This window comes from Acomys minous (assembly GCF_964271855.1).
Source record: "Acomys minous genome assembly, chromosome: 16".
Classification (NCBI taxonomy): Eukaryota; Metazoa; Chordata; class Mammalia; order Rodentia; family Muridae; genus Acomys; species Acomys minous.
Window position 1 is genome coordinate 17,179,811 of NC_140498.1, and position 285,123 is coordinate 17,464,933.

Consider the following 285,123-nt stretch of genomic DNA (forward strand, 5'->3'; position numbering starts at 1 on the left):
CAGCGTGTCCTGTGCATCTTTCCTTCTATATGTTCATGCAGTGAGTCATGGGAACTGCAGTGTGTCACAGCGTGTCCCGTGCGTCTTTCCTTCTATATGTTCATGCAGTGAGTCATGGGAACTGCAGTGTGTCACAGCGTGTCCCGTGCGTCTTTCCTTCTATATGTTCATGCAGTGAGTCATGGGAACTGCAGTGTGTCACAGCGTGTCCCGTGCGTCTTTCCTTCTATATGTTCACGCAGTGAGTCATGGGAACTGCAGTGTGTCACAGCGTGTCCCGTGCGTCTTTCCTTCTATATGTTCACGCAGTGAGTCATGGGAACTGCAGTGTGTCACAGCGTGTCCCGTGCGTCTTTCCTTCTATATGTTCATGCAGTGAGTCATGGGAACTGCAGTGTGTCACAGCGTGTCCCGTGCGTCTTTCCTTCTATATGTTCATGCAGTGAGTCATGGGAACTGCAGTGTGTCACAGCGTGTCCCGTGCGTCTTTCCTTCTATATGTTCACGCAGTGAGTCATGGGAACTGCAGTGTGTCACAGCGTGTCCCGTGCGTCTTTCCTTCTATATGTTCACGCAGTGAGTCATGGGAACTGCAGTGTGTCACAGCGTGTCCCGTGCGTCTTTCCTTCTATATGTTCATGCAGTGAGTCATGGGAACTGCAGTGTGTCACAGCGTGTCCCGTGCGTCTTTCCTTCTATATGTTCATGCAGTGAGTCATGGGAACTGCAGTGTGTCACAGCGTGTCCCGTGCGTCTTTCCTTCTATATGTTCATGCAGTGAGTCATGGCTCTGGTTTTCATCAATCCTAGGTCCTCACAGGGACTTTTCTCCGATACCCTGTTGTTATTCTGTGTCATGGAGATTCTGCAGCTCTGGATCTGCAGGACCGGCCCTTTGACATGCTCCAGAAGTTCATAGCTTAGGTAGATATTAGAGTGGGCCAACTCAAAGCCCTAGGTGGTAGCTGAATTAGTCAGCCTACCAACTCTCCTGCACCCACACCACCGGGGCAAGATTCCCAACACTACCCTGAGTAGTTTACCAATGCTGCAGCCAGTAAAGGGCATTGCTCTCCTGCTCTCTGGACCTGCCCACCTGCACCCACAGCACCAGAGCCAGCTCTACTGTGCTGCCCAGGGATGGTACAGGGCCTGCTTTCCTGAGTGCTGCAGCTGATGAGGGACAGGGCCATCTTTCCCTGCTCTCATGACTCTGGGGCCCATTACCAACATTTCTTTACTTGAGCAACTTAAATATGTTACTTCCTCATTAAAACACCAAAAAAAAAAGTTTGAAAAAGAAAATCAAGTATTATAAGTTTGGATATATTGTTTGAAATGCCTGTTTGATGCCCATGTGGAAATTTAAGTAGAATATATGAGTAGAAAGCAGGATTTAGGAGGCTCAGCTCATACAATTTAGCACAATGGAATGGCTAACTTTTTCTAGAGAAAGAGCAGATTCACAAAAGATGGTCAAGGATTAAGAACAAAAGAGGACATTTTTCACAAGTCTAGAGGAAAGAGATACAACAGAAGGAAAAAAGGAGAAAAAAATCCTCCCAAAGAAGAATGAGTCGATCACATGAATATTGCTGACTATGTAAGTGTGTGTTAATTAGTCAACAAGGAGATCTTAGCAAGCATGTCTCAGTGCAGCATGTGAAGGAAAGGGCAGCTGAGTGTGGTGGCGCACACCTTTAATCCCAATACTTGGGAGGTAGAGGCAGGCGGATCTCTCTGAGTTCAAGACTACCTTGGTCTACAGAGTGAGTTCCAGGATAGCCAGGGTGGTTACACAGAGAAATCTGTCTCAAAAGCAAACAAATAAAACACACACACACACACACACACACACACACATACACACACACACACACACAGAGAGAGAGAGAGAGAGAGAGAGAGAGAGAGAGAGAGAGAGAGAGAGACAGAGACAGAGACAGAGAGACAGAGAGAGACCGAAAGAGAGACAGAAAGAGAGAGAGAGACAGACAGAGACAGATAGACAGAGAGAGACAGAGAGACAGAGAGAGACAGAGAGACAGAGAGAGACAGAGAGACAGAGAGAGACAGACAGACAGAGAGACAGAGAGACAGAGAGACAGAGAGAGAGACAGAGAGACAGAGAGAGACAGAGAGACAGAGAGAGAAGATAGGAAACAGCAAAGCAAATGCATCTTTTCTGCTAACAGGGAAAGAGGAGAGAGGATATTAGAGAAGATTTGGTTTCTTTTTTAAGATGAGAGACATAATAGGATTTTTGTGCTAATAGAGAATAAAAGCATACTGTTTTAAATTCTAAGAATACAATAATAAGCAAGGCAGACAGTCCCTGCCCTTTAGAGACCACCAACTTACAAAAGAAGTACTGCAGATTGTCATCAATTCTTCTAGGGAATCAAAACTTTACCTTAAGTATAAGAAATATTGCCATTAATTCATTACTTTGAATTCTATTAGATGAGTACAAAAGTTCTTTCATATAATGGTATATTTCTATGATAAACCTTTCAAAAAATATTTTCAAACATTTAAAATTATTATTTGCTAAAAAAAGAAACACAATAGACAGTAACATATGATTTCTATATTGTTGGAGCTTAGTGTATATGGAAAAAATAGACCTGATAGGAGACTATATGCTCTCACACACACACTTAGATAAATGCTATGATGCAGACATCTCTAAGAAAAGTATATTGAATTAAATCTATTAACCAGATATTCTATGTGGATCATAATGGGAAACAAAAAATTAGTACAAAGAAAAGAATAAAATTTATTAGCTTTCATAACAAGACCTAAAAGTAGATAAACAACTCTGGCACAGTATCCTTGGCTGTCCTAGACTTGCTTTGAAGACCAGGCTGGCCTTGGACTTACAGCAATCCATCTGCCTCTGCCTACCAAGTTCAGGGATTAAAAGTGTGCACCACTATGCCTGGCTCTACAATGGAATTTTATTAAAATGAAAGAAGAGTTCCATTGGTGGACAGTGAAATGGCTCAGAAGGTAAAGACACTTGCAAGCCCATTGATCTGAATTCAATCCTCTGAACCCTCATGGAGGAAAGAGAGATCCAATGTCTTCAAAGTGTCCTCTGACCTCTAGGATGCATGTCCCTCCTACTCATACATACAGTTTTAAAAGAAAGTGCTGCTGGAAGGGCAGGATCTATACATCAGTGATCTAGCACACGCCTGGCACACATGAGGCCATAACTTCAATATCCAGTACTGGAGGAAAATGCAAAGAAAGAAACTTTTGGGCTGGAGAGATGACTCACTGGAGAGCACACTTGCTTGTCAAGTGGGATGAATGGAGTTTGTAATCTCATAACCCATGTAAAAGATACATGGCATGATGGCCACCTGTAATCCCAGAACTCAGGAGGCAGAGACAAGGGCTCTCTGGGACAAGCTGGCCTGCTAGACTAGCTGATTGGCAAGCTCTGGATTCAACTGAGAAACCTCGTCTCAACAAATAAAATGAGAGATGATTGAGGAAGACACCCAATGTTGACCTTCATGTGCCCTATACATATCTGTCTGTCTGTCTATCTATTTATCTATCTGTCTGTCTGCTATCTATGTTTACATACATACACACCAATACATATGTGAACACACATATACTCACCCACCCATTACATACATGTACACATACAAAAAAAATAGTTCAGCTGGAGAGGAGTGTGATACTTGCCAGTAATACAGCACTTGGAATGTTGAGGCAGGAGAGAGATAAGAAAGAGAGAGAGAGAGAGAGGGGGGGGGGGGAGGGAGAGAAGACAGCAGGCATGGTAGCAACACTCAGGCAGAGGCAAGAATTCCAGTTCAGGAGTATCTTGAATTACATTGCAAGCTTCAGGCCAGACTGGGCTACATAACAAAACTCTAACCTCAAACACATATGCTAGGGATCTAGAACCTCATGGCTCCATTCAATGGCTTTGAGAAACTACTAGAAACATCCTCCCCTTTCCAAGATAAAAGTCTACATTAGATCATGCCAAGAAAATGCTCTGGTATTTAATCCAACAGCAAGATGGGTCATCTAGAAGACCATTAAAGACAGTTTTAAGATGCAAGAGGACTTAGCATTTCTAAGTCTACGCTAGAAGACAAAACTTAATAGAGAAGCTGAAAATAACTATCTGGAGTCTGGCCATCACACCCTTTACACTGTAAAAACACACAATAGGAATCAACAAACTACCACTCAGTTTCACCCACTCCAGTTAACTAGATTTTTGAATTTTAAGTGTGTATGTGTGTGTGTGAACCATATATGTACGGGTGCCTATGGAGGCCAGAGAGTGTGTCAGGTCCTCTGGTGCTGTCTGACATGGATGCTGGGTACTAAACTCTGGTCTTCTAGAAGAGCAGGAAGTGCTTTTAACTGCTGAGCCATCTATTATTATTGAGATAATTATATATGAGGTAAAATTTGAATATATTTTAAATGAATGAAATATAGTTTAATTAGTTGTAGGATGAGGTAAAATGGCCCAGATCCTTTCAGTGCTAGGGATAGAACCTAGGGCCTTTTATTTTTTAGGCAAGCACTCTGCCATTGAGCTACATCCATCACTAGTCCTTTAAAAATGTTTCTTTTGAGACAAGGTCTTGCTAAGTTGCTTAGGCTAATCCAGAATTCTCAATCCTTATACTTGGTATACAATCCTGTAGCTGGGATTACAGGTATGATCCTGCATTTGGTGAGTCATTATAAAATTAATAGGACACTGGATGAAAATGCTAGGGACCTTCTCTTTCTGGAAAGAAATTAACTCCTTTTTCATATTCTTTCAGGGAAGGTTAATAAAAGACTAAGGCATGCCCACAGGTCCAAGGTTAAGCATCTACTCTTGTCCTAGGATGTAAAAACAAGAATCCTCTTTGGACTTCACATGACTGCCAGCCACAGGTCCATCTGTTTCCCTCTTCTTAAGCATACTGAAGGTCAACCGGGCGTGGTGGCACAGGTCTTTAATCCCAGCACTCGGGAGGCAGAGACAGTCGGATTGTTATGAGTTCGAGGCCAGCCTGGTCTACAAAGTGAATCCAGGACAGCCAAGGCTACACAGAGAGACCCTTTCTCAAAGAACAAACAAATAAACAATGCATACTGAAGGTCATGTCCTCCATTCCAAAACCTTGAATGTCAGTTCCAATGTGCTCCTCCCTCTCACCTTTCCCTGTGCTTTTCCAGAAAATGGGAAATCCTGGACTCATACTATACTGTCTCCTAATCCTAGCATCCACCACATCTAAACTGTATAACCTGGTAGAGGACTAACCTCCAGAGCGAACTATATTTTCCTTAATAGAAATACAAAACAGTCCAATGTATGTGTCCTGTAATCCTACCACTCCCAATCCATCTGATCGGGAAATACAAAGTAATTCACTCTTTTCCTTGGAGTAACCTCTGCGAAGGCAGGAACTAGACCTTCTCTTGGTCTTCATGCTCCTGCCGCTTATCATATTTCTGCTTTGGAAGCCTTTGAAAGAGTTGCTGACTTAGTTGAACTCGTGTGGAAAACAGGTCTGAATTTGTAGCAACCTCCATCATTAACATTCTCGTCTACATTTTCATATTCCAGATGAAGCTAGAGTGAAAAGAAAATCGCTTTCTTAGTGGCTTAGACCTTTTCAAAAATATTTATAAGAATGTTTTCACAGGACTTCTATTTAAAAAGAAATAGTGTATAGGTAATTTAACTTCAGATTAAATAGATTTTATGGTTTTCCTTGCTATTGGCGCCAGCTTTGAAACTTTGGTTCTTGCTTTTACGTGTAGCCTTAGTCACAGCATCAGGGTTAAAATCTCACCAAGTTACACAACTGCACTCTGTTCACTGACAACAGGCTTCTGTTTTCTTAGGACAGGCAGTGTCCAGATGCCACAAGTTACGCTATGAAAACACTAAAACAAGCATAATCATAGTCATGCAGATAGTGTCGAAGCTGGTTAGGCGATGAGGTAATGCATTAAACACTTAGTGTATGACTGACCATACACACCATATATTCCTGCTTCAGCAGTGTTTGAGTGTAGGGTTTCCTTTAGTCAGACCTGGAATTAGGTCTCTCACTCATGTGGTTTCAATTAAGTTCTGTTAAAAATAGACTGTAATATAATCATTTTCATTTTTAGCACTTCAACAACTTTACTACTTTTGATCCATACAAAGGACAGATCTGGGGACAAAAGCAAAGAAAGTTATACAGTACCCTGATGGGAGCTCATTATGAGCAAAAAGCCATCCACTTTAGTGCACCGTCTTCTAATAACATCTAACTGGCTCATATTTTAAAGAACAAATACATGCATTTAAGAAGCATATGGGGGAATGCTTCTTTTCTTAACTGACCAAATGACAAGAACAGTAACAGAATTTTCAAACACTTTATAGCAAACAATAGAGAATTTATAATTTCATATAACTAAGGCAGGCATTCTGCTTGTAGGGGCTTCACACCTTCAACCACAGCTGTTACGTTCTGGAGTTTGTCTTCATTATAATATCTAGAGAAAACATAACACATTATTTTGTACAGAAGCAAGTGTTCAATAGTTACTAATAACCAATTCACAGGGATGAGGGCTCTTCCTGCCTGCATCACACCCACCCCTTCCTGAAAATGCTGGGGAGTTCTTTCTGGAGACACCAAGAGACCTGCTTAGTACCATTCCAGAGGGAAGCCTTTCACAGACTGGTAATGGTGGCCTCTGCAGGCGTTCCGAGCCCCTCCCTGTAGCCTGGAGTAATGCTGTTCCTCTGCTTTTGTCCTTGTTCCCTCAGTCATTGCCTAGGCAGCATCTCACATTTTCTCATTTACTGCTTTTATATCCTCCTTTTCTTTGCTGTAGTGAAATCCATCTTCTCCCAACATGCAACATTGTTGCAGCTTTCCCCTCAGAGTTTACACCAGGAGATCCAGAATGGACACAACAGCTTAACCATTTTCCCACTGTCCCATTTTCATTTTGATTCTTGCACCTCAAAAAACCCTGCTATCACAGTCATGTTCGTGCCAATTAGAATCTTTGAGTATGATTCAGACGAGCTTACCAAATATCAGATGATCAGGAAAGTGGTGTACAGTTAAGCTATAAACCAGAGATCTTTGCTACTCAAAGTGGGGCTCCATCCAGAGACCAACAGCAGCATCTAACAGCAGTCTTACTGTTAGAACTGAGGGTCCCTTGGCACCATTCCAAAGGGGCTGTAGCAAAGGCTGCATCTTAACAGGGCCCCAAGGGCTTCACAAATCACTTAAGTAGGGAAAGCCAACTTCCCTGTGTTCTATGGCTCCTTGTGTTGGATATACTAACCTTACATGTTGTCCACTCACCACCCTTCAGCAGCTTCTGGGTAATTTCCCAGCCTCACGTTCACGTCACCTTTGCAGATTTCATAGACACATTTGGGGATGTGCCCTTTATTTTCCCACTCATAAATCATCATGCCTTACTTCTGGAACTTGAAATTACTAGAGACTTGGACATCATCTTCAATCATCCTTTCTTACTACCCTATACAAAGAACTGGTTAGCTACTCTGGTTCTCAGAATTTCTAAGCCAGACTTCAGAGGCAGCTGAGAGTTAGTATTTATAATACCCAGTTCTGAGTAGCATACTAGTACAGATCTTTATTTTCCCAACTCTGTTCATATGGACTTTGACAAAAGTCAAACCCAGCCTTTTTACTTTCAGTTCACTACTTTCCAAATCCAAATGATCAAATAAAAACTAACTTTGACCAGAATAAGATAAAATGTGAGAAGCCAAGTATGGTGGTGCACATCTTTAATCCCAGCACTCGGGAGGCAGAGGCAGGTGGATCTCTGTGAGTTCGAGGCCAGCCTGGTCTACAAGTGAGTCCAGGACAGTCAAGGCTACACAGAGAGATCCTGTCTCAAAAAACAAACAAACAAACAAACAAACAAACAAAGTGAGCACGATGGCAGAGGTTCTCTACCATCTACTTCCCAATACAAGTCAATCTTATGTTTTTTCAAAGTCCAGTCTACAGGGTGGCAGAACTAATGTCAGTCCTTTGAGAGAACATTCGGCCTCTATGCTTACATTTATACTGATACTCCTTCTAGAAGGCCTATGCTCAGGATTCTCCGTGGCCTTAGATCATCCACCAGAGCAGCTTGACCTGCCTGTGGGCCCCAATAGGATCCTGCACCCATTCCTCTAGCATCTTCTATCAGATTATTAACTGACAGGAGGAGGCAGCTATATCAACTCCAGAAACTGACTGTCTAGAATATAACATTCAGACTCCAAAAGTATTTCCCCAAAGAGTCACCCAACTACTGAACTCTTTCTTTACATAAACGCATGAATATCGACCAAATAATAGGCCTGAGAGTTCTTCCTGATGTCAAAGTACATTGATCTCTTTTCCTCTAAAGCACTGACTGGCCATACTTCACCTTTGTAGTTATAGTAGGTAAATGTGTCTATGACATAGTCGACATGTCACTTGCTTGATATAAACTTAATTGATAAATTATTCTTTACATAAGATAGCATAATCAAATTTATCATTACATAAAGCAACTACACACATATTTTAGACTTTTTACAATTTAACCAAAACCAAGAAAAAAATTTTCAAAAGATATATGTCAGCTAGACTTGAGAAACTAATCAAACATCTAAAAGCAAATTGTTACTGCACACTGGATGATTTCTTTTTGGCGTGCTGGGAATTGAACCCAGGGTCCCACATACAGCAGGGAAGTGTTCTATATTGAGCTATAGTCTCAGGCTTAGCAATGAGTGATTACTATGCATTCCAGATAAATTACATAGATTTCCTATAAGCTTCACAATTCTTTCAGGTAACAAATACTATTTAACCAATTTTACAGATAACATACTAAAATCCATGGACTTTAAAGGAATTTGTTAGTATGTCAGAATTTGAGTATGGAATATACCATTATCCAAAAACTTCTATTACCATCTCTCTGATACTTGCATAGGGTTCTTCCACCTCATTTTGTGTGGGTCTGTGTGCTATTTCTATCCACTGTCATTATTCAAAATCTCAAGCTTCTCATCAAGAGAGAAAGAGAAGGAGGCTGTCTATGTTTATGATTATATGGCTATATGATTAAAGGCAAAAAGTATCCTCTTTTAGGTACATATAGTACAGGGATATGGTTCTTATCTGGCCAGTAATTATCCTAGTAAACTAGGACAAAATATGTATCAATCTGGTGAAATTATTTTATCATCTGTAGAATGAGAAAAATAGAAAAGAACATAGCTCTCAAATTTTAGTGTTTATATAATCACCTGGGAAGTTAAACACGGTTCAGATTCCCCTGCCTTATTTCTAGTACCTATAACTTATCAGGTTTTCAGTTGTCCTGGTGGCCAGAAGACCACCCCTGGGAAGTGTTGATCTAGACATTTTCTAAGGCCACTTCTACCAGGTGCACCCCATCTTCAGAGCCTATTTACCACTCTGTCTTCCCTATCACATGATTTTTGTTGTTGCTGTTTTCTTTTCTCTCTTTTTTTTTTTCCAGAGCTGAGGACTGAACCCAGGGCCTTGTGCTTGCTAGGCAAGTACTCTACCACTGAGCTAAATCCTCAACCCCTGTTGCTGTTTTCTTGAACCAAGTTTTTTCTTTAAGCAACACAGTGCTAATTCCTTTTCGGTCATCCTGAACAGGGTCCTAGACCATCAGAATGAACTTTACACTGTAGCCCTGACTAGATTACTGCCAAACTAGCTAAAACTTTAAATGCCAATGCTAAGAATAGGCTGTTGAATATTCTAAATAACATGATCACAAGTTAGCTTGGCTCTTTGCTATTTTTACTAAACGAAAGGCAGACACAAGTAGCAAGTGGTCCTAAGGGTACTTAGATGAAGAGGTTGCCCATAGGGTATCAGCCTAGATATAAGCCAGGAGATGGCAGCATCAGCTCAACATTCATTAAGGGGTCTCTAAATTAAACTGCCAAATGTGAACAATTAACTCTCCCAGGCACTTTTAGTTTGCATTTGTTACTTAACCCCCAATTTTTGACAATATCTGATGTCATAATCTAATATGACAGACCTAAAAAAGGTCAATTGTTTTTCATTAGCCTACATGTAAACAAAAAGTACACAGATGTTCATCTTGAGGATTTTTCATAATGTAATCAGCACCATAGAAGAATCTGTAGCAACTTCTTAATACCTTTACTCTAATGAGGGCATCCACTCCTAATTCCTTTAGAGTTTAGTTTGCCTGGTTTATGCTACACACATGTAAATAATAGTAAATACATCTTAAGAATATTGAATACTTCATGTGAAGTTTATTAATGTGATCCACCATAACAGTTTCATTTAACTATACAGTTTTAATATTACTTTGTAGCACTTGAATGAATATACTATAGTTTACTTATCTATTTTAATTGATGTGCATCTGGCTAAATTATGGTTTGGAATTATTATGACCAATGAATATTCTATGTATTTTTTTAGACAAATCATGCTGCTTTAGCTGTCTGAAACTTGCTATCAAGAGCAAACTGACCTCGAACTCACAGAGATCCACTCACTTGCCTCCGCCTCCTGAGTGCTGGAGTTACATATGTGTACCACTACACCTCGATCTAGTTTATAGTTTTTGATGAACATACATAGACATCATTGTTGAACATATTCCTAGAATTGAAACTGTTGGGTTGCTAGGGGTTTTCTACCTGCAGACTCCTAGGGGTCCTGTGTTATGAGAGATAACTCCCAATATAAGGCAGAGTTGTTATATCTGGGTCCTCCTAAAACCAAAAAGGGCATATTCTTTCATGGGCCATTATGGATTTTGCTGTCAACATGTATCTTATTTGTGTGTGCTACTTTACCTCATTTACCAAGTTACCTAAAAGATGCACTAAGTTTAACAAGAGACCCAGAACAAGAGAAGGCCCCACACAGACACACTCTATCCTGCAAGATGCTCTAACCCTTGCACTCCAGTGTCCAGTAGACTCCATGGTGCTTCAGCTGTCTCTGGCGGATAGAGATGCTGTCTGGATCTTTCAGCAGGAACTCAGAGTTGAACAGCATAGCCCCCAGGATTTCAAAGTTCAGCTATCATCAGTGGATAAATACTTATATACTGAAGAACAGCATTTATTCTTGAGTGGGCCTTAGCACTGGGCCACTGTGTTACTGAGCACTACTGTATTTTATATGACTTAGCAAGCCACAAAGTGAAGATCAGGTCTTCTCTGCCAAATGAAACTGATACATATAAGATTGCACTCAAGCATGCACTAAAGGCACAAGTAGGTCACACGAAGAGCTGATCCAAGGGCTACAGGCCCTACTTTATCCTTTATCTTTGCTCATCCAGTCTACATTTAAGAGGTCATGAGGAGTGCGCTACAGGTGGCTGACCAGGAAAATATCAGATCTGGTACATAGTGATTGGCTCTTCTGATATATCTCAGAAAAAAAAAATAGTGAAGAGAAATCTCCTTCCCTGGGGGCAGGACTTTGAGTAGTGTACCTGGCTGTTTGCTTTGATGGAAGGAAGAATGCTCAGATGTTGGATGCATACCAATTCACAGGTGGTAACCAATGCTTTGCATGGATGGTTGGGACTCAGAAGAAATGATATTGGAAAAACAGAAGAGAAGGACATTTGAGAAGAGCTCTCTACATGGGCAAAAACCAAGAAAATATTCCTATGACATACAAATATACGCCAAACAGTGACCTCAACAGAGGAGGAGTCTTAATGATTCATAAGATAGCCAATGCTGGCCTGGTGTGGTGGCACACACCTTTAATTCCAGCACTCAGGAGGCAGAGGCAGGGGACTGAAGTGAGTTCGAGGCCAGCCTGGTCTACAAAGGGAGTCCAGGACAGCCAAGGCTACACAGAGAAACCCTGTCTTGAAAAACAATAAAACAAAACAAAACAAAAAGATAGCCAATGCTTGTGGAGTTTCCTAGCAATCTCTTTCAGAAGAAGGCTGGAGAAAAAGGAAAGAAGCTGATTTGGATCCTCTCTGTCCTTGTACAGAAAGTAGTGATGTAGCAGGGAGCATGGGCTCATCAACAGAGACCTAGCTGGCACTGTTCTAGCAGTGCATCTTGAAGTGTTCAGTCAGCAATGTAGGAGCAGAATGATTACACTAAACAACTTTCATCATGCAAGGGCAGTGTTTGCCCTTACAAGGTAAACACTGTGGATGTGGATATGCCTTCTTTACATACACCGCTTCTGCCAAAGCAGCTGCACAGAAATTTATGGACTACTTTACAAAGTGATAGTGGTGTCATGGTGTTATGGTTTGGAGGTAATGTGTCCCTCATGGGTTCCTATACTTGAATGCCTTGTCCCTAGCTCATAGTGCTATTTTAGAAACCTCAGAACCTACAGAAAATGGAACTTTCATGGAGGAACTGGGTCATTAGGGGCAAAACTTGAGGCTGTCTAGCTCCGGCGTGCATCCTGCCCACTTTCTGCTGCCTAACATCAGATATACTGTGACCAGCTGCCTCACAATCTTGCCACCATGCTTTCTGCACCATGGCTGGCTGTGTTTCTTCTTAAACCACAACCCAAACCAAACTCCTCTTTAAGCTGCTTCTTGTCAGGTTTTTAGTCAAAATAAGAAAAGTAATTAATACAGAAAAGTTGGTACCAGGAGTGAGGTCACTGCTGTGATAAATGTGACTGTGCAGTTCTTAGGCATTTTGGGACTGTTCCGTGGGAGGAACGTAGCAGAACCTAGAGCTGCAGATTAAAGAAGGCCTAGAACATGGAAGCAGAGATTAACTGCCACTCTAGCCGGAGCTCAGAAAACTCCAGCGTGGAAAGAAACGTAGACATCAACAATCCAGTTCATGAAGGTTCAGAAGGGAACCAGCTCTTCTCGGAACTAGGTGACAGGCTGTTCGCACTGCATTCTGACCCCTCCCCGCCCCCAGAAAAAAATCTGGCTATATTTTGCCTCTGTTCTGAGAACTTGAGTGAGGCTGAATTAAAAAGTAATGGATTCATTTGTTCAGTAGAAGAAATTCCAAGACACAGTAGCTTTGAACATTCATGGTTACTGCTCCTGGCTCTGCTTAGCTGAGTGGCACCCTGGCACCCCTTCTTCTCAAATCTTTGGGTTTTGACTAAGTATGCTACTGACATCCCTGGTTCTCCAGCAGGGGGATCTCCAGCAGGTGGATGGCATGCCACTGAGCTTGGAAGCTTCCATAATCATTTGACCAAGTCCTGTATTAAGTCCCCTCTCATATAAAACACATCCATCTATCACCTATCTGTCTGTCTGTCTATCTATAACACATGTATTTATATATTTGAGCACAAGAGACATTGGGAAAGTTCTTTATCCCTACTCCTCTATACTCTCTAAAAAGAACACCTCCCAGAAATATTAAACAGTGTGTGAGTGTTTGTGGGTGTGTATGGAGAAACAGATATCTATTGATACTTGCTCTGTTACTCTGGGAAACCCTCAGTAATATAATTATTAGGTATAAAATGAGTAATATTAACTTAGGTAACTAGATAGTTATTTAAAAAGAGAAATTTCCATAAATTTAAAGCACAATCAAAGCAGACACCATGGAAGAAATGAGGACAAAACTCAAGAGTTAACAATGGGCATGGATATCTATCTGTCTGTCTGTCTGTCTGTCTGTCTATCTATCTATCTATCCACACACATACACTTGTTTCACCAGCCACTCACTCATGAGAGGTTCCTCAACTCCATTAAGGAATTAGAAAAAAATGCTTATTTTGATGTTAGAAGCTTTGAATTCTCCACAGCCATGTGGTAACATCTACCATTTAAAATCTCCTACTCTTTAAGTGTATAAACGGGCAACAACAGCACCCATTCTATCTACTGTAATAATGGTGAGGGACTGAGATGTTCAGATGTATTCTTAGCACAGTGCCTCACCCGGAAGTGCTCAACCAATGAATAAAAACCAGAAAAAAAACCCTACGTCTTTAAAAAGAATACAACTAAAATAAAGCTCAAACAGTAAAAATTCAAATTATTAAAGAAGAAACAGCCTAGATAAATACATTTAAGTCATCATAAGGTAATTTTTCAAAAGTTGAAGTATGTATTTTCAAAAGTGGTTTTACTCAGATCATAAGATCTGTCCAGGCTCTTATAATTTTATCTTTTCCATTTTATACAAAAACTTGAGAATACAAGTTACAAATGAGTTTCCCATATACACAAACCATTTATCATAAAAAAAACCCACATTTTATATGATGAGGAAACTATGCTAAATTCATACCTAGAGGAACATCTTTAGGAAGAGAGCGTCTCTTCTTCACAGCAGCATCCTTATTTTTCATCTGTCTCATTCCTGGTGATGCCCTAATAATACAACAGATCTCTGATGTGTTTGAAGGAAACTGAAAAAGAAAAAAAGTAGTTATTGCATAATTCCTCCAGGTACTATATTTAATGCTGTCTAATTTCAAAACAAATAGTCTTAGTATTCTTGGTTAAAATAATAGAACCATCTTGGAAAATAATAAGAGACATCCAAATAAACAAGGCTATGTATCATGTCCAAGAAATGGTTCAGTAATGATGTTAGTTTTAAAAAATAAAAAAGGATGATAAATTATCTTAGTTATTTTCCTATTTGATAAACCACAATGACAAAAGCAACTTATAAATGAAAGACTTTAATTTGGCTATGTTTCCAAATTGGTTAGAGTCCATAGTGGTGGAAACAGGAACAGCCGAGAACATACATCTCAGACCACAAGCAGGAGGCAGAGAGAGCAACCTCAAAACCTGTTCCCAGGGATGCATTTCCAGTAAAACCACACACTTCCTAATCCTTCCCAAACAGGAAGAACCTGTATTTGAACATATGAGCCTGTGGAAGCCATATGACCCTGTGGAAGCCATTTTCATTCAAACTACCACAGAATAAAACAAACACCAGGAAAACAGGTACTTATTCAAAGAACGAATCATGATTTGAAACCTCTTGAAGAAAGTATGTATAATGACCCATTTTTGTGTCTAAATGAAGGAACAAAAGTGTTGATTTACTTATTTAAATCATGCACATTCTCTTTTGTATAAATGCTATTTTTTAACCCACATCTGCTCTGTTACTTCTTCCAACAGCCTCTTCCTACCTCAAACACAGGACAGAGAATGCACTTAAGGAAAGTGGCTAGCAGATCGTTTCCTCCTTGAAGATTTCTTTCCATCCAGAGTGGAGGTTTGTGCTGAAAGCAGCTGAATGAATACGTTAGTAGATGCTAAGATGCCCAGCCTAAGGAGCCTTTGTCCTCCAGGTAAGAGACTAAGATTCTGCTCTTGGTTGTCCAAAGATTAATGTTGTTAGCCTGAAAGGTCAGCCATATCATATAACAATGATGTCACAGTTGACAGGCAGTATTTACAATTGAGATTGTTCTATTACCTTCCCACATCTACAACATTAACTGTGACTGCTATGTCATCATCATGCAGAGAATGTGCATATGTGTGTGCACAGGTTCCTGTGGAGACAAGAGGAACAGAGTAGGGAGGAAGAAAGGAGGAGGGCTGCTTGGTGTTTAATGCTGCTGCTGAGAAGAAAGCTAGTCCATGAGCTTCAGAGGAATCTCTTGTCTCTAGCTGCAAATAACTTTAGGGGATTCTCACACAATGAGGAAGGCAAGAACCAACACCCGAGCCTGTTCTCTGACCTCTACACGTGGGCCACGGCATCCTCCGACATATACACAGATCTATACATACACATGCATGCACGCACAAATAGAATCCATGGCATTCCGTCGAAGGACATGGAAAAAGGATGAGGCACAACAAGAAACCTAACAACACAGAATCTAAAGGCAAGAGTTTTCCAGCTTCTGAAATGGGGAAAAGCATGGTTCCTCAAAATATGGGAAGCTAGAAATCTGATAAGGTAATGTTGAAGAAATTCTAAACAAAAATATAATAGAGAGAAAGAGTGAGAGAGTGAGAGATTGAGAGAAAGAGAGAGAGAGAGAGAGAGAGAGAGAGAGAGAGAGAGAGAAAGGGAGAGTACTACAGGGTCGGGGCATATGTAGTACATTTGTGAAAAATCTCAGGAAGACTGACACAGAAAGCACAAGTCAGAACACTCTAGCAGAAGCTTTTCTACTGAGTTAAAATCTGATTGGTCATTAGCTCTAAAGAGTTGTACAAATGATTAACAAAGAATTCAGGATTAATTGGATAGGAAAACAAGGAGACAATATCATGGGTAAAGCCATATCCTTCTCAAAAAAGACCAGCAACTATGAAGGTGACTTTATTTGGAAATGTGGTGACTAAAGATTTCATCAAATTAGATTGGGCCTTAGTTCAATGTAACCCATGTCCCATAACAACAGGAAACTTGGGCATTGATGCACAGGGAAACAGTTGTGAAGGCATGGAGACACACAAAGAGGGAAGACAGCTACATGAGAGCTGGCACAGACTGGACTTCCCCAATTACAAAATGCCACATGTAAGCTGACAGAAGAGAGACCAGCCTCCAGTGGGTTTGTGGGAGCCATGCCTTGCTAACATACTGACTTCAGAACTCGGGTAGAACACATCTTCTTGTTTTAAGAAACCACCTACTTTGTAATATCTGTCACAGCCACTTCAACAAGTTAATACTCAAGTAAAGAAAAACGTCTTGAAGAAGTGATCACAGTTTGCTCTATGCTCTGAGCAGGAGAGACTCTCCACCAATATAAACACTTATGAGTGGGCTGGGTGTGGTGGTGCGTGCCTTTAATCCCAGTACTCAGGAGGCAGAGGCTGGTGGATCACTGTGAGTTCAAGGCCAGCCTGATCTACAAAGTGACTCTAGGACAACCAAGGCTACACAGAGAAACCCTGTCTCAGAAAAAACAAACAAACAAACAAACAAACAAACAAAAACCCCACTTATGAGACAAAAGCTTTACTATCCTTAAGAAACAGAATCCCTGAAGAAAAGAGTCATTCATGTTCTACTTTGTTCAGCATCTGTCTCTAGGATGAACACAGACAAGGACTATATTTATACCATCTACTTAACCTGACAGGACCAAAATCCATGTTGACACACCAGCTACTGCAATGTTCTTTGCTGGGGCCAAAAAATGTTTTACAGATGAAACTTTTCCTAAGACTTGATGCTTCTCAGAACGATATCAGTGCACACAGCTGCAGTCAGAATCTGCTACATGATAGTTTGCATTTCCAGTTTTTGAGAGAAATAATGGGGGAGTGCTTCCAAAATATAGTGGAAAGGAATCAATGGATGTAAACAATGAGAGAAAGATAAACCAATAAAAACCCCACCCAAAATGTTAAAAATTCCTATTACCAAAGAATAAATTAAGCAGTAATCAGAAATGTAACACAAAATATTTGAGCTAAAAAAAGAATTTTGTAAGATAAAGATAACTGACCCAGTTATATATTTCTAAAGTTTTCCACTCTACTTAAAAAAAAAAAAACTTGCTCCAACATGTCCTCAAAAAAGAAGACTTCCCCAAATCTATTCAACGGAAAAAGGATAGCATCTTCAACAAATGGTGCTGGTCTAACTGGATGTCTACATGTAGAAAAATGCAATTAGATCCATATTTATCACCGTGTGCAAAACTCAAGTCCAAATGGATTAAAGACCTCAACATAAAACCAGAGACACTAAATCGGTTAGAAGAAAAAGTGGGGAAGAGTCTGGAACATATTGGCACAGGAGACAACTTCCTGAACAGAAGAACACCAACAGGCCAGGCCTTAACGTCAACAATCAATAAATGTGACCTCATAGGGCTGAGAAGCTTCTGTAAGACAGAAGACACTGTCAAAAGAACAAAGCAACAGCCCACAGACAAGGAAAAGATCTTCACCAACTCTACATCTGACAAAGGTTTAATATCCAAAATATATAAAGAACTCAAGAAATTAAACACCACCAAACCAAATAACCCAATTAAGAAATGGGGCTCAGAACTAAACAGAGAATTCTCAACAGAGGAATATCGAATGGCTGAGAAACACTTAAGGAAATGTTCAACGTCTTTAGTCATCAGAGAAATGCAAATCAAAACGACTCTGAGATTCCATCTTATACTCATCAGAATGGCTAAGATTAAAAACTCAAGTGACAGCACATGCTGGCAAAGATGTGGAGAAAGGGGAACACTCCTTCATTATTGGTGGGAATGCAAACTTGCACAACCACTTTGGAAATCTATCTGGCATTATCTCAGAAAACTGGGAATAGGGTTTCCTCAAGACCCAGCTATTTCACTCCTTGGAATTTACCCAGAAGGTGCTCCACCACACAACAAGGACATATGCTCAACCATGTTCATAGCGGCCTTATTCATAATAGCTAGAATCTGGAAACAACCTAAATGTCCCTCAGTCGAAGAATGGATAAAGAAACTTGTACATTTATACTATGGAATACTACTCAGCTGTTAAAAACAAGGAAATCCCAAAATTTGTGGACAAATGGATGGAACTAGAAATGATCATACTGAGTGAGTTAACCCAGAAGCAGGAAGACTCATATGGTATATACTCACTTATATCTGGACACTAGTCCAAGAGGCATGGCCCATAAAAGTATTCTCTTACCAGGAGTTTGGGTTAGATATGATGACATCCTACTGGGACTCTAGATGAGAGAAGTATGGGAGAATGGGGAAATAGAAGGATCCAGAGGGTCCTAGAAACCTACAAGAAGAACATCAGGATGGGCGTATCTGGGCCCAGGGGTTCTGCTCAAACTACTTTACCAACCAAGGATAATACATTGAACCCCTACTCAGACCTAGCCAATGGACAGGACATTCTCCACAGTTGAGTGGAGAGTGGGGACTGACTGACATGAACTCTGGTCCCCCATATTTGACCACTTCCTGTGGGAAGGATTGTAAGCTTTGTCATAGGTGAAAGTAGTTTTGGTGGGCTTTGTTTTTGGACATACTAGGGATATTCCCTGACATTAACCTTGAGATAGACTGGGTGGAGCCACCCTGGGCCTGGAATTCAGGAAACAGACAGGGAACTCCACCTGGATTATTGTGTTTCTAATTGACCCTCAATGGGAGGAGGAGACCAGCCCTTGCACGTGAGAGAGAGACAGGCAGAAAGGACAAGAGGGGCAGCAGGTTCAGACTGAGCTCGAGTGCACGTGGATCAGGAAAAGGATCAGTGAACATACCAGACCAGCGCGCAGGCCAGAGACACCCAGGGACTTGTCCCATGGAACAGATACTGAAAGGTTGACTCTTGTTTCCCTTTAACCTTTTTTCCTCTTGTGTAAGCTAGTTGGGTTGTATAATAAAGTTTAATTGTTAAGAAACAGAGCCAACAACTTCCCCCTGGTGGGAAGGCCTGGTGGCACTCAGAGAAAGGATAAGAGGGTTACCAAGATGAGACTTGATAACTTATGATCATATAGTGAGGGAGGAGGTTCTCCTCACTCACAGACATAGGGGAGGAGAATAGGGTGAAAGCGGGAGAGAGGGAGAAACGGGAGGATACAAGGGATGGAATAACAATTGAGATGTAATCTGAATAAATTAATTAAATAAAAAACAATATAATAAGAAAATTTTTATAAAGTCATAGAAATGGCCATCCCAGTACTTCGGACCCTGCCTGCCTCGCCCTGAAGCAGGAACCTCCTACCCAGGCACTGAAGTTGATTGCCCTGCTCAGAAGTTGATTGCAAATCTTACTCCTTTGTAATAAAAACTATAGTTGACTTGTTAAAACAAAACAATAAAAGAAGGCTTCCTTTTCTGAAGCAGGGTTTCCCTACATAGTCCAGTCTGGTCTTGAGATCCTCTACTTCTTCCTCCAAAGTGCTGGGATTAAGAAAGTTTTTGCTTACAAATGATAGGGTAGAAAAATAAGTAATCTGAAAAGGAATGAAAATTGGGATGATCTCAGTTTCTCTGTTCAAAACCAAATACTGTGAAGTAACTGTAATGGAGAATGGCAACTTGTTTCATTAGTTCAGCGAGTTTTGGTTGTCAACCTTGTTCTATGACCACAGGAATGGCAGGAAAACCAGGCATAGATAGTTATGGTTTGCTATTTCCCTGGCAATGACAGATGGACTAGGCACACATGTGACTCAAGCAAAGCTAACTGGAGTCCTTAGCCAATACTGAAATACATACACATAAGAATAAGCCTTTCTCCTTCTACTTGGGCTATGAATGTAACAGAAGCCTAAGGAGGAAAAGCCAACAAAGGTAAGCTGAAGCTAAAAACAAGTGTGAGGCCTGGAATTCGGATCCTTTGCACCCATGTTAATGTCAGGCAAGTATGGCAGCCTGATGTCATCCAAGCACAAGGAAGGCAGAAACAGAGAACGCCCCGAGCAAGCTGGCTGGCCAGACTCACCCAGACTGGAAGGCCCAGGTTCAGAAAGAGACCATGCCTCAATAAATAAGGTGAGGAGCAATTGGAGAAGGTACGTGATGTCAACCTCACACTCACACCTGCTTGTGCCCATAGCATGAGAACACATGCCCAATCACACATACATAGCCAAGTAATCAGAGAAGCAATTTTTGTTTGCTTGCTTCTCAAGACACAGTTTCTCTGTGTAATAGTGCTGGATGTCCTGGAACTCGCTCTGTAGACTAGGCTGGCCTTGAACTCACAGAGATCTGCCTGCCTCTGCCTCTCCAGTGCTAGGATTACAGACATGTTCCACCACACCTGCCTTCAACAGGAATGTCTAACAAGTGCTATTTAATGTCTGAATTCAGTAATTTCCTTCTCATTTACGAGTCAATAAGGCATCCTACACTATTCCATTTTGGATTGTACTACTTTGTGTGTGTGTATGTGTGTGTGCACACACACACACGTGAACACACAAAGAAACCTGTGGAAAACAATAAACTATCCACTGAGTTCTGGAAGAAACATGTTTTTGCCTTACTTGGGCTTGGTGTCATATGCCTGTAATCCAAGTATTTGGAAAAGTATAAGAGTTTGAGGTTAAGACTGTGAAACTGAGTTAAGCCTGAACTCATAATAAATGGTAGTTGCCAAAAGTGAAAGAAAGCAAAGCAAAAAGTTATAATCTAGATTATACTTAACTTTCCTTTGTACACAATGCAATTCTTAGATAATTAAATTAGAAAATGGCACTGTTAAAACTGAGCACCTACATGTAAAAGTGAAGTTAGATGCTCACACAAATAAGTCCAAATGGATTTCATACCTAACTGTGAGATCTATAGCTCTTTAAGGAAAACATAGACAGAAGCTTCCTATCATTTGATTTGGTCATAATTTTTTGTATGACACCAAAGACAGAGGCTACAAAAGAAAAGTTAAACCATTACATTTTTCAAATGCTGTGCTTCAAAAGATTCTATGTACAGTGTACATGCAAGTGTAGAAAGGATTTGCAGGTCATTTATCTAACAATAAATTCTTCTTTACACACACAAAACATGTTAGTCTGAAGAAACATCATAATAACTCTTTTTTCAGAAAACTGAAGAAGAATTTGAAAATGTTACCTTATTTGAACTTTCTTGCCAGTTTGACACAGGAACAATTTCGCTTGAGTTAACATAATTGCTGACATTTGGAAATAGTTCTTCAAAAGACACATTTTGCACTGGAGACAAATCAATCTATACAATAATATAACTCCTTTTAAGGTTTCAACAACAACTAGCTTTAGGTAATTAAGGTGACATTGAAAATACTATCTTATTGAAGCATTTCTTGTATATCTGATGCACAATTATATTTGTGTAAGTGTACTTAATTATATTTGGAAATAATTCTTCAAAACATAATTGTAAGTGAATCAATGCATAAATAATTCTCTCACTAAAGCAAAACAGAATACAAACCCACAGATACTAGTAAAGGATGCACAAGGATTGGAGCCTTGCACTTCACTAGTAAGGTTGTAAAATGTTGCAAACCCTATGGAAAAGACTTTCTAAAGAGCTTACAAGTGCCCCTACCATATAATCTAGAAACTTTACTTCTGGGTACATACTCAGAGGAACTGAAAAGAGGGAATTTATACTTGTACATATACATGATTTTACCACCAGTGTTCATGACAAAGTAGAAATAACCAAATGTCCACTGACTAGCAGACGCATAAATAAAATGTGATCTTACAACAAAATGTTTTCATCTCTAAAATATAAGTAATTGTGTGTATCTGTGTGTGTTGTTGTTGTTGTTGTGCACAAGCCTCGGCAGTCATGTGGAAATCAGAGAACATCATCAGGAGTTGCTTTTCACCTTTCACCATGTGCTTCCTGTGGATAGAGCTTAGGTTGTAGGAAAGTGCTCCTACCAACTGAGCCATCCCACAGTATGTGTTTTTAAAATCAGTTCATTTTATGTGTACGGGTATTTTGCCTGTAGATGTCAATGTATCATGTGTATGTAGGACCTGTTTAGGCCAGAAGAGAGTGTTGAATTTCTGGATCTGTTAGGGTTGTGAGCCACCATATGTGTTGGGAATCAAAGGCCAGTCCTGTGGAAGAACAGTCAGTGATCTTAGCTACTGAGCCATATTCTCAGCTCTTGGAAGTAATTTCTGACAATGTTTTCACATATGCAAGCCTGAGGGCATAATATTTGTGAATAACATGAGTCATAAAAAGAGGGCCACCACTGGGCATGGTGGGATACACCCAGAATCCCAGCTACTAGGGAAGCTGTGGCAGGAGGGTCGGCTGACCTGGGATAATTCAGACCCTGCCTCAAAAGCCAAACAAGGGTAAGAAATGTGTGATTTTTAACTATATGAGGCACTTTATGTAATCAATTCATAGGCAGAAAGAAGAGTGATGATTGCCAGGGGCTGGAGGAGGGTTCTATAGGGAGTTATTGTTTAATACGTATGGAGTGTTCAGATATACAAAATGAAAAAGAACTCTAAAACTAGACGGAGATGATGCTGTATAGAAATGTTCAATGCACAGCTAAACATGACTACAATGCTGAATTTTTTGTTATATATAATCAGAAAAGGCTGGTCATGATAGTACATGACTTTGATCCCAGGATTCCACAGCAGAATCGGATAGATATCTGTGTATTCAAGGGTAGCCATGGCAGGATGAGGGGGTGGGGAGAATAAATTGTGATCTGGCAACTTTGGGGCTGGAGAGATGGTCTGGCCATTGAGAATGTGAACTGCTCTAGCAAAGGGCCTGAGCTTAGATCCCAGCACCCCATCACAAAGTTCACAACCACGTGTCACTCCAGCTCCAGGGGATACAATGTCCTTGTTTGGCCTTTGTGGGCACTCACACTCAAGTACACATACCCACACACAGACAGATATATATAATTAAAAATAAAATCTTTAAAACTCCCAAACAAACCCTGGCTGGTGTTTTAGTATTCTCTTTTACATATAGAGTATTTCCAAAGACAGTGCTTATGTAGCAGGAGAATACAGTTACTATTCATTATGGACAAATGCTCCTGGGATGACAGATGAATGGGAAGAAGAGGTCAGAAAACAGGTCCCGCAAGGGTCAAAGGCTAATACTCACCACAAAATCAGCTGTGTCTGAAGATGGTGTACTTGTTAACAGGGCTTTGCTTTGATTATCATGAAGAACAGAACTTTTTTTCTATAAATATTTACAAAACAGGAGATTATCAGAGAGAAATTATTTTTAAAATAGTAATTCAACATTAGCAGACTAGACCAATAATAAAATCCTTAATCTGTTAATTACATTTTAAATCACCTGATAGAACACTGAAAAAAATTGACTGTCTAATTCAAACAACTCTGAATAAAATTGTACCTGGTGTAACAATTATATTAAAATGCTTAGGTTGAAATTACTATTACTTTAGAAAGAGAAGCTAGAGTAATAAGAAGGAGACAGTGCTTTGATTAACTCTTTTAGCTGCCTTAAAATTATTTGTAGCATTTGTTAGCTCCTGGAATACTACTGTACTTAAAAAAAGAAAAGACACGCCTTCTTAGTGGTTGAGTTTCACACCATGCACCTCAGTCCTGCTCATCTCCCTATCCACTCTCATCCGCCCTTTGCTTTTGCAACCTCTCCCCACAAAATAAAAAACTCACATATACACACAAACCAACCAACCAACCAACCAATAAACAAAAAACCAAAGCACAGAAAAACATGTCATCATGGAAGCTGCAGCATGTCACAGTGTGCCCCACAGCATACCCCTCTACCACACATCGTCATTTGCAAATGTTTATTGCAATAAGTCATTGGTCTAGTCTGATGTCTCTGGCTTCTGGGACACCATCAATATTGTATCCTCACCATTACTCCTCCTGGTCATCCTATGGTTGTCCTGTGTCATGGAGATCCTGCAGCTTTGGATCAGTGGGACTGGCCCCTTCTCATGTCCCAACTATTCACAGACGATGTAGACTTTGGGGTAGTCCAACTCAGATCTGGATCTGGGCCTGGGTAGTAGCTAAGCTCTCCCTTATCTGCACCACCAGAATGAGCTTTCCAGCACTGCCCATCTAGGCCACTCCGTGCAGCCATTGGCAGGAAGCAGCTCCTCTGCTCTCATGCCCTCAGGCTGGCTCACCTGTGCCCCTGCCTCCACAGCCAGTTCCAGTGCTGCCTAGTCAAGGCATGGGGCCCACATTCCCAAGTGCTGCAGCCTGTGAGAGCCTGGGCTAGCTCTCCCCGCTCCCTTACTTGCACCATCCTGACCAGGGCCAGCCCTACTGTGCTGCCCAGGTAAGGTGCAGAGCCTGTTCTCCCGAGCGCTGCAGCCTATGAGAGCAAGGCCAGCTCACCCACACCTCTGCCACCAGAGCCAGCTCCACTGTGCTGCCTGGTCAAGGCACAGGGCCTGCTCTCCCAAGTGCTGTTGCCAGCGAGAGGTGAGGCCAGCTCTCCAGAGCACTGTAGACCGTGAGGGGTGAAGTCGGTTTTGCACAGCCTCTGGACACCCATGTGGTCCCCGGCAGCTGCCGCAACCAGGGACAACCAACCCCATGTTCTCTAGTGGTGATAGGAGCCACATGACATCAATACGAACCCCTGCTGCTGCTACATAGCCACAGAGCCAGACATGGCTCTCAGCAGTAGCTCAGGCTGGGACCTCACCATGGCCCCAGGTGGCAGTGCTGGCCACCTGTTGGGTACTCCTCTCCACCCTCAAGTCTCCAGTTCCAGCTCTCTTCCTAAAGCTCAAGCTGCTCCACTTCTCTTTCCCATCTGACCACCACATACTTGCACATTGTGGTGGCTCCAACCGCAGGCTGGCCGTGAGGCTGGTAGGCCCCTGGGTGGCATCCTCTAGCAAGCAGGTGTCTACAACCCACCTGTGCTGTGGGTGGGAACGCAGGCCGATGGGCGGCATGGCAGTCCAGTCTCTGCCTGTCTTGCTCTTGCCTTGCTGCTTGCTGCATTGTGTAGGCAGGGCTTTGTGAGTCTGTGGCCCAGCTGGGCTGTAGGGTGAAGGGCGGGTCTGTGGGCATCTTTCCCCACCTGCACCACATGGCATGGTGGCATGCAGGTCTGTCTTTCTTCCTCCTCCCTCTTTCTTTCTTCCTTCACCATGCTGCACTGCCTGGATTTGATTCGATTTCTATGTGTCCTAGGCATAAAATCACTTTGGCCACCAAGCCAGGCATCAAGCTGGGATGAACAAAGGACTGCTGTCTGCTCTGCCCCTGGCTGATGATATAAGATCACAATCACCAACAAAGTGTCTCTTTGCCCATTGCCTGGGGGAGTACTTTTTTTAAAAATATAGTTTCATTAGTTTAATTTAAATGCGGTAAATGGTCTCTATACTGTGATAAAATGTCAGACAAGAAGTAATTAAGATAGGAAGGGTTCATCTCGGCTCATAGTTCAAGTATACAAATCCACCATGGTGGAGAAGGCACATGGGCAGGAGCTGGTCACGTGGCATCCATGGTCAGGTGGCATGGAGGGATGAGGGAGCGGCTGCACTCGGCCATTTAGGTCTCCTTTGCAGTCTGGGACCCCAGCACATGGGATGTTGGTACACACACTCCACCTCCCCCTAATCTATCCCACTCCCTCACAGACATGGCCATTGCCCTGCCTTTTAAATGATTTAGGTCCTATCAAGCTGATGATCAATGTGACCATCACACACACCCAAAGAAGTTAAATCTAGTGGTGAAGATACTGCTAGGACCAACACATCCTTAATATTGTCCCTAGTCTATTACAGTTCTTAGTTTTATTATGGTGGCGTCTTTTATGAAAGGTTGCTATTTGTTATGTAAATGTATATAGTTATTAAGAGATACTATGTAAATCTAGTTGAAGAATTTGTTAAAATCAGAATGTTCCCAGACAGCTAAAAAACATAATTCTATAACACACAAAAGCCCACATATAGAAACATAAATAAAAATATAATAAAAAATTTAAAACATGACCAGTTATAATGATGACCCATGTTTTAGTTTGATATGTATTAAGTAGCAAGTTTATAAATGTGTTGTGTTCAAGATTATTGTTATTCAAGTTTTTCATTCTGTATGTTAATGTACTTCTAAATGGAAAGACTCACATAGACAAAATGAGAGTGGGTAGTGGGAGAGAAATGAGATGGATAATGCGAGGGGTAAAGATACAGAAAGATAGGGAAGTTTGAAGAGACCAAGAGGGGAAAAATAATTTGACTGAGAGAAAAGGCAGACAACAACAGAAACTGAACAGAAAGATAAAGAGACAGAGCCACAGAAGGACAGGGATAGTGTGAAGTAGGGGACAGGTAACAAGACAGACAGGAATCAGAGAGAGACAACTGACGCCGGGCGAGACAAAGCACAGGCAACAAAGAAGAAAGAAACAGGTAGGAAAGCAAAGACGAGTGACAGACGGGCAGAGCAGCAGAGGTGGGTAGCTTTATTCCCAGCAATAAGATGCCCTTGCAAATCTTGGATTCCATAAGCCCATCCTGCCTTTCTGGTAAGTCTCTCTTCTTGAAGAGGTGACTGTTAAGCGGTGCTAAGTTTGGATCTGGAACTCAAACTCTGAGATAAAACTGAAAATCATAGTTAGGTCTGGGTTAGTTTTATTCCACTTCTACTTTTCCCTCACTCTGCTTTTCTTCTGACGTAATCCATTTAAACTAGTAGGAATAAACTAATCTAGAATGAATTACTAAGAAAATTGTTATAGCCGGGCAGTGGTGGCCCATGCCTTTAATCCAGACACTCAGGAGGCAGAGGCAGGAGGATCTCTGAGTTTGAGGCCAGTTTGGTCTACAGAGTGAGTTCCAGGGCAGCCATAGCTACACAGAGAAACCCTGTCTCAAAAAACCAGAAAAAAAAACTGTTATAAAAAATTTATGGGCATATTTGCTTGGTTCTGAACATATTAACTCTAACTTATTAGCTATGTACTTTTAATTTGTCTAGACTACCTTTAGGATTGGTGAGCAAGGATTACGAAGAGTATATGCAGACAGAACCTGTAGACTCTGCAGAGAAGACACTCAGTGAGCTACCTCTCTCATCACTCTGGCACCCCTAGGGTCTCTGCTGGGATGCTGGGAGGGGCTGTAACAGCTTTAGTCTCCGCATCAGCTGTCCAGGTGAGGCCATCATCTCAGCTGAGCACAGCAGACAATACAGGCTCGGGTGGTACTTTTGCTTCAGAACTCCCTTTGGATCCAGGCAATCACTGTCCAATCCCTCCCTTAATTCTTTTCTCAGGTACCATATGCTCCAATCAGCCACTTGAACTCATAATTATGTCTTAGAATTTGCTTTGCAGGAGTCCCAATGACACAACTGTCAACCCTCAGTTCACTTTACAAAGCAGCTTGTATGTAGCTACAGAATTTAGCTGCACCCCATTTTCTCTATATTTGCTAAGAAACTGTGCATTTCTTTCTTTGTTTGTTTGGGTTGGTTTTGAGGTTTTTCTGTGTAGCTCTGGATGTCCCAGACTTGCTTTGTAGACCAGGCTGGCCTCAAACTCACAGGGATCCACCTGCCTCTGCCTCCCGAGTGCTGATATTACAGGCCATTGCACCAGCTGAAATTGTGCATTTCTAAATCTTCTTAATGACTACATCTTATAGTCTTCTAAGAATTCTGAGTTAATAAAATACCAGGACTTACCAACATGGGTTCCAGGGGCTGCGGCATCAGAGCACCCCTGACTGCATTGTTTTCGAGAGCTGAACTGTGACAGGGGAGCAGAGCCCTGTGCTCCAGATGACCAGAGCCTGACTTGCCTTGAGCATGTGGACCTCTGTCTTCACATTCTTTCTCAGGCTGAAACACAGTCACAATATGGAATTTAATTCACGATGCTATAAAGCATTCCTAGTTCTTCTCAAGTGTCCAATTACTTCTTCACATTGAAAAAAAAAAGATTTAAACTTGAAGGCAAATGATTTTCTAGGGAAAAACGTGTTTTAAGGCTAGGGGTATAATCTACAGCATTATAAAACAAAACAACCCAGAGCCTGACATATGCTTAAAAATAACATGTCTGATATATTTAAATGAAAAATTGGGTAAAGACAAAATAGGTTGAGATACCTAGTTCTACAACATTTAAGGTAATTACAAGGTTGGAAATGTGGCTTGATCCGTGGCAGCAGGGGTTAGCACTTGGGTAAGAAAGAGCTAGAAACCCAGCGTTTTGCAAAAACAAAATAAAGCTTGATATCTGTTTGCCAACACCTTAAATTATACTATGGAAAATATTAAACATATTTATTATTATCTTTATTATATAATAAACTATATTTTTAAAACCACATCCCCTAAAATGAAAAGGCCTCTTAACATCAGGACATGCTGACCATCACAGAGTGCGTTGTCTTGTTAACTAATCCCTGCGCTGCATATTACACATGGTCAGCCACTCCAGCTGTGGACTTGTCTCATGGTTTCATAGTATGTTTATATTATAGCACTTAAAATAAAAGCGTGTCAAACATAAGTAGGGAGGTGAGATTCGAGTTTCACATAAAATCAGATTGTGGTGATCTAATTTTGAGGATTTTAGGTTGGGTGGGGATATGAGGAGGGTGGGAGGGTAGGGGGGGGGGAGGGAGGAGCTGGGGAGGTACAGTCTGTGGTAACAAGTAAATGAGAGAACAGTCAAGAGCAAAGTATGCAACAGCCTCAACTGACTTCCTTCCTCTGAAGACTTCAGTCCTTGAAAACAGGTGCCTCTTTCAGGCTTGCCATCATCCTAAACAGCAGGGCAGTTGCCATACACGACTGGCCCCTCAGTTCCTTGACTTCTGTGTTGCCTTTTCCCTCGTGCCACTTCAGTCACGTCACTATCAAAGCCTAGCCCTCGCCTTCAGTAGAAACTATAGAAGCATCAATTCAGACTGCTCCCATTCTTTGTCTTCAAGAAATAACAGGCTCCCCTTGTTAAAACCTGGAGTTCATGGATCCTGCTGTTGTATCTTTACCTAACCTGTATGTCACACTAGTCATCAGTATAGTTAATTTCTTATTCCTTCTCCTTTTATCACGGATGTGTGACAAATCTTCAGTCTCAGACAAGCCTTCACTTCCATATCCTCTGTACAGTCAGTGTAGCTGAGCACTGGTAGAACTGTGTGACCTGTCAGATCACAGACTCAACAAAAGTCACCTCACACAAGCAACTATACCACACACATCTAGCTTCTCATGATTATTTCACAATGCTCTATTTTCCTTAGACCTGTCTTCTTCCCTTTGTAATCTTCAGCTGGAAATCTTCCACTATACACTCCTGTAACAACAAACACCAAACAGGATGCTACCCAAGACTCAAAACTTCAAGGCTCAGTATAAAATGTGAGGCTCTTGCTAAAAAATTCCTAAAGAATGTAAAGTAGAGTAGAGCACTGGATGTGCCCCTGTAAGTGTGTGCCCCTGTAAGTGCAAACCCAGCCCTCTCACAATGCATCTACAAACCCACCACAATGGAAACGCCCCTCTGTCAAAGTACCTATGCTTATACTTACTAGATTGATGCCTCCTTATCTTCTCAAAACTTCTCTCTTCAATATGATATGGACATTTAAAAATAACAAGTGCTTCTTAAACAGTTTTATTGAGATACAATTCAACATACCCTAAAGTTCATACTTAAAGTATGAAATTCAATATTTTAAGGATATTTTTAGGGCCATGCAGCCATTACCACAATCTAATTTTAGAGCATTTTTGTTCCTAAAGTTTCATATTAGTGATACATTTCCATGCCACTACACCATTACTAAGTAACCTTTTCTCTATTTTTTGTCTTTATATGTATTTCTACCCTGGGTATTTCCTGTAAATGGAATCATATAGTATGTGGTCTTCCATGATTTGCTTTTTCATATAGCATACCATGTTCAGAGTTCATCCATGTTTTAGTATGCATCAGTGCTTCATTTGTTTTTAACTGATGTATGATGTTACTGTATAGATATGACACATTTTACGATCCACTTATTAGGTGAGCATTGGGGCTGCTCTACTCTGGCAATTATGAGTAACTGTAATTGCTTACATGTATTTTTTGTGATGATGGCTTTATCCCACTTTGGTGTAAAAGTTACAGTAGAATTGCTGGATCCACATTTAAATGTTTGAAGAATCAACAAACTGGTTTCTAAAGTAGCCATGTGATTTCACATTCCCAGCAGGATCTGCGGGGTTCCAGTTTCCTCATATCCTCACCAGTACTGGTTACTGCCTTTTTTTTTTTTTTTTTTTTTACTGTGGGCATCTTAGTGGACGTAAGCATATTATTGTGGCTTTCATTTTCATTTACTTAATGCATGATTATAGTGAGCATAATTTCATGTGCTATTGGCCACTGGAGACAGGGTCTCTCTGTGTAGCCTTGACTGTCCTGAACTTGCTTTGTAGACCAGGCTGGCCTTGAACTCACAGCAATCTGCCTGCCACTGCCTCCCGAGTGCTGGGATTAAAGGCGTGCGCCACCATGCCTGGCTCAATGGGGCCACTTTTAAACAGCAGGATATCAAGATGATAGATTTATAGTCAGGAAGAGACACTATGATAAGCATAGCTTTTGAGACAATGCAGAACACAGTAGCAGAGGCATGACATTAATATGTGATGGGTCGCAGTTCAGTTGCAAAGTATTTGATCTGTATAAGAGACGGGGCTGACTAGTAGAGGATGCATTATAGAGTGGACATTAAAGATGAAGGACAAGGACAGGTATCCAGAAGGAGTGAGAGAGAAGTAAAGAGAATAGAGAGAGAATAGGGAAGGATTTCTTAAAAAAAAAAAAAAACAACTTTTTATTGGTTCTTTGTGACTTTCACATCATGCACCCCAAACCCGCTCATCTCCGCCTCCCCTCATACCCACCCTCCACCTTTGCAACCTCCCCCCAACAGAGAAAAAAAATCTCTTTGTGGAAGCTGTAGTGTGTCCAAGTGTGTCCCACGGTGTGCCCTTTTGTCCACACTTCTTTGTTTGCAAATGTTCATTGCAATGACGCATTGGTCTGGTACTAGGCATTTGGCTTCTGCTATACTATCAATATAGAACCTCACTCGGGGTCCTCTTAGATATCCTGTTGCTGCCCTGTGTCATGGAGGTCGTGTAGTCTTAGATCTGTAGGACCGGCCTCTTCACACATTCTAGCAGTTCGTCAAAGGGGTGAATGTTGGGGTAGGTCAACCCAAAGTCCTGGATCTGCGCTTGAGAGGTATCTCAGCTGGTCAGCCCACTGACTCTCCCACTCTCATGTGCTCAGAGCCAGCTCACCAGCAACCACCACCACCAGGGCCAGCTCTACCCTGCTGCTCAGGTGAGGTGCAGGGCCCACTCTCCTGAGTGTTGCAGTAGGTAAGGGATATAGTCATTTCTCCCACTCTCATGCCCCCACGGCCAGCTCTCCCATGATTCCCAGGTGAGGGGTGGGACCAGTTCTGCACAGTCCTCAGACATCAGCAAGTCCCAGGGTGGCAGGCCAGACCAGGGGCTGTTGCCTTGCCTTTGGTAGTAACATATCCCACGCTGCTTCAGGGCCACAGACACAGACATGGCTCCCAGTGGCAGCACAAGCCATCATCACCCCACATGGTCCCAGGTGGCATCACTGGCTGCTCACATTAGGCTGTTCCTCACTACCCTCGAGTCTTCAGTTCTGCCTCTCACATCCTTCTGTTTCCCTCTCTTCAATTTTTCCACCATTTACTTTGTTCCTCTTAGTGATGCCTGGGTCCCCTGGGTGTCTGAGGTTGTCTCAGGAGTGCTATGCCTCGCTCATGCATTATTGCACCAGGCAGGGGTTATCTCAGGCATGGTCAGCTGCCCCTCAAGGCTTGCTCAGCACACAACTGCCGGTCATCACAGGCTAGCTCCCTGTCCAGTACCTGTGACACCTGGTCTAGTGGGCATCTTGAACTCACTCCATGCCCAGCCAGTGGGCCAGAGTGACCCCATGTAAGAGTCATCTGTCTTGGGATCACTCCCTCCTATGGCCCTGAGTCCCAGGCAGGGTTCTTCTGGCCTGCAGCTTGCTCCTGGTCTGGACTGGTGGTTGTCTCAGGCTAGCTTCCTGTCAGAGCCACCTGTCGCTAGACTGATAGTCTTCTCAGGCTCGATTTTTCAGGAAATGTTAGGCTACTAATCATTCAGCTGTTCATAGGTCATAACACTGAAATAGACATAGCCTTTCTCCTCTGCCACCTACTGACGCACATGTGACACAGCAGCCACACCTGCAATGCCTCTAGGGGCAGTGGAATACTTTCTTTCATTGCTTTAAGACAAAGAATTGAAATTCTTGTGCTAGAATCTGACAAGTATTTGACATGCCCATGTTTTGTATCAATATACTAAATTCTATACCAGTGACTTAGACATAACTTTCCTTATGAGTAATAATTAGGCCTTGAGCTAAAGAGTAGATTCAATCGTCTACCTTTTGTTCTATCCTCCCTCTATATTTCTATATCTCCCTTTCTTTCTTTTCAGCTCCTATCTCCTTACCTACAGATGAAAGATAAAGGTAAAGAGGGGTGTCCCCGAGTTCTGCCTAATTTTTTCTATATAAGACCAATAATAACTTATAACCACCTCCTGGTGAAAATAAGCATTTGTAGACCAAGAGAGCAAACAGAAACCTACCCAACCCCTCCTAAGTCTAACAGATAGATATGACTCTATAGACATATGAGGTAAAAATAGTTAAATAAGGTCTTCAAAAGCCTCAGAGACACACAGAATATGGCATTTAAAGATGTTTTTATTATCCCAAAGTTTCAAGACAAGTTAACTCCTGACAACACCCAGCCAACCTCAAAGAAGATGATGAGTATCAAAGAACCTCCTTATGGAGATGGCTTCAAATGTGGCAAACCGGTCACTGGGCAAAATGCCCTCATCTTGCCACAAACAGAATTCTGCCTAAAAATGGGCAGCTTAGAGGCAGGCAGAGTCAATGGCCAAACTCAGCCAAGACAGGGTAAGCAAGTCCTCAATAGTTCCTGCCTTGCAAATAAATCTGGCAGAGACACTGGGCCAGAAGGCTGAAGATGAGGCTCCAACATTATAGAGAGTGTTGGATGACTGTTCAGGCAGTAAGCTGTCTCAGTCATTTTGTTCCTTTTGGAAGCTGCTAACCTGCACTACTGGTTCACTCAAGAATTTAAGTCTTATTCCTTCTCAAGTCTCTGAGGGGTGTTGAAGACAAGATAGTTTAGTTTTACAATCAGGTTTAGTTGGTTAGGGAATAAGATCTTTTTAGATCAAGATAAAGGAAATTTAGACCCAATAAGACATGAAAGATGTTTACTTCAAGTCTAACAAATACAAACAGCCAAATCATTATGAATGTAGCATTTATAGAACTCCTGGTTGTCACATGGTTCTCTCTGCTGTGTATAGTTTGTTTCATGCATGTGTAATAAATGTATATGAAAAAGCATAGACCTTTATATTAAAATAAAAGGAATATTATCAAATAGCAAAAAAAAAAAAAAAAAAAAAAAAAAGAACTGAAATTCAGGTCAAGATTAACTAGATCTCTAGGCGATGAGGAGCCCCAGTTGCATACGGGGTGAAATTCAACGCTGTGCTCCCATCTTCCTGTTTCCGTTTTTAGCGGCCCTCAACAGTGATCTGATATATCCAGTTTTTTACTAAAAAGGCTTCTTGAGAGCCTGCCTCTCCATTCAATTGCTGCTTTTTCTTCTTTTCTACTATTTCCTTTTAGGGTCTGTCCCCCCCCCCCCCCAGTCTTTCACTTTATGGCCTTTTCTACTTCCACTGCTGCTCCCTGGTCTTTGTGCTTGGTGAGCCAGGGGCACAAACGTGTCTTCCAGTATGTGGTGTCGTATGCAGCTCCCAGCAATGGCTGAGGACTTCTGCCACTATACATCTACAGCAGAATCTGGTAATGTCGGTGTTTCAGATCTGGTGTTATTTGCAGTTTTCTATGAACATGTGATAATAAACAACCTTTAACATGCCTCTTGCTGTCTGCATGCCTTCTTTAAGTGAAATATCTGCTTAGATCTTCTGTCCATTTTTTCATCTTCATACTTAAGCTTTAAAAGTTCTTTGTGTGTTTTGGATTATCATATGCACCTTTTATAATGTGAGGCTTGTCTTTTCTTTCTTAGCATTGCCTTTCACTGTCAGGTATCAATTTTGATGAATTATAGTTATCAATGATTTCTTTCATGCATTATGCCATTGGTGCTGTGGTGCTGTATTTAAAAATGCATTACCATGTCCAAGGTCACCTAGGTTTTCTCCTGTTATTTTCTAAGAGTTTTACAGATTTGCATTTTATATATTTGAGCTAATTCTTGTAAAATGTATAACATCTGTTTCTTGGGACATCTTTTGCTTGTGCATATACATTATTATTATCCAATTGCCATCTGTAGAAAGATAACTTTCCTCCATTGCACCATCTTTGCTTTCTTGTCAAAGATCACTTGACTGTCTACCTCTTGGCTCTCTATACCAGTACCCTGCTTTACTTGCTCCTTCTTTCGCAAACTCAGCCATCATGAATACTAGTGCTCGATTGCTCCTGGACCCTCCTCTTTCCCGTAGTCTGTAAATACTCTTGCCCAAGTAGTTTCAAATACTTCTGTGTCTTTACAAATAACTATAATATCATGCACCTTTTATATGTTCTCCTGATCTGCAGATTCATATCAATGGCCTTTTGAACATTTCAATCTTCATGTATCTTTAGAACTCTTATATTTTTCCTATAACATCAAGTAGCATCATTACATATGTACGCATGTTGTACACAGGCACATGCCCATTTGTATGTACATACATGCTGACATCCAATGCCTTTCTCAATTATTCATGAATTTATTTTTGAGACCAAGTTTCTCACTAAAGCGGTGGTCTAGGTGACCAGCAAGCCCCAGGGATGCTCCTGACTCTGCCTCCCAGTACTGTGTTTCCATACCAAGCACTGAACCAACTGCATCATCCCCCCAGCCCCTCCGATAACATCTTTATCAATCAGCTGCTCAAGACAAAGCGTAGACATCTTTCTCACTCCATCTTCTATATTCATCTGTCAACTTTACAGGCAAAATTATCTTCACTCCAGGAACATCTCTCAACCTCTCCTATAAAACATCTAAATCAAAGACACCACAAAATCTCTCACCAAAAATCTTTATACTTTCTTACTGATAGGTCTCCCTGCTAACATGTTTACCTTTCCCCCAATTTATTCCCTAATCTATACAATAAAAATAAAAGGGATTTTAGATCAAGACTTGCCACAAACTACAAAAAAATAATGAAAATATAAGCCTGTTTTCTCAGCTATAAAATAGATACCGTCAAACAAGCATGTAATCAAACAAAACAACTATTTATCTGACTAGAGTGATATAAAAATGATGCTGTTAATGAAAGGCTTTCAAAGTCCAAAGTCTTCCCCAGAGACCTTCAGAGTCCAGGCCTAACCTACTACAGTCTCCAGGGTAAAGTGCTGCTCTAGCACAGTAAATTTCTTATTTGTACCTTAATGAATAACGTGTACCTACATAGCTTTTTTAAAAAACTGAATAATTCTTATGTTCCAAAATGCTTTTTCTATTGCCATAAATACACTGAAAATATTTTATGTGATTCATTAAAATCAGATCTTTTATTAGTGCAATAATTTGCATAGTTATCTTGCTTCAATACTTGCTTTTTTCTGTGTTTTTTTGGTGGTTGGAGGGCCAGTTTTCTCAGCAAACATAACCTCTGAAGCTGCACTTTCTACAAATAAAAACATAGTTTAATTCTATTTAACTGACCACTAACTGTAAATACAGAAGAGAGAGAATTCAAATTCAAAACCAAACCAATTTCATTTCTATATTGCCTAGATTGATCTTGAATTCTGAGGCTTAAGCCATTCTCTTGCCTCAGTCTCCTGAGTAGCAGTGACTTCAGGTACCTGCCACTATACCTGGCTCTATCAGCGTTTAAAGCAAATTCAGGTCTGGACTGTATTATTCAGACTTTCCTGTGCTCCCTATTGCCTCCTTCTGCATCACCCCTTACTGCAGAGCTGCCTGTCCCACTGGATAAGAGGTATGGGATGACTATGGAGGACAGCACTATGTACAAAGAGCTGGAAGAATGTCCACAGTGACTCCATAAGTCTGCACTTTACACACGCCAGCTTCTAAAGATGGGTTTTCAGTCTGTTACTTAGATCACCCTGATCTTTTCCAAAACTTCCCTGTGAAAATGGCATGTGTCCTTTCAGGGACACTTATATAACAAATTGAAAAAAGGGGGAATGAAAAAAAAAGAAAAAAGGAGGAATGCAAAAGCATATATAATTTTAGACTCACTACTCTGCTCTACCATCATGCTTTTAAAATATTTTCCACTGCAAAGCAAAACTCTTAATTTGACAAGACCTAGGTAACACTATGGTTGGTTTCTATACCATGACCATTCTCCCTGGTTGTTAGTTTTGGTGTTCAGGATTTAACATGGGGCCTTGCGCATGCTAGGCAGGCATGTTACACCTCCAGGTCTCACCTTCTCTTTCATCTCTTCTCGTCTCTTAATATAAGAAGTAAACCATTGCCAAGCATGGTGGCACACGCCTTTAATCCCAGCACTCAGGAGGCAGAGGCAGGCGGATCTCTGTGAGTTCGAGGCCAGCCTGGTCTATAAAGTGAGTCCAGGACAGCCAAGGCTACACAGAGAAACCCTGTCTTGAGAAACCAAAAAGGAAAAAAAAAAGTAAACCATTATGTCCATTTTCAGTATAAGGCATGCTCAGAGTGCAGGAAAGGGCCACAGATAAACAGGAGTCACTGGCCCCTCTCTCTCCTAACTGGCTGCTGGCATCTGCTTGTCTCAGAGCTCTTGGGGCTGAAAGTTGCAGGCAGTCTGCTATGTGACTATGCTAGTAGATTGTAACTCTCTGGGGCTTTAGCCTATGGGAAAAAGAGGGCAGGGATTCCTTGTGATCAGGGACTTTAAACATCATTGCCTTGTACTGAATCACTATACCAACCATTTTTGCCTTTTGACATCTCTTTCTTTCTTTCCTCCCTCCCTTCTTCCCTTCCTTCCTTCTTTTTCTTTTTTTGAAAATGCTGTAAATCTAGATTATCTTTTGGGGCATTCTACATTCTTAAATTCAACCAAAACAATGAAATCCAACTCCATGGCCTTTGTTGGATTACTTTTATTTTTTTTTTTTATTTTTATTGGAAATAGAATATTCTCTTACACAATACACCCCAACCACAATTTCCCCTCTGTCCACTCCTCCCAGCACCTCCTACCTCATGTCTCCCCAAATTCATTCCCTCTCCATTTCCCTTCAGAACAGAGCTGGCTTCCAAGAGAACAGCCATATAGGACAAAACAAGATACAAGAAGACAGGGCAAAAGCCCTCGTGTCAAACTGGACAAGGTAACCCAATAGGAGGAAAAGAGCCCCAAGAGCAAGCAAAAGAGTCAGAGATGCACCTGCTCTCATTCTTGGGAGTCCCACAAAATCACCAAGCTAACAGCTACAACACATGCAGAGGACCTGGTGTAAACCCATGGAGGCTCTGTGCTTGCTGCTTTAGTCTCTGTGAGCTTCAGAATTGAATATTAAAAATTTTCTATTTCTCTGGTCTCTTGAATGTGTTATTACAAAGTGAGGGCCTTAAAGTTCCCTTTGAGTCTTTGATTTCCTAGTACTAACCCTCTAGGATAGACAGTCTGCTCCTGCTTAGTAGGGCCTGGGCTTTCCAGGACGTCTCTACCACTAGAACACTGTGGTTCAGAGCGGGAATGAAGGTAACCTTTTTTTTCTCCCCTGCAGAAACAGGCTCTCAACTATTCAGCTCTGGTTGTTCTAGAATTCAGTATGTAGATTAGGCTGGCCTCTTCAAAACAGCATCTTAAAATGAAGATTTCACAGCTAAGTTTATATTATCAGCTCATATAAACATTTGAAGTAATCAATTATTCCTTGAAGAAAAAACAATTCTTCAATTTTGCTTCCAAACAGATGTTATGAAACTTGTTGCAACAACAGGGGCTCAGTGGTTAAGAGCACTGGCTGCTGTTCTTTCAAAGGACCTGAGTTTGTCATTAGCTCCCATGTAACAGCTTACAACCATTTGTAACTCCAGTTCCAGGCAATCTGTAATTCTCATCTGGTCTATGCAGGCACTGTGTATACATGGTGCATAGGAACACATGCAGACAAAACACTCATAAAAATAATGTTAAAAAGCCTGGCACTGTGGTGCATGCCAGCAATCCCAGCACTGAGGGAGGCAGAGGCAGGCAGATCTCTGTGAGTTCGAGGCCAGCCTGATCTACAAAGTGAGTCCAGGATAGCCAAGGCCACACAGAGAAACCCTATCTCGAAAACCAATACTACAACAAAAACAACAACAACAACAACAACAACACCACAACCTACAATAATGCTGACCTACAACGGAGGCTAATTAGGACACAAATGTCTTGCTAAATTCATTCCAATAATAAATTAAATAACAGAGTGCCAATAATACAAGACATTTTGTTGATCCCATTCTTTTTCAGTCACTACATATATCCTCAATTGCTCTCTTCTAGTACTGAACCTACAAGGGCAGAGAAAATGTGTCACTTCCCACTCAGGTGTGTAACAATGTCTAGTATAGCATATATCTAGTATATTTCTATAAGAATAAACTATGGGTGTTGGACGGATAATTAAGACCCAATTTCTTTCCCTCCTTTCTCTTGCTTGTTCCTTCATCCTTCCTTTCTCTCTTTCTTTAAATGGGGTCTGACTATGCATCCCTCGCTGGCCTGAACTCTCTACGTAGACCTGCCTGTCTCTGCTTCTTGAGTGCTAAGATTAAATCAACACCCAGCCAAATGTTTATTTTTAAAATGCAACCAAGCTAAAATGTTTCCTGGGGTACCTAGTTTGTTAATACATAGTATACTGCAGCAAAAATAAATATGCAATCATGCAAATAATTAGTGCCACTAATTATTACCTGATTCTAAATTCAAAGTATACTTCAGTTCTGGAGAAACACGTTGGGTCTCTAATGTCATCCCTCTGTAATAAGAACAAATTAGTGGTGTTTTCTTATCTTTTAGTAATTTTCAATTATCCTCAAATTATTCTGAAAATAAAGATTCACAGTTGATTATTCTGTAGGGAAAATATGACTGGCTAGAAAAATACATCATATTTATAGTAACAGATAACAATAACATGTACTTAACTGTTTATCAGTGTGACACATGTGTGTAGAGGAAAGCCATAATGTTTAGAATTACACAGACCCAAGACTAAACCCAGCTCTGCTATGCATACTTTAGTGGCCTTGAGAAAGCTCCCTAACTCATCCTGAGTCTTACTTGCCTTATTTATGCAAAAGAGGTAGCAAACTTGCCACCCAGGAATCTGGTATTAAGGATTCCAAACATGAGTGATAGTTTTGGAAGTGAGTATCTTTCTCTCTTTGGTACTTCCACAAATGAGATTGTGTTTCATTCCAACTAAACATAGGAAGAGATGAGCTATTATAAGAATGTGAAAGGATTCAAATTCAGTGTTTGATCCCAAAAAAGATCTGAGCAAGACAGAAGATTTCCTTGAAGACCACAGAGTTGAAAAATAAGTGTGAGAGGGGACTCTTTTAAATTCTCGCTCTGGTTAATTGAAAAGTTGAACTCAGTAAAGAGCAAACTACTTTTTCTGTCATTTCCTTTAAGCTCATACTTCTTTGCTTCTGAACGAACCTTCATGCAAACTTCTCCTAATGCATTGCAGGCACTCTCTGAATAAACTGCTACTTTTAGGTGATGAAGAGCCCAGTGTATCAGCACAACTCCAAGCTCCTACTGTGTAAGTGCAAATCTTCCCACTCTGGCGCCACTCCAACTCAGTGCCATGGGAAGGGCAGCCAGCCTGGTTCCTAGTCCACCCCCCACCCCCCACCATCTGCTGCGTCCCCCTCCCTGCTGCCCCCCACCCCCCGCCATTTGCTGCCGCTTTTCTCTGGCACTGGATCACTGTCATCTGGAAGTGAACTGTCTCTACTCTGTAGGTTGTCTTCCTATTTTCTTGGGTTTTCTATAAGTATTCATTGAGGATTAAATTATCTTAAAATTTTCACAATCTGCTTTAGTCATGCTGAAATTCTTTCAGTGCCTCTCAATACTTTTGGGACAAAATAAAACTCCCATCCTCAAGGCCTTCCACAGTTCAGATTGTGGCCACTCTCTGGAAATTAGATCCTGCCTGTCTCACAAACATTCAGTTCAGTACACACACCCTGAACCAAATACTTCCTCCAATAATACACCTCTCCCCAATCTTCCCCACAGCAACTCTACCATGCTTTCTTGCAAGAGCCTCATCAGCAAGTGATATTGGCACCATTTAATAATAACCACCTCCACAATAATTCCTCTAAAATAGAGTTTTGAATGTTTTTAAACTAATTATATAAATAATCTACTGTCATTGTTCCTAGGGGTCAACAGAAGCCAGCCTATTCTTAAGCTTTTAAAAACTACATATAAAACTAAATAATCTGCATATTTATGGAAACTCTCAGTGTTATGAATAATATGCATGGTTAGAATCATAAAAAATGGGGTTTTTTGTTTGTTTGTTTTTGTTTTGTTTTTGTTTTTGTTTTTTTCCGAGACAGGGTTTCTCTGTGTTATCTTGGCCATCTTGGACTCGCTCTGTAGACCAGGCTGGCCTCGATCTCACAGTGATCCGCCTCCCAAGTGCTGGGATTAAAGGCGTGTGTCACTACCGCCTGGCTAGTCTGGCTTTTTCTAAGTCTACAGAGTTATAGTTCAGTTTAGTCCTTGCACAGTTGACAAAAGTATTTCTCTCTTTATGCAAGCAGATGGAAAGGTGCTTTTGCTCTGGCTAAATTCATATTAAATAAAAACAGTATTATAGGGAAAATATTCAACATTTGTGGATTGCAAATAATTATATCATCTAACTGAAATGAATCAGATTTCTAATTTCTTAGATTTTTTTTTAATCTGAAAGAAAAAAGAAATCCTTATTCATTTTGAATTGCCAAAAAGTAGCAAAGCTTGTTTTGAACCATTGTTTGAGCCAGGCATGGTGGCACATGCCTTTGATCCCAGCACTCGGGAGGCAGAGGCTGGTAGATCGCTGTGAGTTTGAGGCCAGCCTGGTCTACAAAGCAAGTCCAGGACAGCCAAGGCTACACAGAGAAACCCTGTCTCGAAAAGCCAAAACCAAAAACCAACCAACCAACCAAACAAACAAAAAAACAAAAAAATAAAAAAACAAAAAAACAATCAAAGAAGGGAAAACAGGCTTGAAATAATTAAAATCAGCTCACTGAGGTGGGTATCCAAGCTGTCTATTAATCAAACATAAATTAATAAATGCTTGATAAACAAATTTCCACAAAATGAAGCCCAATTCAATTTTGACAAAATAATTTCGACAAGATAAAAGTATACCTGCTACTTTTATAAGATGCTACTTAACATATGTGCTACTAACTCAAGGCTGTGGAGTCAGCCTTGACCATGGACCACTGGGTCCACCACCAAATCTTGTTAATTCTCCCTTCAAATGTCCTAGAAGCTGGCCTCTTACCTCAGGGCCCTCCTCTGCTCATCTTTCTATTTAGAGTGCTCTTTGCTCAACTTGCCCTTCCTTTAGATACTGTCCACTGTTCAAAGGATGCCCTTCCGATGGCAACTTCCCCACTGCACTACTTAAAGCGGGAAGCCTGAACCCCAGCACTCCAGAGCCCGCCTTGCTTTCTCAGTATCACCCTTTACAACACAGCATGTGGCAGCATATCTACTTGCCTACTGTCTATCTCTCTAGGTTGTAATATGGACTTGTTGCATGCAGCCGGTTCTTGTTTGATTTTACCCCCTACTGTCCCAGCAATTAGAACACGCCTGGCCCAGAGGAAGTGCCCAGCAAACCCTGAATGAATGAAATTCACCTGAGCTGTGGATGGCAGTCAGCACTATTATAACTCTTACAATAAGAGGTTTTGAAAAGAACAACATCAAAATTTTTAGTTCCTTACATTTTTCTATGGCATTTCTTATAGTTTTCTGAAGAAGAACCTACCAAATAGGGGGGGAAAATCAATCCATTAGACAGAGATACACAAAAGGCACACCTGAAGCTAAAATTATCCTGGATAAAAACAAATATTTCTCTTTAGCATACATAATGACAGTAGTTCTGATTTTATGTTTGACTGTTTTATGATGGTTTTTCTTTCTTTTTAAAAAGATTTATTTATTATTATGCATAGTGTTTGCCTGCATGTACACCTGCAGGCCAGAAGAGGGCATCAGATCACATTACAGATGGTTATGAACCACTATGTGGTTGCTGGGAATTGAACTCAGGACTTTGAAAGAGCAGGAGCTCTTAACCACTGAGCCTTCTCTCCAGCCCCTGGTGTTTTTCATATTGTGTCTCTTAAATCAGGCAAAGGTGTTTTGAAAATATCAAAGTAAAACATATCAAAAGTATTATGATCCATTGAGTGATACATTAATGCTGAGATAATTCTTTATAATCTGAGTGTCTTTCACAACTATTGGGAATTTTACAATAATCAAGTCAGTAAAACACAATTTTTTTCTCCATGTTACATTTGAGAAAACAATGATTGGTTGGTTACAAAACCCATCCTTACTATGTATTTAGCAGAATCACTGAGGTCCAGGTACAGTAAGAAAGCCTATCTCAAAAACTAGGGTGGGCCAGTGAGATGAGTAAGTGCACACAGCTTCCCAAGCACACTCCAGTCCTAGGCTTGATCTCTAGGCCTGCAAACAAAACAAATTAAGCTGGGCTGGGAGAAGCCTCAGTTAATAAAGTACTTGCAATTATGCACAAGGACCTGAGTTCAATCCCCAGGACTCGTGTTGTGGAAGGAAAGACCCCATACCCAAAAGCTGTCCTCTGATCTTTATAACTAGGTCTTGGCACACATGTATTACATGCATTCACACATTACATTAAATAATTATACTTTTTAAAATTAGGGGATGGCAAAATGGCTCACTAGGTAAGGGAGCTTGCTGCCAAGGGCCTCTTCAGGTTGTTCCTGGAACTCTATATGTGTACTATGGCACATACAAATGCTCATACATCATGCATGCACATGATAAATAACTGTAAACAATAAAATAAAACCTACATGTACTAAAATTTTGTTAGGTATTATTTGTAGGCAAATGCAACCTCAGCTCATAGGTTTAGCTTAGAAATCACTTAGGAAAGAAAGAAATCCTACTTTCATTTTCCAACACAGATGAATGATTTTCCAAATGACAAAAAAATGCAGGTTAGAAACTCACTTAGAATTGCAGAGAGGTTTGCAAACTGTGGTGCCTTCTCTACAGCTACTGCCTTACTGGTGTCTAGAAGAGTGGAATTCTTGTAGGGCATGTATTCTTCCAACCTGGGATGCTCCCAATCTAAAAAGCAGAATATATCATGGTACATATGTACACGCATACACACATGCACACATGTGTGTGATAAATACATAAATGCAATTTCAGATTTCTGCCCCCAAACTTAAGGTCTTATCCATTCTAGTCTATGGTGACTGAAGGTTTTAAGTATGTCAGAACAAAAGGACAAGTCATGATGACACCAAGATAAGAATCTATGCCCCAGGCCAATGCTCTTGCTTGCCTTCTATCTAGATCTTTGCTATGCAGACATCATTAAGCTACAGGATGCAGCACACCTACTCCTAACCCTAACCCTACTCCTAACCCTACTCCTAACCCTAGTCCTAGCCCTAGTCCTAGCCCTAGTCCTAGCCCTAACTCTAACCCTAACCCTAACTCTAACCCTAACCCTATCCCTATCCCTAACTCTAACCCTAGCCCTAACCCTAACCCTATCCCTATCCCTAACCCTATCCCTATCCCTAACTCTAACCCTAGCCCTAACCCTAGCCCTAACCAACTGGCTGACTCTCGTATTCTCTGGACTTCTCTCTGTTCATTAAGGCTCATGCCAGCCTCACTGCTATTACCTGGTTTAAGTTTTAAGCTTTCTATTGACCTTGGCTAAGGATAAATAGTACTATTCCTGTTGCATCCCTGTCTGTACCTTTCTCACTGTCCACAACATACTATTATATCTCAGATATTCTTTTTAATGTGTGGAGACTGTGAAGTGAACCTAGGGCCTCATGCATGCTAGGCAAACATTCTACCACTAAGATATATTAGATATTCAATGCAGACATCATGATGATAAAATACTACAAACTCTTAATTCTCCTGGTATACCTTGGCAATCTTTGGCTTTCCTAAATCAATGTCTATTTATCTCCCCAGATGGCTTACTTTTATTTGTTTCATCTATTTAATCCTTTTTTGAAATTTATTATTTTTCTTTTCTGTGCATTGGTGTTCTGACTGCATGTGTGTCTGTATGAGAGTGTCAGATGCCCTAGAACAGGAGTTACAGGCAGTTGTGAGCCTCCATGTGGGTGCTGGGAACTGAACCCGGGTCCTCTGGAAAAGCAGCCAGTGTTCTTAACTGCTGAGCCATCCCTCCAGCCTCACATCTATTTAATCTTAAACATAGCAGGGTGAGAATACCTGAAGAGAACCAAGAGAGACTCTAGGTGAAGCTGCGGCCCACTTGCAGCAGAGACCCCAGCATTTTGGAGATGCCAGTACTATGGGATGACTGCCAAGGACAGCAGCATCTGTGAAGAGGAGCTGGCTAGAGGCTAGGAGGCAAGCTGGGTGTGCTTTAGAGACCAGAGAATTGTGAGTCAGACCCACCCAGATATCAAGTACTTTCTTCACTGCTAAATTTTTATTTGATTCTATTTTGACTGTAGCCTGATTGTTCCCCCTTGGAATAAGAAACTATGTGACTTTTTTTTTTATTTCACAGAAGCCTACAGTTAAAGACTAAAATTTTACAGAGACTTTGGAATTTTAGAGTAACTTTGTATATTTTAGAGAGTCTGTAGATATTTTAGAGAAACTCTGAACTTTTGAAATAGACTTTGGATATCTTAAAGAGACTGATGCTTATTTTCATTTTTGCTTTTGACATGAGGTCTCATATAGCCCTGGCTATCCTGGAACTTTCTATGCAGATCCATCCAGGCTGGCCCCAAACTCACAAAGATCTGGTTGCCTCTGCCTCCTGAGTTCTAGGATTAAAGGCATGTACCACGATGCATGGTGATAGACTGAATCTTTAAAGTATTTGAATTATTAAAGACTAGGACTTATAAAAGTTGGAATATGATAATGATATTGTGATATTAACATGTCATCTTGGGTATATATGAGAAAGTAAAGGTTCTAGTTGGACAGTGATGTGTTTGTGTTGTTGAATAGTGATGTAGTTGTAATGGTGTGTTATCAGGTTGATAAGGAGTCAATTATGTTGGCAAGTTTTATGTCAACTTGACAGAAAGCTAGAGTTATTTGGGAAGACGGACTCTCACTGAGAAATGCCCCTACCAGACTGGTCTGTGGACAAGCCTGTGGGACATTTTCTTAATTAAAGATTAATGTGGGAGGGCCCATCTCATTGGAGAGGATGGCCACACCACACTCCAGGGTCCTGAATGGAATGAGAAAACAGATTGAGCAAGTGAAGAGGAGCAAGCCAGTAAGCATCACTCCTCCATTAGTTCTTGCCTCAGGTTCCTGCCTTGAGTGCCCAGTCTGATGTCCCTGGATGGACTACAAGCAGTAAGATTAAATAAAGCTTTTCCTCTATTCATTGTTTTTGGTCATGGTGTTTTATCACAGCAATAGAAAACTAGCTTAGACACCAGCATCATTTATTGAAGAACAGGTCTTTTCTTCAATGTGTATTTTTTGATATATTTGTCATGTGTATCTATTGGGTTTTTTGTTTGTTTGTTTTTTGCTTTATTCCATTGATTCATGTGTCTGTTTAAGTGGCAGTATCATGCTGTTTTGTCATCAAGATTCTGAAGTTTAAAACTTTAAATCTCTTTATCTAGGATTGCTTTGGCTATCTAGGGTCTTTTGTGCTCCCTATGATTTTAAGATTGTACTGAGGCTTGGGAGATGGCTTAGTTGGCACAGTGGCTTGCTGAGGACCTGAGTTTGATCCCAGCTTCCACATAAAAAAGCTGGATATGGCAGCATACACCTCCAACTCCAGTGCTGGGGAAGTAGAAACAGAAAGATCCCTGATACTTGCTGGCCAGCCAGTCTAGCAAATTGGTGAGCTCCAGGTTCAGTGCAATACCCTGTCTCAAAAGACAAGATGGAGAGTGGCTGAGGTAAATAACTACACGCATATGTGCACACCCACAAACACACAATTGTATTTTCTATTTCTTTGAGTAAAAAGAATAGTTACCATATCTGCCATTTAAAAAATTATACCAATGTATGTGTGTGTGCAGGTGTATGTGTATGCATATGTGTGCATACGTGTGTGCATGTGCTTGTAACTGCACATACTAGTGATCTCACTGTGACATGTCCATACTTGCATGTGCTGTGCTGCCATCACACTTTTCTCCCTTCGACCTATGTCTGCCCTCCTCTCCCTCCTCCCTAGGCTTCCCTTGCCCTAGAGTCTCCTCATACTTTCAAGTCACTTTAATGTTTTGTTTCAACATATGAGAGAAAGTACACTTGTCTTTTTGTGTCTGTCTTAGGGTTCATGCTTTCTTCTTTCCAATTCACTGTGTCTTTATGAGTTTGTTATTGAAAAGACAGTGGCACTTCCTGTTGTTGCAGCATGATGTAGAGAAAAGCCTCTGTTGTCTTCCACCATCAACCAAAGGCTCTATTTATAATAAATAATAAATGTAAGCAACTGTGAAAAATTCAAGCAGGGACTTGTCCTACTTAATATCTGTTATATACTGAAAAGTAGGAAAGCTACATGAAGTAAAAAAAAACAAACAGAACTGCACCAAGAGAGCAAATATGTTTAGAGAACAAATACACCTTCACTATGCACAAATGTATTCCCTGAAAGGTTTATGGACAAAGCGACAGCTTTACAATAGAGCCAGTGGAGGGGGCAGTTATATTCTCACCCAAACAGTCTGCTCCTCTGAACAGTTCAGGAGATGAAAAGCTACCAAGACTCTCTTCCATACTCCTTGTGTATGACTCTGTGGCTGAGCAACTCAAGAGACACCTGGAGACGTCATGCTCCAGAGTTAGACCTGTAAAGCAAAGTGCGACAAGAAACAGTTGAGTTGAATAGAGAACAGACTACAAATCTCAAAAATGTACATCTAGTTATGTACCAAGAGTGACTTCACATACAATTAGAAAGTCAAAATATTATCAATAATTTGGATTTGAATCTTAGACAGATAAACATTTTGATGTTGAGAAATGCATTACAATCCTTTTTGACTGGTTCCCTAAGTTTTACTTTTGTGGCCTAATCTTTATTCATCTCAGCTGTAACTATATAACTCAAAAAGAAATTCTATATATAAGCAATTCACTAGTAAAATGAATAAAGAATAAATCCAGTTATTCCATCTAAAAAATGACAGACAAAAATAACACAGAATGAAAAACACAAACAGAAGACTAAACACACATCCCAGAAATAGATTCACACATATGCGCAAAACTGTCTTTTATGTAAGCAATTTAATGAAGAAAGGATTGTCTTTTAAGCAAATTGTGTTAGAATCACGCCATATACATATGTAAAACCAAAACAAACTTTGGGTGTATGACTTTGTGGGGTGATACTTGCCTAGTCTGTGTATAGCCCTCAGTTCAATCCCTATTACAACACAAACCCTTCATTCCCAAATACAAAGCCCCGAAGGAAAAACAAAAAACAAAAACTGAGCTGAAGAGATGGATCAGCAGTTAAAAACACTTGCATTCCTTGGTTTTGGTTCCTAGTACCTATATAGCAACTTAGAAATGTCTGTAATTTCATTTTCACGGGGTCTGAGACATTGCCCTGACCTCTTTGGGCACCAGGCATACAGGTAGTACACACACATACATGTAGACACATAAATATAATGCATACATATAAATGTAATTTTAAAAAACTTAATATTTATACCATACTCTAAGGTAGGCATGTTGGTGTATGCTTCATGGCGTGGTCCTAGCTACTCAAGAGGCTAGGGCAGGAAAATCTCCCTAGGCTATAGAGTGAATTTAAGGTTAGCCTGGGCAACTTAGTGAGACATTTTCTTAAAATAAAAAGTTTAAAGGAGACCTAGGGAAAAGACAATGCAAAAACAACATTATAATCGGAAGAGCTACATACTGTGAGAGAGTCAGTGCTGGTAAACGGCTCAGACATGCATCTTTACCTGGACTGAGGCTACAGAGAAAGCCAATCCTTAGACTCAAACTGTTCTGCCAGGAACAATGGAACAATTTAGCACTATTACACACATTCGCACACACATACACACATGCCATGCACACACGCAAACACATATGCACACACATGCACACACACATGCACACATATGTGCACCCTACTACCCTGAGAACTATGTGAATACAAGGAGCTGACCCAGATAAACCTGGGGACACAAATATACTTAGGCAAAGACTACAATATAGGACACTGGTGGAAAGGCAGCCTGAGCTCTGCTAATATGCAATTGCAAAGTCCTCAATTCCTACCACTCTTTACCCTTTACCCACTTCCTTCTCTCTCCCTCTCTTGTGCGTTCCCCCCCCCCCTCTCTCTCTCTCTCTCTCTCTCTCTCTCGTTCTCTCTCAAGACAGACTCTTACTATGCATCCCTGGAAATGTGAGTGCCGGGATTAAATCTAAGAATCCATAAAGTAGAAGAAAGGTAGGAGCTGAGATAAAAGCCAAAAGCTACGGAAATTACAGCATTTTTTCCAAGCCTAGTCCCTCTGGACCTTCAGGGCTGCTCAGCCAGCTGACAAGCATGCCTCTTTCCCATTCCGCAGTCCTAGAACGCCTGGACAAATCCATTTAGGGCCTCTGTGCTGCGACAGGGTAAGAAAGCGTGGCACGGAACTGTCCTCAGCTGGAAGTTAGTTAACAAGGACGAAGTGCTGGTTGCCTCCTCCCCTCTTCAGACAATAGTCACAGGGCAGAAAAGCCAGGGGCGCGTTCTGAGATTCCTCCTTGCCACAGCATTCCTTTAGGAATCCCTGCGTCTCTGCTTCAGGAAACCCATTCTGCTGCTATTCCTTAATGGTATCATAAGAAATCTGCAGCAAGTGTAATAAACGGGCTGGGAATCATGGAAAAGGCTAAGGGGTGGGGCTGTAGGTACAGACGCTGCGCTGTCACACTGAGGTGCTCTGGGGATAGATCTGAGCAAAGGCTGAAGGCATTTTACGACTGCTAACCAGAGAAAACAAGCACTCAGCAACTGTGCTGAGGTTTTCAAACTCTCATGATATGGTCATATGACCACCCAGGATATGCAACTCAGATAATCATGCCAGCAGAAGTGCAGAACCAGATGACTTTTTAAGTTTTTTTATTGTTAAAACATGGCTATTGCATCAGACGACTCCAACCCAAAGGAAGAGCATAGGGGTTTCAAGCAAAAATTTTTGCAGTTCATAATTTGTGAGATTGTTTACTTTAATTTCCTTTTTAAAATTGTGTATGTGATGTGTGTGTGTGTGTGTGCGCGCGCGTGCGCACGTGCACGCACGCACACTCGCAAGTGTGTTTGCATCCAGCGGTTAATGCCAGGTGACCTCCTTATTTAAAAAAAAAAAAAAAAAAACAGATTCTGGGCCTGGAGAGGTGGCTCAGAGGTTAAGAGCATTGGCTGCTCTTCCATAGGTCCTGAGTTCAATTCCCAGCAACCACATGGTGGCTCACAACCACCTGTAATGTGATCTGGTACCCTCTTCTGGCCTGCAGGTGTACATGCAGGCAGAGCACTGTATACATAATAAATAAATATTCAAACCAACCAAACAAAAAACAAAACAAAACCACCCAGGCTCTCACTGGAGCCAGGACACACTGGTTGACTAGAACGGCTGCCAGTGTGCTCCAGGGCCCCACCTGTCTCCCCTTGCTCGAAACACTAGTATTACCTGCATGTGTCACAGTTTGATTTTTTTTTTTACAGGTGATGGGGCTCTGAACTCAGATCCTCATGCTGACGGAGCCACCTCCCCAGCCCCTAATTTCCATGTTTATATGGCTCCATTCATTGCTATGTCCTTGATAATTATGGGGACATAGCGGAGCTCACTTGTCCGGGTCCTGGTGTCCATCAGTGTTTCCTACCGTGCCTCCTCCAGCCCCGGTGCCAGCAAGCCCTGCAGTAAGACCTTTGTACATCTGTTTCTTCTCTATGGATTGCTCTTTACTATCTTTTTGCATAGCTGATTTTTACTCACCTTCAGATCTCAATTCAGTTGCCATCCTGACATGGAAGCATTTCCTAGTATTTCTAGCTAAGCATAATTAATTACATGCAAGTCATTCCCTTGTAATATGTCACAACTATCATTCCCATTTACTGGGGTGTACGTGGCAACATTGAGGTCTAGAGTACAAGCAGAAGGGCTCATGTCACACTAGGGGAAAGACATCTTCTTTTCCACTGAAATGTAAGTCACGAGACGCAAATGAGTGCATATGTTTGAAGGAGAGACGAAAAGCTATTATCTGTCAGTCTTACCTGAAGATAGTTGCTCACTGCTGGATGAACAACTGTCAATCTTGAAGTCATTAGTCACTGACTCCTATGTAGAGTAAGAATTAAAGATACAGTACAAATTGTGAGATGGATATTTTAATTCAATTTTTAATATTTAATTTGGTTTGAAAAATGAGTGTCAACTTTGTATGTTAATTTTATAGACATATCAGATTATTTCAGAATACTTATCACAGATAATCTGCTATTTAATATTAAATCTAAAAATAAATGTTAAAATTACTATGAATAAACACGGGGAATTAGCAATAGTCAACTCACTATTGTGAGATAAAACAGTAGACAGAAAATAAAGGAGAATGTTTTTTGGGGGAGGGGGATATTCAGACAGGGTTTCCTGTGTAGCCCTGGCTGTCCTGGACTTACTTTGTAGACCAGGCTAGCCTTGAACTCACAGAGATCCACCTGCCTCTGCCTCCTGAGGGATTAAAGGTGTGTTTCACCACTAGCTGGCTAAAGGTGAATATTTTTCTGATCACTTAGGAAGGAAGGATGGAAGGAAGGGATGAAGGGCTCTCCCTCCCCCCTTAAAAAAAGAGGAAAAAATTTAAAAAGAGGAAAATAAATTAAAAGAAAAATTATATATAAGTCCAAAGTAATAAAAGTAAAGACTCACAAGTCAATGAAAATATTTGCTCTGTGTGTAAAACTATCTTCAATATATAATGAACACAAATTTCACAATAGAAGAAATACAAATAGCAATGAGAAAAAAACACCATCACAGAATGCCAAGCATACCTACTCTTTGGCCTACTGCCCACAATCTGAGATGTGCACATAATTCTGTAGAAGTATGTCTATCAATGCCTACAAAAGCAAAACCTTGGACACTTGGTCTCTAAATCTCCCGGAAATAGATAAATGGTTTATCTATAAACAAACCACTATGAAGACACCAAAATATAAATACTTTAAATATTTTAATAATAATGTAATACATAAGTTGTAAAATGTTTTTGAAGCACAGGAAAAAAGGAGCAGGAAGAAATATTCAGTAATTAAAAAAAACTTTTATATACTATTTTGAATACTGACATCATCTACACAGAATCCTTCCCCATATACTGTTAAAATGTAATGTAAAAATCTTTTTAACAATGATGTACATGACCCTGCTATGTCCTAAACACGGGACTGGCGGGCTGAAGCAGAAAGATTGTGAGTTTAAAACTCACCTCTGCTACACAGTGAGAACCTGTCGCAAAAAGTCAGAGACTCCAATAAGAGACTATTAGAATGCTCTGCAGCCTACAGAACCCTTAGTGTTCAATGATGTTTCTAGTTGCTAAGGGACAAAGTCAAATGGAAAACAGGAAAGTGGCTTCAAAATATTAAGATTTTTGAACCCGCAAAATAGAGCATTAACCTGTAACATTTTTCTAATACTCACTACAAGATGGGAAAGGGTGAAAATGCGTAAGTATGGGCCTACTTGAATAAGGAAATCAAGAGCTCCTTAGGTAAAGTCATATATATCAATGTAATAAAAACCTTAGAAATGATTTGCTAGCCAGGCATGGTGGTGCACACCTTTAATCCCAGCACTCGGGAGGCAGAGACAGGTGGATCTTTGTGAGTTCGAGGCCAGCCTAGTCTACAAAGAGTCCAGGACAGCCAAGGCTACACAGAGAGATACTGTCTCGAAAAACGGAAAAAAAAAAAAAAGAAGAAGAAAAGAAATGATTAGCTATCTATTAACAAAGAAGACTCCACTCTTCCATCCAGAGGGACGTAGCTACTGCCAGACTCTACCCTGTGTGTATATAGGAAGCATAGGAGAAACATACATACACTCAATGGAGTTATCTTTTCATCTGGGGTCTCTTTGCCAGGGCTATTTTCTTGCAGGCTTTCCCCTCCTGAAACACTTAACCCACTGCAAACAAACAAAACAGTTCAGTTTATACCATCTGGATTTGACTACGTCTTTTTGTAGTTTAAAATCTGAAAGTTTGCCAGGCGTACTGGCATGCCCGCCTTTAATCCCAGCACTTGGGAGGCAGAGGCAGGTAGATCTCTGTGAGTGTGAGACCAGCCTGGTCTACAGAATGAGTTCCAGGACAGTCAGGGCTGTTACACAGAGAAACCCTGTTTAAAAACAAAACAAAACAAACAAAAAACAAACCAAAACCAAAACCAAAACCAAACAAAGCAAAATGTTGAGGAGGAGAAAATCTGAAAAGGACCCTGGAGAAGTGACTTCAAGATTTTCACCAAAAGCTGAATGATACTACAAATGCTTTCCTTAGAGATTCTGACTCATTTTTAAGTAAATTGGCAAGCCTTCCACTAATAAAAGGATCTGACTGGCTCAGGACTATAGCTCAGTTGGTAGAGTGCCTTAAGCCCCGGTATATTGGCACAAGTCTGTAATCCCAGTTTTGGGAGGTGAAGGCATGAAAATCTATTCATGTCAACATCTATTGCATAGGGAATTTGAGGCCAGCCTGGGCTACATGAGTTCCTATAATTCATAAATATATACCCACATGTGTGTGTGTTGTTATCTGAATGTGTGCATATAACATAACACATATATAAGTGAAAAAAAGACATACTAGACTAAGTGTGTGTGCATCCCTCCAATTTGTGGGTCTGTGTTTTAGGCGTAGAAGCATCCGTTTCCTTCTTTGATTCCTTAAATGAGTGGCTACTAAGCAAACACAAAACTTAAGACTTACTGAGAAAGTTAAGTTGCTCGGACTTGTTACCCTGAGCTACCCACCTTGGCAGCTGTGCGCCGCTACCTCTGGGCCTGCTCAATTCCTCTTTCTCAGAAATCTTCCGCAACCCCTGCTCTTTGCCTTTTCCCTTCGGACCTGTGAGAGGGTGCCACGTTTCAGGGGGTCTGGTCGCCCCCCAGCTCAGCCCCTGTCGCGCCTACCCACCACGCAGGCCTAGGGGGCTTCGACCTGGCAGGGCCTCTGTCTTCCCCGGGAGGGCGAGGTCAGGCTTCGGGGTGAGGTTAAGCCTTTCACCAGTCCTCTTGTTGCGGCTATAGACCCGTCGAGGCCACATGGACACCCGACCCCAGCCTGAGGGACCCTCACGCCCCATCTTGTCCATCGCCTTCCTGAGGGGACGACCACCCACAGCCCGACGCCCTGCTGTGGCTGCGGCAGTCCCTCTTTTTATAGCCGCAGGTGCTTCTGGGAAGATGGTGGCCTGCTCAGGCCACGCCCTACTGCGGGCAAAGCTGGGCCTTAGCTATGTGCATTTCCTCTCCTCTACTGAACTCAAGCCCTAAGGTTTTATATGCGTGTGTCACACACACACACACATAAATATACTCACACGCATGCATTTGCGTCATATATGCGCAAGTGTGACACACACACGCACGCACGCACACATGCACGCGCACGCACACACACACACACGCACGCACGCACACACGCACACATACACATCTGCGTTTAGCAGCCTGTTACTTTTAGGTCCCAACACCTGTTACACCTGCTGTTCTGAGCGCTGCACGAGACCCTAGCAGTGGACTTTTAGGTTTCTAAACTCAGGGGGTGAAGATAGGAGGTTAGCCTTACTTAGCACAGGAAGTCAAAGGGCAGATTTCTTAGAGGTGGCTCCATCTGATAAGTATTGAGCTCGGGCAACCATCTTTTTACTCTTAAAAAAAAAAAAAGAAAAAAGAAAAGAAGAAAAGCAGGGCGGGAGAGATGGCTCAGTGGCTAAGAACATTGTCTGCTCCTACAGAGATGCTGAGTTCAATTCCCAGCAACCACATGGTGGCTCACAACCATCTGTAATGTGACATAATGCCCTCTTCTGGCCTGCAGGTGTACATGCAAATAGGGTACTCAAATACAGGAAATAAATAAGATCTTTAAAAAAAATTTTTTTTTCAAAGCAGCACTTGACAACACTGAAAATGGTCTGCAGAGATGACCTCAGGAAGAGTTTGAAGACATCCCAACATTGTGCGTGTGCGTATGCAGATGAGAAAGCATATGAGTTTGGAACTAGAGGTCAACATGAGTGGACTTTCTTAACCTCTCCAGCAGGGTGCTTACAGACGCACACTTCCACATCCGGTTTTAAAAACAGACACAGGGGATCTGAACTCAGGGCCTCGTGGAGGTGTATGTGGAAATCACCTTACCGACGGAGCCATCTCTCATCCTGAGACTCCAGTATTATATCTCAGAATACAAGCAATTTTCATAATAAAATTATACAGTACAATTGAAAACCAGCTCATAGAAACATTTATGGCGTTCCATCACTCATCAAACTATAACTCTGTAAAGAACAGAGAGCTCTTTCTGGGCATCTTGCCCGCTTAGGATGGGTCAGTGACTGAGTAAGGCCGAGCACCTTACTGTGTTAGGTACTGTGTCCTGAGGACATGAGAAATAATAACAAAGTGTCCTTCAGCTAGGGTTCAGCGAGGGCTCTCAGTCGGGCAGCACCCCGAGCAATAATCATGGTCCAACATTCTTTATTGAATCATACCCATAATATGCAAACAGGTAGTCTCTCACACACCAAGTCTCCTGGCACTTCTTCCTGCTTTGTGGGACTTTTGTGAAAACAAAGCCAATGCCCCAGTGCAGTTTTTAAATGATTTGTGGGGGGCCTGAAACTTGGGAGCAACTAGATCTGAGAGAGAAACCAGGTTAGACCAAAAGCCCTTCTGCTCTTCTGCAGGTGTCAGACAGGAAGTGAACCATAGCACATCCAGGCTACTGCCTGAAGCCACGGTGATATTTGTGGGCCATGTGGCCTCTGGGGACCATTCTGAGACGCCTGTTCTGCCACCTGAGGCCACAGTGATGTTCTGGCCTGTGATGTTGCCAAGGACCATGCTGCATCTACGGTCCTACTGAAACCAGGGTCTGTGTTTATGTTTGTAGCCACGATACCACGGAAGGCCTTGTGGATTTCTGTGCTGCTGCCTGAAGCCATGTTGATGTCTGTGGGTTGTGCTGCTACAGGGGACCATGTTGATGCCTGTTGTCCCAGGCATCTGTCTCTGTTTGGTCCTGCTGCTGGGCAGGGCTTCCTCTACCTAGGGGCGGGGCTTCCTCTCTCCCAGAGACTCATTATATGGACCAGGCATTTTGCCTTCACTGTCCGCCTTGTCCCTTGCTCTTTTCCTACCTCCCTGTCCTCTCTCCTTCCCTTCCCCCTCCCACGCTGCTTCCAATAATCCTGCATTTATATATTACAGCTTTGTTGCCGTTAGCCTTGTCTAGGTCCGTGGTCCTACAGAGGTGGGGAGTCATCTTCATGATTTGTGCTGTCGCCAGAAACTGTGTGAAACCCCGTGATCTGTGCTCCGCTGGCTGTGAAGAGCAAGCAGGCTGCTTTTGCTGTGGTATGGATGACTGCCAATCCACAGTTGAGAGAGAGGGACATGGAAGGCTTCTCTGACAACCCCTTTCCCTTCCCCCCCAAAGTAACAGCCTAGACAGGAAGCCACCTGAGAGAACTCTTTGTTGTTTATGCATGTGTATCTTTAAAAAAAATTTTTTTTAAGTTTATTCACTGTACATCCTGACTGCAGCCCCCTCCTTTCTCTCCCCCCATTCCCATCCTCCCTCCCTCTTCCCTGCCCTCCCTTTTAGTCCTCAGAAAGGAGGAGCCCTCCTCCCCTACCATCTGAGCCCAGGCTATAAAGTCTCATCAGGACTGCCTGCATCCTCTTCCTCTGTGGGCTGGCAAGGCTGCCCTGCCAGGGGGAGGTGACCAGCAAGCAGGCAACCAAGTCCATGTCCGAGGCAGCCCCTGCTCCTCGTAGTAGAGGGCTCACATGGAGACTGAGCTGCTTAGTGACTACGTCTCAGCAGGGGGTCTAGGTCCTCTCTATGGTCCTTGGTTGGTGCATCAGTTTCTGCAGGACCCCCTAGGCCCAGATTTGTTGGCTCCGTTGGTGTCCTTGCGGAGTTCCTGTCCCCTCCGGGTCCTTCTATCCCCCAACTCTTTCATAAGACTCCCTGTGCTCTGTGCGAAGTTTAGCTGTGAGTCTCAGCATCCGAACTGATCCCTTGCTGGGTGGAGTCTTTCAGAGGACATCTAAGGTAGGTTCCCTCCGGTTATCTGTTCTATTTGCCCTTCTGAATGAGCATTAAGCATCCTCCCTGGGGTCCTCCTTGTTATTTGGCTTCTTTTGGCCTGTGGATTGTAGTGTGATTAAAACGTGTGACGGGGATGCTGAAGTATAGATCTCCACAATTGATGGCCTCTGGAGGCGGCAGGGCTGTGGGCTCAGTTCCATTTAAGGGTCAGTCCACTGAGAGCTTTATTTTTTTCTATTTTTTGTTCTTACTTTTTTTTTTTTGAGAGAAAACCACAATGGTGTGTGTGTGTGTGTGTGTGTGTGTGTGTGTGTGTGTGTGTTGGGGGGGGTAGACATGGAAGGGCTGGGAGGTGAGTATGATAAGTCACATTATGTGAAAGTCCCAGAGAATCAATACAAATGCATGGTAAAACAACAAAAAAGAAGGACAACCAGGTATAGATTGCCTTTGTCAACTTGCATCAGACTTCGGGGGGGGGGGAGTCTAATGACAGATGTTTTACTCCCCCATTGTAGTTAAGCCCAGGATAATTTGGAACAAAGTTTCCTGATGTAATACAAAAAAGTGTAATTACATCGGAACTCAACTCCGGGTACTTGTTGTTTCTTCCAGGAAGATGTGCTGTAGAGACAGGCTGCCTGTACTCTCCAAAGGGCCTAAGGGTCTCAGCCATACAGATAGAAGTCACCTGTGGGGCTGTTAGCTACCGCTGGTCCTGGTTGTAGGAGCTTGACATGGCAGACCACCAGGCTGTTAAGCATTTTAAATTCCTAGCTCTCTGGATGAACGAACTTTTTTTCTTTCATCTTTCCCATCTTTCTCAAGGACCTTCGTGCTATGCTCCCAACAGTGACTGTGTTTCCTAAATGTTTTATGTTTGTTTATTTGAGACCGGGTCTCACTATGTGGTCCGGGGCTCACCTGGAACTTAGTATATAGACTCCCCTGCCTCTACTTCCTCAGCACTGGGAATCGGGGCGTGCGCCACTGTGCCCAACTCCCCCCAAATACCGTTTCATACACTCCAGGAAAATATCTAAATGCTAACTAGCCAAAAATGTCCATGACCCTTTTATCTTCCTGCCTCCATCTCTCAAGTGCTGGAATCACCAGCAGGTGCCCCCGTGCCCAGTTATATGTAGACGGGAAGCAAACTCGGGGCTTGGTGTATTCATATGCACAAGGTAAAAATAACTTTCAAATGTTGCCCTCTTACCTCCATGCACTACTGCACACGAGCTGTACAACTATGCGCTTTGCAGCTGAGGAAGCCGTGTCCTAGGGAGCTCATGAAGGCAGGTGGTAGTCACGGGTGCCGTAGCTGCCTTGGCATAAGCTGGCCATGCTGGCATCCCTCCTAATGGGGACGGGAAAGAGGTAAGAGGAAGGAGAGGAGCTCGCAGCCCTTAGCAGTAAAGAAGAGGAAAGAGACTTGAGACAGCAGCGTTGTATTTACAACATCACCTAGAACCAGCCTATAAAAAGAAGGACTAGACAGATGGCTCAGTGGTTAGGAACACTGGTTACTCTTCCAGAGGATCAGGGTTTGGTTTCCGGAACACTGTAACTCCAGTTTCAAGGGGATCTGATGCCCTCTTTTGTCCTCCTCGGGCACTGCAACACAGTTGGACTTCTATGCAGACAAAACACCATATACATAGAATAAAAATGAAATAACTTTTTAAGGGAAAAAGAAGCAAGTGCCCCACAAGAAAGTGAAGTAGGCAGAGACATCTCAGCTCCGTCATCTTTTGCTTGTCTCCATCTCCAAATGCAAACTGTCAGCGCCAGTATTCACACACGAGGCTTAACTGGAACATTTTCCACTCACCCATTTTACTGCTCCCATCCTAGACCCAGAACTCCACTGGCCACACTCAAGTTCAACATATGATGAGACTAGATTTGAATCAGTCACAGAGATATGAACGTCTATGGGGAAACAAGTTTCAAATGTTGAAGAGTTTTCTGAAGAAAAGCCCCCTCTCCCCCCTTTTAAAGAACCAGTTTGTGGGGTTTAGAGTCCTTGAAACCCAAAGAAAGTCTTGCTGAACTCTCTCTCTCCCTCCCTCCCTCCCTCTCTCTCTCTCTCTCTCTCTCTCTCTCTCTCTCTCTCTCTCTCTCTGTGTGTGTGTGTGTGTTTGATGGAACAATCTACTGAGAGGCTTTGCTTACACTGGTCTCCATGGGCATCAGGGATCCAACTGAAAGCTAGTTTAGATGTGCTTAGATTACTACAATGAAAGAAATAGCAAACACGGGTAAAATGTAGCTCCAGATATTGCAGTCTTAAGGCAATGAAACATATAAAAGGGCCAAGGGGATTTTCCTTTAATAGAAACTTCTTGAGCATCTACCGTAGGCTACACTTTTTGCAGTCAGGCCAAACCCTGCAGGGAACAGAGGCAGATGGGAGTACTTGGTATGACTGCAGCCAAGGCTCCACGAGGAAGTGGCAGGCGAAGACCTGATAGTCTTCCTGCACTGAACCAAGGGGCCAGAGCTTTATTCTGGAAACCACTGGAAGGACCCAGAAAAATAACAAGAAAGAAAGTACGGTGGCCAGATTTTCAATTTAGAAAGATGCCATGGCTGAAATCTGGGACATGGAACAGGAGCATAAAGACTGTTTTAAGAAAGCACTGCACTATTTCAAACCAACAGCGAGGGACTCACACCACACAAATAGCTGCGAGAACAGAGAGGAACAGAAGAGGAAATACACGAAAGCAGCATCTGCACAAGCTCAACGCGGCCGAGCGCACCACTTGAAGACACTGTATCCTTTAGTTTATAGTTGATTAGATGACCTTGTGGACGTGATAAAGACCATCAACATGATGGAGAATTTGAGAAGTTTCTTGTTTTTTTTTTTAACTGAAAATTTCATAAGTCCATGACATGTTTGATAACAGAAAGGGTTCCAGCAAAGGCTTGCACAAAGGGAATCCTCTGGGTGCACTTCAGTTGTCAATAGTCAGCCATTCTTAACTACTTAAAGTTGGGGAAAACTTATAGGGGATGTTGGATACCCTGATGCTGAAGCTGCCTGCTTCACCATATACACTGTGATTGATCACCATTAGACACAATCCCCATGAGGGAACCACATTGTGTAAGCATATCAAATGGAAAGAGATTATAAACAATTTTGAGAAATAAAAAAAAAAATCTTTATTTTTTACAAAAGTTTTCATAAGTGCATTTTGTATTTGATGTTCATGCTGTTATAACAAAGCAAATGAAAATATAATTACAGTTAAGACACCTATGCATATTTAAAAAGTAATATTTTAATTCCTTGATTTTCAAAAATTGAAAGTAGAATAAGCAATTCTTCAAAAATAGCCATTTTCCCCCTCCCCATGCGATCATTGCAATGATTTAACAAGGAAAAGTAAAATGAGCAGTCAGGTGAATGCTTTCATGGCATAATCAGCTCGTGGAAACCCTTTGTTTGGGACTAGGTTTAGGGATGCTCGCTTACACTTCCAAGTATGCATCACCTCTGCAGTCCAGCCATTACTGTGTTCTCAGTGAAGAGGTTCTCACTCGGGGACTGGTCCTCAGATGGATGCTCATCTCATTCTCATGGGATTACTTGTAGGTTCACAGGCAGGATTATGCAGCATACTTAAAAGAGAACCTAAGACTATCAGGATCCTTCCCCCCCCCCTTCTCATTGTAGTGTTTTCTTAAAATAAAAATTGTCACGAAAATACAGCCAGCTTATAGCCTACCAATTTTACATACAGTTGTTCATTCTTTTGTCCTGAGATATTAAGCAAATTTGTAGTCTATTTTCATGCAAAAATATAATCTCACATTCTTTACATTCATTTTCTAGTATTTTGTATTTCAAATAACTGTGTCGTACTGGTGCTTAATACATGTGAAAAATGAAGAACAATTAATTTGTTACGGCAAAAAATTAATGAGCAAATAAATCATGATCTTTCAAGGGTGATACAATCAAATTTTAAGTGCTGATTTCAACTTGGTAAAAAAAAAAAAATTCCCTGATTGTCAAACTCTCAGTGGAGATTTTTGGTATCTCCCTGCCTCCCCAGGCTTATGGAGAAGACAGCATATGGCTACTCCTTGGACCTCTGAGTTTGAGATCCCAATACATGGAGCTAGGCCTGCACACTGCACCTGGCCAATCTTATCTGTCATCTGGAGGGCAAGTCTCAAATCTATGTATAAAGACATCTTTTGTGGCAAGTGGGGAGGAATGTATATATGCGTCTTATAGATAGCATTTACTCCAACAGGATTGATTTGTAAAAACAAATGTGAGAATTAGTAACACATTTTAATGACAAATAGGTAAAAATGCCAAGCATTTGAGAACGTATTTATGATTAAGGAACCAAGCCTCTGTGGCTTCTGGACTTTAAAAAGTATATGGTGCTCACTCGGATCATGACAAGTTTTAAGTACTTAGCCTCTTTCCTATATTGGTTAAAGAGAAACAGAAACTTATTTTTTTTCATCCCCTGAGATAAGATTTGGAAATGTGAAGCAAGAGGGATTTTTCTACTGATAAGTGCTGTTGCATTTCTTTCTTGTTACAAAATGTATTAGTATTTCACAGAGGAGAAAGAGGACATACGATGCATTTAAGCCCACTGTTTACTTTTTAACACATTTACACTCCCCCCATGAAATTTGATGGTTTCCACACAGATTGAGAAGTTCAATGAAAACATAAAAATCTTTTGAGAAACAAAAATAAACACATTGTCTACAATGAATCGCATCTAAATACAGTGAGAAATAAATAGAATGAAGATAATTTTTAAAATATCATTTGCTTAAATTGCATTGTTCAAAATTCTGTTGGAATAAAAGTCAACTGTGGGATTTTAGTCAAGTAAAAGGACAATGGAAAACAGCCTTTTGAATGTAAAACTCCCTACCCTGAAGATAATATAGATATCTAATTCAGGTAATGGTCTTCAATTTTAGTTGATCAGATATGCATTAGGTTTCTAAAAACAACAAAACAAAACAAAACAAAACAAAACAACAGTGCTCTTTAGATGTGGCTTTGAGTGTGTTATTTGTCTAGTCAGAAATATGTTTCAAATGTAATACACACAGGGCTTGGAGTGGAGCTCAGTTGTACAGCACTTGCCTAGCATGTGCAAGGCCCTGGTTTAGCTCCTCCATACTGTGAAAGAAATTTATGTGCACAGAATTGCTCATCTAGTCAAAGCCAAATTTATAGGTGAAACAATGGATCTTTAGACAGATGATGCCCAAGGAATGTGTAAAAACAAAAGTACCTGAATAACTATATCAATTGACGCTGAGGTCATGACTCAACATGACTGAGATGTGTGTGCAGTTAATGATGCAGGTCATCCGACAGGCCCGCATGATGATGCTGGTTCTTATAGCGGTCACTCACAGACAGGTTGGAACCACCCAGCAGACCTGATGATGATGCAGGTTCCAACTGAGAACATTCACTTACAAGCGAGTTGGGACCACCCAGGGCTGAGGAGCTCTTTGTCCTGCTACAACTGATCATATATGTATTTGGACAGATTATGTGATCTGATTGAGTTCTCAATGTACTTTCAGAGTCCTGTTCCTTACAGAAGAGAAACACTTCCTTAGGGACCTTGCCCTCCTCGGGTGCACAATTGAAAGTGTTGACCTCACCTACACTGTCCATGGTATTGAGGCTTTTTGTGCCATCAGAATCTTGGCACCCAGATTCAGGATGCATCTAAACATACGATACAATTAAGGTTTTTATGGTCAGTTAGGGGCATCTAGAGACGATGCATTTAAGGAGCATCTAAGAGTGAAATTAAACCATTGGCATGGATCCCTCTATGTTGGACTTGCATAGTTTTCTAGGGAAACTTTGAAGAAGGGCTTCTGGGTCATGTCACTGAAGATTGCTTTGACGGTCATAGGAAAAGAAAGTAAAGCTCTTCAGAATTTTAGCCACCTTGGGTTTCCCAGACCATTGTGTTTCCGTAGACATGCGGAGAATGGAAAGGGAAAGCCTCCAGCAGGAGCATCATCGGTACATAAGTTGTCGCCCACCCCAAGAAATCACTGAGTGCCTTCCCCTAAGTGTCGGCCAAGAGTCCATCTGCTGCGGTCAACAGACGTCTTTTAGGCTTGGTAAGAAGTCTGTAGATACGTGCAGCTCCTACCTACAGTTCTGCACATAGGTTCTGAACAGTCCAGTGAGCTTGATGAAGGAGACCATGTACTGATAGACCTTTGGGGGTTGTTAAAGAAATATGTTTGTTTTTAAGAACATCTGCATTTCCACTTTTTGTGGCTAAAAGTAAAAATCAGCGAGAAGGCTTTTGAATCAGGGAGGACGCTCATGTTAGAGGATGGGGGTCAGGGCACCTGTGAACAATCACGTTCTGTTTTGGCATGACTTCCTACATCTTGTTTGGAGTTTTAAGTCTGCTCTGACTGTGATCTCTGACAATCAATTATTTAATGAGGTAGTCCACATTGCCTAGACTTTTACTGCATCTGGTTATTATTTCACAAATAATTAAGTACAATATATCAGTTATGCTTTTCCTTTATGTTTAATGGAATTCTGTGAACATTGCGAATATATTACTTTTAGTGGTACATAGTTCTTGAGAGAGTGTCTTGATTTGTTTTTACATTGCCATTTGAGATATTTTTAGCAGCTTGCTACAATATCATTTAATAAAAATAAAGTGTACTTGGTAATGGTAGAGAAAAATATTGTTAGAGACGTCTCTGGTCAGGAAAGGCTCAGTCGCAAAGTCAGGTGCATGTTCATTGTCAGCCGTGCCACTCTGATTCCTTTCTTTTGAGAATAGCTATAATATTGCCGCGGAGTTCATTAGACTGAGGAGACTCCTCCTTGCGCTTCACATGGAGACTGAGTAAAGCTCTTCTATTTGTCTTCTGAAGTATTCTCTTAGCTCGGGTCTCTTAGCCTTTAGTGTAGGTGTCAGCAAACCATTTTGAACTGAGAACATGTCACAATGGATGTAAATGGCTTTAACCTAAAAACCAAATGCAGAATATATCTTTAATAGGAACAAGGCACAGCATCTATAGCATACGTGGTAAGAGCGAACAGGCATAGAGGAACAGGCGTCTTGACTTACGAACACCATGCTAGGCCAATTCACTCACTCGCTCACTCACTCACTCACTCAGCCACTCAACAGACACGAACAGTTTGTTCTGCTAGGCACATAGAGTACAAGGAGTCCTCAATACCAACATGCTCAGTGGACTACATTAGTGTTTACAGAGCAGGCTGAAGGATGATGAGCACTTTTTAACATGATGTGCAGAGCAAGGTCCAGAGTTAGAGCAGTAAGAGTGGGGCGCAGCCACGGAAGATTTCACAATCAGGAGTGTTAACAACAACAACAACAACAACAACAACAACAACAACAACAACCAACCAAACCAACAACAAAAAACAAGCAACAGTTGAGGCTGGGTATGGCTCTTAGCTGGTGGAGTGCTTGCCTACTGCATATAAGGCATGGGTTTGATTCCCTAACATCCTATAAAAACTGGAGTGTGGTGGCACATAACAAGCATTCAGGGGATAGAGGCAGGAAGACCAGAAGTTCAGCATCACCCTTGGTTATATAACAAGTTAAGGTTCAGCTTGAGATACTTGAGACCCTACCATAAACAAACAAACAAACAAACAGTCAAGCAGCAAAGGTGGGGGGAAGTGGGTGGAGGAGGGTACCATGGGCACAGTCATCAAGAACAACACCAGGAGTAGGGAAGAAGCAGGATGAAGCCAAGTGTGGTAGGGATGAGGCTGAAGGCAAAGACAGGCCAGTGGTGGAGAAGGTCAAATTTTATTCCAAGAACCAGAGGAAAGGGCTGGGGTGCAGACACGGATGCACTGTGGAAGGAGATCTCCAGGAGAAACTGGAAAGATGCCTCTGGGGAGAGTTAGTAGTGGAAGCACATGTCCCATTTGCTCGAGACAATAGTCTACACATAGGTGGAGGCAGACAGAGAGATGCGTAAGCAGTTCAGAGTGAATCAGGGGTACAGTGGCAAGATGCCACACGGCAGGAAGCCTCCCTAGTGTCTGCTTTAGATGGCTGCCTGGAGTCAGTGTGGCTTTTACAAAGAATGTAAAGGGAAGGGAAGGGGCAGGGGGCATAATATAGAAATTTTTATTTTTGTTTTTGGAGACATGAACTCATGTAGCTCAGGCTGGCCTTACTTACTACATGGCTGCACATGCTCTAAAACATAGAACCCCCTTTCTTTCTTCATCTCCTCAGTGCTGAGATGAGAGGTGCACATCACCACACCTGGTTTACGCAGCACTGGGGATAGAACCCAGGGTTCGGTGTCCACCAGGCAGGCGCCCCACCTATTGAGCTACATCCCCAGCCTATGCCACGACTTTTTGTCAAGTCATTCAGAGGACAAAGAGGGATCTGATCTCATATTCTCACTGCTGCCTTCTGCGAGGCAGAGCCCGGGCTCCTCAGGCAGCGTCTCCTTGCAAGGTGGACAGGGTACAAGAAAGGATCGAGGGGTCATCTAGGGGTGTCTCGTAGGGTGTCTGCCATGTTGGGCCCCAGCAGGAAGATTGCAGGCAGTTGTCTGAGGACATTACATCGGAACTGGGTCTGAACACTGGAGTGGCACGGTCTCTACGAACTAACTGGGACCACATTAGGTCATTTTTGTTAACAGACTCACTTATTAAATGAGCTGTGCTAAACATTGTTATAAAACGTACTTTAAAAATTATATCAAAATGTGTGTGTGTGTTAAAACACACGTATAGATTTAGGTGGAGCTTTAGGTAATCAATATTCATTGAGCGCCTACAGCATGCTGGGTTCTATGTCAGGCATCAGATATACAAAGAAAGACAAATAGCTCTTACCCACATGGAACCTGCAATCCACCAAGCTATGCCGGTGTTTGGCATAGCTACTATGGGGCTGGGTGCAGGGAGATGACTACCAGTTGCTTCTCTGATCTCCGTCCCTCACAGTAACAGAACTCTCCCGGATATATACCATAGCAGTGCTGTTCTCTGAGTCCTCGGCTCTGCTCTGCAGCCAGAGCATATCCATGAGATCCATATTTGGTTACCAAGAAAGAAAAACAGTTGCTTCCCTAATAAAAAAAAAAAATTCAGGCACAGCTACCTCCATCTCCTCTCCTCTTCCTTCCTTGAACGTGAACAGTGTTGAGAGCTATTGCAGCCACTGTGCCACCATGGGGTGAAAAGCCAACATACTAAGCATAGAGAGAAGTGGAAAGACAGGAAGAGCCGATGTCTTTGAGGGCTGGGAGCATCCATCGTTCCATTTATGCAAAGGAAAGTCCAACAGACCGAGTCAGGCTGCATTTCTTTCTGACACATCACAAACCCTAGGCTTGCTGAGCTGTGCTTTGTCACTAGGTTTCTTTTCATTCTTATGTCATTATTATGTTTCTTTTCATTGTCATGACCAAAATAACCTACAGACCAGCATCTCCTGGCCCATGGTTTCAGCTGTCACTCCTGTGACAGCAGGAGTGAGGCCACAGCTTGTTCACAAGGTGGCAGACAGAAAGCAGAACGGCTAGACCAGAATGAGAGGTGTTTGACCTTCAAAGACCCCTGGGGACCGACTTCTGCCTGTCAAATCTCACTTCTTAAAAGATCCATGACACTTGAGATAGAGCTACTGATTGGGAACTGCGCGTTCAAAGCTTGAGCCTGTGAGAGGCATTTTGCATGCAAATCATAACAGAGAAGGGTCTTTTAAAAAGGGATGAACTTCGAAGAATAAGTAGGCTTTGGCCAGAGGTAGAGAGATGGCCAGCGCAGGGTGTGGAGTGGGCTGCCGTGTGGCCCTGGTGGAAGTGTGTGCTCAGGCAGAGGCAGAGATGGGCAAATCTCTCCAGCCTGTTACGTGTGTGGGCTGGAGCCTGTGGTGCATGTGAGGAGAGGTGGGTCTAGAAAGAATGGCCCAGGCTGTAAAGAGCAGTAATAGCACATCTTGCTGTCAAGTTTAGACATGACTCTTGTCATAGCTCTTCAAGACAGGAAATTGATCCAGAATGGCTGTTTGGAAAGATGCTCGTAAGATGGATCAAGGGGCCGGGGAGATGTCTCTGATAGCAACAATGGAACATTCTAGCAGGTGGCTATTTAGAAGTGACATAGAACTCTTTGCTCAAAAAACTTCATTACGACCACTGTATTTTTATACAAAAAAACTCACATCAATACAAAAAATTTGTCTAATTGTGAGTGCATTAGCATTGAATCCCCTGAAACTTGAACTACAGAGGTTGTGAACCTCCATGTGGGTATTGGGAATCAAAACCAGGTTCTCTGGAAGAGCAATGGCTTCTTTTAATCACAAAGTTGCCTTTCCAGCTCCATTTGTATGTATGTAAATGTGTGTGTGTTTGTGTGTGCATTTATGTATATATGTACATGTGTATGTATGTATGTATGTATGTATGAATGAATATATGTAATTTTTGAGACTGGTGTCTTTTACTGTATAGTCCTGGTTGGCCTGGAATTCACCATTTGACTCACAGGCTACAATGCCAGGATCTTTCAAACTTTAAATTTTATAGAAGAAATATGAAGAAAATGCCTAATGTTAGCATTCTTTCTTGAAACTTGTCATTGGAGATTTATAGAACTTTCATTTTAAAAATACTTTAAAGTTCAAACATTGCATTGGAAAGCAATACTTCCAAAGTCTCCAATTATGTCATCTCATAAGAACATGAACTGGTAAAAATCTGCTAGTTTCCAGGGGGTGAAGAGACGGTTCCTTGGTTAAGAGCAATGGCTGCTCCTCAGAGAATTCAGGTTCCAATACCAAGACACAACCATCTACGAAGTCTAATTCCATAGGATCTGGTGCCCTCTTCTGATCGCTGAGGGAACTGCACATACGTGATGCATGGACACCCATACCCATAAAATAAAAATACATAAAATCTCAAAAACTTTTTTAAAAGCAATGACAACAAACCCCATAAACTTTTGTATGTTTGAAGGACCAAAGGTATTAACTAGAGTTTGCTTGTAGATAACAAACACAAAACAAATAATTTAAGAGGGAGAACAGACAGAAAGAAAAATAAAAACACGAATCAGAAAAGTGATAAATTCATCCATAAATTGATTCAGCAAGTATCCATTTCTTTTTTTAAATTTATTTTTCGAGACAGGGTTTCTCAGATTGAACCATGACCTATTTTTTAGAATTTCATGGTTCTGGAAAGTATGCCACAGTAAACCCATTTTAACAAACAAACAAACAAACAAACAAAATGTTTAGTATAATCATCCCAGTTCAATAAATCTAAACTCCTAAAGTTTATAGAATATAGGATGACTTAAACTCCAGACTTAGTTTCGTCATTCTTTGTGTGCTTAGAGCTGATGCTTAATATTCTACCCCCAACTACCTCGAGGCAGAGCCTTACTGCATAGCCCAGGCTGGCCTTGAGACAGAGCCTTACTGCATAGCCCAGGCTGGCCTTGAGACAAAGCCTCGCTGTGTAGCCCAGGCTGGCCTTGAATTTATGGTCCTCCTGTCTTAGATTCCCAGAGCTAGGATTGCAAGTGTGGACCACCATCCCTGGTTGACCTTTTTTGTGTTTTGTTTTTTTGTTTTTGTTTGTTTGCTTGAGACAAGGTCTCATAGCCTTGCTTGGCATGGAACTTGCTTTGTAGTTTGGACATCCTTGAAATTATGATCTCCCTGCATCTGATTCCCATGTGCTGGGATTCTATAAACACACGGCCTTATGCCTAGTATATGTGGTTCTGGGGAATCAAATACAGGGCTTACACACGAGGCAGGACAGGAGCCCTGCTGTTTGTTTTGCTATGGTCAGCTGAGGAGGATGGTACAGAGCAGTGAGGAGAATGAGAACAGAGAAAACCAAGACGTAACAACTTTGGCAATAAAACTAAAGACCTCTGGGATGTCACATGACTTTCCTGCATCCGAGGTTACCATGGTGAGGGCAGATTATTAGAGCAGAAACTGCACAGGGCACATGGAAACTCAAGATCTCTCTCCTCTCTTTACTGCTCTAACCAAAGGCATTGGAGAACACTGGGAGGATTTTACCGTTCCTTTTAAAATAACCTTAACAATATCACATACACACAGACACACACAGACACACACACACACACACACACACACACACACACACACACACAGAGAGAGAGAGAGAGAGAGAGACACAGACTCTCTCTCTCTCATTCTCTCCCTGCCCCCATCCCAGTGTGTGTTTCATTATTATGTTCTGTAGCTTATGCAGCCTAATGCCAACAGATGGCATGGTGTGTAGGGCTTAGGAATTCACAAGGATGTCCCCAGATGCAGCCCCAAACTGTCCTTCAAATTGCCCCATGCTACAGGGTCTGGAACCACTCAGGAGTGGCCCCTGGACCACATGGCCACATGTGATTCAATCACACAGATCTCTATTAAAGAAAGACCACAAAGTAAGCTATATTAAATTTGGAAATTGAAATAATCCTAGTGGCAAAAAATGGACTTTCTATTCTGAAAATAAAGCAAGCATCCAGGATGCCTCTGCTTCAAGCTGTAGCTGTCCAGAAATGTGTACTGACAACTGAAAGTTTGTTTCTCAAATTGGTTTAATTTAAACATCTGTTTCAAGAGAAAAACAATCTCAAATACTGAAACTATATTTAGCTTTCTTTAGCTTGAAAAAAAAAGTAAAGCCTTAGCTGGGTATGGTAGCTAGCTCATGCCTGTAATCCTAATACTTGGGGAGCTGAGACAGGAGGATTGCAATAAGTTTGAGACTATCTTTGGTTACGTAGTAAGTAGCAGGCCAGCCTAGAACCATTATATGGCATGAAACCCTATCCAAAACTAAGCAAAACAACAATAAAGAGAAATCTTTGTATATAAGCACATTTAAAGTCAGATTAAACGCAAGAATTTTACATTTAAAAACAATTTAAAAATAGTTGTAGGCTATCATCAAACAATACACAAAGTTTAAAAATTCTTGTAAGCCTTGCAGACCCCTTAGACTATATTTTGGGGGCGGATTTTAATGGAAAATGTGTTTGTTTATTTTTGAGACAGGGTTTCTCTACAAAGCCCTGGCTATCCTAGAACTTGCTATGTTGTCTCAGTGGGCCTCGAACTCACAGAGATTGGCTTCCTTCTGCCTCCCATGTGCTGGGATTAAAGGCAGGTGCCACCATACCCCAGTAGAAAAAAAAAACAGTTGTGTGTCTGTGTGTGAATATGCACATGCATGTGTAGAGTTCAGAGGTTAACTTTTAGGAGCTGTTTCTCTCCTTGTATTAGGTGGGGCTCAGGGACTGAACTCAGGTCATCTGATGTGTCTGCAAGCACCTTTACTTGCTGAGCCATCTCACTGTCCCTCAAAACAATGATGAATGCTAATTTTATGAAAGACAATTATTCCAAAATCCAAAGGATAAAACTTTCTATCAGCATATTCCCATTTTCTGCTTGGATCCTTTTCCTCTTTGGCTTTTACTGCCGAGCAAAGATGATACGTGAAGCAGGACTGAGCATGCTCGGTCCTGAGCCCAGCTACAGTCTCAGAGGAACTGAATGTCCTTTGTTTGAGGGTACTTTGTTTCCTTCTCCTTTGCAGAAGGCCACTGGGCTGATAATGCCCTCTTAGCAAGTAAGCATGCCTACAGCCGCCAAGAAGGCAGTGCCCATAAAAGTAAAAATAATGATCATGCCCACGTGATCTACCCGTGACAGCAAGGCTTCTACTTCAGCCTTATGATTGCCTGCGGTTATAAGGGCAACAAATACAGCAACCTATTTTAGTTTAAGAGCAGGCAGTTTGCCGCTGGCTCAAGACAAACCTTTTTTGGTGGTGGTGGTGGTGGGGGTCTGTTGGCCTATAGGCTTCTAGCTGGCCACATGACAGAGGGAGAAAAGAGTCTGGGCCAGGGTCACCATGCTCCTACATAGCTACGTAGCACTCCTACGAAGTGGTGTGCAAAAGTTACCTGTTCGAAAGAATGAAGTCCACTTTCTTTCCCCAGCATCACCATGTCATCCAGAATGGCTTTCTTCAACTCCTGAATTGAACCATGGAAGTAAAACAGTAACACATTTCAAAACAGAGATGTGAGAGAGGTAGAAGGAACAAGGCTTTGAATTAAGGCCAACCAGTGACAGAGTAGACAAGCCCTCTCTCTATCCCTTCCCTGTTGCTATGGCAATTGCTACCTCTCACCAGGACAGAGAAGGGTGCGAATGGCCAATGAGGTCGCCGTGAGTGGGCTAGGACATGCTTTGTTTTAGGTGGCCTGTTGGTCAGCCTGGAAGTGCTGCCACCCCCCGTGTGAGCTCAGAGACCAGGGAGGAAGGCAGAACCAGAGATGTCAGTCCATGGTCTGCTGCTGAAACACAGAACAGCAATCCTCTCTAGATGTATGTCATAAGACAGTTCCATGAAGGAAAAATGGTGGATGCTTTTAAGTGGAAAGAGCTGTGCTACTGTTTCCTTTCAATCACTACCTCTTATGACCCAGTGCACATGGGATCCCCCTCCCTCGGCAAAGGACTGCTGGTGGGTCACAGAGCCTGTGCTCACATCTGCTTCTGCTGTGACCCAGCTGTGTGGCCTGGGACAAGTCACCTCCTCTTCGACTGCTCCTTTCCAAGCTACTGGAAAATAGGACTATATATAAACTTAGTGTGACGGCTCCTGGTCCTGAGCACCCAATGCTTTGCTCAGTTTCTAAAAAGAAAGAAGGAATTTCTTCAAACAACTGCAAAAGGACAAACCTGTAGTTTAAGATTCCAACCATGTGTAAAATAATAAATACTCTGTGCATTTAGACGTCAGTGTTGTCGGTTTTTCTGCCCCCTCATTACATGACTCATAAGATACTTATCGACCTGTCGGGAAGCACCTGGGGGTACAGACCTTATTTATGCAGAGCTCCTGATAGGTCCCTTCGATTCCTCTCTTCTGAGCCCAGGAAGGCATGACTTCAGGGTCAGGCACGACAATGCCAACCAAAAAGGCCTACAAAGCCCACCAGAAAGCACGGTCATGTCAAAAGCCTTTAGAGGTCTCATTTGTGGTCTAGCATTAAAAATAATCTCTTGGTATCCTCACACGCCACCCTTTCCTAAAAATAAGTCTACAGTTATGAAACATTTGTTCAGAGGTTATAAAACACTTCTACCAGTGTGCCACGCAGTCCCGACTGAACAATTCTGATGTGGGACTGATCAGCGGTTAAGCATTTGATTAGCATGCCTGAGGCCCTGGGTTCAAGCCCCAAACAGTCACACACACACACACACACACACACACACACACACACACACACACACACCTCTGATATAACCCCTGATTTTCATGCCAACCTCAGGTCTGCATACCTTGGAGGATGCTAATCCAACAACTTTATTGATCCAAGTCCTGTGAGCCAAAACACATTTTCCAGAACTTCAGAACTACTTCAGATTTGTTCTTGAAGAATTGTTTTGATTTTTTTTCTGGTTATTTTCTTTAGAAGTAATTTAAGGTTTAATTACATAAACAAATGCACAACATAGTATAGAGTCAACAACTCTGGTACCACAGAATTTGTTTTTGTTTTTTTTCTGCCTGTGATCTAAATAATATTGATGGCAAATGCTTTAATACTGGTAAGCAATATTATAGTTGGTACCACTCCTTGCATTACTATACCTGTTTACCTGGACAACTGATTTGCATATTAAAACTGGAAACAGTAGTGCTTAAGAGAGTGGTGGATCTCAGTGGCAGACTTCATGGTTAGCATGTAGTAAGGCCCTGAGTTCAGCCCACAGCAACACACACACACACACACACACACACACACACACACACACAATCAGAAAAGCAAAAATATTGATTTTTTAAAAAATTTAATATCTTAAGCCGGGCGTGGTGGTGCATGCTTTTAATCCCAGCACTTAGGAGGCAGAGGCAGGCGGATCAATGTGAGTTCGAGGCCAGCCTGTGTAGCCAAGGCTACACAGAGAAACCCTGTCTCAAAAAAACAAAAAAAAAAGTTTTTTAAAAAAATATCTTGTTTCAAGAAATTCAAGAAACAAGAAAATATCTTGTTTCAAGAAATTTCAAGAAATGTGGAAATATTTATTTCTACATCTTCAAGGAACTCACTTGCCTTCACTGTAATTACCCATACCCTAAGTAATTAAGATTTTTTTCTTTGCATTTTTCTTTGAGGTTGAGGCTGACCTCAAACTCCAGATACTTTAGCCACTATCCTTGCATGTACCACTTGTGGTGCTGGGCACGGAACCCATGACTTTCGGCATGCTAGGAAAGCCCTCTGCTCAGTGGGCTGGATTCCCAAACCCTGTAATTTCCTTTTAAAAAGGAAGTTTCCTCTTGACTCGACATGTATGGGTGAATCCTGGTGGTTGACTAGAAATCAAAATCTAACCTGGCATTTTTAGCAGGCCAGTGTGTGCAGGAGAGCCGGAACTCTGGTGCTCACCTTTAAGCTGTCCCCGTGGACATAGATCTGCGCCACAGGCTCACTCCGGATGTAGATGTTTTCAATCTTCTCTGGTGCAACGTATTCCCCCTGAGCAAGTTTAAATATGTGCTTTTTCCGATCGATGATTTTAAGTGTTCCCTCCTGTGGGGTAGAACAGACAGCTTCCTAAGACAGCACTCCTGTTTCCAAGATGGAGGCCTGCCTCCTCGGTGCAGACTTACCCGGTTCACCCCAGCTCAAGCTGCTCCCCTCTGTGTCTACAGAGATGTTGCATGGGGCTCGACCGGGCCATTGCCCATCACAGATGGATGGCATGCCAGTTCTGGTGGGCCCCGAACAGCCACCATCCTTTTCTTCTGTATCAGTCTTACCAGGCCCTCTTACTTCCCCAGCCATGCTCAGCCCTGAAGCAGGCATCATGTGACTCTGCACAGCTCCATCTCTGCCCCACCAGGCCTCCTCCTGCCCAAGCCCATGCTCCAGTTGCACCTTTCCTCACCAGCATCTCCAGATCCACTCTCTTTAACCAATAGATAAGAGTCTATCGCCCCCACTTCTGCCTCAGCCCCAGAGTGCCCTTGCCACTTTCAGAAGGAAAGCAAGAGTCCTCAGAGGGCCTGTGGCTTCCTTCCAGCCACTAGGTAGTGTTAAAAGCCCCACTCTCCCCAGGATCCAATGGCAGGATGGCAGGTATCAATGTCCCTTCTGACCAGCCACCCTATTCACCTCACTGACCCTGGGACCCTTTTGAGTTCCTGCAGTGATTAAGAGGCACATACCCTATGAATACTGTACGTACGTTATCCTCGGCAGCAGCATGCCAGGGATAAACATTTCCATATGCTTAAGTTGCTGGCTAGAGCTCCTCAGTGGCTCCCAGATCTTACCATGGTCAATGGCTCCTGTCAGGCTGTGAAAAATCTGCTCCACCCAGGGCTCACACAGAAGGAAACTCCTTGAGATCATTGGCCTCAAGTCAGCCCTAGCCTGAGGGTCCCCCCCCCTCATGCTCCCCTCTCACTCAGACCCATCAATCCTCCCTCATAGACCTTCTCCCAACCGCCTCTTCGCCCTCCTGTGGAAACAACATCCTGAGCAGACAGACTCCTGCATAAACCCCCTCCATCCCCCCTGCATCCCCCCTGTAACCCCCCTGCCTCTCCCCTGCATCCCCCTGCATCCCCCTGCATCTCCCCTGCATCCCCCCTCCATCCCCCCTGCATCCCCCCCCTGCATCTCCCCTGCATCCCCCCTGCATCTCCCCTGCATCCCCCCCTGCATCCCCCCTGCATCTCTCCTGCATCTCCCCTGCATCCCCCCCTGCATCCCCCTGCATCTCCCCTGCATCTCCCCTGCATCTCCCCTGCATCCCCCCCTGCATCCCCCCTGCATCTCCCCTGCATCCCCCCTGCATCCCCCCTGCATCTCCCCTGCATCCCCCCCTGCATCCCCCCTGCATCCCCCCTGCATCTCCCCTACATCTCCCCTGCATCCCCCCTGTAACCCCCCTGCATCTCCCCTGCATCCCCCCTCCATCCCCCCTGCATCCCCCCCTGCATCTCCCCTGCATCCCCCCTGCATCTCCCCTGCATCCCCCCCTGCATCCCCCCTGCATCTCTCCTGCATCTCCCCTGCATCCCCCCTGCATCTCCCCTGCATCCCCCCCTGCATCCCCTCTGCATCTCCCCTGCATCTCCCCTGCATCCCCCCTGCATCTCCCCTGCATCTCCCCTGCATCCCCCCTGCATCTCCCCTGCATCTCCCCTGCATCCCCCCTGCATCTCCCCTGCATCCCCCCCTGCATCTCCCCTGCATCCCCCCCTGCATCCCCCCTGCATCTCCCCTGCATCCCCCCCTGCATCCCCCCTGCATCCCCCCTGCATCTCCCCTACATCTCCCCTGCATCCCCCCTACATCTCCCCTGCATCTCCCCTGCATCCCCCCTGCATCCCCCCTGCATCTCCCCTACATCTCCCCTGCATCCCCCCTGCATCTCCCCTGCATCCCCCCCTGCATCTCCCCTGCATCCCCCCTCCATCTGTTTGGTCCTTACACTAGCTTCTTTGGATTTCATGGCAACAGCCAGCTATTGTCACCTCTGTTCCTCTAATGAGGAAAAAGAGGGTCAGACACATTAGTTAACGCCCCAGCAGCCACAGGACTAGGAAACAGAGGACTCAGGGCTGAGATTCTAGGCTTTCTTGGTTAGAGGACTGCACCTTCCCCGGCATCTATTACTATAAAACAATAATTTTTTAGAGCACAAATATTTCTTAAACATAATCGTTGAAGCTTTGCACACAGTCTGCTAGAAAATGAGGGAGGAAATGACCAAACCATCACTCATCCACTCATTCAAATAAGCTGACACCAAGAGTCATATTTTAGAAGAAAAACTACAAATTAATCTTGCTTAAGAACAGAAACAGAAAGGCCAAACACAACGTATAGGAAAATAGTATGAAAGAAGATCACGCCATAGCCAAGATGAACTCAAACCATGAATGCACACTCAGCCTGACGTGAGAGGCATAGAAAGAATAAATGCTTATTTCAAATGTAAGAACAACATCAGTGAAAACTCAGCCCTTATTTAGAGATGATGACGAGCTTTGATACTGACTCTGCGGGCGGCTGGCAGCTGTTTGAGTTGCTTGCGTTGGCCACGCCAGCTGCTTCGTGGGAGTTTATTCATGTACACTGCCATGCCCTGAGTGGTGGGAGGTTTCACCATTCATGCTCAGTGCCTCAGCATTGAGTGTTTATGGTTTTGAGTCCCTTTCTTTATGAAAAAATGACATGGAAGACAAGCACTATGGCACATGCTTATAAACCCAACACTTGAGAAGCCGGGGCGGGAGGTGACAGCACATTTGAGTTCAGCCAGGGCTGTACAGAAAGACCTTCTAAAAAACCCCATCCGGGCGGTGGCGATGCACGCCTTTAATCCCCAGCACTTGGGAGGCAGAGGCAGGCGGATCTCTGTGAGTTCGAGCCCAGCCTGGTCTACAGAGAGAGTCCAGGACAGGCGGGGCTGTGTTACACAGAGAAACCCTGTCTCGAAAAACGAAACAAAACAAAAAACCAAAACCCCATCATTAGCACCATTATTATCAATACATACAAGCAAAATAAGTAAGTAAGTAAACAAACAAATAAAATTGATTGCAGGGCCTTGAAAGGAGCTGTCGCAAGTGCAGGGCTCGAGTCCCAATCCTCCTTGGTTTGTAGGGCAACCCTCCCTCCACAGGTGTCCATGTCCCTCAGGCCTCTCTGGCCAGCCCCTCTCCTACATATCTGTGAGCCTTCTGTTAGAGCTGACTGTCTCCTGATCCTGGCTTGACTGCCCCTCCATTCTCTCTTGTCTGGTGAGTGCCTGTCCTCTGTTTCGTCCCTGGTGTCTGTACCCTCAGCCCTACTCATGCCAAAAATAAACATGAAAGTGAAAATGCATGTCTTCCCTAAGCAGAGTCCCTGCCCTGGGGAACAGACTGAGGACTTGACCTTGTCTGCCGTAGGCATGAAGGTTTCTCAACGGCAAAGGCACTGGCCCAAGCAGAGGAAAATTGGCTCACTTGACCCTAGAGCCAGGGAGGGCTCAGTATCACTCATGTACCCGATAAACTCAACACCTCAGATTCTGACCAAACAGCAGCCACTTCCCAGACACACAAAGAGGTCCTCTGGCTGAGTGACATCAGGCAAGGGCTGTGGGTGTTGGCAACAGCCGGGGGTTTTTTTTTTCCTTCAAAGGATTTGCATGAGTGTCTGATACCTGCAGGCACTGTGCTAAGTGCCTTGTAGCCGTGATCTTATTTGTTCCCTGTGGCAACAACTGAAGAGGCAAGCCATACTATTCTCCTTATTTTTAAAATAAGGAAGTGTGGGCCAGAAAGATGGCTTAGTGGGTAAGAGCACTGTCTGCCAAGGCTTGTGACCTGAATTCGATCCTGAAGGCTCCCATGGTAGGAGAGAATCAATGTGTGCAAGTTGTCATCTGACCTCATGATCACCATGGGGTGCACAAACACACAAGCACGCAGGCACATAGAATAAATAAATAAATACTTTTCTGAGTGAGAGAATGAGGCAAACTGGTTTGGGCTAAAAGCAGCGAGCCATAGCCAAAGAATGAATACTATAAAGATTCAGTTTCTTATTAAATAAATGGGCCGGGTATAGTCCAAAAGAGGAGTGTGGCTTTGCTCAAGGTGACAAAAACAATTTTTAGCAGAGAGAGAGAAAATCAAAGGAACAGAGGTATCCCTTATCCACTAACTCCACGATTTTCTTTTTTCCAGATCCAACCTCTCAGGTGGGGGTCAGCTTCTGTGGCTGTGGTGGTTTGAATGAAAACGGTACCTATAGGCTCAAGGGAGCGGCACTATTGGGAGGTATAGCCTTGTTGGAGTAGGCATGGCCTTGTTGGAGGAAGTGTGCCACTGGGGGCGGGTAGGCTTTGGGATTTCAGAAGCCCAAGCCAGGCCCAGTGGTGATCTCTTTTCCAGTTGCCTGCTGATCTGGACGTAGAACTCTCAGCTACCTGCCGATGTGCTGCCCCGGTACTTTCCATGACAATAACAGACTAAACCCCTGAACTGTAATCCAGCCCCAGTTAAATGTTTTCCTTTATAGGAGTTGCCATAATCTTGGTGTCTGCTCACAACAATAAAACTCTAACTAAGACACTGGCTTTCTCAGATCTGCCCATCTCCTTCTATTTAACCACTGGGCCCCATATATACTAGTTAACCTTTTCCTGGATTCCACCAAGGATATGAAGTTGTTTTAAGGTCCTATTTCTGCCCTCCACACAGGCAACTGTCACTTTCATTGGGACCACAGGAGCAGGAAGCTTGGGACGAGGTATTTACGGAGAGGTGCCCCCTCAGTGGACTGGTTTGCATACCCACTCATTGCTGACATGTGGTGCACCAGCTTCCAAAGGTACATACCGGCAGCCATTTCCCGATGTCTCCAGTGTGAAGCCAGCCGTCACTGTCCAGGGCCTCCTTTGTCCTGTCTTCATCTTTTAAGTAGCCTTTGAACACATTTGGTCCTTTCACACATATCTGTGGGGGCAAATGCCATGACTCTGCTCACTCACGACATAAGAGACCCAACACTGCCATACTATCATCAGGCATAAGGACAATGTGATGTCCATCTGCTGGGAGGGCCACTGTGGAGACTGACAGGATCAGACTGACAGGAGCGAAGCACCCCTCTGCTGTCTCTGCCCTTTGACCCACCCTTGCCTTCAGAAGGCAGTATCTTCCTTCCCTGGTCGCCCTTTCTTCATTTGGCATCTCTTCTCCCTCAGGAGTCCTTGGCCTTGGGTTCATGCTGTTTTGTGACACTTGCCACAGACGTTGATGACTGCCCAATCCTCCTAGTTCTGCTTAGGCCCCTTGCTTCATTGGCAGGAAGTCTGTGTCTCCACCCACTCCCCAGGGCTGAGCAAGAACAGGCCAGCTCAGCCCACTTCAGTTGCCCTACTTGAGTATGGCCATGTTTCTAATGAGACAAGCTATACTCGGCAACTCATGCCACGACTGAGTGCATATGGGGGCTGGGGCGGGGGTGGGGTACTTCTTTTAAAGCTCAGAAATTAAAAGTTCTTGATTTAGAATCAATCAGCCTCAGTGGGGTTGGTTGGATCAAATATGTGAAAAACTTAGGATGACTTCACATGCAGGTAAGAAGAACACGGGTCCATTCCCACTGCTCTTTTTGCTTTCCCTTGGCTGCATGTGACATCCATAGAAGCAAGAGGCGACATCTTAATCTCACCTCTCCCTCTCCTTTGCGGGTCCAGTAGTTGAGTTCCTCTGCATCAACCAGCTTGATGTGGTTGCAGGGCAGAGGTGCCCCTACGTGCCCTAGGACAACAGAACAACGTGACACTTGTCAGTGTTTCAGCACTGATGGTGCTGGCACCCCATGAGATCCCCAGGCATCCTGGAACAGTGGAGCACGCCTGCAATTCCACAACCTTAGGGGTGGAGGGAAAACTATGAGGAGCTCAAGGCCGTCCTTGGTTGCACAGTAAGTAGTTTGAGGCTAGCCCGAGCCACATGAGACCTCCCCGCTAACAAAACAAAGACAAAATAAAAATGGAAACAAAAACCCCAAGTGGGTTAAAGCAGGGAGCTGTGGGACCCGGGTGACACACCTTTATACAGGTGCTGGCCGCAGGGACAAACTGAGGAGAAAAGTAAACTCCAGAGAAAGCACAGGATGACCTTCACTTCACATTTAATTTCTTTTTATTACACAGGATTGTTTTTGAGACAGGGTTCTCTGGGTAGCCCCCAGCTTGTCTTGAAATTCACTATAGTGCCCAGGCTGACCACAGATTTGTGATTCTGTGTGTCAACTTTACCAGTCTTGCAATTATAGGAGGGCACCACCATGCCAGGATTAATTTGGTTTTTAATTTTTCTACATTTATTAGCATAGTATGTGTGCATGTGCACATGTGCACACACACCTGTGTGTGTGTGTGTGTCTACATATACACATGTCACAGTACATGTGTGGAGGTTGGAGGATAGCTTAGAGAAGTCAGTTCTCTCTTTCCAACATGTGGACTCTGGGGATTGTCAGACTTGGCAGCACGTGCCATTAGCAGCCGAACCATCTCACTCATCCTTACATTTGGTTCTTTCAGACTGAGACAGGTATAATGCACCTAGCACACACCTATATGAGGACCCTGATGTCCACCATGCACATGGTTAGGAGGTTTCTACAGTACTGCCCAAATCACAACATTTTCCAGCTAGACACAGTGGTTCACCTTGTCATAGCATCATCCAGGTGATGGGCATTGGAGGATCAGGAGACTGAGGCCGGCGTGTGCTACGTGTGACTCACAACCTGCACCCATCATTTCTTCTCCCCTAGCCAGGCTGGTGACTGGTGTGCACAGAGATAACCCAGAGCTCTTGTCACAGTGAGGATTTGGGTCAGGGCTGGGGTGAGGCATAAGGGTCTACATTTCTCACAAGCACCTAGGCAATATTGATGCTGTTGGACACGACACTACACTTGGGTAAGCAAGGGACAGAAACCCAGGATGAAGCTACACGTTTCTGGGGAAAAAAATCGAATTCCAAACTTTGTTGATCTACGCACTTCAGCCACAAAATCCTAGGTCATTTACTAGCCTTTGCGGTCTTTACCTCAGGCTTTGGGAAGCCAAAGAATGCTAGGTGGGTACTGGCCAAGGTCCTGAAACCCGATGTGCCTTGGTTTTTGCTGTTGTTGTTTGTTTTGTTTTTTGTTTGATTGTTTGTTTTTGAATTTTGTTTTTTAAAGGCTGTGACACTTGGGTTTTTCTTTTAGAAGACACATTGCCAAACTTGTTATGATCCTATACAAAGAGACATCAGTTTTCTCACACCCAGCATCCTAGGTTTTCTAGTAAGGATAAATAAAAACTCAACGTTTTTAAATGGGAAAACGTTGAAGATGGCATCCAAGTTAAGTGGGTTGCTGACAAGCCTGACGTCCTAAGTTTGATCTCCAGAAGCCATGTGGTGGAGAGAATGGAGTTCTGTAAGCTTTCTTCTGGTGTTCACATGTGCACTGTGAGGTGCATATGCTCTCAGACACAAATACATACATGTAAGTATTTTAAAAGGTAAGAATGAAAGTGTCTAAAAGGAATGGGACTTGTCGAATGGTGGCTCAGTGTGACAGAAACAACAAGGAAAAAGAATTAGTGAGCATGATTTCCAAAGATGGTTCCTGAAGGCTATTTGTCACCAAGAGAGTGACCAAAGAGCTTGTACAGAAAACAGTCTTTATCCAGCCTGACTGTAATGAGGCAGATTTCTCCTTATTCAGCCCGGGCAAATGCAGTTTCCATTTTGAGTCTACCTATCATGTTTCAAGATGCTATGAAGTATTATTGCATTAACCAGCATTTTTTTTGCATGTACATCATTCCACATTTTCCAGCCTTGCATTTGAGCAGACATAAGCACAAACAGTGGCCCCCAGGGGAAGAGTCCTAAAGAATTCTCTTGCTTTCCAAGTTTGTTCGGTGCCTGGTCTGAATCTGGTGATGGGTAACCCAAGGGCTAACTACTACAGACCTGCTTCTGTCTGCCTAGGGGGAGGAATCAGGTCACAAGGAGACTGTGTATGGCCCTCCTTCTTTCTGAGGATGCCTCTGCCTTCTAGATACACCGCAGGAACCCCATAGTCATCAGAGGGACTGGAGACATGGCTCAGCAGTTAACTACTTGCTGTTCTTCCAAAAAGACTAGGGCTCAATTCCTAGCACCCACATAGTGGCACACAACCATCTGTAACCCTAATTCCAGGGGATCCAACACTGTCTTCTAGCCTCTCCAGGCACCAGACACACACATTATGCACATATGTACAGACAGGCAAAGTACTCACACACATACATTTTAAAAAGAGAGAGTTGTCTGTTACAAGTCACGTTCAACTCGTAGCCTGTTTCTTTCATTTTACTAAAAAACAGTTCTAAAATAACTGTAAGCAGGGCAGTGTGGTTATGTAGAATCTATACAACTCACTGTGTTGGTATTATAAGAATTTACCATGTAGAGTTCTGGCCTATTATCTATATCTTATACAACTTCTATTTACTTATACAAAGCAAAACAACAACAACCTACATGGTGGAAGGAGAAAACCAACTCATCCTCTGTCTTCTTTGTGTGTGCCATGGTGTGTGTGTGTACACACACACACACACACACACACACACACACACACACACACACACAAACAAAGTAAGTATATAAATGCAATTTTCAATTTCAAATACAAATTTTAAAATAGGGAAAATACAAAGAGGAAGGTGCAAAATTGCAACAAAGAAAACATTAGATCCACAGTATGACAACCCAGACACCACCCCTGACCCTGCCACCCTTCCCCCACTGCAAGCTCTCCTACCTGATGTCCAGTCCCCTGGTGTTGTGAAGGTACACCCAGCTGTGCACTCTGTTTGCCCATAACCTTCGTAGACCTTCAGTCAAAACACAGAGACAGTGAGTGATGTGGGCCACACTGTCCCAGAGCTGTCTGGCGGCCCTTCTCGGCCAGCTTGCCTCCCACTGATGGTCTGCTGCTCCCAGCTGAGGATGATGGGAGGCATGCTGCCCTCAGTAGCTGACTCCAGTGGAACTGAACATAGCAGGGCTATGTTGCTACTTTTGGCCATTGATACTTAGGTTGTGTGGCTTGGGATAAAGGTTTCTGGCTAAATTTCAACCATAGGCTCTATTTTCATTTGGATAAATGGATAATCAAGAAATATTCTAGATCTAGTATAGGTCTGATTTTTTGTTTGTTTGTTTTTTTGTTTTGTTTTGTTTTGTTTTTTCAAGACAGGGTTTCTCTGTGTGCCACCACACCCGGTCGGATTTTTTTATCTTTGGCATTCCTCTCCAGGCTCTGGAGTTCAAGGAATCTAAAGCATAAAGAGTTATAAAAGTGGCACACACTTTTAATCCCAGCACTCAGGAGGCAGAGGCAGGCGGATCGCTGAGAGTTCGAGGCCAGCCTGGTCTACAAAGCAAATCCAGGATGGCTAAGATAACACAGAGAAACTCTGTCTTGAAAAACCAAAAACCAAAAACCAAACACCAACAACAACAACAACAACAGTCAAGCATTGGGGCTGGGCAGTGGTGGCGCACACCTTTAATCCCAGTATTTGGGAGGCAAAGGCAAGTGGATGTCTGTGAGTTCCAGGCCAGCCTGGTCTACAAAGAGAGTCAAGGCAGCCAAGGCTACACAGAGAAACCCTGTCTCAAAAAAAAAAAAAAAAGAGTTAAGCATTGTACTTAAGAAACAGACATGTTAACTTCCCTGGAAACTATGCGGCAGCCATGACACACTGCCCTGCCCCTGCAGGAACTTGGCAGCTTTTAAGTAAATGGATTAAATGAAGGGATGGTTTTGTTTTGTTTTATATGTTTCTTTTTGTTTGTTCTTAGAGATAACCAAATAACAGCACACATCTGGGGCTCTTCTTTCCATGCTCTTGCTTTGAGATGGGAGATGCTTTGAAGGCTGTAGATAGTAGAGAGGCTGGGTACAGTGGTACAGAGCCCTCAGCACACTAAGAATGCGTTTATATATTTTATTTTAAAAAAACACTTATTTCATGTGTATGCATGTGGCTGAATATATTTATGGGCACCGTGTGTGTGCAGTGACGGTGGAGGTCAGAAGAGGACAACGGAGTCCCGAGAACTGGAGTTACAGACAGCTGTGAGCCACCATGTGGTTGTGGGAAACTAGACTCAAGTCCTCTGGAAGAGCAGCAAGTGTTCTTAATCACTGAGCCATCTCATCAGCTCCTAACTATGTCTGTATAGTTGATCTGATTTCTTTTCCTTTTGCTAAAACTTCCAAGGTCCCAGGTAAAGGACTGTCCCAGTGTGGATATAGCTGGGGGGGGGGGTTCCCAAACGGTGGCATGGCCAGTCTAGTTCTCTGTGGCAGTGGGCTCTTCTCACCCACAGAAGGAAAGGCTTGGCCCCCTGGGATCTTTGTTCAGTACTAGGGAAGTGCAATAGCTGTACTGCCTGGCACATATCCCACAATCCCCAGGGAAGGCCTTCGATGACGATACCTGGCATCCCAGAGCTGCTCGTAGGAACCCCAGGACTGTTGGTGATGCAGGGGCTGCTCCGGTAACGATCATTCTCACGTGCCCCCCAAGACTGGCCTGTGGGAAGAGAAAAGCTGCCAATGATGGTGACACGTGAGACGGTCCTCATTCAAGGTCAACTTTCAACAATTGGACCCTGGATGCTGGGGCTCAGAGCAGGTAGAAAGCTGCACGCTGAGAAAGTCCCTTCTTCCTAATACATGCGATCAGTAGACAACTTAGTGCACAGTATGGCCAGTTCCTCCGTAGCCAGTCCTAGATAAGTGCCATTATCGCACGAGGCAGTATTTAAACACCATGCTCCCCCTCCTTAAATGATTCAGCTGCCTCCTCGCTCCTCATTATTCACAGGCCTCCCAGACATTTACTTAAGACAATTTTCTCCAACTTCCATTTTCATGGCATCGTCTTTTTCTCACGTACAAATCAATACCATGCTTTATTTACTATGCTCTGCAGAGGACAAAGGACACTTGAAACACTTTGTTTTCTGTAAGTTGGGCCAAGAGTTTAAATATTAATTTTCATGGCTAAAAACAGAACAGCAAGAAAAAGAGCGAGTCGATTCCACCAGTGAGCTAGATTCCTTGGGTGGTGCAGAGCAGAGGGGCTGTGGTGGCGCTATAGCAAGGAGCACATGCGGGCTGGCCTGACCTGGGAGAGGCTGGAGGGATGGGCCACCAGAAAAGGGAAAGAGGACTCCTGTTCATCTGGTGAGAAGTAAGTGCTATTGAAAGCCCACCATAGCCAGTTTACTGGGAACGGCAAGAGGAGGCCTATGTGGTGTCTCAGTGGAGCAATAGCTTGAACACCCAGGCAAAGTGGAGGCTAAAGGACCTACTTTGTAAGGGCTTTAAAAATACTTATGTACATATGTATGCTTATACTATTTTTAATAAGCTCTTTGAGAATCTTAACACATTCATTCCCCACTCCTCCTGTTAACTCCATTTAGTCTACCCTTGATCCTCACCTCTCTCTCAACTTCCTGTCCTCTTGTTTGTTTGTTTAACATCCCATGGAGTCCAGCTTGTGCTGTCCATCTATGCATGGGTGTGAGGCTATCTACTGGAGTGTGGCTAACCCAGGGGTCCTTCTTGCTGGTTGCTTTTGAGCAAATACAACGCATCTCCAAAAATTAAGGAAAAAAACCAAAAACAAAAAAACCTCATGGCTTTAAAATTCCAGCAGCAGCTTAAGCTTTGCCTTCATGAGTACAGAGTTATTTTTTCACCATGTTACAGATCACTGGTACAACCGTCTCCGTTTCTCCTATGAGACTAGCCGTCACTCTAGACTCTCACAGCCTCATTTCTTTACCTGAATCTTATTAAAGAAGAGCTCATCCCAGATACTATTGTTTCTGATGATTCCACTCCGGACTTCAGCCTGCTTGCGCTTTGCCGCAAACTCCAGGAGCCAACGCTTTAATGATGTGTCTGCCTGGTGGAAGATCTGAGGAGCACAGAGCAGGAGACAGCTATCAGAGTCTGGCTATCTTCCTTCTAAACACATCTTCCAGAAAGACGGTTCCATACCAGCCAGGAAAGGAGCCATGTCCCAGTGTAACCTTGTGAGAGAGGTCACTGGATTTGTGGCATGAAGCCAAAGGTTCACAGTAGCAAAGACCAGGCACATTTTGGGGATGGGGTAGAAAGAAGGAAGGGGAGGAGGCGGAACAAAAGGCAAGGCAACTTTAAGCAGAGTTTTAGAGGCTGGAAGAAAACAGGAGAAGGAACCATAGGGAAGAGTTTTCAGATGTAGGTTAGGGGAAGGAAAGCCTTCCTCAGACCCTAGACTTTGTCCATCGCCAGCGAATAGGAACTTTCCGGTCTGTGAGACTCACCTTGTCATACATCCGATTAAGCAGCCGTGGGACCACAGGGAAGATGGTGGGGCGGAGCGCTTTCATGTCTTCTGAGAGGAGGCGGATGTCTCCCTGGAAAAAGCCCACTCGGCCCCCATGGCAGTAGACAACAGACTGAAGGAAGAAAATAAGAAGGTGGGAGTCATGTAGGGTGGGCACTCCTGGCTGCAGGCCAGAGCTACCCAATGTCTTTCCCTCCGTGGGAAATCCCCAGAACCCCCACCGAGCTCTGGCCGCTGCCATAAGACACCAAGTGGCCCACCCACAACGTTTACACTAAGTCCCAATCAGGCTTACGGAGAAGGCCAAACGGGGTGATCCTAAAGTAACCATTCTTATTGGTCTGGAGCCCACCCCTTCACACCCACTCTCAACCCTAGGCAGACACGAGCCACCCCAGCCCATCCTGGAAACTCAGGTCTTTGAAATGTTCTATGATTTACACTCCTTAAATGGGTCTACTCCAGGTCCCTAGAGGCTTTGGATTTCCCATAGACATCTCAGCAGCTGTGGTGTGATGTGCCATTCTCCCCAGGTATTAGAGCTGGTGGGAGACTTAGGGGCTCCTGGCTAGTTCCTATGGGGCCTTATACATTCTCTGTTCTTTAAGACCCAGGGCAGCCCTTTAAGGAAGACAGTGTTTCTAGCATGACCACTTGTGGGAGACGAATGCAAAGCTCAGAGAGGTAAAGTGCCCAGCTGCATAAAACTAGTTGACAATAATGGCTGGCATTCTAATCCAGGCCCCGAGAGGCAGAAAGCAAGCTCCATGACACCAGAGCTCCCGCCAGACGGAGTAGACATATATACTTGAAAGATATATTTTATCCACAGGCTGGTCCTTTGAGTGACGTGTACATGGAAAATTCTTTCACTTCACCATCCTGTATAGATTCCTTTCTTTGCTCTCTCTCCCCCTCCTTCCCTCCCTTCTCCCTCTCCCTTCCCCTCTCCCCTCCCCCCTTCCCAACCTCCCCCTCTCTCTGCCTTCACAAGATCTGTTTCAGGACCAATCTTACATAGTCCAGGTCTATAGCCCTAGGAGCCATGACAGTTCAATGCCACATTTTACTACTTCATTCTGTCTTTTAGGAGTGTCTGAGTTATGGGACAGAAGCATGTTGGCTGTCACAGAGCAGTACCACAGAGCTGGGGGGTGGCGAATCTGTAATCCTCTCGGACCAGATGCCACCAACCAGGCCCTCTCCCAGACGAGGTGTGCGTGTGAGAAAGGTGAGGTGGGGCCGGGTGTTCCCTCAAGCACCGCTCCTAGGAAGGACAGGTGGGGTGGCCAAGGTCCTCACATCCCTCTGGCCCCTTGTGCTACCGTCCAAGAATGGAGTATTTAGTTCTATTTTACACCACCAGTGACAAGTGACAAGTGACACCCTGTGGTGAGTGTGGGTTCTAGGCACGGAGGGTGCCTCTCTGATGCCAGGGCCTTACCTGCACCATTCGCTCAAACATGTGTGCTAAAGGCAAATAGGAAAAGTGCACATCCGCACAAGTGGGAGCCCACTGACTCTGCAAGAAAACACAGGGAGCCCAGGCAAAGTCCCAGTCAGCCAGGTAGGTGTCTTACCTGGATCACTCTCTCAAACATGTGAGCCAGAGGCAGGAAGGAGATGAGCACATCGTCCTGTCTCGGAAAGATCACTTTCTGCAGGTGACGGGCATGGGAGACAGAAAGGAAAGAAACACTGACAGGAAGACAACGAGAGAGTCATAAAACAATAAAGAGAAAAATGGTCATGGGGGAGGGGTGGACAGAGGGTGGGGGGAGGGGGAGGATGAGGACAGAGAGAGGTGAGAAGTGAGGATAAAATGATGAGAGGAGGAGGAGGGGGTGGGGAGGAAAGGTGGAGAGAGAGAGAGAGAGAGAGAGAGAGAGAGAGAGAGAGAGAGAGGCAGCATAGGAAGCGAAGTGTTAGGTCGCAGCGCCAGTGGGTGTAGGTTATCTGCAGAAGCAAAGAGCCACATGAAGCACACATAAACCAGCAGAGCCAGGCTCCGCAGGGAAGTCTCCTCTCAGGACGGCCTGCACCTCACTTGTAGTCTGTCTGTTGGTGTTGGCGCCAGCCTGGCTCTCTCCCCTCCCCACCCTGCCTATCACACCGGCCAGAGAGACTGGGCCACCTGAGCAGAGATTCATGCGCCCTTGGTTTGACGGCACTTTCTAGACCTTGTCAAGAGAATGGCTCCGAGGGTCCTACACCTCCTTTATGCCAGCTGGCCTGAGTTATGGGCAGATGGCAGAGGAGAAGGGACCAAGCCACAAACAGGTGGCCAGCCACAGCTGGGAATCAGGCCCTTCCTTAAAGGGGAAGGCTCAAGCCAGGCACTAGCCCACCTCCCAGATGAGACTGGTCCCACAGACACAGAGTGTTCGGGCCTTGGCAGCGGGGGTGGGGGGGACTCCCTCAGTGGGATCTAACTGCTCCCTGTCTTATCAGAGAACTCTCCTTTTGCCTTTGGAACCAACTTGGACAAACTTTGGGATCCTGGATCATGGCTCCAAACCTGGTCTCAGCCAGCAGCCATGCCTCAGTTTCCCACCAAAGCATCTCAGTGTTTGGAGTATATGTGTCACAGCACCACGTGGCACACACTCACAGAGAGGCGGTCTCCACAGTGGAGAAAGGGCCTGGCCTCCTTTCTCCCAAAGGAAGCTATAGCACGTACTCACCCCACTCGGGACAGGTCCTCCTTCCTTAGCTGTTTCTAAACACTAACATGCTTTTGTCAGACCAAGAAAGCGAGCTTTTTGGACTTTCCAGTTACCTTAAAGTACAGCCTTACAATTAGCAGCTGCTGCCGCTATTTCTGACTCTAGTAGTCCTTGAACACAAAACGATCAAATTAAACCCTAGCCTGCTTGACAAGCAAGTCATTAAGGCTTGCTTCTGAAATAAAGGTACACACAGGAGCCTGGGGAGCTCATTTCTGAGGCGGGAAAATGAAAAACGGGTTTACATGCTCCCCACCCCCACCCTGTGCTCGAGAGCTTTTTGATATAAAGTGAATGTTGGGGTGTGGGTCATTTCCACATTGGGGCCGAAAGCTAGTCTGATGGTTTGCCCTTGAAATTCCAGCATCTGGGAGACTGAGGCAGGAGCATCAGGTATTTTGAGGCCAGCCTGGAATACATAGTAAAACTCCAACCAAAAACAACAACAACAACAACAACAACAACAACCAAACCAAACCAAAACAAACAAAACAAAAACCATAAAACAAAAAACAAAACTGTATTGGGGGTTAAAAGCGGTTGTAAAAGTGATGTTTCTCTATTGAATACAGAAGCTCCTGCTTGCAAGCAGCTGCCCAGATGACAAAACTCTAAAATAATGACAACAACAAAACACAACTCTGACCGCATCCAGCCTACAGCCCTTACAGCGCATTCATCTTAGGAAAACTGTGAATATGGTCCAATGGATTTGAAGATGAGAGAATCGTGCGGCAATATCAAAAGGCCGGACACCCCTGCTAGTAAAACTTGAAGTGTGTCCTTGAGAAACACCTGCATAGGAAGTTTACTTTATTCACCTCTGTCACTTTCAGAAAGCCTGAGAAATCTGCCACCACGTTCCCATGGGTGAGCATCGCACCTTTGGGGTTCCCTGGAAACAGAAAGCAAGAAAGGGTATTAATTAGGAGCCTGAAAGTTATCCTTTGATCTGCACATATGTCCTGTGGCGTGGCATGCCAAGACATGATGTACCTACCCAACCCCTACACAAAGTAAATAAACAAATGTTAAAATATTTAACAACAAAGTGTAAATGGTTCATTTAAGCTAGACGTGGTGGCTCACAACTGTCGTTTGTCTCAGTTCACTGAAGGCAGAGGCAGGAGAATTTCCATGTGTTCAAGGCCAGCCTGGACTATACACTGAGACTCTGTTTTAAAAGGAAGGTGTTATCTGGGCGTGGTAGCGCATGCCTTTAATCCCAGTACTTGGGAGGCAGAGGCAGGCAGATCTCTGAGTTCAAGGCCAGCCTGGCCTAAAATGCAAATCCAGGACAGCCAGAGCTGTTACACAGAGAAACCCTGTCTCGAAAAACCAAAACCAAAACAAAACAAAAAATAAAAGGAAGGTATTAATTTTATATGCTATGTGAATTTTGCCTCAAAATAAAAACAAAAAGGAGAGAAAGAAGCAAGATTTGCGAGGAAGATTTCTTTGGAGAGGGTTACACGGAGTACTTGAGTCTTTTCTCTCAATCTGAAGCCTAAACTGACACACACGCTAACAGGTTCTAGGGAAGCCAGTGAGTAAAGAGAGGAAGGAGGCCCAGTGATTACAAACAGGCCAAACAAGTGACAGACCCCAGAGGCAGTAGGTAGTTGACAGTCAGCCTGAGGTGGCGGGAGAGGGGGCATAAGGCTGGTCCGCCTGCAGTAAAGTCGCCTTGCTGTGATGGTTAATTTGGACAGGATTTAGGTTCACCTAGGAAACCATCCTTCGGACAGCTGTACAAGGCTGTCAGGGACTTTTGGCTGGGATGAGAAGACCCACCCTGAATAAAAGGCAGCGTTATCATGGGCTGTGATCCGAGACTGTGTGCTAAGCACCAGCATCCATCGCTGGCGGCTTCCTGACTGCTGTTGCAATGTGACCAGCTGCCTTGGGACTTCCCATCATGATGGACTCCATCTATCCTTTCTTAAATTATGAGCCAGGAGGAAACCCTTCCTTCCTTCTTTAAGCTGCCTTGGTCAGGCTTTTTGCCACATCAGTGAGAAAGGCTGCTGATCCACACTCCCTCCCCATAAAACTGGAGGAGGGAGTTAAGTCCCACAGAGTTAGTTAGGATGGGGTGGAGGAGGGTTCAGGTACCCCAGGAGAGGTATTGCCTACATCAGAACTCAGAAAAATACCCATCAATCAAAGTATACATTTTAGACATTTTCCCTCAACCATCTCCCAATTTCCACAACACACTTCCAGGTTCTTGATCCCCCATGCCAAGTCTGGTGGGAGAGGGCGGAATCCCCCCAATAACAAGGTGGGGGGGCAGAGGCAGCAGCAGAGAGGGGAGAAGGATGGGAAATAGTGCCCTCCCTCCATGCCAACCCCCATAGGGACAGGGAGGGTCCTGGTTTGGACTAACACTGTGTTTCTGAATTCATTCTGTGACTTACAGTGACCATGGGACACTTTATTGCACAATAGTGACCAGGAAGACATTTATCCAGGGGCAGAGAGAGAGAGAGAGAGAGAGAGAGAGAGAGAGAGAGAGAGAGAGAGAGAGAGAACCTCCCTCCTCAATCAAGTGGAATTTAGCAATGGAGATAAAAATAAATCTTCCTCATAATTATATCCCCTGAGGCTGCTTGCTCATCTTGAAGGTGACCCATTTGCCATCAGTCACAGCCTCATCTTCTAGTTCAAGTGACGGAGGTGTTCCTCTGCCTGAGATGTGTGACAGGTGAGGTCTCAGCCTGTGTGTCTGTCCTTTCCCCTGTCGTGTCAACCACAGAGGTGGTTCCGGGAACATGGATGGATATGTTACATAAAAAGTGACTTTCTTTTTTCCTACTAGGTAGTTACCAAAATGTCTTCCTTTGGAAAAGAGAAAGACCCACAGGGTCTGCCTCCCCTATGCTTGGCTTTTCCCCCCGAGTGCTCCCTTAGGCCCGAGCCCATGCTGTCTCTCCTAGTTGACCCTCAAGATAATAATCCTGAGTCCCGGAGCCTGTAAGGTATACTGAGAGTCATCTGGCAATTTTCACCTTCAGGTTCTGGAATTTTCTAAGGATCATTCTCCAGATATTAGATACACAACAGGAGTGTCACATATAGATCCTTGTGCCACAGAGTTTTGCATCTGTGGGTCTGGCTGACATGCATACAATCAACACAAACCCAGGGCAGAAGTCTGAGGATCGGAGAGAGAGGTTTTGCTTGTTTGTTTTGTTTTTACGAAAATTCTCCACGACCTTCTCCCTGAAGCCTGACACTGATGGCTGTTCTTCATCTCTCTGCCGTCTTCTTCTCCAGCAAAATGCCTTTTAGAAATAGAAATTTTCCTCCAGGTTCAAGTGCTACTTTACAAACAACCCACGGAACTCTTGAAATATTCCTAGGAATGTTCAGATTATCTGTACGAGCCACCTCTAAGTGTGACCCCAAAGGTTGAAGGAGAAGCAGGTGTCCATCACAGATTCTGGGAGCTGACAACAACCATGTCCTTAGGGAGTGAGGGGTGAGCCTTCGGGAAAGCTCTGCCTGCTGCTTGGATCCAGGACGAATCCACATCTCCGGCAGAACGTCTTTTAAACTGATGTAGAGGTTTCCGATTGCTCATTCGAAGAACGGAAATCGTCCTAGACAGACCCACAAGCAATCTGGGTTGCATCACGAAACTGCAGATTTCCTGCCGTTGTCTTTGTTGCTGGCACAGTGAGAAACTCTGTCACCCAGGCCAACGTCTCAGTGATGTGAGACTGGCTGCCGATTTCTCGGCTCCCACGCAGAGGCTAACCCACTTTGCACAAAATGTATTCACTTAAAAATCCATGGAAACTGAAGCTGAAGGGGAGGGTCACGTGATTCCAAGGCTACTATTAGCAAGGGTGCTGAGGTGTCTCCCAGGGCACTGGCAGGTATTTTTCCATGACTGGGTACAAGCTGGCTCCAGACAGAAGTGACAGATTTTGTTTTCTTCTGGCTTGAGTAGGGGCTCCAAAGCACTGACTGATTCTAGGACATTCCTATTACAGGCTGGAAGAAACTCTTCCTGGAAGATCCTGCCAAATGCCAGTGTCAGCTCGTATTTCCTGCATTCTCCACCAGAAGAATAGCATAGCTGTCATCAAGGCTGACAGCCAGATGCTCGGCATGCGACGAAAGCATGTGGCTATGCTGTGGCATTGAGGACAAGTGTGGATGAAATGTTGACAAGAGGATGAACGTAATCGGCACAACACAGGCTTAGCCTAAGTCCAAGGAAGTCCAAGTATGTGGTATAGCGGGATGGTATCAGGCCAAAGGCCTGCTGGCTCCCTCAGACACGCCTGGCACCAGCCACAGTTTCAAAGCAGAAGGCCTAGCACACTCACTTCCAACCAGTTTTCCAGCCCCGTGTATGCTGCTCCTCTGCACGGCTAGGTAAGGCCAGCTTGGCTTTCTATGCGGACAGCTGTGTTTTCTAGCTGGCTAACAGCATATTCCAACAATAGCCTGAAGCATTTCCCCAGATAAAAAAGCAGCACCATTGACCAAGTAAGAAACTAAAATCCCAAAGTTATTTACTCTTAGAAGGCAAAGAGGTCCAAAGCTAAAAGCCACAACAGTGACTTGCTCCCCAAAACCATGTCACCAGAAAAAAAAAATCATCTATAAAACTCAACACCAAAAAAGACTTCAGGAAGTGCTATTTTAAAAGCAGCATAAGCCTGAAGGGCACTTTTAAAATTCTGGGCTAGCTCTGGAGACAAGAGGCTGTATTACTTTACTGAAAGGATTTAACAAAATACAGTTAAAAAAAAAATCTTTAAGCCCACTTGAGGCAATGGGTTTGAACCATTTCCATCTTCCGTCTGATAAAGCCACGCTCCTCGAGACCTACTAACAGGTGGCTGGCCAGGGGTCTCCCAAATGCTGTGTAGGCTCTTCTTGGAAAACAGTGGGAATCCCAGGTCACTGCCCACTGAGATCTATCATGAGGCTGGTCAGTTCTTGGACTGAAAGTGAATGCTGGGAACATCTTGTCCATTCAGGGTGAAGCAAGTGATAGTTTGAACAAGAATGTCTCCTATAGTCTCAGGCTTTTCAATACTTAGTCCCCAGTTGGGGGCAGTCTAGGAGGCGTGGCCTTGCTGGAGGAGGTATGTCACTGGGGACAGGCTTTGAGAGTTTAAAGACTCCTGCCACTGCTAGCTTGCTCTCTCTGCTTCTTGCTTTGCAGTTCAGGGTGTGAGTTCTTAGCTCTCAGCTTCCGGCCACCATGTCTGCCACCTGTTGCCTTGTTGTGTCCACCATCACAGACTCTAACCCTAACCGGAACCACAAGCCTGAATAAGCCCTTCCTTCCGTAAATTGCCTTGGTCATGGGGTTTTATTGCAGCAATAGCAAAGTACCTAAGACGTTTCCTGAGTCATCAGATGAAAGAGGCAGCAGTGAGAAGGCCCCTGGGAGGGTAGCTCAAAGAGTAGGATGCTGCTCTCGGAGCCTCCGTGTGGAGCTGGTTTGCTGTCAAGCCTGCTACCCTCACAGACTGCATTGAGGGACCAGCGGCACAGTGGAAGCAGGGACAGGGCCCCGAAGACTGCAAAGTGCTGTATCTGTACCTTCTCCAGGAAGTGTTTCTAGATTATTCTTGCTGGTTTACCCCTTGGTCAGCACCGGGCACAGTCATTTACGCTCATGTCTTCTTCCTCGCGGTCCTGCCCATGGGTGTCCTTGCACACCCCACCCCATATCTTATTTGGTAGATTTGTCCACCTCCTCCCAGGTGAGGACTTAGGGACAGTGACGGCAGAGGGCTTAAGTGATTGGTTTGTAGTACTCTAGTGAGGGATAGGGATGGGGTTTTAAACTCATATTCCTTCCTTGACCTCTGACACAAAGGCCAGGCAGGGGCAGAAAGCAGAGGGGAAAGCTATTTCCCACAAAGAAATGACTCTGTGAGCGGAGGCCATCCTCCAGCTTGGGACCCGGCTGCTTCGGGTCCATTGTCCCAGGTCTAGGAGATGCTGGCCCTCATCATCTCTCTGCATCCGCCAGGCTCTGCCTTGCCCAGCATGGCCAACGGTGGGAGCAGGAGGGAGCCAATGGCAGTAGCAGATCAGGATCAGGCTCAGTCTGCCCCACAGAGGGCACAAGAGATACCTGAAGTCTCCTGCCAGGCAGCCGGGAACGGGGGCACCTGGACCTCAGCTTACCTGTTGTACCGCTTGTGAAGCACACGATGGAGAGGTCATCAGGCCGTGGGGGCTGCGGGGATGAGAAGAGACGTATGTTGGGGGGGGGGAGAATCATGGCACCGCTCTACCGCCCACGCCCAGGTGTGCTCTGTAGCAAGTGATGTGTTGGGCATGTTACACACTCCTGTGTGCTCTAGCTGGAAAGATGGGCAGGTAAGCACCCAGGCAAGAGCAAAGAATCACAGTTCATGGATGCCTGTGTGTCCTACCAACCTCAAGCCTGGTCCCCTTTTTCCCTACTCCAGCAGAGTTTGACATGGGGTTGGGCTGCAGAAGCCAAAGACCCTCCCCTTCTGGTAGGCATGGCTTGCTGTTAAGCTGTTTACAACACCCCACACTCTGCATTGGGCCTTAGCTGCAGCACTGGGCCCATGGTCCTAGGTCTCTAGGAGCCCACCTAGTCCATGTACACACAGGAAGGCCTTCCTGAACAGGTGGCGTGTAAAGTGAGATGTAAGAGCCAAGCCAGAGTTATCCAGATGGAGGGAGCTCCTGGGAAGGGACTTGTCTGGGCACAGTCACCATGGTGCTGGACAGAGGGCATGCTGGGGCATCATGGAGCAGTCCTCTGGGGCTGAGCCTGGCCAGGGGACATGTAAAAATACCTGGGGTACTTGTGGAGGGTTCTAGGAAGCAGAGCGCTAGCCTGGCTGGGAGAGAGCTCACTAGGGCTGGTGAGGGAGTAGGGAAGATGGAGAAAGAGGGGGCCTAGAAGCCAGAGGCCTTGTGAGAAACTCCTCCTTCAATGCCCAGTCCAGACAGCAAAGACCATGACTGCAAACTGACTCAGGTGGGAGCACATGGGATGGCCCCCGGAAAAGCCCAAAGAAGGACCATGAACAAAGAGAAGTTTAGAATGGTGGCTCAGGCTTGTAGTCTCAGTGCTGAGAGGCAGAGCCCATCAGACTGGGGAGGGGGGCCTCCCTGGCCAGCCAGCCTTGCCCACTTGGCAAGGCCCAGGCCAGTTGAAAGGCCCTGTCTCAAAGAACGGTGCCTGAAGAAAATCAGTTAAGGCTGATGCTGGACCGACTCACTCACTCTCATACACTTGCAGAAACAACTGCATACATGGAGACACGAACACACACAGACACACTTAAAAACAAAAACAAAAGCAGGAAACAAAGACAGCTGATGCCACAAGGCCCCTGGACCACGAGGTTTGCTTCTAGTTCTTGGATGTTTCTGTCCGTCTCATGCTCTGTGGGGTTCGCAACATTTGAGAGAGAAAAAGAAAACCAAGACTTCTCTATAAAAATGTTACAAGGGAACAGAGGGTGGCAAGGACTGGAAGTCCTTTTGTGTCCCTCCTGCCCTCAGTCGTTGCCTGGGCCCTCAGCCCGCAGCAGCAGCAGCGGTGGGCAGCTGGGTAAGCACTCCTGGGCTGGGCACAGGGGCTGCTTATCAGCATAGAGGTATTGATGTGGAGGTACTTGTTGGCCTCTCTACCCGGCACTGTGTGCTGAGGAACTCCAAGAGACCAGCCTTACTCACTGCTTTGCTCACCAGTGCCTGCTGGGAGATTAGCTTACCACGGGGGCATGGTGATTCTCTTGGCCACAGTCCTGAAAAGAAAGAAAGAAACAAAGAAAAGACTGTTTTAAAAAATGTTTAAAGGTTATCATAAATTAAAAAAAAAAAAAAAAGTCAAAGTCGTTCACCATAGTAGGCGTTGCTCTTATACCAAGTCCAGAGCTTAGCATCCCTGACCTGACATGGGCTGTGGTGACAAATGCCACTTGAGTGGTCCCTCCTCAGACATATTTTTGCCTGAGGCCCCTGGAAAGAGGGGGGATACAGAGGGGTCACAGGCCCACCCCACATGCTGTAGACAGGGAGCCTGATGCTCAGGGAGGAGCCACGCGTTATCCTCCTGCCTCTTCGCTTGGGTCATACTGGGAAACATGCACAAGAGAACGGCTTAATGGCCTAGGCTTTCAGATGAGCAGCCAGTGACGGGGGCGGTGGGGAGGCAGGGAGAGGGGCTGCCAGTGCAGCATGAGGACAAGTGGAAGGCTTGGGGGCTGGGCTCTCTATCTCATACAGCATGGTAGAGGTCAACTGCTACTGAGCAAATCTGAGGCCCAGGAGGCCAGGATGCCTTGCGTCTCTCTATTAGTCCCCACACTGGCACCAGTCTGATGCCTCTGGGGTGGTCATATACAGAAAAATGAAATTTTTAAAGGTCTTCTGGGAGGGTCTGGATCTTATTGACGAGAACCTTCCCAGGTTCCCGGGTCATCCAGTCCTGTGGCACACACAAGTTTACACTTTCTGCAAGTGGAGAAGCTCAAGAGGCCATGTGAGTGTCTCTCAGGCAGGTGCCATCCTCCATCTGTTGGTGCCTGGGGCCACTGGCTGGACCAGTCTCAAAGTTTTGTTCTTGTTTTTTTTGGTTTTTCGAGACAGGGTTTCTCTGTGTAGCCTTAGCTGTCCTAGACTCACTTTTGTAGACCAGGCTGGCCTCGAACTCACAGAGATCCGCCTGCCTCCGGAGTTCTGGGATTAAAGGCGTGCGCCACCGTGCCCGTCCAGTCTCAAAGTTTTAATTGAGAGGGTGCCTGTAAGCACAAGCCCCAGGCCTTCCTCCATCATTCCTTACAAAGTCTGCCTTTGTCTTGCCACGGATGAACCCCAAGGGCCCAGAAGGGCCACCCTAGAGCATGAGAGAGGCAAGTAGCTAGCAGCTGCGACTTGGCAGCCAGCCAGCTATAACCCAGCGAACATCCTAGACTCAGATTCGCACCTCTACAGCCTGCATAGACTTGATGTCCACCCCACACTTCTGTCCTCTCTCTTTCAGGGCATCCTCAAATGGCTCCATGAGGATGACCAGCTTGAGGCCTGGAGTCTCCTTCCTCTCCACGTGCTCCAGCAGAAGTACAGCCTTCTGAGGTTTGTCCACAATCACCGTGCAGATGTCCGCTGCAAGGGCCAAAGGGGAGAGTCAGGCTGAGCAGGTGCAGGCTGGCACTGAACGGGACACGGCAGGCTGCTAGACCAGGTTGTGTATAAATAAGTGTGTAAGACAGGCTATGAGGGTCATGCATCATGTATACTGTGAGCACTAGCAAGGGTCAAGGGCAAAGGCCAGGGAGCATCCTAAAATAGACCGTTCAGCTTTTCTTCAGATAGGGCCCCCCTCAGCCCAGGTCTGCCCAGGGATATTTACTGCAACAGTAATGGTGATGCCAAGCTTCAGGAACCTTACATGGCCATAGCCTCTTAAAAAAATAGAGGGGGGTTTGGCGCTGGAGAGATGGCTCAGAAGTTAAGAGCACTGCCTGCTCTTCCAAAGGTCCTGAGTTCGATACCTAGCAACCATGTGGCTCACAACCATCTATGATGAGATCTGGTGCCCTCATGTAGAAATACATGCACGCAAAACACTGTATACTTAAAAATAAATCTTTAAAAAAAAATAGAGAGGTTCCCCCATGGCATCCCAGACTTATGGAAGGAGGGTTTGGGTGAAGCCTGAATAAGGAGGATTTAGACTCAGAAGGCCAAGTCAGGGGCCATTGTGTAGGGTCCTAGTGTTTTATTATTTTTAAATTGTGAGATAGAGTCTCACATAGCCCAGGCTGGTCTCCAACTGGCTGTGCAATGGAGGATGGCTTTGAACTTCTGATCCTCTTCCTCCTTCTCCTCCTCCTCCTCCTCCTCCTCCTCCTCCTCCTCCTCCAACTTTCCAAGTGCTGGGATTTCAGACATGCTCCACTATGTCTGCCTAATACCTTAGTATTTTCCAAGAGGAGAAGCAAAATGCCTTTTATGAATGCCCAACAATCAGCGTGGCCAAGAGGCTGAAGAATGAGGGCTGCTTGCTTCTTGGAGGGTGGGGCTCACCTGTATTGATGATGTAGCGGATAGCCCCGGGGCCCAGGGTGTCGTAGAGTGGGACCACCACCATGGAATACGTGTAGCAGGCCAGCTCTGCAATGATCCACTAGAGAAATGCAAAGTTAGGGGCAGGGAGAAAGGAGGTAAAATAGGAACAGCGAGTCTGTGTGTGCCAAGGCTAACAAAAAGACCTCTAGGCTGTGTTTGCTGCTACCCTAGTGTATAACCCCTGGGTTTCATGTCCGTACAGCCCAGATCTGCTCCCTGGCCCTGCGCGGGTCTCAAATCTGCTCCCTGGCTCTGCATGGGCCTCTTCATCATAGCTTTTCCTTCCTTGTGGCTCCAGGAACAATGTGCATGGAGCTTGGATAGGACATCCATTTCTGCTGCAGGGCAGAGCTGGGCATGTGGGTGGGAGTGCCATGGCCCTAGGTCTCTACTTTTTGTCAGTTCCCAGGCCCTGCCAAGAGCGGAAACAAGACTTCAGGACCCTATTCCACTGATGCACCTGGAAGCAGTCAGACACTCACCTCTGGCCGATTCTGTGCAAAAACGCCAATGAACTGCTCTGTGCCCACTTTACAGTCATTCTGGAGAAGTCCTGACCCCAGGAATTCAGCTCTGTTGGCCACCTGTGCAGAGATAGGTGGGAGGCGGGGAGGTGACGCAGAAAGGGGAGGAGGGAGGCTTCAGTGGGCTTTCAACAAACAGCTTTCCAGCAAGTCTGTGTGAGCTTCTGGGCTCCCCACTCAGATGTGCTGAGGCAGAGGAATTTGGTGGGAAAAATAAAAACTCCTCTGGCTTGTTGACATTACATCATGGATGTGGGAGGGGCTCTTGAAGGGGGCACCTATCTCCTGGGAGATACCCATGGTCCACGGCTGGGTGGGGGGTCATAGTCTTCAGTGGTGTAGTCACTGAGCAGGTGCTCATGTTCCTGTAACTATGCCCCTACCCACTCCCATGTAAGTAACCATACTGAAAAACAGACAGGAAAGTGGGAGGGGGAGCTTGTCAGGAAGGAGTTCAGTGGATGAGAGGGGGGCTGTAGGAGGCAAAAGCAACTCACGACACCGTCAAAGAGTTTAAAAACAAGTATAAGAATAAAACACACCGGGTGTGGTGGTGCACGCCTTTAATCCCAGCACTCAGGAGGCAGAAGCAGGCGGACTGCTGTTAGTTCGAGGCCAGTCTGGTCTACAAAGCTACTCCAGGACAGCCAAGGCTAATAAAGAGAGACTCTGTCTCGAAAAACAAAAACAAAAACCAACAAAAAACCCAAAAGAACAAACAAACAAAAAAACAAAAGAAGAATAAAACAGAAAGCAAAATAAGGATGGTATTGACATTATGCATCAGGCTTCAGTGGGGCGTTTTTCAGTGGAACACTTTTCTCTAAAGATTTTGAATAAGAAGACTTTAATGTCACTTTAATGTAAAATTTATACATTTTAGCCTGTGTTGTTTACTTTTATGGCTTCATTTCATTTTTAAAAACAAATTTGAGAGGTTTCTTTTCACTATAGATAACATCTCAAATGACTGTCTCTATGCAAGTTTCCTAAACACAATGTCGCACACCAGATCAGATAAGCCAGACACTGAATTCACATTGTTCTATTTTCATATTATGTTCCATAAAAATATGCAAAACTTTTCAGTGTAAAAACTAATTTCAAGAAATGAGGCTCCTGGAACCCAGCTGGGCACTCCAGTGCCTCGCCTAACCCAATAGGGCGTCAGGTCTCCAGGGCTCGACAGGATGGGGCCTGGGCCCCCTTACTCACCTCTTGGTAGGACAGCCACTGGTAAGGCTGATCTGGCTTCCGGAAGCCAAGACAGGGCCCATTCCCTGCAGAGAGACAAGTGGGCCTAGTGTCAAGGAAGGAAGTGGATAGACTCACCTCTTGACCCTGTCCATGAAGATCAGGGTAGACATAATGTTCTCTGGGTCCAGGAAACTTCCCTCAAGCAGTTAGTCTCACCTGCTGTGGCCCAAGATGGTTGTAACGCTATAGAAACAGCTTCTACCCAGGGACCTGGGAAGCCGGGAGTGGGATAACGTGGTACCCAGTTCCCACTATGGCTTATGTGACAGTTTATGGGAGATCTAAAAGGGAACTTAAAGTAGCAGGATAGCCCTCTGTGACTGCCTCCCTTTTTCTCATACTCTGGGACCACTGAGGCATCTCAGGGTTGACAGTGTGATGTGATAGTTCTAGGCTCCCCAGGGGCTGTTCATGTGTGTGTACAGAGTACAAGGCCTGTCATCAGACGGTCAGTGTGCAGGGGTGAAGCAAAGCCGACGTCAGCCTTGAGCCGTGTAAATCAGCTCCTTCTCTAACTGGTGGGAGGACCAGGGCCTCTCTGCTGACCTGAGGCCTGCTGTGTCCCTAGCCCCATGCTGGAGACCTGCTCAGTGCCTGGTACCAACCCTCCATACGCCCCTCCTCACCTGATATGCTAAGCCCACGGCGGAACACCTGGTACATGGTCCGGGCATCGTCATAGTAGTGGGTAAGCAGCTGAGTGCTGTCCCCAATCACAGATCTCCGAGCTCCACCACTGTCCTAGAAACCAAGCATGCCAAGGAAGTTGACTGAGGTGGCCAGGGACATCCGGAATGGGTCCTGGTGTGTACACAGTTTGGATGCACTCCTGGTTCATATAGTTAAGGCTTGGAAGTACTCACATTCATGGCCTGCTCACACCAGAGTATACATACCCAGTTTACTGGCATTCACACTTAACATAAGGCCCACACACAGGCCCAGTTTAACAATGTCTTCATAAATATACACACTCGACAAATGCACAGCATGTATATACCACACACAGAATGCCCACATTCGTCGGTAACTCTTGAGACATAGCTCCAGAGTAGAGTGGAACGCTGCATCCAGCCATCTATTGCTATGCCCCTAGGACAGCTGTGTGTAGCCTTGAGCTAAGAAGTTGGCATCCATCATTGGCAAGCTAGCATGGATTGGCTGACGACTGTGCTTTAAGGCACTTTCTCAGGAACTGAAGCCTAAGAGGTGTGTGTGTGTGTGTGTGTGTGTGTGTGTGTGTGTGTGTGTCAGGGGGCAGACTGGGCAGCGACATCCTGGGCCCTCAACAATGCAGAGGACGGAGCGTGATGGGACCAGGGACAGGAGTTGGCATCACATCTGTGCCTTCTTCCTCCCCAAGGTCCCCAAACCCAGAGCTCTTTAACCCCAGCTCTGCCTGATCTCTCAACACTATTTGGGTTATCCTGGGATGGCTCAGGGCCAGCCAGTTCTTGGAACATTGAGTCTAAGGAAGAATTAGTACCATGGAACAAACAGCTAAATGCAAAACCACAGGTGGCTCCTGACCATTTGGAGTGGAAACTTCTGCTGGGCCAGTTTTGCCCAAGAAAGACCCATGTGGGAAGTTAGGGCTACACGCAGTCAGACGCGCCTTGTACCTGGGCAACAGATACAACACCGTAAGAGACTGTGTGCCAGGGACAGGGGGGCCTTGTGCGATGGGCAGGGGCGCCTGACTGAAGTTTGATGGATGCAGGCAGAATGTGCAGCAGACAGTAGCAAGCACACATTTATGGCATAGGAGCACAGAATGCTGAGGAACTGTGGGTAATCTGTGGAGTTCTAGATAAACCTGAGGTAAGAGCAGTCTAGAGAGGGCCACAGACCCAGGAGTAGGAGCTGGAATTCTCATCACTACACTGCTGGTCCTCTTTTTTTTTTCTTTTAATATTTATTTATTATGTATACAGTGTATACCTGCACACTAGAAGAGGGCACCAGATCTCATTCTAGATGGTTATGAGCCACCATGTGGTTGCTGGGAATTGAACTCAGGACCTCTGGAAGAGCAGACAGTGCTCTTAACCTCTGAGCCATCTCTCCAGCCCCCTACACTGCTGGTCTTCTCCAGCCCCTCTCCAACTGCCCAGTGCCAAACACAAACCACCATGTCCCAACACCACACACTTTTAAGCATACCTGGGCCTTTTCACACATTATTCCTCCCCCTAGGAAGATAGCATGAGAACCCAGGGCCCCGCTCTCCTGTGCTCTCCTCCCAGCTGGCAAAACACTGCCGGCTTGATGGTCACCCCAAGTGTGTGATCAAGAACAAAGTGAGCCGTACAAGTGTGCATAGCATGATCTCACTTCAAACAGGGGAGCTGAGTGTGGTGACACACACCTTAATTCTAGCCCCGGGGGTGGGAGGTGGGGGAAACAGAGGCGGGAGGAGCAAGAGTTTGAAGCCTGCTCAGGTTACATGAGAGCCTGTCTAGGAAACAAACCAACAACCAAACGGTTAGGAATAGGAGCCGTCAGTCCATTTGTTCCTGACTGGGACAGAACTGATAACAGAGCCAAAAACCCAGCTGCAGGAAGCAGACGTTTCTCAGCCTGGGACCTTTTGTTTAGTATGAACTATGTGAATATACTATGCATGGACAATGGATAGCAAAGTGTAGAACACAGGCAGAATTAAAAACAATACCAAACAAAAAAAGCAAAAAAAGCAAAAAAAAAAAAAAAACAAAAAACAAAAAAAAACCAACCCCCCCTAAAAAAAAAAGCCCCCAAACCAACCTAACCAACTAACCAAAACCAAAACAACAGCAAAAACTAGTTACTCTTCCAGAGGACCTGGGTTCAATTCCTAGCACCCACATGGCAGCTCACAACTGTCTGTAACTCCAGTTTCAGGAGATCTGGGACCCTCACACAGACATACATGCAGAGAAAACACCAGTGCACATCAAACAAATCTTAAATCCAAACTCAAACCAAAGTCCTTAAGTTCCACAGAGAAGCAGATCTCAGAGTCACTTGCAAGCGAGTCAGTGCATCTTCCTTGCTGCTAAGCTTCCTGTGAACCCAGGTGCTGTGAGGGAGGGGGCAGGGCCTTGGGATGAGCTCAGCTCTGGTCCCTGTCAGCCAGGACTTGGGGGGCAAGAATTTGGGAGTCAATTGACCCTACAGCCCTGAGGACCTGCTTAACCTATTTGGTCAAGGAGCTCAGGCTCTGCCTAGGGTCAGTACTTGGCAGAGGCAGGGGTAGGGGGACTGGGAGGGGGCTCTGGGGGGTGACTGTCTTGCTGGAGGCCTTGCCCAAGGCTGCTGCAGAGCAGGCGGGCTGGTTACCAGGGAACACCAAGACTCTTTTGGCCACATGGGGTCAAGCCAGCCACAGGCTTGGCTTCTACCTTCTGGAGCTACTTTGCATGACGGGAGAACTCCTGCCCTGCTCACCTCCACTTCTTCCGACTGCATCAGGAGGTTGCACGGCGGTTGCAAGGCCTTTGGCCGGTGAGTGAGCCAGTAGGCGAGAACGGCAGCCAGAGCACCCATACTCACGAGGGTAGTGGCTGAGAGGCTGCGGAAAAACTGGCCCAAGTCCGCTAGCTCGGGCAGCCGCAGGATCTTCAGGATCTCCTGGGTCTGCATCTTCTCCAGAAGTGAGAGGACGATCTCTGTAGGAGATAAGAGACAGGTGACGGAGGAGACTAGACAGGCAGGCCGTGGAGTGGGTCCTCAGAACCACCTGCCCGGGCCTGGGATCATGGCGGACAGCTGTTTCCCACATCTCCAGGGGCCATCTCGGAGTCTTTCAGGCCTCAGGGTCCTTCGTGACCCTTTCCTTATGTTTGCTTCTGGGGATACAGAGAGTATGCACAGACAGCAGAAGCATCCGTCGTTGAGGACAGGATGAGTGGGGTGGAGGGATGCAGCCTGTACCCGAGCCACCTCTGAGCTCTAAGCCTAGGCTTTGACTCTGAAGGAGAGAAGGAAGAAGGATTTGGCAAAGCCCATGGACTAGCCCAGGTAGATACCTCCAGGCCTCATGACTTGAAGGCAATGCCTCTATGACAATATGACCCGTGTGGCTCTGCATTACCACACATGGGGTACCAAGAGGCATAGCTGGCCTCCATCCTTGACTGGATACAGTTAATGGAGCAGAGGGAAATGTTTAGGCATTAAACTTCAGGGAAGAGGAAAGTAGAAAGCTAAGAGAGGAAGGTCTCAAAGTAATAGATGGATCTAGTAGTACCAGTGCCTCCTCTGATGTGAGGGTGGGTGCACCCCTAGCCACCGTCGTCCAAGAGAGTGCAGTGGGCTTCTCAGGGAGACATGGAAGATGCTCTGGAGGTTAGCAGGGCATCTCCCAGAGATCTCTTGTGTCCTCCTATTAGCTGCTAGGTGGTGACCCATTGGCAGAGCAGGTACAGCTTTCAGGACTCTGGGTTCTGCACCTTGCTCAGGACTGAGAGGGTACAGAAGAATTGTTCCGGTGTCAGACGCTAGCATTCACACTGGGACCCCTTAGTGTCACTACCTAGTAACACCCGGAGCTAGAACCTCCTGGGATATGTATAGATCTGCTATCCTGGTGATAGCAGGGCAGGCTCTAGACCACCCTGCACCATCTGCAGGCTAGCTCCTTATGGGCCCTTGACATCATGGAAACAGTAGGTATGATTTTTCCTTTATGGAAAACGAAAATAAATGCCAACAGTGGTGACTCTGGAGCCATGGGTTGAGAGCTAAACAATCGCTTGACCTCTGTGGGAGGAGAAAGCAGCTTAAATTCCAATAAATAGTAGTTGTGTTAAACTGTAACATTACCATGTGGCATGAGGTCAGCAGCGTGCAAATTCATCATTGGCAGAGGGAAGAAAGTTCTTCAGTGCAAGTCGCTTTTTTATTTATAAGCTACATATGGTTAAGCATACGCCACCTTTATGAACCGGCACTTGCCTATCTTTAAAACAGGCACAGTACCACTGGGCATAGCCACAGAACTACAGACATAACTAGAAGACATGTTTAAGATGCAGGAGGATGCTCAGCCTCAGAAAGAGAAACAGAGGCAGGCCTGTGCCAGGTGGCTTAAATGTTGGACAGAGGCTGCTCGGTCCAGATCCTGAGCTTCCATAGGAGTGTAGTTTTGAAGATGCACAGAGGCTTCTTGAGTCCCAGGGACACTTGCCAGCCTCCAGGTATGGGTGTTCCTAGGGACCCGTGAAAGTGGGCGCCTAGCCTGGCAAAGGCATTGTCCCCGTCTGTGGAGCCTGACGCCCAATTTTTATCAGAAGTCTTTTTGTTGTTTAAATGTGCGTGGTGATGTTCTGCTTGCTTGTGTGTCTGTGCACCACACACATGCATGGCACCCAAAGAGGTCAGGAAGAGGGCATCAGATCCTCTGACACTGGAGTAATAGTTAGCTGTGAGCCACCACGTAGGTGCTAGGAATTGAGTCTGGGTCTCTGGAAGAGCAGCAAGTGTTCTTAACTGCAGAGCCATCTCTCCAGCTCCTGGCAGCAAGCAGTCTTCTTAAGTGAGACCAATGATAAGGACAAACATCCCACAGGAACACACACACACACACACACACACACACACACACACACACACACACACACTACTGCAGGTCAACTGACCAAATTAGGTTCTCGTCATTATCAGAGTCACAGCTACAGACCACAGTGACTTCACCAAGGAAAACCTCTCTAGGGAAGGAGGTCTCTGGGCAGGTGGCCAACTGGCCTTCTCTTCTAGGGACATCCACTTACCTAAAACATAGATGGAAAGACCAAGTTGCAGCCAAATCTATCAGATAAGTGACTCACTACGTAGTGGGAAATCTAGATGTCTCCGTCAGCTTTGGGGTAGGCTCTGAACAAAGGCTGTTTCCTTTAATGAAATGGACTGACTCAGTGGGCCCCCATGTAGCACCCAAGGACTCTACTGTATGGGTTAAAACAATATTAAAGAGGCTGAAAGAATATCTTGGTCTCAGCAACCTCTGACCCTTGGCATTTGCTCACAGACAGACCTCAAACTGTAGCACAAACTAGGCATCCAAGGTGGAGGAGGGTGTGATGCTGACAGCATCACAGAGCACAGCATGGGATGGCCAGGTCACCCATCTGCCCTCCTGCCCGTGTACCTGGCAGCCTCCACATGGTCTCTGTTCTCACTAATTGAGAGTTGCAGGGTAGACATGAGGGAGTGGGAAGTGTTGTACAGTATGGTCTAGGTTGTGATCAGACGCAAAGCCGCAGAGGAGGGAGGTGCCTGACTCAGCTATGACAAGGGAGAGCAGGCTGCTGGCAGGGAGTGACAGCTGTGAAGGCTGAAGGATAATGAGAAAAAGGGTGTCCCAGGTAGACAGAAGCCAACACACAAAGGCTGGAGAGTGCCTGAAATGCACGGGGAACTGAGGGCTCTTTCTGTTGAGGTAATGAAGTCTTTGAGCCCCTGAAATCCTGTACAGGGGTCACGATCACAAACTTGTGAGCATAGTTTCTGAGCTTTAGGCACAGTGGGACCTATCTAGACTTTCTGAATTTCTGAGTCTTAGAAAAACCTGTCCTATACACCACATTGTTTGGTGCTGACAATAACCTCTACACACACTGAAAGAACGTGGCACAGACTACTTAAGTGAGTCAGGGGCACATACGTCCCCTGGTTTTATGTGGCTATCCCACCAGTGCCAACATGAACCCATTCCCACAATTCTCCTCTCCTTTGCAGTAATGTTGAGTGCACAGAAAAGACTACCCACTGCCCGGTCAGAAGGAGCCAGGTTCAGGTCTCGGGAGGTGGCGGGGATGTGCAGAGCCACCAGAGTCTGGACATGGGATCGGCCAGTGGGCTCAGTCATGTGCTCTTTGCCTTGCACACACCACAGGTCTCCTCCAACCTGGAGCAATAGAGGGAATTAGGTGAAGGGCAGCCCACTGCTCCTCCGGGGGCTGTCCACCAAAGGAGCCATCCACAGTGGCTGTAGCTCCTTTGGCCCCAAGTCTGGCCTGTCCTCCTCCTTGGCAACCAGAGGGTTCTGTTTTTCCAGCTTCACCTCCTCAGACAGTCAGAAGCGCTTGCTTTTACTCTGAAGTTCCCTTCAGACCTGCGAGCCACTGCAGGGCAGGGCTGCGTGTCCAGGTCCTCTGAGGACACTGGCTTCGGGGCCAGAGCACACCACCAAGCCCTTGGCGTGGGGGAAGGGAAAGCACAGACTAGTTCTGGGAGTCTGGTCTCTGGTTATTTTACAGGGCCTTGGCCTCCTCTGACCTCCCATTACCTGCGGTGGTCCCTGAGGTCTAAGCCCAGCTGCCTCATTCCATGCCCCAGGAGGCTTTTCTGGTCGCAGCAGCCATGACGGGTGGCGGGATACAGACAATACCCCAGGGACTAGCGGTGCTGCCGTTGCCAAGCAAGCGTCTGTGGGTGTTTGTAACTATTCACCTGGCAGGAGGACCCAACCCTCAGCAGAAACTAGCTTCCTCCCAAGCGTTTCCCTCCAGCAAAGACCCTTTTGGAATACCAAGTGGTGGACCAGGCTGGGCACTCTGACACCTCTTCCTGCCAGTTCACCTTGGAGGGTGGGGGGTGGCACGAGCCATGCCCCTGTGAACAAGGGCGGGAGAGAACAGAACAAAGTGAGCCGATTCCAAGGTGATAAAGTGGAAGGGTCAGAGCACCAAACACAAATCCTACAGCAATGGCCCTGGGAGATGGTGAGCCAACTTTGAGAGGCCCCTCTGTTGATGCGGCTTCCCACATCACTACTCCACACCATCCTAGGCTGCTTTTATACTTCAGTACGAACGGCTGCTCAGGATGGAAGGACCACCCCTATAAAGCTCTCAAACCTGACCATTCCCCTAGCCCGATGCCCCCCGGCCAGCCACTACCCAGCACAGCCCAGCCTCTCAGGCTAGCCCCCTCACACATCTCTTTTCTCTAATCTGTGTTTACATTTACACTAAAGTTAATTTCCATGTTACACAGATGTGACTCTGTCACACCACTGCTCAGACACCTCATCTGGTTCCCAGTTGCCTTAGAACCAAAAGTCCAAACTCAGCATGCTGGCCCCGAGGATGTCCATGGTCCTCTGAATCTTCTCCTGGCTCCCCCTTGTTACCCAGCATCAGCCAGGCCTGGTCTAGTGGGGTCCTAGACTTTTGCAAACCTCGGAGGCCTTCAGATATGGTGGGCAACATGAACCAAGCCATCAAACCATCAAAAAACCACGTCACCTCCCACTGGAGGGCTAAAAAGCACAGTCTCACCAGGCCCCAGGGTGTAGCACTCTAGCAAACAGGTTGGAGGGGGGAAAGAGCCAGAAGGTGGAATCCAGTGCTGGAAAGATCAGGCTCCAAATCCTGATTTAGGTTCTTGATAGCTGTGTGGTCTTGGACAAGTCACCAAACCCCTCTGGGCTTCTCCTCAAATATAATCATGGGTAGGGAGTAGATGCCAGGCATGCAGTAAGAGAAGTGCTCTGTGGAGAGCAGCTAGAACGAATCGGTTACTTCATGTCTTTGCCAGCCACAGGAGCTCAAAGACAACTCACAAAAGGCGATACCTTCACCATCCTACCTTTCCAGCAGTCTCCGGGCACTGAGGAGGTGGTGGAGCTGGTGCTGTTAGAACTAGCCTCCCTTTCTAAAGGCCTGTGGAGCCCAGGGAAACAGGTTACCACATCTTGATCAAAGAACAAAAGTTGCGAAGGCCCCACCCCCGGGGACAGCTGATGGCAACGGCGGCTGCCTGCTCTGAGAAGATGGGCTGTAGTAGAGGCATTGACTGTAGGAGCAATGGCTTCCCTAGTGGCTGTGGGAGCAGGTCTTGCAGAGACCAAGGCACAGAGCAGCTCTGTGAGGCGCTGTTGGCCCCTCAAGGCCCCCACTGCCCCCCCTTTGTCTGCACATGGGGCGGTACTAGCTCAGGCCAGCTCAAAGCCAAGCAACCAGGCCTTAACCCTCACTGTGCCAGCCTGCCAGGGCCTCAACCCATGCCCTTCCACCTTCCTTGGTTGCCACATAGTCTTTAGTCTGGGAGGAGAGTTGGCCATGGATTCTCAGAAGATGACTCCTCTCTCTCTCTCTCTCTCTCTCTCTCTCTCTCTCTCTCTCTCTCTCTTTCTCTCTGTGTCTGTCTGTCTCTGTCTCTGTCTCTGTCTCTGTCTCTGTCTCTCTCTCTCTCTCTCTCTCTCTCTCTCTCTCTCTCTCTCACACACACACACACACACACACACACACACACCTGAGACATTAATTGGAGGTCAGGGAACATGGCCTTGACATCTCCAATCTGTGGGATTTCACTTCTTCTTTGGTGGGTCCTTTACTTGACTATTATTATTATTATTATTATTATTATTATTATTATTATTATTATTATTATATTTCCCATAGTGTTTGTGTGTGTGTTTCTGTGTGCGTGTGTGTGTATGTATTTACAAGAGTACCACAGTGTGCATGGTCAGAAGACAACTTGCAGGATTCAATTCTCTCCCTCCACCACACGATTTCCTGGGATCAAACTCAGTTCGTCAGACTTGGCAAGCTCCCTTCCCCTCTAAGCCATCTTGCCATTGCTCCTCTACTTTCCTCCAGACAGCTTGAGACATGGCTCTCAGGAGGACAAACACCTCCTAGGATGCTTCTTAGGGACACTTAAGGGGCAGTGAATCCAGTGGCTCCAACCAGAGGGTCCGGTGGGTGGAAGCTGCAAGGAGCCAGGGGCAAGTCGCTGAGGGGATAGTTCTAGGAAGCATGGCCCAGTTGTCAGGGTAAGAAAAGCTCCTGCCTCGACACGGTATCTGGGCAACTCTAACCCGCACCACCATGCAGCAGACTTCGCTAGGCCTAGCAACTGTCTCATCTACACAGCGATCCAAGCTCAAGCCTGGGCTACGGAGGGGCTTCCACTCCATTTTCCTCTTGGGTTTTAATTAGATTTACAGAGCCACAGATGACTGAGCCAAGGGCTTTCCCAAGCCAGACACTGCCAGGAGAGGCCCCAAGTGTACCCCTTGTGAGATAGGGTTGCTGAGTTACCAAATGGCTCACTCCGGAGCTCTCTGGGGAGCCTGATTCTAGCTCTCTCTTAAGGGTGACTAGAGCTCCTTATGGGCAGAAAGGCCCATTTGAGGTTTACTGCCACTAGCCACTTCCCTGGCTACCCCAACTCACCGTGACAACGCCTCCATCGTCTGCCTTCAGCAACCTTCATGGCTGTCCTCAGAACAAACACCTCTCAACATTTTCACTCACCCCAAACCCTTATGGAGACCATGGCCGCACACTTGTGAAGCAGGGCTCAGACTGCACTTCCTGAGATTCCGAAAAGAAGCAGCCTTGAGATCAGGGTAACAAACAGAAACACAGTATCTTTCTTACAGGCCCTGAGATAAGCCTCGTCCTTACCAGAAGGCAGGCTCAGTGAAACTACTGACCAAGAGGGATAACAACAGCAATGGTAGCCGCCCCTTTGGAGATATCTACAAGGAAGAACGACCAGGAATGATGGCTGGGATGGACTAAGGCTGTGTGGATAAACTGAAGTCGCATTGTTCCTCCTGCCACCCTGAGACAGGAGGCAGAACTCCAGGGATACTGGTGAGGGCCACGGCCACTGCACGACAGAGGGACACTGCTAGCCAGTGTGCAGGAAGGCAAATCCTAGCCCATCGTGATCCTTTCTGTTTCAGACAAGTCCAGGGTGGGATTGCCAATGCCTTGGCCTCAGGGCCAGGAATCCATTTCACTGCTAGCCTAGACTGACGACGTGCCCTAAATGCTGCAGGGCCAGGCTCAGTGAAGGGCACATCTGCTCTCCTGGCAGGAACATGTGCTCAAGAGTCCAACTGCAGATGGCCAAGGTACAGGAGGTACAGCCTTCTCTAGCTAGGACCATGTTCCTTGAGGTAGACAAGGTCCTGGAAAGACACACTTGGGGTTACAAAAGTGGGAGGGGGGAAAACTAAGGGAGGACCTGCTGGCCCGCTTGTCATTTAAGGATGCTCTTGTTTTCTTGGGGACGCCTGCTTAGAGAGAAATGGTGTAAAAGCAAGGATGGAACTGCAGGCTGGGGACCTGGAGGACAGCTAGGCTAGGGCAGAGTGACACACTGGGTTGGTAAGTCACAGGAAGAGCCTGTAAGGTGTTGGCACCTGACAAGATCCCTCAGTGTGGGGGAAAGAGGCACCAGCCTGGCTGTACCAAGGACTGGAGCAGGAAGCTGAGGCTGATAGGAGATATTTAGCTGCAGAAGGTAAGCAATTACAGCTGGCACTGTATGCCTCATGCCTTCCAAGGCACAGCCTGTAGGTCACCTGACCACTATCTGGTACCCTGAGGCCTAGGAATACAAAAGTGTCCCAGGCAAGCTGTGTCTCTCTGACTTGGCCAAGAGTGCCACTGCTATAGACTGGAAGCTATATGGCTCCCTTACCCATAGTTTCAGGGGTGTGTGTGTGTGTGTGTGTGTGTGTGTGTGTGTGTGTGTGCGCGCGCGCGTGCGCGCGCGTGCATGACTGCGCGCGCACACTTTACACATTAGGCAATACATCAGTCTTGCCTTTGGTTCAAGGTCACCATCTGACAAAAATAAATTGCTATGCTTTCTCGCTGCCACAGGAAGAAATAAAGGGGCTTTTCTTCCACTGCCACAGAAAGCAATGTGGAAAAACAGAAGTCCAATGCCTTCTGCATCTACACTCAGGGGTGGCTAGCACTTGTAGCCTCAGCCTCTGGCCCCATAGCCCACAGGGTTAACTTAAGGCTCAGGCCCTAGGCCCTTGGCTGGGCCTCGGCCTGGGAACTCAGGCCTCCTTTCAAGGGCAGGATGAATGGGGGAATATGCAAATGAATGCCCTGCCTCCCAAGCTGCAGGGGAGGGCCTGCTGCTGACTAGCCTGTGTCACCCCACTCTGGGCCTGTCACATGAAAGGGTTTGCACTCCTGCTTGCTGCTGGCTCCTGCAGCCAGGTCAGGCTGGGGCTGTTCTCACCAGAAAACAAAAATCTCTTTCAGACTAAGGCAAAGTGAGGCCCCAGCCGGCCTGGGGAATGCTATTGGAGGCTGTTCAGGCTGACCTACTGAGGGTACCCATTCCTGAATCCTGACTTTCCATCCAAAGAAAAGGCCCGGCATCTTTTGAGAGGGCCTAGAAGCCTCTGTGGCCACTGAGGAAAGCACAGGGGTCAGGGTTAGGGAAACAAATAGGATTGCCCCTTCTGCAGGTCTGGGTTTTGTTTGGTTGGTTTTGGTTTTTGCCCTTTTTAAAAACAGTGATGGTTGAGATAGGAAAAGAAGTTTGTTTTGTTTAGTTTTTGTATAAGGAGGCCCTGGTAACTCTTGCAGTGTTCATGGTGAGTGGCAAGGGAAAAACAAAAAGAGCTTGTAGTGAGCAGAGAAGACCTTTAAGGACAGAGGCCACATGTACTCTCCGCCTGGTGCTTTCGTTGCTTCTCTCAAGGCAGGGTAGGAAGGCATGGAAAATTGGGGGACATGAGGAGGGGTGTGAAGCTACTGACTCAGCTGAGGCCTCATATCGGCAAACAACAACATAAGCAAGAATTGCCACACAACCAGCAACTGCTCAAGGCCTGTGTTCCTTTCCCAGATGTAAATCCGTAATTTTTCTAGCACTCTCACCAGAAACCCCATTTACATGGAAAGGACACATACCAGTGCTCTCGTGTGTCCCCCTCCCCCCCAGTGGGACCTGGCTTCATCTGATCAGTATAACGTCACCCAAGACATTTCCAAGCCGTCTCGCTTATCAGAAGAGAGAAAGACAACTGGGGTGAATGTTTTCTGTCTTTCTTTCTTTCTTTCTTTCTTTCTTTCTTTCTTTTATTTATTTATTTATTTATTTTATTGGTTTTTCGAGACAGGGTTTCTCTGTGTAGCCTTGGCTATCCTGGACTTGCTTTGTAGACCAGGCTGGCCTCGAACTCACAGTGATCCGCCTGCCTCTGCCTCCTGAGTGTTAGGATTTAAGGTGTGCGCCACCACACCCAGTTGTGGATGGTTTCTTAATGACCTGCTGCATTACAACTTGAGAGCAATGGCCCATACCAATAAGGCAAGTGATGCACCGTGACTCTTCTCTAAGAAGCCCAAGCCCATGTTTCCAGGTGTGTCTCACCTGCAGCAAAGACCACTCCCCCCTCTCTGAGCCCTCTGGCTTTCGCCTATGTTAAAGCAACTTTAGTAAGTCTCGGCTGTGCACCATGAGCTGCCTAGTCCTTGAAATTCTTTTGTATGCTGAAGCCAGGAATCCTGGTTTTCATTGAGTGGGGGTCCTTAAAAGCTCTAAGGGAGCTCTAAGGCTGATGAGGGTGACAGTTGCTATGTCTCTGTCCCCTCACCTCTGGCACTCTGACAACCGAGGGTCACCAAGACCTGTCCATCAACCACAGAGTAAATCTTGGATCCCACAACACCCTTGTGAGGCTCAGAATCCTGCTCCTAGGAACCAGGGGTGCTGCAGGCATCACTAAGCCTGAGAGGACAGCCACTTAACAGTTCATTCCATGTTACAGGGTATCTGATCACATTGTGAACACCAAGATTGTGTTGTTTACTGGAAAAACCTGTTTCTAGTGATGGTGTGGCTCAGCCCTGCAGGACACGCACATTTCATTCAAGAGCTTTACGCTTGAACAAAATTAAATAAAGCCAACCATAGGTCAAGAGGCAGAGCAAGCAACCAGGTAACATGGAATGAACATAGGAAAAAAAAAAAAACAGAGGGAGTAAGAGGAAGTCAGGAGGATAGACAGACACACACAGGAAGTAGAAAGGAGGGACACTGAGTTTGAGGAATATTTTGAGGGGTTTTACAGACTGTGTGGAGAAAGAGCTCTTCCTTTGTTCCTTTTGGGACTTGGTGAGTAGGAAGGTCAGTTGGGTTCTTTCTCTGCCTCTCTGAGCTGGTAGGCTTTCACCCCAGCATCTGGATCCTGACTTTTTTATTGGGAAAATAGAATGATTGAGATTTTTAAAAAACAAAAACAAAAACAAAAACAAAAACAAAAACAAAAACAACATTTGGTGCTCCAACACATGACGCAACCACACGGGCAGAGAAAGCATGCCAACTGCAGACAAACTGAGAAGCCATGAACTTTGGTAAGTCACTTGGGAAGCCCACAAGGAGAGAGTTAAGGATGGGAAACACCAGGCATTAGGACACTAAATATTGCTACTTTAGATAGCTTGAAAATAGAAGCAGAAAATGGAAGGATAAATGGCTTAACTAGGATTACATAGTGCAGATTACGACTATGGCCAGTGTGGTAATTCTCATTTTAGCCTTAGTGGCCATAGTGGATTTCTGTACCCTCTCAGTGAAAAAAGCTTCAGAGATACAGGAAAAATAAAGATATGAAAAGTGGATTAATAACATACAAGCCTTAGAAGAAAAAAAAATAGACAGACTTATAAATAAATGAGAAAAACACTCAGGCAGAGGAATTTACACAAGAACCTACCGTGCCACCACGTGAGGAAGAGGGGCAGCTCAAGGCTGTTATAAAACCAACCTCAGTTTATCCTGTTACCATACAAGGTCCATGAGGAGATGATAGGCACCCCCCATGGTGGTTATGAGGACATTAAATGGAATCCTATAGATACATTATATTTGAGAAGATTTAAGGAAGCAATGGCTCCGTATGGTATACAGTTCACCCTATGCAAGCAGATACTAAGTTTGTGGACAACTCGAACAGAATTATCCCCAAGACTGGAAAGATTTGGCAACAGCAATATTGGAAGCAGGTCCTTAGTTACAATGGCGAACGTGGAAAGAGGACGCTAGGGCCATAGAACAACAAAATGGGGCTAGAGGTATTAATAGTTGCCAGGATCAGCTGCTAGGTAAAGGTCAATATGCTGAGTTACACAGGCAGCTTGAATTTGATAGTCAGACCTTGGTGCTGTGCCATTTAGCAGCTTTAAACGCTCGGGACACAGTTGTAAAATCAGGAAAGAGGCCTGAGTCATATACTAAAATTATATAAGGCCCCAAAGAAGCCTTCATTGATTTTTTTTTTTTTTTGCAAAGACTGACTTCAGCTATATAGTATCAGATTCAGAAATCAGAGAAATACTAATCAAATATTTGGTTTTTGAAAATGCTAATTCATAATGCAAAAGTCTGATTAGGCCTTTAAAGGCAAGATCAGAACCAATAGATGAATGGATTAAAAATATGGTTGATGTTGGACCTCACATTTATGATGGTACTCTGATAGGAGAAGTAATTTCTAAAGGTTTTAAGAAAAATCAAAATGCCAGATGTTTTAATTGTGGTAAACAAGGTCATTTAAAAAGGGATTGTAGGCAAAGCATTCCTACAAACAATGTTTTTTCTAGAGATAATTTTAAAAAAAGGTCCCAGCCTTCCTGAGTACGCAGAAGGTGTGGTAAAGGCTGGCATTGGACTAATGAGCTCAGATAAACAAGGGACAGGCAGGGTAACCCTTTGTCGTCAAGAAATGCCCTAAGGGGCCTCCTATAGGTCCCGATATCAAATTAGATTCAGTCCTTCCCTGTCAGCATGGGAGAAACTCATTCATAGAGGAATTAGCAGATTTAATGCCTGTTGTTAAAAAACAGCACTGCCCTGGATATAACCAAGGACAGAACAGCTTCAGTAGATAAAACAAAAAAAATTCAAGAGAGACCAGAAAACAAATATTTTGGCAAACTGCTATAAATAATCAGAGACCAAAGCTAAAAATACAAATAAATAGCATTGAAATAGAAGATTTGGTAGACACAGGTGCAAATGTAATAGTAATTTCATCAAAATCTTGGCATCCAGATTGGCCTCTTCAGGGGGCAAATATTCAGCTCCTAGGAACTGTAACTTTATCTCAGGTAAAAGTAAAATTCAGGATGAGTTGAGCATATAGGGCCAGAAGGTCAAATAGGCAAATTAATGTGACTAATACAGCCATAAATTTTGGGGGACATGATTTGTAGTAGCAATGGAAAACACAGATTAACGTTCCTCCAATCTCAGAAGCAAACTATAAAATAAAGAATGCTTCTGAGAAAAATATTGAAAGGTATTATCAAGAACAGTCACTGACTGTTAAGGTTGTACATTAAAAAAAAAACCACTGTGGAATTAAATCAGTATATATATATATATATATATATATATATATATATATATATATATATATATATTTAAAATATGTTGACCTCAGAATGGAAACTGGGATGTGTTACGTTTGGGGAAGAGGTTTTTGCCTTTGTTTCCACAGTAGAAGGAAAGCCGTGGGCACCATCAAGATTGATAAAGATTATCTTTGAGCAAGAGAGATCTCCTGAATAAGGAGAGGTAGTAGTTCATCAGACAGCTTCTTCATTCAGTCCAAACTAACTTACAAAGACTAACAAATGCCTTTCATTTCATTTGATCAGGCATAAAAATAAAATATAATATTTTCAAATCATAATTTACTAAAGGCATACTTGCATTACTGGCATGAAAAGAAAAATGGGTTTTCTTAAACTGTGTGTCTTAATCCCACGTTAGAATGTTAGACTGTAGATTGCCATGTGGCCCATGCGATCTTGGACATCAGCTTTTGAGTTTTCTTCTTAAATAAAAAGGATATTTTTGATGTCTGGTATTAAAAACACAGTTAAGAGATTAAAAATTTTTAAAGTAAATTCAAAGTGATTTGGAGCTGAGATGAAATATTTGAGCAGAGTGGTGGTAGTCTATGCCTTTAATCCCAACAGAACCAGGTGATCTCTATAAATTAGTTGTTTTCTAAATTCTAGAGTTATGGTGAAAAAGGTGGTGGTGCATACCTTTAATTCCACTACCCAGGAACAAAACTCAGATACAGTTCCTAATTGGTATGTCTGCATACTAGAGAAATCACATACCATATATACAGATTATTAAAAAAAAAACCCTCTACAGGGTTACTAGAGAGGTAGCTGATTTCCAATGGGGGACAGAACAAAGGACAGCTTTTGTAACTGCTGGCAAGCTCACCTTTGTTCATGCAACCCTGACTAATATTGAACCAGGTGATACCCTAATTATGGATGTCATATTTATTGGAGAATTGGCAACTGGGAACTCTTTATAAAGCAAAAAGGAATCCGCCAACACTTGCCTGTTGGCTTCTAATGGAAATGCTTCCCACATATGGGGAATAAATATTCTGAGAAACAAACCTGGATATTTTACGAGGCATGGAGAATTACACTCAGTCATTGCTAACCACCCTGTGGTCATATGGGAGCCCCTTACAATGGCGGATTGGATCTCTTTGAAGGCTGAGTCCTTCGCAGGCTTAGCGATGGAAGGAAAGACACTACAGTGGAACGGCTACCTATCTGAATTCCTTTATGACTGGGATGTGATAGCAAAGGGGTCTGTGCCTTCCCACACTGAGGAAATAACTCAGCTGCCCGTAATCCCCATCCCTAAACCGCTCTCTTCTCCCTAAAGAAGAAGGAACGATACAACGGTCACAACATTTGGCTGATGCATGGTTTACAGATGGTTCATCAACCCCTGATGGAGCCAAAAACAATGGAAAGTGGCAACATACAGACTGTGGGATGGAATAGCCAGTACTGAGGAAGGAGCCACAGAATCTGTGCAGCACTGTTGGATATAGGACAACCAACTGGGAAAGCAAAAGGGAATTTTCTATATTCTCCAATTTATGGCTATATGGTCACCAAAATGGAAAACTACTAACAGTCAGATAAACGGCGAAGATATCTGGTCGTGGGAGGCATGAAAGGAAATGGCAAGTCCCAGCAAAACTTAGTAAAGACAACAAATTTTATGTAGCTTGCACAGGCAAGATAGACAAAATGTCTAAAAATAACATAATAGTGGACAATTGGCATCAAGTTTCATTAAGACCAGAATGTTAAAATTTTCCAGGTAATCCAAAAATAAATCAGCAAGAATGATAGATTACACATTTGAAAAACTTGACAGTTTACCCCTAATACTGAAATATAAGGGGAAATGGAGAACCAAATTCAACCAGGACAACCCTATGAGAATAACTATTATAAGGAATTCACAGCCAGGAGGTGGTCCACAGCTTTAATCCCAGCACTGGGAGGCACAGGCCTTTAATCCCAACACTTGGGAGGCAGAGGCAGGCACAGAAGAATTACAGTGATTAAATTTAAAAGCTGCTTGCAAAAGGTGGATTGAAATTCAAAGGGGATGTCCACTTTGGATGGATCACCAAGAGAAAATACCCCAAGAAAGAGTAAGTTGGCCACGTGGTATTGCTGCCCTTTAGACATAAGTGGAAAATATGCCAATTCAGTTAAAAACCAAGGCTGGCTGTGGGATTGGAGCATCCATGCATGCTCGTTAAAGGAAAACCCAAAAACTCTGTCTCCTACACAAAGAGACACCTGGTATGAAGCGGAGGAAAACAAAAAATAAGAGACTATTCTATTGCCACTAATCTCATAATCTTTTCATTTGACTCTTTAACACTTTTCTGAAGGTATAAATATTATCTCAAAACCTATAAGATTATTATGTATATGCAAACTTTCTGTCACGATGCTAGTAGCCATACAGAGTACCAATTCTAGAAATAAGTTTTCTCTAGCTTCCTGTATGTTTTCAGGTTTGAGTCTGAAGCAGGTGACTAGGAACAAAGTTTGTGTGCCTTGGATATACTTGATAGATTGCGGTTCTCAAACCTTCCAGAGATCTGCTGAAAATGGCATGTAATATACTTACGTTTTCTACAATAAACCACGACCATTCCTAACATAAGCTTTGAGGCCTCCAAGAAGATGATGGGGCCCTGGAACAACATATGGACTGTGGTAAGGCTAATCATGGAACAAAACTGCCTCATGCCCATTCTTCTGCCAGAGTCTGCACAGAATGGTCACCTTTGGGCTGACTGCTGCATTCTACCTCGCTAGGATTGCCACTAAACTGACAAACACCACCCTAAGATCAGCTTCAGACTATGAGCTGCTCAGGACATTCAAATCGCTGAATTCATAGGAGACCGAGACGAACATTTTTACAGAGCTTTGAACTCAAAAATACTTAATCCTAAAATCCCAAAATAAACCAGGCTGAACATTGTGGAAAGCTTCGCAGAGATGCCTTCATTACTGTATGTACTTTTTCTGTGTTGGAGTTAAAAATCTTTCCTTTTTATTTAGATAAAAAAGGAGGAAATGTTGCAGGGTACTTGATCACACTCAGAACCCTGAGATTGAGCCCTTTACTGAAAAAAAAAAACCTGTTTCTAGCCCTAGCACACACCTTTAATCTACAAGCTTTCAGCCTGAACAAAATTAAATTAAATCAACCATAGGCCAAGAGGTGGGGCAAGCAGCCAGTTGACAGGGAGTGAACATAGGAAGAAAACCATAGAGAGTGAGAGGAAGTCAGGAGGATGGATTGAGAGATGCACAGGAAATAGAAGAGATGGGTTTTTGAGACAGTGTCAGGAAGGAGCTCTTCCCTTTTTCCTTTTGGGATGTTGGTTGAGGATATGGGTCAGCCGGTTGCTTTCTCTGCCTCTCTGAGCTACTACCAGGCTTTCACCCTAGCATCTGGCTCCTGAGTCCTCATTGGTAAAAATAAAACACTTGAGATTTTGTTTAAAAGAAACAAACAAACAAAAAAAACAAAAAACAATTCTGGAGCCACATATGAGGTGAGAGGTGCTACACGGATCTCCTACAATCCAAGGCATATGACTTTGTAGCCCTGAGAAAAAGCCCAGCCCTGGTAGGTAATGGGCCATTTTCCACCTGCCATATTTATGAAGCTAAGACGCCAGATGTGTCTCCATGAAGGTTCAGAGAACCATCTAAGGAAGATAATCAAAAGGCAGAGGAAGAGGAAGAGAGAGAAGACGCTGTGAGACAGAAAATGAGAATTTCCCAAGTCACGCCTTATCCTGCTGCCTAGCCTGCGTCAGGGGGACTAGGAACACATACATCAAGATCCCCAACTACTCTGCTGGAGAAGGGAAGGACTTCTGTATCCAGACACGGGCACGCTTAGAAGATGGCAGAGTGGTAGCTGAGTAGGGGTGAGTTGAAGGTGTACCCCAGAAAACCACATCCTATCAGCTGAGATAAGCAGGGTGCTAGAGGCTAGATGCCTTCATGTGGCTCCAGCTTTGGGAGCAGACTAGAGGGGTGCTACTTCTCAAGCTAAGGCGATCTCTGCCAGCTTGGGTGGCTCCTACTTGATACCCCACCTCCATGTTGGTAAGCATCGTCCTTCCATTGGCCTGAGAGCATCCTGTCCAGGCTCTAGCCACTTTCTTATCTGATCTCGCTGCCTGGCCCACTTCCTACCTTGCTGCTCTTTATTTCTAGCTCCGCTCTGACCATCCTGCTATATAGTCTCTGACAGACCTTGCTATCTAGTTCCCGGTTGACCTCAATGCCCACTGGCTTTTCTGTTCATTCCTTAGACCTAGAGCTAGGGCAGGAATAGGTGGGCAGGCACGTCTCTCAGGGGAGGTCAACATTCCCAACAGTCCAATGATATTTGAGGGAGAAATAGGGCTGATAATATTCCCAGTCCTGCCTCCCAGGTCCATAGGTGGGACAGATAGCGCTGGGAGTGAATTAGTGGGGTTTGTGTCAGAGCTTACCATTCAACCAAGGGTCTTTTTCTCCCCTGCCTCCTCTCCCCCAGTGGCCGCCAGTCACCAGGTTGGTTCCTGGCTCCAACTGGTGCCAATCTGGATTTTCTTATCACAGGGTCTGGAAACTGCGATTCTGATTGTCATTGCTGTGAAGCCTCAAGAGGCAGCCTGTTTGGAAGGTAAGCCTGACTGGACAGAGCGCCAGCCAGAGCTAGCCGCTCCCAACCTTCCACAGGCATCCTCTACCTGAGTGCCCAGGGTGTGGGGATGAAGGACATTTCTGGGAAGAGCAGATGGATAGGGTCCAGTGGGTCTAGACAGAATGAAATGATTCGGGATCTGAGATTACAGACTAGATCTCAGAATACATAGCGGAGTTCAGTTCAGAATTTCTGTCCCTACATGTGTCCCCTGTTCCCACTTCTATCTCTCACAGACCCCAAGTCTCCTATAGTCAGAAGAATACTTGTCTATGACCACATCTAATGGGTTAGTGAGTGACAGGAAGCCATGCCCAGGCATCGTAAGGACAACCGTCAGGCCCAAGGCAGGTTCTTCCCACAGTACTCCCTCCCCCACATACCCTGAGGCCCAGCAGACTGTGAGTGAGAACCATGGCTAGGTCAAGGTAGGGAGCTGGGACGATCATACCAGGCCATCACAAAGGCAAGGCCTTCACTTGATCTGCTTCTCGGCTAAGCTGGGCAATGTACTCAGAGTTGCCGGTCTGTAGGGAGACTACATCTTTAAGTACCAAGGAAGCAAGAGCCTCAGAGAAATCTCCCTTCTACAAAGCCATCCATCCTGAAGCTGTGGGACACCCATCCATCCACCCATCCACCCACCCATCCATCCACCCATCCACCCACCCACCCACCCATCCATCCATCCACACACACACATCTTCTGGATGCCCTTCTGGAGCCCCTGGACATCCCAGCCTTGACAATATCAGGAACTAGGCAGAATTTCTTTCTGCAAGGTGAGGCCACCGACCAGAGATTCCTCTCAGCTATGCTGGGTAGAGCAGTCAATGCTCACTTCAGTTTGTTTGTTTGTTTGTTTGTTTTTTGAGAGACGATATTGTGTAACCCAGGCTGAAACGGAACTTGCTATGTAGTCAAAGCTGTCCTTGAATTCCTGATCATCTTGTGTCTGCATCCCACGTGCCAGGACTGTAGCCACGAGCCACCCACACACAGCTTTTACTTCAGACACCCCCGTTGCTTTTCCTCATCAGGACCCTCTTCCCTAGACTGCCTTTATGTTCTTTCTACTTCATTTCTGCTTGTTAGAAACCTGCCTTTCCTCTGGGCTGCCAAGTCTGGGAATACACTCTGACCCTCAGCTGCTACAAATCACCTCCCACTTAAATTTCTCTGGGTCTCAGTGCTTCATGCACTAAGTGGTGATAACAGCAACACAGCATTGTGGGAAGATTGAAGGGAAGCTTGCAGACTCATAGAAACGTGATTGGCATACAGAGTGTGCAAGGTGGAACAGAAATGCAGACAATATGTTTACACTCCCTTTCATTCACGGCATTTCTTTTTTTTTTTAAGCCTTAAAACATTTATATTTATTGTTGTAAGCCATAATTCTTCAACTTGTATGAACTCCATGACCCATGGCTTAGTGTCCAGCAGGATGTTGGCTATAGATAGTTGCTCTTACATTTTTATAAAATACACAAAATACAATGAAAACCTGAACTTTGTTCTAGATTTTTAGCAATGAAAAGTTACAGAATTCCTCTAAATGTTTGTTCTAAATATACTTGGACATATCAAAAAGTCACAGAAAACGTCAGTTTTATGAAATAAATGGCTTCTAGGAATGTTATGATAAATATAATAAAACATGACACAACTCTGAAGTAGCTGAGTTAGTTTGTGCTATATGCACATCGTGGTAGTCTCTGTGTTGTTTTAACAACTAGGGTAAACCAGCTGGAATTAGTAAGATGGTAATGAAAGACCTTGCGCACACAATGTCAAACTATTTAAGTCACTTAACCAGGGGGAGTTAATCATGAATATATATATATATATATATATATATATATATATATATATATATACATACATACACATATATATATACATATATACATATGTATATATATAATATATACATATACACACATATATGTATGTGTGTGTGTGTACATATATAATTCAAGGGATTTCTAAGTGCCTACTGTGTGTCTGGTGCTGGCAACCTAAACAACATACATTCTACTGTACAAAACTTGTTTCTTTTTGCAAACAAGACAGACCTCCTCCTTACTACCCCATGTACAGAACAGAACTGAGTTCTGCCACAACTGTCACCCATCCAAGTTCAGCTCCGTGAGATCTACTTAAGAGCGCTTGGTCTCACAAACCCCGGAAAATTATCAGGAGAGCAGGATGCTGGATTCTGCTGCCCCCTGGTGCCAATGTGCTCTTGCTAGCACAGCCTTACCATGCCCATGAAGGCTGCAGAGCATCTGGGGGGGGAGGGGGGAGGGAGGTCAGAATCTTCCCACAAGGTAAATGAATGAATGCAAATTCAAACTTCCTTCCTTTGGGAGTCATGCCCCAAGTGCCTGATTTTCTTAGAGTTCCAACACCGGCCCCAATCTTTAGCTTCTTTTTGGGCTTCCTTTGACTGTTCCAGGCCTGAAGCCAGTCATTACCCTAGCGGAAGCTTAGGGCTAGGCATGGGATCTGATAGGGCGGAGCTGAAGTAGGTTGTGTGCATGGTTGCATCTGCTTAGCCAGACGCCCGGCACCTCAGCCTCCTGTAGCTATGCCTCACTCCAATAGGGCCTGGTCCATGTCACCAGATCAGGAATCAGGACTAGCTCATCTCTCTTTCTAGAGCCCAGGCCCAACTTAGGCCAACCTGGGCTACATCTCTTCTCATAACACAATGGTCCTGAGCAACACTCCTGTACCCTAGGCTTTTTCCTCCTGACCCAGCCAGGCTACTGTGTCTAAACAGAGGGCTCTTCTTTGCTCCTTGATAAAAACCCTCTTCCCCAGTGTAGCTACCAGGCTCCTGCCACTCAGACAGGAAGATACTCCCGAGTCTACTTGTCTCTGACAGATGCCCTGTGTCCTGCAGAAATGCACACAGGTGTTACTGGTGGGTAAGGTCTGAAGTTAAGCAGGTTGGATCCTGTACAAGAGCATAGAGCTATACCAGTCTGAAGGAAGTGGTACCCTTTAGAAATGTATTTATCAAGAGAGGAATTTCTTTCCAGTCTGCACAGGAGTCATAGAGGTGAGCAGGAGTCCCAAGCCACAGACGCCATTGTCCTCTGAGTCTTGGGGTATGGAGGCCAAATTTCTTACCAGACTGAGCACCTGTCTCATGATGGACCCATATCATTGTCTCTGTGATAACAACTCAACATCCAGATTAGATCTGGAATGGTACAGTACTGTGCAGCCCAGAGCACATGGCTGCCCCTCTTCCAGGTTGTTTCACCTCCCCCCTTGCCCCCCATCTTTCCCTAAGAGCCCTTGAGGTCAACCATTGCCAGACCAAGCCTTGTTTCCTTAGGGACACACTGAGCAGCAAAAATGCATCAAGAGTGACATTGCCTCAGGAGTAGCTTCCTGTTCGAGTGGCAGGAACCTGACAGCTACACTGGGTTATAATGTAGATTACAAAGCAAAATTCATCCTTAGGGTGTGTGTGTGTGTGTGTGTGTGTGTGTGCATTCTCAGAGCCTTCCATCCCAGGAGAAAGTCCGAGATCTAGCAAAGTCCAAGGAAGGCAGACGTATAATCTATAAACCCCCACAATGTATTTGGGGTATTGCATACAAGAAAACCTACCATGCATCAGACCCAACCTTCTAGCAAACAGAGCAGCTTGGCCTCTGTGGATGCAGCTGCCACCGATCACAGGGAAAACTTTGCTTGACTCTTGGAGGCCCTTGTACAACCCCTCAGTGGGGCAGATCTTCCCTTTTCTCATCCAAGAAGGCATGAGAGAAAGTCAGCCGGACTCGGTGACTGTCGTATACCAGTTGTAGACAAGAAGCCCTCACAGTCAGGGACTTCTCTCACCCCTGACCCCTGTCACCAGTGGCCCTGTAGCCACTGGACACCTTCCTAGAACCACAGAAGACCAATGCCTCAGAACCAAAGACCCAAAGTTTCAAACCCATGGTGGCTGGGCTTCTTCCTAGAACGAGACAAAGAGGACCAGGGACTGAGAAGGACCTCATAGGCCATTTCATCATGTAGACAATAAATAGTGACTGCTCTCCCCCACACCACCATTACCACCATCATTATTTTGATTATTCACAACCCCAGCTCCAGCCTGTCCTTTGCCTACTGGGCACACAGCAAGACTCAGAGTGGCCCTGGGCAGCCTGTCACCAGACACTGGCAGACAGAAGGAGCTTAGGGAGCTGAGGGGATTAAAGAGGTCTTAGTCTCCCCAGCTCAGGGAAAATGTCCCTGTGGCCTAACTCAGGACAATTGTGGGGGTGGGGAAAATAATTACCTTGGCCCATCATCCCCTCGGGTTCAGGCCTGATGTAACCAAGCACTTGGTTAAAACTTTAGATAAACTCTAACCTGCCATGTATTATCCATAGGGCATTGGGCAAGTCAGACTCTGAATCTCAAGAAATGAGGTAATACCAACCTGCAAGGTTTTGGCATGAATATTAACAAAACAAAACAAAACAAAACCAACAACACATGGCTCACAAAAGGATCAACCTCTACCCTTCCTTTACCTCAGAAGCAACTTTGCCAACACCTGCAGTGGTGCTGACTGAATACCGAATTAGAAATACTAGCATGCATAGGGCGTTTGCCCTGGGCTGGGCCAGCTGTAATCAAGCTAAAGGCCAAGCATTTTCCCACAAATTATGAAGCTAACTGCACAGGGCTGGGGCTGGGATTGAGATGGAGACCCGTTAGAGGTATTGGCTTGGAAACCTGGAGAGGGGAGAGGCCAGTGCAGAGAAGTGATATTGGTAAAAGGATAGGCCTATGGAGAGAGTCTATGGGTGTAGGGATTTCATCCATCAGGGGTCCTGTAGCTTCCCAAGTGGGTGCAGGGATGAGGAGGCAGGAGAAGCCAGGTCACAGCCCTGGGCAAAGCTAAGGGGCAACTAACAAGCCAGTCTTGTCCTCTGGCTAAAGGACAGCAGGAACCGGTAGTGAGGAGGCTTCTGGCTGGAGTCAGGAAGCCCAGGTCAGCTCTACTGTACAGTTCACCTACCATGGGACCTCAGGGGCAACACGCTTGGGGCTTAGTCTCTGGAGATGGACAAGGAAAGTCTGCCCGTCCCTTGGCTTGGGGCCTAATCTGATCACTGGTCCTCACCACAAGGGAAGATGGGCTTGAGAAGAGAAGGGAGGTTGTGGGGGTTTCAGTGAGCAAGGCCCTTCCTCCGGGCTGACCCAGCCGCTTTCCCAACGCTGCCCCTGGGCTCCGCCAGAATTGGGGTTGGCACAGAGACCTTGAATGGACTGCTCAGCAGCCGCAGCGGAGGGCTCCGCAAGGTGGGGATGTCACACCCGCACCCTGGGCCACGATACTACAGCTTCCCGGAGATGGAGGTCGGGATCAGACCGGGACTTACCGGCAAACAGCCAAAGGGAGCCCCCCGACACCAAGAAGAAGGTCAGCATGTCGGTGACCGGGCCCAGCCCGACCCGCACTGCTTCCGGGCCCGCAGCCCCGCAGTCCCAGAGCCACCACCGCCGCCGCCGCCGCCGGGTATTTTTAGCCCCCGCCTCCCCGCGCCGCTGCGGAGACCCGGCGGGAGGGGGAGGGCGCAGCGCGCGCTCCTCGGCCGGGACTCCTGGGCGCAGAGACAGCTGCGTCCGAACCGCCGAGCCCGACTGGGGGAGGGGCAGGGCCGCCCGCCCCGCAACGTTCCGGGGAAACGGGCTGGAATGGGGGGGGGGGGTGCTCACGAGAGCACTGCCGCTGCCACTCACCCCTCCACCCACGAAGGACCCTTACCTCTGCAGGACCAGCCGCCAGGGTTTTATGGTTGGGCAGGCTCAAGTAGCAGCAGGGTCCAGGGCTTCTGTCCCAGAAAGTGCACTTGGCTGATGGGCCGGTTCCTAGCTGACTCAGACGCCCCCTAGGACCTGATTTTGTAGACACTGGAGTCATATTTGCAAGCCCTGGACGGGAGGGAGTGATTGGGGAGGGGGCGCTATCTAGGTGAGGCTAGATTGCATATTGCCAGACTTAATGAGAATGTTCAAGGTCAGGTTGGAGGCCACACAAGGTCATGGGAAGACTCACCAGCTGCCATGTAGTCATCAGTCCCCAGGCATGTCACATGAAGCCACAGACAGCCACATGGAATCACAGGTGTCTTCCGAGGACACAGTCAGTTATAGTAATGTGTGGTACATGAGAGCTCAAGCTCCTCTTTCGCTATGATAAATGGCCGTACAGCCACCAAGCTGCTGGTGGTCACATTGCTGAGCCAAAGGGTTGGAATCCTTCTGTCTTGAAAGAAAAGGAGGAGGCCTGGTTCTGCGGTTTTCCAAGAGAATAAAGGCAGGTATTCTGATGGGGCCTCGATGGACATCTTCAGATGGATTTCCCAAAGTTCCCCAAGTTTCTCACACTCTGCTTCAAGCAAGCACTCGGGACTCACAAGGCCTCCAGCACCGAGGACAGCGCTCAGGCTGCCTAGCCTTCTCTTACAGGACCAGGAGTAAGAAGGTGAGAAACCAGATAGTGGAGATCAGGAAGTGAGGGATGGGTAGGTGAGATGGCCTGCTCACTGGACATTTGAACCACTTGAACTCATAGCTGGGCTGCAACCATGCACGTGTGTGTGTGTGTGTGTGTGTGTGTGTGTGTGTGTGTGTGTGTGTGTGTCTGTGTGTCCGTGGGTGTGTTGCAAAGGAGATCCTCCTATATTTTTAGTACTGGTATGTTTGTCCAGGCCTATCTGTGTGAGCTTTAGAAATGTACAATCTGCTGACACATTTGTGAGTCTCTACAATAGTCTCTGCATCCTTTCCTATTACAGGAACTGGGTCCTGGGAGGGCTGGCTGCTCTTGCTTGAAGCCAGGTTCTTCCTGGCAAGGGTTTTGCTGGAAACCGAAACTTGGCAGGCACCTCTATGAGGACCACAGAAGTGATGTGGCAGAATTCTTCCCAGTGGGTGACACGGCAGTCAGAAATCTCTTCTGTACTCCCGGCAGCAGTAAACTAATTGAAGGCCTGCTCAGGGAGACCCGGGCAGGGGAAACTTCTAGATTTGGCAGAAGAAATGGATCTTAAGTCAGATCAGCTGAGGGAGCTGACCAGACAATGTCTCTATAGGCTAAGGGACTAAGTGAATAGCTATGAGCAGAGCCGGGGTCCTAGGAGCCAAGCAGCAGGCTTTGGGCCCAGTCCTCTGCAGCACTAAGCTGCAGGAGCATCTAGGTACCTGGGTGGCTTTCTGGCAGCCTCTTCTCCAGAGTGATGTCACGGGACATATTTAGCCTGGCCCCTGCGGAACGTCGCATCCAGTTTACTCTTCCTACAGATGTCTCTGTTTCTTGTGAGTTAATACAATTCAAAAATCTGTGCTGGCGCTGAGCTGATTCCAACTTCACCGAGTGGTGTTCTGCTGTCCTCTGAGCGTCACTTGGCTTCTCCTGAGGGAGAGGCTCTGGCTGTGGGATCATGGCCAGGTCTCTCTTCACTCTAGGCCCTGTCCCCTCCACTGAGTCACTGTAGATCTCCATCATGAGCCAGAGGGCTGTGACTCTGAGACCTCTAGTCTGGGCAAGCCTAGAACACCACCCAGAGAAGCTAGTATCCAGAGATGTCCAGGCCGGGTGGGATGGAGCCTTTACATCCAGCCATGCAGTAGCCATGGCCTCCTGGCTTCCATTCATCCATTCATTTACTCACTCTTTAAAGCCACTGTGCCTGTGCCATCTCCCGGTAGGAGCTAAGGTGCAGGCAGGCAGGCAGCAGCAGTCTAGCATGGTAAGCCTGGAAGCAGAAGGACAGCCCTAACCTAGCTCTGGGAAGATCTCCTGGGGGAAGAAGCATTCATATTGCACTTGCAGCCTTAGTGTAAGTGTTTAGATAGGACGTGTCCCCCGGAAAAGGCTCATATGTTGAAGTCTTGATCCCTATGAGGCGCTGCTACCGACAGGCGACTAGATAGTGAGTGAGCTAACTTCATCAGGGAGTGGAGTAATACCGTAGCTGAGTAGGCCACAGGGAAGGAAGACCTGATTGAAGGAAGTAGGCGGGCGAGGCATGGCTTTGGAGGGCGTGTTTTATCCTGCCTCCTTCCTCTCATTCCCTCTGTTCTCAGATGAGCAGCGCCTCTTCATCTCCACCATGTAGCTCTTCCTCCCTGCAGGCCCAGAAACTTCCGAGCAACTGTGGACTGAGACCTTTGAAACTATGATCCAAGATAACACTTTAAGTTGATCTCCGCCCCCCCCCCCCATCAGGCATTTTGTCAGAGTGGCAGAAAGTTGACTAACACATCGGCCATCCAAGTTGAGCAAAGGATTACCAGTCACAACGCTGCTCTGACTCCACCACAGAGTGAAGCCTGGGAGAAGTCTCTGCCCCTTTGTGTCTCCACTGATGCAAGTAAATACCGACCCAGAGGCTTCTGGTACCAAGTCACATGCAGCCTTCCATCCTCATGGGGGACTGGCTAGCCTCGAGGGCTACACCGGCCTCCATCTATGCCTCGTCTGGTCTGCTAATGGCCATGAGAAACATGGGTGGGTTCAGATGATCTTGCATGTAGAACATCTGAGCCATGTTTTCAGGTCTGCGTATGGAACCCGGGCCTTCACATCTGTTAGGACAAATGTTCTATTACTTAGAAGCAACCCTAGTCATTCCTACCAGTCTTGAACATGTTTTGATAATTCCCCACACGGTAAGTAACTCTTTCTGGAGGGACCCAGAAAACTCGCTTTTCCAGCCTTCTGTGAATCTAGGAGCTGGTAGGTGAGTTGGCTGTACCAATGACATATGTCTTCATGAGCCTCTGATCCAAATGTCAGAAATGAGTCGGGGAAAATCCTGCCCATGGCATCCATCTTGCTGGCATCAGGAAAGCAGCAGAAGCAATGGATGGTGGGTGACTGTGGGAGCTGTTCTTGGAAAGTTTAGGCTCTTTTTTGAACCTCCCATAAATGCTACGAGTTATGCAACTTTTCAGTCTGCTCTTTTCATGCTCAAAAGAATCCATATGGATTTGGTGTTGTTAATGACCAAGAACTCAGATCGTCTCTTTCACCCTCCCGTTGCTCAGGGTCTTTTCAGCCCTTGGACGCTTGTGGCTATGGAGCTAAGCACACAGCATGGCACATACTTTGTCCCTAATGGCCGCCTAATAGAAATGGAGGCGCTGGCTGGTGAGGTCTTGGCTGGCTTGAAACTCACTATGCAGAAAAGGTTAGTCTCAGAATTCACAGAGACCCGCCCGCCTCTGCCTTCCTAGTGCTGGGCAGTTCAAGTGTGTGTGCTACCATGCTTGGCTCTGGGCTAAACTCTTGAAACCCAGCAAAGAATCCACCCATAAGAGCCACCTCATCTACAGCAAAGACTCTGAAGGCACAAAGCGGCAGCTGGAGAAATGTAATGTCCAAATTTGATGACCTTAGTTGAGTTCTGTGGACTCACATGGGTGGATGAACGTACACAAGTTGCCCTCTGACCGCTACATGTGCACCATGGCACAGGACATACCCCTGAAATAAGCATAAATAAGTAAATGTAAAATGTTTAAAAAAAAAAAACAACACATTTTTTCCTTAGGCCCAAAACAGGTCATAGTGGAAACAGCTAGAGAAGTTCTCTGCTTCGGGGAACTGCCATTGCTCAGGCGTCAACCTAGTACATGAGAATTAAGCCATTTACACGCAAAGGTTTCTTTTGGTTGAAAACCCTTTGATGAGCTGACCAGACAAACATAACTGAGGATATTGTTTTTCTTTATATAGCTAGTTAAATGACTCAGGCATTCCTGAGCTTTTTGTTTTGTTTTGTTTTTCAGAGTCACAGGAAGACAAATAGAAGCCCTTGTGGGTTTTCCTGTGTCTACCACCCCACCGGTGCATGGTGGTCAAACCACTGGTTCCCACAGGTTCCTAAGAAGGCTTTGATGCATGTGTCTCAAGCGGTACAAGGTTGGAGTTTGCTGCAAAACAAAGTGCAATGTAAAAATCTTGAAAAGAAAGTTGAAGAAAATATAGATGAAGGTTATATTGGCTGTGGATGGGGAAAGTCTTTCTATGTAGAAACCACAAAGGAAAAGGTTGGTAGACTTGAAGTTCTGACACATGCAAATTTAAAGGCTAACACCACCATTAAAAAAAAAATCTAAAAGGTGAATAGACTGTAAAAACTATGTATGCCACTTCACAACAAAGGGTTTGCCATGGACAGAGAGACAGAGAGACAGAGAGAGAGGGAGAGAGGGAGAGAGAGAGACAGACAGAGAGAGAGAGAGAGAGAGAGAGAGAGAGAGAGAGAGAGACAGAGACAGAGACAGAGACAGAGACACAGAGAGACAGAGAGACAGAGAGACAGAGAGACAGAGAGACAGAGACAGAGACAGAGAGAGAAAGCTACAGATGTAGATGATGCTTCAAGGAGAAGAAATGGCGCCCCTTCTGGCATGTTTGGCACTTCCTTGCTGCCTATGGAGGGAGACATGAACCACAGGAGTCCTCCTCCCTCTAGCTCCCCCCACCGCATCTCTGATCTCTGAGAGAGGATCCTTGTCTTGTTCACCCTAGAACCCCACAGAAGGAGAGTACTATTCACTAGCCTAATGCACCCCATTTTGTCCTTTTATGGCTCAATTTTTGCCTCCTTAACATCTCTCACATGAGTCCCTCTTTCATTTCTCTGCCTTGGATTCCAGGGATAACCAGGACCAGTTGATAGGCATCTTTATAACAAGGGCCTGAAGTCACCCTCCAACAAGAGCAAGGCCAGGACGGATAACCCACCAAATGGTAGTGATTATCTATGATGGCGAGGCCCTGCCCTGGAGTAGGAGCAGACATCTTCATCCTCACGGATGAAGGTAATAACAATTTTTTCAGACCACCACAAAGAAACAGAACGGAGATAATGGCCTTCACCAGGACTGTTTAATTATGCATACATTTTTGACCTGAACCCATTTCATCCTCCTTAAACTTAAGCTCATACCAACATCCCAAAGACAAACTTTGGGTCACTGAGGCCCTTTATCTGTTACTTTTCCCAACACAGCCACTTGGATTAGATTTCCTTTCTCTGTCATTCACCACTACTCAACTCATTTTAATATATTGGGGAAGGGCACAGGATATCTTAGGTTGGCCTCGACGTTGGTATGTAGCTGAGGACAGCCTTAAACTTCAGAGCCTCCCGCCCCTACTTCCCAAGTGCTGGGATGATAGACATCTACCACCACATCCGGTCTACACAGTGTTGGGAAGAGACCCAGGGCTTCATGTTTGATGGGTGAGCACTGTACCAATTGAACTATATACCCCCAGTCCTACCCATCTTTTTAATTTGTGTGTTGGGATGGGGAGCTGAGCTTAGTCCATTGGGATCCCCAGAACTGGTACTTTTTGTATAAAACTCCAATAATGCCATCACTTTTTCCATCTGCTCAAGCCCTGGGTTATTTTTCTGAGAAGCCAGTGAGGCATCAACCTCTCTCACCCCAAGTCAGGCCAAATGATTTCCAGCAGTAAATCAGAGATCGCAAGATAATGTGGGTATTTGAGGATCTGACATTCTAAAGCTCTTTTGGTAAACTGTATCACAAAGTTCTTACCCACAGATGCCTGTCAGTGGCTTTGCGTAGGAGTTAACAGAAAAATCAGGATTATATGTACATAACTGTCGGCGCCGCACCGTCCAGCGGAAATAAGACACCAACAACCAGACTTCTCGAGATCTTTACTCAGGATTAAGCTCAGTGGGAATGGCCCCAAAGAAGGGAAGGGCCAAGCTTAAGTACAACTCAAGGGCCAATCAGCTCATGCCAGGTGTCACCTCCTCATAGGTCCGCGTCAGAGCAGGACTGCTCCTCATCAGACCACCACTTACCCTTGCACAGCCTTTTGCCATATAAGGACTTGTTTATCTTAGAGAGCGCTCGCCATTGGGATGGCGGAAGGAGAAAGGCACCTCGCAGCTCTCCACACATAACTTATTGCCACTACTACCTGTGGACCCTGCAGTGTCTGGGAATTTGACCAAGACCCCCATGTTCTGTTGTGCCATGAAAGGACCACAGTGAACTAAGGTTGGGGCCAGGTCTGGAGATGGCCACCTTCAGAGTAGCTTGTGTCTGTCTAGAAAGAAGAAATGGAGGGAGAGAAAGAAAAGAGAGTAGGATCCTGTTAGGGGTAGAAGGAGGGGACTCACGGAGGTCCAGAGAGGTCAAAGATAATTCTTAAGACAGTGGTACATGCCCCGGAACTGGAAGGAGCATCCCATTCTCTGAGGAAACTGAGAGAGAAAAGGTGTACCTAGCTTCCTGACTCCTGGCCAGGGGAGGAAGAGGGAATATAGAACAGGGTCTGTCAAAGAGGGAGGAACAGCATCAGAATACTTGGTGGGGAGAAGTGCTCAGGGGTTGAGAGCACTATCTCCCCCCCCCCTTTCCCTCCCTCTCACATCTCCTAAAATTTTATGGGAAAAAGGAGAAAGCAAGAGCTAAATCTTTGCAAAGAAGCACATGGATTTTAGAAGCCACTCTGTATTTTAGCTGCAAGTATAAACAGAACACCGGTGACCTCATCCCTGAAGCTATTTTAGTGTCTTTGTGGTTTGGGGAGGGGACAAACCCAAGGGAGAATGAAAGAGAACGTCTCCTGCATTTGTAGAAACACCAGGACCAGCCACAAGTGCTCATTCATGACACAACGGGAGCGAAGCCACCCGAAATGCCAGTGCATGCTACGGTTCCACGCATAATAATTTCCAAAAAAGGGGGAAAAAAATCAGAATCTGCATAGTGAAAACTGCCAAACATGAAACATGAAACACTTGGGGTAGACCTCCATTGGAACTGTGTGGTGATTTCACAAGGTGAATTCCCAGCAGCAGTAGGGTAAGGAGTGAAAGGCATGGCTTGGTCACCAACACCTGTGGAAAGTCAAACTGAAAGCTACAGGGCCACCCTCCCCTGGCACTCTGTCACCCCCGGTGCTCACTGTGCAGACCTGTATGTCGCCCATCAATCAAGTACCTCTGTCACACATCACTCAGCCATCTAGCACTGGTAAATAAAAAGTTGGTGCGGTAGAATTGCTCAAGGAAAGCAATTCTAGGGTCTTAGGCCCTAGAAACAATTCCCCTGAGGTAGTTAGTGCTTCCTGGGTCAGAATCAGCAGGGGCCTGCTGGATAGGGAGAGGGGACTTAGTGATTTAAATCCCTAGGAAAGACTATGAAGGGTGACGCTAGCAAATGGGCTACAGACTGGTTAAAATACTAAGCTTTATAAGCTGGCCGTTGCAGTTCATGCCTGCCATCCCAGTGGGAATCAGAGGCAGAGGACAGAGAGTCTGGGCTAGCCTGGAACACACATAACAAGACTATCTCAAATCCTGGGGACTTATCTATATCTATATGTCTGCATATATGGAACATTACAAAGATGCCAAGTCTCTCCAAAGTCATGTTTATACTTAATTTGTTCTCTCTTTTTTTTTTTTTGAGTTTTTAAACAAAAAATGATTTTAGATTTTATTTGCCAGGGCTGAAAAGAGGGCTCAGCAGTTAAGAGTACTGGCTGGCCAGGCATGACAGCACGCACCTTTAATTCCAGCACTCAGGAGGCAGAGACAGGTAAATGGCTATGAGTTCAAGGCCAGCCTGGTCTACAACATGAGTCTCCAAAACAGCCAGGGCTACACAGAGAAACCCTGTCTCAAAACAAACAAACAAACAAGTACTGGCTGCTCTTGTAGAGAACCTCAGTTTGATTCACAGGAAACACACACACACACACACACACACACACACACACACACACACACAGAGGCTCAAACTCTCTCTAACTTCAGTTCCAGGGATATGATGCCCTCTTCTGGCCTCAGTGGGCACCAGACACACATGTAGTGCACAGAAATACAGTAAAAAGAAGCCAATTAGGATAGAGGCACGGCTCCGTTGGTAGCATGCTCATCTAGTGTGCAGGAAGCCCTGGGTTTGAGCCCCAGCACTGAGTAAACTAGGTTGCGATGTCTGTCTGTCTGTCTGTCTCATGCTTGTAATTGTAGCACTTGTGAGACAGAGTCAGGAGAATCAGAAATTCAAGGTCATCATTGGCTACGTAGAAAATTTCAGGGTATCCTGGGCTACATGAGATCCTATCTTAAAGCAAAAATAAATACAAATCTTAAGTTTACAAACTAAGTAAAAAAGAGAAAAGACAAAACGCAAATGTCTAGTAAATATTAGTTGGCCCCCACAAGTAATGAAAGAAAATGTCAATAAAAACAGAAAGAAAACCGAGTATGGTAGTTCATTCGCAACTCCAGCAGTTGGGAGGTAAAGGCAAGAAGACCAGAAGTTCAAGGTCATCCTCGGCTGCACAGCATGTTCAAGGCCAGCCTGAGCTGCATGAAGCCCTGTGTTAAAAGTGGACAATCACATGACAGTTCATATCTTTCATCACTTATCAAAAGTAAGGTATGCCCCTGAATTCCAGTGGAAAGCGATTAAGCGCATGGGTTGAACTCAAAGAGGACAGTGATTTGGCAGAACACAGACATCATAAGCTGTGGGGCACAGGCCAGTAGGCAGATGGCAGAGAGAATGAGGCACGAGAGCCTCCGGTTTAAGGCCACGTTGGCCTACATCATTGCTGGGCATGGTGGCATCCACCGGTAATCCTAGCACCCGGGAGGAGGAAGCAGCAGGATCAGGCGTTCGAAGTCATCCTCAGATACATAGTGAATTCAAGGCTAGCCTGGGCTAAAACAAATTAAGTAAACACCACAGACCCAACAGGTTCACTGTATAAATTAATCTTTAGGGAACAACGTGCAGAAATATGAATGCTACAAGTGAACATTCAAGGATATTCTGCATACTGTTGCCTCTAAGAACTTTACAACAGGCGCAGTATCTAACAGAGTATGTTTAGAGCAATAACTGTTTGTGTACTCACAAGATGAAATACTATGTAACCATTAAAAGTAGTTTGCAGGGGGCGGGGGGAGGAATGCACAATAAGCCCAGAAAATGATTCCTGTGCCATAACTGACAACAGGCTGTGAGATCTACTCCTCTAGCAAATATTTGAGTGACTGTATGTAATAAGACCCCCTCTCTCACGGAGTTTATATTCTATTGCAAAACTTATAAGCCACAGCACCAAGCATGCCTCCAGTTCGTAAGAGAAGGTGCATTTGGAAGGAAGTCAGCAAAGACAAGCCACCATGTCAGAAGAAAACACCTGGGGCTTTGGAGACAGCTCAGTCAGTAAAGTGCCTGCCACACAAGTGTGAGGACCTGGGTTCCGCCTCCAGAATAGGGGTGCAAAGAGCTGGGTGTGGGGGTGAGTACTGGGGAGACAGAGACAGGGAGGGTCCCTGGGCTTACTGGGCAGCCAGCCTAGCCTGCTCAGGGTGTGTTTCAGACCAACCAGAGGCTAGAAATGGAGTGACCGGACCTGTTCAGTGTTATATTGCTCTTGTCCTCCGGCCTCCACCTACATGTGCAGGTACACGTGCAGGTACACAACCACACATGTGCACAAGGGTGCACAGGTGAGGAGGGGGTCACTGCAGGTGTCACTCGGGCAAGTGAGCTACTCAAAGAGATAAGAATGAAAACGTGGCGCCGATTGATTGCAACAACCTGGATGACAGGCAGTTTCTTCCCAGTGTAGTTAAAGCCCAGCATAATTTCAAAGAAAGTCTCCTGGTGTAATACAATTCCTGTTGCACAAGGAAGCATGATTACATTGGGACTCAACTCAGGGTTAGTGTCATCTCTTCCACAAAGAAAAGCTACCTGTATTAACTTAAGGGCCTAAGGGTCTAGCCTTGTCTCCAGGTTATTTGGGCTATTGGCCACCTCTGGTCCTGGCTGTGGGAGTTTGGGGGAGCCTCTAGCTATAACAGTCATTTAGGTTGCTAGCTACCTTTGGTCTTGGTTGTAGAAACTTGAGATGGCCTGGCCCAACAGAAAACACACATCACCACGATATTAATCACCTCCAGTTCCCAGATTTCTGGATGGAAAAGGAGATTTTTCATCTTTCTCCACAGGAAAGGTAATCCTGTGTGCTTGACATTGCTGGTTCCTCTGGAGATCTGTGGATGCAAGGACCTTCCTGCTACCTTACCAACACACAGGCGCGCGCGCGCGCGCGCGCACACACACACACACACACGCACACACACACACATACAGAGTGAGTGTCTGAGCTAGGGATTGAGGGTAAGTTTTGGAGTCTTTTAAATAGTCTTCTGAGCTTTCCAAAGTTTTTATTTTATTTCATTATTTTATTTATTTATTTATTTATTTATTTATTTATTTATTTATTTACTGATACTCGGGTCACTCAGTATTTTGTCTAGGCAAGCCAATCTACTACCAAACTACATCCCACCCAACAAACTATTTCTGTCCTGAACATAACTCATATTTGTGACCACAAAGAAAAAAGGCTAGAAGCTTTAAAAGAATGTGAGTTAAGGGCTGGGGAGATGCTTTAGGGGCTGAAAGTACTTCCTGCTGAGCCTGATGACCTGAGTACAGTCCTCAGGAGAGACCCGAGCCCCACAAGGTGTCCTCTGCTCCCACACATGCGCGGCGGCAGCCTCACAACCACACACATACACCCCTTGGCACGTCCCGACACAAATACATGAATGTAATTCAAATAAAAATGAATAAATAAAAGAACCTAAGTTGTGCTGCTGCTCTTGGAGAGGACCTGGGTTTGACTCTCCATGCAGGTTCATGACTGTCTGTGGATCCCACGCCTTCTTCTGACTTCTCTGGGTACCAGGCATGAATACGATGCACAGACATACATGCAGGCGAAACACACACACACAGATAAATCTTAATTTTTTTTTAAGCATGCAAGCTTAGACCTACATCATAGTTGGTTTTTTCCTAGTGTGGGATTTCTTTCTTTCTTTCTTTCTTTCTTTCTTTCTTTCTTTCTTTCTTTCTTTCTTTCTTTCTTTTTTAGCACAATGTCCATCGTCTCCAGCTGTAGAGAAGATGGTCAGGGTGGTGTTGCTGTTGGTGGGACACCTCCAGTTCTGAGAGTGGGGGTGTACCCAGGGTGTACCCAGGAAGGGACCTGGCAGAGGAGTGGGTGTGGGATTCTGATAAGAGTGAGAAGTGGGAGGAAAGAAAAGCCCAGGCCAAGAACCATCTGAGAGATCTCACTCTAATACCCTCGCCCTATGAAACTGGCCTGGTCCTCATCACCTACTCTTTCCCATGAGTCACTGTGAACTCATCCCCAGGCCTGGCCCAGGTCTGGAATCCCCGAGCAGCAGGACAGGGCTGTGTAACGGCCTGACTCAGCTCTTCCTAACCTGGCCTCTAGTTTTACTTTCTCTTTCTTTTGTCTGAGACAGGGTCTCACTATGGCTCAAGCCTTAGTACACACCCCTTACCTGATTCCAAATATCCTCCAAATACCTCTTTTATCTCCCCAATTCCTGCTCTGGAAGAGCTGTCTGTAGTCCCCATCTCTCCTCACCTCATGTTGCTGGCACGTCCCTTGCTAAGGTCGCTCACGGTTCCCCTGCAGCCACATCCCAGGCACTTTTTTTTCCCCCTTGATGGGAACTGTTTTCCTCTTTTTTATTTATTTTTTGTTTTTTGAGACAGGGTTTCTCTGTGTTAGCCTTGACTGTCCCGAACTCACTTTTGTAGACCGGGCTGGCCCCAAACTCACAGTGATCCTCCTGCCTCTGCCACCCAAGTGCTGGGATTAAAAGCGTGCGCCACCACCACCTGGTCCTGTTCTCCTCTCTTAACTTTAGACTTAACCAAATACTCTCACCCCGGCTCTCCACCGATGCCACTGGCTGCCTCTTTGTACTCCCAGCTCTTCACCTCGGGATCTGCTGGAGCTCACCAGGGTGACTCTCGGCTATGGTCTTCTCAGGCTTGTGTGAGTAAGAGCTATCTGTACTCCAGTGACAGCAACAGTGTCATCTCCCATCCTGGCCTTTATTCTGAACTCCCCCCCCAACCCCCCCCCCCCGTCCCCTACCTCGGTAGCTCCCATTGCCTATGTAGACAGCTGTTGCAGTGAGCTGTGGTCTTCCAGATGTTTCCCTAGGTCCCATTCCTCTCTCTTCTCTCTGGTAACCATATAGTCTACATGAAAACAATCAATGTAGCCCATCTTCCCCGTCATAGTGGCAGGTGATATAAATTAATGAAATAAAATTGAACAACAGTCCGTGGATTTTATTACAGGGTGGGTTGATAGAGGCTTCTACTTGCGGGTGTCATGACTTGAGCCAAAGCAATCTTTTCCCCATTGAGAAAAGAAACGCTGAGGATGGATGAATTCATGGAGAAGCTGAAAGAAAATGCTGAGATTCTGAACTGCAACCGGACTTCGCAATTATTGGTGTCAAGATACCCTGCTGGATGGCCAAGCCAGGTGTGTCATGCTTTCTGTGACATGTTGATAATGACACACTGATCTGTGCAATTGTACAAATAGAACTCTTAAACTCTTGTTCTTCTGTGGCCTTCATTTCAGTGCATAGGACCCCATCTCTAAAGGGACACAGCTGATCCTTGGATACGTCCTTGACCCCTTCCATGAACATTAACACGGCTCTGTTTAAAACGTGACTGGGGGTGAGGAGGGAGAAGTGACTCAGCCGTGGAGAGCACTTGTTACACTCCCAGAAGACCTCAGCTCATCTTATGACCACCTGTGGCCGCAGTTCTAGGGGCTCTGACACCCTCTTCTGGCCTCCATGGGCACTTGTGTACATGAGGCATATAAGAGTATATTCTCTCTCTCTCTCTCTCTCTCTCTCTCTCTCTCTCTCTCTCTCTCTCTCGGATAACAATAAATTGTAAAATATTGCAATAGGAAACTATGCATTTCTCACCAGGAAGCCACCACCAACCCAGCCTAACACAGTGGATGTCAGTCCCCGAGGTCTCTGCCTGAGGAACATTCTCACTAGTAACCCGGCTCCTAATTCTGTCCCATTGCTGTCTGCTTTGTCATGGCATCCAGATAGCTCTCTGAAACACGTAACTTAGATCCTGTCACTAGTCTGCCTAAAAATTCCTGACTTAGAAGACCAAGTCATGTGACCTTTCTTGGTCTCCTGTGTAGGCTCAACCTCTTTCCTGCCTGCTGAGTATACTGGTCCATTCCTCCTCAGATCCCCCTGACTATTCCTGCCACTGCTTTTGCATTAACCCTCATTTGTCACGCCGAACTCAGATGTCCCCTTCTGAGGCAGGTTTTGCCAATGACTCAATCCAGTGCGGCCCATCCAGTCACACACTGCCCTGGCCTACTGTACTATTTTATTGATAACACAGCATTATCCAAACTTCTCATTAGTGTCCCTTGCTAGTCTCTTTCTCTCCCCTGCTGGAACTCCCTGGTGTGAGGCTCAATCCCAGTCATTGCAAAAATTCAGGTCCTAACACTGTGTTTGAACCAACCACAATTTCTGTCGCACTGCAGTGGACACATGTTCCCTAACAGGCTTCTGGGTAAAGTGAGAATGTGGAGGCATGTGAGAGGTTTTGGGGGAGAATCTGTGAGGCTTTCAGAGGCCAGGGTTCCCAAGGATGGTTTACAACAGTACTCATCAGTCTATGGAAAAAATGGCAGAGAAAAGGGGCCTGAGAAACTACTGTGCCTGCCGTCATGGGAAGTCCCGACTCAGAAAGGCCAAGATCTCAAGTCACTCTGAGGCCTTTAGTCACAGATTCCTTGTCTTTGGGCAGCCATCTTTCTACCTTGCCCACTATGGGGGTGGATGACGCCATGTGCGAAGGAGTGGTCACTGCTGCCATCACAGGTCTCAGATGACATCTGAGACTTTTCGGGACTGGGCCACTAGGCCCAGGCTAGGGAGGGGGCTGCCACACATGCTTTCTGGTGGCACAGCTTCCTTTCTCCTTTCTGATGGGCAAGTGTTACTGGGGCCTTGGCCACGGTTTCCTGTCTCCTTCTGAGAGCACAAGACACAGTGTCAGCCATGGCCTACCACCTGATGTTACATCAAGACAGGGCCAGAAGCCCCCAGAAGTCAGACTAGACATGTGAGGAAGGTCGTTCTGCCCTCACTCACCTATCCCACACTGGGCACCTCATGACTTGGAGGTATACTTAGAGGCAAGACACCTGATATTTTTGGGGGTGGGAACTCTGGGCAGACTTGCTCTTAGCGCAGTTCTTTTGAAGGGATCTACAGGCTTTAGGGCTTTTCACAACTTCCTGATGGTGCTGGTTGGCTCTTGTCAACCTAACACAAATCAAGACATATCTGTGGGGAAGGAATCTTAATTGAGAAAATACCCCCATACGAGCGGGCTGCAGGCAAGTCTATGGTATTGTCTGCATTAATGATTGGTGTTGGAGAATCCAGTTCACTGTGGGCAGTGCTACACTAGGGCTGTGGTTGAAAGTACTATAAGGTAGCAGGTGAAGGAAGCCACAGAGCCAGCCAGGAAGCAGCACTCCTCCATGGCCTCTGCATTAGTTCCTACCTTCAGGTTCCTGCACTGCTTGAGTTCCTGCCCTGACTTCCCTCAGTGATAGACTATTACCTGGAAGTATAAGAAGAAATAAAGCCTTTTTGCCCCAGGTTGCCTTTGATCGTGTTACTTATTATAACAATAGAAACCTAGGTAGGGCACTGACCAAGGGGTCTGTGTATTGGGCTCAATACCCCTGGTCTGTGACCATTACTAAAACACTCACTGGCCGTAGAAGGAATACATGTCACTCATGTGCCCCCTGACCTTCCAAGTATGGCTCTTCTTGGGTCCCACTGCCCCCCTGACCTTCCAAGTATGGCTCTTCTTAGGTCCCACTCCCCCCTGACCTTCCAAGTATGGCTCTTCTTGGGTCCCACTCCCCCCTGACCTTCCAAGTATGGCTCTTCTTGGGTCCCACTCCCCCCTGACCTTCCAAGTATGGCTCTTCTTGGGTCCCACTGCCCCCCTGACCTTCCAAGTATGGCTCTTCTTAGGTCCTACTCCCCCCTGACCTTCCAAGTATGGCTCTTCTTGGGTCCCACTCCCCCCTGACCTTCCAAGTATGGCTCTTCTTGGGTCCCACTCCCCCCTGACCTTCCAAGTATGGCTCTTCTTGGGTCCCACTCCCCACCTGACCTTCCAAGTATGCCTCTTCGTGGATCCCAGTCTCGTTCTCTTCCAGACTGCATCCTCTGCTGATGTTCTTTCATTGACTTCTTTTCCTTCTGAGTCATCTCAAAGGGCTCTCCCCCTAGGAACCTCTTTAATCTCCCCCATCATAGGATGCACCTTCCCTCCTCCCTCAGCCCCTGAACACTGAGGTTTTCCAGGAGGCTGCCATGGATCTAAACTAGAGCTGCCCTTTCCATTGTGTTCAACATCACTATCTCCACATTTCTCTAACAAGCCTGATTCATTTGTTTCTGATTCTTCTAAGGCATAAATTAAAGCCTTACATTAGAAGTACATGTCTTTTTAATTTTTAACATTTATGCATGCACATATATTTGTATGTATATGGGTACACATGCCACAGGGGGTACGTAGAGTTTAGAAGGCAACTTCCAGAAGTCTGTTCTCTCCATCCACCCTTATGAGGGTGCCTGAGATGGAGATTAAGCTCAGGTCATTACACTGGGCGTCTACTGACTTCATTCACTGAGCCACTGTTCTATCCCAGGACTGTAATGTTGATATATCTCTTTCATGCTGAGTTTTATAATGGTGGGTGAGTGGGGCATTTGTGTATCTTAAGCCTCTTGAACTGCCTTTGGAAATGAGTAGGTCTTTGTTTAGCGTAGGGGTTGAACTAGGCCCTTGAACACGGTTGGTAAGTGCTCTATAGCTGAGCTATAGCCCCGACATCATGGAGAACAGTAGACAGTTCGTGAGCTTTAGTGATACATCTTGCTGTGATACACCACTGCTTGAAGACAAGGTCCAAAGCTAACTCATCACTTGGACTCAGCACTTGGTGCAGGACTGAGTGTGGAGCCGGCATCGAAAAAGCAAAGCCCTTGCCTAACATTCGAGGACCTCGTCATCCATGACTAAGCTTAGCTTCTGGCCTCCCCAGCAAAACAGTGCAGGAAGAAGGTTTGGTTGAAAGGGTGGCCAGCTGGGTAGCTTTGCCCTTCTCACTGTGGACCACCCTTGGCTTCCCAGCTTGCCAGTTACGGAGTCACTGCATGTCTTTTCATTGAGAACCATCTTGTATATGATGCGTGTGCCTGCGCCTGCCTCTGAACCTTTACACACACACATCCTTGTAGAAGCAGGACTCACACCAGAACGTGGGATGTTGCCAATGTCCTGGGAGTTTCATATCCTTTCCTACTCCCCTAAAAGGCCAATAGACCATTAGATCTGCTACCATAGAAGCACTAGACAGAAGAAACAGGCCCACAGATGTCAGCTTTTTAAAACAGTGATGTGAGCCAGGCGCGGTGGCACACGCCTTTAATCTCAGTACTCAGGAGGCAGAGGCAGGTGTGAGTTTGAGGCCAGCCTGGTCTACAAAGTGAGTCCAGGACAGCCATTTGAATAATTAAGGAATAGATTTGTGTGATCCATTACGTTAGAAGATGAAGAAGAAAATATGTATGGAGATCTCACTATCTGTGGAACAATTAGCCCACGTTTACCCTAAAAATTCCTGGCAGACCTGGGAGTCAAAGGGAACTTCCTTAATCTGCTGGCACGTATCTGCCGCTCTCAGAGAGGAAACATTGCGCTTAACGGTAAACCAGTGAGATAGTTTCCTCCTGAGGTCTGTAAGAGACAAGAACGCCAGAGAGCACAACTTCCTGAAACAGCAGATCCTGGCCCATGCAAGCAAGGAAAGGAAAAGCAGCAAAATGTATGAAAACAGAAAAGGTAGACACGAATCATCCTTTATGGATGATATACATATGCAGATCAATGGAAGCTACGTGAGGTTTTAGTTCATGAGTATATTTTTTAACTTTGGTGGACATGAGATCAATCTATTAAAAAAAATCAATTATGTATATCTATATACCCAGAGGTTCATTAACACCACATTTAAAAAGATATGTAGTTTTTGGTTTTGAGCCTAGCCTAGCATTTAGTGTCGGAGCCATCTCTCCAGCCCAGAGGAAGGGGATGCGGGCTGTCCAGATGAGACCTGATAGGCTGTGGTCAGACAGTGGGGGAGGAGGACCCCACCAGTCAGAGGTTTAGAGGAGGGGAATAGGACAGAAAAGGGAGGGAGGGTGACAACAGGAAGATAAGAGCAAGGGGATTACAATTGGGATGTAATGTAAGTAAATTATAATAAAAATGCATTAAAAAAAGAGATGTTTTTTAGTAATATCCCTAAATACCAAGATTTAAATCTGATGAAACTTGTCTAAGCCTTGTGCTGGGAGAAAAAGAAATTCTTTTCTGAGATATTTTAAGATTTGCTTACTTTAATTTTATGTCTATAGGTGTTTTGTCTGCGTGTGTGTATGTGCACTATGTGCATATCACAGAAGCCAGAAGAAGTTGTCTGATTTCCTGGAAATGGAGTTATAGAGGTTGTGGGCTGACATATGAGTGCTTGGAATCACAGGCAGGGCCTCTGTGACAACAAACGCACTTAACGGTGGAGCCATCTCTCCACTTCCAATTGAGAGATACTAAAAGAATGAAACCAGACACGCCATTTTCTTTCTTTTTAATTTTTCTTTTCTCTTCTTTGGTTTTAGGGTTTCTCTGTGTAACCCTGGCTGTCCTGGAACTCACTCTGTAGACCAGGCTAGCCTCGAACTCAGAGATCTGCCTGTCTCTGCCTTTCAAGTGCTAGAATTAAAGACTTGCTCCACCCACGCCCCACCTGGCTCTTTTTACTTTCTAAATTACAGTTATTTAGTGTGTGTGTGTGTATGTATGTGTATGCACACACAGATATACATACTCACACACAGGCACACACAAACGTGCTGGCCACTGTGCACTAGTGGTAGTCAGAGAATTACTTGTGTGAACCAACTTCATTCTTCCTCCATGTAGGTGCCTGGGGTTGAACTTAGGTTGCCAGGCTTGGTGGGGAGCACCTTTGCCCACTGAGGATGTCATCTGGCCAGATGGTTCAGTGGGTAAAGTATCTGCTGTCCTGACTTTGTAGACCCTGAAATGCATGCATTTATGCACTACATATACATATATGCATGTATATGTATATATGCACATGTGTGTGTGTGTCTGTGTCTCTGTGTCTGTGTATTCTATGGAGGTACAAATCCATAACCTCAGAGACGATGAGGGAGGGGTCCAAAGGGAAGCAGACTTATGTTTCTGTTGGCCAGCCAGTTGGCAAGCTCCAGGTTCAATGAGAGACCTTGTCTCAAAACTGAGGGTGACAGAGGAGAATGCCTGATTTTTACCCCTGGGGGGTTACACCCCCCACCCCCACCTCCTGCACACACATACACACACACACACACACACACACACACACACACACACACACACACAGAGAGAGAGAGAGAGAGAGAGAGAGAGAGAGAGAGAGAGAGAGAGAGAGACTCTTTAAGGAAAAAGACAAGATTGGAGAATTTTCTCTACTATATACCAAGATGTGTTATTTATAAAGACATTTATAGTGATATCTATGGAATACTACTCAGCTATTAAAAACAAGGAATTCCCGAAATTTGTGGACAAATGGATTGAGCTAGAAATGATCATAATGAGTGAGTTAACCCAGAAGCAGAAAGAGTCAAATGGTATATACTTACTTATATCTGCATACTAGCCCAAGAGGCACATCCCATGAAAATCTTCACTTACCAGGAAACTGGGACATAGGGGAGGACATCCTATTGAGACTCTAGATGAGAGAAGCATGGGAGAATAGCAAAGTAGAAGGATCCAGAGGGTCCTAGAAACCTACAAGAAGATAGGCAGATTTGGGCCCAGGGTTCCGCTCAAACTGTGGCTCCAGCCAAGGACAATACAGGCCGTAAACTTCAAACCCCTACCCAGATCTAGCCAATGGATAGGACATTCTTCACAGTTGAGTGGAGAGTGGGGTTTGACTTTCACACGTACTCTGGTGCCTCATATTTGACCACATCCCCTGGATGGGGAGACCTGGTGGCACTCAGAGGAAGGATAGCAGGCTACCAAGAAGAGACTTGATACCCTATGAGCATATACAGGGGGAGGTAATCCCCCTCAGTCACAGTCATAGGGGAGGGGAGTAAGGGGAAAATGGGAGGGATGGAGGAATGGGAGGATACAAGGGATGGGATAACCATTGAGATGTAACAAGAATAAATTAATAAAATAAAATTTAAAAATTAAAAGAATATAAAAACATTTATGGTGATATAATGTTATTATTTCAAGGAGAGATGAATGGAACAGTGTAACAGAATAGAGAGCAAGGAAAGGCCCACACCCACACAAACCTTTGAATTGTGAGAGGCAGCAAGGCAAAGCAGCAGAGAAAAGACAGCCTTTAAAAGAATAATGTTGGAACGAATGAGCATTACTATGGAAACAATTAAATCAAAGCCTAGTTCACACACCCCAGACTGATTAAAGGCTTCAATATGACAGGTAAAACCACAGAGATTTAAGAGAGTTCAGAAGAAAAAGATCTTAGGACTTCAGGTTCAGATGGAACTCCTACACAATAGAAGCTCAAACAGCCAAAGTTGGAGGGGGCTGGAGAGATGGTGGTCTAGCTTGATTGCCTGAGGCTGGGATAAAACACCAACCAAAAGCAACTAGGAAAGGAAAGGGTTTGTTTGGCTTAGAGATTACAGTCAGTGATGGAGGAAAGTCAGAGCAGGAACTCCAGGCAGGAACCTGGAGGCAGGAACCTGGAGGCAGGAACCTGGAGGCACGACAGGAAGCAGAGACTATGGAGGAATGCTGCTTTTTTTTAGCTTGCTCCTTGTGGCTTGCTCTGTTTGCTTTTTAAAAATATACAATTCAGAACCACCTGCCCAGGTGTGTGGCACTGCTTACAGCAGACTGCCCCTCCTTCAATCATTAATCCCACATGCCCCATAACCATACCTGCAGGCCAACCTGATGGGGGCAACTCAATTGAGATTTCCTCTTCCCGGGTGGCTCTAGTTTGTGGCAAGTTGACAAAAACTAATTCAAACACATGGCTCAGCTCCTGGGAACAACTGGAATTTGGTTTCCAGCACCCATGTCAGACACACACAACCATCTGTAACTCCAGCTCCAGGGTTTCACCCTCTCCTGACCTCCTCAGGCACCTTCCCTCATGCACACATACCCATTTACAGACACACAGACAAAACATCCAAAAAAAAAAAATCCAGGCACACATCTGCCATCCTAGCACAAGGCAGGCGGATCTCTGTGAGTTTGAGGTCAGCCTGGTCTATAAAGTGGGTCCAGGACAGCCAAGGCTGGACAGAGAAACCCAGTCTTAAAAAAAACCAATCAACAACAAAAACAAAAAACAAAAAATGAAAGAAAAAAAAAAGAAAGGAAAACCAGAAAAATCTATGAAAAGGCTCTCGACATTGTTGGTAGTCAGCGTGGAGCAAGTGAGAGCCATCATGAGATATTTATGGCCATTATAAATAAAAATAATTTGGTAAATTCAAACAAAAGATATGAGGCCAGAGGGGTTCTTAAATTCCACTGAGCAGAGTATAAATTATACAAGTCGGTGAGACTGTTTAACATTATGCAGTAAAACTGAACATATATTATGTAACATATATAGGTCATAAAATATATGACATCTGTAACATATAACACTATAATATATACTAACCAAAAATTTTGCCTTCCAGTTTCAGAGGTGAGGGAACCCTAAAGCCAAGCAACTGGCAGAACTGCATTCCTTTAGGAAGAATCTTACACACAGGAAGAGGAAGAACTACAGGAGTGAGAGGCTGGCATCGGGTGGGCAGGCATTGCATTCTGGGTAGGTGAAAGGCCAGAGGAGGGACTGGCAACTGAGGCTCAAGACAGAGAGGTGTTTATCAGGCCAGAAAGTAGACGAAGGTTCCCGGGCTGCGAAAAGATCAGGGATCAGGCAAAGGCCACCTGAAGATGGGTGCTCAGATTCCCTTGGCTCTATGCTGAGAGACTTAAGTGGTGGGAAACCCCAGGAAGAGTCTCGGGTTCTGCCCAAGGATCACCCGGGCTAGATGTATGTGTGCACGCACGTGTACAAGTGTGTATAGCTGACTGACATGAAGCAGGATCTCACAGTGCGGTCACCACCACCCACCTCCACTTTTTTCTTCTTCCCGAAGTGAAACTCAGTCCCTGTGAAACATCAGTGCCCCGTGAGTTCTTCCTCCTTGTCCCTGGTCACCATCCTCACTTCCATTGCTGGGAATTTGGTCCTTCTAGCCCTATAAAGTAAGGACTACACAGTCTTTGTCCTTTATGTTGGATTATTTTATTTACTACAAAGTCTTCAAGGTTCACCCACGTGTGTGTTAGGATCACTTTTTCAAGCCTATCTATTGCATGTTGCTTGTTCTGTCTCTCACCTGCTGAGGGACACGGGACAATGGTTGGCTTTTAGCTGCAAGGTTGGTGCCGTTGCCTGAATGATGTTGTCCCCACAATTCACATAAACTGAATTCCTGGTGTCAGGGGATTTGGGGGAGAGCCTTTGGCAATGACTGGGTCATGAAGTCCGAGCCCTCATAAATTGGATTGGTACCCTTATAAAACAGACCCCAAAGAACTCCCTTTCCTCTTCTTTCATGTGAGCTTAAGGAGAGAAGATGGCTGCCTATGAAGTATAAAGTCAGTCTAACAACAACCTTCAGGCATAGATGTTCGATTCCCAATCCCCACAGAAGGGAGAGATAATCTTCCTTTCTGTTCTTTATCAGCCATCCTGTCTACGGTATTTTGTTACAGTAGCAGAAACATGCCAAGACGGTAGCTATGAAAAATTGGCTTCAAAAGGAGGCACAGATGACTTAACAAAGAAGACCAGGATAAAGACAATGACCCAAACCAGAAGAGGGACTCTTGGGCTGCAAAGCCACCTCCCACTTGCTGTTGGTGGCTTCATGACCCTGCTGACATGGACATCCAGGCAGAAATGAAGTGTGGTCATTCTGTAATCATGGGCTCCTCAACACAGTTGAAGCCTCACCCCGGCCTCATTAGAGTGCTTGACGTGTGCTGAGTGTGACTCAGCAGTTCAGTCAGAAGACTTTCTCGCTGCTGAGGAGGCCCATCACAAGCCTGTGAGACCCAGCACATGCCAGTCCCTTTGCCACGTTAGTGTATAGCAGTTAGGCAGATGTTTAACACTGGACTCATGCAAAGCAAAGGTGAGCCCTAGAAGGAGTCAACTGAGTCTTTCCCTGGCTGTGACCACCTCACTCTGGGTCACCTGGAGTGGTCCTCACTTTATAAACCTGAAAGTCATTCCTGTGCGCCAGCCCAGCCTGCTATGTGTACCTCTTACCCTTCATCAAGGCCGCTTTGTTCTGCAGCAGAGAGAGACAGTCACAGAAATCCACCACTGGTCAAAATGCAGACAAGTGACTTTATAGGGTGCCCAGCGCCAGCACTGATGCACTCAGGCTCCGGGCTGCTCATTACACATCCTCAGTTGCTGCAGATCACAGCTATCCGCCGTGTGCACTAAAACCCAAGGCTCATGAATGGATCTCACTCTTGGACCTCAAGATGCCTGAGTCAGGTCATCAGGGTTAAGCTAAGCTTGGCTCCTCCCTAGGGATAGATTCATTTCCTACAAAGGTGGAGATTTCTGGCAATTTCTTAATTAATTAATCAATTAATTTTACATCCCAATTGCAGCCTCCCCTCCCTCCTCTCCTCCAAGCTCCTCCCCCAACACCCCTCCCCCACCATCCACTCCTCTTTTGTTTTTCTTCAGAAAAAGGCAGACCTCCCATGGATATCAATCAAACATGACATATCAAGTTGCAGTAAGACTAGGCACCTCCCCTCATATTTAGGCTGGATGAGGCAACAGTAGGGAGAAAGGGTCCCAAAGGCAGGCACCAGAGTCAGAGACAGCTTGTGCTCCCACTGCTAGGAGTCCCACAAGAAGAACAAGCTACACAATTGGAACACACGTGCGGAGGACCTACGTCAGCCCATGCAGGCTCCCTGGTTGGTGGTTCAGGCCCCGTGAGCCCCTTTGGGTCCAGGTTAGTAGATTCTGTGGGTTTTCTTGTGAGGTCCTTGATGCCTGTAGGTCTCACGTCTATTTTCATCAGTTGCTGACTGAAGCCTCTCTGATGACAAATGGGCTGGGCCTCAATCTATGAGTATAGCAAAATATCATTCGGAATCATTTCACTGACTTTTTTTTCTCTGAGAAGATGGGGACGATCTAGAATCTTCTGTCTTGATGGTCTCCTATTAAATTGACATCTTTTTTAAAAAGCTTTATTTATTATGGATACAGATCTTGTTATAGATGGTTGTAAGCCAACATGTGGTTGCTGGAAGTTGAACTCATGACCTTTGGAAGAGCAATCAGTGCTCTTAACCTCTGAGCCACCTCTCCAGCCCTTAAATTGACATCTTATAATTATATAACTTATGGAATACAGTGTGATGTTTCTCCACACCCAATGTATCATGGCTAAATCAGGGCAGTTGGCATATCCATCTCCTTAAATATTTATCAGCTTTGAAAAAAGACACTATTCCCTGTCACTCACAACTCCCACACTGCATGTAGACCATTAGACACTGGCTAATGGCTGGCTGCCTCCTGTGTCTCCCACAACAATAGCTCAGCTCATACTCAGCATCCTGTTGAATTCTTATCTAATCTTGAAGGGGTAAAGGTCAGCAGCCTCCGGGTCACAATAACCTTGAACTAAGACATCACTGAAGCCACCGAGTATCTGTCTAGTAGAGTTGCTTTACACAGTCTCAAGAGAGGGTTTCAGAATATGAAACAAACAGGAACATAGTTCATACTTCATGATGCAGGGTGTGGCTTCAGGCTCCGGTGCTCAGAGTTGGAGAAATAGTCAAACTCTTCCTTGGAGCTAAGTGAGTTTGGAGGACAGGATTACACTATAAAAGGGACGTACTGTTCCCCAGCCGGCAAGCAGCCCTATGAGTCCACGGTGGCATGTCCATAAGAAAAAAGACTAGGCTAAGGTTCTCCTGAGGCCTGGCCTGGCCCTGATAGGCCAGCCATATAAGTCACTGGAAAGCAAAAAGCAGGGCACAAGTATCTAGAAAGGCTGCCAGGGTGGCTGAAAGAGGCAAGGCCTGGGAGCTGGGATAGGAATTTGGGTGGTCAGTCTGGGGCCACAGTGCAGGGTGGCTGAAGGGACTATAAGAAGTGGGGCACTAGGGGGGTGATGTAGCAATGAGGAGAAGCATAAGGCAGGGTGGGGCTGATGGTGATGATAGATCCAGGGACAGGGCCTGGGTGAGCCCCATGAGGGGACAAGACAGAAATACCAGGACATACCTGGAGAGAGAGAGAGAGAGTTCTAGGAGGAATCGAAGCCACAGCATCAAAGAAATGAACTGTGGAGCAGAAAGCGTGACCTTGGCTGAGTCAAAGGGAGACAGCTTCTGGAAAGGCAATGCAGAAGACAAAATTACTCCTTACAAAGCTTGTGAGGGTACACTGTTGACATCTTAAACGCAAATTAAAATGGCTGTGTGCTTCCTCTGAGAGTTCAGGGACTCCTCAGCAGGCTTCACTTGCATAAACTAAGTATGGGCACAGTAGATGGGCAATAACTTAATGGCTACAAACCCCGAGACTACATTTGTGGCCTCAGCTCTGAAGCCAGGGGCTTAGCCACCACCAGCACATGTGTCCCAGTGACTTTGCTCCTGGCATAGCAAGGAGGACTGGCACCCAGATTCTATACCTGGCTCTAGGCCATGAGAATTCAAAGGACAAAGGCCTGGGAGAGTTGCTCAGCACTTTTAGCACGGCTTTGGGAGATAATACAGAGTTTTCAGAGAGATACTCAATTTCCTTGACTAAACTGAGTATACTAGAAAGCCAGATGAGGGCTGGAGAAGGAGGAAGGGCAGGTAACATGCTGAGTCCAGGGCAGTGGGCAGCCTGGTCCAGCTTGTGGTATATTGAAGGTATACGTGTTGCATAGCTGATCCAAACACAACCAAGTCCAAGCATGTGGCAAGTGGCACCATGTGGGCATCTGAGGGGTCCTGGCTCACATCTCCCCCGAAAAGCCCAGTATTGGGGGTGTGGGGAGATGGGGTGATGGTAGAGCTTGAGGAGAAGATCCAGAAGAACCCAGAAGAACTAATTAATATCTTTTCTTGGTATGTAATCTTTCTCACAAGGACACTCACGTATTCATCATTTTCTGGAACTTACTATAGGTAATAATAATAATTATAGTTATAGTAATAATAATTATTATTTTAATTGAAATAGAACTGCATCTGTCTTCCCCTCCTTTTCCTCCACCCAGTCTCCCCATGTCCCCCCTCAAGCTGATAGCCTTTTCCTTTGATTATTAGTGTTACATACATATATGCGTATGTACAAATACATACAGTTACAACCTGCTGAGATGTTTTCATTGTTTGTCTATATATGGTTTCATGGCTAGGGGCCCTGGGAGAGGCCAACTCTCCTTCTCTTAGCAGTCATTAGCTGCCTTTAGTTCTTTGTTTAGGGGCGGGACCCCACAAAAATGTCCCCCTTTCACATTAGCATGCCCACTGACATTTGCGCAGCCTTTAGACTAGCCAGCTTCCCAGTGCTAAGTGAGGTCTTGGATCTTAGAAAAGAATCTACTACTAGCACTTGGCTAGGCCAGCATAATTCCTTACTATATTCCAAGCTTACAGCTACAGACAAGTGTAGCTACCACCCCTCAGCCAAGAAACTTCCCTTTACAAATGGAAACCATCACAGAAAGCCACAACTGGACACAAGGCAGAGACCGTGGGTAGCCTATCCCACAGCCCAGTGGATAGACCTACATCACAGCTCCTGCGTCTATGCTCAGGGAACATCAAGGCAAGAGATGGAAAGTTTGAAAGAGCCAGAATACCAGGAAGTCGGCTGCGAAACAGCCTCTCCATGAATAAAACTGGAAGGGGCATTTGCGAAGGTCTCTCTTACCTCACCAAGGGAAGGAAGAACTGGCTGCCGGCTGGAGAGGATGGGCACAGGTAAAGGACAGCCAGACTCCACACTCACAGGGGCCTGTCTTTGCCCAGGCTCAATCATAGTTTGGTCCTGTCCCGCCATCTTGAAAGGAACTCTGCCCCTCAAGCTGTTCCATCTGTCTCCGCCTGGCAAGATCATCTGCACAGCTCCTGAGCCACCATTCCTCGGAAGGCTTGCCCACCTGGACGAGTATTCGCTGCGGGCCTGAGTTCATGAGTTCTTGGCATCTACACCTCAAATGTTCACCCTTTGAGATGATCTGAGGACTGTGTCTCTTTGCCCTTTCCCTGGCTCTTGGTTTTGTCCAAGATAAATAGGACAAACACAGTAAGAACGTGTGGTCTAAATCTTCATAGCCTAGGTAGGAAGCAAGAGAGTGGCAGGCAGTGCCAGAGAGTGACAAATCCATCAGGTGTTAGGGTCAATAGGAACAAGATGGCCATTCCCAGTTACCGGATTTTTGTTTTGTTTTTGTTTTTGTTTTCTTGTTTTTTTGAGACAGAGTTTCTCTGTGTAGCCTTGGCTGTCCTGGAGTCACTTTGTAGACCAGGCTGGCCTCAAACTCACAGAGATCCACCTGCCTCTGCCTCCTGAGTGCTGGGATTAAAGACACGAGCATGGCCGGCCTCAGTTACCGGAATATTAGAAACTCCTGCAGCCTCAACCCCATCTCTGCTTGGGAGCACTTCCTCTGCCTTACCCCAGACCATCCTAAGGGCTTAGTGGTCCCTTCCACCGCCAGACTTCTCAGGAGTCGAGGCTTTGTTACATTGCTCCATACTTGAGATACTAAGACAGTGGCCAGCAGGAGGGCAGTACGAGCCCCAGGGTTGGAGTTCTGAGTTCGCCTGCATGAGAAGAATTTGTTCTTGGACTCTTCTTTTCTGCAAGGCAAGAGCAAGAACCCAACTGTGCCCCTTGGGTGCAAGTCAAGTTGCCCAAGCGCAGCATTTCAAATACAGATTCCGTACTTGCCTTTGCTATCAGAATGGCAGCCAGTGGACGAGTTCTAGGCTCAGATTGGGGCCTGTGAAGCCTTTGTCAGTGTAGCACGGGATGGAAAGTTGAGGGAGGATGGGTGAAGTCCCTGGGGGAAGGAAGGGCTGCAGATTCTGGCGGGGCAGCAGTGTCTGGACCACCCAATGGGCCTTTTTCTGAGCCCCCTCACTCATGTGGGCACAAGATACCTTGATGATACTACTGAGCCATCCTGGGGCCCCAAGCTGCCTTGCTCTAGACACAAAACCATGCTGTGTGGTCAGGGCTGGCAGCGGAAGCATAACTGAGGTCATGGGCAGACAATATCTGTCATGTGATGCCATGGAGAGAGTGTCAGGGGAGCTTGTCATAGCGACTGAGGCCTGAATCCCAGCCAGTGGTGGATACCTCAGAAAATTCCACTGGGCTATGGGGGCGGGTAATGACAAGAAACAGGTGTGACTCTCTAGTCACAGTGGGGCCCTAGGGTGAGAATCCTGACCCTGCGTCACACAGCAGACCCATCGAGGCCGAAAGAGATCACGCAGATGAGGCCTAGAGACCACAGAAACCTCGAGGGCCTCTGTTCTACTGGCCCCCAGACAATCCATTTGATGCCTTTTGGGGCTCCAGCCTAGCCAAGCCAGGCATGCCTTAGCAGAAAGCACGTGAGGCTGTGGACTTGGAGATAGTAATCTGCCTGCCTGTGGAAGAAGCTTCCCTGGGCTGGGCTGACGCAAGTCTTAGGGGTGGAATTACTATCTCCCAGGGGGTAAGACAGACCCAAGGCCCACGGGGAAGGGAGGAAGTGGGTTTCTGTGATTTCACCAAAGCTGTTCCTGTAGATTAAGACCTCAAAGGAGACTCCCAGGGAGGCCCAGGCTCAGCTTCTTGCTGAGATGACATCACAGGGGTGATGAGTACCCAGCTACCTACAACGAGGAATAGCTGGGTGGCCCCCTCGTGATCACAGTGGCTTTTAGGAATAGGGTTTTTCATCGCCCATGGGTCCTTGACAGCAGAAGGTGTGGAAAGGTTTCCTCTGGGAGCTGTCTGGGCCACATCTGCCTCCTTTGAGCATGCCTTTTGCTCCCTTCTTGCTTTTGTGGCCTATTCTCTTATACCCAGCACCCTGCCATTCCTCTTACTATCAGAGGCCTGGGTCTTCCCAACTGGCTTCCTCTCGGCCACTTGGCTGTGAAAACCCCTCAAGGTCACCCCAGACAACAAGCTCAAGCAATGCAACCCTACTGTTCCTCTCCCCCTGACCCCATCACCCCCATCTCACAGAGGACCCAGAGGACAGTCTTCCTCTCTTCACACCAACCGGGGACCCCCAACACACTCCACCGTACAGATGGGACTCTCACAGGCAGCCTCGTCCTAAGGTCTCTGCCTGGAGGGTGGTGTGACCTCTGGGGAGGGGCCCCTCCCTGTGTAGGTCCCACCAAGCGTGTTGTGTTCACCAACCACCCAGCTTAAAGCAATTAACCATGACAAGGACTTTGCTCCTGGCACTTCCTAAGTGCCACTCAAGTGCCAGTCAATAGATTCAGCTCAGCTGAGTGGCAGTCCTCAGCACCATCTGGATCTCTCGATTGGCATCAGCAGAACTGAGCCCAGCCTCCCTTCAGGTCCAGAGAGATCCTTCCGCCCCCTCACTAGCTGCTTCTTCCCAATGTCTCGGCCATCTCAAACTAGACGAAGCTTCCTGGAAGACTTTACTGTACATTCCCTGCCCCTCCCCCCCCCTCAGGCAACCCACATGCTTCAATGCTACCAGCACGGAGCTTCGGTCGCCTTCAGTACATTTTATAATTGCCTTTATTGATTAGAAGTGTAGTTATTTGTGTTTGAGATAGCTTCTTGTCACATTGCCCAAGCGGCTTCAAACTCCTGGGCTCAGACAAGCCTCCTGCCTCAGACTCTGAGTGGCTAGAGCTACAGGTGTGCTGCCATATCCAGCTTAGTAGCACGTTTCAAAGAAGGAACAAACCTACCAATGCCAACGTTCCCTCCTTTCCCTTCTTTCTTAAAAAAAAAAGTTTCTTTTGTGTGTGTGGTACATGTATATATACATGCATGCTTATGTGTACATGTGTGGCATGTGTGTGCATATGTGTGCATGTGCAACAGTGTACCTGTGTGTATGGTGTATGTGTTCTAGCACTCTTTCTCTCTCACAGGAGGATCTCTTGTGTCCTGCCCTACCATTCTCCGCCATAAGAGAGTATCTCCCTTTTCATACCTTGAGCCAGGCAATCCTCCTGTCTCTGGCTTACAGTGCTGGGGTGACAGACACACATGGATATGCCTGGCTCCTTATATGGCTGTTGAAGAGTCAAGTGCTTTAACCCATGAGCCATCTTCCCAGCCGCTGTCATTAAAAAAAAAAAAAAAAAAGTCACAGCCAGGCATGTTGGCGCACGCCTGTAATCCCAGCATTCGGGGAGGCAGAGGCAGGAGAACCTCTGTGAGTTTGAGGCCAGCCTGGTCTAAAAAAGTGAGTCCAGGACAACTAAGGCTACAGAGAAACCCTATATTGAAAACAGAACAAACAAACAAGCAACATTGAAACCCCACTAGTTTATATTCGTTGTATAAAAGGGAAGGGCTCATGGTGACATTTTCATAAACAGATCACAAGCCTTGCTCTTTCTCTAGACCTTCCGCTGTCTCTACACTTCCAACAGGGCTGCTGGAGGCTTCTCCTTGCCACACACGAAACCAGGAGTTTTAAGGAGGCAAAGAATATGTGTAAGAATGTTTAGTCACCGTAACCTCAAAATTCATTGTATAAAAATAGAGAATTTTTTTTCCTTAATGAGGAATCACATTGTGCATGCTTTGGTCCCCAAAACGCTTATACCAGAAGTAACAGCAAGCAATAGCAGATAACTCAGGAAACAAACCCTGGTCCTTGGGGGCACTGGGGGACCTTGCCTGAACTACAGTCACTGGTAGATTTAAGTCAGAGCTCCTTAAGTGTCACCAAGGGTCTTATCAAAATGAGACTCTTCGGCTCTGAAAGCCGAGAGCATGGTGCTGACACTGCATGCCTGAGCGCCGCTGGAAGAGGAACAGGGCAACGGCATGCATTTCCCTGGAGGCTGAGGTCTGCTCTGTCTAAGCCATTGTCTAACACAAGCTATTTGGCACAGTAATGCCTCCTGGTCACCCAAAGTGGTCCCAAGGCCTCTGCGTGATGTGTAGTGAGAGTCCCTTCAATTATGGAGGGTCTGCATCTGCATCCAGGAGTCCAGTCTCCCAGCACAAGGTCTGCTTGGCTGGGCTGGGAGTGTAGGGGCTGTAGATGCCATTCCCTTAAGTCAGTCTGTGCTTCATTTGCTTATCTGTCACCATATTTGCTCCTGCTTTGAGACAGAAGCATCCTGTTTCCCTTGCCTCAGCAATAATGTGCTGCCCTCCACCTCCCGGCACTGATCACACATACCACAACCCGACCCAAAGCCTGCCTTCTCCGCTGTGCCTCTGCTTCCCTGCACCCCAGCCTAGTCAGCGTGAAGACCCATCACACCCACTTTTACTAAAAGTCCATCCAGCTCCCCAGCGTGTGCAGTGACCTGCTAGGATACCTCATGGGGACGGGGCCCACCTCACCCTTCAGGGACTGCCCCCTGGCTCGCACCCTCCCGGCTTTCCCACTTTCTAGATGTGGTTTCTGGGGTTCTTTGTGGGTTTCCCCATAACTGCTCCCTTCCCAACTCTGCAGGTCAGCACCTGCAGGCTTCCATCTTTACCAAGCTTGCTTTATTTGGGGTTCTTTAATGCTTACACCTCCCTTCCAACCCAGCTACCCTAGATAGGAGAGAAAAGAGGTTAATGGGAACGGGAGAAGCAGACCTTGTTGGATTCTGTTCCTGGGAACGATTCCCCTGGTGTGGTTGGCAGGATTTCCTGCAGACCAACAATTCCACCAAAGTTGCAGCTGGAACCTGGAACAGCAGCCCGATGCCGCAAAGCCTATTCTGGAGTGTTTCTCTCTAGGAGCGTCTCGAAGTGGAGTCATGAACAACCAAACAATACCAAGACCCAAAAAAAAACTCCAGCCTCCTGTTTTGGGCTCGTGTGTGTGTGTGTGTGTGTGTGTGTGTGTGTGTGTGTGTGTGTGTGTGTGTGTGTGTGTGTGTGTGTGTGTGTATGTATATATATCACCTCTCAGAGTCTATCCTAAGATGTGTTTCAGCTGGCAAAAAACCCCATGAGGTGGTTCATCTTCTAGTGGATAAACATCACCTGATCTCCCACAAGTCTGTTCCCCATCCCACCCTTGGGATCAAAACAAAAACATATTTACATCCACTACAAGCCCCCACTGCGTTCATGCTCCAGGGAAGACTGGGATACAAATTCTTCAACATAACTTTCCTTCGGGGACACATAGCTTTCCTCCTTCCATTGACCCTCCCTGCTCAGCCTTGTCTAGGCCACCTGCTAAACCTTCCAGTCTAGTGCTTCCTCCAGCTCCCAGTTAGCGCTGTTTTCTAGGGCCACCTTTGCCCTTAGGTCCCCAAGCCTAATTATACGTGCTATCAGAAGGATGGCCTAGCTCTTGCAGCCACATCTCCATCAAGGGCCTCAGCACATTGTCCCACTGCACTGAAATTAGACCAATGAAAGAGTGGGCTGAACTCCATCCTTCCACGAATAAGGGGTCAAGGGCCGAGGCTGCCTAGAGATATACCCATGGATGCTTGGCCATGTGGCAGAATGCCCATCAACTTCAGGTCTCTTCCCATGACTCTGGTGACCACCTCCACCAGGTGGGGGTCTACAGTGAGAATCAGGTTTGTACAAGGGGTGGTAGATGTAGTTCCACTGCGCAGAAGGCCTGAGCTGGCTCAGAGCCAGGCTACTCCCACCACCTGTTTCCACCCTGTCCATCTCGGTGACAAAGGAAGAAGATGGCCTTTGAATAAGCACTCTTGCTTCCCATGTCGATGATCTCGAGGACTAGAAAGTGATGAATAAGTCTGTGGTTTGCTATGGAGGTTCCATGTGAGATAAAGCTCCTTCCGATGCCTGCTCCCCACCCTGGCCCCACCCATCTTGTCAAGTTGTGAGCATATATAAGGTGGAGGCTACTGTGGCTTCTTCAGAAACCCCTGGAAGGACCAGAACGAGACAATGGTTTTTGACAGCTCTCCCGTCAGCATCCTCGCCAGGCTGCTCCTGGTCACGATGCTGTTCCACCAGGGACTCCAAGCTCCGACCCCGCCCTCAGAGACCACCTGCAGTTCGCCTTCAGGCAAGACCTTGACTTGCAACTCTATTGTCGAGGAGATCATAAGTAAACTAGATAAGAACCCGGTGAGTAGGCTTCCCCTGGCTGAGGTTGGCCTGGTGCCCTCTAGCTCCAACAGATGCCTCAGACCAACCAGCTTCATGATTCTTTCTCCCTGTGTCCCCACAGGTCCCCGAGCTTGAGTCTTATGATCAAATAAGAAGGCTGGAGGTAAGAGCTCAGCCCTGCTTTGAGGCATTCTTGGTGTCTCCTGTCTGGGTGACTTCAGCCATGTCATTCCACCCTGCCTTGCTTTGGTTTTTGCATCTATCTCAGTGGGGTTGTTAAGAAATTCATCAAATGACTCTCCCGGGCCTCACATTGACCTGGGGTCCAGTACCTGACACAGCCTTGGCTGCAATAATGAAAGTTATATTTTAGGGTGTATAATGAAATGACAGCTGTGGGCAAATCCTACCACAGGCCTTTGGCTCCTCTTTCAAGTGGTGAAGCCAAAGGCAGATGAATTAATTGCCCTTGGTGCCTGTGTCTTTTGCTTTTCTTCCTACTTTAAAAAAAAAATGAGCTTGTGTTTTCTATTTCCATCAGCCTTGGGCACCACCATTCACAGTTATTTTCCTAGTTCCAGTTAGATGCAATGGTTCTGTCTCATCTTTGTTTGTTTGGACCTAACATGAAATTCTTTCCAAGCTTGTTAGATATCTACATTTCCCCTCCCTAGGGACATGCCGGGTCTGTAAGAATTTTCTCCTAGGTATCTAGAAATTCTAAATTAAGTTGAAGCATTACCCTTGGTGTCTGGCATCGTGTGCATAAGTACTTCCCTTGGCCAACCCTCTGCCTTGTCTAGAGCTTGTCCGGAGAGATGTGTTATCCTCAGATACAGACAGATCTGCCCAGGCCCTTCACACAGCCCACAGGCTGCCATGGTTAGGACTTAGTGCTTGGAGAAGCAGGCCCTCGCCTGGGATGCACACTTGCCTTTAGCTGCAGGGTAAGGAAGGAGTCAGGAATGGGACTGTTCAAAGAAACTTCTAACAGCAGGCTCAACTCCCCAGCTCCAACCTCCCCAGCTCTGACCTCCCCCCAAGCTCTGATCCCCCCTCCCCCTAAGCTCTTACACTCTCCAGCTCTTACATGGAGGATTCTTTGCCCTCTTAGGATAAGAACTTGCAGAGAGAAAACCTGTGCAAACTCCTGGAAAAGCGAGAGGCATTGGACCCCATGGACAACATGACTATCAAAGCCAATCTTGAGGTGTGTAAAGCTGCTAAGGGCTTTGGGGTGGGGGTGGGGGTCCTGCCTTCAAGCTTTCCCAGCATTTTTTTGGGGGGGGGAAAGTTGGGTCTTCCCCCTTTTAGGGGGATCTGACTGTGCCTTGCTGTCTCTCCACAGAAACTCAGGTGCTGCCTGTCCCCGCCTGTGGACAGTCCTAAGGTAAGTTGCAGGTCGCTCCCTTCCCCATGCCCAGATTTAGAGAGCTTGCTATTCTCCGCCCCGCAGCCTGTCCGCCTCTCATGCTGTCTTTTCTGACTGTTCACAGTACTCGCCCGTTGTCATTCAGAATGATTTGGTTGACTTCAAGAAGAATCTGAAGTCCTTTTTGGACCAGCTTACCAATCTGCTGCCGGTACCAAGATCTGACTCTGTCACTTCTGGCCCCGTGATCAAGGATTGTCAGAGAGGCAGTGGCTAGGGTCTGAATGTTCTTCATGGTCCATGCCCAGCAAGATTCCACTCTCCCCCATGGCATCAGTCGAATTATCAGTTTATCTACTTTCTGAAATGTCCTTTGGTTTTACCTAATTATGTTCCTATTTTATTCTATTGAGGCTATTTATTTATTTATGTATTTATTTATTTATTTATTACCTTCTGCAATGTGAAGTATAGGTTTTAGCTGAGGAGGAGTTTCTCCCTGTTATTTTGGGGAAAAAATTCAAGGGAGGCTGGGGGGCATGTTCATTTGTTCCTTGTATTTTAAACAGGCTTTTTAACATTCGTGGAAATAAAAAACTTTGAACAAATGGGTTTTGTTTTGTCCAGTGTCTTAGTTTGGTGCCATCTCTGGGACAGTCCTAGATGACACTTGTGGGCCATGACCTTTGGGTGCAGGGTAGAGGCTGCCCACCCCAGAGTTCCTTCTCCTACTGTCTTCCTGCCATGCCCTGCGCAGAGGAGTGAGATCCAATCAACATGTATCAGATTTTGGTCTAGACGTTTAATCTGTACTATTTAACTTATTCCTTACTCCGAACCAGAGTGTGATCTCTGTTTTATGGGGGATAGGGAGGTTTAGTGCGGCAAAGTAACGCCAAGTAATCTCAGCTTCTAAATAGTGCCTGATTCTAAGACGGGATTCAGGCTTGGCTTCTCCGGACCAAGTTGAGGAGTACTGAAATCCCGTGGAATGCCGCCCCTAGTGGTCACGCTCATAACTGCAGCAGTACCTGCACCTCCTCCCATAGTGCAAGTCCAGTTTTCACATGGCAGTACTCTCTAAGGAGGCAGGTGACTCAGACCCAAAAATCCTACTCCTTCCAGACGTTTCCATGCCTGCCTGGGCTTCCAGCCTCTCTCGATTGATTTAGTTTTCCAGCCTTGTACCTGACTCCAGTCTGACCCTGGGATACATGACCTATTGAGGTGGATTGAGCTTTAAAAATGTATCTTTGACCCTTAATCCCAAATCTTTGTGGTCTTTATGGGCTTGTCCACAGACTGTATCCTAAGGCCGTCATGTGGAACCCCACCTTCACCTCTTGCGTGTGTTTCCCCAGGTTTATCAACCTCATGGGAGCTCCAGCAAACAGATGTACTGTGGCTCCCCGCGCCCCCGCCCCCCCACGCTTTTCTTCCTACTTCCAAACCTTTGCCCACCTTCAGCTCGATCCTATTGGAGGACCACCACTGCCCATCTCTGGATTGTCCAAGATGACCTACGGCGGCGTTCTTCTTTGAAAGGGAAGGGTAGACAGGGACCCACAAGAAGGATAGCGTCTGGTCTCAGAAACCTCCCTGTCCGGTTCCCTGAACCCTTCCTGGCGAGTCCTCCAGGCCAGGAGCTGGCGGGGGGGGGGGGGGGGTGAGGGATGGGGGATGGGAGGTAGGGGTGGAGACACAGGGGAGGAGGTGGTACATGGCACTGTACAGACTAGACGCCAAATGAGCCTTCTTCCTGTGTCACTGTGCTGGGAGCACCACCCTCCCTGACTCCTCAGGAGTCCCATAAAGGCAGCTTTGGGTACTGACATCAGATCCTAGGGGATAATACCTTTTTATTTTTCCTTTCCATCTTTAAGTTCCAAATGAGGAAAAGCTCACTTGACTGAAGATGTAGGAGGAAGTGGGCACTTTATCTGCTGAGAGCTCAGAAATGTACCCTTATAAAAAACCCTTTCAAATATACTTTCAAATTCCCTAAGAAATAAATCTCTCCTCTCCCCTCCCCAGTCTTCCTCCTCTCTAGCCTGACTCACCTGAAGACCTTAGGGTGCTCAGATAGAGAAATGAGAGACATTACTGCAGTTCCTGAAACGACCATTAGAGGGCAATATGCCCATAGTTTTATGGTGTGCCTAGGCTCTGTGGGGAAGCCGGGTCTAAGATCAGGTAACTTGGAGTCTAGCCTGGATTCCCCATCTCCTGAGTGTCCACCTGCACCCTCTTGCCTTCATTTATGAATTTTTGTGTCTGGTCCTATTTCCATCCCATCTGTGCTCTACCCATGTCCCTATGAGGAGTCCCAGTTGACATCAGCCCCACTTTCCTCTGTGGTCCACCTTCCTGCTGCCTGCTGCCCTGATCAGCCATGCTTCCCCAGTGACTAGTTCACATAGGTCCCAGAGACAGTGGTGAGCTGAGATCAGCTCATATTGGCTCACGGAGCTGATTGTTAAATGTTTAAAAGAAATTCCAGAACTTCTGGGCAAGGTGGCAGATTAGAAGCTGCGTGTGTGTGCATAGATGAAAACTAGATTAAAAACACAACAGATCTATTCAAATATAAAAGGAAATACTTCTAAAGAAAACAGAAATAAGCCGAGATGGGAGTTTCTCCACAAAGAAGGAGCCAAGTCACCCATATCAAGCACAGCTCTGCTCCTGTTGGATACTGCACACTGAGCACAAGCAGATGATACCTCAAGAGCTAGAGGGAAGAAGGCCCCGCTCTGGAAACACAACCAAAGGCTGAACAAGCCGTGCACAGATCGTGGCTGGTGCAACTCGAAGACGCAAGGCTGAAGACCAAGAGATATTTAGCCAGAGAAGACAACTGCTCAGCCCCCCCCCCCCCGCCCCCGCAGCTGCGTGGTGACTCTCACTGGACTGTGAGAGTGTGCTGTGGGACCTGTGGAACCTGTTACAGTGCCCTGATTCACACAAAGGTAAGCTTAGGTGTGCAGGCCACCCCCCCACCCTCACCCCCGAGAGCCTGCCACCCAGGGCCTAATCCTTACAACACCAGAGGCAAGGTTGTAGCTCGCAGCAGCAGGCTCAGAGCATGGAATGCTGGCATAGAGTGGACCTCGGCGGCAGAGATATTTCTCTTCCAGAAGAACACTCTGACTTAACATGTCTGAACTAGCAGCCCCCTCACCACATGTGGAGACTTAAATGCCTACAGTACTTTTTTTCTGCAGTAGTTTCTCTACTCCAAACTCAAACTTGTGTCTTTTCTTCTCATTCTTAACTTTTTCCATCTTTCTCCACTTCTTTCCCATTTCACCAGTTGCATATCGATGCCCTCAGCTCAAACAAACAAATAAACAAACAACCAAACAACCCTCCCCCCAAAAAACCCACTACACTTTCCCCAGACACAACAATCTAACAATATGTTGTCTAAAACCTTATCAGGGACACCCCCCGAAGTGCCCAAATATCTTCTGCAAGCCAACATCTGGACAGCTGTTAAACGGTGTAGGTTATCGCAGTTGCCTCTTGTCTTAATAACAGCGTGTGCAGACAACTCACCAGGAAGGCTCACATAAAATAAAATAAGCGAACATGGGCAGTGGGGAGAACAGGGAACAATAAACACCAAGAGACACATCTACCCCAACAGATGCATGAAACACAACAGAGAGTCACAGAAGGTAGGAGACACCGCCCGCTCCAGTGTGATTGCTAGCTCGCAACTCCTCAACCTAAAGAAAATGAAGTCGCTGAAATGCTAGATCACAGAGTCCAATCCTACAAAGGCTAAGTGGCCAGAGAGGCGCCCCTGCTGCCGCCGCCCACAGCAGTAAAGAAATCAATCAATCAAGGACCGGAACAAAAGCCAGTCAAAGTGAAAGTGAGCAGGAACTTGGCAGAGAAACTCAAAACCAGGGAGAAGACAGGTTCAGCAAGGGAATGGAAATGCTGAAAAAGAACCTTTTAAAAACGAGCAGAACTTTTTAAAAACGAAAGGATCAGCAAATTAAAAAAGACAGTAAATAGACTAGTAAGATGGCTCCGTGGACACAGGCACTGGTGTGCGAAACCAGCAACCCAAGTTTGATTACTGGAATTCACGCACTAGGTGACAGGAGACATCAACCGCCAAGAGTTGTTCTCCGGCCTCTGTACTTGCACAGTGGCAATCATGCACCTGCATCTCTCTCTCTCTCTCTCTCTCTCTCTCTCTCTCTCTCTCTCTCTCTCTCACACACACACACACACACAGAGGCACACAGCATGCACATGCACATGCACATGCACGTGCACACACAGGCACACGCATGCACGCACACACACACACATGCACGCACACTATATTAAAAGTCACAGTGGTAGTGTCAGCAACAGACAAAAGAAAGCTGAAGAAGGAGTTTCAGAGGGAAGAAGAGGGCCCTGACAACACACTCAGATATACATAAAGAAAAAAAATGAACAGACATGACCAAAACTTCCAAGAACTCTAGTACACATTCAAGAGACCAAAGATGAAGTAGCAATAAAGAGCCTCCCACTAAAGAAAGGACCTGAGCTTCTACAGGTCACTGTCAAATTCTACCAGACCATTAAAGAAGCCCTAACCTTAGTGGCCCACAAACTGTCTATAAGACAGAAAGGGTACAGCGCTACAAAATTCATTACAAACCCAGTATTACCCTAACACTGAAGACAGGTAAGGACACAACAAACAGTAAAAGTGTAGCCAGTTTTCCCAGTGAATACACACACACACACACACACACACACACACACACACACACACACACCATGACAGATTGGTTTCATAGCACGGATACAAGTTTGGGTCAGCATACACAAATCAATCAGTACAGTATACCACACAAATAGATTTAAAGACAGAATCATACTATCATCTCAATAGGTACAGAAAAGGCATATGGCAAAGTTCAACATGATAAAAGTCCCAAAGTAATTTAGAAGGGACATACCACAACATAATAAATACTACATCTGCCAAACCTATAGTCAACAATATACTAAACAGGCAAAAACTGAGAACATTTTTTTCAAAATCTAGAGCAGGATGGGGTGGGGTCCCCTTTCTCCACTTATTTTTTGGTATAGGCTTTCAAGCAATAGACAGAGAAAGAAATAAAAACAGATATAAATAGGGAATAAAGAAGTCAAATTATCCCTATCTGCAGATGGCATGAATATGCTTAAAAGATTTCCAATAGAAATCTTTAACTTCGACAAATATTTACAGCTAAGTTTCAGGACACAAAATCTTTACACAAAAACCAGTAGCTTTTCTGAGAAAAAAACTAGAAAAACACACCATTCACAATAGCTCCAAAATTTAAAATACCTAGAAAGCATGTTAAACCTAGCCAATGATATGACAGAATTCTACAATAAAAACTTTAAGACACTGAAAATAGAGATTGTTAGCAGACTGAATATTGTGAAAATGGGTATGTTGCCAAAAAATAGTCTACAGATTCATTGTAATTTTCATCAAAGTTTCAGTAACGTTCTTCACAGAACCAGAAAAAAAATTCTAAAATTCTTATATCCCACATAGTTTAGAGAACCCTAGGCAGAAAAAAATGACACTAGAAATATGATATCGAACCTCAAATTATACAACAGAGCTGTAGTGACAAATATAGCTTTAAACAGATGCATCCACCAATGGAACAGAACAGAGGACCCAACAATAAACCAGTTACAGTCACCTAATTTTTGACAAAGCATTAAAAGATACACTGGGTGGTGGGGGGGGGGGGAGGTAAGGTGGGACAGGGGAAGCCTCTCCAAAGTGGTGATCAGAAAACCGGCTCTCCAGAAACAGAATAATGAAAGTAGACCTGTGTCTCCCACACCACACAATAATCAATTAAAAACACCTCTAAGACCTGAATATAAAGTGCTACAACTGTTAGAGGGGGAACACCCTAAAACACAGGCACGGGAAAACCCCCAGAAGGACCCCAGCAGCACAGGAGGTAACCCCGAGAACCGACAAACAGCACCAATGAAATTAAAGGGTTCTACACAGCCAAAGAAACCATCAACAAAACGAAGAGACAGACTATGGAATAGTAGAAAACTTTATGTGTCTGACAGAGGGTTAATATCTAGCATATACAAAGAGCTGGAAAACAAATGAACACCAAGCCTCTACATCTTCCAAGCAATAAATGGAATGGTGAGTTCTCAAGACAAGAAACAAGTCGCCAAATAAATACTTGGGAAAGTGCTCAACATTCTTAGCCATCAGGGCAACGCAAATTAAAACTACTTTGAGATTCCATCTCACTTCCCTTGGAATAGCAACACACACATACACACACACACACACACACACACACACACACACACGCACAAACACATGCATACACAATGGTGGTCAGTGTGTGGAGAAAAAGAAACCCTTTCTTATTGAGAGTATTAACTGGTATAGCCACTCATGGGAATCAATATGGAGGCTTATCAAAAAAACAAAAAAATAGAACCACAATATGTCCACTTTTGCATTTAAAATCCTCTAAGTCCTATCACAGAGACACTTGGACATTCGTGTTTATTGCTGTACTATTCACATTAGCCAGGAAATGGCTAATGTCTAGATGTCCATCAACGATGACTAGATAAGGGAAATGTGGTTTACATAGTGGAGTTTTATGTGGTTACAAAGAAAAATGAAATCATGGGATTTCCGGTAAGGGGGGGGGCTGGGAGGATACAACTGGAAATTACTATATTAACGGAAGTAACACAGACTTAGAAAGACAAATGTCACGTACTTTCTCTCTAATGAGGGTCCTGCGTTTTAAATTGTTATGCATGTGCCTATATGTGGGTGTGGTCATAGATCCCGCCACTAGAGGGAGACCATGAGAGGGGAAGCAAAGGTCTTAAGAGAGGTGAGAGGGGGGAAGTGGGCAACAGAATGCAGTGCCATCAAAGCAGAGTCAGGGATGCCAGAGGGAGGAAGAAGACGAGGGTGGGGTTTCAAAGAAAGTATGCTTGAAATCGCATTAGTGAGATCCATAACCTTGCATGCTAATTTTTTAAACTCTAAATAATAATAATAATAATAATAATAATAATAATAATAATAATAATAATAATAATAATATGACATGAATCTCAGTGGCAGAATTTGCAACTATGCCAATTGGGAAACATTTTCTGTATTAGTTTGTTTCTCTGTTGTGATAAAAAAAAAAAACAACACTGACCAAAAGCAATTTGTGGAGGAAAGTTTTTTTTTTTTTCAGCTTATACATCAGTCTGTCATCAGGGAAGCCAAAACAAGAAATCAGGGCAGGAGCCGGGGGTGGGGGTAGGCAGGACCTGAAGCAGAGAGCAGAGACCAAGAAGGAGTGCCGCTTACTGGCTGGCTCAGTTTGCCTTCACTACAGCTCCTAACCATCTGCCCACCCACAGTGGACTGGGCCCTCCAACGTCAACCATTATCAAGAATGACATGTCCACAGGCCAATCTGATAGAGGCATTTCCTCAACTGAGGGTTCCTCTTCTGCAGGCGACTCTATTTGTGTCACGTTGACAAAAAGCTAATTCACCCACCTCCCCAGCAGAGTCCTTCCTGGATCCCTGTTATCCTTTTGCCAGCTGCCAGAGCCTCCATCACGGAAAGTGGGGCAGGCAGCGGTCCATCAGTTTTCTCTTGCTGAGCCATTTTGCAGAAAGGATCCGCTTCTTGGAGCTCCTGTCCCATGGCTGTGAGCTCACACCTTCTCCAGCGCCTCGTGGTTAATGGCACGCGCTGCCTGAGCACCCATGTCCAAGGCTCTGTACTGGTTGTGTGGATCTGACAGTGAACTAAATAGATGGAGAGGGCTCTGGTGGGCTGCTTTAGATTGGTTTCTGAAGGTCTCTCCAAGGAAGCTGACATATAGCTGGGGACCTAAGTGACAAGAATGTGCCAGCTGTGTGATGATCAGAGGGGGAAAAAGCTATGGGCCACTGATGGAGCAGTAGCCAGGTACCACCATGTGCTGAGAGCTTCGTGGGACAGAAGGACCTAGGATGAGAGTGATGTCTGCCACTCTCCCTAGTCTCTCTCTTTCCCTCCCAGGTTTGGGCTGGGCTAGGCACTGGTGCGGCTCAGGCCCATGCTGCTGCAGTAACTTACTATAAGCAGACGTTAGTGGCTGGGTCAGTCACAGACGTGGTGCAGGAGGGCGTGCAGGAGTGAGGAGAGAGGTCAGAAACACAGGACACAGTGCAGGCACCGAGGCAAAAAGAGGTGATGTTCCTGAGGCGGGAACAGGCCTTCTCAGACATACTGTGGCTACATCACTGTCCTGGAATTGTCCAGTCTGCAGCCTAGAGCCAGCTTGTGTCAGAAATGACCACTGACGTGTCTTAGGTTTACCTTTGACCTCAAACCCTTTCCGGGGATGGCACAGCCTCACCTAAACCCAGCCCTGGGTTGGAGTCCAGAATTGAGTTGTGGGTTGGATCTTGGTAGGATTTGGGGGAGTATCTATATGCTTTGGACCTAGATGGACTGGGTACCCTAAATACTTGTGTAATGGCATTTGATAGAGGGATACTTGAGTTTAACTGTAAGAGGGTCATAAATAAAGGACTTTTGGGCTAGAGAGATGGCTCAGTAGTGAAAAGCATGGACTACTCCTGTGGGGGATCCAAGTTCCTAACACCTTTGGGTGGCTCACAGCTGCCTGTAGCTCCATCTCCAAGGGAGCTAGTGCCCTCTTCTGGCGTCTGAGGGTACTTGTGCTGACGTATACAGAAGCTGTCCCCTCCCCCCCCCCCAATTAAAAACAAATATTCAAAAAGGACCTTTGGAAGTCCCTATCCAGTGTGACAGCTGCCTGTGAGTCAGGAGGTGAACTAGTGAACTGAGCCTATTGCTTCCTTCACTTTGGGCTCCTCAGCCTTTAGACAATTCCCACTGTGTTTAATTCCTTGTTATAATGGTCCATAGGGACAGGCCCTTTGTCATACCCAGCCACTGGTAGGAAAGGTGCTGACCCCCTGAACCAATAGCATTGCAGAGCTGGCTTGCATCTTCCCAGCAGTTGTCATGGCCCCCAGACTGTCTTTGTGCTAGGTCAGTAAGTCCAAAGGGCAGCAGAGGGCAGCAACACACCATGGCAGATTCTAGAATGCTAGCTAGTGGGGGCCACCTTCCAGCATCTGCAGAGTGCAAGTCACACCAGCCAAGAGGAATTTCACGTCTATCTTTTATCTTAACTTTGCAAGTACAGCTTTTCATCGGGAGGGCAAGATAGGAAGCATATCTTTTCTTTGCCTAAAAAATTATGGGAACCCAGAAAAATGAGTGAAAGAGAAATTTCCAGAAAGGCAAGTGTCTAAGGAAGGTAAAAGCAGAGAACTTACTTGCCTAAATTCACCCCATGATTTGGACCCCTCCCCAGACAGGGAAGGGTTCTTTTCCTCCCTGGCTTTGGATTATCATTTGATTATCATTTGGATTATCAGTTGCTGAGGGCCTCCATGTCTTCCCCATGCAGAGGCAGAGTTAATGAGATACAGGCTAGTAAGACCTTTCAAGGGGTGCTCCTGGCCCTGTCTAGTTAGCTGACAAAATGCAGGGGGTGGGGCACTCAGTAGAGGAGGAAAAGGGATGGATGGATGTTGATTCCAGGTGCTTCCCACCAGGAGGGATGCTCAGGAGCTCCCCCAAGAGGCAGGAATCCACCAGGCAGCAGATGTGTAAGACACAGGGAGCAGATGGTACCCAGTAGCAAAGGCATAGACATTTAATAGCGCACGGTGAATTAGGCACAGCAGAGTCTGAATAGGTGAGCCATTCAGTGTGATTGAGTACCAGGGGACCAAGTGGAGGCAGGACCCCTTCTGGCCTCAGCTGAGCCCTTCACCTCATTTGTACTCCCGCTGCTCCCAGGATAGCTCAGCCAGCATAACAAGCACGGGGATGAGGAAAGCACTGGATGTCCAAGGCATGGGGGTGGGATGTGTAGGTTAGGTTGGGGCAGAGGGAGGGAGCTACAGGTAGAAGCAGAGTCCAGTCCTGCAGAAGGGAGGAGGAGGCGTCCCAGGGCCTGGGATGGTGAGGAGGAGGCTTGGAGGAGAGGGAGAACCAGGTTGACCAAAGGGAGTTCTCACGGGCTGAGTAGGGCTACTTTCTCTTTTGAAAACTGGGGCTCATGGATGTGGGTGTGTATTTGGCAGAGATGCTGTTTTCTTGGAGTGAAAGGGGGACACAGAGAACCCCAAGGACTGAGGAAGTCTAGGACTGGCCCTACTACGAAGGTGGGGAGACCAAGGCACAGGGAAAATCACACAGTGGGACTCATCACATGCTTGCCGCAGTGTGTCTGCTGGTGCCACTGAGGCACAAGAGGCCACCATTCATCTCAGTGCCCTTGTGGGGCCTCCCCGTGTCCGAACATGGGCCTCCACTGGTATCTTACGCCATACCACATAAAAGTTGCATCCTGAGAGTGCTCCTGTCACCCCACTCCTTCTGTACTCACTGTACCACCCCCATATATACTTTCACATGCTTTCCTGTTCCCCTTTTCCACTTCCCTGCCCCCCCCCACACAACAGAGCTTAGATCCTTCTGTGATTTCTTCTGTGTCCCCAACGCCCCCTCCCTCCATGCCTTTGAGAGCTGTGTTTATTAACTCACTGCAACCCCTACTGTCATTGGCAGTTATGGCTGCCTCTAGTTGGAGACCCCAGGCTCACCTTCCACTTCCTGGGTCGTGCAGACACTTCCCCCTCCCTGGGTACGCCCTGATTCCCGGGTTGTATGGAATTGTAGTCTTGAGACTTCTTACCTTCCCCCTCCTACGGTAGCCTCCAGCTCCGACTCCTGGAACTTCCTTTAGCAGATGCCCCAGTTACAGAGACCAATCAGGGAAGACAAACAAGTAATGTGGAGACAGGGTGCCTCTACGATCAGGGAGCTGGGGATATACCAGAAAGAAGGCCACACACTACAGTTTCACATTTGGCAGCATTACATGGGTCTCCCTTCTTTTCCCCTTCTGTAAGCATACGTTGTGGCATATTTTATGTTCTGGCCCCATGAGCTGGGCTGAGTGTGGTAGTAAAAATATTGCATAGCCAGGCCAATGAAAAGGTTTGGTGGCACTTTGGCCAAACATGACCACCGGAGTTTGATTTCTAGGACTTGCAACGGTGGGTAAAAGCACTTGTCACCAAACCTGATGACCTGACGTCTATCTTAGGCACTACACACAAGCCATCACATGAATGTGACCACACAAATAACTAAGTGAATATTGAACAAAATTAATAAAGAGACAGCCACTACTAGCCCTTGGTATGACTAGAGGCTTTGAATCCAGAGGACTGGTAAGCCATCTAGGCCAGGCAATGTTGTTAATTTAATATCCCTGCTCTCCTCAGGTAGACACTCAGGCTGCTTATTGCTACAGAGCATGACCCTGGGTCCCTGGCCACCTGGAACTGCCTCCTCCTGGCCAGGATAGAGAGCAGACATACAGAAGACAGTCTGTTTCCTAATTGGCTCTTTATAGGAAAATGGGTGTAGCTTGGCCACTTTGTCGTCCACTCTGAGCCCTTCCCAGCGCTGTATCCTGGTCTCTCTTTGCCTTTGCCTCTCGGGTATGCATAGAGACACTAGGGCAGGTCTACGTGGTGATGAAATTTCTCCAATTTAATCTATCTCACCTTCACGCAGAATGCTGACCCACACGGACCCTGGTGATGACGCTCTCTCTTTGACAGTTTAGGAAACTGAGGCTGGAATGAAGGCCTCCCACTTAGTCCAAACAGAAAGCTGAAGCAGAAAATCTTCTAATCACTAGGCATCTCCTCAGTGACCTGCAGAGGTCTCCCTCCCCTTGTGAAGATGGCACAGAGAAGGAAAGTGGTTCCAAAGCACAGTAGCCAGGCCTGAAGGCACATCTGCACCTGCAGCAACTTACCCCGTGGCCATTGTGGCCATCAGGCTGCTGTGTCCCTGCGGGGGGAGGGTTACAGAAGGGACTTGGCACTGTCCTTGCGGGGTGTAGTAGTCTGAGTGTGGGAATGGATGTGAGTTTAGAGGAAAGTTAGTTAGGAACTGGTGGTCCTAGAGGTGGGAGGTCTTCAAGGACTCCTCCCTGCCACCTGAAGGTACTCTGAGGACCCTCTCAATTTATGATTACCTTTTATGATCGCTGTTGGCCCTTCAGCAGGAGTGTGAGGAAACTCCACAGGGATTCTGGGGGCGTGCTGAAAGGGCATTGGCAGCTGCATAGGGTGTGTGTGTGTGTGTGTGTGTGTGTGTGTGTGTGTGTGTGTGTGTATGTGTGTGTGTATGTGTGTGTGTGTGTATGTGTGTGTGTGTATGTGTGTGTGTATGTGTGTGTGTGTGTGTGTATGTGTGTGTGTGTGTGTGTGTGTGGTGATGGGGGTGGGGGGAGAGACAAGGACCCCTTGAACAAAGTTTAAGGCCAGAGCCTTCTGGGATCTGAAATCCCGAGAGGCAATTGACGAGCCCTACCAGTCAGGGGCTCCAGGAGAGAGTGAAAGGGCCTGGAAGACGCAAACAGTCCTGTGAATGGCTCCTCCCAGGACCCTGTCCTGCTGAAAATATTAAGCAGTAACTTCTGCTTTGATTGTCGGCCCTCGGTTCTTGAAGGTGGCAGATTTCAGAGCCAATCAAGGCTCTGCAACCCCCCCCCCCCCCCGACTCCCTCACCGTACTCCTGTACCGCACTGCTGCACGTAAGGCAGGAAGAAGGGCTCGCTGCCCTCCAGGAATGTGTAATGGCTTCTTGCCTCCTTTCTCCTTATTTCATTTTTTTCCCCTCATGCAAGCCCAGGGATTCTTTCAAGCAGGGCAAATATAGGCACCTCTGGGTGCCTAATGACCTCTCAGTTTGAGATAAGGCTTGGGGCAGAGGTTCCTGGGTGGGGCCCATTCCTAACCTTGGAGGGAGAATACTGGGTAAAGAGAAAGCCCAGGCAGTGGGGGATTGTGGGAGACCAACCTGGTTGTGTACCCATAGGACTTCCCTGTCTTTGTGGGCTTGGCAGAGTTTCTAGGTGCTGAGGAGACAGTAAAGAGCCCTGAGAACAAGAAGTAAAGCCAATGAGGAGGTCTTCGCACCCCTGGTCCATTTGCAAAAATGGTGCCCTAGCAAGATCCATTCCATGCAGCTCCTATGGTACTAGGGCACCCCAGTGACCCCCCAGGCCAGGCCTTAAGTGCTGGATCCATACACAACAATTGACCAAGTATTCTGGAACATTACTGTCTTTTCCTTTGCCTCATTCGAACCAGCCTGACTGACACCCCAAATGTTACTGCTAGCCTGTGTTCTCCCCACTGAAGCAAAGGATACCTAACCCAGCTGACGTGGGCCCTGAGCTCCAGAAACAGACTCCCTCCTTTACCATCTGCCCCATACTCACTGCCCTCAAGGCCTTCACATAACTTGTTTTACTCTCATTTCACCGCTTTCTTCATGGTTGGTTGTTTTTTGTGCACATCTTTGTTGGTACACTCAACCACGTGCCTATGAATCTAGGTCTGGTGGTCCCTGTTGTGTGCCCCACAAGGCCATAGACGCGAGCAGAGCTCTCTGAGAGCTAGGACCATATCATACACCCTCTTGGCGGCTTGGCTGAACGGATGCCGCTCACAGGGCCCCCCAGATTCGTCAGGACTGGCCAGTGCCAGGGTCCTGGGGATACCCAAGTAGCTGGGACAGAAGGAGAGGGAAACTTGGCCTTTTCAAATGTATTGGGGAAGGGGGGAAGTGTCAAAGATTGAGAATGTGGAGTGGGGACACCAAAGGCCAGAGCTGTGGCTCCACGTGTCTGGTGTGGCAGGGAGGGATAAGATCCACCTTTTCAGGGAAGCACACGCCACCCAGGGTGTGATGTTGTACCATGGCCCTCAAAGTGGGGCAAGACTCCACTCCACTCTCTACCACATCTGTCTAGAAAGATGCTCCCAAGGGGTGGAGACAGGACGAGGCACAACAGTCCTCGAACATTCCAGAAATTCTGGGTCTTCTGCCAGGTTAGGACTTCCCCAGGATGAAGAAGGTATAAGAAAGCTGCCTGCCCACCCCCGGGAAAGTCTTCTCACAAACTTTCCTAGGACAGATACAGCATCCATCAAGTGGATGATGCAATGGAAGCCAGGGAGGGGTACTTTCCTGGGATATTCCAGAATTTATGGTCAATGAGTTAGGGAGACAAGAGCCCAAAGCCTGGGGTACAGTGATATCTAGATAGATGGTAGATGGCAGAATGGGCTGGGAACATTCTCCCTCAGCTCCAAGATGTGCTTGGGACAGTCACAGTCCACTCTTGACTTCCCGCCAGTGCACAAGTGTCCCTTTAGAGCTTCCCTGATGGACAAGCGTGTTAGGGCTACCATGTTTCTACACTAGGCACGGGGCCAGAATTTCCTGAGTGACACGCTCTCCAGGGCAGCAGAGTTCATGTGTGGGAGTAGTCATGAGTTCAGGTCCTGGCTCTGCTGACATCCTTCCTGTGTGGACAGAGTTCCAGGTGGTCTCTAAGATCTCGGACCCCATTGAGGACAAAGACCTCCCTAAGGAATGTCAGTCATAAAGATGGGCCAGACCATCTTAGATGCTCATGTGTCTGTCCCGCGGGATGTGAGGGACCTTGGGGCCCATTTCCTTCCCCCCTGGTGATGACTTCCTCTTGTGATAAAGATCCTGGGGCAACCACACACTTCTGGTTCCCCCAGGGCTCATGCTGAGGGACACTCCCAGGAAACTCCTTCCAGAGGGTTCTCTCTGGCCCTTGTGGGCAGGGAGGCCAAAGAGGGGTCACTCCACCCATCTGGTCCCCGCCTCCGCCCTGCCACAGCTCCATTGAGGCTTTTGAGTCAGCAAGGCTGTCTGATGCTATTGCCGCTTCTTTCCACACATGCAATCTAGGAATGCCTGCCTGTGTCACCGCCTCTAATTCTGATGTCACCTTTCACGGAGAACGATACGTATCTGCCCACAATCTGCATCCCCAAACCCTTAGAGTTATGTCCTACGTGCATCATCTTCTGCACCTGGGCACCGTATGCCTGGCACGAATCTTGCCTCCGTGGCCTCTGCTTTCCTTCCTTTCCGCCATTCCCTAAGCCTCTAGGTCACCACCCTGCTGCATGCTCTGTCCAAGGAGCGTATCTCTAGTTCTTCGACACGGCCATTTTGGCTGTCAGTCTTTCTCTTCCTAAATGATTCTTGTGGCCTTGTCCTGAGTTCTGCCTGTTGTCTGACCCTCAGAAGTTTTTGCTCTTGTCTGATTTCATCGGTCTACCGAACAGCTTCGTGGGCCCCAGTCATGTTGCTTGGGGCCTTCTCTCATATCAGAAGGGCACCGCTAGAAGCCCAGAGGCTCTTGCAAAGCAGGCGAAATAAGTGGGGCTCACCTCCTCCACTCTGACATGTTCCTGTGAGTACACATATACCCAACCTCACTAGCTTACACACATGACTAAAGACATAAACACATGTAGCTCCCCCGACCCCACCCCCCGCCGGCTCATGGCCTCAAACTTCCTGCACAGGGAGGTTTGGGCCAAGATCCCTTGTGCAAACACAAATGCCTGTGCTGTCTTCTCCAAAACCCATTGTGAAAATCAAACACTTGTTAGCCCCTCAAGAGCCTGCCGCTTTTCCAGAAGCCGTTTCTGCTTCTACAGAGAGGAGGCCTCTGGAGCAGGAGGTGGGCTGGGGCGAGGGGCTATGCAGGAAACTAAGCCCGAAAAAACTTGCTAGAGGAGCCAGAGGCCCCTGGAGCTGGTACCTAGCAGCTACCATATTGCAGCCAGCCTCAGAGACTCCAAGTGCCCACTGGTGGTACAGATAGCAGCGACCTGTCCTCTTTGAAGGGGCAGGTCGCCCTGAAGAGAGCAAAGAGGCTCATAATACTCAGAGGAAGGCTTACTTGGCCAGGTGGGGCTAGAATCAGCAGTCAAACTGGGGAAGGGGCCGGGGCGGGGGTTGCTGTCCTGCCTCAACCAGGAGCTCCAGCCGCACTCTGGGATTAAACATGCCTTGGTAAACTGGGATTGTAGAAGTCAGTCGGGACGGCACCGAAAGGGAACATGCTGTAGCCTGGATGCTTCCTATACCCGTCACTGCCATTCTTTCTGTTCTCAAGGTTGTGTTGGGGGCGGGGCTTTGCTGGGCTGAATTTGCCCATGACTGTGTCCTCAGTGGGAGTCTGTGGAGACCACCATAGAACTGTGCCACTCGCCTGCACCTTAATTAGATAGCGGGACCGGCCTGTGAGAGGTCCATATCTCAGGAGGAGGCTGGAAAGAGAATGGGCCAGGCCTGGGCCTGGAATGAGCCACCAGAGTGGGTATAGCTTGCCCAATGGCCTCTAGGGAACAGCAGGTGCTATGGAAGCAAGAGCCCCACTCAGTGTCTCCCGAGCCCCACCCCAGCCACTCCAGGCCAGGAAGTCTAAATATGCTTGGAGGCCCCTCAAAAGGAGAGGCTAGTCAGAGGCTGGGACAGACTGCCCAGGCAGGGCGGGAGAGGGCCTCAAAGAAGCCAGCAGGTGGGCTGCCAGTTCTAGGAAGGGGCTCATTAATGAAAACCCCCAAGCCTGACAACCTGGGGGAAAGGCTCACTGGCCCCAAGTGTAGCTGATAAGGGCCAGGAGATTCCACAACTCAGGTAGTTCCCCCGCCCCCCCAGGAGTTCTGTGGTCACCATTAATCATTTCCTCTAACTGTGTATATAAGAGCTCTTTTGCAGTGAGCCCAGTATTCAGAGAGAAAGGCTAAGGTCCTAAGGAGGATGTGGCTGCAGGGTTTACTTTTCCTGAGCATTGTGGTCTGCAGCTTCTCAGCACCCACCCGTTCACCAGTCCCTGTCACCCGGCCTTGGAAGCATGTAGATGCCATCATAGAAGCCCTGAGCCTCCTGAATGAGATGCCTGTCACGGTGGTGAGTGAGGGAGGGAGTTTGGCTGGTCCCAGGCCACCCGTTGGCCCCTGCCTGGCCCTGCCTGTCAGCTTGGTAACACGGCACTTCCCTTTTACAGTCTGAAGACGTAGGCGTCGTCTCTAATGACTTCTCCATCCAGGTAAGATGCTTGTCTCTGGTGTAGCTTCTCCGGGCACCCCTACAGGGTTGCTTTAAATAAATAGCCCCTCGCAGTGCTGTCTTCACTCTTCCATGTTAGGTGGCTACTAAGGGGAGGGCTCAGAGGCTGCGTAGTCAAGAACTACATAGCTGTTCCCCTGTGTCAGTCATGCGCACTCTTTTATCATCCGTAGCCATGCCCCCGAGGCAGTCACGTGCACTTTTTTTTTTTTTTTTTTTATCAAGCGAGCAATAAGTTTGGGCAGAGCTAGCATTCAAAGGTCAGAGATCTGCAAGGGATGATGGGAAAGTAAGTGTCACTTTATGAGATGGTCTTGTTGACTTGGAGTTCTCACTGTGCCCTGTGACCACGGAGAAGAGGGTGTTAACTATAGAAGGGGCACAGGAGAGGTTTCTAGAAAAATGCTTGCCGGCTCAGAGGTTTGGGGATGGTAGCAAATGGTCTTCGCTCACCAACTTGGGGGCTTGGAACTGGGAACCTCTTGAGGTAGCAGGCTATAGAACATGGCTGTGCCAGTTGAGGGTGGTCTGGGCAAGGCAGGGAGAAGGGCAGTGGTCAGGACAGTGTTATGACCAGACTCAGCCTGTGCCGCTTGGTGGGAACAGACAGGAGTGGGGAGAAGGTAGCCTGTGTTCTGTGGGCACTTGGCCTTTGCTTATCGACAAATGGACACTTCTCACAGAACCCAACATGTGTACAGACCCGCCTGGATCTATATAAGCAGGGCCTACGGGGCAACTTCACCAGACTCGAGGGTCACCTGACCATGATAGCCAGCCACTACGAGAAGAACTGTCCCCCAACCCCGGTGAGTGTGCAACATCAGGGCCCAGAGCAGGAATGTCTTAGTCTGGGGGGGTGGGGCCAATGAGGAGGGACTTCTGGCTGTATCTGTTCAGGGTCCCAGTAAATGGCGTCTGTGTCATTAGATGTCTCACAGGAGCCCCTCAAGAACAGGGCATGGCCCCTAGCCACTTCTAGATGTTAGGCTGAGGAGCCGTAGAGCCCAGTGCTCTCTCCAGCAGGAGCTCCCTGCCCTTGCCATACATGCCCTTATCAGTCATGAGGTCAGAGGTGAGGCAAACCCAAGGCCAAGAAGAGCCAGCACCTGGCAGGACTTTCCTGTGTGGGTGCCAGTATTCCACAGATACAAGGAGGGGGCTCCCAGAATGGGCAGATACCCCAAACCTCTTTCCTCGTGGAAGAGAATATGCCTTTTGAGAGGCAAGGAGGTGCCTCAGGCTGGCTGCTTGCCTCTCACCTGGAACCAAAGAGGCAGCCCAACAAACCTAAAGACCAGAGGAGGCAGGAGGTTTTCTGATAGGCACGGTGCCTGGGTGCCTGGATGCCTGGATGCCTGGATGCCTGGATGCCTGGATGCCTGGATGCCTGGATGCCTGGATGCCTGGGTGCCTGGGTGCCTGGGTGCCTGGGTGCCTGGGTGCCTGGGTGCCTGGGTGCCTGGGTGCCTGGATGCCTGGATACCTGGATGCCTGGGTGCCTGGGTGCCTGGGTGCCTGGATGCCGTTGGCAGAGCTGTGTGTGTGCGCCTTAGGCAGTGCATAGGTAGCTGTAGTGTCACCGGATCCTTTCAAACAGGCTTCCAGCCCCTGAGTTCTTAGTGGAAAACAAAGAAATATACAGCTACCTCCCTGGGTCGCCCACTCACCTGGACTCATGAGCTTTGTTTTTTGTCCCCTTCAGGAAACTAACTGTGAGAGTCAAGTCATCACTTATGAGGAGTTCATAAAGAACCTTAAAGACTTTCTGATGGTCATTCCCTTTGACTGCTGGAAGTCAGCCCAGAAATGAGGCGGCTTAAGCCAGATCCGGATCCAACTTCTCACACTGCTGCTTTTGCGCCTGCGTAATGAGCCAGAAACTCAGGATTTCTGCCTTGAAGGGGCCGAGGGGTGGGGTCACAGCCACAGCAGGGGTGGGGTGGGGTGGGGGTGGGGCAGTGCAGACCTCTGAAAATGCTGACTCAGACACGGCAATGGAAGACAAATGAGGAGATTCTTTTCTACCGTTAGGGACCAGTAATATTTATTTATATATTTATATTTTAAAATTATTTATTTATTTATTTATTTAAGCTCACAACTCTATATTTATTCAGGATGTCTTATCATCTTAATAAATTATTTTTAAAAAACCATTTGCTTGTGTAGTTATCTGGTTTATTTTTGAGAAGGAAGGAATTTGGGTGGTAGGTGGGGGTAAGGAGGTTATCGGGGTAGGGCATTAATGAGGGACACTGCTGTCATGGCCAAGGGGAAGTGAGTTCAAGGCCTGGGCACAGCATAGGTCTGGGGGCAGTATCTCAGGTGCCTTGGTGGACCTTCTGGGGTGCTCAAGAGCTTCTACCCCAGAGAGAGAACTCTAGGTTCACCAGGAAGTTGAAGTAACCCTTTCACAGACCTGGCCCAGAGAAGTGATGTCATCCTTTCTAGGGACTAAGGGGCTTCTGGGACTGACGGTCACTGTCTCTAAACAAGTCAGCTCTGGGATCCAGCAAAATTGCTGTCCCCTTCTGAGGCCACGGACCCTGGGTCCCTACTCTGCCTTCACACTTGGGGCCTCAACCACTCTTAAAGCAAATCAGCAAATAGACTAACTGTTCAGAGAAAAAGAAACTAAACCACAGGGGTCAGAGCTCAGCGTATTTACCTAACTTTCCCCAAGATGGATGATCTTAATCTTCAGTGGTCAGAATGTCAGGATGGTGTGTGTTGGGGCACAAGTGCTCTAAGGTAGCACTTTTCTTAGCTTGTTTTTATTCTCCCATTAAACTTTGACTCTCACAGGTATTTTTTTTTTCCTACTCAAATTCATGGCCTTGGAGCTGAAAGAAATGTAATTATCCCCTGACTTCGTCTGACAACCAGGCAGAGGGTCTCTTCCCCAATTTATTATCCTGTGCCCACACCCCCCCTACCCCCACCCCAGGGCCATCAGGAAGTGAGTGTGTCCCCAAGGCTGGGGGTTGGGCAGTGGAACCAGTCTTCTTGCAGGTGGCCTGGAGAAGCTGTCTGTCTGCAGTTTAAGGACCCTGCAGGTGCGAGGATGCAATGGTTACCCTCTGTCCCCTGTCCTCCAGCCTGCACACGGGATGGCTCAGTCCCAGCTAGACACCTACCTCTGGCAAAAAAAAAAAAAAAAAAAAAAAAAAAAAAAAAAAGCTACAACACCATCTGCAATTGCAAATACAAATTCTTAGAACAAGCTGGAATCTCAGCAAAGAGAAGGATCCATGGAATGTGGAATGACACCAACATGCATATAAAGCACATCTTAGGTCCCCTCTGCATCCTTCAGAAGCCACTGATAATTGATGAGAGGTGTCTGCATTTCCTTAGACTCATAAGTGCATATATATATATATATTATATATATAATATATACTATATATATGTTATATATATAATATATATTATATATATGTTATATATATAATATATATTATATATATGCCCTTCCACTGAAATGCTGTCAAGCAAGCTTGGATTTATTGTGAGTCCCCTCTGAGACTATGAACCTGTGTGTATGTTCTTGGGTTTTGTGCTCTAGGGGGTCAGAAAACCACTGTGCCCCTAGTGAAGGTAGCCACTATGACTCCCCAGGGATTAAAAAAAAAACCATACGAGTCTCTGCTGAGACTCAGCAAGAACCATCTGCCCTCAAGAAGACATACTACGGAAGTCCAACTTTCCATCAATCCCCACTCACAACTGTGGTCCTTCATGACCAGCTTCTCTTGCTTGCAGAGCTACCTCAGTCAAGCCCTGCACACCAGTGAGGAAAGAACGGTCTAACTTCTTTGGCCTTTCTGACCACAGCTGAGCGCGGAGCGGGGCGTTGCGAACAGGGTGGAGATAAGAGTGAGAAATGCCGAGGATTTGAGAGCTGGGCCTCTGGCTCAGTTGATAGAGGAACAAGGAACCAGGTGGCTGACTTTGCCAGGTTCCCCAGCCACCGTCCCAACACAGGCCTCAGACTAAGGGGAAAAGAAAGCATCTCTTGCCTCCACTGCGTAGCCTGCAGGATCCACAAGTCTCCGGTGGAAGAGTTAGTGTAGGGCCTTTGGGCTGGGGTTCCATCAGACTAGGGTGAGCAGGGGGTGGGTGAAGAGCGGTATCTGCCGGTATCCCACTGTTCAGGCCCACCACGCCAATGCGTCTAGCCCTGTTTGAGGAGCTCTTCACCTCAACCCTGAAGCAGCTGTCTGACAGACATCATAAGCAGGACCCACACATGACAAAGATTTATGAAACTCCTCACAGAAAGCTGCACAAAGCTGCAAGTAATTTGCTGTTTGCTTATAGGGGAGCTTGAGACTCCATTTGCTTGCCCTACAGCCAGGGGTCCAGTAAGGCGGAGGTCTTTGTCTGAATACTACTTGCCTCCTCCAAGGTGGGGGGACTTAAGCCATAGACTCATCCTCTGGGCTCGTCTCAACGCCAAAAGAAATCTCCTCATGGACAGGGCTGGAGGATGCGGAGTAGCAAACTGTACAGGGTACTTCTGGGGGGTACTGTCTGTGCCCTCTTCTAAACTTTTCCTAAACTTACCCTGGGTCTATGTGGGATCAGCTCAAATAGGCTGGTCACTGACTTAGCTGGAAAAAGGAAAGTCTGTCCAAGCCCATTTCAGGCTGCTATGCCCTTGGGGCCTCTTCTGGCCTGAAGAGCCCCCTGGGGAGCCTATAATGTGAGGAGAGGTGCAGTTTAGGGGGACATGTGGAGCCACAACTGCGCTGTGCTCTCTTTGTCCTGTGCTTGCATGATCCTATGAGCTCCTGCTTGCTTACCCTCAAACCTTACCTGGGGTAGCAGTGGGACCTGCCACCTCCGCTTTGCTTCCTTCCAATGGCTTTATACGGTCATCAGATCCTAGGTCTCAGTGTCATAGGTGGCCCGTACTCTTGCTCAGACAGAGAGGGAGGGTCTCCCTGAGCTATTTCCTAGCAGGTAGGAGTTTACCAGACCCTATGGCTGGGAAGACAAGTTTCCTTTGCTTTGTTCTCCTGTGAAGAAGACACCTTTAACTGTGTGGTTCTTCAGCTTTTAGATCCACCAGAGGACTGTATGTGCTACTGAGCAAAGTGACTTCTCCAAGTTCAAGGAAGCCTTAAAAAAGAGTTGTCATCTCCACAGAAGGATGGGAAGCATGTCAGAAGATCAAGGGCCACCTCTGGGGTTCCCTCTTTTCCTGAGCTTGGAGCGGAAGGAAATGAGGTTGGAGGAAGAGCCCGGAAATGATTGACTGTGGGCATGGGGAAGGGATGGGAGTCTGGTGCTGCTCTGAGAGACAAGGCTATGGGTGGACCATAGCGGAGAGCACCTGAGGCCGCACATCTGTAACTGACCTGGTCATACTCACTGCTTCAATAAAGCCTGAATGTAAAGATATTGGACAGAGCCCTGTCCGGGGCCTCGTGCACTGAAAGGGGGAGGGAAGAGCTCCATCACGAAGCTCTTGACCTCGAGCCCTTCACACAAGAAACACCCTTTGGCTGCCTCCTGTCCCTCATCTGATCCAAATCTGATCTTTTCCCAGAACCCCCTTCCCAGTCCACTAACACCTACCTCCCTCTAAGACCCAAGCGTTGAAACAGGAGGCTTAAATCACTTCCTCCCTTATTCTCAACTATAGCTCCACGGATGTATCCCACCTGTCCTTGGCCCAGAGTCAGTGTTAGAGGGACTCTCAGGCTACCTACTGAAGACTAGGCATAGTGTGGGAGTTGGGCAGGAAGGATGCCCACAAAGCCCAGGGACCCTTACATTCCTGCCTCTACCAGCACCAGAAGAGGGCCACTTAACCCCCCAGCAAAGCTCCTTGTTTGGCCTATATAAGTCCTGGCATCTGGCATGACAATATGTCTCTGACCCTCAACACCCTCACCCTCATACCCAGTTTTGCTTAGGTCCTGAAGTGCTGGCAGACAGGACTCCCCAGCTCTGACCTCCACCCTCAATACCAACTCTCACCTTAATCATTTGAACAATTCATTGAGGAGGCCTGGGATTAGACTACAATTCAAATGGCTTCCCATAATCCAACGCATTGAGACCAGAGCTTCAGCAAGGGAGGGTGGAGAAGGCTCTACTTATCCCGAAGTGCAATTAGTTACCATGATACAATACCTATCTAACTGGCAGGCTGTGCTCAGCTATGTAGGCCACCCACACACCTGCCATCCTTGCCAAAGGACTCTGGGCCACAGTTTCTCATCTCTATCTGGAGATATCAGGTATCAACAGAGGCCAGAGATCAGAAATGTGCCCAGGCAAAGTTGCCTAGGTATCTCAGAATGCTGGGAACAATCCTGCGGTTCTGAGTCAGGCATCAAAAGCTGCTTCAGGGCCAGGGGCCAAGGCTAGTTTCAGCTTGGAGAAAGTCTTGGTCTGGTTCCCAAAGGTTGTAAGCTCCTGAGTGCATGGCATGGGTACTCAGAGTTCCTAGGGTCACTCCTTTGTAATTGATTCCCGAGTAGGGCTGCCAGGGACATCCTCCAGGGGGACCCACTCAGTCCCTGTGTCAGCTGCCCATCCATTGGTGTGTGCGCTCCCTGGCCTTGAATGCTTGATGAAGCGGGAAATAACTGCAATGGAATCGGGGGACTTAACGTGTAGGCCCTTGTCCCTTCCACTGCTTGCTATGTGACTTTGGACAAATCTCTTAGTCATGTAGCCACAGAGTCCACACAGCTAGGATGAACTTCAACATGGAGGCCACGCCTCAGCCTGAGCACAAGTCACGCTCAATAGCTGCAGAGCATTGGGCTCGCTCAGGGGTCACAGGGGTCAGAGAAGCTAATGGAACAGCTGGTGACAGTGGAGCTGGGAAGGGCATAGGCACAAAAGACTATCCCAAGGCCTTAGTCAAAGTCCCCAGATGGCCATCCTTAAAGAGACAGGCCCTGCACTGAGGGTCTCTTGGATTTTCCATGCACCACAGTTTTCCCTCTAGGATGGCTTAGCTCTGGATGTGATGTTGGGTTGTGTGCTGGGGTTGCACGCCTATAGGCACCCGTCCCTCAGAAAAGCAGGCCTGAGTCCACAGGTCCCTGCGTTTGGGTTTAAGAAGACATTGCTCTAGTGAAAATCTGGGGCTCTGGGTTGGATATCCAGTCCACAAAACACAGCCTGAACCCAACATTGTCTGGGTCAAGCCTGGGTGCTTCCTTTCCCTGATAGGCCAGGGCCAAGATAAAACTGTAGCTTCTGTAGGCAGCACCCAAAGAGTAGGCCTGGCCCTGAAGAAGCGTGTTTGGCCTCTCTGAGCCCATATTGAGCCCAGGAGAGACAGCAGGGCTGGCTGGCTGAGAGCCAGATTTGTCTATGTATCATGGCTTCCTAGAATACAGGAGCAGTCCCACTCATCCTAAAGGCCTCCCCGGGTGTCCTTCCTCACAGTTGTCCACAAGACTCTAAGGAATGCATGAAAGCATCCATAGGAGCCGCTCTCATGTTGGGCCTTGAGAACTGGACCATCCCATAGACATCTCCATGCAATCTTTGAACATCCATGGTGTGGTCACATGGTATGGCCGTGGGGAGGTAACCCAGGAGGGAAGAGTCACCCACAAGAAAGGGCAACCTGTCAGTCTCTGATATAGAGTGATAGGCACCATAATCTTGGTTGTCAACTTGACACACCTGGGGAAGTGAAGCCTCAGCGGAGGCAATGTCTCTTTCAATGTGTCCATGGGCATACCTATGAGGTATATTCTTCATTTCCAGTTGATGTAGGAGGCCCTACCCCAGCTAGATAATGCCAACCCCAAGACAGGTGAGCCTGGGCTGGATAAAAAAGGAGACTAAGCAATCCAGTGAGCAATGTTCCTCCGTGGTGTCTGCTTTAGTTCCCACCTGGGCTTCCTTCAGTGATGGGCTGTGACCTGTGAGCAGAACAAACTCCTTCCTCTGCCAGGTTGGTGTTTATCACAGCAACAGAAGCCCAAGCTAGAACAGACGTGAAGCCAACATGGCAACTTAGGAGAGACCGCTATGCAAGGCCCCCAGTGGTACCCATGTTGAAGTGACCCGACATGGGCCAAGAGATGGAACTGGGACAACATGTGAGGAGGGGTGAGAGGAAACCTTTATGACTGCCTCCAGGGAGAGAAGCTGTGTCCAAGGTCAATGGACATCATGGAATCACCTTCCTCTTGCTCTAGTAAATTTGCATTTTCAATGTCCCTGCATAGCGTCTCTACATTCCCCAGTGAGTTGTTCAGCCAAAATGCTGAGGGTGAGCTCACAATGGATAACAATAGCAGGTCCACTCAGGGCAGGGGGCAAGACGCCCCTCAGCCTGGATACAGAAGAGGTCAATTGGCTCTTCGTTGGTAGGCATCCTTGGAGTGTACCTGGAGGGGGCAAGGCATCACTTGGTGTCCTCAATCCCCACCTCCAACAGGAATCTAAGATGCTGACAGCCCTTGGGATGCCCATGTGGCCTGTGGCATAAGGCCCTAAATGTGTGGGACTGGCCCTGGCAACCAGGTCTGCTGTGTTCCTGAGCCCTTCTTATGATTGCTGACTGCCTGCATGCATAGGTGTTTGGTGGCCTGAGTCTCTATAATGAAACTGGAGGGCAGGTGTAGAGAAATGGCTTAGAGGGTAGTGTTTGCTGTGCAAGCATGTGGACCTGAGTTCAAATGCCCAGTACTCATGTAATAGGCTGGGTGTGGTAGTAGGAACCTTAGACCCACTACTGGGAGGTAGACGCAGGAGAACTCCAAGGACTCTTGGCCAGCCAAACTAGCCAATCAGATAGCTTCAGGTTTGTTGCATTACCCTGTCTCAAAAAAATAAGGTGTAGAGCAACAGAGGAAGACATCTGATGTCAGCTTCTGGCCATTTCTTGAGAACACACACACATACACACACAAACACAGAGGCAGGGACCCAGGGATCAAGCACAGACTGCATCTTCCCAGACGTCTGAGCAAACTGCTGGTGTATGTTGACGTACATGCCAACTATTATGGATCCAGCAGCTCCTGACCTGGAACCTTCCACGCTGTTACAGTTAAGAAATACTGAGTTGCCAGGCATAGTGGCACACGCCTCGCCTATAATCCTAGAATTTGGGAGGTAGAGGCAAGCAGATCTCTGTGAGTTCAAAGCCAGCGTGGTCTACAAATCGAGTCCAGGACAGCCAAGGCTACACAGAGAAACCTTGTCTCAAGAAAGCAGAAACAAGACAAAACAAAACAACTGAGTTCATTTTGCTCTCTGACCTCATATTTCTTATACGTGCAGTGGGGTACAGGCATGAAGAGAGGGGCCCCAGCTCCAGATAGCCAAACTTGATACAAAGGGCCCAGCTGCTGAGGTGGCTGAGAAAGCCCGGGTGTGAGCACAGGGAGGTCACATGCTCACCGCACGTAGGTCTCCTGAATGGCAGAGTGGGCAGTCCCTAGGACAGGGACTTAGCCCAGGGGGGCCCTTGGGCCTACACTCTCTGGAATCTTCTCAGAGAGGTGGGGACTTCCTCAGGATAGCATAGGAGGTGAGCCAGACAGAATTCTTAGCCTTCGTGGGCCCTCAGCTGACCAATTTCCCTGCTGTGAAGAGACCCTAGACCCGAGCTACCCGGAAAGCTGCCGCTTCAGGGTTATTTTTCACTGTGGTTTGAAATATGAAGAGCGAGACAGTTTCAAGTTGCTGCCGCTGATGTTATCTTTCACCAGGCCGACCTGCTCTGTCAACCTGCAATGATTAACCGAGGTCCTTTCCCTTTCCCTTTCCCTTCGCTAAAAGGATGATGAGCAGCTCAAGCCAAAGCCTCCTGGGGCTCATCCCGGGAAAGCCAGCCTGCTACATACTGCTTTACACTTTTACTATGATTGTACAATAAAGTCTGTAAAGTGTGCACAATTTAGACTTTCCACAAGTACCCATATACATAGAACCAATGTCTGTAGAGTAGGAAATTTCCCAATAGGCACAAAGGGCATCCGCTATCTCACCACGAAACAGTTTTTACTATTCTTGAACTCCATTGGCTCAGAAGCCTGCGTTCAGATTGTCTCTTGTGTCTGAGCTCTTTCGCCTTGCCATGTGGTATTACATGAACTAACTATCCCACAGTTTACTTAATCTAGTGCCACTGTGCACATATGGTGGTCGGAGACAGCGTGTGGGTGCTGGGTACCGAACTGAGGTCTTCAGCCTTGGTGGCAAGCACCTTTAGCTGCTGAGCCATCTCAGCAGGTCAACTATCTCACAGTTGATTTCTCCTTTTTTTTTTTTTTACCTTCGATGGGGTGGGAAGCGGTTTAGTCTGCTTCCACCTAGGAGCTAATAATAAAGTCGCCTTGGACATTCTGCATTCGTGTTTTGGTCCTCGGTGTCTTTGTTTCTTTTGAAAATGCTGGGTTTGGCGTGGAACTGCTGGCCACAGGATATGCACATGTCATATTTAGTAGAGGTCGCTGAACATTTTTCCAAAGGAGACTTAGAAATAAGATTTCTGACTAGACACTGCTTACCCACCTCCAACTCTGGATCTCCTCTCCTTTTTACAGGGTACTTCCCAAGCATCCTTATCCTCACTGTCTCCCCCCTCCCAGCTGTCAACATCTGACAATTCCAATTTGTCAGGAAACAAAACACAAACTGCTTGGGTCCTCACCCCTGCTCCCGGGGCCACCAGCCTGTCCTGGGAAACAAGGCCCAAGTGATGTGTGCACAATGTCCAGAGGCGAATTGGGTGGTTGGCTAGTGTGCCCCCCCCCACTGTCTCATGGCTAGGATTGCTACCTTCATTCCCGGTATCTCCTTTTGGGGAGTCAAATGGGTTCACTTAGGGTCCCATGACATGGATATTAGTGATGCTCAGATCCTTTGTGCATGAGACTCAGGACTCGGGGCCTCTGGGAGGCTCCAGAGAACTCAGCCTGCTTCTATCCTATCCTATGCAGAGAGATCAGGCCAAGTTATGGAACCCCTGGGCATATTCTGGGGCTCCTCTTAGAAGGCTGGTGGTCACAGTCCCTGTCGGTGGCCTGCTGTGTCCTGGTGTGTTCACTTCCCTGGCCTGCTTCACCTCGGCCTGCTCCTCTCTCGCCTTACAGCCTTAAACTCTGACGACCTCACACAAGCAGATACCCAGGACATTCCACAGGCTCACCTCTCCATAGCCGCCACCCGCTAACCTGCCCTGAGAGGACTCACAGAGTACCTATAGACTAGCAGGGACCCTCAGTCCTGGAGGTGCTCCCATTTTAGGGGACCTGTGACATTGGGCTGCCTGCTAACCCAGGGTGAGCCCTGAACCCTCTGACCTGGCCCCTGACACCGCTCTTCCACTCTGGCTCCACTGCCTCACTGCTTCCCAGCCCATCGCCCTCAAACCAAGCCTGAGCCCCAGGAACAGAAATCAGACCAGTTCTGCTTACCTACCCTCTGTCTGGAATGCATCCCAGCCACAGAGCTGCTACTTGGCTCCTAACGAGACAGAGTAGGATCCAGAGCAGTGAGGAGATGCCCCACTTGGTATCTTTTCCTCAACATCCACTCTGGAACTTGTTCCTGGTCTCAGAGGTGCGCTGTCACCTGCTCTTCTGGGGATAAGGGGTTTCTTCTCTATCCCTCCCGGGTCCGAGAAGGCTCCTCACTGTCTGGGTTCCAGATACGGCTATTTTCCAGTGATGAGACAGGTCTTTCATTTCCTTTGATTCGAAGAAACACCCACAGATAGTAGGCAGGAGAGGTAATGAAAAGCTTTTGAGGTTTAAAAAATGCTTGTTGCGGGTCAGCGAGATGGCTCGGCAGGCAAAGGTGCTTGCTACCAAGAATGACGACCGAGAAGTCAGTTCCCCGAGGCCCATGTGGTGAAAGAAGAGAACTAAAGATGTTCTTTGACCTCCATATGTGCATGATAACATGAGTGAGAACACACACACACACACACACACACACACACACACACACACACACGAGTGGAGGGGCGGTGGTGGTGGGGAGAATACATTTTAATTTTTTTTTAAAGAAAGAAAATGTTCTTTGGGGCAAAGCCACCCCCCCCTCCCAGGAGCTCTGAAAGGTACTCAGAACTCACACGGGATGCTGCGATCCACGTGAGAGGAGTGGCCGGAGGACGCTCTGGGACTGGAGCCCAAAGAAGCTGGCTCCTACTTCCTACTTAGTGGCTTTGGGAAACACCTCAGAGGAAGCAGCAGCATGGAGAGAAGCCAGGCTCTTTAGCAATCTGTCACACTTCCTCTAGGCCAGAAGCTGGGGCAGCCCCATGCTCTCCTTGTAGATATCCTGGCATTTGCCCAGCCTTTTCCTCTAGCCAGGGTGAGGTCATGTGCTCGGAGGGGTGTGGCCAGGGAGACGGCAATTGCTACTAGGGCCGTAGCTCCAGAGATGACATAAGACCAGGATAACTCATGGTCCCCTTTCTCCCCACACCCTAAGAAACCCTGACTGCCAGTTCAGGTCCCTTCCCCCACTGGGTCCTCTCCAGGCAATTTCTGTTGGTCCTTTCAAGCCCTAAACCAGAGTAAAAGGTTTTATAGTCCACCAAGCCTTAGTGCAGGGCTGTGGGTCTGATAAACACTAGCATCCCTTCCCATGGATTCCATGGCCCCCTTGAAGTGCATCCCAACCAGTGTAGCTATCAGAGGGACCTACATGCCTCTGGTAGTGCCTGGGCCATGGCTACGCCTTTGGGTACCACACACTGGAGCTCTGGAAGTAAACTGTATGGTCACGGTCTAGGTCTCCTGGCTGAGTCCCCACGATGGGAAGGAGTCCAGCAGGTTGAAGGCCCACAAGTAACAGGAAGGACAGATGGACATCAGAGGTCCACGACACGGAATGAGAAACAGATAAGGCTTAGGAACAGACAGGTGGACACATAGACAAACATGAGAGAAAGCCAAAGCTGGAAGGGTCAGATGAAGAGACCAGTTGGGTACTTGGGCAGTGACTTACTGAAGAAAGGCAGGTGATGAGACAGAGAACTTCAGGCATGGGAGACACGGCTGAGAAGAGGCTGCGGAGGCAGCTGGAGGCAGCTCTATCAGAAATGACACAGCCACAGGATAACTCACAGTCCCCCTTCCTCTCCACACCTCAAGAATCTCTGATGGAATGACCTCTAGCCTCTGGGTCCTTGCTCTCTGGGTCTGTTTGGGGCCAGGCACCATTGAGAGATAAGGGTTCTGTCTCTGAACACAGAGGGCTCAAAGTTTCCACCTTTAGACACAGTTGGGGCCTCTCTATCTAGGTTTGCAATGTTCCCCCCACAAGTATACACACATGCATGTGTATGTGTGTGCACGCATGTGCACATGCACACACACATACTTATGCACACAAGTGCATGCACACTAACAAAGAAAGAACTCTCTGTCAAGGGGTAAAACTTTCCAGCTTTGAAAAGACTTTTATGACCACCTACACGTACGTAGCAGATGTGCAGTATAGTCATCATGTGGGTCCCCTAACAATGGGAGTAGGGGCTGTCTCTGGCTCTGTTGCCTGCCTTTGGATCCCTTTTCCCTGGCTGAGCTAGCTTGTCCGGCCTCTGTGGGAGAAGATCTGTGTTTAGCTCTGCTGGGACTTGAGGTGCCAGGGTGGGCTGGTACACCTTAGGGGCCTCCCCTTCTCTGAAAAGGAGAGGGTGGAATTACGGGTGGGGTTTTGAGGGCAGGACTGACAGGAGAGGAGGGAGGGGGCTGGGATCAGGCTGTAAAGTGATTAAACAACAACAACAAAAAAAATTAAAAGACCTTCACGTTAAATTCAGGACCCAGCTGCCTGCCTCAGGCTGTGCCCTGTGGAGACTGGACTCCAAGGTGAACACCAGAACGTTTGTGGGAAGGAAGGGGAGGTGACAGAAGTGAACAAAAGACAACCCTGTCTGCAAGGCAGCTGTGACAGGTATTTTAGCTGGCCCAAAGGAGAATTCCAGAGCTGGCACAGCCTGCCAGTGTCCCTGTGACAGGGTGAGGAAGTCCAGCTTGTACGTCTTCATGTGGATATGGAACTGGATGCAAGTTGCCCGTGGAAGGAGCATGACCTCATATGTGGCAATTTTCTTCAGCTCAGGAAATTCCCAAGGAGGAATGGCTGCCAAGAACTATCATCTTCAAATAGAGCTCATAAACATGGACAAGCTCTTGACTCCTGAAGGGCATTCTGGGTAATATCCTACCACCTACTGCAGTCTACCCCACAAGCTGTTAGGTCCACTTCTTCCTCCCGCCCCCTCTCTCTCTTTCTTCTCTTTCTTCTTCTTCTCCTCCTCCTCTCCCTCCTCCCCCTCCTCCTCCTATTCCTCCTATTCATCCTCCTCCCTCTCACTCTTGTTTTTTTTAAGAGATAATACTAAGATAAAACAACCAAACAACCAAATAACAACAACAACAACAACAACAACAGCAACAACAGTCCACTAACATATCAAAGCTGGATAAAACAAATAGAAGGCAAAGAGCCCAAGAAAAGACACAGGAATCAGAGTCGCCACTTGTTCAAGAACCCATAAAAAACACTAAACCGGAAGCCATAATGTGTATATCTATACATGCACACACACAGAAGACCTGGTGCAGACCTGTGCAGTCCCTGTGTGTGCTCGTTCAGTCTCTGTGAGGTCCTATGAGCTTTTATCATATTGATTTAGGGGGCCTTGTTTTCTTGGGGTCCTCCATTCCTTTTGCTCTTACACTCTTTCTGCCTTCTCTTCCTCAGGGTTCCCTGAGCCCTGAGGGGAGGGATTGGATTGAGACATCCTGTTTAGGGCTGAGTGTCTCAAGGCCTCTCATCCTCTAGATAATGCCTGACTGTGGGTCTCTGTATTTCTTCTCATCTGCTACAGATGTTTCTCTGATGATGGCTGAGGAAGGCTTCTTCCCAGGAACCAAGACCACAGAGCAGTGATGGGAGGCCAAACTATTCCAAATGGTTCACCAGGGATGGTCCTCTCAGGGGCCACGCCTACTTCTATCTCAAGATGGTTATTTATGACCATTGGTTTACAGCTTCCTATTGCAGCGCTTGGCTTATAGTAAGAACTGTGTCTGCAGGGAGGCTACAGTCTTGTAAAATGCCCCTTCTAAGTTGTTCCCCAATGATGCCTTCCATCCGTCATTGCCAACATGCTGTCAGGCTGACAGCACTTACCTGGTGCAGTCTTTGGGGAGTAGCAGATCCCGTGGTTTTGGACTCTCACCTTCTCTGCTGACGTGTCGTGTGGCGTCCTATACTAGTAGATCAAACACTTTGAAAGCCCCTGGACAGCGGCACTGGCTGACTCCCTGCTGAGGAAGGCAAACCTTTTGAGAGACAGACTTGTCAGCTGATGCTTTTCCTGAGGTTCTGATGTATAGAGAAGGAAGATACTTGGCAAAGCAGTGATAGCCTGGGCTCAGGGCCTTGGGAGTTTGCCCCTAAGGCCCTGATAATGAATGGAAAAGGAACTGTGTTCATTCTATAAAGCCAGAAATGTGCTTGGACAGGGCTGGTAATAGTCTGGGGCCAGGGACTTGGGGTGGTGGTACTGTGGCTTCAGATCCTGAGAACCCAACTCTTCCCACCATATGGGGCTGTGGTTATTGGTCCCAAGGTTGTCATGTGCTCAGTCTGTAATGTTTCGGAGATAACCTGTATTCCCCTTATGCAACATTGTTTGGCTTAGTCCCATAGTATGATAGTTTCTGCTGACATCTCTCCTCTGGAAATAGTATGTACGATGCTGTACTGCCTAATAAGCTTGACTGGCATGAGGCATCGCTTGTACAAGACTCCCTGATCCCAAACTTATCTGCCTCCTTATCTTCTGATCTCCTGGTTTTCTCTCTCAGGACCTGTCACTTAACAAAAACCTGCTGGTCCAGGTGTCTAACCGAAGTCTAGAATGCATGTTTATTCTTGTAAAAATGACTCAGAGACTCTTCCAAGTTACAGGAGGATAGAGCTGGCCAACTGGCAACCAAATATCTTACTGATCTATTCAAGATACAGTATTCTCTCTCTCTCTCTCTCTCTCTCTCTCTCTCTCTCTCTCTCTCTCTCTCTCTCTCTGTGTGTGTGTGTGTGTGTGTACGTGTGTGTGTGTGTGTGTGTGTGTGTGTGTGTGTGTGTACGTGTGCACGGCCCTCATTAATCAGCATTAAGGGATGGCTTATGAAGCCATAGGTATGAGCCAGGAGGAAAGTTCGGGTGTCATGAGATGGATAACTGGGGCTGGTCTGACTCAATTCTAGCTCCAATCCTGTTGATGTTGGGTACAAAATATATTATTTCCAGCTTGTGATCAGCTGTTGCTGGACTCAGTAGGTCTGAGAGGAAACTACCATGAGTGGTTCCTGTTGTATGGACACTTTACCAGGCCTTCTAGATTTGCCGTGGCCCAGAAGTCTGACAGAAGCTGTTTTCTAAAAGGTACACAATCCCCAGTATAGATGTGAATGCTTCTTAGCATAGCATTAGCTATCTTTGTGGTCCACATTGGCTCTATCCTCCTATAACCTGGAAAGTCAACAAATCATTTTTACCAAAATAAACACACACGGCAGATACGGGTTTGAGACCTATACCAGCAGGTCATTCCAGATCCCGGGAAGGAGGGCCACAGGACCAGAAGACAAGGAAACACAATATCTTGTCATCAGGAGGTCTTGTACGTGCTTGTACATACCAATCAAGCTTATTCGAACCACGGCCTGGAAATAATATAGACCTTTCTTGCCAGAGTACGCACCCGAAGGTGATAGGATTCTACGTAACTGCCAGGTATATGAGTCAGAGAAATAACCCCAGGTCTGTAACAGGTTACATCTGCCACCCTCGAAGACATGCCACAGGTGTTTGTTCTTTAAGAAGGGAAGCACAAGATGTCATAACTTGCCACATACTTCCTGGGAAATTTCCTAGGGTGCTCCAGGACCCATGATCATAATCTTTAAACAGCTTACTGATGTGGCAGGCCCTGATGCCCACAGGGCTCATCTCCTGGCGTGCCTATGTCTTGCCACGGCCACTGATTTTTATCTGACTGGTCTAATGATATTGATTGGTTAGTCCAGAGGTATATTCTGAATGATGTTCCAGAAAGTTCGGGCCTCTTAGAACCTTATAACAAAGGCCAAGAGAGTCAACCTTGCCTTAGAAATGGAAATTTCTCTGTTCTGAGTGAACGCAAACCATAGCCAGCACGGATAGAAAAGAACTGTCACCTGAAGAGTTTGTTATCTGAACATGTGAGGAAAGAACCTCAGCACCAGCCGTGAAAAAGCCAATGGGGCTCATGCATTATGAAGACATTCGGGAAAACGAGGTCCAGGTAGCTCAGCCTTAATCTCAGGGGTGTCGGTTCATGGTCCCCATTTTGGGCACCACTTGTAACTGGTGTTGGCTACTTTATGGGTTTTTCTTTCTTCCACCCTTCTCCACCCTTTTTTCTTCTTCCCTTTCAATCCCCTAACACTAGATATGAGAGGAAAAAAGGATGGAGAAGAAAGGAGAGAGATCCCTGAATAAAATCAGGGGTCAGAAAGGAGGCAAGATTACCATGACACTACTTCCTGCTGATTAGGGCATCACGCTCCGTCAAGCGAGTTTGATCTTTGCCGTCAGGATGTCTAATTTCTTCTTCTTGTTTCTTCTTTGCCGGTGGCTACTTACAAACTGCAGCCAACTGAAGCCAGCAACGACCAACAACCCGCCATGCCTCTTGGGGCCCTCGCATTTAAATACCCTCTGAAAAAAAAACTCCCCAGAATTCCAAACACCACACAATCATAGAGACTATCTGCCGCTGGCAAAAATCACACCCTACCAGGGAACAAGGCAAATCATAGTCAGCGCCTGCAAAGCAGCCCCGTATCCCTACACCTGGGATTAAAATGGAAACATATTCCTTCAAATATTTCTGTGCTTTTAAAGAAATCAGAAACTCAAAATTCTCACTACGATCCTCCTGCCCCATTGTCTAAGGCCAGGTTCATGCACTATGGCAAGGACAAAATATCTGGGAAGCACGTGGGAGCCAGTCTTAGCTACACTTTGATGAATAGGTGCTATCCCACTGTTATAGTCCAAGATTGATCTAGATCCTGATGGCAAATTAAGTGAGATACCATGGACTGTAGGCTTAGAGTTTCTACACCTACTTTATGTAAGGTCCTTAAACACTCAGCCTCTCTTCTAACTCACAAACCGGAGGAAGGAGAGTAAGAATGTTAATAGGGAAGACGCGTTGTGGACCTGTTTAGACGTAGTTCCTTGGGACAATACCGCTCAGCATTGTCAGGATACCAGCAGTCCAGTCCCATAGCCAACACCAAACAGTCACACAAATCCGTAGGGGTGGCACCATCCAGAAGAAGCCCCAGCATTCTGCCAAATCGGCATAAGTCAGCGGAAGTGGCCAGAATCAGCTGGTGTACCATGAGAGGACCAGTGAAGACCAGTGAAGCATTGCATGGCAGGGTAGCAATGCAAAAAGCCTTGTACCCTTCCAAACATCACATGCTCTCTCATGTGTCTGCTACCAGCAAACCATCATACGCATTCTCACAAGATGTCTTCCAGAAAAACATCGTGTGACACAACTGAAGCCAGACACAACTGGCTTCAAAGAAACCAGAAACTTCCACTTCAATAGATCTTTAATGATGTCATTGACTGCTTCTAGGACTTGAAAATGAGTTAGGTTTTTTTTCCCCAACTTCTAGAGACTTAATTTTCCTTCCATTTAAAAATATGGAACGCTTCACGAATTTGCGTGTCAGTACATATACTAAAATTGGAGCGATACAGAGAGGATTAGCATGGCCCCTGCTCAAGGAGTTGTTTGTTTTTAAAACTTTTTTTCTTTAGCTAACAGGAGAAATTATGGAGGCTTCCACTTGGCCCTTACTATACAGGCTGCAGCCCAAAGTCAGGGTTGTGCTAACCACCTAATGTGTTTTCCCTGTTATATTACTGGGAGGGCTCATAGCTTTTTAGCCTACATATACTGCCCCCAGCTTGAACAATAGAGTCTTGATGCCAGGACTCTCTCCAGCTAATAATATCACTCAACTTCTGTGCTCCATGGTGCCCAAGTCATTTGTCCCCCCTCTCTCTCAGCAGACATACATACCTAGTGAATGGCCACATGTCCCTTTGGCACATTTTTGCCACTGCTGGGTGTGGTTGTGTAGGCTGGCTCCCTCATTTTGGAAGACCTGGCTGCTTCTTTAGTCAAGAAGTTTGGACTCTTTAAATCTGCTCAGACTGAACATTTGGCAGGGGACATTTTATTGGGATGTCTAGATTGATTATATGTCCTAGTTTTATTCCTGTTGCAGTAATAAAAAAAAAACACAACTAACTGTGTTAGTTACTCTTTTATTGCTGTGATAAGACACCATGACCAAGGCAACTTACAGAAGAAAGGGTTTATTAGGGGCTTGCAATTTCAGAGGGTTAGAAGAGTCTATGGCTACCACAGCAGGGATCATGGAAGCAGGCAAATATGGCATTGGAGCCATAGCTAGGAGCTTACACCTCTATTCTCAAGCCCCAGGCAGAAAGAGAGTGTTAACTGGGAATGGCATTGACATTTGAAACCTCGAGGCCCACCCACTTGTGGCACACTTCCTCTAACAACGCCACACCTTTTAATCCTTCCCAAGAAGTTCCACTAATCAGGGACCAAGCCTTCAAATGTCTGAGCCTGTAGAGGGCGAATTCTCCTTCAAACCATCACACTGACAGAAAGCAACTTAGGGGAGGAAGGGTCGTAGCTCTCAATTCCACATAACAGTCTATTGTAGCAGGAAAGCCACACTAGCAGGAGCTTCAGGAAGCTGGTCAAGAGCAGAAAGGGGACAGAGAGCCAGCACTCAGCTCACTTTCTCTCCTCTTACACAGTTCAGGATCCAAACTCCAAGGATCCAAGCTCCAAGGATCCAAACTCCAAGGATCCAAACTCCAAGGATCCAAACTCCAAGGATCCAAACTCCAAGGATCCAAACTCCAAGGATCCAAACTCCAAGGGACGGTGCTGCCCAGGTGGTTCTTCTCACCTCAGTTAATCAAGTGAGGAAAAATGTGGACAGGTAAAGCCTCATCTAAGCACTCTCTCATTGGGACTCTCCTCCTAGATGTTTCTGGGGTGTATTAAATCGAAGAACAAAACTGACTGTTGCATCATCCATGATTAATTCTTTTGATCGCAACTAAGTAGTTTGGGAGCTGGGACGATGCTGAAGACCCCAGTTCAATTCTCAGTTATCTACATGGTGGCTCACAGTCATTCATAACTCATAACTCTAGTTCCAAGGGATCCTGTGCCTTCTTTTGACTTTCGTGAGCATGCACACGGTGCACTTACGTGTGTGTGTGTGTGTATATATAAGCACAACATTCATTCACATATAATAAAATAAATAAATCTAAATTAAAAAGAGCAAGCAGTTACTTGTTGGTCTCTATCTATTTTGATGGTAGTGATGCTGTGTTCCACTGACCATCTTCACAACTTGCTGTGATTCAGGCCTGTGATTCATTGCTATCACTTTGCCTTTGCCCCTCATAATTGAGCCACATGACCTGTGAGGCCTGGGTACTGCCATCAGTAGTTATTTCAGAATCCTGTCATCCTATCACCAACAGTGACACTAGTTCTCTGAAGACCTGTCTTATTGTAGATATTGGCCAGCAGAGGACATTACTTCATAGCAATAGCAATAGCAATGCCTTTCTTTCCAGAACATTCCTTCCTGTTCTGGTATCTTCTACATCCTCAAGACTTCTTTTTTTTTTTTTTTTTTTAATCAGCCTTGCTTAGTATATCCACTCTTGCACACCCAATTCATGCAGTTATGCTACAGCAATTCCGGCATTTCTATGTGACGTAATGTGTGCCACCTTTCCCCCATTCTTTCAGGAGCCAGTCTATCAATGTTTGTACCTTCTCCTTGGGCCTTGCTTCAGTTTTAAACCCTGCATCCTTCAAGAGTCATCCTGTAACAATAAGTGTTTTCACTCAGATTTATATTGGACTATTGGCCCAGAATCTAGTCTGATGCATTACTCCTCAATTCTCGCTGGTACTCGATAGGTAGGGTGTGTGCATCTCTTTCCATCTACGGTCCTTTTGTCCAGTTACCAATTGTCATAGTTGGTTTTAATGTCAATTTTTTTTTTAATCACCTGAGCTTGAGAAATTTTCCCAGTTGCCTTCACTTATATGGGAAAAGCCACCTCAAATGTGGGTGGTCTGGTCACAGGCCAGATAAAAAAGGACATGATTGACCAAAGATCACTTCTCTTTTGCTTGCTCGGCCTTCCATCTTGCTGCCAAATTGACATATCTCAGTGCGGCTGTTGATTCCTTGACTGATATATTAAAACACGGGTTTCCAGTATTCCTTCATTGGCTAGAGACCAATGGCTCTCCAGAAACCTTCCAGGTCTTCAGCACCAGATATTAGGGTTGCTAAGGCAACCAGCCTCAAAGACTGAATGAGCCAGTAGACATCATTCCTCTGTGGTTACTGCCTATAGCTTCTTACCTTAAATTCCTGTTTTGGCTTTCCTCAGTGACAGTCTGTAACCTTTAAGATAATACTCCTTTATCGGGATAATTAACATAGTAAAAATGGCCATCTTACCAAAAGCAATTTATAGATTCAATGCAATCCCTATCAAAATACTTACACATTTTAAAAAGACATTGAAAGATCATTTCTCAATTTCATAGGGAAAAACAAAAAACCCAGAATAACTAAAAACAATCCTGTAAAATAAAAGATCCTCTAGAGGAATCTCCCATACCTAATCTCAAGCTGGACTATAGAGCAGCAGTAATTAAAACAGCATGGTACTGGCATAGGAATAGTCTGGTAGACCAATGAAATTGAATCAAAGACCCAGAAATAAATCCACACACATATGGACACTTGATTTTTGACAAAGAAGCCAGATCTATCCAATGGAAAAAGGGTAGTATCTTCAACAAATGGTACTGGTCTAACTGGGTGTCTACATGTAGAAAAAATGCAAGTAGATCCATATTTATCACCATGCACAAAACTCAAGTCCAAGTGCATTAAAAACCTCACCATAAAACCAGAGACACTAAATCTGTTAGAAGAAAAAGTGAGGAAGAGCCTGTAACTCACTGGTGCAGGAGACAACTTCCTGAATAGAACTCCAACAGCTCAGGCTCTAAGGTCAACAATTAATAAATGTGACCTCATAGGGCTGAGAAGCTTCTGTAAGGTAGAAGATACTGTCAAAAGAACAAAACAATAGCCTACATACTGGGAAAAGATCTTCACCAACCCTACATCTGACAAAGATCTAATATCCAAAATATATAAAGAGCTCAAGAAATTAAACACCACCAAACCAAATAACCCAATTAAGAAATGGGGTTCAGAACTAAACAGTGTATTCTCAACAAAGGAATATCAAGTGGCTGAGAAACACTTAAATAAATGCTCAACATCCTTAGTTATCAGAGAAATGCAAACCAAAATGACTCTGAGATTCCATCTTACACTCATCACAATGGCTAAGATAAAAAAACTCAAGTGACACCACATGCTGGTGAGGATGTGAAGAAAGGGGAACACTCCTCTATTGCTGGTGGGAGTGCCAACTTGTTCCACCACTTTGGAAATTAATCTGGCACTTTCTCAGAAAATGAGAATAGTGCTACCTCAAGACCCAGCTATTCCACTCTTTGGAATATAACTAAAAGATGCTCCACCACACAAGGACATATGCTCAACCATGTTCAAAGCAGGCTTTTTCATAATAGGAAACAACCTAGATGTCCCTCAGTAGAAGAATGGATAAAGAAACTTTGGTACATTTACACTATGGAATACTACTCAGATATTAAAAACAAGGAAATCCTGAAATTTGCAGGCAAATGGACAGAATTAGAAATGATCATCCTGAGTGAGTTAACCCAGACCCAGAAAGATACACATGGCACATACTCACTTATAATTGGAAACTAGCCAAACAGAGATGTCCCCTGAAAGTCTCCACTTAGCCGGAGATTGGAATAAATACTGGGACTTCCTATTGGGACTCTAGGTGAGAGAGGTAAGGGAGAATGTGGAAATAGAAGGATCCAGAGGGTCCTAGAAACCTACAAGAAGACCATTAAGGCTAGCAGATCTGGACCCAGGCAGGTCAACTCAAACTACTGTGCCAACCAAGGACAATGCATGCAGTAAACCTAGAACCCCTATCCAGATTTAGCCAATGAACAGCACATTCTCCATAATTGTGTGGAGAACAGGGACTGACTTGGACATGAACTCTGGTGCCCCCTGTTTGACCACTTCCCCTTGGTGGGGAGGCCTGGTGGCACTTAGAGGAAGAATAAGCAGGCTACCAGGAAGAGACCTGATAGGCTGTGATCTTATAGTGGGGGACAAGGTCCCCTTCTGTCACAGACCTAGGAATAGGACGAAAGAGGGAGGGAGGGGGGGAAACAGAAAAATACAAGTGCGGGGATAACAGTTGATATGTAATCTGAATAAATTACCTAAGTAAAAATAAAATAAATAAAAGATAATACTCCTTTCCTTCTCAAGCTGTTTTTGCTCATGGTATTTATCACAGCAAGTTAGACCATCACTCTCACATCCAGCCAGGTTACAGCGACTATAGTTATTGGCCTCTTGTCTAAGAGGTGAGGTAGAAGCAGAAGAAGCTCTGCATTGCTTTTCTAAACCAAGAGGGAATTCCCCTCTCAAGAGAGCTGAACAGGTGATTTTTGAAGCTCTGGTGTTTGGGAGGAGCCTCAGGATTCAAGATCTTCAGGTAGAGCAGGACTCCCTAGATTGTGTGGAGAGCTCTTATTCTTTCCCAACGCAGGCTCTGCCCTTGCCTTGAGTATAGTTGGGAGTTTTAACCACTGGCGCTTATCTGTTATATCAAACTATCTGAAGCTGTGTATGTTTGCAAAGCAAAACAACTGTATCTCACAGCTTTGGGGCTTCAAGGCCAAGCAGCATGGTGCTAGTGTTAGCAAAGCCCCCTAGTCGCATTACGTCATGGTGGGTGGAAATTTTGGCTGGGAGTGTGTGAGAGATAGATAGATAGATAGATAGATAGATAGATAGACAGATAGATAGAGAGATAACATGTGACAAAATGGGAACTCGGTGAGAAAGAGATGCATGGATTAAGCTCAACGTTTTATAACAGTTCACTCTTGTGAGAACAAATGACTCATTCCACAAGACCGGTAGCAACCCTTTCTAAGGGCAGCAATGCCACCCATGACCTAGTTACCTCTTAGCGGATCCACCAACTTCAAGAACTAAGCTTCCAGCACTGGGAAGCCAAGGGGTATGCACTCAGACCATGCCCACAACATACTTTGCTATTGACAAGTTTTGGATTCGACTCTCTGCCTTTTCTTCTCCTTTCCTATAAGAGCCAAGAGCTGTTTCCTGGCATTAATGAGGCCTCTCACACTTAGATTTTTTTGAGACAGGCTTTCGCTGTGTAGCCTTGGCAAGTCCTGGACTTGCTTTGTAGACCAGGCTGGCCTTGAACTCACAGAGATCCATCTGCCTCTGTCTCCCAAGTGCTGGTATTAAAAGCGTGCGCCATCATCGCAAGGTCACACTTAGATATTCATTGGTAACTATTGCTCCCAACCCTTCATTATCTTTTTCTGAGACTCGGTTAATCTTGCTAGTACCATTATCCTCATAGTAGGGAATTCCCTATATTTCTCCAACACCTGGGGCCATGCATGAGCTAATGCCTCATATTCCAATGTAAGTGAAAGTTTTAACAATTGCATTAGAGGCTGCTTCACCTGTCTCTTGTGATGGGTCCTCACTGATAAATGGTGAATCCAGCTCAAGACCCCCACATTGCCTTCACCCACCTCCCCTCCCAATCATTCTTGGAACTAGATGGTATAGATCAGATGCTGTCGGAAGTGGACTCTGAGTCATACCGTGAAGAACTCTTGTGGTTGGGCCTGTGGAAAAGGAAGGCCTGAAACAGGACTAGGTAGGGGGAGCAACTGAACTGTCATGCTGTTTCTGCCATGGTCTCAGCTGAGCCCGTGGGCGATGTCCTTAGGATGGTTCCTCAGAGTCTTCCAAAAGATCAGTGGGTATGGGCCACACTAAGCAGCTTTCTAAGCACAAACCAACCCTAGAGAGGGTTGACAGCAGTGGTTATCTTTTGACGATCTCCCAATAGCTTGCAGAAATTCTTCACTCATGAAGGAAGGCCTGGGATGCCCCAATCTGTGGGGACATTCCCAAGACTATCTCAAAATGCCATGGGCAAACCTGGCCCCTAGGCAAATGAGTCAGAAGCCTGATTACAACCTCTAGAATGAGATCCCACTGTTTTAGGAAAACACCCCAAGTGCCTATCAACTGATGGAATAGAGGAAATATTCACATACATAGAGGAAAAAAAAATCCCATATACGCATCCCGAGTGTGATACGACTTGGCCATCAAACAGAGGAAATTCTGCCACTTAGAGAATGGGGACAAGTAGGTGTCATCGTGGCCAAGGAAACAAGCAAGCGACAGAAAGACAAACATGACTGGGTCTCATCCGAAGGTGGAACCTACAAATGTGGATCTCATAGAAGCGGGAGGGGGGACATGGTGGGTTACAAGAGGCTGGAATGGAGGAAGAAGGGTTGGCCAATGGGACTAAATTACACTATGACAGGAACAAGACACTGCAGATGACGACTGTAGGACACTTATTTGAAAATGTAGAATGGATTTTAAAGCTTACAGCTACGAGAAGGGGGTGCATGTTTGAAAAGATGAATATATTTCACCTGATTTACATAAGTTTTGTGTATCAGTTCAACAAAAACAACCTCCAACTAATAAGAAAAAGAGATCCCATTGCTTTAAGTTTCTTCTCTTTGGGGACACACCCACTCAGAGAAGACCCTCATACTACCTTTCTCAGGCCTGTAGCTCCTCAAGAGAAATACCTTTGGCACAATTCCTTTCCCCTCTGATATCGGATGTTTACTGTGTTTCTGCCACCAAGTGCCATAGATATCACCTCATAGTCATTTGTCCTGATTAACAGTGAGCAGTTCCAGCTCATCTCAGTTGCGGGGGCTGTACTCAGTTGTACTGTGCCTGAGTCCAGTTGTCTTGAGCAGGTACCCTCAGGGAGGTCTGTGCAGAGAGGAAAAGTCATATTCTAAGAGATAGTGAGCATGCCCATGATAGTAGGATGCCTTGTGGGGAGCCATTCATTCATTCGTTCATTAATTCATCCATTGCAGGTGGTCCAATAAGAGCTTGACAGGGATAGAGTGAAGTCATCTCAGAGAATTCTGGACCAACAGCTCATGGTTGAGATGGCTCCCTGACAAAGAAGGCCAAGCAGAGACACGTCTTTGGGATACCACTTGTCTGAGATGTTGCTCAGGAGGTGGCAGGTTTGGCAGGTTAAGAAAGATCAGGGACACTGGTTGGAGGGTGTAAGCCATACTGTGGCTTTCAGACTGCCAACCTGAGCCCTCCAGAACAGGAAAACAGAAGGCACCAACCCTAGCCCCAGGAATTTGCAAACCTAGAGGTTGAACAGAGACGGGAGAAGCTGCAGAAGAAGCCAGTAAGAGCTGGTCATAGAGGACGATGAGGACCAGTTGGAGTATCCTAGAAGAGGTGAGGTTGCCAGGGAAATGCCCCTGCTCCTGGAGGATGTGAGGGTCAGGCGGCATCTGCTGGCAGGGGCCATGGGGAGACGATGAGGATAGAAGCCCAGATAGGTCAGGCTTGAGTTGGGGGCCTTCGGAATGACCGGACACTGACAGAATTCAGAGAACATTCTCAGGCCTATAGGTCCTATTGGTTATCCCTTGCTGAGCTTCACCCAGGGCCTCACTAGGGCAGGTGGATAGGAACAGGTCCAGATGACAGCTCATGCCTGGGTTTCCCCCAAAGGGGCAAGTCTGACCGGTCCAACCCTCCGTTCTGGCAGCTCCCAGGCAGGACTGCGTCCATTTGCTTTTAAGACTTTTCTATCAGGCTGTGCCATTTCCTACAGGGAAACCCCAGTCCTGGGCAAACTGACCCCCTAGTGCCTGACTAAGGCCTCTAGAATTTGGGCCAGAGGCCAGGGTGGGGCAAGTGCCTGAGTCAGGACAGCGGTTTTCTCGCTTCCTTAGCTTATATCCCCAGACATCCTCGCTACCCTACATGATGATCCCGAGAGCAGCGGGATGCTGAAGCCCAGGAGTCACTGGGATGACTTCCGTTATTTCTTTAAGACTCACTACAGTCATGTGAAAGAGAGAGAGAGAGAGAGGGCCATGACCCCACCTCACAGATGATGTCATCAAAGCTGTGAGCAGAGACGCATGACCTGTCTAGGATCACACACCCAGAGAGTGATGGAGATGAGTCCCATTCCTGCCACTTAGCACAGACTACTAACTAGGATGTGACATGGAAAGGCACATCAAGCCCTGCCATTACTGCATGGCTGCCAGCTAGATGTTGGGGCTTCGGGTGTCTGCCCTCCACCTGTTGTGCAAACTTCAGCTGGAGCTCTTCCTGTCACCCTCCCTGAAAATGAGAGCCCCGCCCCCATACTGGGCAGTGTGGTAGAGCCTATTTTACCAATGGAAAGAGTAAAAAGTGGGGGAGGGGAGCCAGGGGTAGAGCATACAGGGACCTGGTACTGCCATGACCATAAGCAACCCCCCAAGTGCCCATGCCTGAGCACAAAAGGGACAGAAGCCTGATTCTTGACCGCTTGAGAGGATAAAGTGAGGCCTGTGGGGCAGCCCCAGCTTAAGGGCCTTCAGAGGGACTCTCCTCTCCTGGTGCTCCACAGGAAGCACGTGGGGCTGCCGGCCAGCCTCTGAGGTCTGGGCATCCCCAGGGAGAAGCACAGGGGTGGCTGCTGCGAGCCTCCGTTTCCCAGCCTCTGTCCTTCCTCCCATTCTTCTTATCGCTAGAATCTGCCTTCCTGTTGCTTTGAAAAAGTCACACAACCCACTGCTTAGCTGCCACCGGAACAAAAGGCCTTCGCCCCATGACTGCTGGGACCACAGGATAGAGCGCTGTCTCCACTGCAGCACACAGAGCACCTGGGGACAGCGCAGCATCCCAGAAGCTGCCCACATGAGTCTTCTGAAGAGTGGCGCCTCCCCCCCCCCCATGAATTCATTCATTAAACACTGAGCACCTACCACGTCTAAGGTACCATCCTGGCCTCTTGGAGCTTGCATGCTAGCAAAGGAGACAGACAGCAGTTTGGTGATCTGATAAATTCTCAGCATCAGACAAAAGGGATGAAGATGGTAAACAGGGTAAAAGAGTCCTTGGCACCCTTCTGGAAGAGGCAATGCCTAGCTGAAATCTGATGTTCCCCATAGTTTAAAGGAGCACTCTGCTTGTGCGTTGTCCAGAAGTCTGCACCCTGCCAGGTGATAGTCTAGATCAGAGGGAAGGGTGCAAGGCGGGAGAAATGGTCAGACTGTGGGTCAAGGGGTAGTGGGTAGAGGCTGGGGTGCAGGAAGGAGGTGGTGTCAGAGATCAAGGTCTTTGAATATGAGTGCTTTTTGCCTCAACTTCCCTCTCCTCTGTTCCACGGATAGCCTATGTTCTGGGAACTATTGTCAAATGTCCCTACATAGAAGGTCCATTTGTCAGGAGAGACTAAGGGCAGATGGCAAGGTGGGGACAGAGGCCTGGCCCAACTGGACTGCTTTACTTTTAGGAATTGTGAAATTGGATTTGATTTTTTAAAAAAATATAGCCCAGGTGGGTCTGGAACTTGTAATCCTCCTGCTTCAACCTCCCAAGTCCTAGGATTATAGAAATACATCACCACTCCTGTTTGTTCACGGCGGTGGGGCTCAAATCCAGGACTCCATGCATGTGCGTGCCAGCCACACATTCTACAAACCGAGCTACATGGCCAGCATGGCGTTGGCCTTGAGAGCCAGCAAGTAAGTATCTTTCTGCCTGGGTCTTTGTTACCCTGAACACAGAGAGGCCAACACCATCTCTCCTGCCCACTGCCTGACGCGCAGCACTTGGCCTGCTTCTGATCTGGGCTACCACCTGAGGGCGAAACCCATTGAAGTTGCAGGGTGTTGTTCACCAGATGCCCGAACTGTCTGTCAAGCTGGCTTCCTATTGGTGTGAAATAACACCTGAGCTCCCAGCTGTGGGAGTGTGGGGGGCAAGGAGGGGTGTTTCACAAGGTTAGTGAAGCATGCAGGCTTGCAGCAAGACTCCCTGGAGACAAGTCAGCATCTATCAGATGCTGATCACCACTGGGAGACATTTCTCCCCACTGAGCATCCAAGCCCCTCAGATGCCAGAGCAAGAGGGCCGGGCATGCCAATATGAGGGGGGCAGCAATGGGAGTGAGGACAGTAGCAGTGCGATGGAGTGTCGGGAAAGCGCGAGGAGCACTGTGGGAATTCTTACTGTTAGAGCAAAAGCAATCACCATCGGCGCTTTCATCAGCAAACTGTGGATGCGCAAGGTGGGGCGATGCCCAGGAGTAGTATTCACATCCTCTCCAGTAGGCATGACACCCCACAATGGAATGCCAAGAGTCAGAGAATATGAGACACTAACTTTTGTTTGTTTGTTTGGTTGGTTGGTTGGTTTAGTTTTTCGAGACAGGGTTTCTCTGTGTTAGCCTTGGCTGTCCTGGACTCACTTTATAGACCAGGTTGGCCTTGAACTCACAAAGATCTACCTGCCTCTGCCTCCCAAGTGCTGGCATTAAAGGCATGCGGCACCACGCCCGGCTGACACTAATGTTTTTAAGGGCAGTGCTGTTCCAAATGAATCCAGGGAACAGTTCACACAGGACAAGACTCCGGTGTCCAAGAAAGCGACACTCCAGCTTGAAGGCCGGTACAAGGAGGCTCACTTTCTATACCTTTTCATGCCTTTCTTGAGAGACCCCTTGGAAAGTTGACCCACCTCACGACCCCCTTAACAGCTCAAGAAAGCTTTCCTTTTGGGATTTACTTGCTAATTACTTGCTAATTTACTTGCTGGATTACATGCCTGCCGTCTATGAACCAAATCTGCAGAATGTAGCCAGTCCGCAGGACAACCCTGTTCTCAAGTGTACAGGAGGGCCTCAAGCAGAACCCTTGGATAAAAAAAATCATGCTATCCCAGAACTCTCAAAGATGTACCAGTTCACCTGCTACCCTCCCGCCACCAATCAGAGAAGAGAGCAATAATATAAATCTCAGGCTGTTTGTATAGTTCTACCAGGTATAAAGGTTCTCTAAGAATGGAGTGAGTAAAACAGAGCACCAAATAGAGAGGCCCAAGCCCTTCTAAGGAGGCCTGTCCTTCTAAATGGCTCCAGCTCACATGTCCTATCAGTCCCGTCCCATCTGAATGATAACAAGGTTAGCCAGCTCTCAGACAAAGAGATTGTTGCCGCAGAGCACAGTTCACCATCCAAGTAACATCCAACCCCACTGGAACATCTCCAAGGCATCATAAAAAATTAGCCACAAAAGCCAAGCATGGCAACACACACCTGTCATCCCGGTGCTGAGGAGACAGAGATAGGAATATCCCTGGAGCTCACCAGCCTTTGAGCTCCAGACTGAGAAAGAGATCCTGCCTCCAAACAAAAAAGATGGGGAGAAATCAAGCAAGGTGCCTGGCATTGACCTCTGGCCTACACATGCACACAAATGCCAAAATGAGGTAAGGGGGGAGGGGAGAAGAGGGGAGGACCAGCCAATTGTCTCAGTAATGATGCAAGGCTACTGTTAAACACTTTAAACAAGAAAACATTGAACTTCCCATATGTACAGATGGCAGGTCCAGGTGCCTTGGGTTGTCTGCCAACAGAATCTAGTATGGATCCGCTCCCTTATGGAAATGTAACCTTTTCTGTTTTGTGCCTTTAGCAACTGTAGTGTGCCACATGCTAGCAATGTCACCTGGAGTCAAATGATCAAAAGAACCCAGAGCAAGTTGTCACCTGCAGTTATGTCCACCTTCGATAAGAAAAACTTCTGGAGAAAGTCTCCTTCCCTTTCTAGAACACAGAAGACATCTCCTCAAACCACTGAGATGACGTTAACAATAGCTGAGCCAAAGAGATGGCTCAGCAGGTAAACATGTTTGTTGCCAAGGCTGACAGAAGAAGAGAACTCTCTCAAATTGTCCTCTGCCCTCCATACAAACAATGTAGTATGTGTGCACAGGTGCAGATACACATGTGCGTGCGTGCGCGCGTGCACACACACACACACACACACACACAATTAATTAATTAAAAGCACCATAACTAGGATTTACGCTGGAGGCACAGTACTTACTGCTAAGCCCTTTCCCCGGTACTAATTGACTGATGTCATGGAATAAGCTTTCTCTGAGCCTTTGTTCCTCACCAGAAAGTGGGAGTGATCAGTAACCATGTCACAGGTGATTTGTCAACAGTTACAAGGCATTTGGAGCAGCCTCGGGGATGTGACTGAGGTGTGTGTCCACGAGCCAGCCTCCACTCTGCTATCGTGGGGATGATGGGGAGGGTACGCCTCCTGGTCTCTGACACCTTAGGGCCAGACAAGGAAAAGGGCAAAGACACAGATGGGGGCTGCCTGGACCTCACAGGACACAGAGGCTCCTCAGCCACCTGCTCCTGTGTCAGCATCGCTGAGAAACTTCTGACAAATCTAAAGATCCTGCTGTCAACATCAACAGTCCTCAGAAGGGCAAGAAAACCACCCAGTAGGAGGCTATTTTGGCTTCAGATTAGCTCATTGTTGTTATAGGGACCTTCTGGGGACCCAAGTGGTGCACGCTTCATTTAGCTGAGGGAAAGGGAAAGTGAGCTGGGGTCAGGACTGGGCATTTCCCTTTCCTGCTGCTTGATCTCGCCACACCCTGTAACATTCTCTTTCTCTGTCTCTGTCTCCCTGTCTCCTTGTCTGTCTCTCTCCCTCTCCTGCCCCTTCCTCCCCAGCAGTGTCTCTCATGTAATCTAGGCTGGCTGCAAAACTCACTATGCAGCTAAGAACCTCTGTAACTAGCTCATCCTCCTGCCTCCTCCAACCTCCTGAGTGCCGGCACCACCACATTTGTTCTGTACAGGGCTAGGCAGGCACTCTGCTAACTGAGCCACCTCCCCAGCCCTCTCTCTCTCTCTCTCTCTCTCTCTCTCTCTCTCTCTCTATATATATATATATATATATATATATATATATATATATATATATATATATGTGTGTGTGTGTGTGTGTGTGTGTGTGTGTGTGTGTGTGTGTGTATGTATGTATGTATGTATGTATGTATGTATGTATGTATGTTCTGAGCCTAGCTTCTGAAGGCCCATCCAGCCTGCCCATTCCAGCTTCCTCCCCTGACCATAGTAAAGTCTGTCTTGTCAGTTACTCAGGGCACAGCTCTCAGAGCCGTTGACTCAGCTACCTGTCGCTGCGCGTCCACTCACCAGTCCCCGAAGGCTCTCTTTTCAAAGCATGTCTAGATAGAACCAACACTTCTCACCACTGCTCCCACAGTGGTCAAGTCACGGTTCTCAATGGCTAATACCCATTTGCGTTAGTACTCTGCTCTCAGACAAGTCTCGGTGTAGCCACCAGAGTGTTCCTGTTACAGTGCTGGTCAGATGGTGCCACCCTGACTCCGTTCTCTCACTCTTCCAAACACACTGGCCTCTCTTGGCTGTTCTGAGGACATACCAGCCCCAGGGCCTTTGCACTGTCTCTTTTCTCTTTCTAACTCCTCAGCTACCTTTAAATCTTTACTCACATGTTCTTTCTTTAAAGATCGTCCATGCCCACACTACTCAGGCTTTCAGCCTCTTCAACAACCCACCCCTGTGCACCGGCCCCACTTATTTTCCTGTTTCTTTTGGCAAGCACTCTATCACTGAGTTCCATCCTCAACCCATCTGTGTCGGCTACCTTTATGCCAACTTGACACAAGCTCCAGCCATTGAGAGAAGGGCACCTCAGTTGAGAAAAATGCCTCTTTAAGACTGAGTAATAGGCAAGCCTGAACAGTGTTTTTAAAAATTAGTTATTGATAAGGGAGGTCCCAGCTCATTGTGGGTGGTGCCATCCCTGGGCTGGTGGTCCTGGGTCCCCTAAGAAAGCAGGCTGAGCAAGCCATGAGGAGCAAGCCAATAAGCAGCTCTCTCTATGGCCTCTGCATCAGCATCCACCTCCGAGTTCCTGCCCTGTTTGAATTCCCATCTTGACTTCCTGAAATGATGAAATATGATGTGCAAGTGTAAGCCAAATAAACCCTTTCCTTCCTTGCTTTTGGTCATGATGTTTTGTCATAGCGATAGTAACCCTAACTAAGACACCACTGCTCTGTATTTCTCTGCACTTACCTCCTCCCAAGCTGTTAAAGGGTTTGTTTATTTAACTCTGTGTCTTCCATGATTATTTTTACATTTTTACGAAGATTACTTTTTACTTTTAATGATGTGTAATGTGCGTGGGTATGTGCACATGAGTGCAGATGTCCATGGAGGCCAGAAGAGGGCTCCAGGAGCTGGAATCACAGGCAGTTGTGAGCCTCCTGATGTGGGGGGAACTCAGCTTGGGTCTTCTGTAAGAGCAGTATGCACATTTAACTGCCGAGCCATCTCTCTATCTCTAGCCAAACATAACATCTACCATATTTTCTGGTGTATAAGACAACTTTTTAAACCCCGCCCCAAAAAAAATCTGTGCCAAAAGTGGGGAGTTGTCTTATACACCAGGTACTTACCTGCAGCTTGATTCCCATGTCTGGTGCATATAGTGGCAGGGGAGGGGGTTCCATGGCTGATTCCCCACTCTGGGCAGGGAGTATGAAGCAGGGAGGAGCAAGCTGCGCACATCTTCCTGTACCTCGAGGAGGAGAGCGTGAGTGCGGATTGGCTCTCCACCAGAATCCACCCATTCGACCCAGAGGGCTGCACAGTCTTCTGGTTGAGTGTAGGCTGGCACTGGCTATCTGCCAGCACTTAATAAAGTGCCTGCGTGTCTATGCCCTGCCTGCAAATAGACACATGCCTGAGTCTGCTGCCCAGGGTGTGTGTTGGAAGAGGGGGAGTCTTATACGGTGAGTATATTCCAAACTCTATATTTTAACTGGAAAAGCTGTGGTCGTCTTATATGCCCATATACACTGTGAAATATGGTATTTCATTTAAATATTTTTAAAATTAAAATTACAATTTAAAATTTTTTAATTGTTTTACCTTGTTTTGTTGTTTTGTTTGAGAAATGGTTGCAGTGTGAATTCCTGGCTGGCCTGGAACTCACTATGAAGATCAGAATGGCCTCAAATTCACAAAAGAGCTGCCTGCTCCCCAGCTAGGGGAGCGACAGATTGAGTCAGGGACTGATACCAGGTATCTTGCACTCTATCGATGAGGCTATGTCTACCAAGCTGCTTGATCCCTGCGCCCCCCCACCCCCCGCCCCCTGCCGCCACCGCAAACCCACTCCCAAAAGAAGAAGACAACAACAACAACAAAAAAACATTTGGCTGTGTGTCTTCTGCTTATGTGACAACCATGGAACATTCAGGATTGGTCCTATCTCCAGGTACCCTTGCATCCTCTGCTAGGTTCAATAAATAGCCAGACAGCCCCACCATGACCTCGAGTCACTGAGAAGGCGCCGGCTGTGGTCAGCACTACTGATTAAGGTGGGGATGTGTGAGAAACTGCAAAGTATGTCTACCTGATAGGGTTTCAGTCACGTCAAGGGCTTTGCCAGCTGTGTTGTCTCAGAGACTTCCATACCAAGGCAGATACTTGCTTTTCCCAGGGTGGGTGGCCATTCTTGCTGGTCCTCTCAGTTTCTTGTCTGTGGTTTTTTTTTTTTTTTTTACTCCACTTACTCTTATTCACCTGCCAAGCCTTCCTCTGAGTTGGCACTGGGCACGCTGCCCACTGAGTGCAGCTCCTGCCTCTCCAGATGAGTGAGCAATCCGCCTCCTGAATTCCCCATTCTGAGAAAGCTTTTCCCTACAAGACAGGCCAAAGCTTCCCAGACTACTCTTCTGACAGCCATCAGCATGGAGTGGTACATGGGGTGGGTACCACTTCACAGGCACTGCTAGGGCCTTCCATGTTCCTAAACAGACAGAAAATCAAGCCTGCCCTGAGTCCTTCTAGAATCAAGAATCAAGGCAATGATGTAGGTCTTTGGAGCAAGAAGGTTGACTTTCAAATCAATAACCAATAGCAACACATGGTCCTGATATCCTTAAATGAACACTTGGAAAATGTTCCTTCTTCAAGCATGTCACTTCACTGCTCTGTGAGTTTCAGGCTGGATGGCCAACCTTCTAGGTGTGTTGGCACTCTGTGGAGTAGGAATGTTCCTAGGAAACACCAGGAAGCTCAGGAGCTGAGCTGAGACCCTCTAGGAACTGGGCAGAGTAGATTAACCACATGAATTCCCAGAGATCTGAGCCAAGCTCAAGGGAAGCTCCTTGAGCTGCCAGGTGTGACCATAGGCTAACATGGCCTCTGTGTGAAATGGGCAAGAGCTCTGAGCCTATGTGACTCCCTGAAAGTGTCGCCAAGTAGTGCCCTGAGAATGCTTGCAGTTTTTTAGGCTTGCTCTCTTAAATAAAATATCCCCAGAAAGACTACAGGCTATCCCCTTCAGCTACCAAGTCCTCAGACAACACACAGAGTTCTTGGTAAACTCTGTAGAAGCCACTGTACCCATGCACTTTGTGAGATGCTGAGGGCTCTCTTGCCTGGGAAGATGAAGCACCGAAGAGGTTGGAACATGGCCGTGAGGCCCACAGCTAGGGACATAGATGGCCACATGTCTGTGCCCAGGGCCTCCCTGCCTTCTGCTTGTGGCTGAGGAGGCAAGGCTGCCATCCTCCGCACTTAGAGCCTTCTGCAACATAGGGAGTTGGGGCTGGGGGAGGGGATCAGGGGTCACTTTTGTGACTAATAACCCAATCATGGAAAATGACAGTTTCCTGAGCCACTCTACCAGAGGTGGCCACAAAACTGTTTTATGATGTGGCCAAAAATTCCTCCTGTTGCCACAGCCCTAGAAAATGGGTCAAAGACATCTTCTATGGAACTCTCAAAGCAGGGCTGAGCTCACACCATCTACCCCTGTGTCACCACTCTGCAAACACTGGGGCTGTTTTGACAACAAGGTCACCCTCCCTGGTGTGAGTTCAGCTTTGACTCGGAGTCAGTCATCAGTCCTCTCCCGCCTTCCCTCCTCGGGGGGGGGATGATTAGCTATGGAAGCCACAAAGGCTGGCTGGAAATGTGTCCATAGTGTCTCTGAGGGCTGCAGGAGTAACTCCTTGTGAGACACTTACAAATGGATCAGGGTGATGTCAGCCTATCTGTCATCCAAGATGACATGCTCGTGTGTGTGTGTGTGTGTGTGTGTGTGTGTTTTCACTGGTGGGCATGTATCAGGTAGAGCTGCGATCCTTTTTTTTTTTTTTTTTTTTTTTTGGTTTTTCGAGACAGGGTTTCTCAGTGTAGCCTTGGCTGTCCTGGACTCACTTTGTAGACCAGGCTGACCTCAAATTCACAGTGATCTGCCTGCCTCTGCCTCCTGAGTGCTTGGATTAAAGACATGTGTCACCATGCCCGGCTCAGTTCCTCACGTTATGGTGACTCCCCCAACCATAAAGTTATTTTTGTTGCTACTTTGTAACTGTAATTGTGCTACTGTTATGAATTGTAGTGTGTATCTTTTTCAAAAAGGTCTGGACCCACAGGTTGAAAACCGCTGAGGCAGAGGGTATAGGTGCTGTTCATCAGGCGCTATGGGCCTTGTTTTGTTTTGTGACAGGGTCTCTCCCTATCTGGAACTCTCCTATCAGGCTGGGCTGTCGTAGTGCTGGAGAAGTTAAGTGTGTGTGCCACCATTTCTGGCTTTTTTTTTTTTCCCACATGGGTTCTGGGAATTAAACTCAGGTCCTCATGCTAGTACACTGAGCACTTTACCCACTAAGCCATCTCCCTAAACCCAATGACAGGTTCCTTTGCCTTGAAGCATCACCTGATCTCAGTCAAATCCTGTGAGTCTACCCTTCACCCCTCTGCCCCGCCCCAGGCCGCCCTTCATCCTGGAGGGGACAAACAAATGATAGAATAAGAGCTAACTGGTTTGAATAGTGCTTTCCTTGACCTTGGGGTTCTGGCACTTGGCAGCAGCTGATGGCTGACCGCTAGATCCAACGCATGCGTGCGGAGCTTTTTCACTGGGTGTCAGGCATCCCATTCACAGCACGGCACATCTTGCAGCAGGTCTGCTTTTTGTACCTGAATGAGCTGTGGGCTCTGGGCTGCATCTCTCCGCACACTAAGATTTAGCTACTTCCCAGATATCGGGGATGGCATTCTGTTGTAAGGGTTGCTGTGGAAACCGTAGGAATGAAGCAATAGGTTGAATAGTGTTTGAAGTCCTGACTTGAGCTTACTCAAGGAGGACCTTTGTGGGGATGAGCAAGGGTTCCCCCGCCCCCTGCCTGCCCCCCCCCCCCCCCGCAACTTTCAGGTGGTAGTAGAGACAGGAAGTCCTTAGCTCCGAGGGCTCTAGCCAGTGAGGCCTCAGTACCATGCTCCTCCTGCAAGCAGGGATGGGATCTCAAGCGTGGACATCCAGCAGGCCAGGGGAGAGGTTGACTCTGCAAGGCACAGGATGGGTTGACTTAAATGCCTACTATCCAAGATGACATTTCCTTTGGCCCAGAAGCCTCATCTGTTCTCTGGCTACAGCTGGGTAAGAGATGATGTCTGTGTCCTGACAGGACCCTGAGAAGCTTCTAGTCAGCCTTTAGCAAGGGACAAGAGGTCCTGTGGCTGCCTGGCCTAGTGCCAGGCTTGTGCTGACTCATGGAACTCTGCCTGGAGCCCGAGGCCCAAAACAATGATTCAGGCGGCCTGGAATCCAGGGAAAACAGCTTTGCTTTCCACCAGAGAGACCAGCCCAGCTAGGCATGAGCTCACCGGCCAGACAGTGACAGGGACAGTGGGAAACTGCCCATCTATTGTAGGCAAGAAGACCAAGGGCCTGAGCTTTGGGGCCTGAAACATTTTTTGAAAGCCCCATATCAACCCATCTAAAATTAGCTTTCGGCATCTAAATCACTTCCTGTTACAGAAACCACAGGCCTGATGCTTCAGTCATCACCCTGCCTGCCATAAAGGGAGTGGGGGGCCAGTGATGTCGGGGTGTGCTGCATAACAACAGCTGCAATGATTCAAGAGACATAGAAATCGGGAGCCTCTCTCCCTCACAGCATAAGGACTAATAAGCAATGTCCATGAAGGCTGCTGCTGAGGGGACGGGGACCAATGCGAGCAAGCATGTGCACAGCACACATGCACACACAGCCAGACTCACATACTTGTAGACATGGACCAGAACCGTCTCTATTTCTACAGGACTCCCATGTGGATGGCCTCAGCACCTCTGTTGCGGCTCTTCTTGTTGGTTTGTTTGTGAGACAGTCTCTCTACAGACCCTGACTGCCCTGAAACTCACTCCGTTAGACCACGCTGGCCTCCAACTCACAGAGACCTACCTGCCTCTGCCTGCCACCATGCCCAGTTGCTGTGGCTCTTCTAAACATAGGATCCATGCAGAGAAGGCAGGTGTCTGGCTTGCTTGCAGTCCCTACAGCTCGGCCTTGGCTTCTCTTAAACTTTCTGTCTAACAGGCTATAAACAAGCAAGATTAGCTTTGTGCTTACTACCTGGCCCTGCGTCTTTGTTTCAGCCACTGCCAAATGTTTCCTGTGTAGGGGAAACCAGGTAGGACATGGACTGGGGATGTGAAGCAAGTCAGAGGCCATCTTTGCATGTCAAGAGCTGAAGTAGAGGCAGCCATTTGAGTCTCAAAACTCTCCAGAAACCTCTGCTGTTCTTCTTCCCTCAGGCCACACCCTGATCCCAGCTTCAGATCCGGACCGCAGGTTGCCAACGGCTGTGAACGGATGAGCAGCGTAGCCACACAAGGAAACTGATGACTCACAAACCCGATGAGCCTCCGTCAGTGCCATGCAAACTATGAGGGAAGCTAGGTATGCACCGATTGGTTTACTGTTCGCTGCTGTTCTCCTAGGACCCTTAGCAGTGACACCTGGTGTCCAGAAGCTTCTCAGTAGATGCCAATGAGAAACAATAATAATAATAACAACAACAACAACAACCAGAAATGGAAGATGGGATGATGTTAGCACTGATAAACACAGAATATCTACCAACTCCCAACCTGGACACAGAGGGCAGCAGGCCCGTGAGCGGTGCTTCTAAAATGGGCTGTTGGGACAGCAAGTACCTGCCTGCTTCTGGAGGGATCCAACTGGGGGGCCTTGGTGGTAGTGACATCATCCTGCAAGTGCAATGGCTGGCCTCAGTGAAATCATCTTTCACAGTGATAGAGGCCTGGTGTCAGAGTCTTTCTATAGTGACGACAGAATGATGCCCATTACAGCCCTGGCTGCCACATGGTACAGAGAAAAAACTCCAGGTGACTGAGATGCTGGCTGACCATGCCCACTCTCACAAGTTGTCACTAATGCATTTGGTAAATATTTCAGGTTCCCAGGAAGAGACCAGTCACAAGGCCTCAATGATTCTGGGGATTCTGGGGATTCCCTGGCCTCCATGTTTGAGCGTGACTGGCTAGAAGTAATGGAGCCCCAAGTCAGGTCATTATAATGCCAAATTGTAAGTACAAAACAAGGTAGGGTGCTGTGGGTGCAAAGAAAGGCATGTGAAACCCAGTCAAGGGGCAAGATAAGAGTTCTGGTGGACACTCAGTGTGGTGGACACGCAGTGTGGTGGACACGCAGTAGGAATAAAGTATCACCACGCAGAACGAAGAGAACAAGAGATTATACTATCTGGTGGTGAATCCCTGGAGTTCAGGGAAGCTTGACCGTAGAAAACCTTCTGGTGTAATTTCCCATACTAGCAGATAGACTTTTAAAATGATACTTGGCAACAGAGACACCCACTCACTAGGAAAACACTACACCACTATTGGGTTTTAGACAGAGTTGGGTGGTTCTAGAGAGCAGAGATGGGTTACTGGGGAATAAGGAATCTATTAGAAGAGTTATTAATGCCGTGTGCACACAGGCAGAGGGGTAATAGCATGGCGGGGGCTCCAAGGAGGATTCTGGACATAGCACCAGAGACGGATAGTATGGTGAAGTCTCTAGAGAGAATAAAAGCACACATGGAAGAGGAGGGACCTTCTTCTTATCCCCTTTGAGGATGCGGGAAGGTTTGCGGCAAAAGTCGATAGCCAGGTTCTTTGATTCCCTGGCTGGAGGCAGTGAAGTAGGTGGGGAGCAGGATGTGGTACCCCTTTGATGTAAACTCACTACCCAGGTGAAAGGTCCTGGCACCAGCAAAAGTGCTCACAATGTCTCAGGAGATGCCTGGACAAATCTGTGAGATACATGAGCAAAGGCTGGATTCTAACATACATCCTTACAGTTAAGACTGCACCCTGTGAGCTCCAGGGTTACACCAGGAAGCTATAGGGATGTGCAACCTTAGGGGTGTGGTGACGCACGTCTTTAATCCTCTGAAGGCAGAGGCAGGTGGATCACTGTGTGAGCTCGAGGCCAGCCCGGTCTACGATGCGAGGCCAGGACAGCTAAGGCGGCACAGAGAAACCCTGTCTAGAAAAATGAAAAAAAGAAAAGAAAAGAAAAACTAAAGAAAGAAAGAATAAGAAGGACAACCTTAAAAGTGGTGCCAATCAGAGTGAGACAACATTGGTTATCAACATTGTTATCCAAGTATGACTATTAAGCTCCCCACCATTGCCTTAAGATATGGAAAGCAGGTATAGGATATTAAAAGTAAATTTTCTGTTTTAGGTCTTGATCCCTTTGGGGGGAGGGGTTGAATGATCTTTTTACAGGGGTCACATATCAAATATCCTATATATCAGATGTCTACATTACAATTCATAATTAGCAAAATTACAGTTATGAAGCAGCAATAAAAATAATTTTATGGTTGGGGATCACCACAACATGAGGAACTGTAGTAAAGGGTCGCAGCGTTAGGAAGTTTGGGAACCACTTTTTTAAACTGGAAAGAATTACTGCCTATTTTATGTGAAATCAGTTAATCCCACAACCACCTTATAGAGTAAATATTAGTGTCAAATGCAATTTTTTCAGATGAGAAAAATGACTAATAAAGATCTTTGAAAAAAAAAAGCTGGGTGCAGTGGTGCACACCTGTAATCCCAGCATTCAGGGAGGCAGAGGCAGGCGGATCTCTGTGAGTTCAAGGCCAGCCTGGTCTACAAGGTGAGTCCAGGACAGCCAAGGCTACACAGAGAAACCCTGTCTCGAAAAAGAAAAACAAAATGTTTGAAAAAAATAAAAGAAATAATTTTTTTAAAAGGCTGAGTGCTTGGCTAGGAAATGGCAGAGCTACCCTTCAGCCCTGGTGGGTGTCTGACTTCAGACTATGTTCACTAGCATGATACCAACTATAACCCTTGGCAGTGGGAGACTACACAGGAATCAGCCTATATCATATCAAAATACGATGAACTCGCGGCAGCATGGTGCTGATGCTGAGGTAAACAAATGAACCCACAAATCAGAAAGAGAGTCCAGAAGAACCACATATCATCAAGCCAAGGCTGCAGGACGGGTAGGAGTGGTGACCTCACTTCTCTCCCAGGTCACTCTTGTTTGGGTTCCCCAGAGTGCGGTTAATAACTGGGAGAGCAATGGTATCCATGCAATGGGGATGCATGTGGGCATAGCACCCCGTTGCTACCCTTCCTCTCTCACAAGAGCACCCCCAACTTTGATGTCTTTCACCTTCATTCCCCCACTGAGAGATCCTTTGACATGAATTTCACAGCCAGCCTGTCCAGCCTCGTGAGGCATCCTACACAGATTTTGATTCTGATAGAACTGGCGTTTAGGATGTGCTCAGAAAGGAAGTCATCCTTGTGTATGAGAAGACTTGAATGTTTGGCTTGTTGGTCTTATTTCTGGCAGCTTACATAGGATGGGGCATCTACCAGGAAAGCCTGGGTTCCAGCACGTGTTGCCTTCTACAGTGTAGACCATGTGAACATATGGCAGTGTTCTGCCTTTGAGAATACCGTGCCACACAGGGCCAACGTGAATTCCAGGACTTGAACATGTTTGTTGCCAAGTGTGATGTTAGCTTTAACTGACAATGTGACACAACCTAGAATTAACCCAGAAGATCATTTAGAGGACTTCCTACATTTGGTTGCCCTGTGGCATATCTGTGGGAGACTTACTAATTAAGTTCATTGATAAGGGATGACCCAGGCCACTGTGGGTGGCATCATTCCCAAGGCTGAGGATTCTGAGCTGCCTTAGAGTGAGGAAGTAGAGCTGGGCAACAGCAGGTAAGTGGCCATGCATGCATCCAGCTCTCTTTGTGTATGGATGTCCTGTTGACCACTCTCTCAGGCTCCCGCTGCTGTGACTTCCCCAGAAGATAAAACTCTTACCTGGAATTGTGAACTAAAATAGGCCCTTTCTCTTCTAAATTACCTTTTTGTCTGGGTGTTTATCATAGCTATAGAAATAAAAACAGAACACTGGGAATTTCAGCAGTTTATTCTGGCCGTGAGGTCTTAGGGAGTCTTCTGGTCACGATGACCTCCTTCAGTGAGCAGGCCTGGGTAGAGTTTGCTGCAAGGACATTTCACATCATTGTGAAGTGCACAAAACTTTCAATAAGTAATTTAAAGACTCTCTCCACCCACTCCACAGTGACATCAGAGGAACTGTGGAGATGGAAGCGCTCCATCCTAGGAAGGGTTGAAGAGGAGGAAGTCTTCCCCTGAGGTTAAGGTGTGAGATGTTCACCAAATTGCTTAGGAATGCTTTCATCTTTAAATCATAGAAAAAGCCAACTCAATTTGACTTAAGGTATAGAGAAAATATATCAGCTTATATAAAAGACAGTGTGCAGAATAGGCTAGATGTCAGAATGAGGCAGAGGGGGATGGAACAGGGTCCTCTCTTGAAAGACATTCAAAGGCCATGGCAAGTTCAGCCCTGAGGGCCAGTGTCCAACATGCAGACTGAGATGGGTACACCTCCTGTCTGGGTGGCACTCCACTCCTACAGCATTTTGCCCAAGCTTTGAAAGACTGTCCCTCAGCCCATCTTTGGGTAGTGGCTGGGAACAGAAGCTTAGGGCAGCGTCAGGGACGGAAAAAGGAGTGAATAGGGATTGATACAGCACAGGACCTGGAAAGAGCCAGAGGCACAGGAAGAAGCTAAGGGCTCACCTACTCCTTACTCTATTGAGGAACAAAATGTTCCTTCTACACACAGATGAAGTAGCCCCCATTCCCTTCAGTTAGCCAAGTTAGAGAGCAAAGAGTGCGCCCATCAGTCAGGGCAAAGTCATTCTTTACAGATACCGGAGGCACTCAAGGAAGCGGGTGAGTCCTTCTAGGCCAGGGTCCAAAGGCCCCGAGGGGAAGATGGCTAGAGATGCTGCGGCCTTACCTGCAGGAAATGGAATGCTGGGGGTGGTGTGGTTCAGAAAAATACCCTTTGGTTTTTATCAATCCACTTCTAAGTTTATCAAGAAAGTTCAGCCCAGAGCGGGCACCGTCGTCTCTCTCCACCCACTCTGCAGTGACTTCAGAGGAAACTTGTGGGGATGGAATTGCTCTGTCCCAGGAAGGGGAGAAGAGGAGGAAATCTCCCCTGAGGTTAAGGTGTGAGATTACAAAAAGCTATAGCACCACGGAAGACCTTTCTGCGCGGAGACTTCCTGTGTCCACCTCCAGAGAGACTGGAGGAAGGGAGTGCGCTCACTAGACTCTCTGCAGGAAGGCAAGCAGAGAGTGCACCGTCATTTCCCAGCTGAGTGGCCTGCCATCACCAGGACAGGCATGTAGATGGATTCACTGTTTAATTTATTTAAGCCAGAACACTGGACTCATGATGAAAGGGAGAGTGGCCAGGGATGGGGACAAGGAATGGTGCAGCTCACTAAACGGCCCCACCTCACCCCCCATGCCCCCCCCAGTAGTCTGAAGAGTTCCATCTCACCTTCGGGACCTCCATTCAGGCAAAACCAGGATTGATGGCATTGAGGAGAAACAGAGTTTCAATACAGATGAAAATGAAGCAGAGTTGGAGTCTTAGGGAGACATCTTTGACGCAGAGGCTACCAGAGAGGCAGCTGGGGGAGGAACGAGAGATTTACCCACGTATGGTAATGAGCTTCTCCAGGGAGTCACACTTAGGTGTCTCTACAATGGGCACTTGGTGGCTTTCATCTTGCATCTGTGAAGCGTAGTGACAAACAGTACTGTGGGCAACAGACCTAGCGGTGATGGTGTCAGGCAAAGCACTGTGGAATAAGCTTTTCAGCACCGTAGGTCTTCCTGCACAAGGGATGTTTAAGGAAAAGCCCAGGAACGGCATGATGGGGTGGATACAGAGGATTCTGGGTAAAACCTGCGTGTTCACCACAATTAGTGAGAAGTTCCACTTTGTGCAGAAGAGCTCTTGTCAGGGCACAGGGCACCGTGCTTTCAGGAGGACGGCCTTGACTTTCTAGCCATTAGACCCTGTGACCATCTCTTGAGCCCTGCAGCAAAGCGGTTCTTCGGATGATGCAGAGAGGCTTACCAGTGGTTTTTCAACCTGGGGGTCACGACCCCTTTGGGGACTGTACACCCGATACTTACATTATGATTAGTACTAGTAACAACATTACAGTCATGAAGCAGCAACAGAATAATTTTATGGTTGGGTGTCACCACACCATGAGGACTGTATTAAAGGGTTGCAGCATTAGGAAGGTTGAGAACCACTATGATAGATGCTTAGTGAGCCAGCATCTTCTCTACCACCCCTCAGGCACGAAGTGACACTCTCTTATCTGTTTCTCAAGGACAATCTCCACAAGACACACTATAGGAATTCTCTCTCAAGATCTGTGTTGCAGGTCCTCAGGTCAGAGTCCAGGAAGCACAATTCCCCTTTAAGAAGGTCCAGTCCCCCCGACTTGATACAGAATCCTAGCTCAGACTAGAGTAGCTAGGAAGCAGATGACCTCATTCCTGCTTTGAGGATGGAAGAAATCAAAAGTCATCCCAGGGAATACCCCAGGAGGCTGACCCAGATGGAGGAAGGAAAAAATAAATAGAGAAAAGGCAGACAAAGTGAAGAAGAAGGAAAGTCAACAGGATACGTCTCATCGGGCCAACAATGGCTTCCTGGAGCAGCTCTAACCATTGATCTCCCGAGTCAAATGCCACCAACACCCTCCTGCAGCCGTGGTAAAGGTGCAAGTCCTAAGTGTGGCAACCGAGTCCAGCTTCACTGGGTTACAGCCCACCTGCTGTGTACCCTGCACACCCTCATCATCCAAACTGCTCCTGTCACCTCTGTCACACACACATGATACTGACTACAACCCCTGTTACTGGAGTTTTTCAGTCAGAGCCTAAGCCGTGTCATCCCTAACAAACTGGGCTCGACTATCTGCCCTCAATTTGCTTATTAAAAGGAGCAAGCGCTGTTGAAAAGGCAGAGACGGGGGATGTATTCACTGCAGCTGCAGTGGGACGATGGGCAAGTGGAGAAGCCCAGCAACACCCCAGTCCACCCCTGGGGCCCTGACATGAGGGTTAGGTTTAATATAGAACAAGAGGCAAGCATAACGAAGATCGAGGTATGGTCCTGCCCACCGATGACCCGCCATTTTTCTTGGCTCCAGTCTGTGCTGCAAAGTGGTTTGACAAGTCAGAACCACATGGAGTGACAGGTGACTTCCTCCTTGGCCTGGCACTAGGTTTTGGCTTTACTCTCTTTGAGCACAGTGTTCCTGGGAACTTCTTAATTCTTTGGAAAAACAGTTTCAATATTTGGACAGTACAAGGGTCTCTCTTCAAAACATCAGCCAGGATGGCCACACCTCTGCTGGCTTCTTCTATCGCTTCCCCCACTGTTGTTTTTAAATTACCAGTATTATTAGTATATATCAGTATGCTGGCCTAGCAATCAATCAAGACACAGACACTTGTTATATTTTAAAATAGCCTTAGTTAATCTGGGGCAGGGCAGGCATTAATCCTCTAAACTACCTCTGATAGTGGGACAGGCCTGGGATCTCTGCCTCAATCCCATGTTATTTGTTTTCAATAACTTCTATCAAGTTATCTCCCATCCATAATCCCAAATACTTGTTAATGTTCTTCATCTGGGCCAAATCCCCAGCCACACCAGCCGCATGCTCCTCTTCCACCTAACCCATGGCGGCCTTCTCCTCTCTCCTCTCCTTCAGTCTCTCTTCTTCTTCCCAAGATTCCCTCTGTCTAAGCCTGGGACCCTTAGCCACACCTATCTCATTTGCCTTGCCCAGGTGGGATGGTTTTTCATTGGTTACCATCAAAATACATCAGACCATGCCCAAACAAAAAATTGTTTCAATACTTGGACCGGTACAAGTGTCTCTCTTCAAAACATCAGCCAGGATGGCCACACCTCTGTCGGCTTCTTCTACGACGTCCCCCTCCTTAGCAACAGTCTTTCTTTGCCCAACTCCTTCAGGACTTATCGCATACTATCCCCCATCCCTGAAGCCTTCCTAAGCCCCCAGTTCAGAGCACCCTCCCTTTTCCCATCACACTGACTTGTTGTTGTTGTTGATAAAATGCCTTCTTTGCTATTCATTGTGCCACTGGCAGGCTATAGTCTACTAGACACAGCTCCTTACAGGAACAAGGGCTTCGTTTTAGTTTTTAATTTCTCCTTCCTGCGCTTTGCTTCAACAAATCATTGAGAGATTCAGCATTTTGCCTGGAGCCACTTGTAAGTGATCCCATCAGGGTTAACAGAGGCATCTAAAAGGTCGTTGCTCCAGCATCAGACACAGCTAGATTGGTCCCCAACTCCCCAGGCTCCTAAGGCTGGGGAATATCCTTTTGCTGAAAGGGACGGTGCCTGCAGTATACCTGGCCCATCTCTTTGCCAGCCCCATCCCATTGCGTGATGTTCTGATCTAACTCAGGGGCATGTGAACGTTCAAGAATAGATTTAGTCAGTGACAAAAGCTGGGCCACCACTGGACACACTTGGGCCTCTCTGTGCAACGAAATATAAGCCAAGCAAAATGTGAACAGTTCAGAAGGAGGGGGATGGGTTTGCTGATGTGATTCGGAAGGGTGGAATGACATAATAATCAGAGTGGGAAAATACAAAGAAAACAGCTTGATTGTAAAAATTACAGTTTTCAAATCCCAACAGAAACAAAAAACGTAGTAGCATATAATACATGAAACAGAACGGGCGAATTGGTAAGAAAAACTCACTGGAGAGTAATTTTCCAACTAACTGAAGGAAAATAATAAAATTAAGAAAACAATGGAGTGCTGGGAAAAGTTAGACAGGTAAGGGATGTAAGACAGCTGTGCTGGGAAGGTAGTTTTCTGCACCGGCGTGAGGACCCGAGTTTGGGTCCCCAGTACTTACACACACATGCAGAGCATGGCATGCACCTACGATCCCAGGCCGGGAAGATAGAAGTGGAAGGATCACTTGTCAACTTAGTGCCAGCTACAGCATTTGGGAGAGACAGCTCCACCATTTGCTGTCTGCTGCAGGTGGGGGAACTGGCCAGTTGACCAACTCGGCTGCCACCCAGGCCTAGATCCAGGGTATTGAGTTGGCCCACCCCAACATCTACCTCATCTGTGAACTGCTGGAGCGTGTGAAAGGGCACATCCTACAGACCCACAGCTGCATGATCCCCATGACACAGGGCAGCAGCAGGATAGCCGAAAGAAGTCACAGTGAGGACCCAGTACTGATGGTGTAGCAGGAGCCAGAGGCCTCCAACCAGAACCAATGACTCACTTGCAAGTAAAGTTGTTTGGGCAGAAGAGTATAGATACTGTGGGACACACTGTGACACACTGCAGCTTCTCCGGTAAGGTGTTTTGTTGTTGTTGTTGTTGTTGTTGCTTTGTTTTATTTTTTCTTTTCTCTGCAGGGCAGATTGCAAGGGCTGAAAGCAGACATGGAGGGACAGGAAGATGAGTGAGATCGGGGTGCATGATGTGAAATTCGCAGAGAATCAATAAAAACTTAAAAAACAATAACAAAAGACAAACCGATAATAATAATAATAATGTGGAGAGAAGAGGAATTGAGGGAGACACCCAATGTTGGCCTCTAGCCTCCACATTCACACACAGTTTAAGCATATCTCTCTCTCTCTCTCTCTCACACACACACACACACACACACACACACACACACGTCCATATGTGGATGTTGACAGTGTGTGCTGAAATGTCCACCAGACCACTGACCCCCCCAACACCTGCCAAGTTTCTTGCCTGAAGATTTTTCCCTACAGAGACTACTCAGCCAAGATTAGCTAAACCCTTCCTCCTTGTTCATCAGTATGCATGCCTGTAACCCCGCCTCCTTGTTCAGCTGAGGCAATAATCCTACCTTCCTGTTTAAGTCTATATAATAAACACCCTAAGCTTCCTGGGGTTTGCAGTTGCTCCGTGCAGGAGCCCAGGCCTCCTGGAAGCTTTGTGGGTCCATCTGTTTGTCTTTTCTTCATTCTTTTGCTGCCATTGGTCAGGTCGAGAACCTGGAGCCTTTCAAGGACATGGCATAGCTGTCAACTCACACGAGGTACTCACTCTCACTAAGACATGTAACAAGATCAAGAGTCTTTCGGATGCGCACAAAGGCTTGCAAGGGTTAGTTGTCATTGTCCACTTGACATAATCTAGAATCACCTAGAAAGGGACTCTCAGTGAGGAGCTGTCTGGATTAGGTTGGCCTGTGGGCAAGTCTGTGGAAGACCGCCTTGAATACATTTATGGCGGTAGGAAGACCCAGCCCACCGTGGGTAGCACCATTCCCCAAGCAAGGGGGTCCTGCATTGTGTAAGGCTGGAGAGAGTCAGCTGAACACTGGCAGGCATGCATGCATTCATCGTGCTCTGAGCTTGACAGTGGATACCACAGGACCAGTTGTTTCCAGCTCCTGCTGCCTTGAGTTTCCCCTCAGTGATGGGCTGTAATCAGAAACTGTCAATCAAATACAACCTTTCTCCATTACGTTGCTTTGTCATTGTATTTTATCACAAGAGCAAGAAACAAAAGCAAGACACATAACAGAGTGGGTTGATACTGATGTTCTGCTGTAAACTGGGGAGACACAGAAGAGCACAGAGGAGAAAACAAATGCGCTGAGTCCTGGGTGAAAACAAGGCAGAACAGGAGCAATCTTCTAAGGAAAGAGGTAGTCAAAGCATGGCATGGCGAAGGAAAAGAAATAAGGTCAGGATGGCCACAAGGAGGCAGGAGGGGGGGGAAGTGGAGGGAGGGGCAGAAAACCTATTAGATTAGCATAGGAAAGAAACTGATTTGCGTAGAGGAAGACTGGAAATCTCCAAATGGCCCACAGGTGACAGGGAATGCGTGGGAAAAGCCCACTGTGTACAAATGCACAAGAAAGCCAGAGCCATGCAAATGACCTAGGAAGGATCACAGCCTACAAGGGCAGAAACCAAAGTGGTACCCAAAACCAAAAGGAACACTGTTTATTGGCTCACACACTTTGGCTTGTTCAACTAGCTTTTTAAATAGAGCCTATATACGGATGACACTGCCCACAGTGGGCTGGGCCCTTATCAATTAGCCATCAAAAGATAAAAATTAAAAAATGTCTCACAGACATGCCCACAGGCCAGAGTGGTGGAGGCAATTCTTCAATGGAAGTTTCCTCTTCTCAGGTGTGCCAAGGTTTACGTCACAGTATTGACTGTGGTTAGCCATCACAGCCACAGAAATTTAGCCTTTCTCCCAGCTGTGACCCCACTTTTCCCTTGGAAAGTAAGCTTTTTCCTGATAAGTATTCTCTGAGACAGCTACTATCCACAGGTCTCTGTTCAGTTTTTTTGTTTGTTTGCTTTTTTATCCCAGGACACAAGAACCTGAGAATCTCAGGAGGTGCTGACCACACTCTGATATCTACCTACTGACAACACACTGAGCGAAGGGGAGGGTGGTAGGCGGTGAGAACGGGGAAGTAGCTGGGAGGAGACGGAGATCAAGCTTAGCCAGGACAACAGGAGAAAGGCATGTGGGCAGGCCGGAAGAGCGCTGCTCTAGACATTGCTGGTTTTGGTCAGATGGAGAGTGGCCCTGTCACAAATAGAATAAGTATCCTATCAGGAACACTTGGTTTTGTTTTGTTTTTCGAGACAGGGTTTCTCTATGTTAGTCTTGGCTGTCCTGAACTCACTTTGTAGACCAGGCTGGCCTTGAACTCACAGCGATCCACCTGCCTCTGCCTCCCGATTAAAGGTGTGCGCCATCACACCCGGCCAGGAACATTTAAAAAAAAAAAACTTAATCACTTTACATCCTGATCCCAGCCCCCTCCCTCCTTTCCTCCCAGTCCCACCTTCACATCCCATCCCCTGTACCCCCTTCTTCTCAGAGAAGGGGAGTCCCCCAAGGGATACCAACCCACCCTGGCAACTCAAGTCACAGCAGGACTAAGTGAGTCCTTTCCCAATGAAGTCTAACAAGGCAGCCTAGCCAGGGGAAAGAGACCCAGAGGCAGGCAACAGAATCAGAGACAGCCCCTACTCCCATTGTTAGGGGACCCGTATGTTGACCAAGCTGCACATCTGCTACATATGTGTAGGGGTCTAGGTGCAGTCCATGCATGGTCTTTGATTGGTGGTTCAGTCTCTGTGAACCCCCATGGGCCTAGGTCAGTTGACTCTGTAGGTCTTCTTGTGGTGTCCTTGACCCCTCCAGCTCCCTCTAGCCTTCCTCCCACTCTTCCACAAAGTTCCAGAGCCCCACCTACTATTTAGCTGTGGGTCTCTGCATCTGTTTCCATCAGCTACTGGCTGAAGCCTCTCAGAAAACAGTTATGCTAGGCTCCTGTCTGCAAGTATAGCAGAGCATTATTAATAATAACAGGTTGTCTCTCTCTCATGGGGTGGGTCTCAAGTTGGGCCAGTCATTGATTTGTCATTTCCTCAAGCTCTGCTCCATCTCAATCCCTTCAGTTCTTGTAGGCAAGATGAATTTTGGGTTAAAGGTTTTATGGGTAGGTTGGTGTCCCCTTCCCTCCATTGAAAGTCCCACCTGGCTTCAAAAAGGGTCAACTTGAGGCTCCTCAACCCTCACTGCTAGGAGTGTTAGTTAGTGTCACCCACATAGACTCAGAGATGCACCCCCACCAATTTCTATTCTCTCTCCTGGTTCTCCCCCTCCACATCTGATCCTTACCCCTGTCATCCTCCCCACTCCCTCACCCCCCAACCACTTCCCCCCCCTCCATCTATTTCAGATGTCTATTTTATTTCCTGTTCTGAGAGAGATTCACCTCGGGCCCTCCTTGGCTTCTTTGCATCTGTGGATTGCAGCATAGTTATACTGTACTATATGGCTAATATCCAATTATAAGTGAGTAGATACCATGCGTGTCTTTCTGGGTCTGGATTACTTCACTCAGGATGATCTTTTCTAGTTCCATCCACTTACACGATGTCTTTGTTTTTAAAGCTGAGTAGTATTCCATTGTGTAAATGTGCCACATTTTCTTTATCCATTCTTCAGTTGAGGGGCATTTAAGTTGTTTCCAGTTTCTGGCTATTCCAAACAAAGCTGTTGTGAATATAGGTGAGCAAGTGTCCTTGTGGTGTGGTGGAGCATCTCTTGGGTGTATGCCAAGGAGTGCCATACCTAGGTCTTGAGGTAGAGCTATTCCCAATTTTCTGAGAAACCTCCAGATTGATTTCCACAGTGGTTGTACAAGTTTGCACTCCCACCAGCAATGGAGGAGTAAGGAACATATTTCAATAGCGTCTAAACTAATGGTTCTCAAGCTGTGGGTCACAGCCCCTTAGGTATTTATTTGTTTTTATTTTTATTTTTTTGAGATTCAAGGTATGATCATTTATTTGTTACTCTTAAAGACTTATTTTTGACTGAACTCAGACTTAGCAGTAGGGGCTCTCAGCGAAGACAGGCTACGCCTCTTGGCAATCTGTTCCTGGCGCTTCTCTTTGGCTTCCTTCATTCTCTCGGCCACAAGTATGGCGTATTCTGCAGCCTCCTCCTCGTTTTTTTTTTGTGCACTGTTTCTTCAGAGCTATATGTCGGCGTTTGTCTTGAAGGACACGTGGAGTGACAAAACACTAAGTCTTGGGGGCTTTGGTCCTGGGCTTCTTACCTTCCTTAAGGGCTTTCTGACAACATATTGGTGGACATCATCTTCTTTAGAGAGATTAAAGAGCTTCCAGATTCTGCTCTCTTAGGTCCCAGCTGACGAGGCACAGTAGTGTGTCAGTCCAGGAATATCCTTCTCTCCTTTTTTTTTTTTTTTTACAATAACCAAGTTGAGAACACTCAGAATGGCTCCCACGAACAGACTTGTGCTTCTTCCTCTCTCCAGTTCTCCTTGGTCTATAACAAGAACGCCCCTTACTCAACAGCAGGCGCACTCTGCCATGGGTCAGAACACCTTGCTTCATGGGAAAACCTTGTTTGTCGTCGCACCACTGATCTGGACCATGTAACCTTTGCACTCTTCGCCCAGAGCATCAGCAGCTACTTCTGTGGCCATGTGCTTCTCGTAGAAGGTATGAAGCTCGAGTTCATTGTCCACTTCAATGAGTTTTTGTCAGCCAGCGGCAGGGAAGGAGGTGCTCAGCTTCATCTTTACATAGTTGGCTGCCTCGGAGGCGCCATGAAAAAGAGCCTCCTTAGGAGTTTAAATGATCCTTTCACAAGGGTTGTCTAAGATCATTGGGAAACATATTATGATTCATAACAGTAGCAAAATACAGTTATGAAATAGCAACAAAAATAATTTTATGGGTGGGAGACACCACAACATGAGGGTCATAACATTAGAAAGGTTGAGAGCCATTAATCTAGACAAAGGATGGCAATAAACTAGGACCTGAGCCTTATTTTTTAAAATATATTTTGTTAATTTATTCATATTACATCTCAATTGTTATCCCATCCCTTGTATCCTCCCATTCCTCCCTCCCTCCCATCTGAGCCTTATTTTTAAAAAAGACAAAAAAAAAAAAAAAAGCCAGGTGTGATGATGCACACCTTTAATCCCAGCACAGCACTCAGGAGGCAGAGGCCGGTTGATCACTGTGATTTTGAGGTCAGCCTGGTCTACAAAGTGAGTCCAGGACAGCCAAGCCTACACAGAGAAACCATGTCTCAGAAAAACAAATACCTGTTATTCTCGTGTGTGTGTGTGTGTGTGTGTGTGTGTGTGTGTGTGTGTGAACTTGCTTTGTAGCTTTGTAGACCAGATTGGCCTTGAACTCACAGAGATCTGCCTGCCTCTGTCTCTCCAGGTGTGTGTGTGTGTATATATATATATATATATATATATATATATATATATATATTTAATATAAAATATTAGCATACATCACCTGTCATGTACAAACATAAAGACAATTACTGCTCCTAATCCTACATCCTAGTTAACATCTGGAAGGGGTGAAGCCTCACAAACTCTTTCCTGATCCATGATTGACAGTTGACAAGCCCAATCTTATGCAGGCCAATTAAAGGCAACTATACCTTCTGTAAATTAATTATTTGAATGGCCATGTCGTGCTCTGAAGATAGCATTCTCAGCCTTTCTTCCCATCTTCCAGCTCTGACATTCTTGCTACTCCCTTTTCTGATTTTTCTCTGAGCCTTAAAGGGGGCAGTATAAAATGTCCTGTGTATGGCTGACCACTCAACGGTTACTTAATCTTAGTACCTGAGCAGCCATGAGTCTCTGCATTGATTGATGCTCACTGCAATGAGATGCTCTTTTGATTAAGGCTGAGAGTAGTGCTTAGTCTATCGTTTGTGTCATGTCAACTTAGCTAAACAACAATGGCAAGCTCTCTGCTAGGGCTCATGACCTCCCAGGCATTTTTTTTATTCAACTGTGCTTAAAGTACCCGGCATGAATTATCCATCCTCTTGTGGAGCAAACCTCAAATCCTGTCAGAGTTGTTGTTTACCCCACAACAGCTGTGCCACTATTGCACCCGCAGACACATCTTGTCTGGTAGGTTGGTATTGTAGTTTATAGAAGTTTATAGTTGAGTAAGACCGTTGATGGCTTTTCTGCCCTTGCAGGCTGTGTATCTATGAAGGCTAAGCAGCAGGGAGAAAGCTTCCAGCCCAGTTCTAGCTTGATTTCTCTTTCTCTCTCTTGCAACCAAGGTATGAGGTGTCATCATCAGCAACAGGGCCTTATGATCATGGCGATAGCCTGCATTGGCGTGGGTGGGGGCTCCCTGACCAACATGCTCATACAAAGGAATCATGTGGGCTCAAAATTTCAGTTTGGGTGGGTAAATACCAGTGTGTGGTTATTGGATCATATAGCAAGAATATGTTTGGTGTTATGAAAGACTGAGGTTGCCTTCCAAAATGACTGTAAGTTATTAGTACTTAGCACACTGTAGGCCCCATTCTTTGTTTCTGTTTTGGTCTACCACTTTCTTTATGTGTTTTTTGATATTCCCCAAGCATTTTAGCCTTCCATCTCTCACTCCTTTCTTAGAATGTATGCTTTATTTCTTTGCTATCTTAAGTGGTTGCCTTAGAGTTTGACATATTTCCCAGTGTCAAGTCTTATGTCCAAAAAAAAAAAAAAAAAATCACTGCATGCTTGCTGCACGTACCTTATGTATCTTAAGTGAAACCGTGTTTCTAATTCTTCTTTTCTGTTGCTGTGTAATTTTTATCACATAAATTAAGGGAAAGAAAGTTGTGAGCTCAAAGGTAAGAGGACTTGTTTAGCAAGAGTAATGCTGTGATTTCATCCACAGCAATGACAAAAGGAAACAAAACCCAAAATTAAAAGGTGTTCTGTGCACTTTAGAGGATTATGCCTGTGCATACTGGACCCTAGACTCTCACTGAGTCAGTGCAGGATGCACCTAGCCAAGGTATGTTACTAAGACAGATAAAGGGACTCTCTGACCCTGGGTACTGGGAAGATGTTAAAGCAGTATAAATCTGTTAAAAACCAGGAGCTGGGGAGACGGCTCAGTGGCAAAGCATTTGCCCCACAAGCCTGAGACCCAGAGGTCCCATCCTTAGGACCTGTTTTAAGGCTTGACAGATTCGATAGCAACCTGCATCCTAGTATGTGGAAGGCAGAGACGGGGGAGCCTCGGGGCAAGCTTGCTAGCTAGACAAGCCAGAATGAGCGAGCTCCAGGTCGAGCAATAGATCTCACTTCAGTTAATAAAATGAAGAATGATCAAAGAAGACACATGACATCAACTCAGGCCTCCACATACATGCGTGCATGCAAACATGCATACATACTGTGCACCTGCACCCCCAAATTCTTTTGAAAATTACTTTCTGCTAATCACAAGTCCTTTAGGTTTCTATTATAAAGACTCTTAATTCCCATTTTCTGTAAATAGGCAAAAACAGTGGGCCCAGGGCAGGTTCTCTAATTAGAAGCTGGTGAACTCTTCTATGCTGCCCTTGCTTTCTTGGGTGAGGAAATCATCCACCGCTGGCTGGATGGTCCTTGTGACAACAACAGGCACCTCAAGCACTCCACGACACCTTGAGAGCAACTATAGAGTCTATAGCTGGTGGCTGCAGCTCCAGCCCTTGCTGTTTGAAACAGTTTGTTTCACACTTTTTGCTGTCACAGGCCCAGATGAACTGCAGATGACCTTGCCACTATTTCCACCCTGGCTAGAACACACTTCCCATAGTGCTCTAGTAGAGGGACCGTTGCCATGGTGCAAGGACAAAGCTGTGCTTGGTCCAAAGGAATGGATGTGACTGGTCCAAACATTTCTTCTCGGGGCTATAGGCAGACAGTTCAGGCTCACTCAATCAGCTGGGAGGCACTCCCCTATGCTGCCCCCCTGGTGTCACAGCGCTGGGATCATAACATGCTTCTCACGGGTGTTATTTTCTTGCACTTTCACTAGTTACTAAGACATTAACAGGAAGAAAGCAGCAGCGGGGGCAGCTAAGCAGCCAGTGGGAGGTGCGGACGGCTGAGCAGTCAGCAAGCCAGGCTGGGAAAGTAGTAGTGGGGTTGACTGCTTGATAGCCAAAGAAATGCCAGGGCTCCTCAGGCAGCCCTGCTGGGTCCCACAACCAGTTCTGGTGGACTACACCTGCCCAAAGAAAGCGCTGAACGATTCCCAAATGGGAAAGGCAGAAAGAAGGGGTGCAGGAGCGGAGAGAGACAGCAAGAAGGGAAAAAAACCACAACTAAAGCATCATAAAAAACCAACGAGCGCAGAGGAGAACCCACATGCCCGGGCACCAGAAGACTTCCAGAGAGCTCTCAGGTCTTTGCAGCCAAGAGGCTCAGGCCATAGGCTGAGACCTGCAGTAGCAGCCTTGGCCAATGGCTCAGGGTCTGGATACCCTCACCGGCTGCCACCCCTACCTGCCTATCCCCACCATCTCCTGCTGCCAGATATGGAGGGAAATAAAAACAGTAGAGACCAGCATAGGAAGCGCATCTCTTTACCTACCTGGGATTTCTCAGCCCACTGACCAGGACGTGACAATAGCTTTGCCCCCCTCCCCTGCCCAGTGCATATAGACTACTTTGAAGAACTGGGCATTGATGGAGCAAGAATAATGTCATGAGAGACTTGCATCACGGTATCCACTATACCCAGAACCAGAACCAAGACCCCAGCAGCCTCAGCTATCTAACAAGTGAGGACCAGAATCTTCTCTTACCCAAAAGCAGTGAGGAGGAAGCACAGTTGCCCAGAGAATAAACCAAGGTGAGAGGGCACAGCCAGACATCAGAGCCAGGCTTTTGTGTTTGTTTCTCGAAGTATACCCACTTGGGCTGAGACCTATGGCCTCCGTGTGGCTCAGATCATATGGAAAGACATGAGGGGGGCAGGCGACAGAACATGCATGCACATACTGGTGCGTTTTGAAACCCAAAGGAGCGATCTCATAAAGAAAAGCCCTACAGAATCTAATTCTACTACACTAGGTGTCCCTCCCTCAAGAGAGTAAGGTGACTGGACTCTCCCTCAACTGCTAAAGAAGACTTAGACATGAGGATGGGTACTGGATGACTCTTTCCAACAGCCCTTCCAGGCAAAGTCCAACTTTTGGCACTGTGACATGGACTGTTGTCATCTACAAAGCTATGTGTGCTTGAAAACTGCTCAACCAAGTTACCAGAAAAGGATGCACACACACACACACACACACACACACACACACACACACACACACCTTTTGATGTTTTAAGTAAGTTTCTAAGTTTAGATATGCCCAATTGTTAATAAGTTAAAAACCCTCCATCATAAGGCCAGCTAAATGCATTGCGTATAGAAGTGAACTGGGGACCGAGTTGGGGCGGGGTGTCAATAAGTAATTTTATAAATATAGAAGGTATGGAAGTTGCCTGGCCATGGCTGGGTGTAGTAAGAAATGCATCTGAGGCTGAGATGGCTGCTCCTCAGGACCTGCAAGGTCTGCTGTTAGTCTCCTATCTCTGCCTCCCCGGGGAAGAATCTCCCAAGGCAACCCAGAGTAGGTCCCTCAACATGTTAATCGGTGTTTTAAATCATGCTGACAATTACAAAACCTTTGGCATAGTTGGATCTCATTCTGATGCCGGATCCTTGTGCTTTTAGGGGGCTGAATAGAGAGCGCAGATGGTTAAGGGCTTGCTACGTAAGCATGGGGGCCAGAGTTGGGGTCCCCAAAAGTCAAGGAAAAAGCTGAGTGGGCACACAGGCCTGACTGTAATCCCAGCTTTGGAAGGCAAGATGGGGGAATCCGCAGAACCAGCTGCTTGCTGGATGAGCCACATCAGCAAGCTCTGGGCTTGACTGTGAGACCCTGGCTGGATGTAGAAAGTAGAAGGGTGCAGGAGGATCACAGATGTCAACAGCAGACATGCGCAGGCATTCCCTTGGGAGCCTGGGCCCTGGAATGTCAGCTTCACCACTGTGTCTCATCACCTTCCTCCTTAGGAGCAGCAGGATGGCAAAAGTGCCCTGAAGAAGGTAGTTCTCCCCCCCCAATGATCATTAAGTTCTGGTAAAACCCTAGTAGGTTGCGCTCTGATAAACAATTTCTCCTAAAGGAAGACTTTGTAAAGAAAACCAAAATAAAAATAATAATAATAATAATAATAATTATTATTATTATTATTATTACTATTTATTCATATTACATCCTGGTTGTAATGACACCCCCACACACACACCATTCTTGTCTTCCTGTTCCCACTCTCCCTCCTGTTTCCATTCTATTTCCCTCCCCATGACCTCTGACAGGTGGGGTCCTCCTCCCCTACCGTCTGACCGCAGCCTATCAGGTCTCACCTGGACAGCCTGCATCCCCATCCCTTTCCTCTGTGAAAAGAGAATTTTACAACATTTCAAAAGGAGTCTTTTCTCTTTCCCCCTGCTGCAACTAGGGTGGATCTTTTGCTAATCTTCCCTGTGAGACTATGACAGCCCTCCGTGATGTAAAGATAGAAAGGCGTGGTGGTTTCCTTGATGCCTGGGGGCAAACTGCCGTTCTTGTCTCTTAAGTTTGTCCACCCAGAGCTCCCAGAGGCCTGACGGTCACCATTCAGGCTCAGCTTCTTCTGAGGAGTGGGGCTTCTGCTCTGGGAGACTGGGGGGTTGGTTTTGTTGCTGTTTGTTTGTTTGTTGTTGTTGTTGTTGTTGTTGTTTGTTTTGTTTGTTTTGGCTCTCTGTTTCTCCAGTTTGGGAGACAGAAGTTATCCTGTAACCTCACCTTCAGACACTTCTAAAAACTCTTTTTCCTCCCAGTTTCATCATCTTCTAATTTATTTTTAGAATATAGAAGCAACTTCAACTCACTTATATGTTAGACTGGGAACCGAAAATCCCAAATCTTTTCCCAGAAAAGCTGAGAAAATTCATTGTCCACAGACCTTTCCCACAAAAAGAAATAAAGGTGACTAGAAGTAAACGAATTAAAATTACATAAGCTATTTCAACATAGGGGACAGGGAGAGGGATGACCGGTTAGCCACACTGAGTGCTCTCAGGAGGACCAGGGATCACTTCCAGCACCTGGTGGCTCATGACCATCCGTAAACTCCAGTTCAGGGGACATGTCCCTCTTTTCTGATCTCCACAGGTGACATACATGATGTGTGTGCGCACGAGTACATGCATGTGCATATGCATGTGTGTGTGATAGAGAGCACACATGTATGTATATGTGTGTGTGTGTGTGTATATATATATATATATATATATATATATATATATATATATATAGAGAGAGAGAGAGAGAGAGAGAGAGAGAGAGAGATTAACAGATGCTAACCATCATGCTGTTGCTAACTAAGATGACAATATGACTCTTACCCACCTGCTTCTGCAGAGCAGTGATAAACAGAAACATTCACAATGTCAAACGCTGGTGAGAACACGGCATTACAAAACCTCACTCATCGCCAGTGGGAGTGAAGAAACAGTACAGTCATTTTGGAAGAGAGTTTGTCAAGCTTCACACAAGCCAAATGCTCTTAACCTATGATTTAGTAACCACATGCTTGTGGGCAGTTAGCCAAGTGAGTTGAAAATGGACGCCCCCACAAAAGATTTGCATATAAATGTTATAACAACTTTATTCACAGTTCCCAAAACACGTTTTTTTTGGCCAATAGATGACAAGACTGACAAACTGTGATACAGCTATACAATGAAATAGTATTCTGCAATAGAGAAGAGCCACTGAGACACATACACAGAACTATTGAGGAACTAGACATGCACATTGTTAAGTGAAAAAAGCTCGTTTGAAGGGCTATATGCGGCAAGATTCTACATTTTGGAAAAACAAAACTACAGAGTGAGGAAAGACTAGTAACTATGAAGGTATGAGTAGACAGAATTGGAATATGTGGAGTTTTCAGGGTGTGATACTTACTTTGTGTGGTACTCTTAGGGATACAAATTGCCGTACGTTTGTCAAAGTCCACAGAACTGTGCATCACATAGAGTGAATCCCAATAACCTATGAACTATGGTTGTAGTGAGGAACCAACATCTGATCATTGGTTATAATAAATATACCACATGGATGCAAGACGTTAGAGAGGGCAAACTGTGGAGAGAAGAAGACAGTGCAAATGAGAACACTTGCCCGGGTTCTCTGTCAGCACAAAACTTATCTACAAATAAAGTCTAATGGCTACAGATAGGACTTGTGAGGTGGCTCAGCTGGTAAAGATGCTTGCCATCAATTCTGATTGTCTGAGTGAGGACTTTAGGACCCATGTGGTGGGAAAGAAAAGAGATGAGTCCCACAGGTTGTTCTCGGAATTCATATGCATGCTGTGGCAAGTGTGCACATATGCACGCGCACGCATACATACACACACACATTTTCAATAAGTAAGTAAATTAAGTGTAACAAAAATATTTTAAAGGTTAGAGGTAAGGTTAGTTCAGGGGTCAAATGGATATTGGATTCAATCCCCAGCCTCAGAAATCAGTCTACTAATTTAATAAGAGCAAGCTATTTTGTGTCATTGAAACACGGTTCACGGGCAGCAAGGACGCAAACTGGGTAAAGAAAGGCACCCACTGAGTCTGTTCATTGGGATTCACAGAGTGGAGGGAGACAACTGATTCGAACAAGTCCTCTGACCTCTGGACAGGTGCTATGGTGTGTGAGCACTCAAGCATGTGCACAAACAAGTGTGATTAATTTTTTTATAATTACGAATCAGGGCAAGGCTGGGGTGGCTATATTAATATCAGGAAAACCAAACTTCAGAACAATTCTGACTAGGTGTAAAATTAATATCTGTGCTGATAAAGCTGTAGGTAAATTAGCCCAGAAGATGTAAATCCTAATTTTCTGTATATGCTTGGCAAAGACTTTCCAAATACATGATGCAACAACAAGGCAAGTAAGCGAGGACGTAGCCCATGCCTGCAACCCCAGAACTTGGGAAGCTGAGGCAGCAGGCAAATTTGAAACAACCCCATCTCACAAAAACAACAACAAAACCCCCAAAACAAAGAAGCTAAGAGAACCGGGTAGAAATCTGTAATTATAATGAAACAGTCAATTCTCTGTCATCAGTGGAACAGAGAAAACTAGTGAGAACACCGAAGACCTAAAAAATACTACTAACCCATTGACCTTGCTGCCATTCGAGGCAAACTCTAGCCAACAACAGGATACACAGGGACCGTTCACTGAGGGTGCAATTGCATTCTTGACGGATAAAGCAAATCTCAACAAGTTTAAGTGCATTTGGCTCACACAAAGAATGTCCCCTGACTACAACAGAATAGAATTACAAGTAAATAACAAAGGTTATCTGGAAAAACCCCCAAATACTTGATAATTAGGCAACATGCTATGAAATAACTCATGAGTCAAAGTGGAAGTCATAAGGGAAATTAGATAATATTCCCAATTGAGATGAAACACAAAACAGATCAAATTTTGTATGGTGACCTTGACTGAATAAGCAAGGGTTTACTTTACCAGGACTATTGTGTGCCTCTAAATGCTGCAGGACAAGGCCACGTACCCTAACGTTACCTTCAGCTAAGTCATAAAAAAGCAGCAGAGAGATCTAAGGTGATGGTCATAGTTGAAGATGTCCAAACAGAATTCTTTGTCAAGCCCACTGACAACAAGGAAAGAATGACCACAGAAGACATGATAAATGCGCTTACTGAGGTGTCCTAGAACAAAGGAGGGATGTCAGCAAGAAAGTTAGTGAGGGCAGGAGAGATGGCTCAGTGGTTTGGGGCATGTACAGGAGCCAAGTTCAGTTCCCAGTATCCATCCTGAGTGTCCCACTACCATCTGTAACTCCAGCTCCAGAGAATACAGCACCCTCTTCTAGCTCTCCAAGTGCGCACGCACACACACACATACACATTCATACACACACACATTCACACACATATTTTCTAAACCAAAGTAAACAAATAGAGAGAGTGCTTATGTATCATAAGGCTCAAAACTTCGTCATCATTTTGTTTTTGAGACAAGGTTTCCATATGTAGCTCAGGCTGCCCTTGAACTCACGATCCTCCTCCTGCCTCTACCTCCTGGGTGCTGGGATTATAGCTGTGCATCCGCTCTCAAAGTTCTTAAGACATCAGTTCTCTTCAAAGTGGCCAGTAGGACCACTGCTATCCTAACTGAAATCCCAGCGTTCATGAGAAGCAGGGATTCTTTAGTTAGCTCAGTCTATCTGGATGACTGTAACACACATGGACAGTTCACTGACAAAAGAACTGCATCCAGCTCTGAAGATGCAGAAACCTAGCCTCAGGGAGCCTGCTGAGTCGGTGTGTGGTAAGGGACAGGCTCCGCAGACGGCCATTCAATGTGGTAGGAGGGTGGGAAGGGCTGGCCTCTGTCCCTCAAGCCCTTTTACAAAGCAGTAAATCCATCCAGGAGGGTGGAGCCGCCTTCATCTATCCTTCCCCAAAGGCCCTGCCCCTGGTGATGTGTTCCAACGCAGAGATTCCGGGAGGGGCGGCAACGTGCTGGACCCACCAGCAACAAGCGTGCTACAAGTCTGAAGTTAGCAAGCAAATCCATTGTACGGAGTATACCCAAAAGGCAGACAAGATGTTCCAGCAGGTAAAGGCACTGAGTTGGTGTTCTCAGACCCACGTGGTAGAAAAAGAGGGACCCGTTCTCTGACCTCCACATGCTCTCTGTGGCAAAATCACACCCCGACGCCCTGCTGCCGCAAACCCATACAAAACTAATGAAGTGAAAAAAAATTAATATTAAAAAAGAACAACTTATAACGCCTGCATCCTGAAAGGAAGCAACGCCAGCTGCCAGTGCCGAGCTGCCGCATGGACTAGCAACGTGTTGTACCTGCTTATGGAAGTCCTGGCAGGAAAACCCAGAGGCAGAAACCGTTACAGCAGAACCTGAAGCTACAAGGAGCATCAGGCATGAGCCACTCACAAGCTCAAAATGGAGATGTGCCTAAAGAAATAATGGAAGTTCCTTGGAAAAAAAAAAAAAGTACCTAAAAACATTGTGTGATTGAGGGCTTGTCAGACCCTCAAAATAGAAGCACAAAATAGAGGCATGTCTGAAGAGAAAGTGGAAAATACAAACACTAAAAAACAAAACAAAACAAAACAAAAAACCAGAAATCTATGACCCTATGACAGGAAGCAGCAGGGAATGAGTGACATTGCCTCCTAACTCAGAACCAGGGGGGAGAGGAGGAGGGAGGGGGAGGGAAAAGGGAGGGGGGAAAGAGGAAAAGAAAAGGGAAGAGGAAAAAGAGGAACGGGAGGAAGAGAGGGAGGAGGATAACGGGAGAAGAACATGAGGCAAAGGAAGGACGGGAGGAAAAGGAGAAAAGAGGAAGCGGGGGAGAACATGGCGACCGACTCTGGGCCCTGATACTAAAATGTGAAAGCTGAAGAGTGCACTGCGGCTCTGTGGAGATGCCAGACAACAAGGGAGCCACAGACAAGTAAACTGGAAAAGTTGAAGACTTAGCAAAGATTTCTCTGAAAAAGGAGCCATCGCACATGGGCACTGAAAAGGAGGTGCTGCCGCAGTGGATGGCGTTGGCCAGAGATGTGCTACTCTGGTGCCTTTTAGTAAGGAACACTGTTTCTAGGGCCCAGGCAGATGACTCTGTACTTAGGGCTCTTGTTGTGGAAGCATAATGAGGAGTCTCAACCCTAGCATCATCTAAGATGCCAGGTGTGATGGCACATACCTGTCACACACACCTGCCACTCCAGCACTGAGCCAAGTGTGGTGGCACACACACACACTTGTCATCCCAGCACTGAGCCAAGTGTGGTGGCACATACACACACACTTGTCATCCCAGCATTGAGCCAAGTGTGGTGGCACACACACACCTGTCACACATGCCTGTCATCCCAGCACTGAGCCAAGTGTGGTGGGACACACACACCTCTCACACACACCTGTCATCCCAGCATTGAGCCAAGTGTGGTGGCACACACACACCTGTCACACATGCCTGTCATCCCAGCACTGAGCCAAGTGTGGTGGGACACACACACCTCTCACACACACCTGTCATCCCAGCACTGAGCCAAGTGTGGTGGCACACACACACCTGTCACACACGCCTGTCATCCCAGCACTGAGCCAAGTGTGGTGGCACACACACACCTGTCACACACGCCTGTCATCCCAGCACTGGAGAGGCAGTGATGGACAGATCTGTGTAGCTATTGGCCAGTCAGTCTAGCCGAATGGGTCAGCCTGAGGTTCAACAAAAGAGCCAGGTTCAGAAAATAAGTGTGATTGAGGAACACACTTGATATTGACCTTTGGCCTCTGTTTCCTTTGACACATACAATTCAACATTTTTAAATTGAAATTGAAAAAAAAAACCGTGTGTGTGTGTGTGTGTGTGTGTGTGTGTGTGTGTGTGTATGAGTGAGAGAGAGAGAGAGGGAGGGAGGGAGGGAGGGAGGGAGGGAGGGAGGGGGAGAGAGAGATAGGGAGAGAGAGAGAATTGCTAAACCTAAATTGTTGCTGGGCCAATCATTTGGATCTGGAAGGTGGGACTTCTCCACATCACGCTACGCAAAGCCCTCAGATCTGAAAGGCTGCATGGAGAAGAATTCGGGAAAGACTAAATCCCTGAATGCACTCAGAACGTACAAGGACAAAAACGACAGCAAATCTGGTTACTGAAGAAAGATGGAATTCAATATTTGGCCGCTGGAGGAAGGAGAGTGAGGGAGAATCCAGGCAGCGTGGGAAACCTCAGACCCCCCCACCCCCACCCCCACCCCCACCCCCACCCCCCCCCACCCCCAAGCCTCACGTTGCATTCCTGAGGGTGGGGCTTGTCTCTGCTGGGTCAGTAGCTCAGAGTGGAGTGGGCAGGGAGGGACATATGGGTTGGACAATTGGGCAGGAGATTTAATTTTTTTAATCAGAGGGCAGGAAAGATTGCCCAGTGGTTAGAGCCCTTATTGCTCTTGCCGAAAACATGGGTTCAATTCCCAACACCTACTTAGAGGCTCAAAACTATCCGTAACTCCAGTTCCAAAGGACCCAGTGCCGCCTTCTAGTCTCCATGTATGTGTATATACATTATATATATGTGTGTGTGTGTGTGTGTGTGTGTGTGTGTGTGTGTATGTATACGAATGGATTTGAGCTAACACCCATTGATAATCAGTCACTGTCAAATTTTACCCTGCTGGCCCCTTACTTTCAACTAATGGCTTTTTTTTTTACATTAGCACTTTATATTTATTTGTTTGTTTGTTTATCTATATATACACATACATAATATATTACATATATATTTAGAAAATGTGTCAAGAGAATGGTACATTTGCTGGGAAATGTGGGGTGACTGAGCTACATAAAGCATTCTTTGAGGTTTGTGGCTCTGAAGTGTCACTTACCACACTGATTCAAAGGACATTTCTAACCATTTGTAAGTGGGAAGGTGAGCTAGTCGGAGGCCCAGAGCCACTGTGTAATGGGGAGTGTCGGAGGGAAAGTTGGTTGGTGAGAGCCAATAGTGCAGCCATGCCCTGTTTGAATACATTACATTTGGAAAGCATAGGGCCAGGAGATGACTCAATACTTATGAGCACTTGCTGCTCTTTCAGAGGACCGGGGCTTAGTTCCCAGGACCCACACTGGCCCCCTTGCAGCCAGCTTTATGTGACCCTACATCCAGGGCATCTGATGCTCTCTTCTGGCCACACATAAAAAAAATTGAACAGTGTAATGTAATATTTCATAACAATTATAAAATGTAAGTGAAAAAAAAAGTCTTTTGTGTGCCAATGTAAATCATGAAGAGAGGGTTCGGAATGCAGAAAGAGCATGTATTACTAACGGCCCACTCCGGGAGGGAGCAAGGGATCTGAGCAGATGCTTCTCAAAGATAAACAACTGACCAATAAGTACATGAAAAGATACTCAGCACCATCAACCATCAAGGAAAGACAAATCTAAAGCTCAGGATGTAACCCGAAGCAGTGACTGGAGACACGGCTTAGCATTAAGAATGTTTGCTGCTCTTGCAGAGGACCCAAGTGCAGTTTCCAGCACCCCACCCACCCACATAAGGCAGTTTACAACTGCCTATAACTCCTGTTCCTGACGATCTGACACCCTCTCCTGGCTTCTGTGCTCACTTGTCCATACCTACACACAGACACATAGTTTTTAAGAAATAATAAAATTACATAGCAGAAGAGCGTTGATGAGACCATGAAGAAGTAGGAACACGTGGACATGATGCACACACCTGTAATCCCAGCACTTGGGAGGCAGAGGCAGGCAGATCTCTGTGAGTTCGAGGCCAGCCTGGTCTACAAAGAGTCTAGGACAGCCAAGGTTACACAGAGAAACCCTGTCTCAAAAAAACAAAACAAAACAAAACACAAACAAACAAACTAACAAACATACAAAAAAGGAACACTTGGATGAAACTTCTAATTTGTCAGGTAATAAGAGACCATGGAACTGGTACCATCACCAGAAAAGCCTAACAGCTACTTAGCAAGTTAAACCATTGCCCTTCCACCTGGACATAAAACTTTATGTTGGTTGATCAGCTGCCCAGAGACTTGGTCAGTACCACTACACAAAAGCAGAGTGTTTGACACCACCGTGGGATCTGTGGAGCATAGCCTCAAAGTAAGACCTTCACTAAGCAAAATACACATGGAAATGGGAAAATGACCAAAGCAACCACCGCTCTGGTCATACCATCCACTGCCAACAAACTGGCCTCTAGATAGGATAAAAGGAAGCTTTGGGTAAGAAGATATCATCTCGAAGACTGTGTTCTGCAAAGACAGGTACCCCCGCCCTTCCAGGCTGCGCTGTACATGCCAAGTCAGCAAGGGTAGAACACATGGGTCTGGGAACAGCCGGGTGAAACTAGGAATGCATGCTGGAGTGACTCACCGGAAGAGTGTTTCCTCTCCCTCCATTGCTAGACAGCGGCACCGTCTAATAAGGTAGCCATCAACCCATACATGGGTGTTTACACTTGACTGTAACTCAAGATTCAGTTCCTCATTCACACTTGGCACACTTCAAGTGCTCCTGGCCACATGAAAAGGTAGCAAGGATGTTGGACAGCGCGGAAGATTTCCAGTATTGCAAAACATCCTACCAGACTGCACTGCTCTACCGGCCTGAATCCCAGAGGGAGATGCTTGCATCAGAAGGGCTGGACCAGGGCCGTCTCGCTGGAATTTAAACTATGCCTGGTCCCCTGTCACACTGAGCTCCTCGTGTTTGCAGACCACAAGAAACACAGTCACTGTTGGCAAAAGTCATTAGTCCTCATCATCAAGGGGAGGGGGGTCGTGACCCTGTTACATAGTGACAAAGTAAAGTGTGACTCTAAGGAACTGACCAGTGACCCTTAGAACTCCCTGCACAATTGTAGCAGTAAATGAACATGAGCCTTGGACATGCTTTCAAAGACCATGGTGAATGGGGGCTCAGTGTCCTTTATAAAAAAAAAGATTTATTTATTTGTTTTATGTACATGAGTGGTCTGTCTTCATGAACACCAAAAGAGGGTATCAGATCCCATTACAGATGGTTGTGAGCCACCAGGCGGTTGCTGGGAATTGAACTCAGGACCTTTGGAAGAACAGTGCTCTTAACTACAGAGCCATCTCTCCAGCCCTTAAAGACAAAGGTTTGGGTCAGCCTACCTCAGCCTGTGGCTCCCAGAGACTAAAGGTTCAAATAGACAGATCACAGGCTTTGGTTACTGCTCGAAGCTCCTTGGAACTCTGATACATCTGAAACTCCTAACCTCGAAAGCTGGGCAATTAGGATTGTCTGTGGCTGGACTCTGTAACCATGAAGAAGATACGTAACATTTAATACGAAACATGTAACTAAAACCAGGAAGGGCTACTTTCAAACGTTATTCTGATCAGGCTTTGCCTTCCTCATGCTCTTTGTACCTGATTGCCATCTGGCCTAGGAGACTCACTTTCTAGGCCTTTCCAAGTCGGCTCCTTTCCATTCCAGTGTCGTTTTCTTTTCGATGTTTAATTGGGTGTCTGTGCAGGTATATGTGTGTGTTCACATGTGGATGGGTTGACACGTGTGTCCAACACAGGTGCATGGGGAGAACAGAAGTCAACCTCGGTGTCACCTCTCAGGGGCTGTCCACCTTATTTTTTCAACTTGTTTTACTTTTCATTATGTGGGGGAGGGGTGACCATGAGTGCAGCACTCACAAAGACATCCGATACCCCTGGAGCTGGAGTTATAGGCAGTTGTTATCTGCATGGCATGGGCACTGGAGATTGAACTTGGGTCCTTTGTAAGAGCAGTCAGCCTGTTTGTTTGTTTGTTTGTTTGTTCGTTTTGAGACAGGGTTTCTCACTGTGGCCTGGGACTCATGGATTCCGCTAGCCTGCCTGGCCACTGAGCTCCAGGGACACACTAGTCTCTGTCTCCCTGAAAACAAGACAATAGATATAAGCTGCCAAGCCCAGGTTTTTTCATGGGTACCAGGGAATCCAACTAGGGTCCTCCTGCATGCACAGCAATCACATGACTGTGTGACCTCCCTAAGTCCCTCCAAGTGGCATCTTTCAAAATGAGACTTGTCTCTAAGAAACGTCTCCTCCACATTTTCCCTCAGACCATTCAAACTGCTCTCTTCACTGGGACTCTAAAATATGTAATATGTTATTAATTATTCAGATCTACTACTGGAATTTAATCTCCATAAAGGGCCAAACTTTGGTGGCTCCTCACCGCAGCCTCTCCACTTGTACAGCCCTTTGCACATCGCAGGTATCAAGCATGCAGTCACTGTTAAGAGACAAGCAAAGGTTGGAGATGGCAGTCTGGAGCACATTTGTAATCCCTGTACTCGGGAGGTTGAAGCAGGAGGATTACTACGAGTTTGGGGCCAGCCTGGGCTGCGTAGTAGTTCTCTCATAAGAAAAAGAAAGAAAGAACGAATGAATGAAAGAAAAAAAGAAAGAAAGGATAAAAGTCAATAATGACAAAAAAAAAAAAAGAAAGAAAGAAAAGAAAAAGAAAACACCTCGAGGAAAGAAGGTACCAAATATTTGCATCTAACGTCTAGAAAAATTCAGCCTCAGAATCACAGTTTTGTGGTAATGAATACCCAGCTCTTTCCATTGAATCATTTACAAGAAAGGAAATGGATACTGTGATTGTTCTAAGAACATGGCAAGTGGCACTGAAGACAAAGAAGTGAGCTGTAATTAGCGTCACCTCTGCCACAGCCTCGGTCTCCTGTCTGCGTCACTGAGCGCCACACAGCTGCTCCCGAATGCCCGCTAAGGCGGCACAGCCTGGGGAAGAGATGGGGGCACATTCAGTTCACAGCAGGGCATGCCCTATCCCTCTGTACCACCCATCTCCTCCACGTCTTCCCCGTTGCTCCTTGAGGCCTCTTGGATGTGGCTCCAGGCGTCCTGGTTGAGAGGAGCTGACAGGAAAGGTTTGGCGGTGGATGAGCCATACCGCCAACAAAACAGGCTGCAGGCAGAACAATTAAAAAGGTCCACAACACCCTAGCTTGATTTTGGTTTGTCATCTGACTTCCCTGCTTCGCCTTGGTGAAACCCATTGTGACTACCGTTCGTTAGACTGATGCACTGAGTCCATCTTCTGAATCGTATGTGCACACTGCGACCAAGAGAACATTCCTCGCCAAAGAAAAAGCACCCGCAAGAAGCCTTTGATCAAGGTCCTTTTCCTGGCCTGGTCTGTAACGCTGTTACTGAGACCTCTGAAGACGATCGTTGTAGGCAATAACCTCAAACTGAGTAAAAAGGATGCAATGGGATTTCAAAATTGTCAGTCATTTCTTCTGAAGAAGGGTGAGTCAGACACCAGGCCTGTAAACTTCTTCCTTACTGTCTCGCTTTCACAGTGCTGGAAGGTACCGTGAACGGTGCGGAAGAAAAGGCGTCAGTGATACTACGCACCGTGGATGCTACAATACTGACCTGCCAGGCAAGATGTGCAACAGTGGTAGGACTCTTGTAAGGACAGCCGGCTTCTTTCTGATTGGATATGAGGCTAACTCAAAAAGAAGGAATTTGTGTTTGGCACAGCATACCTGGTCAAAAGCCCATGTCTTGCTAAACAGCCACGTTGCTAAACCGCCTTCTAAATATGTGTGTTCATATCCATAGATCATTGCTGCTTTCAACACTGGTCTACAAAGCAGCTGGCGTTCTGGTCAGCGGTTAATGCGGAGACTCATAGCAAATCTAAGTGCTGAGTTAAGCGACGTGTGGGTGTTCAGTCCTCAACGGGACACCTATATAACACCCTCAAGGCTCAGGGTACATTTTGGAACACACATAAAATGTAAGAGACAGAGAAAGGAAGAAGTGCTGTGGTGTGTTTTCTTCTGCACAGGACATGGCTGTCACACTCACGAGCTCACAGCAACTGGGATTACCTGCACAAAGTCAAACCAACAAGATCAGTCAAAATTCCAACACAATGGGTTAGAAAAAAGGAGAAGATATGAAGACCAAAGGGGACAGATTGGCAGTGAGAAGGGGAGTTATATAATAATTAATAGGTATCTGCATGAAATTTTCAACAAATAAAAGATTATTTTTTTCATATAGTGAGTCAAAGCACCAGTGAATTGCAAAGTTGTCTAGAGTTGTTTCCTACAAGAGTGGAGGTCTAAGTCTGCCAGGCCTTCAGAAATAAGAAAGCTGAAAAGCAAGGAGACCACATCTGGATGTTATTTAACGCAACTTGGGGGCAGAGAAAGAAAAATGTCTTGTACACATATCTAAGACTCCAGAGACTCATTTTCTAATCTCCCACTGTCCTTTTATAAACATTAGCTAAGCCAGGAGCGCAAGAGCTGGCTCAGCAGATATAGGCGACGGCCGTGGACAACTGGAGACCTTAGTTTGAGCCCCAAACTCTTGTAGAATGAAAGAAGAGACTCCATAAAATTGACCTCTGACCTCTGTATATGTGCCATGGCATATGTGCCCAATTAATAATAATAATAATAATAATAATAATAATAATAATAATAATAATACAATTAACTTTAAAAAGCTAGCTAAATAAGGTATGGGGGGGAAGACAAAGTAGGTAATGGGGCAATGAATAGAAAAGTAGGGTGTATGGGGGCAAGATATCATAATGAGACCCAATATTTCTACAATTAGTATATGCTAGTAAAATCAGCTTTAATTAAATGATTAAAGATAAAAATAGTCCTACTCTAGAGTAGGAAATGACACCTGACTGACAAGGCAGGGGTCACAGGTCTTGGCCCCTTAGTGGACAGACAGATGTTATAAGAGTCACAAAGTGAAGAGTCCTAGTGGCCTGGGAAAGTCCCCTGAGCAGCTGTACCCTCTCCTTTTCCTCCTGTCTTCTCTTTCCACCTCTAACCACCATGTGACAGAGGCCACTGTACCACGTCAGTCCTTAAAGTTGTTATGGGAAATAGTCTCTGTATATGGAAGCTTTAAAAATATGTTGACTGTGTTATAGAATAGTGGCTACAAGAGGCTGGGGGGGTGGGGGCCTGGGGGGAGGTTGGATGGTTGGTACCAGGATCCAGGTAAGTAGGAAGAACAGCTTCCTGTTTGGCAGCACAGTGGGCTGATCACAGTTCATTGTTGCCTGGTGTGCATTTTATGAGCATCTGGAAGAAAGGAGCTCAAAGGTTCCAGGGGAAGAAACCATGCAGCAAGGAGAATGCTAACCACCACCAGCGCATGCTCTGTGCCTCTGTTGTTGTACAATGAACACATCGTAACAAAAGAAAATAGGAGCCGAGGCCGTAGCTCAATAGCGTCCTTGCCTAACATGGCCTGGGCTCCAGGCCTGCACCAACTATACAAGGCTGCACGTGACTATCACCCCAGCCCTTGGGAGGTAGAAGAGAAGTTCAAGGTATTCTTCAGGAAAAATAATTCAAATTTAAAATATATTAAAAATGAACTAAGGTACCTGGGAAGTCTGGATTTTTGTTTGCTTGCTTGTTTGTTTGTAAGATATAAGTTATTGGATCTTAACTGTCAAGGGTTAGATTCAGTGTCAACCCTTTCGGCCCACACTGTAGGGGAATTCTGCAATTTCTGTTGGCCCTTACTCAGTACACTCAGCAAACATCACCGAACAATGTCCCATCTGATAAGGTTCCAAAGCTTCAGTCTCAAATGGCCATGAGTTCGAAGTGAAAATAAATATGGGAGTCTTAGGCTGGCGGGATAATCTGATGTATTTTGATGCTAATTACTGCTTGCTGTCTCTGATTTATGTTTTGCTTAATAAAAAGCCATCCCACCTGGGCAGGGCAAAGGAGATAGGTGGGGCTAGGAGAGAGAGGAATTCTGGGAAGAAGAAGGACCGCCACCAGGAGAAGGAGATCTGAAGTGAAGAGAGGAAGGCCACCATGGGATTATGGATGGGAGGTAGCTTGATAGAAGTTATTAGAAGCAGATGGCATGGGATTGAGACAGGGATCCCATGCCTGCCCCACTATGGGAGGTAGTTTAGAGGATTGATATCTGCCCTGCCCCAGGTTAACTAAGGCTATCTTAAAATATAACAAGTGTCTGTGTCTTAATGATTGCTAGCCAAGCCTACAGATAATACAGATAATTTTTAAAAACAACATTGGGCAGATCGTTTTAAAGTCATAGAAGACAGCTACTGCCCTGCTGTCATAAAGAAGGAAGTGGGTGGTATGGAAAAACCAACTTGGCCAAACATTGACCACATGTCCAGGATACAGGACAGGAGCAGACAGGCAGGTGGGACTGGAACTGAGCAGAAGGGCAGCCAATCCACACATTTGCTCATGGTGAGAACAGAAGACTCAACACAGGACGTGAGTTAGAAAAGATAGCTGTAAGGAATGCCACAGTCAGACTATGTCCGGCCCTGCAGTTAGCCACACGGGGACAGTTCACGGGCTGCTCACAGTGCGGAGAGGCTAGCTTTTGCTTTCAAAGAGCACGTGGCTTTCTTGGGAGAGTTATTCGGACAGCACCAAGACTGAGACGGCTGTGGTGGGAAGGGGCATAGAAAGGGGACTTGGAGACTAGAAACTTGCCTAATAAACAGGCAACGGAGGCACACTGCTCCAGAAAAGCCAAGCAGGAGGCCAGGACAGAGTCTGTGCTCGAGCTGGTTAGCACATGCCACCACCAACAGGTCCATCACTCTGGCCTATCAGAGCTGAACTCTTTGGCCGTTCACATAGAATTCCTTCGCTGTCAGAAACAGACTAGGTTGAGAAAAATCAGGTTGGAAGAGAAAGGAAGGAATGAGCCCGTGAGTCAGACGTGGAGCAAAATTGAGTACAGGCAACAGGGGGCACGCAGGGACCACTTCTCTTATCTACAGATATTAAATCGCAGCAGTTGCTTCTGGTTCAGATATGCCCTCCATGAGGAGGTCACGGAGCCTCACAGTCGGCGCCCACGGAGTCTTTGGAACTCATCTCTCCCACTCTTCTTATGAGACAGTGGGAATCCTAGGCCACACTGAGGAGTGAAGCACTCCATTTATAGAGGCAGTAAGGGGCACAGCTGAGAGTGAAGTCTTCAGGGTCCGTGTGTGTGTGTGTGTGTGTGTGTGTGTGTGTGTGTGTGTGTGTATAAGAGAGAGAGAGACAGAGACAGAGACAGAGACAGAGACAGAGAGAGAGACACAGAGACAGAGACACAGAGACAGAGAGACACAGAGACAGAGACACAGAAGCAGAGGGAGACAGAGATGGGGGAGGGGTAGAGAGAGACTCTAAGGCCTCCCAATTTTTTAAGCAAAATGAAGCAAGTCAAAGGACAATGAGCTGGGTAGGAAAACATCACCTCTGGGGCCCACAAATCCCACATACAAAGCTAGAGAGACAACTCGTTTGTGGGTTCCTTTCTCCAGGAAGCTGGGCTGAGAATCCGGTCACAGAGTTTTCTTCAGTCTTCTGGAGGCTAACTAAGGAAGGCTCTGTCCCAAGAACCGGTCACGAGGAAGACCTCTTCGGCAGGAAGGGAGCTTTCAGGTCAGATCCCGTAGCTTGAGGGAGCACAGTGTCCTTTCCGGTGGGGAGAAGGGAGTTTCAAATTTGTAAAAGGCCAGGTAGCCAACAGCACTTGGTTAAAATAAAGACAGTCAAGAGTCAAAGAGCTAGCTTAATGATAAAAGAAAGACAAAGACAAGGAGCCACAGAGGAGAAATGGGGGACTCTGTCTGACATCCCACCCCAGACCTCTGGGTTTTTAACAAAGAATATCTGGATTGCAGGAGGTGTACCCCAGACACCTCCCAGGGCTTGTCTCCAGGGCAGCTTTAATATGTGTTTCTTCAAAGACGCAGCTTTTGACACCGGTTGGCCTAAAGTCTATATAGTCTTTGCTTTGAAAGCATCTCTGCAAAGAGCTAACCTTTGACACATATTTGGGGCTTGTGGACTGTTGCCAGCAGGGGAAAACCCGCCTATTTTCATGCATGAAACTTACGGGAGGGGCATCTACTCCACCTACCAACAAAGGCCCCACACCAGTCAGCCTGGTGGAAACTGGGGGGCTGGGAGAGAAATGGGCTAGAGAATTTCGGGTTCAGTGAAAGACCCTGTCTCAAGGGTAGTAAGGTAGACTGACAGAGAGGGACACATGCACACAAACACACATATAAACACACACACACATAAACACACACATACTGCATACACACACACACACAAAATCCCACATACACACAGGCACACCATCACGCACGTGTGGAAAAGGCACATAAAGATAGTGTGAGAGACAAGCAGCAAACAAGAGGAGAGACACCAGGTGGACATCTGGCACAGAAAAGGATAGTGGAAGAATTGCCCACCCAGGCTACCCTCAAGTTACCTTGGGCTGACCCCCCACTTTCGATGTGATCAGCAGAAGCCAAAGTGGCAGAAAAGACAGTGGAACCCTTGACCTGGACAACACAGCAAACAGTCTCACTCCACTCCGACTTACACGCTTGTGTGCAGGGCCCTAGACAGGGCCACACCACTTGTTCTTTTGGGACTTTATTCTGAAATGCCACAGCATGCAGGTAACTGTGGAGAACAGAACATATCCACAGGTGCTTCACCCAGGCATGGCCATCTTCGCATTAGTCACAAGAGGCAGAAACTGGCTATTCCCAAGGCTCGAGAGATGGCTCAGTGGTTAGGACCACTTCCTGATCCTGCGAAAGAATTGAGTTCGGTTCCCAGCCCCGACATTGGACAATGCACAGCAGCCTCTAATCCCAGCTCCAGGAGACCCACATCCTCTTCGGTACGTGTGAGTGCACCTGTGCCAGCACGCTCATGTGACAGGACAAGTTGAGGGAGTTGGTTCTCCCTCCTGGGGACTGAACTCAGGCCATCGAGCTTGGCAGGGAGGACTGTTGCCCACTGAGCCAGCTCCTGTACCTCGCTTTCTGACACCGTATCATATTCTTTGAGATACCTACGAGCAGCGGAAAGCTCTGATTCCCTCGTTACCATCACAACTGAGTGTCCGATGGTGTGCGTAGTGCACTGATTGCTTACCCAGTCTCTCTGATGGCCACTTAGCTCTCTACAGCTTTTTTGCTATTAAGGGACCTTTGAGTTTCAACTCTTTGTTCATATGCTCAGGTGTGAATGGCAATGGTCTTCAAATAACAGTACGGATATTGTGAGGCTTACACAGAGCTTAGTAAGAAATACACAAGACCTGATGGCCAGATCTTCCATTTCTTTCATAGCTTTGTTCAATTTCTCCTTTAGAATAACGGTTTTTCCACTATTCAAAAGGAAACCCTACCTACGCTTTCCAAACCTACACTCCTACCCTGATGTATTGTTCCTAGGTGTATACTCTTCCAGGCAACAGCCATAGAAAGCAACATGAAATACTGTTTTGGTAAACTCTGCCTAATGATCAATCAAGGATCCGTGTACTGGCTAGTTTTATATCAAGGAGACAGGCTAGAATCATCAGAGGAGAGAACCTCAAGAAATGATTTCCATATGATTGAGTTGTACTCAAGACTGTAGGACATTTTCTTCACTAGTGATTGATGTGGGGTAGTGACCCTGTGGGAAACCTCTAACTCCAAAAATATTTACATTAGGGTTCAAAACAGCAGCAACATTGCAGGTATGACGTAGCAATGGGAAGAACTCCTAGTTGGTGGTCACTACAACATAAGGAACTGCATTAAAGGATCACAACGCTAAGAGGGTTGAGAACCACTGAGCTGGGGGGACCTAACCTATTGTTGGGGGGCATCCCTGGGCTGGTGGTCGTGGGTGCTGTAAGAAAGCAGGCTGAGCAATCCATGAGAGGCAAGCCAGTAAGCAGCACCCTCCACGGCCTCTGCATCAGCTCCTGCCTCCGGGTTCCTGCCCTGCCTGCCTTTGATAATGTACCGCACTGTGGGAGAGTAAGAGAAATAAACCCCTCCCTCCCCAGGTTGGTTTTGCTCATGCTGGTTCATCACAGCAATAGTAACCTTGACTGTGGCATTCTTACATTCAAAACAGGGTTTTCTCAATTCAACTTTCTACTGTCAAGCATCACTTATGTTATTTTTTAAAATGGGCATTTTAGGCCTAGCTGGGCTGGTTGGAATAAAAGTCTTTTATAAAGTAGAGCAGTGAAAGTAAACGATATTTTTTAGTTGATAATTTCGTCTCTTCTGCCTCTTGAGTATTTTCAACAAACATCACGTATTAGCAGGGTGCTCTGGAAACTCCTAATGCAGGATCAGTCTGGAGCTACAGAGATGTTGGTGTTAAATGTAGCTTTTTGTGTGTTTGTGAGACAGGCTCTCACTGTGTAACCCTGGCTGACTTGGCTAGGAGCATGCCGTGTAAACAAAGCAGATCCTGAACTCACAGAAATCCACCTGCCTCTGCCTCCCCAATGCTTTGAACAAAGGCGTGCACTGCCATACCTGGATGACATGTAGACAGATATGGCAATAGATATATGTCATCATCTAAGGTCTTGCTTGCTAAAAGGAAAAGGCTCCTCTCTGTTGGAAAAACTCCAGGAGAGAGCATAGCACTGGCTTCTGGTTTTTGAGTTTATTTTTGTTGTTGTTGTTGTTTTGTTTTTTGAGACAGGGTTTCTCTGTGTAGCCTTGGCTGTCCTGGACTTGCTTTGTAGACCAGGCTGGCCTCGAACTCAGTGATCTGCCTGTCTCTGCTTCCCGAGTGCTGGGATTAAAGGCGTGCACCACCATGCCCGGCTCGCTTCTGGGTATTTTTGACAAAAGAGCTTAGCAAGTGTGCTAGACCACAGGTCGCAGTGCAGAGAAGGTGCCGTCTGGGGGTAAAAAGGGAACCTGAGAGAGTGAAATGTCCTTTAGAGGTTTGGTGGTGAAGAGAAGGAGGAAGTGGCTGAAAGCAAAGGTCTTTTATGAGCACATAAGAAATAATTCAAAGAAGACGGAACAAGGAGCATCATTAAAGGGACCACAGTTCACTAAACAGAAGAGAAACACTTGCCCTAAGATCAATGATACAGGAAATTCCAACACAATACCAATGAAAACAAAAAAGATGTCACTAATTATGCTACTATAAATAGCAAACTATAAAATGAAAAATCATCTTTACATAAGTAGAAAACACAACAGTTAATCCCTGGCCAAGAGACAGAAGAGGTTGTAGAGGCTATAATAAAATAGTGACTAATGAGTAACATATGAACAGTTGTTAATATGTTACCACAGATCAGAAATTAACAAACTCAGGATGGATAGTGGCAAGAAAAGCTATGGAGTAAGAACTGATGAAACTCAGGAAAGACTATAAGAAACTCAGCTCAGAAATGAAGGTTAAATCATAAGGTGTTCAAGAAAGAAGGGAGTGTGCCCAAATGTGCCTAGAAACACAGAGGTCAAAAAGAAAAAGGAATAAAAGGAAAGAAAAGAAAGCTGAGATAAACATAAAAGAAACAGTGATGGACAAATAAATGGCAAAAGAAAAGAAAGAAAGAAAGAAAGAAAAAGAAAAAAGAGAAACAGGTAGATATGAACGGAGTTCTAAAATTAAATATTTTTTTTTTGAAAGAGGAAAAGCAAGGTTGGGCTGATAGCAATTAAAATGTTTGCCATGCAAGCAAGCCAGAGGACCTGAGCCCAAGTCAGAGCTGAGCATAGCAGCAGGCACCTGCACTGGTAATCCAGTTCTGGGGAAGCAGAGGCACGTGGCTCCCTGGGGCTCCCTAGCCAGTTGGCCCAAGGGATGAGCCTCAGGCCCCAGTGAGAGATGCTGACTCAAAAAACAGCAGGGAAGTGAGGTGTGGTGGTCTGTCAGGTGCAGTAGTCTATGCCTCCAATCTGAGCACTGAGGAGGCTGAGACAGTCGGATCTCTTTTTTATGCTCAAATTGTCTATTGCTATAAAATCTTGATAAATTAACTAATTTAAACATCAGTGTGTGTGTGTTCTTTAGGCTTTCTACAAAGAACCATAGCTATGCTTCTCCTTTCAAATACAAACTGACTTCTCTTGCCTCAAGCACCAATTCCTCTAGTGTGCATTAAAAAGAATATGAGTATTAAGAAGACATATCTAGGTTTGTTCTTAAGCTCATAGGAAAATGCTAAGTATTTCACCTTTAAGTCTGATGTAAACTATAGAGTTTGGGTTTTATTTTTGACAAACCATTTTATCAAATTATGGACATTTCCCTCTATTCTTTAAGAGGTTTTATCAGAAGCAGATGTTGGATTCTATAAAGAGGATCTTATAGCCTTTTTTTTTTTTTTAATTCTTTTATTGTGGTAAAATGGGTTAATTTACTTTTAACAGGAAACCAACCTTCCACTAATGAAACAGATCTAATTTGATTAGAGGCTGTCCTACTTTCATTTCTGTTGCTATGACTAATCCCCTAACCAAAACGCAGCATATGGGGGAGGCGCTTGCTCGACTCACAATCCTAGGTTACAGGTCCATCACAGCAGGAAAGTCACAGTGGCAGGGCCTCGAAGCAGCTCAGCACATCGTGTTCATAGCCAAGACTAAGAGGGTGTGAATACATCCTTGTTTACTTGTCTCAGCTAGCTTTCCCCCTCCCTTATATGGTTAAGGGACCCCTATGTAGGGAATGGTACCACCCACAGTAGCCTGTGTCTTCCCACACCAATGAAGAATCAAGATGCTCCCTTACAGACACGCCCACAGGCCAACTCTATCTAGACAATTCCTCCGTTAAGACTCTCTTCCCAGGGGATTCTGGGTTGTCACATTGACCGTTTAAAATTAGCCACCAAAGAAGTATTTGTGCATGTTATATGTTGTTGGACGGGATTTGCCTAAGATTTTGATCTGTGTTCAAGGAAGACGTGAACATGGAGTTTTCCTTATATACCATCTTTGGTAGATTTTGCTATAAGGCTTTTGGTGACCTAAAAACACACTGAATTTTTTAAGATAATCTTTAAAAACAGACCATTCTTGTGCTAAACTATTCCAGGACATACAAAAAATCAAAAGTGTCACAATTTGTCTTATGTCACCAACACCAATAGAATATTAAATATTTCATTAAAACCGTTTAAAAGATGCAGTTATAAAATATTTAATAGAAAGACATTTTTGAGGGGGCCAGTGAGATGGCTCAGTGAGCAGAGGCACTTGCTGCCAAGCCTGATGACCTGAGTTTGAGGCCCAGGACCCACATAGTGAAAGGAGAGAACTTTGTCCCACAGTTGCCCTCTGACCTACACATACACACCATGGAACCTGCACATAGGTGCATGTGCGCACGCGCACACAAACACACGCCATAGGTAGGTAGAAGAAAGTTCTCCCATTCTCACTAACAAAAATAGAAGCAAAGCTATAAAAATATTGACAAGTAAGATTCCTTGAAGCTTTCAGCATCCTATAAGTCTGAAAGGAGAAGGGAGAGAGAGAGAGAGACAGTGAGAGAGAGAGAGAGAGAGAGAGAGAGAGAGAGAGAGAGAGAGAGAGAGAGTCTAGTTCTTCAAGGGTCACTGAAAACAGATTTAAAAAACAAAAACAAAACCCACAACTATCTACTAAAGCCATGTTAGAAAGAAAAACAGTTTCAATGGAAGCAGACTTGCCCAGAAACATCTACTTCCCAGATTCCAGAGGAAAGAATCCTCTCAGACTCCAGAAGGCCAGAGAGGGGGCCAGCTAAAGCTGAATACGCAGCAAGAAGCTTAAGCATTGTGGTTCTCTGACAGTGACGTCTGTGGGTGTGAAACAGATTCCCTGTCGGCCCTCACAAGTTTCTATAGTCTGATGAAGTAACCTTAGATTCTTAGGGCTGGGGACACAGCTGTCTCAGTAAAGCGGCTGACATACAAGCACCTGAGCTTAAGTCCCAGAACCCAAAGCTGCTTTGTTTTTTTTCTTTCTGTATGTGTATAGATGTCTCAACTGCATATAAGTCTGTGCACCAGTGCATGCCCGGTGCCCAAGAAGGCTATAAGACTACATTGTATCCCCTGGGACTGGAGTTACAGAGAGTTGTGAGCTACCACATTAGCGCTAGGAATCAAACCCAGGTCCTCCGAAAGAGCAGCCAGTGCTCTTAACCTGTTGGGCCATCTCTCCAGCCCCAGAACCCAGATTTTTTTTTAACGGTAGGCATGGTGATGAGCACTTATTATCCTAGTGTTGGGGAGCTAGAGACAGGCAGATCCCCAGGGCTTGCTGGCCAACCAGCCTAGCACATCTATAAGCTCCAGGCCAGCAAGAGACTCTGTCTCTGAAAACCAAGGGTTTGTGTGACTCCTCACACACAAACATGTATAAATAAAATACAATTAAGCAAAAAGAAGCTCATTGTTGTAAAAAGTTATACACAAACCATACACACACACACACACACACACACACACACACACACACACCCCAAACCACACACATGGAATACTCAATGTCACCATCTGCTGTAGAAACATCCCTTCTCACATTTGCCAGCCCTCAGAGGGAAGCCACTCTCACACTAGACTAGGACAGCAGCAGCAATTCAACCACGCAGCCTTGGAGAAAGCCTTCCTCTCCAAATACATTCCCAGAACATCCAGGGATGACTGACAGAGTAAACATGTATTGCAGCTGAGGCTGTTAGGAAAGGACCTCTTAGGCTCCCCATCACTGAATAATAACCTCATTTTATAAGATCCTGAAGTAAGGAGCACCACCTACCCAAACCCAACCTCAACACCACAGGCTTCCCAGCCTTCCACATGCAAAGCAGCTTATATTAAAACCATGAATGCAGCCAGGTACAGTGGTGCACATCTGTGATCCCAGCACTCTGGGAGGCAGAGGCAGGTGGATCTCTGTGAGTTCAAGGACAGCCTGGTCTACAAAGTGAGTCCAGGACAGCCAAGGCTACACAGAGAATCCATGTCTTAGAAAAAAGAAACAAACAAAGAAAGAAAAGAAAACCATGAATGCTAAGCTGGACACCTACAATTGCACTTGGAATATTGAGACCATGGGATCATGTGTTTGGGCCCGGCCTGGGCTACATAGAAAGACCATGTATCAAAAATTTGATGAATTATGTATTAAATTTTCACATAAATAAAACCCCAAACACTCAATTTGTTTTCAAAATGTGTGCTCTCAGGGTAAAAGGCTGGAAAAGGGTCTTCCAAGCAAATGGAAACAGGAAGCAAGCTGGAATAGCCATTCTAATAGCTAATGAAATAGACTTTCAGCCAAAATTAAGTAAAAGAGATGAGGAAGGACACTTCATACTCATCAAAGGAAAACTCAACCAAGATGACATCACAATTCTGAACATCTATGCCTTAAATACATGGGCACCCACATTTGTAAAAGAGACATTAATAAAGCTTAAACCACACATCGATCTTTGCACATTAATAGTGGGAGACGTCAACACCGCCCTTCACCAAAAGATAGGTCAATGAAACAGAAGCTAAACTGAGAAATAGTGACACTAACAGGTGTCATGAATCAAAAGAACCTAACAGATATCTACAGAACTTTTCACACAAACACAAAAGATTATACCTTCTTCTCAGCACCTCATGAAACCTTCTCCAAAATTGACCATATAGTAGGTCACAAAGCAAGCCTCAATAGGTACAAGAAGATTTTAAGAATACCTTGTATCCTATCAGACCACCATGGACTAAAGCTGGATCTCAACAACAACGGAAATAACAAAAAGCCTACACGCACATGGAAACTGAACAACTCTCTACTTAATGATGATTGAGAGTCAGGGAAGAAATAAAAAAAAAATTAGTGACTTCCTAAAATTCAACGGAAATTAGGGTGCAACATACCCAAATATGTGGGACACATTAAAAGCAGTGCTAAGAGGAAAGTTCATGGCACTAAGTACCTTCATAAAGAGAGTGGAAACATTTCATGCAGGCAACTTAATGACACATCTGGAAGCCCTAGAAAAAAAAGGAAGTAGAAACACCCAAGAAGAGAAAATGGCTAGAAATAATCAAACTCAGGGCTGATAGCAATAAAATAGAAACAAAGAGAACAATTTAAAGAATCAATGAAACGAATAGCTGGTTGTTTGAGAAAATCAACAACCCTTAGTCGAACTAACTAAAAGGCAGAGACACTACTTAAATCAACAAAATCATAAATGAAATGGGAGACATAACAACAGACACTGATGAAATTCAAAGAATCATTAGGTCTTACTTCAAAAGCCTATATGCCACAAAATTGGAAAATCTAAATGAAATGGACAGTTTTCTTGATAGATTCCACTTGCCAAAGTTGAACCAAGAACAGGTAAATAAATTAAACAGTCCTATTTCTTTTGATGAAATAAAAGCAGTCATCAAAATCTCCCAACCCCCCTCCCAAAAAAACAGGGCCAGATGGTTTCAGTGCAGAATTCTACCAGACCTTCAAAGAAGAACTAATTCTGATACTCTTCAAACTATTCCACAAAATAGAAATGGAAGGAACATTACCACTATTAGGCAACAGTAATAAAAACAGCATGGGACTGGCATAGAAACAGGATGGTTGACCAATGGAATCAAATTGAAGACCCAGAAATAAATCCACATACCTCTGGACTCTTGATTTTTGACAAAGAAGCCAAATCCATACAATGGAAAAAAGATAGCATCTTCAACAAATGGTACTGGTCTAACTGGATGGCTACATATAGATCCTTATCTATCACCCTGCACAAAACCAAAATCCAACTGGATTAAGGAACTCAACATAAAACCAGACACACTAAATCTATTAGAAGAGAAAGTGGGGAAGAGCCTTGAACTCATTGGCACAGGGAACAACTTCTTCCTGAACAGAACACCAATAGCTCAGGCTCTAAGATCAACAATTAATAAATAGGATGTCATGAAACTGAAAAGCTTCTGTAAGGCAAAGGACACTGTCAACAGGACAAAACGACAGCCTACAGACTGGGAAAAGATTTTGACCAACCCTACATCCAACAAAGGGATAATATCCAAAGTATGTAAAGAACTCAAGAAATTAAACACCACCAAACCAAATAACCCAATTATGAAATGGGGCTCAGAACTAAACAGAGAATTCTCAACAGAAGAATATTGAATGGCTGAGAAACACTTAAAGAAATGCTCAGTCTCCTTAGTCATCAGGGAAATGTAAATCAAAACAACTTTGAGATTCCATCTTACACCTGTCAGAAGGGCTAAAATCAAAATCTCAAGTGACAGCACATATTGGCAAGGATGTGGAGAAAGGGGACCACTCCTTCATTGCTGATGGGAGTGCAAACTTGTACAACCACTTTGTAAATCAATCTGGCGCCTTCTCAGAAAATGCTACCTCAAGACCCAGCTATATCACTCCTGGGCATATACCTGAAAGATGCTCTACCATACAACAAGGACATTTGCTCAACTATGTTCATAACAGCCTTATTCATAATAGCCAGAATCTGGAAACAACCTAGATGCCCCTCAACCGAAGAGTGGATAAAGAAACTGTGGTACATTTACACAATGAAATACTACTCAGCTATTAAAAATAAGGAAATCTTGAAATTTGCAGGCAAATGGATAGAACTAGAAATGATCACCCTGAATGAGGCAACCCAGACCCAGAAAGACATGCATGGTCTATACTCACTTATAAGTGGATAGGAGCCCGATATAGACGTCCTGAGAGACTCCACCCACAGGAGATTGGGACAGATGCTGGGACTCCCTGCTAGACACCCCTGTTCAGATCTAGCCAATGGACAGCTCATTCTCCACCATTGTGGGGAGAGCAGGGACTGCCTCTGACATAAACTTTGGTGCTCCCCAATTTGATAACTTCCTCTTGGTGGAGAAGCCAAGCAGGCACACAGAGGAAGGGGAAACAGGCTATCTGGATGAGACCTGATAGGCTGTGGTGGGGAAGGAGGTCCCCTTCTGCCAGAGGTCTAGGGGAGGGGAATAGGGCAGAAGAGGGAGGGAGGGCAGGAATGGGAAGATACAAGCACAAGCGAGGGGATAGCAGTCAGGATGTAATCTGAATAAATTATAATAAATTTAAAAAGTTTTAGAAGTCCCATTTTCACAGTGCAAAGGAGCCAATAAAAGTGTTTTCAGGTTAAGCCAGGCGGTGGTGGCACACGCCTTTAATCCCAACACTTGGGAGGCAGAGGGAAGCGGATTGCTGTGAGTGTGAGACCAGCCTGGTCTACAAAGCAAATCCAGGACAGTCAAGGCTACACAGAGAGACCCTGTCTTGAAAAACAAAAACAAAAACAAAAAAAGTGTGATCTACTAATGTAGCAAGTGTAATTACTGCATTTATAATCTTTAAAAGTACATGTGCAATTCCTTACTGTAGATTTGCAAACAGCTTGGCATCAAACTAAACCTTGCCTGAAATATGCAAAACTCTTTCCATGAGAATCTGCTCCTCTTTTTCCAGTAGGGACTTTTTTTCTGCATTGTCACCAAGCTTGGCATACACCACTATTACATTCAAATTAACTCCTGTGCATTTTAAGTTTTCCTTTAGCAGACTACATTCTTCCAGGGCAGAACCATATATTAGTCATTTTCCACCAGCCATCACTGTGAATGAGGCAAGAACACCTTGGCTACAAACTGTAGCTGCTCATCCCCAAATATAGACAAAAAGGAACTTTCCAAAGACAGCATGTAAACAAACTCTAAAACCCACAGAATTAATCCAAGTAGGGGCCGGAAAAGTGGCTCGCTGGGTAAAGTACTTGCTGCCCAAGCACAAGGACCTGAGCTTGTATCCCAGGAACCCTCCCAAAGCCCAGTGCGGCAGCAGGCATCTATAATCCCACCACTACTACCCAGAGATGGGGTGGGGGGGAGACAGAAGCATCTCTGCAGCTTGGAGCTAGAGAACCTGGTGTACACAGAAGCAAACTACGAGAGACGCGGACTCAAACACAGTGGAAGGTGAGGACCAACACCTGAGGTTGTCCTCTGACCTCTACACATCATGGCATGTGCACACCTGCACTCACACCTGAACACGCACATACAGACCACACCCCCAACACCCCCATCCACAGACCACACACCATACACCACACACTATACATCATACACGACACACACACACACACCACTCACCACCTACTATAACACACACACACACACTCCAAGTAGAATATGATGGTGACAAAGCACAATGGGTGGCATCTGGAATCCCTGCTTCTTAGCAGGCTACAGCAGGAGAATCACAAGTTCAAAGCCTGCTGGGGCTACCCAGCAGGTTATATAGTACAGCCTGGGGAAGTCGACCAGTCCCAATTAATAAAGGACAAGGTGTATCTCAGCGACGGGGCATTGACCTAGCATGTGCGAAGTGCTGTGCTCCACTCCCAGAAATGAAAATTTTAAAAAATGATGGAAAAACTTGTCTCCATAGGCACGCAGTGAAAATGCTAAGAGGATAACTACGACACCAGGCACCTCACCGATCATCATGGGAATACGTGTTAAAGGGGCCAGCGGGACAGCTCAGCAGCTGAGAGCATTTACTCCGCTTGCAGAAGACCTGGGTTTGGTTTCCACCACCTACACCAGACATCTGTATTCATGTGCACACACACACACACACACACACACACACACACACACTCACACACACTCACACATATGCACATGTAATTGTAAAACATAAAATTATTCTTAAAATGGCAAGTGTGAAATATAACTGTAGCACTAAAGAAGACCGGTGTGCATTCAGGCACTATTTCATTCTTCAAATCTTACCTTTCCGTGCCCAGGTCTCCAAGCACTCGTGTTGCCAGGTGATCTGCAGCCTCTCGAGGTGTTCAGCCCCGTCAGGCCCAACTCCATCTTTAAAAGTCTTTGTCAGTCCAGTCCAGAGCATGCTAGCAAAGTGTCCCGGTTTGCTTTCTGTTGCTGTGATAAAACACTGACCAAAAGTAACCTGGAGACGCAAGGGTTTTACTCGGCTTACGGGTCCATCATGGTGGGAAGTCAGGGCAAGGGCAGGAGCTCAAGGAGAGATCGTGGAAGCAGAAACCGAAGCAGAGACCTGGGAATAACGCTGCCCACTGACTTGCTCCCTGTGCCTCGCTCTCTTATAAAACCCAGACACGCACAGTAGGCTGAACTCTCCCACGTCAATCATTAATCAAGAAAATGCCCCACAGGCACGTCCTCGGGCCAATCTGATGGAGGCGATTCCCCTATTCCCTGGTGATTCTAATTTGTTAAGAAGACAAAAACTAACCAGAACAAAGTGTCAGGGAATGCACGGCTTACAAACAACGTCTCTGAGAGGCTGGAAAGCCAAGGTCGCAGTGTTCCCAGTGAGGGAGAGGTGCACACACTCCCTTGTTCTTCATTGCTTCCATGGGCCCATCTTTTTCTTTGTTTGGTTTTTTTTGTTGTTGTTTTTGGTTTTCAAGACAGGGTTTCTCTGTCTTGGACTCACTCTGTGAACCAGGCTGATCTCAAACTCACAGAGATCCATCTGCCTCTGCCATCTGAGTGCTGGGATTAAAGGCATGTGCCACCATGCTCAGCTCATGGGCCCATCTTTTAAGAATACTAATTCCATTCAGGAGTTCTTCATTCCCCCCCCCCCCCAGAGAACACACCTCCTAACCTCACCACTTTGGGGTTAAATTTTAAATTCCAGCATTAGATTTCAGCATATAAGAGTTGATTCAGGCTACAGCAATGGGCCTGGTACCTTCTCTGCCGCATGTGCCCTCGTGGACTCCAAGTGGTTCAGACAGTCTGAAGACTTCTCAGGGACACTGGCGAATATCTGGTGCCTTGTATTTGCCATTTATTCATCTATCGGCCTCATAAAGTATGGCAGATTCAACTGATGATGTTCGTGACAGAGCCTGGGTGGAGGAAAGCTGAGAAGTGGGGCACGGCAACAGTGAGGGGAGGTCACTTAGGAAAGGTATAAGAATCTACTCTACCAAGCCAATCTCACAAACCTGTATGGGATTTAGACACTGCCCAGAATATGACCGTTGAGGTTTGAATGTGAAATGTGAAACATGTCCCTCGATCGAGCTCAGGTTTGAACACCGGCTTCCAGTCTGGTGGCGCTGTTTTGGAAGGTTGTGGAATTCTCACTGGGGGTAGTGAGTGACCACGAAGAATGGGCCCTGACCTCTTATAGCCTGCCTCAACTTCCTGTCCAATCTCTGCTCTAAGATTAGGAGTCCTCACTGCATACTCCTGTCACCATGAAGCTGCCTGCTGTCACGCCATGATGGACCGTGTCCCTTCAAACTGTGAGTCCTAATAAACCCTCCTTCCCTTAAGTTGATTCTTTTCAAGTACTTGATCAAAGACACAAGAAAACTAATACAAAGGACTGAGAGACCAAGCCTCACTGCCCCTTCAGTCTAAGGGCTCGAGATAAAGGAGGCAGCCAAGGGCCCTGCCTTTCCTCACCAAACAGCGTTACACGATTACACCTGGTTCCTAATGTGCTTCTCTCACAGGTTAACAGGTGCCAATCATAACTAGGATGTATGCTAGAGTCCCAGGTGACCTCACCATGAGTCATTGCCTCACAGACCCTCAGCATACGGGAGGCAAAAGAGTGATGGATCGCACTGCAATCAAAGAGCTTAGGTCAAGGTCATCCAAGGGGGGAAATGAACCAACCAGAATCACCACCCAGATGTCCAGCTCCTAGTCCAAGGGACTTACCAAAATGTTCAAGGGAGTTTCCGAAGTCAAGAAGGATATGGAGGATACTTTCAGGCCAGCCAAGGTCAAGGCAAAGGACACTGACTCAGGGAAGCAGCGAAGTCAAAACTGTGTGAAATCACCCCAAATATAAAACAAGGCTCTAGGATGGCTTAGTTGGTTTAGTTGGTTTTTAATGAAAAGAAAACACAGGGTAGTTACATGAGATGTGGCCCATCCAGCGTTTGAATACTTTTCCCTGAACATGGTTCTCGGGCCCTCCAACTTATTTCCCATAATGCATTACCTAACCTACCATCCCCATGTCCAATAAGAACTTCTGCCATTCTGAACACAAACTCTAAAAGTCTCATTTGTATGCCCTGGGGGAGCATCTAGCATGCAACAGGCCCTGGTAAGTTCCTCAAATTTAATAAATTCAGGAAATTTTAATTAGGTTATTCCATCATTCCCCTGGCCTGGTTGTCTGCTCTGCGACTGAACATTTGTTTGAAAGGGCGGGGAAGACACTATCTGTCAGGGAGCTCCATCTGCTTTTTAGAAATTGTGTTTGAAACGGAGTGAGGGGGTTGGGGGTGGGGGGATCGCATTTCTTCATACACGCATATGAAATTCTCAAAGAGAAATTAGTAATAACAGTAATAATGATGAAAGTATGCTTAATGTCACTTCACGCCAAACTCAAGCACATCGGATCGTCATATCTTATGCATGTGTTTGTGATCTCATCATCAGGGCTACAGGCAGCAGACACAATCAACTGCTCCGCCTTCCTTAGCTTGACTTTCAGCAAACTAAGCGGCAGGTGTGAGCAACAGCAGGGACCTGTCCTCTAGTGTTCCACTCACACGCAGGCCTTAAACAGGCTTAGGAGGGTAGATTGACCCCTCAGGCAGCATCTAACATCGTGTCTTCTGGGCAGGCCTAGGTGTGGGGTTTCCACGGCCCCCTTTTCAGCTGTCCAGCAGCCAAGTGGCTTGGCAATTATTTTAAGTTGTTATTTATTCTCGGCGGTAGGGATTGAACCTGGGGCCGCATGTGTGCTGGGCAAGTGTTCTACTATTGAGCCGTACCCTCAGCTCTAGCCTCCGAGTCTTTCTGCTTGATGGCACCTCCCATTGTCACCCCTCTGCTGTGGCCCCAATCTAGACTTCTAAAAATAGGTAAGAAAAGACAGCGTAGGGGAGCCTTTGTGGGGCCTGGGGGAGGCAGTGCAGGAAAGTGTCTATAGCCTGCTCTCTAAGCAGCCAGCTTACGTAACCCAAGGAGAGGTGTGTGGACCAATCACAGCATACCTTCGTACCTTCGTGTAGTGGGGAAGGGAGAAGGAGGGTTGTGGTGGCCTTCAGGCTAAGTGTTCCCAGGCTGACCTGGGGGTGCGGGGGAGGGCGGGAACAGCTGCAGGGTCATGTAGAGTTCACTGAGGCGTGTGACAGCAAAACCCTCTGATAAACTGTTTCGAACATCCTTGGCTGCAGCTGCACCTGCAAGAGCCAGATGCATCATTTCTGAAGACTTCCAGGGTATCCAAGACAGCTAGCAGCTGGCTGCTCAGCTGACAGTCCTTTCCCACAAAGCAGCCAGGACAGGAAGGAAGGGTCCCGCTGCTGCTCAGGGAATCATCTTGCCCCCATCTCCCATCTTGAAAGTCAAAAGGAATGCTCACAATAAGGACATAAAGAAATTGTCACTTTCCACAGTGCTTAACTAACCACCCAGTGTCCCCCTCATCTGTCACAATTTCATAAAAGGAAGTGGAAGATTCACGAAGGAATCCTAATCGTACGTAAGAAGAGACGGAGTTGTATACTGGTACAACATAGGAGGGCTTTGGAAGTGTGCTTAACAAGGGGCCGATGATAGCTCGATTAGTAGGCTGTTTGGCACACGAGCCCGAGGATCTGAATTAGACACCTCAGAATTCACGTAGAGAGAGCTGAGCACTGCAGCTGGAGAGATGGCTCAGTGCTTAAGTGTACACGCTGCTCCTGCAGAGGACCCACGGGACAGCTCCCAACTGCCTGTAACTCCAGCTGCACGGAGTTCCAATGCCTCTAGCCTCTGAGGGTATCCGGAAACACGTGCACATCTCCCTCCCCTCCCCTCTCTCTCCCTCCCTCCCTCCCCCCCCCCACACGCACACTGAAAGGTATAGTAGTAGGATAGTGTGTGTGTGTGTGTGTGTGTGTGTGTGTGTGTGTGTGTGTGTGTGTAGTCCCCGCATTGGGAAGACAGAGACAGTCGATTGCTGGTCAGCCAACCCAGCCTGCTCACCCTGCCCTCAAAAAACCAAGGTGGGTAGCCAGTAATGACACCTTTCTGCTCCTGCTCCCTGACAATGTATAAATAAAGCCCAGAGGAGCCCTGTGACTTCCCTGAGTGGTACAACTGTAAGGACAGAGTCAGGATATAGACCCAGGCATGGGTGACCCTAAGCTAGTGTTTATAACCACAAGGCTTTACTTTCACAATGGCAATTGAGCAGGTTCAGAAAGGACACAGACCCTCTTGTGCATCTCGGAAAGACAACCTTACTAGCCTAGAACATAGCAATTCCATTTTCATGGCTTTAACTCCATTAAAAAAAAAGGCAGAGGATTGAAAAATGGATCTCTCAGAAGTCTTGTTCTGAAGCTGTTCACCAGGTACTTTAAATACCCAGCAACATGATTTCATTGACTTATGACTCAGATGCATAACTGAAAACTATGATGCTATTAAAATAAATATCTAGGGAGCTAAAGAAATGGCTCCCTAGATGAGACATGCATGCTGCTGTTATAGAGGACCTGAGTTTGATTCCCAGCACCCACACTGGGTGGCTCACAACCCTACCTTTAACTCCAATGCCAAAGTCTAATGCCCTCTTCTGGCCTCTAAAGGGACTGCACACACATGTGCATACACATGCAAACACATATAAAAGTACACATCATTTAATTTGGGGGTTTTGAGGGGTTTTGTTTCTTTGTTTGTTTTCGAGACAGGGTTTCTCTGTGTAGCCTTGGCTGTCCTAGACTCACTTTGTAGACCAGGTTAGCCTCGAACTCACAGCAATTCACCTGCCTCTGCCTCCCTGAGTGCTGGGATCACAGGATCACACCCAGCTCATTAAAAAAAAAAAAAAAGTAAAAAATAATGAGCATTTAGTAACAGAAAAACACAAGAAACCATGCTGTCAAAAATGAAAGTGAAGAAGCAGCAACGGCAGGAGAATACATCTTTAAAGATTATTTTGTAAACCTTGCGTTGCCTCCTGGAACTTCAAGGTAAGACTGTTGTTGAAGACACACACACACTTGAGCACAGGGTTTGGAGGAGTGGTCTGGTACTGACTTGAAAGCCTCCTCCCTGAGGACTAGCTCCCAGGGTATCAGAAGGTGCCTTGCAAGCTGCTAAGGGAGAAAAGTAACCAGCCACCCTACCCAGCTGTGAAACCTAGGAACCACAACATGACTGGCCTAGCAAGCTATCTTCAGTGATGCAATAGTGGCACCTTTATCTTGTGAGTAACCAGCTGCTGTCTAACTGGACCACTCAATAGGAGATAACTCATGCTTGGTACTGCAAACTTAGTCAACTACCTGTAAGAGAGGTCACAGGCTCTACAGGAGAACCTGTCACTGGCATTTTCTAAAATGAATGTAATTTCTAACTGATTTCTAAATCCTCAACTTTATATCCACAGACAAATGTTGTTCTCCCCTCTCCCTCCCCATCAAAGAAACTTATTTTTGCAACATATGGAGGCCATTATATAGAAACTCAGAGAATAAGTGGCTGTGTATGTCCAACCCTAATGGATACATTTACAAATCAACCCTTCTACCTAAAGCTCAGAGAACATATAGACCCAGAGAACTGTAAGAGCCAGAGGACCAGGATGCCTGCTGCTAGACAGAGTGTTCTAGACATGACAGAAAAACTGGACCCATGAAATCCCAACAGGATGGTTTCCTAAACAGATATGTAATAACAATACAAGCCAACACGTGGATGACAGAAATTTCATAAGGCCCCACCCATAGATAAAGAGCTACAGGCAACTGATTGTTTCGGAGAGACAGGGTCCCTTTTCCTTCCGGGATGAGACCCAAATGGGATAGTATACCCTATCCCAAGGGTCAGCTGTAAATACACCCACACACCAGCAACACTTAAATGGACTCTAGATTGTGGATGGTATATGTATGTGTGCATATGTGTGTGTGCCAGTTTGTGGGTGTCAGGTGTGTGTGTGCCAGTACGTGGGTGTGCAGGTGTGTGGGTGGGAGTGTGTTTGTGTGTAGTGTGTGTGTTTGTGTGTAGTGTGTGTGTGCCAGTACGTGGGTGTGCAGGTGTGTGGGTGTGTTGTGAGTATGTGGGTGTGTATTTAGCTCTTTAAGAATGGGTCTCAATCTCTAGAGTCAGCTGCAGTAGAACCTGAGTTCCTTCTGCCTCTGCCTTCTAAATGACTAAATGACAGGTGGACAGCACCAGACCCAGCTCTTCACGGAGTCCGCCCTCCCCTTTTCTTTCTTTTCTTCATCTGGACTTCCTTTGTGCGTGGCTTGGTGCACATCGTGTTTTCCTACAGGTTGGCCTGGGCTCTTCTCATTTCCCTTCATCCTTTTCTTCACCTCAGACTGAGGAAAAGACTGGGTGATTTTTTTTTCTTCGTCTTCATTTTCCAATTTAAATCCGAATGTTAGCCTTCTCAGCAAAATTTATATTTCAGTTAAAATTTTAACACCAGTATTTCCATTTGGCTACTTGTATATACATTTTTAAAATTCTATTTATATTCTCCATTTCCTCAGAAGACACTCACATCCTTCTGTTTTTTTCGACACAGCTATCACTAGTTCGTTGGAAATAATTATTAATAGCTGTTTTGGTGTCTTTGTTTAGTAATTTCAGAGCCTGGGCTTCCAGATTTTTCCCCCTCACAGCCGTACTTCCTGTTTCTGAGCATGTCTTGCATTTTTGGTTGATAACTGGACATTTTAAGCCGGATGATTCGGGAACCAATAGTCACAAACTCCCTGGTGTCCTACTCCGGTGACTTGGTGGTGAAGGCGGTGTCTAGTCTGTGACTTTGCCAGACTGAGTCTGTAAAGCACGTGTTCTCTGTCTTGTGTGGCAACTGACACCACCACTCAGGTTAACTTGGTGGTCCACTAAGGACTGCACAGGTTTCCTCAGAGGCCTGGACCACTCATCCCCCTGCCTTTGCTGAGAGATTTGCGCCTCATGGGATGCGTTCAGTTCTCTGATAATTATTTCTACTCAAAAAAAAAAAAAAGTGCTGCTCCAAAATGCCTAGCTCATATCCTGGTCAAAGAGGAATTCCTTGGGGGCCTGTTGTTACTCTAGTCTTGCTTTCCGCTTCCGATTTCCCTGAGCTGCACTCTGGCGGAATGCCTCAGCTGATCTCCGAGGTCATCCATTCTCCCACTACCTGTGCCTTGTTTGGTGTCAGAGTCCAGTCACGAAACAAAAGCCAGACGACACCACACATGAGAAAGGAAGAGGGTCCACACTGTGAAGTCAAAGAGAATTCACCACAGAGAGCCAGTAGAAAGGAGTGCGCAGACAGGAATGCCAGAAGCAGTTCCCAGCCCTGCGTCTAGGGGACAAAGGGTCTTCCCTGTGCGTGTTAAACCTAGAACCGTAGTCGAAACCTATGAGTCCCACAGAGCTATAACCAAGACCTCGGAGAACGGAGAAGTGTGATGCTGCCCAACCGTGCCTGGGACACAAAGGGGGGACACTGGGGGTCCTCTAATGAAGTTTCTCAATATGGAGCACCAAGAGAGTTAGGAGACCCCCCAGAAGTCATGAAAACGCCAGGCATGGAGGCTTCTAATCCCAGAGCCAGGCAGGCAGAGACAGACAGACCTGCCTCATGGGCCTAGCTAACTTGGTGACCTACAGGTTACTGAGAGACCCTGTCTTCAAAAGAAAGGTGGACCACTCCTGAGGATGGTGCCTGAGATTGACCTCTGGCCTACATGCACACACATGCATATGTGTGCACATGCACAGGGATATACACACACATATGTGTGTGTGTGCAAACATGTATGTTTATATACAGGTGTGTACACATGCATGTAGACATAAGAGTGCACACATGTGCATGTATGCATACATGTGCACGTACACACACACACAGAGAAAGAACACCAATTCACTGATATCTATGTACAAGCAATAAACATGTTTCTAAAATAAAGATGCTTCTTGAGGACTGGGAGAAAAATGGAAAAGTCCAAACAGCTCCCACTGTGAGGGTTTCAGAACTGCTGTTGGACTAGCAGGGACAGGAACACCCAGCCACACAGGAAGGAGCAGTGTCTCCCTCCTGCTGTGCTCTGGTCTGCCTCTACTGCTCCTAGTTGGCAGAAGCTGACAGGAAACCAACTGACAAAGGGGAAGTGTGGCTTGCCAAGGCCTGACTCAGAGCCACAGCGAGTAGAGGAGGGAGGCAGAGTGATGGCCTGATGCCTCTCGCGCGCGTGCCTATCCGGTGAACTCTCAAGTTCAAGAATCGGTGTTTCAGAAAGCATATTTGCTTCTCGTCCAGATCTCAGTGCCTTTTTGAGGGAACCGTGTTACCTCCTTACAGTCTCTGTATCGTCCATCATACGTGCAATCGCTTCAAGCACACCTCTCCCATAATGCCTCTGCTGTCTGGAGTTCACTCTGCTGTCCACTGCCTTCGCTAACAAGGTGACTTCTTTCTGGGTCTTACGATTGTAAACTCAGCCAGCAGGAACCCAGCTGACAAAGAGCAGTGGTTTGCCAAGTCCTGGCACCGGGACCACAGAGCAGAGTCATGGCCTGGTTTTCATGTGTGTCACCTCAGACAAGGCTTCAACTCGTGCCTCAGAAGTTTTATCTTTACACTCAGGCTTGTGTTGATGTCTATGTGTGTGTGGGGGGGGGGGGTAATAGGAGGCCAGTCCTAGTCAGCCTGTGGATGAAAAGGTCACTTTTCATTCCAGAGTTTTCCTTCACCTAACAGGACACACACTTTCAGCTGGTTTCCCACAGAAATTAATACATGTATGTGCATGGAAGAAGATAGAGGTGGAGTTAGTCAGCACTGGTACATGATGTCCAAGCTTGCTTTACTGATACAAGAGCTCCAAGCAAAGGCAGGCTCCGTGGTTCAGGAGAGCCTCTTCCTGCACCCCAGGGTATTAAGGCTCACAGGTTCTGATGTTCACATGGTTCTAGTCTCTGGCTTCAAAGTCAGAGAAAGATAAGAACTCCCATAGAGATGTTCAAGATTACAACTTGTGCCAGGCGGTGGTGGCGCACGCCTTTAATCCCAGCACCCGGGAGGCAGAGGCAGGTGGATCACCGTGAATCAAGGCCAGCCAGGTCTACAGAGCAAGTTCCAGGACAGCCAAGGCGACACAGAGAAACCCTGTCTGGAAAAAAATCAAAAAAAACAAAAAAAGATTGCAACTTGCACAGCGTATTTGATCTTCAGAAGGAGACCGCATCTCACCCCTCACCTCAAAGCTAGCTATGTCATGTGTCACAAGTGGCAGAAACCCTGAGAGGCAAAGTCTTGTCAACACACAAGAACAAGCAAAAGTTTAGAGGAGTAAGAAAGCTGCTGCAAGCAAGACTCTAGGCATGGAACACGCTCTTCCTGTGATCAGTGGCATTCCACAAGAAATGCATAACAGTTTGGAGGCCATGAGCATACTTAACACCTTACAGAGAAGGACACACTATGATTGTTTGCCCCTAGGCAGGAAATCTTTATATCACTAAACTCCAGTCCTTTTATGGCCTCCAAAGAAGTCTCAATATCTAGTTCCATTGACAGTGTCTGCAAAACACGGGAAAATGTGTGAATGAGACTTTCTCATCCGATGGAGGGTAGACCCACTCTGAGGACAAATGCACCCATGCAGCCTGCCTGCTTGCCGCTTACACTCAGCTAGCTTTCTCCTCTCTTACACATTCCAGGCCCCCAAGCTATGGGAATGGTGCTACCCTGCATAAACTGGGCATTTCCCCATCGAGACAGCCCTCAGAGGCATGCCCGCAGGCTAACCTGACCTAGGTAAGTCCTCATTAAACTCTGCCAATGCCTCTTTAAGAGCCTGGTTGACTAGGAAGCAATATGGTCCGTCTCTTTGCCTCAGGTCTAAAGAGAAGTTGGCTTGTACTCACCAAGTTGAAGGTATGGCCAAAGGAGCTAAGGTTGCCTGCAATACTCACGCAGCCCCTGACCCCTAGGATGTACCTCACAGTGGTGAGGACATGCTAGCCAGGAGCTCAGATGCTTTGGTGGCACCAGCTGTCAGGATCTATTCTTGCAAGGACTTGCTTTTATATATCTGCTTTTCCACAGAAGGTCTGGGACAACTGAAAATGCAGGGATGGTGCCTTTTACAGCCTTGGGTTCTGTAGAGACTGCCCTTCATCTCTCTGACTGTGACAACACAAAAGCCACAGTTATCTGCCATCAGTTGTGCCTCTCCTTTACAGCAGGCTGCGCCTTCTACATTCGGACATGTTCGGGCTCACTGGGGACCGCCAAAGTAACTTTGGCCCTTTTCTACCCGTTACCCAGTGCTGGGGGACCATATGGTCAGGGCCAGCCTTGCTACCATGCCTAACTATAAGGAACCCAGTGATTATGTATAGAGAAAACAGGCAAGGGCCTTTGAGCTCACAATCCCATCTTGTGATTTCTATGTGTGCACTGCTCCTTTGAGACAGAAAGGGGCACAGCCGAGTTACCTGCCACGGCTAGCTCCAAATGAACGCCTGCAGAGGGGCTGCTACGTCAAACCTTCAGGAGTCTGGGAACAAGAAAAAAATGGAGGGGTAGTACCCATATTAAAACCATAATGGGGCTGAAGAGTTGGCTCAGTGGTAAGAGCACTGTCTGCTCTTCCAAAGGTCCCGGGTTCAATTCCCCAGCACCCACATGGCAGCTCACAACTGTCTGTAACTCCAGGATCTGACACCCTCACACCAATGCACATAAATTAAAAATTAAATAGAAATAGTTTTAAAAAAAAAACTATATTGTAGCCAGCACTGGGGAGGCAGAGGCAGGTGAATTGCTGTGAGTTTGAAGCCAGCCTGGTCTACAAAGCGAGTCTAGGACAGCCAAGGCTACACAGAGAAACCCTGTCTCGAAAAAAAAAAAAAAGTATTGTAAAGGTAGTCTTGCTGCCTCAGAAACTTTGGGGATTTTCCCTCTATTTAAGACCTTTGGCATTTCTATTGGATACATGTTTTAGGTTGGATTTTAGCTGAACTTCTGGTCTTATATAAGCACAGTGTTTTTAGAATATTGAAATGAAAGGTTGGTGAAGGGAGCCCGTGATATAGGCACTAGTAGTTAAGTAATTCAGTAAAGACTTCCAGGTTCATTTCGCATTTTAATTTGTATAACAAAAGCAGCTTCATTCTTTCTAGAACTAAAAAGAGTTGCATAGGTTTTTTTTTTTGTAATTAATGAAATGAACATATGTCAAGCTGGGTATAAATATAGTAGAGGTGGCTTTATGAAATTTTAGTCCTTTAAGTATGAAGCTTCAAAATTATTTTTTGTTTTGGGCTCCAATGTTTGTTTGTTTAAAAAAAAAAAAGATACTCTTCCAAAGGATTCCAGATTGTGTCAAACTGACAATTAAAATTAACCAGGACAGGAGCTAAAAATCATTTGTGAAAAACACTACCCAGCCTGGCCATACAACAGATGTGGAAACTTCAGGCCATGCGCAGCCAGGAGTCTGGAGCGAGCCACCAACCTCGTGGCACTGTGAGGTCCATTCATGGTTTCAGAGGCCAGCATCCACAAGGCATCTAGGGACACTCATTGGTCTGCTGCGGTGACTAATGTAAGGGAACTAATACACACATGTACACACGTGCAGACACATGCAACAGAAACCAAATAACTATGAATGCTGTAAATGCTTAAAGGAGCCGATGTTGTCACAGGCTCCACCGGAAGACGGAAGACGTAGGCAGAACGTAAGCATGCTGTAAATCCCTTGGTCTGAAAGATGAAGCAAACAGCCTGAGCACGGAGGTCATACCAAGGACAGCTCCAATCTCTTAACTGGAGCCTTTGGTCCTCATCAAAAACAGCAAAGATGGGGCTGGAGAGACGGCTCAGCAGTTAGGCATGCTTGCTGCTCTTCCAGAGGACCTAGGCTAGTTCCCATCACCCATATCTGGCAGCTCAGAAACACCTGTAACTCCAGGTCCAGGGGATCTGATGCGCTCTCTCCTCTCTCTCTCTCTCTCTCTCTCTCTCTCTCTCTCTCTCTCTCTCTCTCTCTCCCCCTCCCTCCCTCCCTCCCTCCCTCTCTCCCTCCCTCTGTCTCTCCCTCTCTCCCTTTCTCTCCACCTCCCCCCCTCTCTCTCACACACACACACATACACACACACACACACACACACAAATTTTTTTTGTTTTGGTTTTTCAAGACAGGGTTTCTCTGTGTGTAGCCCTTGGCTTGTCCTGGACTCTTCTTGTAGACCAGGCTGGCCTCCAACTCATGGAGACCCACCTGCCTCTGCCTCCCTGAGTGTTGGGATTATAGGTGTGTGCCATCCTGCCTGGCTAAAAATACAATTTTTTAAAGCTGCCAGAGATTTTCAAGAAAACAGGCTAGAACAGACAAGAAACAAGCCCTGGATTTAACAAATGACTTGGATGTCTCTAGTTACATTTGGACCGAAATCAAAGAAGCAGGTGTGTCTTCCAAATCCTGAATTTCCAGTCTCACTGGGAGAATAAACAAGAGTGCAAGAGAGCATATTATATATTTAATTAATTAGTTAGTTAGTTTGTTTGTTTTTTGAGACAGGGTTTCTCTGTGTAAGTCTGGCTGTCCTGGACTCACTCTGTAGACTAGGCTGGCCTCGAACTCACCAGAGATCCGCCTGTCTCCTGAATGCTGGGATTAAAGGCATGCACCACCACTGCCCGGCTTAATGCATATTACCTAAAAAGCTGTCCACAAGCACACAGGAGACACAAAGCCACCACTTACCTGGTCACAGGAAAAGGCTCTTTATCAGTAGGATAATGTATCAGATATAGTGATCGCTAAGGTCACCTCTGGCTCCATTTGCATCTGTGATACTCATCAAAACCCACTTCAAAGAAGAAATGCAGGTTTGTATTCTTGTGGTATCTTGCCATAGCTCTAAAATAAGAGATTTTCTCCATTTATAATCTGCAATATCTTAAGAAAATTAGTTCAACTTCCTAAGTTCTATTTCTTACTGTGTAGTGTGGTTAGTGTGACAAGGATTTAAAATAGATGTGACACGCCTGGCACACAGCCTTCTGTCCACCGTAGCTAACTAGTCATCTTTGTCGCATAAATGCAAAGTAGCTGATTGTTTTTAGAATTCCCATATTTCCCAAATTCTGCCCTTGGAGTCCCTCTTGCTCTCTACATTTTAAATATGGGAACAGCTACATTTATTGAGGAGTCACCACAATCCAGGCCCTGCCGTGAATGACAAATATGTATAAACTCATACAACAATTCCAGGGAGATGAGAGGACTCACCACGATTTAATAGAGCGGGGGGGGGGGGGGGGGGGGGGGGACGGGACTCTGAGAGCGCAGTAACCTCAGATCTTAAAGCTGACGGTGAAGCTCACGCGTGAACCACTGGACCATAGCTACCTCAGCTTAAACCAAAGTCGGATACTTTCCAAACTCCGCTACTGGAGCCCTGTGGAGCAACAGAAACAGAGCCCGAGTTATACCAGTGTGATTTCTGTCCCTCTGGGTTGGGTCCCGGTGATCAAAGTTACAAAAACAAAAAAACACACAGTCAAACCAGTTAAGAGTGATAGAGGGCCCAGCAGGTAAAGAGGTCGGCCGCTAAGCCTAGTAACTTGATTTGATTCCTGGAGCCCACACCATGGAAGGAGAGAGCTAGTGAGGCAAGGTGTCCTCAGATCGCCATGGCTGCGTGCAGCCACATTCCTACACAAACTCACATACACACACATGCACACACATGCATGCACACACACTCATGCACACACACTCATGCACACAATAAATTAATATAAATGAATAAATAAATGTAATTTAAACTTTTTAAGTAATAATAAGGCAAGGCGTTTTTTTTTTTCAAAGACTAGGGAGAATCTCCCAAAAACCCCACACCCCACTCATTGCGCAGGGTCACACAATAATAGCATGCACCCTTCTTACACTGGAAGATTTTTCTGGGCCCTCTCAGGCTTGTCTCTACCCTCTGGAACACACCCTGCAGGCAGAGTTCGAAACGAGCTTAGGAAACGGCTGTCACCTTACCCCCACAGTAGCATGTTACAGACTGGGGCCCTGGAACAGAGCTGGGGCTTTTTACTTCCTCCTGTGCTGTGCAAGCCTAGGGCCCTGCGCATGCGCATGCTGGGGGAAGCGCTCCACCACCGGGCTACAACCTCAGCCCTGCTCCGTGGTGGATTTAGAGTTTAGCTATTTCCTAAGCCCAGCGTACCTGGCATTTCGAACATATCCGTTGTCAATATTTGACCCTCACCTCAGTAATTAACACGCTGGCGAGCCCCTTAAACAAAAAGTCAGTTGACTCATCTCTCGCTGTTCTTTTTTTCCTCTACGGCACACACGCAACGCGTTGCCATATCCTGTCGTCTTTATCTTCTAAATGTAGGCCAGGCCCGATCTCTTCTCGCTGCTTCCACCGCAGCCTCTTCATCTACAGTCACAGTAACCTCTCCCTGGACGATGCCATGGTCTCTAAAGAGAGCTGCTTCCGTCCACCCTCGTTATCTCTCTCCGGTCTTTCTCACAAGGGCGAGGAGAAGAGAACTCTGTTTCCATAGCCCCACGCGCCCATCTGCTGGTTCGTCCTGCCCTGATTGGTCTACTCCCGCCCTAACTTGACCTTCCCTGGTCTTCAGAAAACCCGACTGCTCTCCAAGCACTGGGTGGCCTGTGCTTATTATTATTATGCCGCCTTAAGTCTCTTTTCCTTGGTTGCATTCAGGGCTTTAGCCAAAAAGGATTCTACCAGGAGAGGCTTTTCCGCTTTATGCAGAGCAATGGAGTCTAGCCTGGGAAGGGTGGCGTGTGCTTGCCGTCCCAGGAGGCTGCTGATCTTTCTCTTGAAGTCACCAGAATTCAACTACGGAGGTTTTAGCTTTACAACGTCCAATCCTAGTCACTGCACCCTTACACACACACACACACACACACACACACACACACACACACACACACACACTCACTTCCACCATCTTAAGGCCTCATGGGGGGAGGGGATCAAACTGTAGTATGTGTTGGGGGATGGGGAGAGAAAAGTCATATTTGAACCATGGCAACCGGACCAAAGCACACTGCTACGAAGGCAGCTTAATTCCTGACCGCTCAGCCCTTGAGAGGTAGTTACTGTAACCGAGGAACTGAACCGTAACCTACCCAATTCTAGTTGAAATGGCTTTGTGGCTAGCAGCTAGCAGGCTAGACAAGGTGGTCATGGACGTAACTACGTCTTCAGCAGAGTCTCAACTCGGACACTGCTCACTTTAGGGATGGTGTGGGGATGTGAGTGTATTGGACACCCTGGAGCACCCCTGGCCTCCGCCTGCGCATTTCAGCAGTGTACCCCTCAATGAAGACAGTGCAAATGATCCCCAGATAGTAATCAGATGTCACCCAGTTCCTCCAGCTGAGAAACCACTGCTGTTAGGGGGGAAAGGGGCGGGGCAGACACCGCAGCACTTTGTCCGGTTTCGAACAAGCAAGGCTCATCATACTCAGGTGTCTGGACAGTAGCTTAAGTCTATCTTTTTGCTTTCTGTTGCTGTGCTAAACACCATGATCAGAAGCAACGTGGGGAGGAAAAGGGGGTATTTCATCTTACAGTTATTCGTTGAAGGACACCAAAGCAGGAAGTGGAGGCAGGAACCTGGAGCAGAAACCACAGCGGAGCACATTTCCTAGCTTGCTCACAGGCTCACGGTCAGCTCAGGTACCGTTTTCATACAGCTCTGGTTCATCTGCGTAGGGATAGCACCACCCACAGTGGACTGACCTCTTACATCAGTTAGCAAGCGAGGTATGCCCCCACAGGCATGCCCACCGTCGACCTGATGAGGCACGTCTTCTTCAGTCAGGGTTCTCTCTGCTTCAGGACTGTCACACTGACAACCAGGGCTGATCACCACACATCCCTGGACAAAAGGGGACGTTGTAAAGCTAAAACCTCCATAGTTGAATTCTGGTGACTTCAAGGGAAGATCAGCAACTTCCTGGGCCGGCAAGCACATGCCACCGTTCCCAGGCTAGACTACATATGCCTAACTACCTAAATATTGGCAGTGAGGTAGAAACAAACCAATAACTTCCCAATAGGGTAGGGAGAAAAACCAGTAAGAGAAAGTTCATGTGAACAGTTAACAAGATCAGCGAGGAGAGACTCTCTACCTACTCAAGATTGTGACTTGGGGAAAAATAGTGATTCTTTTTCCACTCACAAAGATAGGAAGGCCAGAAACAGGAACCATTTAAGGGAAGTACAACTGTCCTTTGAGTCTGTGCATGTAGTAGGGCAGCTTTCAGAAGACACAGCCCATACCATAACCTGAAGGCCCTCAAGTATCTCGTATAAAGTGGTACAATAGGAGCTGGAGAGGTGATTTAGTGATTGCCAGCATGCACTGTCCTTACAGAAGACCCTAGTTCAGTTCCCAGCACCCACGTTGGGTGGCTCACAACTCCTTCTCTAGGGGATCAGATGCCATCTTCTGGTTTCCATGGATACCTGCACTCAGGAATACATACCTACACACACACACACACACACACACACACACACACACACACGTACATAATTTAAATATGATAAAAGTAAAATCTAAACGAATAAATGACACATTGGCATATAATACATAATGCATGATACATTCTCTTGGACCCAGGCGATGGAGTCAGATGCTGAGACTCACAGCCAAGCGTTAGGTGGAGCTCGGGGAGTCCTGTGGAACAGTGGGAGGGAGGGATAGAAGGACCCGCCAGGGGGACAAGAATGCGGCAAGAACAACACAGTCAACTAACCTAGACCCATGGGGGCTTACGCACCAACCAAAGACCATTACACATATGTAACCGATGGATGGGCAGTTGGATCTTCATGTGAGTCCCCTAGTAAGTTGAGTGGTGCTGTCTACGACATAGACCCTGTTGCCTGTTTTTGATCACTTCGCCCTAACTGGGCTGCCTTGCCTAACCTCAGTGGATGAGGATGAGCTCAGTTCTGATGCAGCTTGGTATGCTGGGGTAGGTGGGGGGGGGGGGCGCTCGACTTTTCTGAGGCAATGAAAGGGGTGATGGGGGAAGAAGGCGGAAGGCAGGGACTATGAGGAGAGGAGGGAGGGGGCTATGATCAGGATAGAAAGTGAATATATAAATATAATTAATTTAAAAAAGTCTACCAGGCTCTGCCACTAGGAGGACCCAGAACACTGTTTATCAGACTGTTTTAGGGACTGAGGTAAGAAAAGGCTTTGTAACATTTCTAAGAAGGGGAAGTGAGAGAGCAATAAATATGCCACAAGGTTTCACTGATGAAATGAAAACCAAGATCACTGTGGCTGGGTGTGATGACACAGGCATTTAATGCCAGCACCAGAAGCAGACAGATCTCTATGTGTTCCAGACCAGCCTGGTCTACATAGGGAGACAGTGGGTTCCAAGCTAGCCAGAGCTACATAGTGAAAACATGTATAAAAGAAAGAGGGAGAGAAGGGGGAAGGGATGGGAAGGAGGGAGGGATGGAAGGATGGAGAAAGAGAGAGAGAGAGAGAGAGAGAGAGAGAGAGAGAGAGAGAAAGGAAGGGAGGGAGAGAGAGGAGGAGGAAAGCAGCAGCTGTGAGCTCAGAAGGCGTATGGTGAGAGACAGATCCATCTATGGTTTAGTCTTCACGTCCCTGGTTGCCATAAAAGCCTGAAGACCCAAATTTGGTTGCCAAGCGATCACCTGGAGCATGCTGGCTAGTGAGAACGGCCATGTCCGTGAACTCTGAGCTAGACTGAGAGACTTTGCTCTAGGAATACGGTGGGGGGTGGGGGGGGCAATCAAGCATGGTGCCTAGTATTACTCTCTGGCCCACTCCCTACTCCACCCTCAGACACAATTGAAGAGAGTTAGGCTGGTACTTTTGTGAGATTCTGTTGGCTACACATGTTTGATGAGAGACTAGCTAATGGGAGAAGGGAATAAGATGAGGGACCAAGAAGACAGACTTCCGGGGACACTGCCCAGCCACTTTGGAGTGTATGGAAAGTCCTTAAAGCCCCAGACTGGGGATTTGACAATGCCCTTGGCTCTTCCCTACTTCTGACCTCAATGTTTTATAATAACAACACTACAAGCAAAGTTTTGCTAGAATTTAGAAGAAGAAAAACCTATTTAAAAGTTAAGAAAAGTCTTCAACATGCACCAGGCCCGGGGAAGGATGTCCAAAACATCCTTGGGTCAGCAGTCAGCTGGCTTGAGGGTCTTTTGCTCTGCCTGCTTAGAAACCACACAAGAAGGCAAGAAGCTTTTCCAGCAGGGGCAGTGGGGGTGAAGGTGCAGGTGGGGGTCTTCGGCAGCTTCCATTGGAGGGCAGAAGCAGCAGGCAGGCACAATCAGTGGCTAGTTGCGCCCTCTAGTGTTACATTGATGTGAACCCCTCACGCATCCTTGGTCCCTGCACTATAGCTGCCTGCCCAGGATCCAAGACCCTTGTCCCTGAGACTTGACAGTTATCACCGCCTCTGCTACTTCTTGTTTGTGTGTTATCATCTCTACTTGCACAAATAAAAGTAGGTAGGAAAAGGCCACTCAAAAGAAACCTATTCTTGGGTCTGATGTTACACATACAAGTATCAGCAGAAGAGAGTGTAGCAGACTTAGCCCAAGTGGCCTGCTCATATGGCCCAAGAACGGGTATTTGGACCAATCACAGCCATATTAAGACTAACACAACATCTTCTTAGCACCAATAACAGCCACTAAAGCTTGTGGTTTGGACCAATCACAACCTTGTCCCTTAGTCTGGTCCTTCTGCCAGACCGCAAAAGGAAGTATTCTCCCTCTGGCCAACATGGAGATGCTGCAGGGTCGTTTAGAGTTCATCAAGGTTTGTGACAGAAAGTCTGGTAGTTCAAAACAGCTCTGTACCTTCAGAATCGAGACAGTAGCTGCGACGATCATTGCGTCGTTTCCGTAAGGTGTTCTTGGAGATCTAACACGTGGCAGTGAACGTCCATTTTTGCATAAGGCAGCCAAGTCAAGAAGGAGGTGTCCAACACACGCTAACTGGAGTCAAATTGTACCCAGCCCTGTCTTTGATTCCATTAAAATAAGCATCAGAAAGAATGTTTACAGTCTGCACTTCAAGGACTCCACTATTGACACTGGCAGTGCTTTTTATAGAGATTAATTGTTAAACACTTTCCAGTGCCCCCGGGGAGAGGTAGATCACCCTCCATCTGCCTCTCTTGGATACTTCCAGGCTCTTCTGCTGTTCCCACCTGCCTCAGACTAGGGCCCGAGAAACAGCAGCACCTAAGGCAGCACCTCACCCAGATCCGGCCATCCCAACACTCAATCGTGTTTTTGGAGCTAACGAATTTTCCTTCCTAGAAACATTATTCATTCTGCCAAACTCACACAGTGAAGTCCTAACCCAGTGTGTGACTGACTATATATTTGGAGCCAGAGCCTTCAAGATATGACAAGGTTAAAGAGGGCACATGGCTGTACCTAAAGACCGGTGTCCTCATGAAGTAGTCTAGAGCACAGACAACAGACAACGGGGTGACCATAAGCAGGCTAAATGGGAGGCCTCAGAAGAAATTCAACATGCAATCTCTTGGACTTTCAGTCTTGAGAGCTGTCAAGAACAGATTATGAGCTGGAGAGATGGCTCAGAGGTTAAGAGCACTGACTGTTCTTCCAAAGGTCCTTGAGTTCAATTCCCAGCAACCACATTGTAGCTCACAACCATCTACAATGCGATCTGGTGCCCTCTTCTGGCCTGCAGATGTACGTGCAGGCAAAGCACTGTATGTATAATAATAAATAAATCTTTAAAAAAAAAAAAAAGAAAAAAGAACAGATTTGTGTTGT

At 46.3% G+C, this 285,123-nt stretch overlaps 3 protein-coding genes, 2 long non-coding RNA genes and 1 pseudogene across 13 annotated transcripts; 3 read left to right on the plus strand and 3 right to left on the minus strand.

The window, feature by feature from the left end:
* Positions 1 to 5,598: 5,598 nt before the first annotated feature.
* Positions 5,599 to 54,471, minus strand: MEIKIN (meiotic kinetochore factor). 3 transcript variants are annotated; one of them, XM_084761573.1, is made up of 15 exons: positions 54,149 to 54,471; positions 53,962 to 54,055; positions 53,028 to 53,112; positions 51,195 to 51,258; positions 47,605 to 47,736; positions 43,886 to 44,005; positions 42,595 to 42,634; positions 39,532 to 39,596; positions 36,216 to 36,286; positions 28,169 to 28,324; positions 23,598 to 23,678; positions 21,582 to 21,698; positions 14,327 to 14,447; positions 6,491 to 6,537; positions 5,599 to 5,617 (listed from the first exon to the last, which is right to left on the minus strand). In XM_084761573.1, the coding sequence occupies exons 1-14, from the start codon at positions 54,300 to 54,302 to the stop codon at positions 6,506 to 6,508; spliced, it is 1,332 nt and encodes a 443-aa protein (XP_084617699.1). In that variant the 5' UTR covers positions 54,303 to 54,471; the 3' UTR covers positions 5,599 to 5,617; positions 6,491 to 6,505. The 3 variants fall into 3 exon arrangements, with proteins under 3 accessions (XP_084617699.1, XP_084617700.1, XP_084617698.1); XM_084761572.1 differs by lacking the exon at positions 5,599 to 5,617 and having other exon boundaries at positions 6,026 to 6,537; XM_084761574.1 differs by lacking the exons at positions 5,599 to 5,617; positions 21,582 to 21,698 and having other exon boundaries at positions 6,024 to 6,537.
* Positions 54,472 to 60,427: 5,956 nt separating this feature from the next.
* Positions 60,428 to 127,606, minus strand: ACSL6 (acyl-CoA synthetase long chain family member 6). Of its 5 annotated transcripts, none has more exons than XM_084762797.1 (21): positions 127,587 to 127,606; positions 104,390 to 104,610; positions 101,587 to 101,701; positions 100,919 to 100,983; positions 99,662 to 99,763; positions 99,138 to 99,237; positions 98,035 to 98,213; positions 96,821 to 96,853; positions 95,247 to 95,298; positions 89,903 to 89,976; positions 87,936 to 88,013; positions 86,333 to 86,467; positions 85,807 to 85,941; positions 84,448 to 84,543; positions 82,761 to 82,833; positions 79,611 to 79,699; positions 78,773 to 78,889; positions 73,815 to 73,958; positions 72,239 to 72,340; positions 71,313 to 71,384; positions 60,428 to 64,302 (listed from the first exon to the last, which is right to left on the minus strand). In XM_084762797.1, exons 2-21 carry the CDS (start codon positions 104,582 to 104,584, stop codon positions 64,165 to 64,167), a joined length of 2,094 nt encoding a protein of 697 aa, XP_084618923.1. In that variant the 5' UTR covers positions 104,585 to 104,610; positions 127,587 to 127,606; the 3' UTR covers positions 60,428 to 64,164. The 5 variants fall into 5 exon arrangements, with proteins under 5 accessions (XP_084618923.1, XP_084618921.1, XP_084618920.1 ...); XM_084762795.1 differs by lacking the exons at positions 87,936 to 88,013; positions 127,587 to 127,606 and adding exons at positions 87,800 to 87,877; positions 127,201 to 127,354; XM_084762794.1 differs by lacking the exon at positions 127,587 to 127,606 and adding an exon at positions 127,201 to 127,354.
* LOC311586668 lies at positions 85,061 to 89,896 on the plus strand. The gene is made up of 3 exons (XR_014775613.1): positions 85,061 to 85,206; positions 87,446 to 87,586; positions 89,654 to 89,896. It is a non-coding gene; the product is annotated as an uncharacterized lncRNA (long non-coding RNA).
* A 141-nt stretch (positions 127,607 to 127,747) lies between the features above and the next one.
* LOC311586667 lies at positions 127,748 to 140,359 on the plus strand. Its single transcript, XR_014775612.1, has 6 exons — positions 127,748 to 128,306; positions 131,618 to 131,878; positions 132,491 to 132,655; positions 139,600 to 139,730; positions 140,042 to 140,231; positions 140,334 to 140,359. It is a non-coding gene; the product is annotated as an uncharacterized lncRNA (long non-coding RNA).
* A 37,884-nt stretch (positions 140,360 to 178,243) lies between these two features.
* Positions 178,244 to 180,623, plus strand: CSF2 (colony stimulating factor 2). 2 transcript variants are annotated; one of them, XM_084763242.1, is made up of 4 exons: positions 178,244 to 178,563; positions 178,661 to 178,702; positions 179,406 to 179,531; positions 180,428 to 180,623. In XM_084763242.1, exons 1-4 carry the CDS (start codon positions 178,414 to 178,416, stop codon positions 180,533 to 180,535), a joined length of 426 nt encoding a protein of 141 aa, XP_084619368.1. In that variant the 5' UTR covers positions 178,244 to 178,413; the 3' UTR covers positions 180,536 to 180,623. The 2 variants fall into 2 exon arrangements, with proteins under 2 accessions (XP_084619368.1, XP_084619369.1); XM_084763243.1 differs by having other exon boundaries at positions 179,424 to 179,531.
* A 50,011-nt stretch (positions 180,624 to 230,634) lies between these two features.
* On the minus strand, positions 230,635 to 231,461 carry LOC311586248 (small ribosomal subunit protein eS6-like; annotated as a pseudogene). The gene has a single exon. The product of its transcript is annotated as a small ribosomal subunit protein eS6-like (transcript).
* Between the last annotated feature and the right edge of the window lie 53,662 nt (positions 231,462 to 285,123).

Bases quoted from the DNA above. Each gene is read 5' to 3' on its own strand.
- CSF2 (XM_084763242.1), top strand. From the start codon at position 178,414: ATGTGGCTGCAGGGTTTACTTTTCCTGAGCATTGTGGTCTGCAGCTTC. The intron at 178,703-179,405 runs GTAAGATGCTTG...CACTTCTCACAG, and splicing joins CTAATGACTTCTCCATCCAG to AACCCAACATGTGTACAGAC. The intron at 179,532-180,427 runs GTGAGTGTGCAA...TGTCCCCTTCAG, and splicing joins AGAACTGTCCCCCAACCCCG to GAAACTAACTGTGAGAGTCA.
- MEIKIN (XM_084761573.1), bottom strand. From the start codon at position 54,302: ATGGACAAGATGGGGCGTGAGGGTCCCTCAGGCTGGGGTCGGGTGTCC. The intron at 44,006-47,604 runs GTGAGAATATAA...TCTGCTTTTTAG, and splicing joins CAGAGGAGCAGACTGTTTGG to ATTGGGAGCATCCCAGGTTG. The intron at 6,538-14,326 runs GTATGAATTTAG...TGTTTTCTCTAG, and splicing joins TCCTAAAGATGTTCCTCTAG to ATATTATAATGAAGACAAAC.
- ACSL6 (XM_084762795.1), bottom strand. From the start codon at position 127,249: ATGCTGACCTTCTTCTTGGTGTCGGGGGGCTCCCTTTGGCTGTTTGCC. The intron at 101,702-104,389 runs GTGAGCAGGGCA...CTTGGTTTCTAG, and splicing joins TGCAGTCGGAAGAAGTGGAG to GACAGTGGTGGAGCTCGGAG. The intron at 96,854-98,034 runs GTGCGAATCTGA...CTTTCTTTTCAG, and splicing joins AGTCTATGCAGGCTGTAGAG to GACTGTGGCCAAGAGAATCA.